General features: G+C 38.7%; 10 protein-coding genes and 1 pseudogene across 14 annotated transcripts in view; 3 read left to right on the forward strand and 8 right to left on the reverse strand.

The window, feature by feature from the left end:
• Positions 1 to 3,240: 3,240 nt before the first annotated feature.
• Positions 3,241 to 27,422, forward strand: b4galt6 (UDP-Gal:betaGlcNAc beta 1,4- galactosyltransferase, polypeptide 6). Its single transcript, XM_059340633.1, has 9 exons — positions 3,241 to 3,974; positions 9,114 to 9,230; positions 13,879 to 13,992; positions 15,160 to 15,284; positions 15,460 to 15,576; positions 16,984 to 17,171; positions 17,373 to 17,495; positions 19,176 to 19,277; positions 20,713 to 27,422. Exons 1-9 carry the CDS (start codon positions 3,860 to 3,862, stop codon positions 20,858 to 20,860), a joined length of 1,149 nt encoding a protein of 382 aa, XP_059196616.1. The 5' UTR covers positions 3,241 to 3,859; the 3' UTR covers positions 20,861 to 27,422.
• Positions 27,423 to 28,933: 1,511 nt separating this feature from the next.
• On the reverse strand, positions 28,934 to 47,383 carry slc5a9 (solute carrier family 5 member 9). Its single transcript, XM_059341125.1, has 14 exons — positions 47,275 to 47,383; positions 45,194 to 45,312; positions 44,789 to 44,860; positions 41,714 to 41,818; positions 40,733 to 40,897; positions 40,519 to 40,624; positions 38,950 to 39,030; positions 38,580 to 38,785; positions 37,272 to 37,407; positions 36,675 to 36,782; positions 34,871 to 35,021; positions 31,917 to 32,085; positions 31,192 to 31,407; positions 28,934 to 29,501 (listed from the first exon to the last, which is right to left on the reverse strand). The coding sequence occupies exons 1-14, from the start codon at positions 47,294 to 47,296 to the stop codon at positions 29,190 to 29,192; spliced, it is 1,968 nt and encodes a 655-aa protein (XP_059197108.1). The 5' UTR covers positions 47,297 to 47,383; the 3' UTR covers positions 28,934 to 29,189.
• Positions 47,384 to 49,622: 2,239 nt separating this feature from the next.
• LOC131978286 (leucine-rich repeat-containing protein 24-like) lies at positions 49,623 to 70,997 on the reverse strand. Its single transcript, XM_059341889.1, has 8 exons — positions 70,603 to 70,997; positions 64,465 to 64,649; positions 64,238 to 64,324; positions 62,825 to 63,016; positions 62,037 to 62,205; positions 60,354 to 60,616; positions 57,027 to 57,602; positions 49,623 to 54,314 (listed from the first exon to the last, which is right to left on the reverse strand). Exons 2-8 carry the CDS (start codon positions 64,630 to 64,632, stop codon positions 53,904 to 53,906), a joined length of 1,866 nt encoding a protein of 621 aa, XP_059197872.1. The 5' UTR covers positions 64,633 to 64,649; positions 70,603 to 70,997; the 3' UTR covers positions 49,623 to 53,903.
• Positions 70,998 to 74,229: 3,232 nt separating this feature from the next.
• lonp1 (lon peptidase 1, mitochondrial) lies at positions 74,230 to 88,002 on the reverse strand. Its single transcript, XM_059341934.1, has 21 exons — positions 87,436 to 88,002; positions 86,559 to 86,647; positions 85,869 to 85,988; positions 85,617 to 85,782; positions 84,013 to 84,126; positions 83,867 to 83,928; positions 83,094 to 83,223; positions 82,548 to 82,631; positions 82,397 to 82,465; positions 81,712 to 81,863; positions 81,449 to 81,587; positions 81,139 to 81,317; positions 79,803 to 79,890; positions 78,666 to 78,788; positions 78,419 to 78,535; positions 77,904 to 78,044; positions 76,604 to 76,769; positions 75,755 to 75,841; positions 75,548 to 75,675; positions 75,219 to 75,383; positions 74,230 to 74,918 (listed from the first exon to the last, which is right to left on the reverse strand). Exons 1-21 carry the CDS (start codon positions 87,985 to 87,987, stop codon positions 74,763 to 74,765), a joined length of 3,027 nt encoding a protein of 1,008 aa, XP_059197917.1. The 5' UTR covers positions 87,988 to 88,002; the 3' UTR covers positions 74,230 to 74,762.
• A 1,701-nt stretch (positions 88,003 to 89,703) lies between these two features.
• Positions 89,704 to 97,662, reverse strand: rsph4a (radial spoke head component 4A). The gene is made up of 7 exons (XM_059340480.1): positions 97,349 to 97,662; positions 95,378 to 95,600; positions 93,266 to 93,547; positions 92,179 to 92,628; positions 91,948 to 92,092; positions 90,704 to 90,821; positions 89,704 to 90,597 (listed from the first exon to the last, which is right to left on the reverse strand). Exons 1-7 carry the CDS (start codon positions 97,453 to 97,455, stop codon positions 90,369 to 90,371), a joined length of 1,554 nt encoding a protein of 517 aa, XP_059196463.1. The 5' UTR covers positions 97,456 to 97,662; the 3' UTR covers positions 89,704 to 90,368.
• A 984-nt stretch (positions 97,663 to 98,646) lies between these two features.
• Positions 98,647 to 107,675, reverse strand: dohh (deoxyhypusine hydroxylase/monooxygenase). 2 transcript variants are annotated; one of them, XM_059341031.1, is made up of 6 exons: positions 107,568 to 107,675; positions 105,729 to 105,838; positions 105,243 to 105,410; positions 104,525 to 104,601; positions 103,070 to 103,325; positions 98,647 to 101,551 (listed from the first exon to the last, which is right to left on the reverse strand). In XM_059341031.1, exons 2-6 carry the CDS (start codon positions 105,832 to 105,834, stop codon positions 101,241 to 101,243), a joined length of 918 nt encoding a protein of 305 aa, XP_059197014.1. In that variant the 5' UTR covers positions 105,835 to 105,838; positions 107,568 to 107,675; the 3' UTR covers positions 98,647 to 101,240. The 2 variants fall into 2 exon arrangements, with proteins under 2 accessions (XP_059197014.1, XP_059197013.1); XM_059341030.1 differs by having other exon boundaries at positions 105,729 to 105,843; positions 107,568 to 107,666.
• Positions 107,676 to 107,917: 242 nt separating this feature from the next.
• cherp (calcium homeostasis endoplasmic reticulum protein) lies at positions 107,918 to 124,233 on the forward strand. 3 transcript variants are annotated; one of them, XM_059341029.1, is made up of 21 exons: positions 107,918 to 108,155; positions 109,302 to 109,315; positions 109,402 to 109,475; positions 110,735 to 110,773; positions 112,261 to 112,430; positions 113,243 to 113,380; positions 113,484 to 113,635; positions 114,320 to 114,431; positions 114,654 to 114,743; positions 116,284 to 116,467; positions 116,696 to 116,859; positions 117,142 to 117,393; positions 117,840 to 118,032; positions 118,155 to 118,399; positions 119,272 to 119,405; positions 120,542 to 120,628; positions 121,557 to 121,709; positions 122,355 to 122,462; positions 122,568 to 122,662; positions 122,793 to 122,978; positions 123,304 to 124,232. In XM_059341029.1, exons 3-21 carry the CDS (start codon positions 109,460 to 109,462, stop codon positions 123,339 to 123,341), a joined length of 2,556 nt encoding a protein of 851 aa, XP_059197012.1. In that variant the 5' UTR covers positions 107,918 to 108,155; positions 109,302 to 109,315; positions 109,402 to 109,459; the 3' UTR covers positions 123,342 to 124,232. The 3 variants fall into 3 exon arrangements, with proteins under 3 accessions (XP_059197012.1, XP_059197011.1, XP_059197010.1); XM_059341028.1 differs by having other exon boundaries at positions 109,302 to 109,475; positions 114,663 to 114,743; positions 123,304 to 124,233; XM_059341027.1 differs by having other exon boundaries at positions 109,302 to 109,475.
• Positions 124,234 to 132,869: 8,636 nt separating this feature from the next.
• On the forward strand, positions 132,870 to 138,014 carry LOC131977237 (Krueppel-like factor 2; annotated as a pseudogene).
• A 2,381-nt stretch (positions 138,015 to 140,395) lies between these two features.
• Positions 140,396 to 187,323, reverse strand: LOC131977424 (epidermal growth factor receptor substrate 15-like 1). Its single transcript, XM_059340718.1, has 27 exons — positions 187,156 to 187,323; positions 186,309 to 186,350; positions 186,041 to 186,130; positions 183,614 to 183,661; positions 179,883 to 179,978; positions 179,557 to 179,625; positions 179,081 to 179,206; positions 178,106 to 178,165; positions 176,274 to 176,516; positions 175,026 to 175,183; positions 174,098 to 174,254; positions 172,808 to 172,870; positions 170,359 to 170,444; positions 162,581 to 162,653; positions 161,819 to 161,980; positions 161,395 to 161,592; positions 160,254 to 160,418; positions 158,774 to 158,879; positions 156,375 to 156,425; positions 154,751 to 154,887; positions 153,302 to 153,365; positions 151,833 to 151,978; positions 150,713 to 150,806; positions 149,903 to 150,061; positions 145,893 to 145,909; positions 144,663 to 145,315; positions 140,396 to 144,348 (listed from the first exon to the last, which is right to left on the reverse strand). The coding sequence occupies exons 1-26, from the start codon at positions 187,180 to 187,182 to the stop codon at positions 145,169 to 145,171; spliced, it is 2,784 nt and encodes a 927-aa protein (XP_059196701.1). The 5' UTR covers positions 187,183 to 187,323; the 3' UTR covers positions 140,396 to 144,348; positions 144,663 to 145,168.
• A 4,275-nt stretch (positions 187,324 to 191,598) lies between these two features.
• Positions 191,599 to 211,885, reverse strand: rad23ab (RAD23 homolog A, nucleotide excision repair protein b). Of its 2 annotated transcripts, none has more exons than XM_059341677.1 (10): positions 211,550 to 211,885; positions 208,114 to 208,195; positions 205,731 to 205,810; positions 203,188 to 203,651; positions 201,202 to 201,248; positions 199,057 to 199,184; positions 198,862 to 198,979; positions 196,599 to 196,780; positions 194,924 to 195,070; positions 191,599 to 192,928 (listed from the first exon to the last, which is right to left on the reverse strand). In XM_059341677.1, exons 1-10 carry the CDS (start codon positions 211,616 to 211,618, stop codon positions 192,815 to 192,817), a joined length of 1,431 nt encoding a protein of 476 aa, XP_059197660.1. In that variant the 5' UTR covers positions 211,619 to 211,885; the 3' UTR covers positions 191,599 to 192,814. The 2 variants fall into 2 exon arrangements, with proteins under 2 accessions (XP_059197660.1, XP_059197659.1); XM_059341676.1 differs by having other exon boundaries at positions 196,599 to 196,783; positions 211,550 to 211,884.
• Positions 211,886 to 213,878: 1,993 nt separating this feature from the next.
• The window catches only part of LOC131978317 (calreticulin-like), an 8,720-nt gene continuing 3,093 nt past the window's right edge, over positions 213,879 to 219,505 (reverse strand). The window contains exons 5-9 of the mRNA XM_059341933.1: positions 219,468 to 219,505; positions 217,586 to 217,699; positions 217,295 to 217,438; positions 216,486 to 216,578; positions 213,879 to 214,730 (exon numbers count right to left, since the gene is read on the reverse strand). The exon at positions 219,468 to 219,505 is cut by the window's right edge and continues 172 nt beyond it. Of these exons, the coding sequence (XP_059197916.1) occupies positions 214,500 to 214,730; positions 216,486 to 216,578; positions 217,295 to 217,438; positions 217,586 to 217,699; positions 219,468 to 219,505 (620 nt within the window). The 3' untranslated portion in view covers positions 213,879 to 214,499. The remainder of the gene's footprint in view (positions 214,731 to 216,485; positions 216,579 to 217,294; positions 217,439 to 217,585; positions 217,700 to 219,467) is intronic.

The raw sequence follows: 219,505 nt of genomic DNA on the forward strand, positions 1-219,505 counted from the left end.
GGTCATGTTTCTATTGTCCCTTCTCAATATATCCGTCAGTCATCTTTCCCTTAACAAAAAAAATGTCTTTTACAATTTCCAGCCACTATTATTCCTGTTTTGAGCCAATTCCTGGTAACAGCTTTCTTAATTGCTGCAAGTAAAACTTCAAGTTTTACTTGAAAGATCTTCCTTTATCGCGTTCCCAAGGTACATCACAGGGCAGGTGTTTGTGATTTTATATCCCAAAATATCTTTGAGAACAATTAACATTCTCCCAGTATCTTAGTACAATTACAGAAAATACGATTTATCAGCCTCGATGCACTCACACAGCGTCCAACAGTGCTGCTGTGTAGCAATTTCCCTCCCTTTATTTTGGGTGTAATAACAAAGTGGATAGAATTCTTCCAACAGAATTCCCTCCATGTTAATTAGTTAATGAAAGCGCCGGAGAGCCCTGCTTTTAATTTTGCAGTGTGCATTCAGCATTTCAATGCATTTTTAATGCAATCTTTTGTGTTTTTGTAATTTTCTTGGGTGTTTTTGGTATTTTTTTGTGTGTGTTTTGCATTTTTTTTTTGCGTTTTTGTGTTTTTATGTGTGTTTTTTGTCATTTTTGGTGTCATTTTTATGTGGTTTATTTTCTTTTAAATGAGTGTTTTTGTGTGTTTTATGTGTTTTTTGTAATTTTATTGGGTTTTTTATGGGGCTTTTTTGTGTGTTTTTTGTATTTTTTTGTGTGTTTCTTTGTTCAAAATGTTGATCCAGTAAGTCAAAATGAAAAAAATAATAATCGGGTCATATAGGTGAGGTTGTACTGAAAACAATGATACCAACGTGGCAGGGTGAACACTTTTTATGTGGTTTATACAGTCAGAATGAAAAGGAGTCCAAAACCAACAGAATAGCCCCAGACTCCAATGGTTTAATGTACATTTTATCTCACACAGTAAAGCATGGGTGCATCTAGCAGTTAGTGGATAGTGCAACACCAGATTCTTCCTCGGTCAGAAGGATACACCAGCCCTCCAGGAATTATGCTCTTATAAAGGTCTTTAAATACCACCACCAATCAAGGAACAGGGACATCATTTGTTTATCTGTGAGTGTGTGTGGTTTCTGTAATACCAATGATATAAAACAGAATATTGGCAGAATGTGCAAATATATATAAACAGATGATAAGGAAAAAACGTATATACAGGCAGTCTTGCCAATATGCCAACATTAAATGTTAATTCATATATAGGCCTCAGTCTAATGATACTATGGATAAGTATATACATAGCTGTATCATTCAGAGATTTATACATTTGTTTATTGTGTTATTAACACTAACCGACAGTCCGCTATTATCCGTTATTGTATTATAGATAACTGTTATTGTACTGTATTGTGAAATTAAAAAAACATCACAGAACACATCTCCATTGTGCTTTTATGAAACTGAGTAGGGGCTAAATGCAGCCAGGATAAATGAAATATTCAGGCCTTATCCACCTAAGACTTCACTTGTGGAAGAGCATTGATGCCAAAACCACATACTTGTTGTGCACTAGTTTTTGAAATTGCAGCGCTGAATTTAAGCAGGACCGTCCCATAACACAATGAAGGACTCTGGCCTTGCCTCTGGAGGACCCCACTTCGAAGGAAGGACCCTTGACTTTGGGACACAGCACTCATGTCCCATCCATTATCAGGGGGCAGGCTGTATGACCATACTGCAGCCAGCCACCAGGGGGTGGTCAGATGTTCCACCAAGATCTCACACCACAATGATATGGAGGATGAATAAAGATAAATTATTTTTTTAAAAACATGTCCCAGTTTTCACCACAATTAACCCTATAAAGCCAAGTGTATCATATTTGATACACAAGTTGTTGAGACCTACATCATCAGTCTGATATATTTTTTTCCTGAAAAACCTGATGTATACATGTGTTGGAGATTTAAAAAAAAAACAACTGAGCAACAAATTGCACAAAAAATACCAGATGTAGCAAAAATGATACAGGTTCATTGCTGGGTGAAAACTTAATATCAGCAGAGAAATATTTTTTTTCTTGCATATTTGAATTAAATGTTAAAAGGAAAGTCTTAATAGGATAAAAATGTTCGGTTTTATGTTTTTGTTAGTTCAAGAAAAACAAACTGTGAGCAACAAATTGTACAAAAAGACCTGATGTATCAAATATGATACAAATTAGAATTCATATATGCAAATTGATTTATTTATTTTTTGTCAGCAGGTTCAATAAATACTCAAGTTTTTAAAAAATATAATTTTCTGGCAATTATTTCATGGTTCAGGCTTTATAGGGTTAAAATAATAATAATTGAACATATAAATAATAATAGTTTTTCTGCACCTCATCAATGTATCATTGTCAAAATGGTTGATTGTGGCTGAACTGTTGATGCGTGTGTAGATCCCTGTCGCTCCCAAATCTCTGTCCATGACGCAGGAGAGACTCACCCACTTGGCAATAATGTGTTCATCATGACATTTTGGATGTCATCAATGTTCCCACCCTGATAAACGCCTTTATTAAAAGCTGAGAGAAGGTCCACTTTTGGCAAAGCATTAGACTGAGACAAAGTGAGATAGCCTGCATTAGTGTAGAGTAGAACTACTGAAAGGCTTTGTTCTGTCGTCAGTGACCGTAACATTAAAGGTCCTATCAAATAGGCAATACAGTTACTGTCTCAGTTGCTGAAAAACCTTGTGCACAGTTTGATTTGGTCACCTTTGTTTGTAAACAATATAGTAGATAATCATTTTTGGTTCAGGTAAATATACGAAATAAACACTCATCATTTCATTCATCGTCCTTGTCATACGTTCAGCGGGTGTGTACAGTCTAGGCTATTTATTAGATAATTGATCTTCTTAATTTTGCTCTCAAAGTGCACCAGAGTGATGCATTTCACTTTAAAATGTCAAAGGAATTTGACCCTCCTAGAGGCTCTGAGGTCCACAGCCCCCCCTCCCGGAAAACAGTTCCAACGTCCCTGTACCCACGGGTGATCTAGGCATCTTTAGGCAACAACAAAAAAAAACAATTTTGACAAAAAAATGACTTAGGCGATTATTTTAACAGTGTGACGATTTGGAATTTAAATGTTACTCTTCTGTCATAAATGTAATGTGTTTGGGAAAAGGGGCGCTATCCGCCGCACAGCGCACACGGGTTTCCATGGCGACGCGGAGGAGGGGAGCGGGTTGCCACCGGAAACAGTCTCTGCAGTGCCAGCAGAAAATGAAAAGGAGGCGGGCCTGATCTCTTTTATTGAGATTATTTCTTAAATTTTACCCTGCACTTATGTGTTTTAGATGCCGTAAACGCGCGGAGACAGTGTGGGGACACCCGGTGGCATGACTGAAGTCCCGTGTGCGCGGTTTGACGAAGTAGTGCGCCGACTGTGTTGGGGACCTCGCGCCGGCCGAGAGTAGACTGTGTGGGTGAAGGCAGAGCGGTCCTGCCCCCTTCAATGACCAGCCTTCAGTGCTGCTAGTGATAAAAGCTTCGCTGGCGACTCTGCAACCATGGAAGTCTACAATGAGTATTCTTAAGTAGTATTACTGCTGAGCACATAGCCCGTAGTTGAACGGTTCCAGTATGCCCGACCGGTGGTGCTCCATGAGGCTCTCGGTTGCCTGATATTACCGCTACAGGCCTGCTTTTTCCATCTGGAAATTTCTTGGCAGGGGAAAGCAGGCCAGCTAGCACCGCTTTTCCGCGCTGCATATCTGGGCTTTGACGGCCAATGACCACACCATTAATAGTGTTGTTCATCAATTAGAGGACTCTTTAACGCCAAGAAGTATTTTATGGGATTCATATCGGCGAATGAGAAGCGGGCCTAAGCCAAAATGGTGAACTGGAGGCGGCTGCTGCGAATGTCCAACCGATCGTTTCTGGCCTTCATATTCTTCTTCTCCATGTCCACCACTTGTCTCTACTTCATTTATGTGGCTCCTGGAATAGGTCAGTTACAGATGTTTACACTACACGCTTAACAAGGTAAACAGTTGATGTGATTATGTCCGGATTATCCTCTCCAGCCTAACAAGATCTAGCTGCTGTCAGGCACAGTCCAAGCTAACGCTAAAACAGTTAGCTACCAGGCTAACAAGCCCAAAGCTTAAACCTCTGGAGTCCATGAAAACACCTGCATATTACTTCTTCATGACGTGAAGACATAAAAATGAAGCAACATTGAGTTTTGCCATCAGCTTCCCTCTAAAGTTCTGGCTTAAAACTACATGCCAGATTTTTTTTTTTATGATATTCGGCCAAGTAAAACTGGAGATATTGTCAAATATATTTAGTATAAAATATTGAACTAGATATCATCATCATTTAACCTGTTATAAGTTATATGTGCAACCTGTATTCATATTTGCAATATTTAAAATTCTGTGTTTTGAAACATCATTTTCAAGATCAGATTTTGTGTTTCCTTAGTTTCAACATTTTGATCAAGTAAAAGTTAAAATTTGATTACCAGGACATATAGGTGAGGTAACGCTGAAAAAACTGATACCAACATGGCATGGTAAAGATTTTTAACAGATTTCTTAACAGACACAATAACCAAATATTTCAGAGGGTTAAACCAGGAGATTTTGGTTCAAATTTCCTATGCATCAATTTCTGTCTCTGTTCAGCATCTTTCAGTGTGTCCTTACATCACATGCATGGCTCCTTTTTCTCGACACAAACTTGGCTATCAGTCAGATTTTTCATTTTGTTTTAATTACCAAAGTATAAAGCTGCCAGGAACCGAAAATACAAACAAAAGACACAGGTGTCTCAAAACAGCCTATTTGCATGTAAATTAAAAATAGTAATAGTTTTCATTGTAGAAAGAAAATTCACATTTTAAAAATGGTTTAGTAACATAAATCGCACACTGAAAGCTCCTATGATTGCACTTTCAATTGGCTTTCTCAGCTTGTCTACATATCATATGTAAATAAAGTTATTGCTGTAAGTAAAACTTGTATTTTCAATAAATAGATGGACTCCAGAGGGTTAAAGGTCCAGCCCGGGCTATGATGTCCGGATAGCCCTCGTTTTTTTGCAGTGTTAAAGAACGAATGCTTCCCCCAATGTCAAGTGTGTGGAAATATTGAGACCCTGGGTTAGATGTATGGGTGATGTGCACTGTAGCTGGTGCTGCACAGATGGCTTATGAATGAATGAACTGTTGGCATCACTATGTTAATTTCATGGTTTCTACTCAGACGTACAGGATCCACATAGCATCATGGGTAGCTTGCGCCAGTACATGACTAGGATTTAGAAGTCCCCTTGTAGGACTGTGCAAGATTGATCACCTCCATATGAGTCCAGTTTTATTTCAGATTAGCCAGCTTTTAACCCGAGTTTTGTCCTGTTGGTAAGGAAGTCTCTGAAACAATATTAAGATAAACATGGCCAACTGAATTGATTTGTTTTGTTTTTTTTAATTAAAAAAAAGGCATTTGAATAATACAGTGTAGCCCTGATGTTTAACCAATCAATCTGGCCTATCCCCACTACATCTAAAACAGTTTTTACTGATAATGCCATAAATATAATGAGGAATAACTTTCTGTTTCATGTTAATGTTTACATCCTCCTTGGTGTGAATGCTAATGTAAGAGTGATACTTGGTGGAATGGATATGATTCTCTTTGCTTATCCCTTACGTGCTAGAGGGAAGTGGTTTTGTGTGGAAAGGAGTTATGCTGATAGTGCAGGCTGCTACTGGCAATCAGGTACTCATGCCGGGGAGGAGAGGCAGTTCTTGTAAAATTCACTTAAGACCTATGTTAGCCCGAAGTCCAGTAGTATGATTGTAAAGCGTTATCATGGCAAAGACAGCATGGTGTGATCTATATTGAGACTTTATTAATTGGTAATGTGATGGTATATTACTCCAATTCCATATAAAATATTCAACAATGCTACCCAAGTAAAGATCTCACAAAGTCACAATTATTCTGTATTTTGTGTATGAACTCTTGCATATCTACACTCGTACACTGTAAACAATTGTCTTGTAAATTAACAGAAAAATACTGGCAGCAGGGTTGCCAGTATTCGACTGTTAATTTTAAAGTTCCCTCACTGTTATCTACTTTACAGTATGTTACTGTGATAAAACCACATACTGAATTACAGTAAAATCCTGCATTGCATTGATTTTTACAGTAGACTAAAACACAGTATAGTGCTGAAGCTAGTTGCAGTGTTGTTGCATTATACAATGCAGTCATTTTTTGTAAATAGAGCATATTACTGTCTGAAAGCCAATTACTACAAATCAAGCGCTGTCTTCACAATAACCTCAGTAATTTTAATATACCATATACTGAATGAGTTAGTTAAGTAAAATACAGCCATTAAAATGTGTACAAGAAGAGACTTAGAAAATATCATAGATATATATCATATATTTTATGGGAAACGGCAAGCTACCTACAACTATTGCCCAGAATGCATTGTTTTCAACAGTATAATACCTTTTTAATGGAAAACAGTATGTTACTGTCACAATTTGGCTGTTTTCTTACAGAAATGTGTTACAATGTAGGCTTAATTTGGATTTTAAGAAGCTATGGCTTTTGTTGTAGAGGTCACCATATCTTTCTCAAAATGAAAAAAAGTTTACCGGTCAGTTATCTTTGGCCTGTTTACCATTAAGAACAAGCTTCCATGATGTACTTAGTGATATTTATTTATTGTGACTCTGTTTATGACCATAAAATAGAATGCAAGACTGAAGTAAGCGTGGAATGAAGACATGTCTCCACAGATATGAATTATTGACAGCGCCTGTGCTGCCTTACTGCTATTCAGTGTAATGTAGAGACGTATAGAGTGAAGCCATGAGTGGAGGAGCATATCGAATGCAGGACAATCTATGACAATGGGCACTGAAACAGAAGGCTCAGGCTGGCTCCAGACTGTCAGCCTGTGTTGCTTGTCTGACACCCATTTGTACATTGCACATGGTTTAAAATAGCGGGCAGCTCATTGCTGTAGCAAATTACAGTGTAGGTAAAGGGTGCAAATCATCTTGTGAAGAGGAGAAGGTTGGTCCATAGTTTTGCCATGGTTTGTGTGAATATGTGGTTGAATGCAGGTCTGAGGTCTCCTGTCAGAATGTGATGTAGTCTACTGTATGTTGCTGATATACAGTATCTACAGTATACTGCTGTACAGGCTGACAGCTTGTGTGGATTCTCTGGCGGGCTGGGATTGCTGTGTTCCACGCTCTATTCAACATCCAGCTGAGAATTTAATTTGAGAACTCAGTGCAGTCATTTCATGCTTTTTGCGTCTTTTGCCTTCCCTGTGACACATTTGACTTGAACATGTGTGCAGTTGGGAGCCAGAGTACATATTGATAAGAGTATAAGCTTGGCAACAGATACAGAGGGAAACATTTATATTTAAAAAGTATTGGCCTTGAACTGAAAATGACACTTTCAGTTTCATTTCAGTTTCAGGGATTGAAGCAAACATTGTTGCTGTATTCGCCAGCTAATAGTGTGTCTTTGTCAGACGGGACAGAGGAGCATCTTCTGCTGTGCAGCCTGCTTTGACCTGCTTGTTTTCTTAACCCTATCACCTCTCACCAACCGCCAAGCAAGGCTGCCCGGCTGCTCTGTGATAAAGCGCTTATCTTCCCCAAAAACTGTGCTTTTAACTTGTTCAGACGCACACTGAAACGGATGTACTGGGCCAATAGGAAGACTCATATTAGGGTTGTGTAATATGATGATGTATACGGTGTATTAGATCATGGTGGTTAATACACCAAATCAACAAGGAGGGTACAAATACAACTATTAAAGTTGTGTGATGTACATTGAAGTTCGATTGTTCTTTTAGCCAAAGATAAACATGCTTTTTATTTTTTCAACAGATTTTTTTCCAAAATGTTTACAATTTCACAATTTAAAATTCACTAAAAAAACAAATTAATATGATATCAGAAATGTAATTGTACCTACTGACATTGATATAATTTTAACTCACCAGTCAGGAAGTGTCATCCCGTTCAAACGCAAACACTAGTTGAACTAAAATAGGGAGTAGTGTTAAGCTTTGCATAAAAAATCTCTTCTCAAATACACGTATCCTGCTCATCAACTAGTGAGGACCTTTTGGGCCTCATGCAGGAAGCCCTCATATACATACTTTCTGTAAAGCAACATTATGTAAAACTAGTATTTGATTTGATTTTGCCCCCCTTCACTTATAGAGTGCAATTCACTTCTACAGTACTGTCGTAACTATAAACAGTAAACAGTTGTACATGTGCACTTGTTATGAGTACATTACTTGTGATTAAAAAGTAGTCAATAACTTCGCTAAAAGCCAAAGTTATTGCCTGTGATTGTTACAGGACTATGAAATATCCGTGCCAACCAAATGGACATATTGTAAGCCATTCATCCAAAACTAAAACGTTGTATCTGGATACGATATAAAATATTGTTAGAATTGTTATAGTTTATTGTATTTTTTATTTTTTTTGCACTATGTCAGACCTTAAGCTTGTTATCATAGTTGCAGTTTCTTTTTGCACAACTGTTTTTTATTATAAATATTTAACCTGTGGTTCTGTTAATTTTTACATGTTGCATTTTTCTTATTAATACAAATATTTCTGTTAAATTTTGAGGTCTTTGTTTTTATCCTGGTGGTATCGAAAATGCTATCGAGTATCAAATATTTTCTTGAGTATCAGTATCGAGTTGAAAATTTTAGTATCGTGACAACCCTAATAGCACCTAATCATAACAGAAGTTTTCGCAAGACAAGTTCCATTTAGAGAAGGTCTAGAGCTAATCTAGATATTGCTTGTGTCAGTGCAGTTATTAATTTCAGTACATAAGTGGGTTAAACCAAAACAAGAAAACGGATTCTGCTATTTACCTCCTCTGAGTCATTCACAGCTGTTGAGGGTATTTTCTAGACAGCTTTACTGTCTTAGCTATACTTCAGACTTGGAAGTCAGTACAGCTTTCCCCTTTAAACAGTGTTAAACTTGTAATATTTATTCAACTGTTGTATTACTGTTGATTCCAAGTAAGTTTGAACTTGGTTTTCCCTTCTTTCTTTCAGCCAACACATACTTCTTCATGGTGCAGGCTCAGGGCATCATGTTGAGGGACAATGTGAGGACCATCGGCCAGATGATTCGATTGTACACCAACAAGAACAATACGCTCAACGGGACGGGTAAGTGATGCGATCTGTCTTGCAGTCTTATTAAATAGAAATATTCTACAGTGTATGGAGATTGAAGAACATTGCCAGTTACTCAACATTGATGACAGGATGATGGTGTGAAATCTACTTCGCTCAGAGAGCCTGGCCCACACCTGACCCACATTTTTATACACTAACAAAACCTAAAGAACAGTTACATTTAATTTTATTTATATAACCGAGAATCACAGATATGCCTCAAAGGGCTTTACAGACTGTACATGGTACGACACCCTCTGTCCTTTGACCCTCACATCGGCCAGGGAAAAACTCCTCAGAAAGACCGTTTTAACAGGGAAAAAAAGAAAAAAACCTCAGGCAGAGTGACAAAGAGGGATCCCCCTCCCAGGAAGGACAGACATGCAATAGATGTCTTTGTCCAGAACAGATCAACACAATATAATGAAATGGAAAATGACAGCACAAAAGCTAAGTGGTTTATGATCAAAAAAGACCTGGCACCTCTCTCAATAAAGATATTACACAATTTAAAGGACAAAACAGATGGACTAATAACACTCATAACTGTAAAAAAAAAAACATCAAATGAACAATTCATTTTATCACGAGAAATGGCATGCGATTCGCAATTCAAAACAAAAAAATGGATAACATTTTAAAAGTTTGGTCATCAAAGGGACTGCAAATATATTCACAACTATTAATTAGAAATTAAGTTAATTCTTTTGAAGCCATATCAAATAAATATAATTTAGACCAGTGAAGTAAGAAATTTCATTACAAGTTTTCAAAAAAGAGGTGATCAGTACCACAAGTTATTAAAATGTATGATGAAAAACTATAATACGGACATAAAAAATACCCATTCCAAAATATACAGTCAGGTCCATAAATATTTAGACATTGATCCAATTTTCAGCATTTTGGCTCTGTAAACCACCATGATACATTTGAAATGAAACAATCAAGATATTCTTGAAGTGCAGACTTCCAGCTTTAATTGGAGGGTATTTACATCCAAATCAGATGAACAGTGTAGGAAGGAATTACAATACATTGTGTATGTGCCCTCCACCTTTTTAAGGGACCAAAAGTAATTGGACAAACTAACAAAATCATAAGTCACATTGTCACTTTTAATACTTGGTGGCAAATCCTTTGCAGTCAATGACAGCCTGAAGTCTCAAACCCATAGACATCACCAGACGCTGGGTTTCGTCCATGGTGATGCTCTGCAAGGCCTCTGCTGCAGCTGTCTTCAGTACCTGCTTGTTCTTGGGGCATAGTTTGTCTTCAGCAAGTGAAATGCATGTTCAATTGGATTAAGGTCAGGTAACTGACTTGGTCATGGCAGAACATTCCACTTCTTTGCCTTAAAAAACTTTTTTGATTGCTTTCTCAGTATGCTCCGGGTCATTGTCCATCTGCACTGTGAAACGCCGTCCAGTGAGTTCTGAAGCATTTGGCTGAATATGAGCAGATAATATTGCCCAACACACTTCAGAATTCACCCTGCTGCTTGTGTCAGCAGTCACATCATCAATACATATAAGAGAACCAGTTCCATTGGCAGCCATACATGCCCATGCCATTACTCTACCACCATGCTTCACTGATGAGGTGGTGTGCTTTGGATCTTGAGCAGTTCCTTCCCTTCTCCATACTCTTCTCTTCCCATCGGTCTGGTACAAGTTGATCTTTGTGTAATCTGTCCATAGAATGTTTACATTTATATTAAGTCATTTAGCAGACGCTTTTATCCAAAACGACTTATGGGAATAAAGGGGAACAATCAAGGTGTAGTGCAATAAGAGACATTAGTGCAGCAATAAGTGCTAGTGACAATTCTTTAAGGAGTAGAGTTGTGATGTGGTGCTAGGAGAGAAGGTCCTCTCTGAAGAGCTGGGTCTTCAGGAGGTTTTTACAGGTAGAAAGGGACACCTGCTCTGGTTGTAATTGTGGGAAATGCAAAGAGTTTGGAATGCCTTGGTCGAACGGGTGGCAGAGCCAGGCGCCCTTCATTGGAAGAGCGCAACGATCGTGACGTAGCATATGTCTGAATCGGGGCGTTCAAATAGGTAGGTGCAGTACTGGAGATAACTTTGTAGGCGAGCATTAGAGATTTGAATTTGATGCGGGCTGCAACAGGTAGCCAGTGGAGCTCGATGAGCAGCGGTGTGACGTGACCTTTTTGGCTGGTTGTAGACCAGGCGCACCGCCACGTTCTGGATCATGTGAAGTGGTTTTACTGTGCATTCTGGCAGGCCCGTCAGGAGGGCGTTGCAGAACTGCGCAGGCTCTTTTAGATTAGTTTTTTGGCAAACTCTAATCTGGCCTTCCTGTTTTTTAGGCTCACCAATGTTTACTATTTGTGGTGACCCCTCTGTATTTACTCCGGTGAAGTCTTCTCTTAGTCGTTGATTTGACACAGATACGCCTACCTCCTGGAGAGTGTTCTTGATCGATCCAACTGTTGTGAAGGATTCTTCTGTCATCCACCACACTTGTCTTCCTTCCTGGGTCACTTGTCTGCGCATGCTGCGCTCACCAGTTTGTTCTTTCTTTTTAGGATGTACCAAACAGTTGATTTGGCCACACCCAATGTTTTTGCTATCTCTCTGATGGGTTTGTTTTGATTTTTCAGCCTAATGATGGCTCTTTCTTCACCGATAGTGGCAGCTCTTTGAACTTCATGTTCAGAGTTGACCTCACCAGGTTCCAAACACAAATACCACACTTAAAATGGACTCTAGACATTTTTATCTGCTCCTTGTGCATGAAATAAATAGTGGAATAGCACACACCTGGCCATGGAACAGCTGAGCAGCCAATTTTCCCAATTACTTTTGGTCCCTTAAAAAGGTGGAGGGCACATATAAAATGTGCTGTAATTCCTACACGTTCACCTGATTTGGAGGTAAAGTCCCTCAAATTAAAGCTGAAAGTCTGTACTTAAAGCACATCTTTATTGTTTCATTTTAAATCCATTGTAGTGGTGTACAGAGCCGAAATGCTGTGACTGCAATGACTGTACAAAATGGTACAGGAAAAATGTTGAACACAGGACACAATCAGTTCAAAGTGGAACTTAGAGCTGGACAGACGCGTACAAAGCAATACGCAGAACAAAAAATTTTAGGTAAAGGAGAGAGTTCTCATGGAAAATATGTACAACATTCTTTATGACACCAAAAATATAATCAAATTTTTGTCTTTAAACCAGACTGTTGGAGAAATTGTGAAGAAACGGACACAAATCGCTCGCATGTATTCTTTTTCGGCCCCTTACTTAAAACATTTTGTCAACTAATTATACAATCTATAATGAACATTTTCCAAATTAAACCGACACTGAACCCAAAATGCATTAATCTAGGTATCACACCAGCTGATAACACATTACAAATAGATAGAGTTCTATACAAAAAATTAAGAATTACTGCTATAAAAGGGATAATAAAGAACTGGCTAAAACCTACTCCTTCCTCATTAAACAGCTGGAAGTCAAAAGTAAACAGAAATGGAATTAATAACCTATAGAAAATCAGAAATAAAAAACAAGAACATATAAAACTATGGAATAAATGGACATAATATGACAATCCCAATGAAATTATATAACAGTACTGAGATGGTGTTTTCCTTTCACCCATATTATTTATGTTATCTACTCCATTTCACCTTTCTTTTCTTTTTTTTCTCTCCTTTTTTTCTTTTCCCAGCTTTTTTATTATTTTATTTACTTGTCTACCTTATTGTTTACTCCTAAGTTTATGATTATAAGTTAACCGCTATAAAACATACTTTTTGCAGGAGTGCTGCAAGTATAAAGAATATGATATGTAAACAAATGTAAATGTCTATTAACTAATGCAATAAAGTTAAAAAAGAAAATCTCCTGACAAATATTTGTTTAGAGTCTGGCTGTATAGTTTGTTGATATCTGTGAGGGTTTTTTTTTGAAGTTGTAGACATTTTTACTTTTACTTTCACTTTTGTTTTTATCTTGGCAAGTGAACTTTTTCTGTTCTATTGGCAGATCATTTTTAAGGTTTAAGTTATATTTCCCTGTTTTTGGGAGCGACTTTTTTGCATTGTTGATCTTTCATATACTTATTTGTGTTATAGGGGACAGAATGACTGGAATTCCTCTGAAAAATGGAACACTATTAAATAGGACAGGAGGTGTAATGAAGTTCACATTTTGTTTTCTAGGAATCCTGCAAGCACTTTTATTTAATTAAGCAGATGAGGAAATTCCTGTGTTCAGATTAAATTTAAAATAGTGTGGGATTTTACAGGGACCATGTATCAATAACACTGTTTACAAATGTAGTTTCTTAATGTGTATTATATCTTTCCTATAAGCTTTTGGGTTTTATACTGATTAAGGCAGCTGTAATTCCTCTGTTCGGATAGCACAAATAAATGTTATGTTGGATGTTGCAGGGAATGTTTTTTTAATTGGTAACAAAATTAAACTTTATTTTCTATATCTTAAGAATCTTGAAAGCACCTTTATTCTATTTTTTTAATGTTACAGGGACAGATGATAATTCCTTAGTTTGGTAGCATTAAAAATAGCGGTATGTTGGATGTTAACTGTTTACAAAAAAGTGTAAATGATGTAATTTGGTGTTGGTTGTTTTTGCTGCAGACTATCCTGATGGCAGTAACTCCAGTGAATACCTGGTGCAGCCAACCACATACCTCCCTGAGAACTTCACCTACGGCCAGAACCTCCCCTGCCCAGAGCGATTACCTTCTATGAGTGAGTAGACTGCTACCTAACACCAGAAAATGTAAGGGATTAGTCATTGTATATTTTTTTTTGGTTCCCAAAACATAAGCAGAGTGATTAGGGTTGGGTACCAACCAATTACATGTTCTATACTCTGGTTGCAGACTGACAGCCTGGAGGTTTGAGAAGGGAGAGGAAGGTGGGGAGTTGTGAAACAACTATGTCCTCCCATGTTCATACCTTTTATTCAGAACAGAGAATAATGGGGCAACATTCCAGCAACAGGCAGTGTTAGGGGGCTACTAACAGGCTGGGCTGAGTCTTTTCTTGTGACAGTTTTATGTTTTCCTGTGCAATCTTTTTATTGTCGTTGTTGTTATTGTAACTAGTGCAGTGCCCGTAGGAAGTATGTGTTCGTATTGCGCTGCAAATTGTCATTTGGCCAAACAAATCCACGCAGTGATAGTATTGGCTAATGCCTCTTGCTAGTGTAACCTTAAATAACACAGAAACGCTATATTTCTGTCCGTATTATGCTTAGCTGTCGGTTAATAAAGTTTTGTTTTTACTGTTTCAAATGGATCAAACAGATGCAGAAGAAAAGCCTTTAATCTCCGCTTAGCATGCTAATCGTGAGATAGCACATTATGCAGTATGCTGCACTAAAAGTACATTAACATGAACCCAATTAGCTGATATACTATATTGCATGGAAGTATCTCATATCAAATGATTATGGGCATTATGCTAAGCAACATGAATGTCATCCCTGAATTACTTAGTAATGCAACATAAGAAGTGAATAAAGCTAAATCTCCGCTTGGCATGCTAATCGCGAATAACAGAATTTGCACATTACATGCCACACTACAACGTCTGCAACTCCTTACTTACCTTACTGACCAGGTGTAGGCCTATCACACAATGGGGCGGAGCTCCCCTAAAAGGCGTCCGATCGGAAACAGTACAATGCCGCAACACGTCCTACGTAAATAATGATATTTTGAAAAGTTAATTCAAAAATCTTCAAAATCGAGGATGCACAAGCCACATACGAAATCTATGGTCAGTCTGACTAACGGTCAGCGAGATATGCCCTAGACACACACACACACACACTTCGACCCTTCTTGCTTTTATAGATAGATGCTGATGCATCAGTGGAATAATCTTCCCTTTCTAAAAATCTTTCCACAGAGGGCCTTATGGAAGTAAACATGACAGAGATCCCTATGGAGGAGATAGAACTCAAGTTCTCCAAGTTTTTTGACATTGAGTTTGCAGGCCATTGGAAACCAAAGGACTGCAGGCCTCGCTGGAAGGTGTGTTTATGCATTTTACAAGTCTAGTAATTATATATCCGATAAACAAAGTACGCTTTTTGGTATAATGTTCCTGGTGCAGAATGGATTCTCCTGGGGAAAAAAAATCTATTAACCAGATGGATTTACTGGGCATGGGTTGATTCATACTCTAATATGTGTTCTTGTCCCTCAGGTTGCCATCCTGATTCCATTCAGAAACCGCCATGAACATCTCCCCATCCTCTTCCAACACCTCATCCCAATGCTGCAGAGACAGCGGCTGCAGTTTGCCTTCTATGTCATTGAACAGGTACGGTCCTCAGTGAATGATGTTGCATATATTTGTATTTTTGCCCATCAAAGCTCCTGACTTTAATATAGTCAGACGGCTATATGAAGCCTTGTTTAATCATGTTTGAGTATTCAGAAAAGCGCTATACAAGTCCAATGTATTGTTGTTCCAATTATTATTAGCCAGGCTGCTTAGGACCAGATTTCAGAAGAATGGGGACACGCAGGACAAATCATTATATTTTTTCCACATTCTCTCCATCACCATAACTTTCCATTTTTGATGGGAACCACTTTATCAAGATGGCAAATCCAAGATGGCCCCCATGTAAAATCTATAAGTGCCAATATATCTTCCAAATCCAGTACACCTTGCACCACAGCCACTTGCAGTTTTACTACCACACTGGACCAGTTTACTGCAGGCTTTTGACCCCATCGGTAGAATGCTCCACACAGGAAGCCAGACCTGGCTGTCTTCATCCAGTGTCCATCACCATCCTTCTGGACTGGGTGTTGGCTGCTGGGCCAGTTCAGATGTTGTCCCGATCCCAGACTGACCACTTCCCGCAGAATGTTGAGGTTGTGTCACAGCCTGTGTAACAATGGAAGACTGGAAGTGCTGTGGACTTGTCTTTGCCCAGAGCATGGCAGATGGTATATGAAGATATGTGTAGTTCTTGCCAGTGCCAAAAGCGACCCAGATGTCTGCAGCTAGATACTATATTGCTATAATTATTATGATGATGATGATGGAAAGATATTATTCACCAAGTTCATTTAGAAAAAACTCTATCCCAGACAGAAGTGTATGTGGCAGCAATATTTTTATTCGGGCACCACCGCTGGTGGAGGAGACACTGACGCTCCCATGCCCGAGCCGGATAACGGTAAACATTTAATAACAGAAGACAACAACATTTAGTGGCCTCGGCTGTTAGCTTGTTAAAAGAATTTCATGGTTGCAAGGTATGTTTATTTTTAATGATAAATGATGTAGCCTAAACATGCTTTTGTTTGTCACCATTAAAAAACTGAGTTTTGTCAGCTCCAGGCATCGATACAATAGTCTTAAGAACAATTCTCCGACTCAGACGTGTGGACTTCACGCTGACTCAAATTTGCGTACCCGAACTCAGAGCAGACGTGAGATCTGATCGTACCCTCCGCTCACGTCCAAATTGATAAATGCCGAGCCTCGCGTAGAAATGATCGTACGCCCACTTTACGCTCACTTTCTGTCGTACGTTTGATCGTTTGATAAATGAGGGCCAATGTCACACCAAGTCCATTTTCATACATGTGGCGTGTGCAGGACAAACAGCTTAGCAATGTTTTGTGTGTACACATTGTTAATACATGAGGCCCCTGAGAGGACAGTGTCAGTGGTGCAGGGAGGGCTCAAGGTGTGTCTGTCTGTGTTTAGAGTGGAAGCCAGCCTTTCAATAGAGCCATGCTGTTTAACGTGGGATTCCTGGAGGCCATGAAGGACTTGGACTGGGACTGCTTGATCTTCCATGACGTTGACCACATCCCAGAAAACGACCGAAACTACTATGGCTGTGGTCAGATGCCACGCCACTTTGCTGCCAAGCTGGATAAATACATGTACATGTGAGTGGATCATCAAAATGTAGATTTTTTTGTCTTTTTTCGAGAACATCTAAAATATAAAAGCCTAAAGCAAAATGTACTGTAGCTACAATATTGAAATAGGTACAGATTTCCTTCTCCGGCAGTGACAAATGGACTTAAATTGCAGTTGCTGATCCAGATCATGTACACTTATGTTTAACTCATATTTGTTGTTTCCAGTCTTCCATACAGTGAGTTCTTTGGTGGCGTGAGTGGACTCACTGTGGAGCAGTTCCGCAAGATTAATGGCTTTCCTAATGCATTCTGGGGCTGGGGAGGAGAGGATGATGACTTGTGGAACAGGTGAGTCTCCTAAAGAGGGGTGCAAAGTGGATTTAGTTTCTCACTCGCTTGTGTTTTTGTTTGGGAAGGGAAAATGGGCTCTTACTAAAACAGCAAAAATAATAATTTTTAAAGATTAAAGATTATGGCTGCCTGGAGGATATTTATAGATGTTAAAGGTGATCTCCACTGAAATCCACATCAAAGTCTGTTAACAAGTGCTGGTGAGAACTACTGCATATTTGAAAAGTAGTATAAAATCCTTAGTTTCTCCAAAGGAATAAATGTCCTCAAGTGATGTCACTTGAGTCAGTGTCAGTTGGGTTTCAATATTAAAACAAACAACAACACAAGAGGTGTGGAGTGAGAAAGACGTGTGCTCACCAGAGCTCTGCAGCTCACTGCTCATCTCTGCTGCAGGCTACATTAGCCGCTGCTAGCATAACACACACCAACCTGCCACCCATCTGTCAGTGGTCACATCATTGCATGGGGGGTAATGCACTGACAGACTGATTTCCGATTTGAGTGGGCTCATCTTTTTTTACAATTTAAAAGGTGCTTGAATAGTTCAGGGTTCATAGTTCATGCAACTGTGACACAAAGTGTTGTAATGACGATCTCTCAATAAATGTAATATTATAATGCCCTGCCTAAATCACTTGATACCCATACTGAAGTTATACCACTGCAGACAGCTAAAACATCAGGAGAACTAAAAAGTAACTGAAAACGAAATGTTTTTGTAATAGTTTTCATAGGACTGTTTGTCCTCCCTGTCCACTTCAAGTGAATGGAAAACACCTACAAAAATACTTTCACTTGGCAAACACATAATCTACCAAAGAGCATGTGTTAAAGGAGTTACGTGGAAAGTTTTTGAACAGAATTCTGCTGGTACAGACAAAAGCGTGAGACTGTGATTTAACCTTCTTTTTCACTTTATTTGTTGATTTCATCTTTCTTGTTAGCGCTGGATAAATCCTGAGACTGCAGTTACATTTTTTTAACTACTGCAAGTTTAAACCGACAGTGTTACTGTCACACAGGAAATTGACTGTGCTATTTTCTGTGCTCTTATAGTCTAGTACAAATATGTTAAGTAAGTAAGTAAACTTTATTTATATAGCACCTTTCACAGACAGAAGTCACAAAGTGCTTCACATAAAAATCATAAACACAACATAAAAATGCCCATACAAGTTTTAAAAGACCAAAACAACAGCACTTAAACAACCATAGCAGTCCCAAAACAACTAATCAAAAGCCTGAACAAATAAATAAAAAATGTAAAAAATATAATGTGGTATGTCCGTTTTAACGCAAAGGTATTGTGAGTCGTTGGTACTGTGCGTCAATATCTTGTGAAATTCATCTTTACATTTCACATCTGGTCAGTGATGTAGATTGAATTTGTGAATGAGTTGACAGTATGGCTAGTACTGTGCAAAACTGAGGAGTCCTATTCTCCCAACTGGGCACTAATGTGTCAAACAGAATAGATTTCTTTAATGTCAGATATTTAAAAACATTGGCCCATGTCATTTTATCTGTGTGTGTCAGAAAATCATCAAAATGTATCAGCTTGGAAGTCAACAACAGTTTGTACAGACTGCTTTGTACTCAGCTGACTGAACTGACCGAATTACCGAACTGGCTGAATACTGTATTGTTGTAATGCTGTAAATGGTTTCTCCTCAGGGTTCACTATGCTGGTCTGAATGTCACGCGACCAGAGGGAGAGATCGGCAAGTACAAGTCGATTCCTCACCACCATAGAGGAGAGGTTCAGTTCCTCGGGAGGTAAGATGGATTTTTGTCTCAGGATAAGGTTTTCTTTCCTAAAGAACAAACAGTGAAAAAATAACCAGTCAGTTTGAACAATTTAATCTGACATCCACTAGATGCCACTGGGGTTTCAGCAACTTTAACTTCTTTAAATAAATGAATGGAACTTCTTTTGGATTCACAGGAATGTAAAAGATGTGGTTTGTTTAGCTAAGCACTGTAAACATTTCTTAAAGAAGCCTGAGTTATAACCCTTATTCCAAAAAAGTTTGGGACATTGTTTAAAACATAAATGAAACAGAATCTGACAATTTGCTAATTATTTGTGTGTACAAAGACGATGTGTTTTATATTTAAACTGATACGTCTTTTTATGTAAATGTACACAATTCTGAAGACCACAGAAATATGTGGTCTTGTTTTTATTTATGTTTTACACAGCATCCCAACTTTCTGGGGAATTTGGGTTGTATTACTTTTTTTATTATGATTAAATCAATGAAGAGACTAATCTTCTCCCTCTTAAAAATACATCAGCGAGCCATGAACACACACAAACTGTAGTTCATTCTGATTCATTCCCTCACAGTCCTGCTGTCACAAATAATAGATCGCCAAATGTGGTTGAATCCACTACTGAAAATCCCAAACAAAGTCACATAAAAACAACTTTGACCAGCTGTTATAGGGCTTTTTTAAAAATGAAACTATATATTTGTCAGCTCCAAGTCCATTGGTTCCTGCAAAAGTCATACATTTTTTTAAAACCGCTGAATGCAAAAGTGGTATTGGTAATCTAGAACTTGAACTTGCTGGAACCTTCATATGGGCTGAAATATGTGCCACTAGAAACTGAATTGAATTATTTATATTTGAATTGCGTTACTTGAACAATTGAATTTAAAAACTGAATTTGAATCGCATAATTAGAATTTGTATTGTTCAATTTGAATCATTGCATTGATCAATCACCATTGGGTAGTTGAGGCAGAGTAATCGAGCGCAAATACACAGAGCGCCTCTTCGGCAGCAACTCTGTTTTCTGCGCTCGATTGCTCTGCCTCAACTACCTGGATGTTCGTCGCAGAAAATTGATATTGAATTTTGCAAACTGAATTTGAATTGTGAGAACTGAATGTTCAGTTCCAAACTAATAAATTAAATTTCAAATTACAATTCAGATTCTGTTTTTCAATGCAATTTATGTGATTCAAATTCAGTTTTTTTTAATGCATTTTTTCAAGTTAAGCAATTCAGATTCAAATATAAATAATTCAAATTCAGTTTGTGGTAGCACATATTTCAGCCCGTGTGTTACTGCAGAGTGTTTTTAATTGTTGAGATAGATGAAGGTCAAAGCAGCCACATGTGTATGTCCTTTGGGAGAATGGGGGCAGGGCCAATGGGCTGGATAAGCACTGATACAAGAACTGTGCGACTGTGTTTGTAGGTATAAACTGCTGAGGTACTCCAAAGAGCGGCAACACTTGGACGGCCTCAACAACCTCCATTACAGCCCCCACGTCTCCCTCAGCAGCCTCTACAAGAACATCACGGTGGACCTGTACCCCGAGCTCGCCCCTATCGCAGACTACTGAACCCCCCCAACCGCCACCAACCCCCACCCAACCTCTCCTCCACGCCTCTGGCTCACCCAGCTCCCCTCTGGCCTGGCCTCCTTGCGCCGTATTCAGCCAGCCAGAGGCAGAGCAGCAGTGTAGCGGAGGAGAGGAGGGGGGGCCCAGGCTGGGAGGGGTGAAGAGGTGCACCATGTAATGCTGCCAAGAAATGTTAGCGAGGAAAAAAAATCCAAACCGAAAAAAAAGAAGAAAAAATGAAGAGGCAGTCTCTCACAGTGAACTGTTGAGAGTGTGTGTGTGTATGTGTGTGTGTGTGTGTGTGTGAGAGAGAGAGACAGATGGGTAGAAAGAGAGGGAGATGGATGAGTTGCTGCATGTCTTTTTGTCCGTGCCGGCTTCACTACTACAGTTGACATGAGTTGGTTTAGGTTGGAGGGAGCAGCAGCATCTCAGCTCTGATGTTTACTGCAAAGCCTTAATGTGGCAGAACCACAGCTCCCTCCACTCGGCTCCGCACTGCTTCACTTCTGATGTATCACCGTCACCTTACAAGCCAACAGACAAGTTTTTGTCTCACTTTCTACTATCATTTGTTTTATACATATCATTTTGTTAGGCCACAGCATTCCTTTAAAAGGAGGGATCTGGGCGAGGTGGACATTAATGTTGGTGATGTACATTTTTTTTTTTTATTTTGATACGTGGTATTTATTTTCTCTGATTCAGGATGTTTGAAGAAGCACTCCTGTCTGCGTCACTCAAATGTTTGCTGTTTGTTTTGCTGCACTGCTGCTGAATTCGCATGAACATGTATGTAAATATCGGCCTCTTAAAGCTCGAACACAACACAACAATATGTAAATATGGGCCTTTAAATGCTCGAGCGTATTACAGTGATATTCCAGTGGGTTTGAATTTTATTTTGGCAGCTACCTTTGTTCTAAGGATTTCATAAGAGTGAGTGGTTTCTTCCAAACAGGAAGCTCTTCTAAAAATATAGGATGTTTGACTTAAAACAAAAAAAAAAACAGGAGTATCCAGATCTTAAGATTTGACATTATCTTTTGCATGCCTTAATTTATTTTGTTTACCAGGTTTTATTCTTTTCAAACTTAAATTATTTCATCAGTTAGAGATGTGTATATTCCTAATTTTGCCTTTTGTTGTGCTTTATTTTTTTTTCCTTTGAGGTGCACTGTGTGAAAAGAGTAGAGCTGCTCCTCAGAAGGAGGGAGGCGTGACCGAGTCTCTCCTCCATGGCTTTATACAGGGAGCAGGGTCGGCCATTACAGCAGGAGTGTGTCCACACAACATGCTTTAGTGCAGGGTCATGGTTTCATGTGAGAGTGTATATTTTTTGTCGAAGATGTGTTCTCATATTTTGATTTTTTTTTTTTTTTTAAATGATTTTTATTCTAATGATTTAGTGCTGGGCCATGTGATAATGCTTTTCATTGTACCGCACCATGCGCTGAAGCATGGGGATTTGGGCTGGATGCTGTGTGTCTGGACTGTGGTGTTACTATTTTCTAAGCTTGTCAGGCAGTCAGAAGGGCCAGAATGAGAGAACCTTAGTGTCAGCTCCTCACAGCTGAAGCTACTACTGTTCTTGAATGGCACACGCTGTGAAAAGTTTGATTTCTTAAAGCTTTGAGCACTATAAAGCAGGAGAGAAACGTGTAGGCAGATTATCTTTGACCAGATGTTCACTGTTAACATGTCTTCTACATCTGTAGGTTTTCAATTTGACCATGTGTTAGGACAGTGTCCTAAGGTGTTTAAATGAAACTCTGGCCATTTTACCCAGACCTTACTTCCTGTCGTATCAGACTATTTAATCTTGTTACTTCACAACGGCTCCCTCAGAGGGCCCTATACACTGTGCAAATTTGGTTCATCAGTCACATCTCACTGTGAGACTCGTTCACCAGTGGCCAGTTTATGCTTTGGTGACCAAAGACACGGAAGAACTTTAGAACAAAATAGTTTCTATACGACTGCTGCAGACCCACATTTACAAACCAACCAATCAGAATGAGAAACACACTGTTATATACACACACCACACAAGCAGGGTGCCATAAATATCAATGGTGTCATAAGTTTTCTTTTTAAATTTTGTTTTAATGTAGTGAAAATGTTGAGAATGAACTCCATTTAATACCTGTTCTGGAGCTTTGTGTCCTACCACGTGATCTTCATCAACAGATGGAGTTTGCCTCTTGGTCATTGAGTTGCACAAGGATAGATGGTAGCACATAGACAACTGGGCAAAATCTGTCTGCTGATGATCATGTGAAATCATTGAAAGCTCCTGAGGAACTACTGCTGGTCCTTGTCATGAGATGAATTGTCAACCGAAAAGAAAAAAAATGAATGTACATTTTTAAAACGTGATTTCAGCAGATTGATGATGCGTGCTGATAGATTAGTTGTTTTCTCAAATGTGAATATATATATATAGTTTATGTTAAAGTGAATATCTTTTGGGTTTGAACTGTCAATTAGACAAAGCAAGCAAATTGAAGACGTGACATTGGACACATTGGACATTCTAATTAACTTTTATATTTCTGTTGTAGTGCTGTGACTGACAAAGCATTCTGATGTGCCTAATTATTGACCTGATACAGTCAAACTGATGATGATGGATGATTCATACAATGAATCCCACAGTGCCCAGGGTCTGCAGTCCTGTTGGCTTGGTGTCTCTCTCCTGTCAGCACCAACAGGCTTAATTTAAAGGGGTGACACTCTATGTTTCACTTCATCCATGGCCTCATAACCAAAAGTGTTAATTTTGCACCACTTTTCACATGGGTGCTGACTCGTGTTGTTACAGAGCAAGTGCTGTGTTGTGTACTGTTCATATTTGGACACCGGTCCAAATTTAGTAAAGCAGGTAATGAGATATAGTTGACAATAGATGGATAAGTAAGATGAAGGAAAGTAGGTTTCAGGTATGAAATGGCCAGAGTGATGGTACCAATGTATTTTCTATAGTTTGAAAGCATTACATTTCTGTCAGGATACCCAGGGTTCCTCTACACAACCACTGCAAGAACTTTTGGAAAAGGCAGTCTTAAAGCCACGGTGGATATATTCTGACCTCATCTGCCCCCACCCTTCTCCCAAAAGCTCTTGCAGCAGGAATCGTCAAAGCGGCTTGTATATGTTTACAGTTTTTTTTTTATTTTAAGTCTGACGTAGCTGAACCTCACGCTACAACACAATCAGTTCAGTCACAAAGCTTTAACACTTGACAACACATGAATCAGACGAGCGCCTCCTTTAGCCGTGCTCTTTCCTGTTTGAAAAGCGTTGATTTAGCAGATAATTCTCTTGTGTTATGCCTTTCTTCGCTAAGTACCACAAGAAGTCAGCCCTGTTTAGAGGTTGCTGGCAATGATGTGACTGTGTGTGACGTGGCTGCTCCCTTCAACAAAACACAACCTATTTTTGGCTCTTGATCAGCTGGTTGGAGCCCAAACCGACTGAATCGTCGGGTAAAGTGGTCAAGTGCAGTGTTAGTAAAACTGGTGGAGGTTAACAGTCCTTAAACAACTGAAGCAGAAGTATGTAAGGTCAAAACTGACACCATCACCAAGTATTAAAACGACAAAGTCCCAGATTTGTTTTACACATTGTTTTACTTTCATTTTCTTCTGCCTGTTTAATTCAGAGAGCAGCATCATAATGAATTAATGTAGGAACAGTGGGTGTTTGCCAACATGAGGTGGTGTTGGAGAAGGTGTGACAAGGCTGTCTGCATGTAGCGCTTAACATCAGGCTACATTCCATTATCAGTATGTGGTTTGCATGGCTGAAGCAAACACTGGTCCAGATGACAACTGGAAATAATCTCTCTTGAATCCCTTTTCTAAACTGTTAGTATTCGCCCTCAGCTCTGTGTGGGTGTCGGGTCAGTGGGTGCCGGTCCTGCAGCCATTTTTTTTTTTTTCACGTGTCATGTCACCATTTGGATGCTGTGTTCACCATGAGACAACTGTATTCCATTTTGCAGTATTTATTTGTGCCTTAAGTTCTTTTTCTTTCTTTTTCACTTTGCATTCTAATTGAAGAGATTACAAATGTTTTTTTGTTTACCTGAGTTGTCATGTTTTCTCCCCTTCATGTTATTCATATCAGGTCAGACTGAGTGTGAAATATGTTCATGATATGAATCCAAAAGATATGTTTATGGCTGCCTTGAAATCATTTAATAATCCTGTGACTGCCGGTGGGTCATGTTCAACAAAAGCTTTGCCCGTATGCACTAAGACTGAGCTGCACTGAGGGCTGTGTGCACATTCTGTGCATGTCCCTGCCATTTAAGTTTTCTTTTAATTCCTAAACAATTCATAGAAACCAAACATCAGTCTTAAAAAAAAAAAAGAATGAACACAAGCACATATCCTTCTATCTTCAACAATTTCAAGCACAACTTGCTGAAGCTTTGAGGCTATTCCACAAACTTTACCCTAAAACTCTCCTATAGCCTTCTACATGCATGGCCTATCCTACAAACACATATATGGAGAAACTGTGTCATTTCCATCTAGTCCCCATAGACCATGATGACCAGAGCAGACACACAGCGGCTTTGCTTTTGTGAACAGCGCTGCAGGCAGCTTTCCACTGATGAGCAGTAACTGAACAGCATGATGTTGTGAAGTGTCCAAGTTGGCGATTCGACACATTCATCCCTGTGTTAAATTACCTGGGTTCCAGTATTTTCCATTACTTTAATTTTTATACATTGTATGAAAACGTTCCTTTCTTTGACACTCAATAACAAGCTAACTGATAGATCCATACCTACCGGCCACTTCACAGATATATCCCTGTTGGCCTTTGTGCTGGTGCATCCAGAAATGCCAAATATATGAAAGTGTTCCTGTTGCATAATTTGTCCACCAGATAGTATTAGTCATTTTCAACTGCAAAATGTCCCGAACCACATTCTAAGAATCTCTGTATAAAAGTATTCATGACACTGGAAATTGTCAACATTTTTTTTTTTTGCCTCCATCTGCAAATGGAACTGCTTGTAACATGAGAGTGTAGCCAATAAAGCAGTTGTCGCTGTATAAGGAAGCCACCAAGTAACAAGAACTTCTACGTCTCAAAGAATGCCAAAGATATGTTTGAAGGAACTATTTAAACATTGCAACACAAGGTCCACTGGTAGCTCTTCTGGAGCACTCCTCTGCAGCAGGCTTTGTTTCAACATTTCAGAAAATATGAAAGTCATAAAAATACTAAATGTTCAAAAAATAATTTTGAACATTTCGAATTCATGACAACAGGGCAAGCTCTATCTGCTGGTGAAGATCATGTGCTGCAGTTGAAAGCTCCAGAACAGCTTCTAATGGATTTTTTGCTTAAATTTAAAAAAAATGTGGATTTATTTAGACACAGTGTTGCCTTCTCACCGTCTGTCCACCAGAGTGCGCTGACAACTGTAAAATGTCCGACTACATACAGTAGTGTTCAAAATAATAGCAGTCCAATGTGACAAACCAGATTGATCCAGGTTTTTAAGTATATTTTTTATTGCTACATGGCAAACAAGGTACCAGTAGGTGCAGTAGATTCTCAGAAAACCAACAAGACCCAGCATTCGTGATATGCACGCTCTTAATGCTGTGCTATTGGGCAATTAGTTGAAAGGGGTGTGTTAAAAAAAATAGCAGCGAGGTCATCAATTTTGTGAAAAAAACAGGTGTGAATCAGGTCGCAAAAATTCAACAAATTTAAGAGCTCCTTGTCCCAAATGTGTATATGTCATGTAAAGTGAATATTGGTCAAAATGTTTTTCAAATGTTTGTAACCTCCAATATAGATTTATCTGCCTCAAATTGCAGTGTTTGTCACGCTCTAAAAAAGGACTGAATCATTTCTATTACAACAGAATAAACAAGAAATCTACTAATTTTACGTCTCACCTTTTGTCAGACTATTTCCAACGTCAATATGGAAGTCAATTATATGGTTTAAAATAAAAAGCTGATATATTGTTATTGTCAGTATTATGATCCAGTCTCTGTTGGGCTTCACTGTTACTAAATTAAAAGGCTGTCTTGGTGTTGTAAACATTGTTTATGGCCACACTCGTTTTTTGGACATTTTCTAAACTTTGTGTCCCGACCCCGACCCCCTCAGTCTGGGTGTTTGACCACTTCACTTCCATCACAGGGTCATGTGGGATGTGTGACATATTTTCTTTGATGTTCTTTGATCGTCTGTATATCTGATGGGACACACAGGGACGTAAGGTCCATTCTTCATTTCTACATGAGTGTGTTGGAGAACGAAGCTGAGTTCCACACTGAGCCAACCCTGTGAACATGTTAATGTAGCACCCCCTACCCACACCCCCTCCCTGCAGTCTTTGGTAACAGACGGTATTAAACAGTTTGAGTCTGGTGTTGAATTGTTACTTTGTAAAGTTTTTTTTTTCTTCGTCAACAGAAGACAAAATAAACACTTCATTGCCATATTCTGGAAATCGAAGTGGATGTTTGTCTCATTTCTTTCCTCATTTATTAAAAAGCAGAGGTGGAAGTAATTACACTTATTGCTGTTGTGAAGTTTTTTGTGTCGAGTATGTTTAACCCCTTATAATACTGCCCCGTTTATTGAGAATTGAGGGTTATATATACAGAGTTTCCCATTAATTACCTCTCGTGTGCTGCGTTATCACATTTCAAGCTACTGAAAGTATTTTTACACGATCCATGATATAAAGTTATTTTGCTAGTTGTGTTGCCGTCAAAACCCAGACCCACCTCTCCGTCCTCCGAGACGTGCGTGGCTCAGTTGGTAGAGCAGTCGACCACCGATCGGAAGGTTGATCCCTGACCATGGAAGTATCCTTGGGCAAGATACTCAACCCCAAATTGCTACCGATGCTGTGTTTATCGGTGTATAAATTGAACAGAATTTACCAAGCTGCCCACCACTTCTTCGCTACAAAATATGATAGAAAAACGTGCCTACCTGTCTGTATCAGTCCCGACCCCACATGATCGTTCTGTATGTGTGTGCGCGCCAAACTAAATGCTATCAACCTGTCCGGGCCGTCAGAGGTCCAAACACACTGCTGCATTATGCCATTTGTTAGCCGCGAGCGAACATTACTTTTTAAAATAGTTTTAATCACACTTAACTGTGACTAACTGTCTCAAATATCTCAAAATAAGATGCCTTAAGTAAAATATACAAGGACCCTTATTCTCCTTTGAAATAATTCTTAAAATATGCAATCATTAAGATCAGTGTTTATGATGGAATAGTGGCATTAGAATATTTGAGAGGCACCAAATTTGGGCTTTTATGGAAAATAAATCCTCCGCGGGGGCATGGACTCCCCTGGCCAGCTGTTTTTCCACAGTGGCTGGCTGCTCCATGTCCTAGTGGAAAGCATATAGACAGAAATTAAAAATGAGATATGAGTAGATATGAAAAATGAGTAGGATAACTAGATGGTTCAGTGCCCCTAACCCCTCACACACACACTCCCATAAAATCCATAAAAGTTTTGGTAATGAGCACAGTATGGATTGGGAGTTGCAGAAACATTTCTTCAGGGGACGACCTTTTTATTTATTTCCATAATTCTTTTGGCCTACTTCCAAGGGGTAACCTAAATCAGTGTCAGTCAGGTGGGGCTCCCCAAGCTGTCTTTTTAGAGGGTTTAATACAGGGATGGGCAACTGGAGGCCCGGGGGCCACATACGGCCCGCACCCTCACTTGAAGTGGCCTTCAGTACAACTACATGCATTTGAGCATGAAATCTTAAAAGTGCAGTGTGTAAATGCACAAAATTACTTCTTGCAATTAATGTTGGTCTGCTGTTCTTGCACTGAAAAAAAAAAGAAATCACAGTAAGTGGTTATTTTTTATTTGCTTCAAACCTTTTGTATTCCTATTTATACTGTTCTACATGCATTTGAGCATAAAATATGTTAAGTTACTGCACTGTAAACATATTTAAAATTGCAGTTTCATCATATCTGGTTAAGTGCACGGTCCTATATGTGGCCCTGTGGTAGTGTTGATGAAAAATTGTGGCCCCCTCCAGCATTTAAGTTGCACATCCCTGGTTTAATAAGTGACATTTTAGGTAAATGGTGGAGCTTCAGTGGTTAAATGTGTGCCATAATCATTATGATAATACAGTATGTCTCTCCTCTTATGACACCTCTAAATGAACAGTCTGTTGTGGCGTAAATGACAGATCCAGTACAGCACCTGACTGTTCAGCCTAAGCATTTAATTTAATCAAAAAAAGGACCAAATACCAGTCCAGTACATCAATCTTACCATACTGAAAACAAAAATTTAGGCAAAATATCCCCAGAGAAACACATTAACAGCCAGTAGTAGCAGAGCGTTCACATTGCAGACTCTTCTCCAGATGGGCTTCTCCTGCAGGGAGTTCAGTTCGCTGTTTTCAATCACTGGAGATACAGAGGCAGAGCTTCGACCAGTCAGCCCACAGAGCCACAGAGCAGTCCTCCGCCACCACGATTCTGGCAGGTGGTCAGGGTCCGGGCTGGGGTCAGAGTTCAATAGGTCAGAGGTCATCTGGGGAGCTATGAGGTCGATCCGAGGCTCCTGGCTGTATCTGGACCACCAGGTCAGCCTGTACAGCTGGACAGGAGAGTGGAGATTGATCTGTCAGTGCTCATTAAGGTTTACCCTTCAATCATAGACATACAGGTACATCTCAAAAAATTTGAATATCATGAAAAAGTTCAATATTTTTTGTCAATCATTTCAGAAAGTGAAACTCATACGTTATATAGATTCATTACGCATAGAGTGAAATATTTCAAGACTGTATTTCTTGTAATTTTGATGATTCTGGCTTAGAGATAATGAAAACCTAAAACTCAGTGTTTCAGAAAATTTGAATATTGTGAAAAAATTCAGTATTGGAATCCACAGTCAGTGGTGATTTGGGGCCATGTCCTCTGCTGGTTTTGCTCCACTGTGTTTGCTCTTTGGAGATGCTGATTTCATTTTCCAGCAGGACTTGGCACCTGCCCACACTGGCAAAGGTACCAAATGCTGCTTTCATGACCATGGTGTTACTGGGCCGGACTGGCCAGCAAACTCTGCTGACCCGAACCCCATAGGAGTCTATGGGCTGTTGTCAAGAGGGACGCTATAAAAGCAACATCGGCTTCCATTATGATAACCTCCATGCCACGCTGTATTAATGCAGTAATTCATGCAAAAGGAGGACCAACCAAGTATTGAGTGTATAGAAATGAAGATGCTTTTCAGAAGCCTGACATTTGTGTTTAAAATATCCTTTTTCTTTATTGATCTTATGTAATATTCTAATTTTCTGAGACGCTGACTTTTGTGTTTTCATTATCTCTTAGCCATAATCATCAAAATTACAAGAAAAACAGGCTTGAAATATTTCACTTCATGTGTAATGAATCTATATAATATACGAGTTTCACTTTCTGAAATAACTGACAAAAAATATTGAACTTTTTCATGATATTCTAATTTTTTTAGATGTACCTGTAGTACAGGTTTGCATTGGATAACCCATTTCCACAGTAGGAATATAACATAGCCATTTTCATTGGTTCAACTTTTGTTTCAACTATTTCCATTACTTGAACTAAACCTCAGCACTGCTCAGCAGATGACACACGACAGCAAAACCCAAGCACTTTTATATCAAATATCAAGCACACTGATATAAAAAATCAGAAGACTGTTGGCAGTGCTGTAGATTGTGATTGGTCTAGAAAATGTAATGTCACATCACAAATATGATGATCAAAAACACAACGTCTTGTGTCTGGCAGACAGTGGGATACAACACAGCCAAACAGTGAAGGAATAGAGTGTATTAACAAGATTAGAGCAGTATGAATAATGCTGGGAGCTGACTAAAACATTTATAAAAACAGTCAGTGCTGCACCAAATGTAAGGTTCTTAAACTTTTGATTGTGGGGAGAACCAAGTAATAGACTCCTCATTACCGTATATGGGCTATATAAAGAACATGAATACTGGGTGTTCAAGTGCAACGAGAGCTCAATATACTGCAAATTAAAAAAATATATTGCCCCCTCTGTGCATTTTGGTTGTTTTTAAACTAATAACCTATGCAAAATGTGAATATGATGTGTGAACTTTACAGCTAACATATGGAATTTTGAGATTATTAATGAGAACATCAGATAGATATTTGGGCTGTAGTTCAGAGAAAGCTTCTTTTAGCAAAGTAGCACAAAGTAGAAAAGAGTGAAGAGTCAAAGTAGAAAAGTGTACTGAATGCTTTTGCTCATGAATGTATAACACTTTCCTTACATGTTCTTTAGGTATTGGAGCAGTGGCCAAGCTGACAGCGACAACAACAAGGCAGGTGAGAGCCAATAGGATGAGAGCAAAGTACAGGTAGTGAACATCAGCCAGAACTGCAGGCCGGTGATCGGGCTGGCCACAGGACGGAGCTGTGTAGGAGAACTCCAGAACCATACGAACCAGTCCCACCACTAGTCCGATCATCAGACCCCAGAATGCACCCTGAAACACACACACACACACACACACACACACACACACAAAATATTAAGGTAACACTTTATATTGAGGTACACATATTCAGCATTAATTAGTTGCTTATAAGCATGTAAATTAGTACCTAATTAATCATTATTAAGGACTTATTAATGCCTTATTCTGCATGGCCTTATTATACAACCAGTAAGCCATTGTATATATACATATATATATATATATATATATATATATATATATATATGTATATATATATATATATATATATATAATTTGTGGTTACACCATTTGACATCTTGCCAACCCTCATTTGTCACTGACCCATCTGCTTCAGTGTGGATGCAACTAATTTCCTGTTAATGTATGATCTGCAAACATTCACACTCCTCCTCACAAAGTGAGAATGGGATTTTAATTTTTTGTGGGAACTGAGGTTGGGGGGAATGTGCCATGACAGTGTGTGTGTGTGTGTGTGTGTGTGTGTGTGTGTGTGTGTGTGTGTGTGTGAGACCTACCTGCTCGTTGGCACGTGGCCAGAAGATAGCCATTAGGAATATAGCAGTAATTGGCGGAGCTAGAAAGCTGGTGACTGACTGAATATAATCAAACAGCTGTCCACTATTGGCTGTTTGAATGACTGGAATCCACAGCAGACTAACACAAACCAAGACCAGGATAAACACCCTGAAAATACACAAAATAGTATAATATATTAGTAATATACAGAGCTGTTTTAGTTAATCCTCATTAGGTTCAGAGAAATGATATTAGGAAAGTATATTTTCTTGAATCTTTGGAAACTGAATTCTTGATTCCAAACACAATGAAAATAAATGAAAAACAAATTAGTTAACATCAAGTGTCCAATAAAACATTAATCAAAAATCTTCAGAAGTATATGTTGTATTATATATTAAAACAAGACTAATTAATCAAATATTGGGGGGAAACGAGACGGAAACAGATGACTTCCAGACAACTATTAGTCACAAGCACAATACCTCCCACTGCTTTGCAATGTATGCAGATGAATTGACAATGTACACATCAGCACCCACAGTACTACAGAAGGCCTTCAAAGAGGAACTGAAGCTTGGTAATGGGTATCGGTAAACAAAATAGTTCTTAACATTTAATCTAGTATTCAAAAACATCCAAGCAGTCATTGAATAAGTGACCAAAACAATGCTATTACGTTTTATAGTTTATAGTAAAATGACTTGAAACAGGCAACAGATCAGATTGTGTAAAAAAAATACTACAAACAAGGCAAAAAGATCAAAAAGATGTAGGCAATTCATGCCAAGCAATGTGATATAACATCTGGTTCAATCTATCACGATCAGATTATTCTTGGTAACACTTTAGATTACAGTCCATAATGTACCATGTTATTCCTCTGGAATTATGGTGTACCAGCACAGTACATACCAATCAGGCGGCAACCTCCGGGTCTGAGCAGGGAGGCAAACCAGGAAGTGCCTTAAGCTGCATTCTACCGAAAATTCCAGTAGGGGGCGCTAAGTTTGGCTGTAGAAAGATTTCTGTCCGTTCATTTCAATGCAAAATGAGAAAACTTCTCACTTGATTTATCACCTCAGAATTTTTTTAGGACAACACTATGGTCTCAATCGCTAGTAAAAAATCTTCTTCAAGACAATTTGATGTTATAAGTTCAAATAATGGCCCCATTTAGAAGAAAATATAAGATAAAGAATCGTATGATTTGGGGCGTGGCTACCTTTGATTGACAGGTCACTAACAAGCAAGCCGTCATGAGGAGAGAAGCAGAACAATGCGTATCCATGGCAACGTGTCAATAAAGTTATATATAACGTTGTATAGATATTTTTAAAAAGGACGTTTAGCGGTTTGGTCTCATATCTTTGAGCCTCTCACTGTATTTTCACTTAATGACAGTTTATTATAGTTATTTATGGCGACGCCAACGGGTAGTCCACAAACGAATGGGTGATGTCACGTGACTACGTCCATTATTTATATACAGTCTATGGAACCAATACATACTAGGTAGTGTGAATCAAGATGCAAAGTTATGGAATAAGTGGGTTACAGATCTGGATCTTACAAAGAATTTACACAGCATATATTTTAAAACTACTCTATACTTGTCCTATTATCACAGATTTGATTTCTCTGTTTTTATATTAAGCTTCAGGATACCTATGAGGTGTTGTGGTTAGCACTTTCACCCTACAGCAAGAGCCGGTAGCAGGTTCCAATCTGGCTTATGGCCCTTTTGTCTTCCCCACGGTCCGAAGAGATGCAGCTAAGGTTTAATATGTCTCTATGTAACTGATAGTCTGGTGACCTGTCCATGGTGTACCCCGAATGATGATAACCCTGGTTCACTTGCTGGTGAAATGAAGAAGAAACGGTTTAGAAGTGATACGATTCACTGGAGAGTCAGTTCCTGTATTTGTGTCACATAGGTTTCCCCAATGCTACGCACCTTTAGGAGACCAGCAGCAGGTCTGGGTCAGTTTATTCCAATGGGAGAAATGAAAGTGAGCACAGATTCTGTCCTCAGTCTTTTGTCCTAGTCACCAAAAATTGTTCACAAGCCAGTCTTCTGAACATTCTGACACAAAAATGGCATTTTTCAGATCCACAAATGAGGAGGAAATTAACTTTGTTCAAGGCCTGTTTCTGTCTCAACCACTCAGTCTTGCATATAGCTTTAGTGTCAAAGCGAATAGCTTTCCTTGGGTTCTTGTTACATGTCTCAGTCCAGGTGGCATGGACAGCATTGGGGGTTTAGGCCTGCCCACTGAGTCACAGCTTCTGAAATTGCATTGGAGCACTTGTTGGAAAGGCCCAATGGTTATGTTCTTGGCAGAAAAAGTAAGCCTGTCACATGCAATGTTCCAGATATACTGTATTTAATGTGTCGTGCTCAACATACTTTGACCTGAAGCGTGGACCCAAAAATAATTTTAAATGTAAGCCATTGTAAAGATCAACAAAAAAACCTAATGTGTGTGAAAGTGAGTTTCAAATCTACACTTGATGCAAAGTAGAGCCACCAACATGTCCATTGTGCTCCAAGCGTGGAACCCTGGTGAAGTCGATTCCATTAAATAGAAATTGTCAAGTTAAATTTATGAAAAACCACCAAATATAATTCAGTGAGTTGCATAGAGAAACATTGCTGATGACAGTATTCTCCAGATGGCCTAGCAGAATGTTGTCACACTTTGCTGATTTCCAAGCGAACTTCATCATCATTTTAGCTCTGGTGTCTGGAAGTTGCTGATAAACCACATTATACCACTATGTCCTTAAAATTGTGGATTTTGCCACTGAGCTTTTTAAAAGGAAATTCCTGGTGGCAGGAATGCACCGACTTTACCAATACTGAATCCCACTCGAAATTTCAGTGAAACATTTGGCAGTCCTAAATATTAAAATTCACTAATTTGCCTCAAGGATCTGTATCAGCCCTTACCTTCCAACTATCATGAGCTCCCTCTCTGAAGCTTGAGGCCTGGCTCTGTGGTAGAGGTCCAGTGTAAACAGAGTAGAGCTGCTATTAAAAATAGAGGTCAAAGATGACATCAGAGCAGCTAACATCACTGCTAGCATCAGACCACGAAGACCTGCACGGAGAGAAGAAAATCATTTCCTTGAACTAACCACATCCTACACAAAGCAGTAAATTCTGTGCTCTGGGAAGCCATGATTGATTTCACTGAGACAGACAGTCCCATGAAAAAAAATGAACTGCAGGCTGTTTACACAGAGCAGAAAGGAAAAGACAAGAGAGGCTGTAAACATTTAATATATATCCTGTATAGCATGAGGAGCAACCTTTTTTTTTTTTCAATATTGGTAACACTTGTGTGCTGTTCTTTCTTATTGCTCAATGCCAAATGGAGCTGATAAACTGTGTTTAGACATTTTAATGATAATAACAATTAAGAATCTGGAATAAAAATCGTATCTAATATTTCTACTACTACTATTACAACTATATTATTACTACCACTACTACTACTACTACTACTACTACTACTACTACTACCACTATGCCATTAATATATATAACTGAGTATTATATATATAGTATACTATATGAGTATTAACCACATTTGGGCCTACTTGACATTGTTGAGGATCTTTGATTTGTAATTAGAGCAGCCCAGATTATTATGGGATGAATTCAGAATTCAGTATTTGTCAGCTAAACATTCATTCTGTGAATTCTATTCCAGCATGTTATAATAAAAAGGTTTCGGGATGAGTAATTCTGTTAACCTGTCTTTATAATGTAACTTAAAATATTGGCATCAGACCATTTTTGATTCTTTTTTGGTGGCGGGAGTGAAAAGTCATCTTCAAATAATTTGTTATGGTTTCAGAATGATGAATACAATTGGAGAACAATCAGATAAAAATGTGATGTAGGCTCTACAGGATGATTTTATTCCTTTCAAACTATGAAATTGTTCCCTAATGATGAAACCTTTTGTATATGTACTATACACTTACCTTTGTAAGCTTAATTTTAAATAGTTAGTAAAACTGCTTTTCAACTCAACCTTCCTGTACATAACTGGATGTGTATAAACTTTGCATTTATCTATCTATAAAAGCAAGAAGTGTGTGTGTGTGTGTGTGTGTGTGTGTCTAGGGCATATCTCGCTGACCGTTAGTCAGACTGACCTAACATTTCGTATGTGGCATGCACATGGCATGAAGGTGTGCATCCTCGATTTTGAAGATTTTTGAATTCATTTTTCAAAATATCATTATTTACGTAGGACGTGTTGCAGCATTGCACTGTTTCTGATCGGACGCCTTTAGGGGAGCTCCGCCCCATTGTGTGATAGGGCTACACCTGGTCAGTAACACAATTCACTCTGGATTTCCACGCCTGACTCATCTCATCTGTACCTATCTTTCCAAGTGTTAAAGTGCGCTAAGGTTTGATTTTCCAATAATATTCTAATAGTTTCCAGCGAATATCAATGTTCAATGTCTATGTGCTGGATGGTGTGCGTACCTTATGAAAAGTAATTGTTTTATGGAGTTGCAGACGTTGTAGTGGTCTGCATGTAATGTGCAAATTCTGTTATTTGCGATTAGCATGCTAAGTGGAGATTTAGCTTTATTCACTTCTTATGTTGCATCTCCCACTATACGAATACATACAGGCACTGCACTAGTATGGTAAAAAAAAAAAAAAGGCTTCAAATTAGTCTTTAAGTGGGACAGAAAAGGTTGAATTAAATTGTTTGTGTGTAACTCACCTACAGGCATTAGCTCCACCACTAGTTTAGGGTAGGCGATGTTGGAGCAACCAACTGATGCTCCACATACACTCTGACACACTGCTGGATCTACACAACCTACCTCATCTACAAGCACACACAAAGACAGAAAAAAAAACATGCAGTTAGTACAGTTGTTTGTACCGTCTCTGAAAGTAAACAGGTTGATTAGTCCTACATTCAAAAGCCAGATGATATCACATTTGCATGTTTTCATTGCATGTGCACTTTACATTACTGGTAACTACCATTAAAATGCTGTAGTGTTTTAGATTTTGGGAACTTCATATTGCCACACCCACTTTTTTTTTCATTACTCATAGTAAGACAGTCAATTTCTAAAGACATCATCTTGCACAGTGGATGTTATGTCTAGTTATGAATGTATGACATTTGGCTGCACATTTGGAGTATGTAAAGCACCAAGTCTAATGGAGCTGCAGAAAAGTGAACTGAATTGAAGGCTCAAGTCTGTGAATGCATCTGACAATGGCTACAAATATATTGGGGTAAATTAAAGTCTTCTGGCTTCTGTGCATGTACTTAATCATAAAGAAGTATTTGACACAGACTGACCTGGGAACAGTGTTCGGCTGATCATGCCTGGCATGACTATGAAGAACATTGGCAGCACTTTGAGGTAGCCTCCTAACACACTACCCGCTTTGGCATGAGACAAAGACTTGGCTGACAGAGATCTCTGGACTATAACCTGCACACAAAAAGATACATGTTGTTCTTACCTCTCCCACAAAACATCACAACAAAATATTAAGTCCAATTTTTAACCCCCAAAATGCCTCTCTTTGAACTAACGTCGTCTTCAAAAGTCATAACCTTAACTGTCTTTTGTCATAGTGTGGACCATGCACGCAGATGGTACTATGGATGGGGGGTATATGTCCCCCCAAAATTCATAGTGATCCTGATCCCTCCCCCCCACGTTCAGCCACAAACATCGCCAGTAAAACAGACGATTAATGTTCCGTTAGTTAGACTTTTTACATTAAAGTACACATAGACAGTCCGGCTGCTAATGGTTCGTTCAACGTTGTTCCAAGGTCCAAGTTCCGACTTTCAGTGTTAATGTAACACACCATTAGGCGTTACGATAAGAACGTGTTAGACCCGCCTTCAAAATAAAAGCAAACACATGTAGCTTTCAAAATAAGAGAACATGGCTGTGTTAGAGTCCACCATATAATTTACAAGAAGACTGTCAAAATATGATGCCTTAAATACCACAGAACCCTTATTCTCCTTTACAATAATTAATTGAAAAATATGAAATGATTAAGATGGAATAGTGCCATTAGAATGTGCTAGAGGCCACCAAATTTAGGCTTTTAGGACAAAAATTTCTCCAGGGGAGCATGCTCTACTTTGTTTGGGTTTCCCCATCATAGTCTCAGAAAATCCTGTGGGAAACACTGGTTCTAAAGGCTTGACTGACTGGACAGACAAGAAATTGCCCAGCAGTATGTTCAGGGGAATGAAAGGAGGAGAGATGTTTTTGGGTCCTTCATTGAGTCAGCTTCAAATCAGTAAAACATTTTGGCTGCACTGGGATTTTCATGTAGGCCTACAAACTTATTTTTATTTTGGGGTTGTTGTTGTTGTTGTTGTTGTTGTTGTTGTTGTTGTTGTTGTTGTTGTTGTTTACATTACAGTTAATTTAAAAAATGTTTAAATAAAACATATTTGCTTAAGGCATGGAGTGGGAAATTAACTTATTGAGTTGAAATAATTTGCTGACAGATTCGTCCCCCCCAGTTCAAAAATCCCATCTGCGCCCCTGTTGTGGACCATCTACAATGCAGAAGTACTGACAGAGATACCAATACACTGTAACACTCAAACATTCTAAGGACTATTAGTGATCACCTGATCCGTGCACCAGACCCATGTAGCCAGTACAGTGAGCCCAAACACCAGGCCTGGCCAGGGTAAATCCCCTGACACAGGGTCTCTGAACAGGTGGAAGGCATCGCTACGAGGCAGGTGGCAGGTGGTGTTTTCAACCGTCACCGATGGAACAGCTGACATGTAACTGCCCTCAAGGCCCTCATACCAGCCAACTTTGGAGAATGCTGGGAAATGTACAAACACAAACACTCTTACAGAATTTATCAATATTTATACAGGCTTAGTCCCTGAAATGCCTACTAAGATTAATGTGGATGCAGCAGCTTAGCACCAAGACAGGAAGAGAACTGTGTTTGTGTGTGTGTGTGTGTGTGTGTGTGCATCTTACCTATGAACATTAGTGTAAATGCTCCCCCAACCATGATCACAGTCTGAAGCGCATCAGTGTAAATCACCGCTGCCAAACCACCTAAACACACAAACACACACACACACACACTTACATTTCTGAAATTGTGCACATTGTTTTAGAGTAAATGGTAATGGTAAATGGACCTGCACTTATATATCGCTTTTCTAGTCGTTTTGCGACCACTCAAAGCGCTTTAAACTACAGACTGCGCATATTCACCCTTTCACACACACATTCATACTGGTGGCAGAGGCTACCCTAAACGGTGCCACCTGCCACCATTGGGAATTCATTCACACACCGATGAACGCAGCAACGGGAGCAATTTGGGGTTCAGTATCTTGCTCAAGGATACTTCGACATGTAGGCTGTCATGGTCAGGGATCGAACCACCATCGGTTGGGGGGCGACCCGCTCTACCAACTGAGCCACAGCCGGGTAATGTGACAATGTGACAATTTCTTTAGACCTAAGCTGTATGAGGCAGCATTCAAAATAATTGCTTAACACGTGTTCTTCTGTTAGGTTTAAATTGCTTTTTTTAATTAACAATCATTTTTAATAATACTTTTCATTATTTTACAAAGTGATATGGACACACACTATATAAATACACACTACACTTACAATTCAATTAAAATCGATTATGTTAATTGAGAACCATGAAATAGTTAGTGAGTGACTAAGCTATTAATAGTCCCAAAGTAGGCTCGAATGTATTTATTTATTCATATTAAGAACTCCTTTAATAATTAGGCCGCAATTTAGTAAAACATAACATCTGCAGGATTTTCTGTTTGCAGGCTCCACCAACCGGCACTTCACATATGCCACTCCCAACAGAGAGGACAAAGAAGCAACACAGCCCACTCGCCAGTAACTTCCACCATCGATTTTGGGTGCAGCAATCTGGTTTTCCAGAGCCGATGAAGGACTTAACCAACGAGTGAGCCACCCAGCCTCCATCCCACTTCTGCTGAGAGCTGCACATGTGCAGCACTGATTGGGCAGGGTGAACCGATCAGGTAGCAAGGGACAGGTGTTGTTGTTCCTGTGAGTGTAAAATATATCATAATGTGGTGTCGCACCGATGCATAGACTTAAGTTCTTGCCGATATATGACGTTTCCAATACTGGTGTCAAAAATGGAAACTCTACATCTCTGTAGTGACAGTGAATGCATTTCATCAGGGTAAGACAGAGCTGGGACATGTTAGTACACTGTAAAAAAAGATAAACAATAGCTAGTCAATAAAATTGAGGCAACAGATTGCACACAATATTATTAATTAAATCTAACTACGTTACAAGTTGAGTTCATAACAACTTAACAGGAAGTGCCTGTCAATTAAAAACTGACTAATTCTATTGTGTTGGATTCATTCAAAATTCTCTTGATTTAGAATTACATACACATAAAGATTATATTTAATGTGATTAAAATAAGTAGATTCTGTCTCAAACATTTTATATTAAAGTTTATCAAAGATATTGTGTGTTGTATTGGTTGGGTCTTAGTGCGTGTGCATGCATGTGTGACTTTACCCGCCACAGTATAAGCAGCAGTGACCAGTAGCAGTATGCCTGTGGACAGGTAGAGATCCCAGCCCAACGCCACCTGGATAAACATTGCCCCTGAAAATATATCTGTCTGAGTAACACACACACACACACACACACACACACAACCAAATGTCAGTATACTGTGTCTTGGATTGTACCAGATTTGTTTGTTTGTTTGTTTGTTTGTGTGTCTTACAGATATTTTGGTGAAGATGTAGAGGATGAGTGACAAAACAGACATGTATATACGTATCCTCTGGCCTCCAAACCGTTTTGCCAGGTATTCAGGCATGGTCACCACATCAGCAGAGATATAGACAGGGATAAAGATCCAACCCAGAGCCACCAGGACCCATGCTGCCTACAGGAACACACACAGTTTTAACTATAGACCGTCTTGCAAGCGTGCTTCCTACTAAGATTAAGAAACACAAAAGTATACAAGGACATGGGTATTTATCAATTTGCATAAAATTTTGTGTGTTTTATTCGACTTTTGTACACTTTTGATGTTCCTGTCAAAAATGACCGGTCATTAGAAATGAAAGGGGGAGACTACAAAAACTGAGATTAGGTGCATCCACATTTATCAGATGGACACGCACACATACAGTTACAAATTAGTTTCAATAATATTGAACTTTTTTTTGTAGCCTTGGTATATAATGCTTTTTCGAGGCCTTGCTTACAGTTCGTGTGTGTGTGTGTGTGTGTGTGTGGTTGTATTTTGGTATTTCAATGGATGTAAAGTATTATTTTCCATTGGAACCATAATGGTAAACATGAGGCATGATGGTGGCTGTATCATGCTCAGGAGGCGCTGGAAGTTTTGTGAGGGTACAGGCTAAAATGAATGTTTTAAGATACAAACATTCAGGATAAAATGGCCATTAACACAAGAATGATCAAATGTAAATAAAAGTTTGATGCAATTAATAAATATATAATCTCCATCTGCAGCTATCAGCTAAGACTGTGTGAGGTCATACACATTCTTCATTTAAAAAATACCAGTTCATGGTACATCTGGCCACAGATCTCAGTCCAATTGAGAACTTGTGGCTTTTTACTCAAAAACACACATATGTGTGTGTGTGTGCGTGTGTGTGTGTGTGTGTGTGTGTGTGTGTGTGTGTGTGTGTGTGTGTGTTTGTGTGTCTCAGACTGTGTTCCTTACATTCCATTCAAATCCCCCAACAGCGATGCCTCCAGCTGCCCCTGTTCCTGCTAGACCAATAAACAAACCACTGCCAACATTACTGGACATCAGAGAGGCTCCAATCTGTAAACACACACAGATTAGATAAGATTATATTAGATTACTGAAGATGATTGTGATCCAGTTTTTCTCTCAATTCTGTGAAAAACATAACAGCATCTATTGATTTAGATTTGACCAGAAAACCTGGGAGCTACTTGTTCAGGAATAAACTGTTTGGAGAAGAGAAGTCCAGGAAGGTGCAGTCCTCTGTGAGAGCAGGAGCGAGAGAGCAGCGCCTATGCTTTGTTGAAGAGGAAGCACGTCTGACAAGAAAGGAAATGGTTTTGCATCTCTGAGCTCTACATTGTCCCTGACCTGTGTGGTTGCAGCAAAGAGTGTTGGGCGCTGGTCAGTTTGTTTAGTCATTTGTACACTCACTAAAACCCAATAACATGAGTTGTGCCTCGGTCATTATGAACTCTAATGGATAAACAAGAAGAAGAAGGCTCTTGTAATAAGATTTTTTGTTTAAATATTTACTTCACACTGTTGTACTGTTGTATATGTTACTCTGCAGTATAACCACTGCCACCTTCTGCTGGACAAAAAGCTACTGCAAATTTGAAACAGACCAGACTCATTTTTACAATAATAATAATAATAATACATTGAATTTATAAGCCCCTTTCTAACACTCAAGGACACCGTACAATAATATAAACAAGACAAAACAGGGAATGAAAACAAGACACAATAAACAAAACAGAACAAAAAAGTGGGGTTTCAGAAAATAATCAAACAAAGAAAAAAAGAAGTGCAGTGCAATCAAATGGAGTAAGATTATTGGAACAGATGAGTTTTGAGTCTGGATTTGAATAGTGGGAGAGAGTCGGTGTTGCGAATGTCCGGTGGGAGTTCCAGAGTTGGGGGGCAGATCGGCTGAAGGCTCTGCTCGCCATAGTGGTGAGGCGGGCGGAGGGTACAGAGAGGTGGATGGAGGAGGAAAATCGAAGGGAGCTGGAAGGGGTGGCAATGTGGAGGAGATCAGACGGATAATGAGGGCCGAGGTTGTGGATGGCCTTGAAGGTGTAGAGGAGGATTTTGTAGATGATGCGAGATTTGACTGTAAGCCAGTGGAGTTGCTGGAGGACGGGGGAGATGTGGTGGAATGAGGGAGTTTTGGTGATGAAGCAGCACAGTTTAGGACCATTTGAAGTGTATGGAGGAGCTTGTGAGGGAGACCAAAGAGGAGAGAGTTGCAGTAGTCAATGCGGGAGGTGACAAGACTGGACAAGCACGGAAGTGGTGTGGGGGTTGAGGGAAGGGCGGAGATGGTTGATGCTGCGGAGGTGGAAATAAGCAGACCGGGTGATGTTATTGATGTGAGAGTGGAAAGATAGGGTGCTGTCAAGGATGACACCCAGACTCTTAACCTGAGGGGAGGGAGAAACTGAAGAGCTGTCGATTTGGAGGGAGAAACTTTCAACTTTGGAAAGAGTGAATTTGGTGCCAACAAGGAGGATTTCAGTTTTGTCGTTATTGAGTTTTTGGAAGTTTTAAGTGAACCAAGATTTGATATCGGAGAGGCAGGAGGTAAGGGAAGAGGGTGGAAGAGTGGTGGTGGGCTTACAGGAGATGTAAGATGCAAAATAGTTTAGGAGCTATTTGGAGAGGTCTGGCAATATCACCAGACATTGAAAAATAAGTTTGCAATCCACTTATGTGAAGATATAGGAGTTAAAACACATTTTCGATATTGCACCGCCCCCTAGATGTCAAAGTTCACCAACTTGTTTAGGTGTTCCCAGGATGATGTCATGACTCTATGTACCAAGTTTGGTTAAGATATGTTAAAGCGTTGCTGAGAAATAGACTAACTTCCTGTTTGGCGACATAGCCATGAAGTTTGATTGGTTGTCACGGCCAAGCACCTTTAGATTTCAAGAAGCTTTTGAATGCATTCGTGTGTGAAAAACGGATGAACGGGTCAAAAGTTAATAAACATTCAACTTTGACCTGTTGGTGGCGCTAGAGCTCTTGAGCTAGTGTTGCCTACACAGTATCACCACTTGAACTCAAGTAGTGGGTGGTCTGCTGCACTTTATTACATTATCAGGAAATTATTACATTATCAGGACTTGCGAAATGAAGGCTAACCTGATAATGTAATAACCTCCCATTAATGTAATACTTTATTACATTATTGGTTAAAAGTGTATTACATTATTGGGAAATGAACTTTATTACATTATTGGGAAGTTATTACATTATCAGGTTTTATTACATTTTCACTGGACTCAAGTGCAGATTTTTATTACATTAACGGGGTTACTACATTAACGGGATTTTATTACATTATCAGGTTCTACACGGCTGACTGTTTTGGCTACGCCCACTAGTTAGTTCCCCTCAGCCTCTGTTCCCATACAGGTACTTTTGTAGTAGCTAACCAACAGAGTTTGAATGTGACAACAGGCCGACGCGGCAAGCAGTGTTGCCAACTTAGCGACTTTGTCGCTATATTTAGCGAAAGTACTCAGTGAAAACACACCTAGAGACAGGATTCACACCTACAGGCAATTTAGAGTCACTAATTCAACAAAAGCTGCATGTCCTTGGACTGTGGGAGGAAGCTGGATGACTGAAGTGAAAATGCTGACACCAGGAGAACATGCAAGCTCCACACAGAAGAGTTGCAAGCCTCAATGTCTTAAAGCAACAGTGGCATCTATTGTATATCAAGTACTGGTGTTGGCATTTTGAATGACATACAGTGTTAAAATTGAGGGAAAATGTTTGTGCAATCAGTATGTAATAAAGATAATGACAATGTTTTCTTTTTTTCTTTTACTAACTGAATGCATTATTGTTTGGCTTCTTTTTTTACTTATAAATAATTACCTCTCTGCAATGTTATGGTTGGTGTGAAAGCAACAAAGTTTAATTGTTCAGTACAAAACTGAACAAAAACTGAAACGACAATATGTTGACAGCCTTATTGTATATAGCATATATCATATTAACATGAAAAGTCAGAAGTTTGGTACTCACAGGCCACCAAGTCATTGAACGGCCAGCCAAAAAGTACCCGCTCACAGTACTGCGACTGGCTCGTGCTGATGCCTACAGAGGAGGAAGAAGTACAGTTTAGACCAGCACTACACCTAAAACAGAAAACTGATGTGTTCTCATATGCATTATCACATATTTACAAACAATGAGTAATGAGATAGCTAGATAGATAGATCTTTGAGCATGCTTTAAGATACTTTGATATAATTTGTCGAAATTATTAGTTCAATTTTACCTAGTTGAATGTAAGCCCACAGGGGTTAAACACAATCATGGACATGGGCTCGCATGAAAAAGTTTTAGTTTTATTTTCAAGATATTGTTAAGCATAATAGCAAATAACAGGCGCAAGTGTAAATGAGTTGAGCCATTTCCCAGACTTACCCAGATTCCAACCGCCATGACAAAAATAAAGTAGACGACAACCACAGCAATGTCAGCAGCATCCACACTGACACTTGTGCTGGGAGGTGGTGCAGTGGTGAACCCAGCGGAGCTGCTGCCTGCATGCCAAGCAGAGAAGAGAATTTCACTTTAATACCATTTATTTATTTTGTGTCTTAGACTGGTACGCCATTCACAGTAATAAAAAACATAAAGAGTCAAAGCACACAGAAGAAATGCAAGCACAATACATCAACAAGCCCATACAGGATACAATAATAATAATAATAATAATAATAATAATAATAATAATAACTTATATAGCACCTTTCAAGAAACCCAAGGACACTTTACAATGCAATACAGTAGGATGGTTAAAAAATTGGGCACTGATGACAAGTTGAGGGAGTTAAGGGAGTCCAAAAGCCTTTGTGAAGAGATAGTGCTTGAGAACTTTTTGAAAATGTCCAGGGAGGCAGCATTTCGGGTTGCTGCAGGGAGAGAGTTCCAGAGGGTGGGGGCTGCGGAGCTGTAGGCACGAGCCTCAAAAGTTTTGAGTTTGGTGCAGGGGGTGATGAGCAGACCTGTCAGAGGATCTCAGGTTTTGGATGGTTTGTAGGGGTGGAAGAGCTCAGTGAGATATGGAGGGGTGAGGGCGTAGAGGGATTTGTAGGTCAGGGGGAGGAGTTTGTATTCAATGCGTGATTTAACCGGTAGCCAGGGAAGGTGGATAAGGGGTGGGGGGTGATGTGATGTCCATTAACATTCTGAAAAAACATAGCGTTATATGTTTGAATGTTTGAAGAGCAACTTTCAGGTTGAATTGATATAAACCTTCCCTGAACATGGGAATGCAGGATTGTATATGTTGTAAAAACACAGTTTTTATATATATATATATATATATATATATATACTGTAAATCCTAACTTACTACATTTTTTTGTGTTAATGACATTCCTGGAACCTCTCCCACCAGCCTTTTTAGGGGCTGTATAATTTCATTTGAAGCATAAAGAATAAAAGAACACAAGATCAAATTGGAGGAATAAGAAAACCAAAATTTAATTACCAGGCAAATAAAATCAGTTAGAACACAACAAAATCGTAGAAAAATACACTAAATAAAGCACTGATTTATACCCAGAAATAATACTTTGAATATGGTGACAAGCACCTCAGAAATACACTGAAGAACCTACAACAATTAATATGGTTTTAGACAAATGTGACCTTCCCAGGTCAAGAGCCAGGATGACTGTAACACCATGAACTCTATCCTTACTACTGAAGAGGTCCATCCATCCCTCTGGACCATTTCACCCGAAACAATTAACCTAACGTTCCTGCTTCTTCCTCCTTCCTCCACCATCTTCAAAACGTATCCGTTAAAAGCTGCAGCCATCGTTACGTAATATCCCTAGTTTATTGAAACTGCAGCATCAGTGAAACATACATTCTTTCTTATTGAAGTTAATGCCATATTGATTAACCATACCTATTGTGGATGTTTTAGAAATAGTTTTGTTTGTAGTAATTAAACCAAATATATTTTACTGGCATAAACAATAAATGGAAAAATAGTAGTTTCAGTATGTGTGGTCTGTTGTGAATGTGCTGAGAGTTATCCTAGTTCAGCTCTGTTGGATAATCCACAGTTCTCACTGCTTCACCTCCAGAGGTCACAGTGAAATATGTTTGTTTTTTCACTTTTGAAATGACACTTCACAACATCTTACAGGGCCTTGCATCATCAGGCACTAAAGATAAATCACTCAACTGCCTCTTCCTGATTATACCCGTTGGCCAACAGGTCTCCAAAGCAAAGGTTTTTGTCTCGCCCAGGGTGAAAGTAAAAATGACTGTGCAGTGAAAAGCTCCAGCAGATTGCCCATTTCTGTTAAGAGTTGCTGAATCAGCAGTTTTAACACATTTACGGTTTTTATCTCTGCATTCCCCTGTGGTACTGTATAACATGCTCTGGAGAGCTGTCTATAGTGTGCTTTACAACAGTAAAACTTGTTGTATAACAGTCGTCCAGGAGCAAATGAGCATAAATGTGAGTGAAAGAAGGTTCAGACCTGTAGCGAGACTGGCAAACATGTTGATTCCAATCTTTCAGATGGTGTGCACTTCTTGTAGGCAGTCCTCCGGGGTTTCTTCTGACTCTGTGTGACAGTTAGCCAGTAATGCTAGTAAACCTGACAGAGGTATGTGAATCTGTGCAGTCAACCTGAGGCTTAATTATTAATCAGCTTGTTATCGAGACAGGCAAACTTCCCTGGTTGAAGTTTTAAATTGGCAAAGACCGACATTCATGACTTCATTTTATTAGGCATCCACAGTTGGCTTTGGGTATAGTATGTAGTTTGATTCAACATTTCATTGGTCAGTGCTACACAGGTCAATAACAGGTGGAAAAAGAAAGTAATATGCTGCTCTCATTTGCTAACTACACTCGAATAGCTACGTTCCTTTTTCTCCTTTGTATATTATTTTCATAACATGTACTAAACAAATGGGAGAGAAGAAAACAAAGTAAATAAGGACAAGGACATGGTGAATATATATATATATATATGTGTGTGTGTGTGTATTCACCATATAAAACCAGGTCGTAACGTGTACCTAAACAAAGATAGATCTGTGTGTGTGTGTGTGTGTGTGTGTGAGTGTGTGTGTGTGTGTGTGTGTGTGCCTTATTGCTACACTGATTGCAGATAATGAGCCAAACAAAGTTATGACTCATCAGCTGATATCAGTGAGCTTTCCCACTGTGTCACACGGGTGTGGGGATGAGGCATTAAGTTGTTAAATGTTACTCATTTAGCAGCTGGCTGGTTAATTCCACCAATGTTGATGAGCTAAACAGTGGGCTTATAGTGCATAAATCGAATTTCGACAGGATCACTAACTGGAAGTTTGCTAGACCCACCGCTAATAGTCAGTGGAGGACGTCACAGCGTATCCACAGATATTCAATTCAGACTGATAAATTAACCCATTATTGGCTTCTATCCGACTACAGTGTTGTGGTGCTTAGTAACATGTAAGAATTAACATGTATAAATTCATTTTGTATAGTTTGGTATTTGTCAATTTAATCCTGACAGCTGGAGCTTCCTCTTCCACCATTTTCACTGATTTCAAACAGGTTGGTGGTTCGGCCCCTAACACTACATAGCAAAGGTGGTGACCCTTGAGGGTCACCACCTTTGATTCACAATTGATTCACATTCAGGCATTGGAATTGGAATGGAAGAAAGTAGATCAGTGCACCTTTTAGAAAGCTACATGGCACACAACTTATCCACAACTTTTGTTGATGGAAAACCAAAAAAGAGCGAGTGGAGTCTAGTTGGGTCCAGTTGAGTTGTGTTGAACCGTGTAGTGGAAATAAGGCAAATAAATGTTCCCGTCTGACAGTGACAGTGGACTCACACCAGTAACAGACCTGTATCACAATGAGAATTATGTGTGTTAGGAGCGTCGGGTTATTTTTAGGATTTTGCATGGGATATGCTTGATTGTTGAATATACTTGTGATTTATGTAGATTGATTTACACAAAGTAGTCTGGACACTCTTTCTATAAGGAGGAAGACTGAACAAACGGTCCATCTAAAGGAAAAAGACATCCAAAGATTTTATTTGTACAGTTGATTTAAATAATATGGAAAATTTTACATACATAAAAGAAATGACCTGATCAATCCAAACTTTTTTCATGGGCTGTCTGAATGTGGCACAAAAAACAACAAAGGAAATACAAATATAATTTTTGTTTATTATAGTATATGCACACAGTTTAATTAGTGTGTGCACATATATATATATATATATATATATATATATATATATATATATATATATATATACACACATATATATATACTAACAGTTGTACTGTTCCATTCGCATATTGAGTTAAAAAAATCGTACAATTCGATGGAAACCCATAGCCTGCCTCATGACATTACTTGTAAAATTGAGTCATCATTCCTACAGGCTCCTGACATGGATAAAAGCGAGTTAAGGGAAGGAAGGGCGGCTCAATGATTTGTTTGTGGTTTTGAATACATCATATGCTTGATACTGCATACTCACAGTGATTTGTAAGGGCAACAGTTAGTTCGAACAAACCTTATGATGCGTTTCTTCTTCTATTCCTCCAGCTTTTATCACACTGGTGTGTTCTGTCTGTGTTGAAGTGATGCTCTCATTTGCAATAGTTTATTTATCCTGACACACTTCAAAACTTGCAAACACACGCTGACCATTTTAAGAAGTCCTATATAATGGTGGTCAACACACTGTAAATGAAGAAAAACTTCTTTAGCAATTTGAGAAGCCATGTAAGCATTTAGAAAAAAAGTTTCAAATAGAGAAAACACAAGCAAATACAGAAATGTTCTGCAAGTAGCACCAAACAGCAACAGAAAGTGTTTTCACATGACATGCTGGTTATTGAAGTCGGCTATCCGTCAGTGGTGTTTTATGTCTTTTGTTATTGAATGAAATAAATGAAAGAGCTATTTCATTTTAAAATAAGATAAATATTATGATTGGTTTGCTGGCTGTGTCCGTCATGATGATGATGATGATGATGATGATGATGATGATGACGAAAGGACAGATTTTGGCTAGCGGCATGTTGTAACTTTTGCTGGTGACAAACTGCTGAGGGGACAGTCTATAGGGAGATATATTAGGGGTGTTTCCACTCAGTACTTTCTGAGTACTTTTTGTAAAGCGGCTGAGTGTTTTGGCTCCGCCCACTAGTTAGTTCCCCTAGTCCTCTGTTCCCATACAGGTATTTTTGTACCAGCTAATCAACTTAGTTAATGTGACAACAGACAGACGCGGCAAGCAGTATTGCCAACTTAGTGACTTTGCACCATTCTGTATATATTCTGAGTTTGCTGCGTCCAGTTTGCATCAGTCTGCAAATGAATCACCCCTGCACGAAATCGCCACCTCAACCGTATCCAATCAGCATTGACTGGTTAGTGGCGGCTCATTAGCGGCTCAGAAAAGTACCTACCCGAGTTGAGTAGCTGCTCACTGGAGGGAAAAGTACCTAATGGAGACACGCCTATTCTCACATGGTGAGAACTAAAACTGATCTCAGAAAGATGAACAGGCCCGCCAACAGGGGGGACAAACAGGGCACTTGTCCCCGCTCCAGCAGGATGACAGTGGAGTAGGAGAGGCTCAGGCAGGAGACGTGACTGTGAGTTGCGAACACTTGCAAAGCAGAGTGGGAGGGGCTCTCTCCGAAGGACACAGAAAGGCTGCAGGTGCAGTAATGTTAGACTGCTAGATTGCGGTGACTAATTCCTGATGAACAGTGAACCAGCTGCCAATTTTCTCAAAGTGAATGCAAACCATCCCAGAAAAAAATGTTTTCATTATCATTGATAGTTGTTAGCCGTTCAAGGCATAATAAAAGCATTACAATTAAAATGTTGGGAAATCAACATTTACTAGACTGTCATTTACTTTGCTAGCCTTTAAGGTAAGTCATACAGTGATCAATTCAAATTATGGAGAAATGTGCTGAAGTTGCCTTCTACTGAAAATTCCAACAGGGGACGCTGACGGCGGCTGCAAAAGCATTAACGTCCATTCATTTCAATACAAAATGAGAAAACTTCTCACTTGATTTATTACCTCAGAATTTTTGTTTAGGACAACACTATGGTCTCAATCTCCTGTTAAAAATCTTCTTCAAGACAATTTGATGTTAATAGTTTAAATAATGGCCCCATTTAAAAGAAAACAGAAGATAAAGAATTGTATGATTTGGGGCATAGCTACCTTTGATTCTCATAACTTTGATCCTTTCACACTGTATTTTCACTTAATGACGTTTTGTTCATTAAAAATGTCTTGTTCAGTGTTTGGTTGGACTAACAGACACCCCAAGGAGTCGCTGTTTAGTTTTCTGAGGTAAGTAATGTACATTTTGTTTTGTTTTTTGCCAAAACTAACATCCCAGATAATGCTAACATGAATTAGCACTGACTTCTCTCAGTCAGGTTGAGGTGTAGAGAGGCTGTAGTCAGTGATCAGATCCCTCTCGCTCCTCCACAGTCCAAATATGGTCTGCTCTCCGTATCAGAAACAAGATGGTGATGCAAGATGACGACGAGTGTAACTGTGAACTCGATGCCTCAAATGGGCAGTCCACAAACCAATGGGTGACGTCACGGTCACTACGTCCATTATTTATAAAGTCTATGGTATTTAGTTGTATTTTCTGTATTTCATTGTTTTGCCTGTATTTGATCGGGTTCTTTGTATTTGGTTATGATTTTATGTTTTTGGTGGTGTTTTTATTTATTTTGGTTGTGTTGTCTGTATTTGGCTTTGTTTTCTGTATTTGGTTCAGTTTCTGTATTTGGTTATTTTGTCTTTATTTGTTTGATATTTTTATATTGGATTGTGTTTTTTTTAAATGAGTTGTGTTTTCTGTATTTGGTTATTTTGTCTTTATTTGTTTGATATTTTTATATTGGATTGTGTTTTTTTAAAATGAGTTGTGTTTTCTGTATTTGGTTGTGTTTTCTGTATTTAGTTGTAATTTCTGTAAGGACCACAGGAATTGAACATTTGGAAAAGGGGAAACCTCCCATTGGTGTCTCTCTTCTCTACTGGACTCTTTCTGCTGGAAATCCCACAGTGCAGGGTGGGAACCTTGCCATCAAACAGCAAGCATTGCTTTCCATGTAGCCTGCTAACAGAGAAGACTTACACAAACCTTTACCTCGTGACAGAGGAGACAATTGCCTGTCTAAAGATTCTTGGTTACTTAACATACTGTTTACCTAGTAAACCACTTAGCACAGGCAGCTGTGACAAAGCCTGAAATCTAACTCTAGTAGAAACAGGAGCATCAAAGCTATTTAGCTCCCAGCTGCTAACCCTGCAAGGACTTTCTATCCCGGCACCACTAGATCACATACATATATTCTGAGTTGATTTATCATTGACATGCACATTTGGTAGGGAAAAGTTGCTGCCCAAGAATCCTCTTTGTTCTGACCTCAACACATGTCCAAGCAGAAAAACCTATTTCCCTCACTCCGTCGTCTTTATTGGTTATCTCTGTAGTTTAGTAATTCTGTTTTTCTCCACTTGCACACTAACACAGCCTCTCTCTCTCACACATACACGCACATTCACACATGTATATAGTCACATCTTAATATATGTATTGTGTGCTTTGGTTTCTTTTTGAAAAATGCTTTTTTGGAATTATACATGCTGTCTATTTAATGTTGTACAAGACTGAATAGTGCCAACCTCTTCAATGCAAATGACTCCAAATTTCATTAACTTTTACGAAATATTGATGGTCGTTTTGGTTATAGTTGTTAAGTTATTCTTAATCAGAGTTCCAAATTGATAGCTTAGTATACTTTTAGGAGACTGAATTAGTTAAATTGGCTCTAAATCCTTTCTCTTTTTTTACAGAGTGATGGCGTGAGGTAATTTAATGCAAAGGAAAATACATTATTTAATGTTTACAACTTACAATTATATTTGACACTTACTTACTTCTGGGCCATTTTAACACCCTTTTTGAACAGTGAGATCCAAAACAAATGGTGTCTCCATACGGGTGCCTCAACACGTCTTTATTTACTCTGTTTTCTGTATTTGCAGCTATGTGTTGGTTTGTCTACTATTAGCATATGTTTTTATGCTTCCTTACCGGCGACAGCTGTGACTGGATTATGTAGCGGGACTATCCTTCCATTCTATCAGTAATTCTGGTTTTTAATTTGTAGCGCATCGAGCTCTCAAAGTCAAAGTCATTTTTAGCCATCCCAACAGTTTATCTTGACCCCACTTTTATATTTAAAATATATTTCTTTCTATAGGTCCTCATTCTGTTTCAGTTGTGTGGTCATATTTTATATTGTTCACCTTGCTGAATACTTTCTGCTACTGCAACAGCTCCACCGTGTTTAATAGTTTCATGATGTGAGATTAATTTATTAACCCACATCATGACTAAGAATTTCTCTTTCAGATCCTCTCCCTGTGATGATTTAGCATGTTCCTAAACTTTTAAATAAATAATGACAAAATTCAGCTGCTGCTGTTCCACCCTCACTGTACTGCCTTCAGGTAGTCAACAGCCTGCACAGTCTAAGATTAAATTGAAACATGTCCAGACATTAATAACAGTAATAAAACACACTATGGTTCTTACATGCTCATGTTATACACACCCTGCAACCACGAGCCGCAGAGTTCTTGAGAGGACAGATGTTAACTCTTGCACAGCCCAGATGAAAGTAGCTCTGATAATGCTGACCAAGATGTTCATGTACAGTTCAGTTTTGTGCAGTTCAATATATACCAGAGTCCAATTCAATTTGACTTTGAGCGGAGGTCCTCTGAAAGGCGATCTACTCACCAACTAACTCACTGCTGTTGTTTTGGTGTGCAAGATCACAGTATGTCCACTAAAAAGTCTCAATTGCTGTTTTTTTTAGCTGTGTCAGGTATGTAAATCTTCTCCAGGAAGAGTCCATTACTGTGGATGAGCAGTAGAATCAGTAGAAATGAAATCCTTCCACAGGGATGTGTACTTCTGTCAGTTACTGTAGATTCCAACAGTGATCCTGACTTTCCTTAGATAATGTGACAGACCCACGCAAACCCTCTGTGTGGTCTCCAGTGGACTCTCTACCTCTTCAGCAGTGGATCTCATAGGCAATCTGAGAGTCCATGAACAGGCCTGTGTGGTTAAGAAACATCCCTTCTGCCTCTGATGTGATCACAGGCTCCGCTTCCCCTCCCTCCCCCGCCATTCTCCTCATGGTCCGTATGTCGCCCTCCTGCTGCTGTTGCAGCTTTTTGTTGGGGACCAAAGTGGGACTCATGGTCTTGCCTGCCCCTGAGGAGAGGGTGTGGCTGGAGGTGTCAGATGGAGCGGGGCAGCCCAGGTTAGTGGTGGAGACGGCTGTGGGGGGAGCAGGGGGCAACACAGGCTTGGCCCTGTTGAGGACGTACATCTCATGGCCTCGCTCGTCACGGTACTCCTCCAGCTGGGCGAAGGTGGTGGGGCCATCAGAGTAGTCATTCACATACAGGATGCTCTCCTCCTGCAGGTTAAAATCACAGATTAAAATCACCCACAGGGTACAGCAATATACAATATAATGGAAATATATTTAATATTGTTCTAATATTTTACAACGGTACTAAATTGCACACATTTTTTATTTTGCACACAATTCACTGGAATGAGATGGCCTGAAATGTGAGTTCAGCATAAATTGGGATTTATAAAAACAAATTGGCACTGTCAGACACAGAGAGAGAGAGCTGTAGACCCACCAGTGGTTGTCACACACACAAGCCAGTGACAGCTCTTGCAGTCATAACACAACTGACACAATGAAGTGGATACATGAGAGCCAGTGTACCTGGCCTGGTTAGGGGAAGCTGGGGCACCCTACTGGAGCTAGACCTGGGAGGGAAGCTCCCCGATGACACTTGGTGGCTGGGCCTGGATCTAAGGGTCCTGTGGGCCCAGCAACCATAGGGTTAGTCACGGAAGCAGTGTGAGAAGAGTAGCGGACAACAATGGGTACCAGACCAGCTCAGGTATGTGGAACGTCACGTCTCTAGTGGGGATCAGGCGGCAACCTGCGGGTGTGCACGAAGGTGTGCATCCTCGATTTTGAAGATTTTTGAATTCATTTTACAAGACATGATCATTATTTACGTAGGACGTGTTGCAGCATTGCTCTGTTTCCGATCGGACGCCTTTTAGGGGAGCTCCGCCCCATTGTGTGATAGGCCTACACCTGGTCAGTAACACAATTCACTCTGGATTTCCACCCTGACTCATCTCATCTGTACGTCTATTTAGACTACCTATCTTTCGGAGTTTTAAAGTGTGCTACAAGGTTCGATTTTCCAATAATATTCTAATCGTTTCCACGCTGTAGTGGTCTGCATGTAATGTGCAAATTCTGTTATTCGCGATTAGCATGTTAAGCGGAGATTTAGCTTTATTCACTTCTTATGTTGCATCTCCCACTATATGAATACATACTTCCTACGGGCACTGCACTAGTCATATTATAATTACTCAAAATCTGAAACTTCTATCTATTCCTAAAAGCTGTAAAAAAATGTATCTGTAAATGACCAGCAAGTAAAGGAAACACAATGGCTCTCATAACAAGTTCGAGTGCTCTAGAAGCATGTGTTGTGAGGGGTAAAGCCCCAAATAACTTCCAATGGATGTGCACTTGGTCTGGGCTTGTGCTATTTTTTTAATACAGCAGACTTGGCTCATTTAACTAGAATGATAAGTTTGGAGCAAGCAAAGAAGTTCAGTTATCCCATAGAATGGGGCGTCAGATGGACAGAGAGTTTGGTGCATCATCAGCACTGATGCAGGTGCTGTGACAGGTGCCAGACACACACTGTAAACCAGGGGATGTTGTACTGCGCTACTGTCAATGTAACTGTCCGCTGCCTGGCCAACAAAATAGATAAATTGCTGCTTATATATATACACATACACAAAGAGTAAAAGATGCAATTTCACAGCAAAAAAATTAAGCAGTAAGTATATACTGTCCATTAATGTATATCATAACCTTTTTGAACCGTAAGACAATGGGTCAGTGGTGCAAAGTGAAGGTGCCGGAATAAGTATAGAATGAATGTAAGGTAGGTGGATATGATGGTAGTATAAAGTGTATGTGGCATATTCGATTTTTAATAATAGTAATGACATGTACATGTTGAAAAACAGTGTATTAACTATTTAATTTAGATTTATGTTACATTGCAAAAATCACATACTCTTACTGTGGCATATTTTACAATTCCTTATTATTAGGCTGCTCCCTAAATCCCTTAAGACTCTCCACTTGGTCCAGACTTGGTCTCTGTAAATTAAAGATTATGGTCTAGACCTGCTTTCCTATATAAAACATTTGTTCAGATAACCTTGATTATGAATTAGTCCAACAAAATATAAAATGGACCATACTTGATTAGGTACAATGGATGTTAGTATTACAGGATAATTATCACTGTGTGACTGGTGTTGACTGCTCATGGTAGTGAGGTCCTGTGGAAAGAAACTGTTCTTTTATCTGGTTTAGTGCCTACCAGAGGAGGAAATTTGGAACAGGTAGTGTTCAGAGTGTGATGGTCTGTAATGATGTTTTCTTGTCCGTTTCTTGACTCTGGACATGCATGAGTCCTAAATGGAGGGCAGTTTGGCGGCAGTTATATTTTTCTGCAGTCCTGTTGTGAACAACGACAATTACAGTCTTCCACAAGGTTTTGTTCTGTGCTTGGACCAATGTTTCAGGACTTTATTTACATGTATGCTTCTTCAAGCAGTTCTTCTTCTTTCCTGTAATTGGACATTAAAACATTTTTGGGTAACGCTTTATAATAAGGTCCTTAATAACCTTTAATTAACAAGTAATAAGGCATTGTTCTCGCTTTAGATCCGGTAGTTGCAAAAAGCATAGTTAACTTATGGTTAACTTATAATAGATGAGCAAAAAAGTATATTTTAATATCAATAAGCAAACAAAATAAGATTAATAAAGGCATGGCAAAGACATAATGGGTGGGTCATGGGTGTTTGTAATGCCATTATTAACACTTATATAAGCTTATAAACACACAATAATGTTAATAAGCATCTTGTAAGGACTTACAAGGGCCTTATTACTTGTTAATTAATGGTTATTACAAGGACCTTAATATAAAGCGTTACCAAACATTTTTGTTGCTAATTAAAAAACTGTGCCATTTACAGAAAAAAAGCCACACACCTTCTCAGCACCGTCAGCTTCCTTCTCCCTTTGGTGATGTCGGCTGTAGATCATGGCGACCAGCAGCAGAGCAGTAAGAGCCAGCAGGGAGATGCCCACGGCGATGGCAGTTTGAGTGGCAGCTCCCAGAGCGCTGAAGGCCATGCTGCCCAGAGCGTACAGAGGCTCCCGGCTCACATCTGAGCCCATAGCAGGACCGTGGCTCCGCAGTCTGGGCCAGGCAGGGGAGTACGGCGACGACACTTGGGACCACGAGGCCCAGATCGAGGAGGAAGAGGAGGAAGAGGAAGTGGATGAGTTGATGGCGAGCTGAAAGGTCACTCTGGCCACACCCCCCGCGTTCCAGGCTTCGCATTCATAGAAACCTGCATGAGCCACAGTCACATTACTGAGAAACAGCATGCCGCTGCCGGTGTCAGGGTCAAATCGCTCGCCTTCAGTCTTCTGCAGACTGACTCTGCCTTCCTCTGAGGGCGCCTCGGCTCCGCCCATTCCACCTCCTCCAGCACCCAGCTCCTGAACCAGGCCTCTAGGAGAAAGCACCACTTTACCCTGGGACGCCTTCTTCCAGGTCACCTGAAAAAGCATTAAGTGTTTCACAGTCAGTTGTCTAATAAGGTAAGTCTGACGCATATTACATCTGCTATTAACCTGAAGGTTACAGTTCACCACGGTTTTACTATCAGACAAGATATCTAAATCCATTTTGTTCATTAACATAAAGATCACTGAGATCACTTTTCCCAAGCCAAGATTAACTGAAATTAAAATAAGACAATCAAAATGAATTGAAACACCATACACAATATACAGGCTGATAACATGGATGGATTACTGATTACCTGGGCATAGGCCCAGGGCACCAAAGGTCAGGTGGGTCCTAAATGACAAGTGTGAAGGAAATTTGGTGTTTCCTGCATGGTGGGACATGAAGTAGGCGGCGACCTACTTGATATTCAAGACGCAAGGCATTGTGGGGACTCACTCTGTGAACTTAACTCTGATAACACCATGAGAGAGGGGAACATGTAGACCAGTGGGCTCTGTCCTGATGTGATGTATAGGGCAGGAAGATAGGACCACATTGAGACTTGCTGAAGAATCAATGTTGGGAAATACAACAGATATAAGTCGAGCGGTGTATGGGACTTTGTTGTACTGTGAAAGAGCCATTCGGGATTGTGCGGTGTATGGAACACGAATGTGCTAATAAAACCTGCTGAACAGAGTATTGAGTGCTTTGTGTTTGGCCAGCTCACCCATTAACTTAGTGTGGTTGTCAAAATTGCCACGACACAAGTCTGTATAAAAACAATAGTCAGTTGCCCGTATGAACATTAAAACTCTTTGTTTGCTATAATCATTCCTTAAGTTCATACTGACTACAGCATCTGTGACAGTATGTCTACTCTATCCATACATATTGTAAGTGGACGGATTACTCGAGTGGTTTTCACTAGATACTGTCATGTTATAAATGCACCAAATGGCTCATATTGATATGCACTGACTGTCTGTCCCAATATTCCTCTGCTCACTGAGGCCAACAAACATTGCCTTCCTACAAGAGGACATCCAGGAAAATCATATTTCAGCCCTCTCACACATCTCAGACTATGGACAAGATCATTGCTTGGAACTATTCTATCTCTGACAGCATGTCCACTATCTGATCATGTGCACCATGCATAGAGATACAAGTGCTCAAGCGCAGGTCAGGGCTAAGAAGCAGACCATCCATTATCCCTGATGTTCCACCACTGCCTATCACTTCTCTGTCTTGCAGTGTGTTACTGATGGCTGAGATGCCATTGAGAGACAGCATCAGCCTTGGCCAGTCTGGGGGTGAAAGGATCGTACCTCTAAAAAATATGTGAAAGTTAAAAACCCTGATTACTGGATTTCAACGTGAGAAGTTGCAGTTGCTACTGATGTGACTGGTGTTACAGGAGTCTCAGCATTAGTTTTAGTAGTATTCAGTAAGTAAGGAAGTAAAGTTTATTTATATAGCACTTTTCACAGATCAAATCACAAAGTGCTTTACAGAAGATAAAAAGAAGAAATAAGACAGGGGAACATAAGACAATTAAGACAGTTCAAAGTTATTCAGCAATTCATGGGACAGAGAGAAGCTGCACTCTGTTGTCGATGACTGATGAACTATGCTGTGGTCTTCATGGTCGCCAGTTTTCAAGCCAAGTGAGTAAAATATTTTGGCACAATGTTGTTGATCCGTCTAGTAGAGCTCTACAGAGAATCTATAGGGGTGTTTCCACTACAGTCCAATACCCGGAATGAGGTAGGTTTCACTTGTCGAAACGCCCCTAATTTGAAAATGAGCCGTCCTGAGCGCTCTTTTAACCAGACTTTTTCTGGCCCTGTCAAAGAGCAGGGCCATTTTTCTCCCCTGAAAAAAGCCTAGTTGCTGATTGGATAGAACGCTTAGCAGGATGTGTCGTAGTACTCAACGCCAAAACAACACGTACCATTTGTAAAAGCCGGCGAAGCAGTGTTGTCGATATATTTAGCGACTTTTCAGACCCCCCTAGCTACTATTTTTCAAAAAGCGACTAACGACAAATCAAGAGACTTTTTCTGGTGTTATTGGAGACTTTTGGAGACTCGTTCTGACTCTTCGAATAGGCACAGTCCTCCTGCAGCAGTCTCTCCCAGCTGCAGCTGGATCCGGAGGAGATGTTAACCCCTTAGCGTCCAGTCTGCAAATTGCTAATAAGCTAACAGTTAGCTCTGCAGCAGTACAGTGTGTATGTGCTGCTGCTCCAGGAGGTGTTCACTTAGCAATCTCTGTTTGTTTACACTCTGTGCACAGTTAGTGAAGTCGGTTAATTCACGACCACTATGTTTATGATCAGTGGAGACGCTGTGCATAATTAGCCATGCTGCTTTGTTTATGATCAGCGGCAGATGTTGTGCACAGTTAGCAGCGGCAGCCACAGTTGCGTCTCCCTTGTTTAATCTGTCGCCTATGTGATCCCGGATCACGGTCGAAACTGTCGCTAAGCAATTACACGACGATTGAAAACCATAGGTCACCTCCAGAGTCTCGTAAATCCCTCTGGGGCCTTATTTGTAATGAGACACTCTGAGTGAGCGGACATTTGAGAGGGCGTGGCCTGAGACTTTCCTGGTGGCAACTCTGCCTCCTAAAGGAAACACGGCTTATAATCCAAATTTCTAATACAAAAGATCTTTCACAACCATTACATCCTAAGGAAGTAATGACCAAGTGATAACACGTCTACTGCTACTAAACAAGTGTGGTGGATTCTGCTGGAAGTTATACTTATTCACCTAAAGTTTTCCTACCTGTGGCCGAGGGTAACCAGAGGCATGGCAGGACACCCTGAGGCTCTCACCCAGGCGCACAGCTAACCTCCTGGGCTCCAGCTGAACCAGGGGAGGGATACACACCAAGCTGTTGAGTGGGACCTCCACCAGGCTGAGATGGGAAAGGCGCGGAGGCTCGGTGCAGACCAGTCGACGTTCTGCAGAGCTGAGCAACCGCTGGCCTTCCTCATCAATCCAGCTCCTCAGCCAGTGAAGCGCACAGTCACAACGCCATGGATTGTCTACAGCACAGCAGAGAGGAGAACAGGAGATTAGGCTGATGCTGGGGCCAGATAGGTCCCACTCACTGGTGGTGGTGCTAGAAAGAAGACATTTCAGAGTACTGAATGATAGTGTATATAAGGTATGTATTTGACAGGAGGGCTATGAATGGTTTTACACTGACCTCTGGAAACTGCACTGGATTGGATTAAAGGTTTGAAAGTGACCAGAGAGAGAAATGCAGTGACTGTATAAGAAATAACTGAAGGAAAAATAAAATTCAAATAAACTTTCTTTTAAGCTTGGATAACCAGTGGGGAGGGCTCTGGCTGCCTGGTTCAGTCTATATCAGGCGGCAACCTCCGGGTCTGAGCAGGGAGGCAAACCAGCAGGTGCCTTAGGCTGCATTCTACCAAAAATTCCAGTAGGGGTGCGAAGTTTGGCTGCAGAAAGATTTCTGTCCATTCATTTCAATGCAAAATGAGAAAACTTCTCACTTGATTTATTACCTCAGAACATTTTTTTAGGACAACACTATGGTCTCAATCGCTGGTAAAAAAAAAAATCTTCTTCAAGACAATTTGATGTTAATATTTCAAATAATGGCCCCATTTAGAAGAAAATAGAAGATAATGAATCATATGATTTGGGGCGTGGCTACCTTTGATTGACAGGTCACTAACAAGGCAAGCCGTCATCAGGAGAGAAGCAGAACAATGCGTATCCACGGCAACATGTCAAAAAAGTTATAAAAAATCCAGTGACTTTTTCTGGTGTTAATAGAGACTTTTGGAGACTCCTTCTTACTGTTCTTAACGAATTGCGGGGGGCGGCGGCTTGTTAAGAAGAGTCGAAGGGGCAAAGTCCTCCTGCAGCAGTCTCTCCCAGCTGCAGCTGGAGCCGGAGGGGATGTTACCCCCTTAGCGTCCAGTCTGCAAATTGTTAACAGGCTAACAGTTAGCTCTGTAGCAGTACAGTGTGTATGTGCTGCTGCTGCAGGAGGTGTTCACTTAGCGATCTCTGTTTGTTTACACTCTGTGCACAGTTAGCGAAGTCGGTTAATTCACGATCACAATGTTTATGATCAGCGAAGATGCTGTGCATAATTAGCCTTGCTGCTTTGTTTATGTTTACAGCGGCAGCTGTTGTGCATAGTTAGAGACGGCGGCCACAGTTGCTGCTCATTAAAAATGACTTGTTAAGCATTTGGTTGGACTAATAGACACTCCAAGGAGTCACGGTGACTACGTCAATTATTTATACAGTCTATGGTCTATATGAACCTCGCTGCTTTAATTAAATTCTCAAATTGGTAGGACATGGTTGTCTTATAATTAAATGTATGTGATTTTGCAGTCTGTAGTTTTCAGAAAAGTAGAAAGGTTAAGTATTGCTCAGGATATTCTCCAGGCACCGTGTATGTCAGTAATCTAGTCTCACCTGTGATGCGCAGTACTTGCAGGCTGACCAGAGGTCGCAGGGATGCAGGGCCAATGGTGTGAAGATTGTTCCTGCTCAGGTCCAGCAGAGCCAGAGAAGTTAAACCAACTAGAGCCTGGTCTGCCAACATCTCTATACTGTTGTGTTGCAGATGGAGCTCCTGCAGACGCTGCAGACACATTGAGGGAATGGTACACATTATCTCATAAAGGAGTGGCGAAAACTGCTGTGCTGAGCAGGACATAGAGAATGAATCTTAAACTAATTTATTGTTAAATGAAATGTCATGGACGCCAAGGTTATAATAGTTTTGGATTTTTCATTAGTTTTAGTTTTAATTTCGTTGTGATTTTTTGTTTTTTCAATTTCAGTTTTTTGGAAAATGCTTAGTTTTAGTTTAGCTTTTATTAGTTTTATGTTCGTTTTAGTTTTTTTGTAATGGGGTATTTGTTGGGTGCCAGATTAAAAAAAGTATTTATTTAATTTATTTCCTTTGTCTTATCCATCTCAAGTCATAAAACCAGATAGATGAAATAGGTTTCATATCAACCAAAAAGGTTTACGTATGCAAAAAGTTGACAAAGACGAAAACAAAGGACATTTTCACTATAATTTTAGTTAGTTTTAGTTAGTTTTGTAACCACACAATACAGTTTCAGTTAGTTATCGTTTTAAAAAAAAAACGTTTTTATTTTTATTTCAATTAACAAAGATGTTTTTTCAATTCTAGTTTTCGTTAACTATAATAACCTTGATTGACACCATGCATGTGCTCTAACGTGCCTCACCTGTAAGCCACGGAAGGTGTAGTCCAGGAGGCGTGTGATGTCATTTCCTGCCAGGTAAAGAATGCGGAGGTGTTCAAGTCCCTGAAACATGTCAGCTGTCACAAGGTGGACCCGGTTCCCATTCAGAGCCAGCTCCAACAACTGACCCTGGTTCTGGAAAGAGCCAGGCTCTACTGCTGAGATGGTGTTGTTCTGGAGGAAGAGCAGCATGAGAGGGTGACCAAACAGAAATCTCTGCTGGCTATTGCTCAGGAACTGCCATGTCTGCTCATACTGCTTATGTTTAAAATCAAATCAGTGCCTTCACTGCTTTGGTGTCATCTCTTCTGTTTAAAACATCACTGCATGTTTATTAAATTAAATACATTTTATCTAGTGTGCAGAATAAATTTTTTCATCTGATAATATCACTGCCCCATAGGACACAAATGGACTATAAGATGTATCTATGAAATGAATGTGTTGATTAGATGTATTCTTGTGGTGTGTACAACAAACTGCGTCTTCTTCTTTCAGCTGCAACCCAGCATTGTGCTGGCTTGGAATCAAATAAAAAAATAATATACAAGCATAATTTTAAGTGGTAATGCAGCTACTTTCATATATGTAAATACAAAAAGCACATCTTTAGTGCTTCAATCAGTTTCTGTTGTGGGATGATTTCTGAATAAAAACAGACAAAAAGGACATGCAGACAGTCTGTAGGACTGTAAGTCCTCCAATACTCCAATGTGTCACCATGGAAACATAAAGCTCAAAAAGCTGACACAGAGAAGTCAGTCCCTCTAACCAAGATCTATGTATGTATTTATTTATTTATTTTCAAGAGAACTAATGTGTCAATAGGCAAAGCTTTTGTCTGTGTTGATCTCTCATCTCACACATAACCTGTCCCAGAGCTGGTTAGGTGTTCAGCAGTAGTTGCCATTGCGATATACCCCAAGAAGAGAACCACTGTCAAAGGACACAAAACCCAGAGTAAACCTTGAAGCTACCTCGCTAACCGCAAATCTGGCTTCTTAGTAGAGGGCCCAGATAAGCAAAATCACTCAGTTAGCCAGGTAACATCTAAAATACAGTAGCATGAGGCAACTCTTACTGTGTGCACTCAGCGGCAACCTCCGGGTCTGAGCAGGGAGGCAAACCAGGAGGTGCCTTAAGCCTGCATTCTACCATGTGTGACATCAAACAGGCTTCATTCTTGTACTGTGCTTGTGCATGAAATACTTCCAGAAATACTTCCTCTCTGGTATAAAAACATTGTTTGGACTGTAATTACATTTCAGTGTGTTATATATCGCTAAGCTTCACTCGTAAGCACAAACGTTGCATTGAGGATTTGACAAGAACAAAATCTCATTTCAATTCAGAGACACTTCTTTATATCCAGCTCTGGAGGCGTGTGCTCTTTACCTGCAGGTACAAGTAGTGCAGGTGCCTCAGTGGAATGAGATCCTGTCGACGGATCTGACCAATCACATTGTCCTGGAGGAAGATGGTCTTGATAGAGAGAAGGCAAGATGAAGATTGGTAAATGTTACAAGAAATGATGACCTCCTGGTGAACTGTATGTCATTGATTCCTTAATTCTGGAATCAGTCAATGTAATGTAATGTGCTCTTTTAGTACAACAAACCTACCTGTGTGGATGGAGGGACGTGTTTGGGGATGTCCCTCAGGCTGGTGGAACCACACTCCACGGTGAGGCTGTAGCAGCGGCAGCTCACAGGGCAGGAAGGAGACGCTCGACAAGGAGTGTGTAGGGACAGGAGGAGCACGCAGAGAGGAAGCACCAAAAACACAGCCATCACACCAACAGACAGGCCTGAGGATAAGGAGAGAACAACCAACACACGGATTAACAAGTGACACCAAGCCAGGGGCGCAGATGGGATTTTTGAACTGGGGGGACGAAGCTGTCAGCAAATGATTTCACCTCAATTAGTTATTTTTCCACTCCATGCCTTAACCCAAATATGTTTAATTTAAAAATATATAAATGAACTGTAGTGTAAACAACAACCAACATATTTACATAAATTAAAATAAGTTTGTACATGAAATTCCCAGTGAAGCCAAACAAATTTACTGACTTGAAGCTGACTCAATGAAGGACCCAAAACATCTCTCCTCCTTTCATTACCTTGAACATACTGCTGGGCAATTTTCTTTTCTGTCAGGATTTTCTGAGACTTTGATGGGGGGACCCAAACAGAGTAAGGGGGTCTGGGGGCCATGCTCCTCCGGAGAACATTTTTGCCCTAAAAGCCTAAATTTGGTGCCTCTCACACTTTCTAATGCCACTATTCCATCTAAATCATTGCATATTTTAGTGAATTATTGTAAAACAGAATAAGTATTCTTCTATGTTTTATTTCAGGCATCATATTTTGACAGTCGTCTTTCAAATTCTGTGGTGGACTCTGCAAACACATCCATGTTCTCTTATTTTGAGGGGGGGGGTGGGCGGATCGGGATCACTATGAATCTGTGCCATATGCGCACATGCACCAAGCAGTGGTCAATCCAAAGAGCATGCATGTGAAGCATGCAATAACTAGGGTTGCCAACTCCCCGAAAAATAAATAAGGGACACTTCATTGGCAGGGCCGGCCGACCCGACTGCCTTCACCCATCCTGGCGTGGTGAAAATTTTTAGCCCCTTTTTTGTAAGTAAAATGATTTTTTAACAATTTGACTCGAACCTGAATTTAATTAGATGCATATTTTTGTGTGACATGAATACATGGAAAACAAATGATTATCCAGCAATTCACTTCAACACAAAATAACAATTAGCCTGTTTTTCAATGATGTAGTGGAGTTTGCTGATAACAATTTGATTCACTCCTTTTGTTGGCTTTTAAAATGCAGCATGTATGCAATTGAATGGCCATTTTGGAAGATTATGGCATTCCATAATTCCAAATTGGTTCAGTAAAAAGGCATTAAATTCATGTCATGAACACATGGGGACCTGGTCTTCAAGAATGCACTGGAGTTTGCTGATAACAAATTGATGTATTTATTTTATTGGAGCAGCATGAATACAATTGAATGGCTATTTTGGAGTCATGCAGCTGACAAACGGGCCGTAAAGTGCAATGTAATTGCACACTAAAATTTAAAGTGCAGATGGCGTCACCGCAGTACTGGAAGCATGTTGTTTCAGATCAGTCAGTCCACCATGGACTAAGGAAAAAGAGCGCCAGCACAACGTGCAGTGGCTTTATAGATGCTATCACGCACTTTTTCCACCCAGGTGCTTCCTTTTACCCATTCTTCAGTATTTTTGCATCCTTTTCTGTTTTTTTCTCGGAGGGGTACTAGACACATTGCTGCTCGAAGGTGTAGCGCCCCGTAAAGCAGTGTCGGCGTCTGTGTCACTGTCACCTACGCATGCTGCTTTGTTGTCTTCTGCTATCTTCTCCTCGACCAATGGGATGAGCGTATTCTGTATCGTCATACTCGTGTGTGAATATGCTGTCAGTTCATTGGTCACAGAGCAGGACGGGGCCTTGGAACAAGTTTACCGTAAGTTTACATATAAAGCGCCCTGTTATTAAATTTTCATTGGCATTTACTGACTATTTTTTGACTGTCACAATAATACGGGACAAAGTGCGTCCCTTTTCACCTCAATACGGGACGGGTGCTTTTGTTTCTAAATACGGGACGATTCCGTTTTTCAAGGGACGGTTGGCAACCCTAGCAATAACATAGCTTTACAAATATGTATCATCTGGGTTCTGCTGCAGTTTCAAAACTGAAATCTCCTCAGACAACAAGTCCAGAGACTTCTTCGTGTCATTGCCCTCTTCGGCTGTCAGAGCCTTCTTTGGACCCATGTTGCTAGGTAACGCGACGTAACACGTAGCCCCCCGCTAGCTAGTTTGTCAACTAGCTGCCTAGCCAAATGTACTTAGTGACATTCCACCACTGGATACTGTAAAAACACCCTAAGGTTAGTGCAACATTTGGTGAAGCAACCCTTATGTTGCTTTTTTCTTTTTTTGTATTGCTTTGCAAATTTGTATGGTCACTATGAAGGAAATGGCTTTTTACAATTACAGTTCTTATGAGGCCTAAACAAATGAGGAAGCACACATGAGGGAATAATTAAGCTTAAGTTTAGTTGGCTTAAGTTAACAAATGCAATGAAAATGTTCAAACAAAGAAAACTGACAAAAAGCATATTAGCAGATAAACTGAAGATAAGGAACTAGGGTCCAGGGGAAGAGGGAAGCTCAGACTGCAGGATGGGGCAAGTTTTAAAGGGAGGTTGGAAAGGCCTAAGGCTATACTGTATACCATATTCAGGTTCTTATTGTTATCAATAACTTATTTACTTGTTTATTTTTATTATTATTATTATTTTGAATCTATTTTTGCTTTCTTTTCATCTTGTGTTTATAGTTTCAACATGTTTTTCTTATAATTACTTGGTGGGGGGATGGGAGGCGAATAGGGAGAAACAGTTTGCTCTGTTCCATGTAACAATGTTTTGCTGTTTGATCTGCTGTAATTTGCAAACAAAAACTAATAGACACACTCATTAAAAAAGGGGAGGTTGGAAGCAGTGGCCAGCTGCTGTCCTGATCAGCTGCATGCCTTCTATCATCTTGAACCAGTCTGGCCATTCTCCTCTGATCTCTGAACATCAACAAGGAATTGAGGATCACTGCATATTTTCTCTTTTTTGGACCATTCTCTGTAAGCCCTAGAGATGGTTGTGTGTGATCAGCAGTTTGTGTAATACATTCAAAGTCACTTAAATCACCTTTCTTCCCATTCTAGTGCTCAGTCTCAACTTCAGCAGCTTCTAATATATGACATAAACTAAAGCTAAATGGTAAGCGCAGCAGTAAATCTCAGCCTACGGATATAACACAAATCAGGGGAGCAATACAAAAAAAAAGAAATGTGACACTGATGCAGCATGTTATTCACACGAGAACACACAACGTATGTTTTTATGTAGAAAAGCTCAGTAGTGGGGGAAAGTTTGCTTGGAAAAATAAGAAAATTAATTATTTGCTTACTTCATTGTTGCTTGATTTCTACATACTTGATCTATTTTTCATTGATCTGTATGTTAATTACTGTATGTGATGTAGTTTAGTAGTTTTCATTTTACTCAGATTTAGAGTAACCTGATTTATTAGAAATAGGCCTATTAACTCTGAGACGGGATCATCTGTTCATTTTTGTCATATTTTTCCATATCTATTTCAATATATTCAGCATGTCGTCTTCACCATGTCTACATACCTAAATGCATTGAGTTGCTGCCATGTGATTGACTGATTAGATATTTGCTGATCAGATATTTGCTGATTAGATATTTGCTGATCAGATATTTGCTGATCAGATATTTGCTGATTAGATATTTGCTGATTAGATATTTGCGTTAACGAGCAGTTGAACAGATGTACCTAATGTATTGGCCGGTGACTGTAAATTTACTGAATTGTTAATAATTATCAAAATAAGATTAAGAATATGTGAGCCAGTATCGGCCTAATATTTACGCCAGCAAAGGGATATCGGGCTGATAGTGACGGATCCATAGTAATCATTTCAATGTTCACCTTCATTTTCACTTCCTAATAAGTTTGGTTTGTTTCCAACCTGTCTGATCATCTGACTGCTGTTTTTGTGTTTGTTCCCAGAACTCAACTATTAGGTGGGTACAGTGTTATCATTACTGATTGAACTGATGTCTAAAGGTAAACTACACTGTATTCGCTTTAATGTAATATTATCTCTTTTTTTTAATACTCTTTTTGTTGGTTTTTCAATTTCATAAGCACAAACAAAAACAATTCAGACAACAAAGCACAAAACAAAACAAAAGAAGTCCCACCCCAAACTAATAGAGCGTTGCGTTATATAATTCTATTTTTACATAAAATAATAAAGTAAATAAAAAGACGACAGCAGACAGGTAAACGAAGAGCACATATATCAAATAAATGAAAGGGCAGACAGTCCTCATCTTCCAGGGACAAATGAAGAGTTATAGCATCTGTAAAAAGGAATGCAATGGTTCCCAGATCCTCCTGAACTTGTCCGATTTGTGATTAAGGTCATGAGTCAACTTCTCGAGAGGAATAAGAGCAGAAATCTGTGATATCCACATGTCGACTGTAGGATTCTGGGGAGTTGATCGTTGCAGCAAGATACATTTTTTTTGCCAAAAACAAAAGATTTGTCAACAGAGATTTAGTTATCCGTGCCCGAAAAATTTTCTGAAGCATGACTAAGTAGATAGAAAGACAGAGTCAACAAAAAACTGTTTACCAGTGACCTCCTGGATTACAGAGTGAACCCCCTTCCAGAAAGTCTGGATGCGGTCACATATGAATGTAGATAAATGTACCTTTGTGTATATTACATTCATAACAAAGGTTGGAGGTGTCAGGGAATATTCTCTCGAGGCGAACTGGTGATTATCATTATTTTTAATAATTTTAAATCCATGTAAAATCTGGCTCTGGAGTAAAAACTAATCCGACAGAGCTTAAGCTTTGTAAACTGTTAGGCACACAGTGAAGCAGTGTGATTTTTATCAAGGTGCAGAAAATACTTCACTGACTGTGAAAGAATGAATCCTATCAATTCAGAAGTGTAGTGTGTTGTTAAAGCAGAACCACAAGGGATTAATACTGTCATTGTAACAATCGGGTACTGGTGACAGCACTACTTATTAAAGTTGTGTGAATCACTGTCACCATAGGAACCATCCATGCCATGAAGCATTGCATTCCATATAAGGATCCATCACCAAGGCCTTTTCTTTGTTTCTGTTGGAGCTAAACGCCCGCACAGCATCACTCACTGAAGGCTTCTGCTGCTGTTTGCCTGACATTTATCCACAGGGATTGTTGGTTTAAGTGAAGACTCACACCAACAGCATCACTTCAACAAATGAATGACATTTGATAACTTCAGTTATTTCTAATATTTGACATAAACTAAAGCTAAATGGTAAGCACAGCAGTAAATCTCAGCCTACGGATAAATAAAAAAAAACAGTGCCATCCAACATTTTGTTACAGGAAATCAACATAGGAAAGATCAACATAGGAAAAACCTACATGAAAATATGAAAGAAATGTGACACTGATGCAGCATGTTATTCACACGAGAACACAGAACGTGTCCATGTAGAAAAGCTCAGCAGTGGGGGAAAAGTTTGCTTGGAAAAATAAGAAAATAAATTACTTGCTTACTTCATTGTTGCTTGATTCCTACATACTTGATCTATTTTTCATTGATCTGTACGTTAAATACTGTATATGATGTAGTTTTCATTTTATTCAGATTCAGAATAGCCTAAAGATTTATTAGAAAAAGGCCTATTAACTCTGAGACGGGATCATCTGTTCATTTTGTCATATTTTTCAATATCTACTAAGGCCTATCATATGTTTTTACATTGTTTTGGCATTCAATTATAGTTTCTTAAAAAAATGTAATTGGAGTTAGTGCCCCATACAGGCTAGCTGCAACCCTGCAGGTGAATTATGGTAGGGATCATCATATGGACATAATAAAGCCATGTGTCTTTTGATCTCAGTACTGTAGACCCAGCGGTGCTGCAGGCCACTTTCACAGACAATAACAGTAAATAATATGTGATCCAGCACTGAACACAGACTGCCCATCAGGGCTTACATGACCTCGGTGTAAAAAAAAAAAAAAAAAAAAAAATCTACATCAGAACAGCCTTCCATATGCATCTGTACAAACGACGGTTTATTGTGCTTTCTTACCTCTCTGAGAAATGATGGAGGAGACTCGACACAGGGATGCTGCCTGCCTGCCTTCACGACGCCTTCTTAGTCCCTCTTACTCTGCCTATATGATCCCAATTATCTCAATGTATTTTTCGGTGTTGACGATAAAGCTCCATGCATCTGAAAGCAGAACAGTAGCTGATGGACGGGCCCGTCGCATCCTCCGATCCGATAGAAACAGAGGAGATGGAGCGATGAGCAACGACGGCAGGCCGGGCGGGTCAATCTGCAGCACCGCTGTCTGTTAAATCCAACCTGCATCCAGCTGTTCGCTCTCTGCGCTCTCACAGTGCACCTCTCATTCAATTAATCCACGCTGCTACTCCAGAGGACCACAGTCAATCCCAGTTACGCCAGCAGCAACAAGAAAATCACTTCCGCCCTCAAATTATTCACAATAAAAGCCTTATCGCGAAAGCAAGATTACTGTCGAATTTACACTGCGGTCAAGGCACCCCCCTGGTTCGGAAAATACAGTCAAGCCAGCCACCACTTGTTTTCGCGATGCATGTATTTACTAGACTTGGGATGGGCAACTGGAGGCCCGGGGTCCGCATAAGGCCCGCACCCTCACTTGAAGTGGCCCTCAGTACAACTACATGCATTTGAGCATGAAATATTAAAAGTGCAGTGTAAAAATGCACAAAATTACTTCTTGTAATTAATGTTGGTCTGCTGTTCTTGCACTGAAAAAAAAAAAGAAATCACAGTAAGTGGTTATTTTTTATTTGCTTCAAACCTTTTGTATTCCTATTTATACATGCATTTGAGCATGAAATATGTTAAGTTATTGCACTGTAAACATATTTAAAGTGCACGGTCCTATATGTGGCCCTGTGGTAGTGTCCATGAAAAATTGTGGCCCCCTCCAGCATTTAAGTTGCCCATCCCTGTACTAACATTACGGTATCTGAAAGCACTGTCAACCTGAAATGAAATGAGTACTTGACTATGGACGGTGTTCTTTTTATTATAATCTTAAGTTAAAGGAAAAATTGCGTATTATGTAGTATTTCAAAAGGCTTTCATTTTGAAATGATACATCAGACTATCCTGAAATCCGACGAGGGACACCCTGGGGATGTTCACTGTCCACCTGAAGTGGAATGAGTCTTTGATTATGGATGGTTTTCTTTTAATACCAAATCTGAAATTAGAGGGGGAAATAGCAGATAAACTGAGATTTCAAAAGGCTTTTATTTTTAAATGATACATCAGGATGTCCTGCAATCAGCTGAGGGACACACTAAGGATGTCCACTGTCCAACTGAAGTGGAATGAGTCCCTGATTATGGGAGGTTTTCTTTTTATTGTAATCTGAAATTGGATGGGAATGCAGTTAAACCAGAAAACTGCTTTTATTTTGAAGGCCGTTTTAACACGTTGGCACAGTAATGTCTAGTAAATACATGCATCGCAAAAACAAGTGGCGGCTGGTTTGACTGTGTTTTCTGAACTGGGGGTGGCTTGACCGCAGTGAATTTACTGTGTATCTGCAAGAGATCTACTGCTATTCGGTGTCAAAATGTCAAAATGTCACCTTCCTGGATACACCTGGAACATGTATTACAGTGAGGCAGTTTGTTGGGGTTGATTTGGGTTAATATATCTTTCTCCACCTGTGTGGGAGTTTTTGTTACAAGACATTAAGCTTTTTTTTTACTAATTGGTTGCATTTAAAATGGTAATATGTTTAGTGTATTTACTAATTTATAATTTGTTTATCAGCAAAACAACAGGAGACCAAACCTTCAGGGTTTTGGCCTCAATTGCATATTTTATTATTTATTAAGTTAAAATGTAAGGAGGAGTAGCTACAAGTCTTTATAGTCTGGGTTTTTGTTCAAAACTTTAAAGGGACCCTGTACCAGCTTCTTGGCAGTTGTGGGCAAGAGAGGCATCACCTCTTGTTTTGGCTGAAAAACTCACTTTCTTGACACATTTTATTTATTTATTTATTTATTTCCTCATCTTTGCCAATTTAGCCACCTGTTCCGAATTCTTCCTCATTTGAACTGACCTTCAAGACTCATGTGTCTTCAACTGCCAGATCGTCGAATCGCCCTGTACAACATCTGGAAGATCAGACCCTTATGACTGAACAATCCACACAACTCCTGGTTCAGGCCCTCGTGACATCTCACTTAGACTACTGCAACTCTCTACTGGCAGGACTCCCTGCATGCACCACCACACCTCTGCAGATGATCCAGAACGTGGCGGCTAGTCTAGTCTTCAACCAGCCCAGGAGAGCACATGTCACTCCACTCCTCATCTCTCTGTACTGGCTCCCGGTCGCAGCCCACATCAAATTCAAAGCCTTGTCTCTTGCTTACAAGACAGCAACGGGAACAGCTCCTACATATCTGAACTCCCTTGTTCAGGTCCACAAACCCTCTCGCCCACTACACTCTTGAAGTGAAAGACGTCTGGCTCCTCCGCCGCTGAAAGGCTACGTCCCAAACCTCTTCTCCTCTGTAGTGGCCCGGTGATGGAACAACCTTCTAAACTTGATGCGATCTGCTGAATTTTCAAAAAGAGGCTGAAGACCCAGCTCTTTACTGATCACCTACACACATAATCAACACACAGCACACACACACACAGAAAAAACCTGCACTTACGTCTTAAATACACTTACGTCCTAACAGGACTCAATGTAATATATGCCACTTATTCTTGCTTATTCTTGTGTTGTTTCTTGACTTCATCTTTGCTTGTGTTGTATGATCTCTCAAATGTACATCGCTTTGGATAAAAGCGTCTGCTAAATGACATTGTAGATTGTAGATTGAAGGGCATAGTGGCTGGTTGGACCTGCTGGGTTGCACCCAAACGTCTCTAAATAGGCTACATCAAGAAATCCTCTGATTGTCCTCTCATACAGCAGCTCTAAAGAAGAATAACCTGTAGATTGGGAGCCAGAGGCTTCAGTTATCAAGCTCCTCTCCTCTGGAATCATCTCCCAGTCTGAGTACGGGAGGCAGACACCCTCTCTTTATTTACGAGTAAACTTAAAACTTTCCTCTTTCACAAAGCCTATAGTAAGGGCTGGTGGAGGCCTTGGACCAGCCTCTAGTTATGCCGCTATGAGCCCAATGTGTTGGGTGACATGATACACCGGGCCCTCTTCTTCTCTCTCTTTTTATCTTTACACATTGATGTCCCAATAATGCATGACACAAGCTTGTATTTTCCCGGAGTACGCACACTTTTCTTTGCCTTCTTTGACAGGGTGTCGAGCTGTGGTCCTGCTGGTGTCACTGCAGTTCACCTTGGATTTTTTTAAAAATCCACTGTGGGATTTGAGATTTTTTTATTATGGGATCCTGGGGGGCCTGGGTTGTACAGAATAGTCACCTTAGCCAACCATGTTGTGTTTAGTCTCAACATCCACACCACAACAATGGAGAATCCCTGTGTCGAGCAATTTATTTATTCCCTTGCACAGAGCCTAAACCTAGGTTAGCCTGAATTCATCAGCAGGTCTCCATTTACACATGCAAAATCTGCATGTTTGCATGTATAAATGCACACTTGCACACTAAACTAACAGGTATATCTATACTTTCTGTTATATTAATAAAAAAATCAGTTCACAGGTTATAAAGATAATATCAGAGTTTTTTAATTACATTTTTTAAATTAAATTTATTTCAACATCATTATCACATCTGGCCAATAACAATATATAATAAAAAAAAAAATCTGTGTAAGAGTCCATCCACAGCCCTATGTAATAAGGCCTGTGGGTAACGAGGCTGCCTGGCAGCAAAGTTGCCACCTCATCTCCTCAGTGATGACATCACATCCTGTGATGACCGACCAGTGTTCATCAACACCATCATCACTGACTTTATGTCCATCTTTGGGGCAGTCATTGATGTTGTCTTCGGTCACGTGACGTCCTCCTACATTCCTGACGTGGCTGAAACTGAGTTTTAAATGTGATCACCAAGTCCGCTGTTCCAGATTTTGGAAGAGATAATATAGTCCATTCTACACAACAGGACTTCCAACTGCATATTTGCTAGACTCCAGTTCTCCAGAGAAAATGACGTCAGTCAGTGACGAAAGTCAGTGTCATGTGGTAACAAACAGGTTCTGTGTTATGTGCCATGAAAATCAAAAGCAGGTTAAGACTGCTCCTGTGGGAAAGCGATAGGGTAGATTTGGCTGTAGTGATCAACAAAGTGGACCTCCAGGTCCTGGCTGATGTAGTCAGGCAGGTCAGAGAAGTCTTTTCTGTTCTCCGCTGGCAGGATGATGCATGTCACCCCAGCGCGACGGGCCTGATGGGGACAAGAAAATCCTGTTTAAATTCTGCATTAAATACATAGACTGGTTTGACTATTTCTTCCAAAATTACATCTACAAAGACAAATATGTTTTGGCCCTGATAGCAGTGGGAACTAAAGGAAACAATATGTAAACAATACATCTGACTAGGTGTGACTGACCTTTAATTATAGACAAATAAAAATGTGCAGGTCAATCACAATTCATTCCCTCCTTCCCTCCCTCCCTCCTTCCCTCGCTCTTTTTTTGGAGTAGTTTTTATGTGTGTGTGTGTGTGTGTTTGTTCTACTCACAGCAATAGTTTTCTCTTTGATTCCTCCTACTGGCAGTATTTTTCCAGTAAGTGACACTTCACCAGTCATGGCTACGTTCTGACGCACTGGCTGCTTGGTTGCCAGGGACAACAACGCTGTAACAATGGTACAGCCAGCACTTGGTCCATCCTTGGGAGTCGCCCCCTAGAGACAATTGAAACAATGTTTTTCTGATATTACTATCACAGGGGAGGCTAAAGCTAAGATGTATTACTCTTTAGTAGCTAGCTAGTACAGAATAATAAAAACAATAAAAAAGATTAAGCAATAGTAATAGTTTATATGCAGCTCTGTATCGCCATGGTTACCTCAGGGACATGGAGGTGCAGGTGGGAGTTCACCAGAAAGTGATTTTCTGGTTCTTGAGTCATCAGGAAGGCTCTGGCAAAGGTTGAAGCGATCTTTGCACTTTCCTTCATGACATCACCCAGCTGACCTGCAGAGGAACACCAACACCTTTAAGAAACTCTCTGTTCAGTACATGCTCAAGATTTCAGACTGGCGCTTGAACTGACCTGTAACCTCCAGTGAGCCCTCTCCTTTAGAGTCTGCTCCTCCAGAAGGACGACGCAATGAAGTCTCGATAAACAGCGTTGACCCTCCTGGGCAGAGGTCAAAATGCAGGCAAAACTTCAGCATGGTACTTCTTTTATGGTGCTGGTTTCAGTGTGTGTGTGTGTGTGTGTGTGTGTGCGTGCGTGCGTGTGTTAGGGTTGTCAAAAGTATCGATACTCAAAAAAGTATCGATACTAAAACGTTGTATCCGGATACAATACTCATTTTCAAAAGTATCGAGTATCTGAAGCTTGTTATCAAAGTTGCAGTTTCTTTTTGCACAACTGTTTTTTATTATAAATATTTAACCTATGGTTCTGTTAATTTTTTAATTTTTTATTTTTTTTTATTTTTTATTATTAATTTAAACAAAACACAAAATAAGTCACCAATGGACAAACACAGTAAAAAAGAAAAAAAAGAAAGAAAAAGAACAACAACAACAAAATCACAAAACCAACCTAAATAAATAAATAAAACAATAAATAAGAACTTTAACACATTAAATAACATTAAAACTAAAACTAGACACAAACATCAAACATAATAACCACATAAAACATACAGTAGTCAGTAAACTTAATAACCTAAGAGAAAATATTCTGTTCTGTTAATTTTTACATGTTGCAATTTTCTTGTTAATAAAAATATTTCTGTAAAATTTTGGGGTCTTTGTTTTTATCCTTGTGGTATCGAAAATGGTATCGAATATCGAATATTTTCTTGAGTATCGGTATCGAGTTGAACATTTTAGTATCGTGACAACCCTAGTGTGTGTGTGTGTGTGTGTGTGTGTGCGTGCATCTCACCCATAGCAGTCCATGCGAGTCCCATAACCACTCCCGGTGGGGTGATATTGTACATTCGATCCACAGTGAAAATAGGTTTGCCCACATATAACTGCAGGTTGTCAGGCGTAACAGTCACATCCGAGTGTTCACCGCTGACAATAGAGAATGCCACCTTACGGAAAACCTGACAGACAGATGGAAAAAAGAAAAAAACTTGGGTGACTTGGCTGAAAGTCACTCGTCAGGTAGTTTTCTGTTGCTTTCTGACCCATCCCCACACCCACTGCATTGATTTATGCTGGGTTTATACCAAAATCTTTTCACAGTCCCAGACTAAAAACTGAAAGGCTTCAGTAAATCTAGGAGTTTAACTGGAGTCACGGCACACTCCCGTCATCTCCATCGCTAAGTTTAAGGCAGTAATCTGCGCTGTTACATATCAGTCTTTTCTTAGTCTTATCAAACGTGTTTGATATTATCGCAAGTCGCAGTGACGTAACATAAGCAACAACCAATAGATGAGCGGTTCCAGACCGGCCAGTAAAACCACTTTGACAGGAAAAAGTTACATCACAATGATGTTAGTAAGCTCAGTCCTAAATAAAAATATAGTGCTGTCATATATTTACGGCCACAAGCGGGATTTTTGGGGCCGCTGTTTCATGGTAAAGAGAACAGTCAGGAAACCCGGTTAAAATGTATAAATAAATGTATAGATAAATAAGTAATAAATCATTGATGATTAATGTATGATTAACTGAATAAAAGTTGATAGAGCTGATAAATATAATTATTCAATTAAATTATAATTAAATAGGACATAAATGAAACATGAATACAATTTTCCTTTCCTTTATATCTATTTTTACTGTAAAATAGTCAACTTTTCATGTCAGAAAAACAGCCCCTTTTAGCTTTGTGAGGGGCATTTTGTGGTATCTTCTCTTCTTCTTTTTGTTGTTGTTTTTTCAACACAACCCACTGCACACACTGGAGCAGCTGGAGCCAAAAGCTGCTTCTCCTCCATTTTGTAAGTTTTTACAAAGAGCATGAGGGGGAAAACATTGCACGGTAGGAAAAAAAATGCTAAAAGAATCTAGTTGTAGTCTTGTAAATAGTTAATGCAAGATTCACAGTCTGTCTAAAATCTCAGTCTGAGACTAAAAACTCTAAACACTTGTCTTTAGATGTGAGCAGGTGTGAGCTGATAGATTTCAGGGAGTCTTTTCCAAATCTTTTAAAAGTCTTCTGATGTATAGGTAGCATAAGACAGAGTAGCCTAATGCATGAGAACTCTGCGTTAGTAAAACTTTTTTACCTTTTCTACTTGTTTCTGCAGGTTCCTGACTCCAGACTCCCTGCAGTACTGTCTGATGAGCAGACTCAGGGCATCAGGAGAGATTGAGGCTTTCTCCTCAGTCAGACCGCACAGAGAGCGGAGCTGAGGGACCAGGTATTGCTGGGCAGGCAGACAGGCAGTAAAAGATAAATGATGTAATAAAAATGCATATTACATTTTTACTTTCCTACTGTCAAGGCAAATGTCAACTTAATCTTAATTGTAACACAGTACAGCAGGCTGGTAGGCATTTAAAACAAAATGGACTAGGTGAAACACTGTTTTTAAAAAGGTACTGAAGTCTGATAGAAAACAAATCAGGGCAATCTGCAGTCAATTTAAGGAAAAGCCTGCAAATAAAAGGACAATAAAACAGCAATAGAGTGGAAGCGTACGGTTTCCACTGCCAGGAGGCCATTTTATTGACACCCAGAAAATACTTTTTTTGTATGTATACAGTACATAAAACCCACAGAGGTAGAAATTGGTCTTACCTCAGCTATAGCCAGTTTCTCCTCAGCCACATATCCAGAAACATTGATCATTTCCATCCTGTCTCTGAGAGGCTCTGGGATGGTGTCAATCACATTGGCCGTGCAGATGAACAAAACCTTTATTGTAGCAGACAGAGATGAGCAAGTGTTATGGACTGCTTTTCACTTGAATGAACAAGAACAAAGAAGTTTGCTCTAAAGAAAACTCCACAGGGAAGCTGCAGTGTGTGTGGAAATGTACTCCTACCTTTGACAGATCTACAGGAACATCCAGGTAGTGGTCGAGGAAGTTGGCGTTCTGTTCAGGGTCCAGAAGCTCCAGCAGTGCAGAGGATGGGTCGCCTTGGTAACCACGACCCATCTTATCGACCTGGTGATGACAGGTTTGAGAGACATATTACCATTAATATACTATATGATATGAAAATGCACATCATACCGTATAGTTAGTAGCCAAAGAAGAATCTGTTCACTGCAGACAGAATATACCCCGTGAGGAAACATTTTCCTGTAATATTAATGATGCTATGATCTCATTTCACGGGGCGTCGCTACTGGCCAATGGTGGCACGGACTACTGCTTCACCTGCTGCTTCACCGGCTGCTGTGCTCCTGCCAGACTCCGACTTCTACCATCAACACCAACATAGACCATGTTTGGGTCACAGACCCGCTTGTCACACTGGGGGTATAAAGTGGCGAAGGCGTGGGATGGGGGGCAGTAGGGTGGGTGATTGTATATCTGTATACGTGTGCGTTCGTGTGTAAGCCTGGTGAGTCGCCTCGCCTTGCATCCCAATCAGTCAGTGCCTCAGTTCGCAGGATTGTCATAGTGATAACACAGCAAGTTGCCATGGAGATAGCCTTGGTCAGGTTCCAGACAGAGTCAACAATCAGCAGGTGTCTGTGGGAGGTGGGGGAGGGGATGCAGGAGCGTCTCACTGCAGTGTTCTTCCAGGAGAGTTGTTGTTCCAGCAACGGCCTTGAGGCCAGAGCTGGTTGAGGAAGATATGGATTGTTTGGGCTTAGGGTCAATTTACATGACTACTCTCCTTTACTATTACTACCACTGTCATTTGACTTTATATACCAGACTGTAGGGTTAGTGCAATTACTGCTGTCATTGTTCTTCTCTGTCTGTCTCCCCCTCTCCCCTCCCCTCTATACTCCCTCCTCTGTTGCTCTCCCTGAGGTCCCTTTTTTTTTTTTTTTATGTTTTTCCATGGCCGCTGCAAGGGTCAAAGGACAGAGGGTGGCGTATTCTGTACAGTCTGTAAAGCCCATTGAAGCAAATCTGCGATTTTGGGATTCTGAGCTATATAAATGAAATTGAATTGAATTGAACGATCGGGATTTATATCCAACCCAACAGCTCCACACTCACCTCGTCTATCAGCACCAGAGGGTTCTCTGTCTTGGTTTTCTTCAGGCACTGGATGATCTTTCCTGGCATCGCTCCAACATACGTTCTCCTGGACACACATGCATAATACAATTTTACAAAATCATGTCCTTACATTTAATCAAGTAAAAGCTAGAGATGGACAATAGATACTGTATGTGGCTGATTCATTATTAGCCAAAAAATGTAATTTTATTCTTCCACAACATGGAGTTATGTAAATCCACCAGTGTGGCACACAGAACTAGCAGTTTATACATTTTTAAGATTTTTCTGCTAATGCATCTTAGTGTTACATCTTCCCTTTTATTTATTTACTATTTTTTAGTCTATTTTAACTATTCATTGTATCATTATTTAATTTTTTTTTTCAATTTTATTTTATTTTATCTTACTTTATTTTATCTAATTAATTTCTAACCTGCCTCCAGTGTTTCCTCACTCATTGACGTTGAGATGGCGCTTCCTCAGTTCATTTTTAATAGGATGGGTGGATGGAGGGTCAGGGGTGGAGGGTGTTTGCTTGTTTCTATGTTTTATTATTATTATTATTACTACTACTACTACTTTCTCCTTATTAATGTTAAGCACTTTGTGTTACATTTCTCTTGTATGAAGAGTGCTATACAAATAAGGTCTGATTGATTGATTGAGAGATTGATTGATAGATTGATTGATTGATTGATTGATTAATTGATTGATTGATAAAACATAGTGATAGCCGATTGCTACTAAAGCTAATTGTAAGGAAAATTAAACTTAATTAATCAGGTAACTGTTTTATCTTAAAATGAGTGGAATTCTTGCAAAATGTGCAAGAAACAGTGGACAGAATGAAAAAGCTACAGGACTGTTCATTATTTCATCCATCCAACATGATGTACATTTATTTCAATGGATTTTGAAGTCTGTCTAAAAAGTATTATTGTACTAAAAAGAAAAGCATAACTTTCAGTTTCCCCTTTCCCCCAAAAAATGTAGGATTAAAATGATCAGTTATTGCAGAAATGGTTTGTGTATATGAAAAAAGAAGAGTCTAATATGCTGCAGACCTAATGGACAGGGATGAAAGCTGTCACCAGAGTGGTGTGCCCCACCTCCCCTTGTCACTTATTATTATTTCTTTTCTTTTTTTTTTTTTTTTCTCTTTATTCTTTTTTTTTTTTTTACTTTTGCTCTGTTTTTTCATCTTCTATCATCTTGGTAATTTGCATTGTCGTGCAATGGCTTTTGTTTATGTAAAATAAAAAAAGCAAAATAAATAAAGAGCTTAAAAAAAAAAAAGATCAGTTATTGATATTCCATATCATTTCCAGACCTGTGTCCTTTAATCTCAGCCACATCAGTCATGCCTCCCACGCTGAACCTGTAGTACTGTCTGTTCAGGGCTCTGGCTATGGAGCGGGCAATGGATGTCTTTCCTACACCTGGAGGACCGTAGAAACACAGGATCTTCCCCTGGGTGGAGCCCCGCAGCTGACTCACTGCGATGAACTCCTGCACACACAGAGAGGAAGTGGTGTTTAAAGCTCCGCAGCTCGTCGCGTGTGGATAGCTACATTGTAAAAGGTATTTTTCACTTCCTGTGAGTGTAAATGCTGTATTTGTGTATTTGTGCATTTGCTAACCAAAATACGCTTTTTAACATCTTCCATCCCATAATGGTCCTCTTCCAGAACTTCTCTGGCTCTTGCCAGTGATAAGTTCTCTTCACTATTGGTACCCCAGGGCATGCTGGTCAGCCAGTCGAGGTAGTTCCTCGTGACACTGATTTTGTATTGTAAAACAGAACAGAACATCTGTTAGTAACCTCCATGTGAAAAAACAAAACATGACAATTATCCATCAAGATTATTTAAAGCTATAAAAAAATAAAATACACAAGACCAACTTGAATTCTGAGGAGTGGTTGTCCAGCAGTCCCAGCTTGTTGAGTTCTTCGTTGATGACGTCCGTGATGTGCTGTGGGACAACCCTCTCTTTGAGTCTCTCTCGAAACTTCTCCTCGATCGCTTCTTTGTCCTCTTTCTCCAAACCCAGCTCCTGAAAGAGAGAGACAGACACACACACACGCACACAGACACACGCACACAGACGCACACACAGACACACACACACAGACAGACACAGACAGACAGACACACACACACACACACACACACACAGACAGACACACAAACAGACAGACACACACACACACACAGACAGACACACAAACAGACAGACACACACAAACACACAGACACACAAACACACACAGACACACAAACAGACAGACAGACAGACACACACACACACACACACACACACACACACACACACACACACCCACAAACACAAACACAGACAGACACACAAACAGACACACAGACACACACACACAAACACACACACACAAACACAAACACACACACACAAACACACACAGACACACAAACACAAACACAAACACACACACACACACACATTTAATCAGAGCTGCTGGTGCAGGTATTGACACCAAGTCTCTGTTCTGTGACCAGCGTACAAAGACGCTATGACCATAGAAATGTTACTAGTGTGATATAATCACTGACCTTCTTAATGATCTTGAGCTGCTCCTGTAGTAAGTACTTCCTGTGGGTCTGTTTGATCTTCTCTTCCACCTGTGAGCAGAGCAGGGACACAGATCAATGATTGGTAACCAGAGCAGTGGCTAAAGCTCACATGTTTGGTTTGACCTCTGACCTCTCGACCCAGTCGTTGCTGCAGTTTACTCAGCTCATACTCCTTCTTCAGCAGAGACAGAGCCTTGTAGAGACGCTTCGGGATCTGCCAAGACACACGACAACAACAGCTTTTAATGGCCTCTACCCTTTCAACTCATCACTGGAAGAACTTGCATATAAAGACAGAAAAGCTAAGGGCAGGCTGTGTGCTGTCCTTTATCATAAAGTCAATTCGCCAAATCACACACTTTGTCCTCATTTTGTAACTAAACATGCCATTTGACAACACATGCACTAACTCCAACTTTAATGTCGCCACATTTGGGTTTTTAATTACTGCCCCTTAGAAAACTAACTGTAGGTGGTGCTAGTAATCCCACTGAGGTGTGTAGGTGCATTTGGGCAACCCACACAAAGTAGATAGATTTGCTTGAAAGATGAGGATTAACTAGTTGGTGTGATGAACTTCCTAATCTAGAGCTGCAAACAGCTGCTTCCTCACTTTCAATACAGTCATGACCCAGACCTCCAACCGAGCGAATCAGACAACATGCACACTGCTCACATTAATCTCTTCCAGGACGTCTTGTAATTCCTGGGACTCTGCTCCTGTCAGAGCTGCTCCCATGTCGCTGAGGTAGATGGGATTATCAACCACTCTCTGACCAGCCTGCATCATCTGGAGGACCGACTCTCTGACACAGACACACACAGACGCACATTTTAAACACAGACCATAAACTTTTGTAAATATATCCCAGAAGAAGAAAAGCAGAAAGTTCTATAGTTCAAGTTGTGACTGCTGTAATAAGGTCTAAATTCAGAAATTAAAGTGAAATAAAAAAGGGACCTATTGAGCTTTATATTCATACATATAAGATGTTTGAATATCCATGTTAAACATGGCCAACATGATGAATAAAGCTTTAAACATTTGTAAAGAAATCCCTGTGAGTGGAGACATCAGGTTTAACACTAGTGAACCTGAATAGGTGTTTCTCTCTGCTCGTGATGGATTTCTATATAAACGCTATTGTAGTGTTAACTTTGGGCATGTACTTCATGAATTGATACAATGTTGCCACGAAAAATATCGCGATACTATGCTGCATCGATTTTTTCCCCCTACCTCTAGTAAGTGGCACACTTTCCTGTTCATAGGACTCCAGCATTCACCGGCTCCAGCCACAAATTTGTTTTTTTAACATTAAATAATGTTCTAGTAGAAACCCAAACTGAAAATGAGCCCAATATGTCCACTTTAATGATAACAGCAAAATACTACAACATCAAATATAATAGTGTGTTGAGCGGACAGACTGTGATGTAATGACTGACCTGTAGAGAGGGTTCAGGGCGATGATGTCCCTGATGGTCTTCACTATCTCTGCCGTCAGCGCCTGCACAACACACATAACTCTTTTTTTGACATCCGAGTGGGAAGTGCCCCCTTCTGTTCATTCCATGCAGTGTGTGTTTTGTACCTTGACTTCTTCTGTGACGGTGAACTGTTCATGTTCAATGTTGTCCACTTGGACCATCAGGATGTTAGAGGAGGGCAGAGGCTGAAGTTCTGGACTCAGGTCTGCTTCTGTTATCTGACCAACAACAACAACACACTTTAAAATCATTCCCAGTAACTTTAATAGAAACTATAAACATTTATTTCCCAACTATAAAGAAAAAAAGTGTAGTTTGTCCCTCTGGATATTTCTTAGTTGTAATTTTAAACACACACACACACACAAAAAAACAGTGGTAAACATGTAAAGATGAATATGGAGCTACTTTTACCAATGCCACTTTCAACAATGCTAATAGGCTACATAGTTAGCTCTGTACCAGTACAGTGTGTATGTGCTGCAGTAGCATGTGTTCAGTTAGCAGCCTCCGTTTGTTTACAACAAGAACTGGACACTGTGCACAGTTAGCATGCGGCTTTGTTTACAATTAGCGGCGGCCGCAGTGAACAGTGATTCGATAACTGTCGGACTAAGTGGGAGGTTTGTGTTTGATGTCGCGCGCAACGTCAAATATCCCGGCTTGCCGGGATGTCCCGTTCATAGTGGTCCCGCTTCCAACAGTCCCACCAATTTTCTGCCTCTGTGACCTCTGGAGGCAGATAATTGGTGGGATCATTTGATCCCGGCATCCCACTTAGGGCGCGTTCATAGTGGAGGCGAGATGTTACAGAGGTGTAAATGTCCCGGCATGAAACGGCGCTATGACAGGGGCTACAGAGACACAGACCCCTGCTGTGCTGCTGTGCAAGGCTGACATGCCGAGTCAAACTGAGTCAAGCCAAGTCAGCACGTGTGGGAAAACTAGCTGACTTCAGTGAACCTGGTTCTTTCAGGGCGGCCAAAGGGCAGTTGCCCACTTTGCTTGGTTGCTATTCCCAACTTGTTCTTGTTCTGCAAGTCATTTACTGAGTGTACCAATGTTCTTTGAGTAAATATACCTAAACAGTAGCCACAACCCAAACCAACGGGTACTGACAACACACTGTATGTAAAGATGGAGGACATGACAGCTCCCCACTAGTGAGGCCAAAACATCTGGATTGCCCCCTGGTGGCGGGCTGCAGTATAGGTTCTAAACCCTGCCTCCATGTCTGTGAAGGGACAGGAGCCAAACTAAAAACTCAAAGTAGAGATCAAAAAAATCCCGATGATGGTAACTGTCGTTTTTAGGTTGTTCTTATCAGGCTGATGCTAGTTCAAGTGTTTGTTTTTCTGATAACTTGATACAGCAGGCTCTGCTCAGACCTGCTACATAGACTCTGGCTCTGTGTGGCACAAGATGGCAGTGCCTGTATCCGGATATTAAGGCCTCAATGTTACAGTACAGTGGGAGGAAGTAGAGACGTGTCGTCTATTCTTTATGCAATCTACGGCAGTGTCTCACCACCAACCCTGAAAAAATACCTTCATGGCCCCACAGCTGAAACCGGAGTTTCCAGACATGGTGGATGGAGGTATAAATGATGGGCTGCATGAACTGCTGAAGTGTTTGCCTGAGCCTGCTTGACAATATATCGCATGTGTACAGAGCAACAGACATGGCATGTGAGGGTCATGTGACAGACCTTGTCTTCCAGCTGCTCTGTCGGAGAAGCCGGTTGGTCCTTGCGGCTGCGTTTGGCTTTGCGTCTTGGTGGAGTTTTGGGCTGGGATTCTGATTCAGGCTCTGACCACACAGGAGACGTTGCTGCCTCATCAGGCTCCACCTCCAGCTGTCCTGTGATCCGGATCCTGACAGGCCAGAGTATGCATATGGCAGAGCTCTACACAAGTTTCAGGCAACAGTGTGTAACAGAAAGAGCAGGAGTGTTTCTAACCTGCGGTGTCCCATGACGATCATCCTCAGCTTGTCTCCAAGGTCCTGCATCTCATGAATCTGAACAAAGGTCCCTGTAGAATAGACGGCATCTAGAGACTCCACCACGTCTGACTCATTACTGCAAGAGACAGAAACACTCATTGCTACCACATAAACAGCATGTCAAGCTCTCTCACTACATTTCACTGATGACTGCAGCTGATACTCTGCCCTTCAAAGTACATCACATCACATGCACATGATGGCTGAGATATGCAGAACTGATCTACAGACCAAAAAAGTCCACATTCTGTTGTGTGGACAAATATTAACTGAAAAAAATAGATCTCATATAAAGCCCCACTAATCCCTGTGACAATTACAATCTCCTGAAGCTGCTTCAGAATAAAAGTCTACTATTGGCACACCGGTGGAAAGCTTTTAATGTGAAACCGCAACAAGAACAAATGTTCAGTTTGCCATACATTAAAATACAGCAGTTAACCCGTTCACATTACGATTAAGAAATCAGGCACAAGCCAGGGACAGTAAATTCAGTTATGAGCATGTAAGCACACAGTCAATCCGGCCTGTATCAACCCATCATTTTATTCTTCCTGTAAGTCGCTTTGGATAAAAGCGTCTGCTAAATTACGAAATGTAAATGTAAAATGTAAATGATTCTAACAGAGGAGCAACTTAGACTGACTTGTCATCTTTCTTCAAAAAGACTCCGGCGTACGGCTGAGCCAGACGAACCTTCCTCCTCAACAGCTCCATCAGCTCTTTGTTCTTTACCTGATGGACAGAAAGAGAGACAGTCATGTTACCAAACATACATAAGAACTTACTTTTTCCCCTGAAATATCACATTTACCCATATATAAAATGTTGAACAATCATTCCCTGCATGGCGTTCTTAGGGAAGCGAGCTCTCTGCTTATTCCAGTGATCCTCTGGGGAATTACTCAACAGCAGTTTTGAGAATGTCTTAATTCATTCATTCATTTTCCTTAACCGTTTATCCGAACTTGGGTCGTGGGGGGCTGGAGCCAATCCCAGCTGACATTCATCACAGCAGCTCCCAAACGAGAGGCCAGAAATGGCAAGAGAAGAGAAAACATTTTAACACTATACATATGGTCTCATTAAAAAAGAAAAAACTTACACTATACACTTTAAAATTGAAAACTATATACATGGGGTATACATAACAGTTAAATAAAACCAGTGACAGTAAAATAAAAAACAAGTAACCTTAAACTTAAAAAAAAAAACTAGTAACTGTTAAATAAATAAATCAGTGGAGCAATATATAAATCTAAAACCTTATAAGAGAGTTTGTGTTTATGGGTGACTGTACAGAACAGAGACACTGATTGTTTACTTATTTATTGCACAAACAAGATCGGAAGCTATTGGACCTGATTTATTTGGGGTGACAGAAGTTACACATCTGCAGAGTTTTGGAACATGTTCATGTGTAAAGTCATGGTTTGATGAAGATGCAGCGTTTCTAAAAGGACAGTACAACACGCAGCTAAAACCTGATGTATGATTGCATCATCCCGTTACATCATCCTCACCTCTATGATCTTAATGAAGCGGGGGAACACCGGGTTCCTGCTCACAGCGATCAGCGGCACATTAGGAAACACCTCTGGGACCATCAGGGGGGTGAGAGCCGTCATCTGAGCTCCGTTGTACGGGGCACCGCCATCCCCTCCAGACTCTCCCCCTGCGGAGCCTGCACTGTCCCCGCCGTCCTCCCCGGAGAAGCCTGCATCGCTGGCCCGGTTCCCAAACATCCTGCCCTGAATCGTCGCATGTCGAGATGTGTGTGTGAAGAGGTCGGTGTGGCCAGGGAGAACAGTCCCGACACGCATCCATCGAGGAGTTCTGCTCAGCCTGCAGCCAGCTGTCGATAAGGTGCATGTCCTCTGAGAAGTGCTGCTGCTGCTGCTGCTGCTGCTGGAGGAGGACCGCGGAGGTTGGATCCGGCTGTGGGCTGCTGTGTCGGGGAGGAGGAGGCGGCAGCTGGCGGTCCTGAACGCCACTGACCGGTTAAATTTGACAAGAAGAGAGGAATGTTTGTGTAGCTGCCTGGCAGCGCCGATCATCTTCATGCAGGTCGCCATGTTGATCTGGAGAATTCTACAGCATGTGACCGACCTTCTTCCGTCAACGTTTGATGACGTCAACTTGATGTTTCCATGGATACAGTTTTTTTCTTTTTGTTAACCCTTTGATACAGCAAGCAGTGGTCTCAAACTCAAATTACCTGGGGGGGCACTGGAGGCAGTATCAAAATGACCAAAAAAGACACAAAATTAAAATAAAAAAAAGACACAAAATGACTGAAATAACACTAAATTAGTTTAGAAAGACACAAAATTACCAAAAAAAAGACAAAATTACCAAAAAAGACACAAAATGACCACAAAAAGACAAAATGACACAAAAAAGACACAAAATTATTAAAAGACACAAATTATTAAAAAGACATGCAATTATTAAAAAAGACACTTAATTACAAATTAAAGGGACCTCCAACACACAACATGGTAAAGTGCCATTCATATAAAACTCACTTTAAACTTACATATCAAGGTGGGGGCCACAAAATATCGTCACAAGGGCAGTAATTGGCCCGCGGGCCGCAAGTTTGAGACCCATGGTCTAAAGTGACCCAACTAAGTTTATCTTATCTTATATTCTATATCTTTGCAATAAATTAATTTCATAATTCAGTATTCCAGGTTTTCTTTTGTTTTCATTTCTTACTTTTTGAATAAAAAACATTTTTGTATCACTACTCTTCTAATGCACAAGGTCATTTTTGACCCATGTGTAAACTTGATGTAATAATACAAAAACTATTTTTCTTCAAGTATGAAAGGAAAAATGGATATAATGATCTGTTGTAATAAGAACAAAAGATATTCAAACACACAGCCAGCATGAAATAACATGGGAAATGATTGCGGGTCATTTTTGACCCATGCTGTGCATTAGAAGGTGTTTATTTGTTGTGCATCAAAGGGTTAACAAAATCCAGTGGTGGAAAAAGTCTTCAGATCTCTTACTTCAGTAAAAGTACTAATACAATCTTGTGAAATTACTCCACTACAAGTAAAAGTACTGCATTCATAACTTACTGAAGTAAAATTGAAAAAGTATCAGAACATTTTCTTAAAGTATCAAAAGTAAAAGTATTCATTATGCAGAATGGACCCACTCAGATTGTTTTATATTCTAAATATATTATTTCATTATTCATGCATTTACGCAAGCAGTGTTTTCATTTAACTACTTAATATACTGTAATTGTCGAAGAATTAATTTGAAGATGTATTAAAATATCTGACATATAGCAGTTTAAATATGCATCAAATATGTTTTGATAAACACACAGAAATCTGAGATATGAACAGCTCTGATTTGGGAAATCCCAAGTGTGCTCTTATATCAATTGTTTTTCATAACAGGAAATTACAGGACATTGAACTTTAGTTACACAGAAACAATGACACGCCAACCTAAAAAGTAAAAAGAGAGAAACTGGGTGTTGTTTCTCAGTGTTGTTCTGACTTTTGGATTCGTCTGTCACATTTGGCATCTGAATCTGTTTTTTGATACTTGCTAAATAAATCCCGCACAAGGCTGCTATTCGGATCGACCTGGTCGTCAGTTGTTTTTCTTTAAAGATTTTCCACAACATAATAAGATGAAGTGGTTGTTTTTTTAAAAGTCTAATCACTTTAAACATTGATCATGTTTTTTTATGTTAAATCTTGAAAAGTAAAAAGTGACATAAAATGGAAATACTCAAGTAAAGTACAAGTACCTCAAAATTGTACTTAAGTAGAGTACTTGAGTAAATGTACTTAGTTACATTCCACCACTGGATGCACCAATACTGGTACTGGTCTGCATGTGTTTGTCTGCATTTTTTTTCCCCAAGAAAGTATGTTTTCTAAACAGAAACTAGTCATCCTTTCTATTGTCCATCTAAAGTCCATAATGGTTTGTACTGTAAAGAAAGCTTGTATAGTATTTTTATACAGTCAGACTCCAAGTCAGTGTTTTTCACCAACAAACATTATGTGTGTTGTTAATGTCCAACAAACATCTTAACCACATTTCCCTTGTCACAAAACCTTTACAAAGTTGACATTTATTTTTTCCTTTTGTTTTTGGCGCATGAACACCGTCCTTTGATTAATAGAACAATGTGAAACCATAGTGTGTATGAATTTACATCATGTGTCAAAGAACAAACCAAACAGGGACCCACACGTAAAATACTGTCTGATTGTTTGAGTCAAAAATCCACAGGATAACTTGAACAAAATATGCAAACACTAGCTGGTCTTTTCACTGTCCTGTATATGTAAACTATTTAACTGAATTGACAATATCAAGCCATGTTGGTGTGTGAACTCATTTATTTGGCCATCAACTACAAATGAATAACTGAAAGATAAAACGTAGAAATAGAAAATGTGTAACTGTTGGTTCAGTCATCTTCCTCCTCCTCCTCGTCTGAGTCCTCCATCTCCTCCTGGGCAGCTTGCTGCTCCTCTAAAGCTTCTTTCAGCACCTGCTCCTCTTCCACTGATGGGTCCAGGCACTCTGTGATTTCTGGTCCACTTTGATACTGTTTCTGTGGTGGCGGGGGAACCGGTGGGCTGTACCCTTCCCCTGCATACTTCAGACCCCATCCAACATATATGTTCTCAAACTTCCTAAATTAAAGACAGCACATGGTTGTTTATAAATTGCAACATTGCCTCCAGTATACTGTGAGAAATCAAACACAATAAGTCAGAGTATTCTGACTTTTTCACTTACTTTCCACAAGCATATGCATATGCCCCTGGCCAGAGGTTAGAACGCAGCAGAGCTACTGCATGCTGAGGGGTGAGAGTGGAAGACACCTTGGAGGTCCAGGGCAAAGTGTTGAACATTTCTGAGGGAGAAAATATATATATATATTCTTCATTCGTCATTTACTTTTCATTGGATTTTGAAATGAACAAACAAACAATCAACATGAATACCTATAGACAAATACAGAAAATATCAAGGAAAAAAGTAAAAGCGTACAAAAGGAGATTGGGAAAACACCCAAAAATAAATGAATAAATAAAATAAAAAGGGGAAAGGTACAAAGAAATGAAAGTATTCTGATCGTCCAATCTGAGATTACCTGAAATCCGGTTTTATGGTACAGACATATGTAATTCATTTTTGCCAATTTTCAATAAATACCTCTTTTTGTGTTCTTAAATTGAAAGTAATTCTTTCCATTACAAAGATGCTGTACACAATATCAATCCATTCATCTGCACTAGGTGCCTCCTCTGAGGGAGAAAATATTTTTAAAGTATTTGCTCCCTTCAAGGACATAGGCTTGGTTTCAGAAGTGGGCGTACAATTAATTCATTGATTTATCAATCAAAAAAAGTTAAAAAACCAACAACTATCAATTTATATATTTAAATCAATATAGCAAATAAGGCATTATGAAGAAATTGGTTATTAGGCACTGTAATGCTTATTGTGCTTATCCTATGAATAGTGTCCAAAAAAAAATTTGACAATGAAAAATGTCAATTATTGTTTTGGTGCAATCCCTAAAATTCCATTTAGTTTCCATGATACAGACATGATATAAAAGCAATTTAGCACCGAAAATTCTCGATATACAAACATACTTTTTTTAATATTCTTTGATGTCTTTTATATGTATTAAGGGAATGGCTCCTTTGTACAGTCAGGCTGCGGGGGCTGGAGCCGATCCCAGCATCCGACATTGGGTGAGAAGCACAGCCTGGACAAGTCGCCAGACTGTCACAGGGCTGATACAGAGAAAGACAACCATTCACGTTTTCATTCACTCCTACAGGAAATTTAGAGTCACCAATTAAACCTAAGCTACAGATCTTTGGACTGTGGGATGAAGCCGGAGGACCCGGAGAGAACCCACGCTGACATGGGGAGAACATGCAAACTCCACACAGAGGAGCCACAAGCTGTAATCAAATCTGTGACCTTTTTGTTGTGATGCGACAGTGCAAACTCTAAAGACTGACCTGCATCTTGGGAGAGCGGGGTGAGCAGAAGGGGTCCAACTTCTGGCTCAGGTTCATCAGGCTCCTCTTCCTTCTCCTCGGCCTCTCCTTCCTCATTAGAGTCTTCTCCTGGTTTCACAGACAGGTTCACCCAGGTACAGCGGCCCTAAAGCAATCCATATTTACACATTAAATATGCACATTCATCAGCAGAGAAAATGCTGCATTCACCTGCTTCCACTAGGCTAGTACCTGCTGCAGGATGTGCTGAACATGATGCACCCAGGTGGACAAAGACTCAGCCATCTCAACAACTGGGACGCCCTCAAAGTCCGGATTCACTTCATAGCTATCTCGAGGAGCCTCGTCTTCCTCATCACCTTCCTCCTCCCCAGCCTGGAAGAAGCCCTGGGGGCTGACCTGTGTGCCAGCAGAGATCCGTGCAATCTGTGCTCTCAGGTAGTTGGCTTCATTCCCGGGGAATGGTGGGTAGCTGACGACTGGGGTGTCCAGCCTCCCAGTAAAGAATTTACGAATCTGGCGAGCAACAGTGATCTGTGCAGGACTGACTGAAGGGAGCTTTACCCAGGGAAGACCAGGCTCTTTGCACACATAATAGACGTACTTGTTGGCACCTGTTCCTAAATCCTCTTTTGGTACTGCTGGTGGGGGTTTATAGGTTGACTGAGGAAGCAGATCCATCTGAAAACAAAGAAGAAAATTTCATTTCTATTTCAGCACAATCACAAAGTGTTAAATACTTTGAGTTTCAATTAAATATTATGAAATGACATACCAAATAAAAAGACAAATACAGTAAATGAGATCAAGTCTAATTCAATTCTTAGTATTTGAAAATGTAAACAGCCGCAGGATTGTGTGGCAGCTTCTTCAAAGCGGAGGCGTCTTGATTTCCCCTGGCGGCAGTATAGTGAACAAGACACGTTTGTGTTCAAAAGGGAATGCGATAGCAGCAGAGTGGTTGTTGTATTGATGATATGAATGCAGGATGAAATTATTATACTGAAAAAAACAGGTTAACATGGAGCAAATGTGGAGTAAGTGTTGGTTTTGTATTAACAGCTAATTAAACAGGGGCAAATCAAGAAAAAGGTATGCTTTTTGCATAAATATGATCAAAGATACTTAAAACTGAAATTGGATCCAAATAAAGGCTTGTTTCTTGTTCCAAGACCCCTGCCACAGTTTTAGATTTAATGTAAGTTAAATTATTATTTGAGCTATTCCATCAAGGCCCATCAAGGGACTGGTGCTGAAAATGAGCTTTTAGCTTTATACACATTAACAGTACATCGTCTTTGACTGTCTACTTTCTTACCTCATTTTCTTGAGTCTCTGCCTCTCTCTCCTCTTCCTCAGCTCCTTCCTCAGTGCTCTGACTTTCCTCTTCCTCCCCCTCTCTGTACTCTGCTTCTGCAATGATATAGCTGCTCTCTGTTCCAAGAATCTTGCCCCACAGTCGGCAGCGCAGCAGGGCCTGCGACTCAACAAGCTGCTTGAGTGCAAGGAAGACCCTCTGCAGCTCCTCTCTGCCCAGACCCACTCCCACCTGCTCCAGGTAAAAGCCAATCTCACAGACATTAGGAAGAGGTGTTTCTATCTGTTGAAGACCAAGAAACAGTGTTATATCATGCTATACTATATGAGTAATACCTACTAAATATTGGCTGAATATACAGTACTGTGTAAAAGTTTAGACAGGTATGAAAAATGTTGTAAAATAAGAATGCTTTCAAAAATAGACATGTTAATAGTTCATTTTTTATCAATTAAGAAAATGCAAAGTGAGTGAACAGAAGAAAAATCTACATCGAATCAATATTTGGTGTGACCACCCTTTGCCATAAAAACCAGCATCAATTCTTCTAGGCGTTTTTTTCAAACTGCCTCAGACTTTTGTGCAGTACTGTAGACAACACTAGGGCCCAAGACAATTAAAAGTTTTCAAGAACTCAGAGTTCAATTTAGTTTAAAAAAATCAGGATTTGTACACCATGTTGTAATACCATTGAGAACAGACTATCTGGTAAAAGCAATGTATCTTACGGATCCCCTTGGTTCTTGCTACACATTTTAAATGTTTAATGTTCATAAGATTGTGTTGGGCATTATCCTTCATAGAAGAGAAAGGTCCTTACAAGAGTGGAATAAAAATGTGGATGGTAGGGGGAAATTAACTCATCTATTGTCTACTGAATTTTGGGTTTAATTGTGAATTTTCTTTTGTCCATTTATGTTTTTGTCCTGTATACATGGAAAACATATGTGTGACATGTTGAATACTAATGGGAAAATGCTGAATGGAATGAATAAAAAGTAAATTTTTAGAAAATAAATAACAGTTAGGCAAAAGACAGGTTACTTGCTGGTTGCCTAGCAACAACAAAAAGAAAAGCGCACTAATCAGAGCTCTTCCAACAAGAAAGGCGGCTGCAGCGCGCCTCACGCTGTTTGATCAGACCCTTAAAGTGGGTATTCTTCCAAGTGTTGCAGATTTTATAAGATCTCAGCTGGTACACATGTGAAACAACAAAACAGCAAGAACCCTGGACAACAGCCTGAATTAGTATGGGAAACACAAAAATTGTGCAGCAAGGACTCAGAAGTCAAAGGTCATCGACCAGAAGTCAGTGGACGGCCAGAAAGAGACTGAGGATATTCATTTCTGAAATACCATCACCATTTCCCCTTATATAAAAACACCTGTGATCATTTGGCCCAAGCTCCAGATTTATGCTCAAAATGTGTCTGTTGTAAAGGTTACAATATTAAATGTTGTTTCAACACAAACAGCCATGGATGGATTATGGAACATGTAGGTGGGCACAGGCCCAAGAAGCCCGGGAGGCCCAGAGTATGAGATTCTGTAAAAAGTGAAAGTTAATAAAGCAATAAAATATCTGACAGCTGAGCTATTCTGTCTTGGGACAATATAACCTGCAGCACACATTTCCTTTAATATATATTGGCCTGATAGCTTTATTTATATTTGCCGAGGCGGGCAGGTGTCAGAGTGTTCTTCTTTTCTGGGTTTTCCAGCAATGCGGAAACAGCTTATCAGCAAAATGTTTTTTTAAAAACACGTTTAAATTTCCATTTCCATTTTTCAAAAAAGACAAAACCACCACAAGTGAGTGTAAAAATGTATTTAAAAGTTTTATCGAAATTTGGTGTTATCAAGCTTCTTTATGCAAATTTTCAAAATGTGCAGGGAAATTTGTTGATGGAAACACGACTACTGTCGATATGTGCTTATGACCTACTGACCAGACAGCTATGAAGACAGTCTATGACACTTGCTTTAAAAACAGTCAATAAAATGCCAGGAAGTCTAAAAAAAACTTTCATTTTCAATCAAATGTAGCACAGGTAAGCTAAAATGCCTATGACTTTTTGACAAATGTACAACGTAAGTGTATGTTGTTAGTACCAGTTCCTCCTCCTGGTCAGCCTCTTCTGGTCGAGAAAACAGCAGGCGCTGCTGCTCAGCCAACAGCTCAGCAGCTGTAGTATGTGGAAGGTCTCGCAGAGTGTTCTGCTTGTCTTTAAATAAACCCCGCTTCACATCATGGCTCATAATCTCAATCACATCCACCACATTATGCGGGTGCTCATCCATGACCTTTAAAAGCAGCCTGGTGAAGTGGTCATAGCTGTTGAATTTAAGAATAATATCAGTGAAGGCTTCATAACACATCATATGTTGAATAGGTCACTACTGTTTCCATACTGTTGCTGCCATTACTATTATTACTATATACTGTAATATACTACTATTATTATTATTTTTATTATTATTATACCGGCCTTACCGGCCTTATTTATTATTATTACTATTATTATTATTATATATTATATATCATATTATTTTACTTAAAATTACTTTATTTATATTTTTCATTTTATTTTTATATTGTTTATTATCTATTATTACATATTATATTATATATATTATATTATATACTGTACTATTATTATTATTTTATACCGTCTAGTCACTATAGCATTGTTGCCATCATATCACCAGTTTAATTATTACCATCATCTTGCCAACCATCCTACCAACTGATGTTCTTTTTTTAACTTCTTAAGTGTCCTTGTTCTATTCTGTGTTTTTTTCTATTGTTGTTTTTATTTATGCTACCTCAGTATTTTATTCTATTGCATTTTATTGTACTTGAATACCGGACTGCTGTGACAACCGAATTTCCCTTCAGGGATGAATAAATTAGTCTATCTATCTATCTATCTATCTATCTATCTATCTATCTATCTATCTATCTATCTATCTATCTAATATTTGCTGAGAAGTTCAATGGTTTTCTGCTAAAAAAAATATCATGACTATGACTTTGAAGTGGATCCCTGTACATTACTAAGAGTTATTTTGTCACACTGTTAAAATAATCGCCTAAGTCATTTTTTGTCAAAATTGTTTTGTTTTTTGCCTAAATCATCTCCTCATGACGCCGGCCACCTATGGTAAAATCGTCTACATCCTCAGTTGATCAGATCATGTGATTTTACCCCTTTAAGATAATTGCCTATGTCAAGTGTGTGACTTAAGCGGATTTATTATGCCCAAGTCCAAATAAAATGTGACTTAGGCAATTTTTTGAACATGCCTTTGTGACTTAAGCAAGATATGGTAACACTTTATTTTGAAGGTGTCTACATAAGAGTGACATGAGCGTGTCATAAACATGACATGGAATGCGTCATGAACATTAATGACACTTTGAAGTATCATTAATGTTCATGATACTTGTCACGTGATGTTTCTGACTCTTATGTAGACACCTTCAAAATAGTGTTACAATATCTTGCTTAAGTCATAAAGGCATGTTAAAAAAGTCATTGATTTCTCTTAAGTTACATAATTTACACACAGTGTTATTACTATGCCAATAGCCATCCTTTGTTACATCCTTTTTGAGAGAAATGATCAATAAATGTCATATGTTACACTTTTGGTGAAGTTTTTTGTGTTTCCTTCAAAACTTGAAAAAATGAGTTTATTTTAACAGGGTGACGATTTTCAAAAAAATTGAGAACTATGACCTGTGACTATGACTGACATTAATGTACAGTTTGTAAGAAAGTTGAAAGGAAAATCTGCTCAAAAGCAATAAGAGTTTGTCTGAAATTTCCAATGGAGCTACGGAACCGTGTCTGGTGGTGTGACGTCACTTTGGTCGTGGAAACACTTGCGACCCTTGCTGATGTATCAAGCATTAAGCAACACTATTTTAGGTAATTTTATCTTCAACCTAGCAGGTCAACAGAACTCCGAAAAGAAAAAAATCGAATTCAAGTAAGAATTTTAGATAAATATGTTTGCATGTGTGTATACTATACAATACAGCGCATGAGACAACCGTTACTGACACTTTATACATACAGGTTTAGGTTGCTGTCCGTGCTGGTTTTCATCATGAAAGACTTAAAGGAGGCAGCTGACTGCAGTCTCTGCTCGCTTCTGTCTTGGTTTCCGTCCGCAGGGTCCATTCTTCTTAACCTTCGCTTTTTTCATTAATCTCCCAACTCTTCCTTTTCCAGAGACGTTCAAAACTACGCGTTAGTTAGCAAGCACAACGTAACCCAAACTTCACCAGTTGCTATGGTTACTGGTTGCTAAGCTCGCGAAAGTACCGCGAGACCCCTTCCCATCCACGATATTTGAATTCCATGTTTTAAATACTTAACGATAAATTAATGACAAAGGACATCTGAACAAAAAGCATGACGGCTGAAACAGTCAATTCTCATCCCTAATGTATTTATCAACATTTATCCTGAGTTTATCCATTTCATTAGCCGCAACACATGTGAACTCAATAAGACTTCTGAGAAACTTGCTTAAAATTAAATTCAAGATTCAAGTGAAAGTATGACTTTGAACAGCATACATTTACCACTTTCACGTAACTAATATATGAGCAAACTGGTGAAACAGATAATTTGTGTTGCTGCTTGTTTTTTTGCATCATTGTTTTTTTCTCTTTAAAAAAGGAGAAAGAAATACAATATGCTATTATATATATATATATATATATATATATATATATATATATATATATATATATATATATATATATATATATATATATATATATATATGAGCAAACTGGTGAATCAGATAATTTGTGTTGCTGCTTGTTTTTCGCATCATTGTTTTTTTCTCTTTAAAAAAGGAGAAAGAAATACAATATGCTATATATATATATATATATAATAGCAAGGTGTCAAACATATTTCCTTCTTTCTTTATAATTAATATATAAGAGCAAGGTGTTACATTAGCATGCATGAACACAAATACGGAGTAATCACATTAAGACAATAATTTGATTTAACTTCCCTGGACTATTACCATGAGGTGAACAATGAAGCTAATATATAATATATAATTGATATACTATAATCAATAAATGAATGAAAATCTTTCATATTGCCACTGGAAAACACAACTCACAGTAGGAGCTCCAGTTACACTGAGCATTGCTGTATCCCAACAACATGATGCTATTTGACATTGTGGCTTCATCTCTTTCCATCCTCCTTGGCCCACTCAAGGAATAATACAGAGACTAAATATCCATTTTTCTAAAAAGTTATTTTTTGTTATTAAATAATATTGGCTTACTACTATCGGCTTAGTGTTGTTACTCAACTGTGCTGAAAATGACAAACTTTGAACATGTTATATTTTCATATTTACCAGTCTCGTATAACAAACATGGGCAAACTGCGGTGAATTCAAAGTGGATCATTCAAGATAAATAAATTATTTTCCAACCTGTAAACATTTTCTCATAAATGAAAACCACCAACTGTAGTGGGCTACCACAGATTCCACATGAAGACCTCAAAGCAATGGAGCAACACTGTTCGTCTTTCTACGACTATCCAGTCCAACTTCAGCAAACTGTGATGAAATACAATGCTTGAGATGTGGTACATTATTATTCCCATCATTTCCATTCTCATTTAACAATTCAGTGAGCTCTCATGTCCTGTAGGGGAAAAAATCTACATTTTGTACACTTGTTTTTCTTTGAATGCATCTCCTATCTCTTAGTATACACTCACCAGCAATTTCATTAGCTAGCAAGGTGTACCGAGCAGCTGAACAGGACGACCTAATTAAATGGCTGATGAATGCATGTACAAACCCCTGAGCTGTGACAACAGTTTAATCAATTTGCTCAGGTAGAGAAGCATTGGAGATGAACACAATTACACTATATTCCTGCTCAGAGAACTTGAACAATAGGACTAAAGGTATAAAAAAGAAAAGAAAAAAAGATTGACAATAAAGATTTGTGTACAGCATCATTTTAATTTTACATGCAGTACCCACATCAAAACGTCTACAGTAGGTAGGAGTAGTCTCGGAACCAAGGAACAAGGGGATTATGAGAAAATGGGAAATTAACACAATTTTACACAGTCACTCTCTGTAACAGACTGAAGTTTGGAGAGATGTTTACTTCACAACATACTACCAATCCACAAAGAAGCCAATTAGTGGGGCAGATAGTCGTTTTTTCACAAGAATCGTGCAAATGGGGGTATGAGCTCCAATTTTGATGTGGTAAGTTACTTAACAAAATTATCTAATTGGCCACTTAAAATCTAAGTTGGCCGCCAATACAGTCTGGAGTTCATCAATCTTAGTGATCTTGGTGTCAATTCATAATTTTTTTTAAAACATGCTGAAACTATTTTTTTTCTGTTTTTAACACTCTGTCTTTCGTTTGTAGTGTTGTTATCTGCTCTGGCTTCTTCGGATGGTAAATTCCAAATGAAGAGAGATACCAGAATTCTTGGTTCTCATCATCTTGGTAGATAGAAATATGACCAAATCTTTTCTTGACCTGCACTTGACTGCTGCAGGAATTAAGGTAACTTGAAAGACCAGTCTCCAAATGAGAGCCTTGAGAGCGCCCCCCTTAGGCAGACTTCTCTGATAAGGACCCATCCAAGGTACTGAACCCCAACAAACATTGGGCTGATAGATGGTCACTCTGACACCCTCTGCGTTAGGTTTCAGCCTTGCAGTATTTCACAAAATGGTTTGGAGGATGAGCAGCATAGGATAAAGATTCAGATATAATCAAACCAACTTCCAACATTTCTGCTTCAGCCTGGGCTGCATCTCTTTCTATCTGTAGATCGGTCATAGCAGTCTACATGTCGAAGCATCCTTGGGCAAGATAGCTGATAGTATGCATTTGTTCCGATACGCCCTTGATTTCTGATGGCGTTGCACCATGTAGCTTCAGCCACCTGAATGAATGTGTGTGTGAATTAGCACTGTCTGCAGTGTAACAGCGCATTGAGTGCTCGCAAAGACTAGAAAAACATTACACAAGTCCATTTACATGTAAATGTCCTTTTTTTTAATTATGAATCTTTTTTTAAAATTATTTTCAATACAAATGTTTTGATTGAAAATAAGCTGTATATGGGATTTTTTAGAAAGAAAATTCAATCAATCTAGCATGCTTGAAAACATAAATTGACACCAAGATCAACTCATTTGACCAACTATATAGTTTTTTTCTATATGAAAAATCAATTGTTGGATTTTGGATTTTCAAGTGGCCAATTGGGCAGATTTGACAAATATCCCATAAAGAATTAACATGCCAATTTTCATGCTTGCACCACCATTTGCATGATTTTTCCAATATCCGCTCTACAAAATAGATCTTTGGCTTCTATTAACATGTTAGAGCAGAATGAACTGAAATTCAGCATGATCAACAGCCTGAATCAGAGCAAATGCCTAAGTTTAGAGCAAGTCCAAATAGTGTTGTCTTGTGTTCATTTTTTGGACTGTATGATGACCTACAGCTCCCAGACAACAAAATAAGAAATTACAAAGAAACGGAGGAAAACGCCCAGAAAGTTGAAAACAATAAATAAATTCATCAGGCCTTCAACCTTCAGCCCAAAACTCACCATTTTTGTGTGCAAAGTGGAGATGCTGCAGATTCCACAAAACTCCAACTGACAGTATTGAAGTCATGGAGACTGTTCTCCTGTCCCTCTACACAGCAACATCTGTGCACCACAAAGCTACGAGCCCAACTGCTGTATGCTCTGTGTGGCTTTTACACTGTGCCAAGTGAACAGTACAGTAGAGCTTCATCCCACAAGATCCAACAGTTTTATTGATGTAGCATTGAGTTGCCCTGCTGTCTCTGCCCTATCAGACGATACAATAGTCCAGAGTAGTAAACGATTTGAGTAAAAGAAAGAACCTTTATATGGAACATAGAGCTTTAACACTGAAGCTTGACCAGTCCATCTGCATACTGAAACTGTTCACTGTTTTCATACTCCAGCATATCTAGAGCGACCTCGCAGCTCTCCTTGACCACACGTTCTCCGTCTCCACGGTAATGCTGCAGCACAGTCAGACACTCTTCTTTGCCGATGGACCCGAGAGCCTCTGCCGCCTCGTGTCTGACCATAGCGTTCTCACTGGATAGCTCCAGAGCTGCGCGCAGGGCTGGGATCGCTGCTGGGTGCTGCATCTGACCCAGGACGTAGCCGATCTCGTGACGGAACAGAGCACTGGAGCACTGCAGACCTGGAGACATTAAAGAAGAGGTCTGTTCAGTCATTCAATTTGGAAAAAAAGATCTCCTTCTCCTTTGACAAGGTTCACAAATACAAACAATTCCCATTTTAAACACAAAAGGGGACTGTCATTACAGACATTATCCTAGCCACTTATCCAGACTCGTGCAGTATCTATTTTATATTTTTCAGGGTGGTAATTGTAGAGAAGGTTTTTTGTAGATGTTCTTCGGGGCCAGAGGGACTTTATACCATCTGCCTGATGGTATAAAGCATCTGGAAGGAGTGATGGAGGGGGTGAGAAGGTACTCAGGTTATACAGCTCATATAGAACAGTTAGGGGTGATCCGATTATTTTGCTGGCCTGATTTATTATGCTGGAGAGTTTTGTTTTATGTTGTGTTTGGTGGTGAGGGAGTCGTACCGGGATGAAATGTTGTAGGTGAGGATGGATTCAATGAGTGAGCAGTTAACTATTGTTAAAAGGTTCTTGCTGACATGAAATGTCCTGAGTTTTCTCAGCAGGTGGAAGTGCTGTTGTGCGTTTTTTTGTACACAGAGTCAGTGTGCTGTGAAAAGGACAGACAGGTGTATATCTCTGTCCCATGTATTTAACCCTTTGATGCACAACATGGGTCAAAAATGACTCATACATCCAAATTTGATTTAAAATTAAATTACCTAATACTATAATAATAGTAATTTGTTTCAAATAGTTACTTTCCACACTCATATATTTAATATATTTAACATGTTTATGTATCATTTTGTCACACATACACTGTATCTGGAAGGTTTTCACAGTGCTTCACTTTTTCCAAATTTTTTTGTTTCAGCCTTATTCCAAAATTGATTAAATTCATTTTTCCTTAAAATTATACACACAATACCCCATTATGACATTTTAGACCCATGTTGTGCATTAGAAGCGTAGTGATAAAAAAAGGGGGTTTATGCAAAAAGTAAAAAATGAAAAACAAAAAATTAGGATGTATGATAATCAAAAACAAATTGATTGAGGAAAACCTGGGAAACTGAATGATGAAATTAATTTATTACAAAGATATAGAAAATTAAAAACTCAGTCGGGTCACTTTAGACCCATGTTGTGCATCAAAGGGTTAAAAGAGTGAACCTGCTCTATCAGCTGGCCCTAGATACTGAGCGGTCGGGAGAGAGGTAATGATGTTTAGTTTCTGCCCCCACAGCACAGCGCCTTGGTCTTTGTGATGTTGAGCTCAAGTGAGTATTCACTAAATGTTGTTGACTGCCTGCTGGTATTGGGAAGTAGCATTTGGGCGGGTCAAGTGGGCCACAAGGGTCATGTCATCGGTGTACTTAAAGTGTCATTCCTTCACTGCTACAGGAGGCTACGGTTTACTTATAAAACAGAAAGGACCCACTTTGTTGTTTTCACCAATTAGTATTACAACTGACTGATGATTGTTCAAATGAAGAGGTCAACTTAAAAATGACAAAGTTATAAGATCTAGCGTTACTATGAGTGAGCTATAGGGTTGTATCCTACCGTCTCCCAGTGCCAGTACAGCCTCCTCGTTTCCCAGGTTACGCAGGGCAAACATGGCACGGTAGCGTTCAAAGAGTGGCAGACTTTCATCCAGTAGGATTGAACGCAGCTCTGGCACACTCTTCCTCACTGCTGGAGGTGCCGGGTCGACAGAGCAGTATGGGTTCTTATCTGTACTTCCATCATCCAGCTGCTTCTCTCCTCCAGTCTGCAGCCACTCCAGTCGACGGACAGCTAACTGACACGTCTCTGCCACCTGGAGGAAGGCAGGACTTTTACAACAGCGTTCATGCCACATACACAAATTTAGTTTCTGTATTTCAGAAACGTGGACCAAAGACTAAAGCAAATTCACAAGACAAGTCCAAAGGGGAGTTCTGGCAGAAATACATGTGATGATATGCATTTGGTTTTTTCATTTACATAGCAATACACTCAGAAACCACAACACCTACTAATACGTTACTAATTTTATTACATTATATTGCAAGTTTTGACTTTAACACGCCAGGAACGACTTCGTCTTGCACGCTCTCTTCCACTGTCCCCACCACCATCTGTCTACCCTTCGCTCTGTGCGTGCGTGTAGGGCAGGAAACAGACAACAGCGCAACCATAAATGGCACTCAACGTGGTAGGGGACTTGCAGCATAGTTTTTGTTTCTAATCATTTGGCTAAGGTGCTGTGAAAAAAACAAGGTACTGAAATTAGGTACAGATTGATTTAATGTCAGTCAGTACAGCGTAGTGATTCACAGATGTACTTCTATTGGTTCCCTTACTCTACCTGCTACCCTATGAAGAAACCCGATTTCAGATGCTAGTATCTGATCTAATTATTTCAGTCACTTCCCACAGCTCATAATCATAGTTGAGGGTTGGAATATAGATGAAATTAACACATTTGCTTTCATTCATTCAATGAAAGAGAGACCTACAGCATTCAGAGGATGGATGGCTTTCCTACGTATATATTGACAATACAGGGGTTTCCAGAAAAGTAGTGTTTGCCATCCAATCGCAGAAGATAGAGAAATCTCCAATAAATCTAAAGCTTTTGAAACCACACCTTGGATTTTTCTAAGGGGTTCCTCAAGGTCTTGGTATATTAATGTGGTAGGAACACCAGAGCAGGATAAGGGCCAGTGGAATCAAAGGTACAGTACTCTCTAGCCTGTGGGAAAGCGTTATATTATTCAGTACACCAATGATACTGAATAATATATGGAGTTTTTGCTGACAAGCAAAATAAAGAGATAACTTTGGGAGGAAAAAAATTGTTCTCTTTACGCATAAAAAAAACACATAGCGAAACTGTGGCCCAAAAACCGAGGTACGGTCCGTACCATGGGTTACCTGTACTGTTGCACCCCTAATGAGGATGTGATCCAATGTTCTAGGTGGTGGCCTAATGCCATTGCTTTGCTGGTTACAGACCAAGTGTTATGTTCCTACCTCTATGACTGGATCCCGACTGTACTCTTCCAGTAGCTCCAGGACCACAGGATCACCGATTGCTCCCAGAGCCTCCCCTAGAGACAAACACACAGTCAGACAGTGACAGACAGGCAGACAGAGATACACAACTTAGTAAGTATTGTGATCCTGTGTATAACTTCAGTAAATACATGTGTTAGCTCACTATCAAATGCATTAAAAAAAATTGATCAATTCACCAAAGTATTGTTATTTTTTTCTTTAACAATTTGGGAAATTATCTTTTTATACCTGAATTGATATAGTTCAAATATAGTTGCTTCAGTTCAGCCGACATGGAGGTTAAAGTAAGTTAACACTTATTTTGGTAGTCTACGAGTAAAGTGGCATCATATCCTTTCAAGCAAAACAAAGCAGAAGTTAGAGTGAAGAGGCAGATGGTCCGAGGACAGAGCTTTAGCGACTGTTGCCACGCCAGCAGAACAAACGTCAGCAAGAGTTTCAGAGACATTGTCTATCAGAGCGGGATCTGACAACCATTGTTATAAAAAGATAAGCAGTTAGGGTGGGCTCCACAGTGCATCAAGAGGTGTGGCGATATCTAAAAAGAATCAACATCTGTTGGTGGCTTGCCAATTTAAGAATGTTGTCGACTCTCTCCCCTCACAGTGGTTGTGTGTGTGTGTGTGTGTGTGTGTGTGTGTGTGTGTGTGTGTGTGTGTGTGGGCGCGTTTACCAGCTTCGTGCCTGACCATCGGTTCCTGCTGCGTGTCTTTGAGCACTTTACTCAAAATGGGTATGGCCCTTCTGTCCTGCATCTGTCCAAGGCAGTAAGCCAGCTCATGCTTCAGCAGGGCTGACTCATCACTGAAGGCCTTACTGATCCATTCTACAGCTTCAGCACCTGACCCAGGTTAGAGCAGAAATTACTTCACACAATACAGGACAGTACACATATTGCCTGCTTGAAATGTTCATCCTGAAGACTTAATTGTTTTGGTTGATTCGACTACACTTTGGGTAAGCAGCAAGACGTTACAGAGCCGTAAATGTCCCGGCATGAAACGAAGCTATGAAAGGGGCTATTGAGTCCTGGCTGAGCACATTGGGCAGCTGTCTTGCTGGATCATGTGCGAGAGTATATTTGTTGTTTAAGCAATTTCTTATTTTCAAATACTCAACATATTCATGGATGTGTGTATGTTCTGTGGACTTGTGTTACCTCCCAGGTTCTTCAGGGTGAATAAGGCTCTGAACCGCTGAGTCAGGTCGAGTCCTGGGTCCACCAGGACCTGTCCTATTGCTGCCACCTGTCTGCCACTGGTCATATTGCTACACTGGGAGAGATAAAGTTTTATTTATCAGGTTTTCTGAGGTGCAAACAAGTTCATTTTAAACTTTTTTTTTCTTTTTTATACTTCTCAAATATCAAAATTTGCTGCTTTCCGACACCGTTACATTATAATGCATTGATCATTTTTGGGTTTCTGACTATACAAGCCATTTGATGTCATCACTTTATGCATATAAAATGTGACCATATCAGAATAGAGGGTTTAATCTAAGTTGGACTACTACATTAATTTAACTCAGCGTTTGGGAGGTAAGCAGTGAAAATGAATCCTTTAAGTCAAATTTTGATTGAAGTATACCAAACATGTTGTATGAAATATTTGCTGTAGTCTTTGCTTCATATAATTGGAAATGTCATCATTTTGGGGATTGTGGGCAGGTAATCAGGAAATAAGTAAATTTAGATCAACTAGACAATCAAATCATTAGGGAAGAGGATTAGGGCCAGATAGAAGAAAAAAATAAATAATTATTACATTTTAGAAATAAGTTGAAATGATGAAAATAAAGTCAAAATACAATGTTGAGGAAAAAAAGTTGAAAATATGTATATTTTATAATACAATATATGACTAAAAAATGCACATAAATTACATAAAGGTAGATTTTCCCCCAAACAATGGTTATGTTGTATACAATTTTTTATTATTTCTCCTACCTGGCCCCAATCCTCTTCCGTAAATCAGACAAAGTAGGATATTTTCACATTTTAAAATAATCATGATGTTATATATTTATAAATAAAAGAAATACTACTGAAAGCAGTTAGCCATATTTCAATGATGTGGATTATAAGACTGCAATAAAAGAAAGTTGTTGTTTTGTTGCCACTTTGTTTTACCTGCCCAGGGACAATATTAAACCCTCACCCAGCCTAGTATACTATTGGAGGTAACGATAGCGTCTTAGGAGTACATCAGTGAAAATGACAGTGATGGAAAGTAACTAAGTACATTTACTCAAGTATTGTTCTTAAGTATAATTATGAGGTACTTGTACTTGAGTATTTCCATTTTATGTAACTTTATACTTCTACTTCACTACATGTGATAGGCAAATATTATACGTTTTACTCCCCTACATTTAACTGACAGCTTAAGTTACTTTTCACGTCAAGATTTAACATGAAAAACATGATACATTTAAAGTGATTAGACATGTTTTTATTTATTAAACCTTATGACAGTATATTAAGTACTTTAAATTAGCCATATCTTGAGACAATTCAAACACTGTTTACATAAATGCATCACCATGCATCCAATAATATATTTGGAAATATAAAACAATATGAGTGGGTCCATTCTGCACAACGAGTACTTTTACTTTTGATACTTTTAGTACATTTTGATGCTAGTAACGGTTACTTTTGTACTTTTACGTCAGTAAGTTTTGACTTTTACTTGTAGTGGAGTCATTTCACAGTGTGGTATTAGTACTTTTACTTAAGTAAGGGATCTGAATACTTCTTCCACCACTGGACAGTGAATTGTACCACAATCAGTTTAAAGTTGATGCTGTACGCCTATCACGAACCCACAGCTCAGCTCACATAACAGGACTAGCAGCCACGTTACCTAACCAGCTGTGGATAGAAAAGGTAGAGGCTAACTGTTAGCTTCCTGAGTTAAACTAACATTAGCTATACAACACAGAAATACTAAAACCAACAAAACACACTAAAGTGAAGAAAGAGAGACGGACTAACCTTCAGGATAACTGACAGACGCAACTTGGCAACATGCGACCATGCAGAGTGCCGCCGCTAACTTCCTGCTCTTCTTCTTCTTCTTCTTTGGTGTTTATTGGTAGTTGGCATCATGTTTGCTGCATTTACCGCCATCTGCTGGACTTAACTTCTTTCATACTAATGATGGGAATTTGGGCTCTGTTTATTTCCTCTTCTTTTTTTTTTAATGTCAAACAGCAATACAATGCACTGCTACAAAGAAGAAGAAACGAGTAAATAATATTTAAAAAATAAAATAATCGCTGTTGGCAAACAGCTTGAGGTGCATTACCGCCACATAGTGAAAAGGAGTCCGGATCGGACCAACCAGTTCCAGACCCAGACTGTAGGCGGCGCTGTGGACAAATCACACAGCTCTCTTCTGTGGCGCTGTTTCTGTATTATAGTACTTCCGGTTTACCGTTTACCATCCTACCAAGCCAAGTTTTTTTGGACAATGTTGTACACCATTTAGTGAAACGTAGAACGAGGTGACTGATCCCTGGACTATTTGTTGTGCTTCAGCGGGTTCGCTTTAACTGAAGCCGAGCATGGATCCCCCCGAAGGTGAGCCGTAGCGTCCCGCTGCAGCGCTGTGTGGTTGTCATTGAATGCTAGCTAGCACCGATGCTAACTTACCTTTCAACACAATACAGTATCACTAAATGTTACAGAATTGCGGCCAACATGAGTTATATCAGGAGCTAGACGTGTATCCAACACACCTCTGAACTAGTGATGAACAGTGTACAGTATGACCAGTGGCCGAGCTTAGTATTGTAACAACTAGCTACCGTTAGCTGTGTTTTCTTCTTCTAAATATTAGGAATTAGACTAATATTGTTATTTTGTAGTTATTTAGTTGTCTATCTTTTGCGGATAGAGTGTTTTATTTTTCTTTCAAGTTTGCGTTTTGCTTCATCATATCATTTTTGAAATTTAATGACAGATATAAAGTTATAGTCAACCTTAATCAAGCAACATGATGTTGAAATAAAATTGGTCATATAAACTATATAGGACATGGTCTATGGTTTATATATAATCAACGTACACAGTTCATTTTTAACAGGAAGTTGGAATTTTGGATTAAAAAAGCACCAGAGCAGCTGAAATGCCCATCTCTTGTTGACAAAATGTTCCACCCCTTTTTCCCAATGATGGTCAGATTTATTCCCGGTTTGTGCCTCCCTGTTTTTCTGGAAAAGTGATACTCATTAACAATCTTTGTAAATCCCAGAAGATTGTAAACTACACTTATCAGTGTTTGGCATTTCCAGGATTCTTAAAGAGTCTTCTAACCATACATAAAACACGTGAACAGGAAAACAGAGTCATACTTTTTAAAAAACTTTTTCCAAAAATCTTGAAGTAGATGTGATAATTCCTTCGCTCAGTTTTTGAGGAATCTGTAAGGGATTCTGGAAACATGCTGAAAGCAGAGGTTGATGGTTTGATTTTTTTAAAGAGCACTGCATAATTATGTTTCTAACAAAAACTAGTTTGTCTACTTCTATAACTGGAATATAATTGTAATACATGAGATGCACAGACTGTGGCCAAGTCAGGATAAATATCCTATGATGTCAGAAAAGCACAGGTTAGGGTAATTTCTCCCTATTTTTTGTAATTTGTTTGGTATCACTTTTGGACAGATCATAAGTTTTCTCAGGTTTGAATTTACTTATTTCTTTTCTCTTTTTTCTGGCACAGATCAAGAATTAAGGAATGTCATTGACAAGCTGGCCCAATTTGTCGCACGGAACGGCCCAGAGTTTGAAAAGATGACAATGGAGAAACAGAAGGACAACCCTAAGTTCTCATTCCTATTTGGGGGAGACTACTTCAGCTACTACAAGTGCAAACTTGCTATGGAGCAACAGCAGCGTATGTAGTTAATGGGACAGCCCACTGTTTAACCACAATTTGCACATAGATATTGGTATGCTGTTGGAATGGTCAGGCAACTTAGTATTCAAGATAATGAGGCCTTTCCCACTTTTATAGAGTCCTTTTGTGAGATAAATGAAAATAATCTGGGTAATTGAATTGGCATGCCAATGAGTCAAAAACTTGGAGCTCACCAGTGCTGAACTGAATTGAATTTGAAATGTGCTCCTTATTTCAACCAAATTTATTGCTATTGGAGTATGAAACCCTTAATATGTTTTGAGCACAGATTACATTCTGTCCTCAGCCCTAAATAATCAAGAACAGAGCGTTGGCATTCAATGCCAACTGGTATTTCATTTAGTGTTCTTAATGTTATAATTATTGTATTTAGGCATGGTTCTTATTAATGGTTGAGCTAGTACCGCAATCGGCCAACTCTTAAAGATATCACAATGCCATCTATACGATTTATCCAATTGTATCTATTATCCAAATAGTTGAATAAATTTCATCATCAATTAGTATTATAATGCACGTCTATGACCTAATTTCAGGTCATTAATATTAGCTAAATCTGACATCTCCAACAGATGTCTGTTTGTTTTGATGGACAAGAACATGATTAAAACACAAAAAATAAATGTAGAGACGTACCTTCTGTCTGTTTATTTTCTGTTATGAAATGGATCAATGTAGTTAGGCTTCTGTAAAGCCATTTTAAAGGTAACACTTATTAAAGATAATGCCCAGCTACATTGATCGATCACATAACGGAGAGAAAACAAAAGAAAGGTATGTCTGCTACTTTTGTTTGTATATAACCCAGATTACGCTGTAATTATTCTTGTGAGCAAGGCTATTTACCACAGTCTTCACATGGCTTTTAGTGGCTTAAAAATAGAGAATGTCCCATTCCGTCTCTCTGTCAGTACTCAGAAATGGAGATAGAAATGAAACATGACCTGTCTCTTTATATGCTGCAATCTTTCTTTTACAGCCATTTTTACAAATCAGTACAGTTGTTTAACTGTAGTATAATGTGTATACTCATAATTTTGACTCTTATTGCCACTTGTTTGTGTAGAAAAGGTCAGGGCTTCTTAGAGCACAAACACTTTTCTCTTTTGGTCACTGTATGACCAGACGACTGGTAACAGCCTGATAATAATCGCACAGTGCTTTGCAGTGTTGCATGGAGTTATTCTGTCAGGCATAACATTGTAATGCATTAAAGTTTGCTTTTCTCCACGTAGATGCCTCTACCCACGATGGGGAGGAGTATAAATCTCAAGGTATTTATATGAAGCCAGCGTTCAGAACTAAAAAAAAATCTAAATTCCAGTTGTCAAGTCACATCTTTTGCACATTTTTCATTTTTGCTTGACACTCACATTTGTGCTTTTTTTTTCCAGTTGATTTTTCTTGTTAGTATGCTCAGTTTGTGCTGTATCATTGTTTGAAAGTTGGTCTGACAATATCTCAGCTTCATCATTTGATGCTGCTGATCAAAAGGTACTTAATTATCCATTTCGAACCCATCAGGTATGATTAAAAAAAAAAGGAGGAGATCAGAGCCTTATTCTATGCAGTGGTTCATGGCAACCAACCGCTTACAGCTGTAAAAGAGTGACCTGGCTGGATTTTAGTGAGGGCAGTTTTCAAGCGGTCCCTTGACCTCTGACCTCATCAATGAAAATCGGTTCTACAAATACCCAGGATACCCAAATCCGGTTGAGAGAGTAATTGGGGTTTTTTTCATAGTGTTAAAGCCAAATGATTAGAAATAAGCAGAATTATTTCCATCTATTGAATGTGAATCTTACTGTGTTGCTTAAGTGACGGCAGGAAGGGATATGATGGCATGGCTCAAGCACCTGTCCGAATCTGCATGGAGAAACTGTTTCTTGTTGTTATGCCGGTGTAATGGCGCAATATCTTTCTAAATGCTCCATCGTATTGGAAGTATAGTCACAAGCAATAAGCCAAACGTGTTGAACTGTTGAACTTTTCACATGGTCACGGTTTTATCGGACACTTTCTCTCCATCGTTGTCAAAGGTAACACCTTATGTGTAATGTTTCCATACAGCAGACTGAAACGATGCTGACGAGTCCTCTAACTGTACTTTTTATGAGGATATCTCCATAGGGTTGGATATTGTTACTGTTACATTTTAACATTCTGGTTCCAGTCATGCTTATTGATAACGCAGCATTTGGTTTGTAATGGTTATCAATCTATAACCGTAACATTAAAAACCAACCGAAATGACACAGGGTCAAGCATACGTTGGCACAGTAAATACAGTATACATACATATATATCTATATATATATATATATATATATATATATTATTCATCCATTGTAGAAATCTAACTTTTTTTTTTCAGTGCAAACCTTGGTGCTAGCAGTAGTTTCTATAGTAGTTGATCTATAGTAGTTTGGGAGTTTTGTTAATATTGATTGCATGTCTTTTTATATTTTTTTCAGTTTTCTGGTTTGTACATTAAATGTTTCATCTGCTTATTGTATGCAAGCTGTTCATCGTATCTGACCTTTAGAGGTCAATTTGACTTAAATACTTTTGCATAGGCAAACAATGGAATATCGTCTGTGTGTGTTTGATATATGGATGGCATCTTTGTCTTTGGGTATCTACATCCCATCTGCATTTGCACAGCATAAAACCTGAGTCACGGCCCAAAAATCAAAGCTTTACCAAAACTCAATTTAAAATGCTCATATTCACTGCTGTTTTCCTGCTGCTGTTTTTGCAGATATGTACAACCCGGGCGCCAAAGACATCGTTGATATCCTTCCCCCACTGATGCCAATAATTGCAGCGCCTCCCATTGCTCCGCCTGCTGCACCTGCCGTGGATGAGCTCATCCAGCAGAGTCAATGGAATCTGCAGCAACAGGAGCAGCATCTGCACACTCTCAGACAGGTACAGAGCAAGAAAGATTTTGTCATCCTTTTTGTTTATTTTTTGGCTTCTAAGGAGCAATAACCCTCATTCACCAATATTGAACATCATACACAGCATTCACAATTTGTTCTTCAGAAATGTCTAATTCATTGACTGAAACTGCTGAATTGTTTGTACCAGTGTTTTTATATTGGTGAATACTAGAAATGACCCAATTACTTGTCTTGTTGCTGACCATCAATTAGCAATATTGGCCAATACGGATAATTTTTTGGCTGTTGTTTTGTTATAGCAGCGGGTAGGGCTGGGCGATATGGACCAAAAGTCATATCCAGATATATTTAGGCTGAATATCGATGTACGATATATATATATCCCGATATTTTTTCCGCAAAATGAGAACAAGTGTTAAGTCAAAGCCAAATATGACTTGTCACAAGTAGTTTTATTGAAACCGTTTATTTAAGTGAACATAAATGCTTTATAACAACGGGAGTACCTTTTTTTTTTTTTTTTTTTAAGTCAAAGCTCCATAAAGTGCACATTTAAATAGAAAAATATTTTAAATAAAAATAGCCTATGAAAGCCAATCTTTTTCTGAAATGATATCCGCTGAAATATAGTTCTTCAAATACCAAATATAGTTCTTCGCCTGATAAAGGGTTAATAAAAATATTTCTGTGAAATTTTGGGGTCTTTGTTTTTTATCCTTGTGGTATCGAAAATGGTGTCGAGTATCGAATATTTTCCTGAGTATCGGTATCGAGTTGAAAATTTTAGTATCGTGACAACCCTACTTACGACTTTTCTTCTTTGTCTTTGCAATGTAGGAACAAGTAACTGCGGCCATAACTCTGGCTATGGAGCAGCAGACCCAAAAACTGCTGCTTGAAACTCAGTCGGACATCACAGAGTTTGACAACCTTCTGCAGCCCATCATAGATACCTGCACCAAAGACGCCATCTCTGTAAGCCTGCCATAATGGGGATTTCTTTTAGTAATGCTTATGTTCTTAGACTCCTAAAATAATTGAAAAAACAACTAATATGTCACTTGTGTCTTCCTGTCAGGCTGGTAAGAACTGGATGTTCAACAACGCTAAGACTCCACAGCACTGTGAACTGATGACATCACACCTTCGCAACCGCATCACAGCAGATGGAGCACATTTTGAGCTCCGCCTACATCTCATCTATTTAACCAATGACGTCCTCCATCACTGGTACACAGAGCTTAATGCATACATAAACACATACATGTCACTTTACTCCTACACTTAATTCAAGGGAGTGTTCTATAGCCATGAAAAAACTTTAAATATTAATATCTCTGATGATTAATCATTTGATGATGAAGAACTTCAACCACTTACTGTGTGTACAGTGGTATCACACAACATGGAAAGGTTTTGGGCATTAGGTGTCCACTGCTTAAAAATTAATTAAATTTTTTGACTTTATTTCATTAGATGTAGTTTAAGTCTGTATGTTGAATATCCACAAGGTACAATGAAATTAATGGAATCAAAATGTAAGCATTAACAAAATGTCTTTAAGATCAGAAAATATTAAATTAAATGTTGATGAGATTAATTTTTAAAGTAATTTCAAGTCATGTGTAACAACATTCTCTTGTTGCAGGATCTCCAATTTGCTGATTTGCTGCTTTCCCCTTTTTATATTGTTGTAAACTGAGAAACTGACATTTAAATTTGGCAGCTTGGGTAATAGGAAATTGCATCGACATTTAAAGGACTCAACTGATTAATTGAAAAAAAAAAAGGGAAAATAATGATTAAATGCAATCAAATAAAGAGGCTTTACAAACAGATTTGGTGAGAGGAAAATTGTTGAATAGCTTTCGGTATATTCTGTCTTATAATGTATGTTTAAATGTGTCCTCCCAGCCAACGGAAGCAGCAGAAGGATTTGTTGGCAGCGCTGCAAAAAGTTGTGGTTCCCATCTACTGCACCAGCTTTCTGGCTGTAGAAGAGGAGAAGCAGCAGAAGATCACCAGGGTAAACACAATGCTGCAGTCTAACTCTAATATTCATTCATATAAATAGCTAAACAGCTATTATACAGCTTTGGTGAATTTAGGCTCCTACGCACATCCAGCTTGTAATGTTCTTCATTTCTTAAATTGGAATGCAAAAAAGAATCTGCACCTCTTTTTGGTCCAAATAGTTATCCATGACTCGCAAGTTATTTTTCTCTGATTATGGTCATCTCCCTCTAAGTTGTTGCAGCTGTGGGAGAAGAATGGATACTTTGACGAGGAGACCATCCAGCAGCTCCAGAACCCAGCGCTGGGCCTCGGCCAGTACCAGGTGAGTGAAACGAGACTTAATGCATTACTGATGGAGAGCTGTACAGGATATCATTTTTTAAAGCTTTTAATGAGGTTCTTCAAAACAGGCATAACAAAAGATGGGTAACGCTTTATATTAAGGTCCTTGTAATAACCATAAATTGACAAGTAATAAGGCCCTTGTAAGTCCTTACAAGATGCTTATTAACATTATTGTGTGTTTATAAGCTTTTTTAAGTGTTAATAATGGCATTACAAACACCCATTACCCACCCATTATGTCTTTGCCATGCCTTTATTAATCTTATTTTGTTTGCTTATTGATATTAAAATATACTTTATTGCTCATCTATTATAAGTTAACTATAAGTTAACTATGCTTTTTGCAACTACCGGATCTAAAGCGAGAACAATGCCTTATTACTTGTTAATTAATGGTTATTAAGGACCTTATTATAAAGCGTTACCCAAAAGATGTTATGTTTTATGACGGCATCATTCTTTACAAAAACAAAATCTTAAATTTTAATAAATTGATAGAACTGTGTTAGAGATTAGGTTTTGTATTTTTTATAAAAGATCATTTTCATGCTTTATTTTGGTGGTTGCAAAGAGAGTGTAGGTGGAGTGCAAAATCAGCATAGAAAAGGTCTCTTGTCATTCAAGCTAAAATAAAGTTTACTATATATAAGACAATTTCTGAAGAAATTGTTGTGGGAATGCTGGAGGCTGAATAGCTAAAGCCACACTGCCGTGCTGACGGGAATGTGTCAGAAGAAGCTGAAGTAGGAATAGTTTGAAAAGTGGGATCTGGGTGAAATTAATATGAATGTAATGAAAAGTTGAATGATGCCAATAATGTATATAAAAATGTGGAATATTTTTAAGATCATTGAAGAGCTGGCACTGCACTGCAATGGTGGCTTAAAAGGGTAAAACTTCTGCTACTTCAAGAAGTTGTACTAGGAGAAGTGCTGAATCATGATTGAGTAGAACTGGTGATAAAACACAATAGTAGTATATAGAGATAACAGAGGTTGAGAGCAATGTACCAATGATAAGCAGAAAAAAGATGGAAATCTATTCATGATATATGAAGAGTAATAAAGTGTTGAATGTAGAATGTCAGAAAGATGGGGAACATTTAAAATTTTCAATGGAGTTTCCAATTGAAATCATGAATAAGTAATTAATTCGTGGAAGTGTCGAGTGACATTTTTGTCACATTCCCGTTTCATTTGAATGGAGAAAAAAAATCTGGAATCTGTGGAATGAAAGACATGAATGAGAAAGATGGAATGTTTAATACGGAAAAATAATTATACAAAATACATTATTTTAGGAGCAGATATCCCACCAATAACCCAAAATAAAATTGTGTTTAGGCTCCAGTATTTTTTTAGAGAACTCCAGTTTACCTTGACATTTTGCTTCTGGAGATTATGCCTGTGTTCGCATTTGTGACCCATTTCAAGAAAATGAAACCATTTGCGGTTTTCATGCGATGCTAACCTGGAAACAATCTCGGATAATCTCAATTTCTATTCCCTCTCTGTCAGGCATCTCTAATAACGGAATATGCTGCAGTGGTGCAACCTATCCAGCTGGCCTTCCAGCAGCAGATCCAGACTTTGAAGACTCAGCATGAAGAATTTGTTTCAAGCCTGAAGCAGCAGCAGCCTGTTGCACAGATAGCTACCGCTGCTGAGCCTGAAAAGGCCCCACCCATGACCACAAAAGCCGGTGAGAAGACACACACTTAATGAAACCGAAGGCACGGCCTGATACTAAAGTTGCTATTTTAAAAAATTCTTATTTCTTCTTATTTCTAATTCTTATTCAAGAATTTAGATTTTGTCCGGTTAAGTTTTGCTGAATAGGTTTGTTTGGTTTTCTGCTCAGCAACGGGTGGTAACTTGTATGTTTCTGTATGCTTGTGCTGTAATGTTTGTGTGTGCGTGTTGTATTCAGGGGATGTAGAGCCCCCTATGTCAGGTCCTACTCCAGGGGAGTTTGATGGAGCTTCATCCAGGCCACAGGACCCCAGCAACCCTGGTGGGCCCTCAGATATCCCCACAAACAAGCCTGCATGGTATGACCCCCAGCACATGGGTCCCTGGAACCCCAACCAGCCGGTAAAGAACTCTGTGTGTGTGTGTGTGTGTGTGTGTGTGTGTGTGTGTGTGTGTGTGTGTGTATGTGTCTGTGTGTGTCTGTTTGTGTACATTTGTGCTTGTATACTTTCAATAGTCTCTCTTCATAGGTGCTATGACATGCCGAGTAGAACAAACCAATTATTGGCCTTTAATAACCACTAGTGGCAGCTACTTTAAATATATTTGGTTTTTTTTTAAATATATATAGATATTTTAATAATGTTGTTACTCAGGCCCTTTCTAAATTTTGGCCTTCCTCAGCCTCCATTTGACCCCAACCAGCCTCCTCCTTCGTGCCCACCCTGGAACAGCCATGAGGGGATGTGGAACGACCAGAGAGACCCAGGAAACTGGAGCGGAGGGCCACCCAGAGAAGGAGGCCCCTGGAGTGGCCCCGGTGGATCTGACCCAGGCCCTCCTTCTTGGAACTCCTATGACCAGCCTCCATGGGGGAACCAGCCTGACCAGCCTCCATGGGGCCAGAGGGAGCCCCCATTTCCACCACGCATGCAGGCATGTGATAGTTGATTATTGTAGTTCTTCTGACTAACAGTTTTAAGTGTATTGCATTAAATTTGGTACAATCTGTAGTCACGGTAGGTTATATCTTAGTCTAAATTGGAATTTGGACCTTTTTTTTTGTTGCTTCAAGGGTGTTATTTAGCTGCTCATTAATAACTATCCAATGTATCAAACTTGCCTTTTCAAATCAAATCAAACTTTACTTATATAGCGCTTTTCATACATAAAAATGCAACACAAAGTGCTTTACAAAAAATAAGAATAGAAACAGACAATAAAAATGACAAAACCCACCCCTCCCTCCTCCACATACACATCTGTAAGTATACATACACAAACATGCACACACACGCATTTAGTCCTGCACGCACTAAAAAACACACACTCAGACTCACACACAGCACATATTGATTGACAATATGATTGTCTTTTTACAGAGACCTCCCCATTTCAGAGGGCCCTTCCCTCCCCACCAGCAGCCACCTCCTTTTAACCAGCCCCCACCACCACACAGCTTCGGACGATTCCCGCCACGATTTATGCAGGACGACTTTCCTCCCAGACACCACTATGACAGGCCGCCATACACCCCACACCGCTTTGACTATGTTCAGGGAGATTATCCTGGAGGTGAGTATAGAAGTGATTGATCAGTATTTTAATTGAAATGCATCATAGAAATACCTGTTTCCAAACCTGTAATTGCTTTTATTTACATGTTTATTTTAATAATGTCCACCCCTGTTTTCCAGACATGCCAGGTCCTCCTCCACACCACCATCCTAATCAGCGGCTCCCTCCTCCAGGTTTGGGGGCCGAGCATCCTCCCTGGGGTGGAGGAGGCCACCAACCAGATTTTGGCCCACCCCCACATGGCTTCAACGGCCATTCACCCCACATACGTCATCGGCAGCATCCAGTGCAAGACGACCCTAGTCTGGTCCCTAATGTACCCTACTTTGACCTGCCAGCTGGACTCATGGCTCCGCTGGTTAAAGTAAGTCACCTGTTTGTGATTTAATGAAAAGGGCATGAGTCAGTCAATCAGCTGGTTAAACTTCTCTGTTGCCAAATTAGATTTATTTCTCTTAGGAAGCTATCATCATTGAATACTACCACAAGAGAAAAGAACGATGGTGAAGACTGATGCAGAATTACCACAGTGGCTTAACCCATTTAGGCCTAAAACGCCTGGAAAAAATACCTGTAAAACCTCTGGGCGATTTTAAAGTAACCCCCTAAAACCTGAAGTTTTTTCTCGAAATTCAACAGAAGTGTCAACGCCTACTAAAAAATTGATTTTTTTAGCCTCTGTAGCAGATAGAAATTAAATTCAAAAAGTATTTGAGAGCTTACACCTGTTATATCTGAGCTCCCTCCGCTATAGTTGTCTTCTGCAATTGATTTCAGTTCTGGAAAAGTCCCATGTTGCATTGCGACACTCCCACATGTATTCTGATGCATTTCATTGGCCAAGAGACCAAAAATAGGTGGAAGAAACTACAAATACTACAAAATGATGTATCCGCTTTCCTGGCTTTAATGGTAGAATAACGCAACAGCGCCCCCAGTTTGGTATGGTAATGGTAGAAATGCGGTAATATTTTCCTGGCTTAAATGGGTTAAAGGAATAGACAAGATCCAAGACCTTTGAAGTAATTTACAAAACCTTTTTTGAAGATGGCTTTGGAAACAGAATAGTAGAAATTGCCACGTAGATTATAATAATGGAAAAGCTCTATCCAAATCTGCAGTACTGAAGTTTTCAAAGACTGATTTCTGACATTTTTACAATTGGATCATTTTACTCAACCCACAATAGTCAAACCTGCATGTCTAATGATCCTTTTTGTAATGTTATTTGCTAAGCTTGAGGACTGTGACTATAAACCTCTGGACCCTAAAGACATCCGGTTGCCCCCTCCCATGCCTCCAAGTGATCGCCTGCTAGCTGCTGTGGAAGCTTTCTACAGTCCTCCATCCCATGATCGGCCAAGGAACAGGTACACACACCTTTAGTCCGATCGGAAACAGTGCAATGCCGCAACACGTCCTACGTAAACAATGATGATATTTTGAAAAGTGAATTCTAAATCTTCAAAATCGAGGATGCACACCTTCGTGCCATGTGCAAGCCACATACGAAATTTTAGGTCAGTCTAACGGTCAGTGAGATATGCCCTAGACACACACACACACACACACACCCACACTTTTACCTAACTCATATATTACAGCAATGAAAGCTGTAGCTTCCTTCCGCGTCTATGAAGACTGGAATTCATTCGAAAATTTAATTTTAAATATCTATTCAAGCATTAAATAGCAATTAAAACAGCAATACTTAAGTGAGTTAATTTTCTACGCACCCATACTTAGTAGTACACTAGTGTGGACAGGACCCTGTTTGCTGTGCTCTTAGATGTATTCACATTCATTTGGGTTTGAATTTCAGCTGTAAGGGCCAAGCCATTGCATCAGCTCACATTGTCCAAAATCCTTAATGAATGTATAAAAATCTTCATTTGTATTTAAGGAGAAAAGAAGACTTAAGTAAGCCACTTAAAGGATGTGTCCCTATTCAAGCATAAGAGGAGTACTGATACTGACAGTGAAACCCCTTTTCCCTTGTCACATGTTGGGTTGAGTTTGATAGTACATGCATTGCATTGAAGTAAAGACACTGGGTTGCAGAAACTGCATTAACCGTTAATTGCCAACTTTAATTTTGGCCTTTTTTATCAATTAATATTGGTTATATACAGCAGATAAAATTAATTAAATTAAAATTGAATCAGCAACATTGAGTGGCAGGTTAAAAGTGAGAAGCTTGTCAAAATCACCAGAATGCTTAGTACATTGCACATTAAAAGAGAACTGTTTTTCAGAAAATGCCAGTATTTATGAAAGCAATCGATAAGCTTGGATGCAGATGATCCCAATGGATCAGATCACTTGAAACCAGTTCCTGATTCAAATCCCTAATCGTAAATTGCCAGCAGAAGCACAACAAGCACCGTGAAATCATCAGATTAATTTTAGCAGTTGTGCAGCAGCAGCACTTGTTTAGGTACTGACGGCTTTGGATAGAAATTGCTGAAGGATCATTGTGTTTTGCTGTGGTTTGTTCCTCCCCCAGTGAAGGCTGGGAGCAGAACGGCCTGTATGAGTTCTTCAGGGCCAAGATGAGAGCCAGGAGGAAAAAGGGACAGGAGAAACGCAACAGGTGAGCTTCCCTCTTCATTAGGAGCTTTTTTTCACACATACTTAGAGCTTACAGCTAGTGTTTGGGCTTAGTCATTGTCTGTTAAAATGAGCTTTTGAATTGCCCTCTGCATGTTCATTCTGGTCAAAGTTCTGTTTTACAACTTATATTGCGTCACCCTGTTAAAATAATCGCCTAACTCATTTTTTCAAGTTTTGCAGGAAACACAAAAAACTTCACCAAAAGTGTAACATATGCCATTTATTGATCATTTCACTCAAAAGGATGTAACAAAGGATGGCTATTGGTATAGTAATAAGACTGTGTGTAAATTATGTTAACTTAAGATAAATGAATTACTTAGGTAATTTTTTGAACATGCCTTTGTGACTTAAGCAAGATATGGTAACACTTTATTTTGAAGGAGTCTACATAAGAGTCACACAAGCCTGTCAGAAACATGACATGACAAGTATCATGAGCATTAATGTTACTTCAAAGTGTCATTAATGTTCATGACACATCCCATGTCATGCTTATGACATGCTCATATCACTCTTATGTAGACTCCTTCAAAATAAAGTGTTACCATACCTTGCTTAAGTCACAAAGGCATGTTCAAAAAATTGCCTAAGTCACATTTTATTTTGACTTAGGCATAATAAATCCGCTTAAGTCACACACTTGACATAGGCCATTATCTTAAAGGGATAAAATCACATGATCTGATCAACTGAGGATGTAGGTGATTTTACCATAGGTGGCCGGCGTCATGAGGAGATGATTTAGGCAAAAAAAAACAATTTTGACAAAAAATGACTTAGGCGATTATTTTAACAGTGTGACTACTGGTTCCTTTGTGAAGAGGATGTCACTACTCTATTGATGATAATGTTATGTATGCCTGCCTCTTCCTGTAACTGTCATCAACCCCCCTCCCTCCCCCCAGTGCCCGTGGAGGAAGTCGCTCCAGGAGTCATTCTCACAGCAGAGGGAGATCTTCATCTCGCTCCAGCTCTCGCTCCTCAAAGTCCTCCAGGTCGCGATCCCGATCGTCTCGCTCACACTCCCGCAGCCGCTCTGGCTCCTACTCCAGATCCAGGTCAAACACACATCACACATATCTGCATGACACTTTAATAATGGTGTGTAAGAAATTGTATGTTAATAGTTGTGACTATTTCTTAGTCGTTTTTTTCAGAATGGAAGCCTGCAGGCTTGCTTTTCATGGTTGCTAATAGAACTTTTGTGCCTAATAATTGTATTCCCCTCATTGTAAAGTTCAGACTGAGGGGAACCAACAGGGAAATGAGGGGAACGTTAGCTAGAGTTTGCAGCCATCAGGTGTTGTCTATGTGTGCCTCCCCCTGCTGATTTTAACAGATAATAATTCATTATTTCAAAAAAAGTATTTAGCACTCTGATTAATAAATGTATTCTTTCATTTTCAAACACTAGCCTGATGCTGTTGTTATTTAGCCTTTTAGTAGTATAAATAAAAGGCTGATTTGTTAAAATAGATTGTGTATCAAGATGTATTGTGACAAACCAAACAATTGTATGTAAGATCACAAATTCCCTCATAGCCTGAATCGAATGATCCTTTGATTCATATCCACATTTCACCCACTGCAAAAATGTCAAGGTGAGATCGGCAGCCTTCGATTGAATTGTACACAAGGAGGGAGCAACTATTCTTTGGGTTTGCTAGAAGGAAACTAAGCAGCCTTAACCTTCCTCTCTCTAGGTCCAGGAGTAGATCGAGGTCATCTCAGAGTCGCTCTCGCTCTCGATCCAGATCCCATTCACCTGCCAAGAGACGCGTCGGCTCCAAATCCCAGAGTTCTTCCCCTTCGTGAGTTCCCTTCGTTGCCCTGATGAGATGTTTTCATAAATGACTCTTTTAATGTTGACTGTACTAGTATATATAGTGGACGAACCCCTCTCTTGCTCTCAACAGCTCCACGTCAGTGTTGAGTGCCCCTCCCTCTAAACCGTCTACAGATAACAGGCTAGGGGAGGAGAATAAGGGCCATCAGCTCCTGATGAAGATGGGTATGCACTTTTTGTCTCATTATTTCATAATTTTAACTGCTTCAAACTGGTCGGGCCCCCCGGTTGGGAATCCCTGTTCTATCAGACAGGTAGGACCTAAACCACAAGTGTGTTGTCCTGTCTGCTGCAGGCTGGAGTGGTTCAGGTGGTCTGGGAGCCAAAGAACAGGGCATCCAGGACCCCATCAAAGGAGGAGACATCAGGGATAAGTGGGACCAGTACAAAGGCGTGGGCGTGGCACTGGATGACCCTTATGAGAACTATCGCAGAAACAAGAGCTACAACTTTGTTGCCCGTATGAAGGCCCGAGAGGAAGGTACATATGCAGACTTTTATGTTGGGTCAATAATGGAATTCCATGCTGCTCACACTTCAATGCAAAGATAATCAATTTCTTGAAACAGTATTTATTTTCATGATATTGCATTTGTGGAGGTTGTATTATATTTGAACTAGGCTTATTTCCACACGAGCACGCATTCTCTGTTAATGAAGTAAGATCTGGAAAAGGTATTGGGTTCATTTATGATTGATTCATGAATTTATTTATGGATTTATGTAATTTTTATGACACACAATAAGATTACCCTGCTCTTTTGATTGTAAAAAAATATTTTCTGTTCTTTCTTTTCTTCATTAAGTCAATCGGGAACCTCAGGAGGCTCCTCCAACTGACTGATGACTCATCTTCCCCGTTGCCACCGACCACCAAGGATCTGAATTTCACTGTCAACTTTGAATCTAGAGTTATAGTCCACCATCCCAAATCTTTCCACAGAAACAAGAGTGACGATGCAAAGTATCACCCAACTCGAGCAGCCTATGAAAGTGGGCAAAGCGTTTATGCTCTCCACACTAACAGGAGCTTGGATCGACTCGTCCGAGCAGAATGCAACATATTTGCAGATGGAACAGTCAGCGCTAGCACAAGTAACACTGCAGAACTCAACAAGGACTTTTAAATCAGCCGTCTATGGAAAAAACACAGGACACAGCACTCACCATGTCATTCCTTTTGTTCCCCATCGGCCTAAAAATAGTGTCAAACCTCCTACAGTGTGGCTTATAACACTGGGCTGACTGTGCTTCAACGTTTTAAGATTTTTAAAATGTGGAAAACGGTTAAACATTAAACTATAAAAAAGTGAAATGCTGTGACAGTTGGATAAATTTAGTTTGGGCTTTAACCTTCATTCTTCTCCCAGAAGTGTAAAAATGTCCTTTGCCCTTCATGGTATTTCAAATACAATGGTTTTAGTTTTGTCTGTATAGGATTTTGGGAAAAATACAGATTTTAAAAATGTCCTTTTGAACAGCAGCAATGTTTTTCTTCCAGAAAAGGTTTCCACTCACTAGTTCATGTCCATAATGAACTGCTACTATATACACATCACTTCACAAGGTTGAAAATGGAGGTATGGCAGCTCTTCCTTTCCTTTCCACTGCTGATTATTGTGATACTTTTTCATTTAATTAGTATCATAGTTTGTATGTAGTATGTTTGTAGTATTGAAATAAATCCTGCAAAACAAAAAGTGATGAATTTGAAAGCAATTTTCATTATTTTTTACTTCACAAACACCACAGAGACATGAGATAAATAAACACAACTCCGACTCACAAATGTGCATTTTCTTGAATTATATTTGAATATTAAAAGGACGTTTAGATTAGATAATTTTAGTTAGTCGTTGCTCTGCCACCTTTTAATAAATCCATTAATTAATCCAAAAGTCATTTTGGAATGTACAGTCTATAACTATACACTTAGTAAGTTGCGTCCAAAATCATACTACATAAATCATACTATGCAGTACATCAGTATGTGGACCATAGTTCACCATATGTTTGAATAAATAAAGTGTGTGTGCGTGTGTGTGTGTAGATATGTATGTATATATATATATGTGTGTGTGTGTGTGTGTGTATATATATATGTGTGTGTGTGTGTGTGTGTTTGTATATATATATGTGTGTGTGTATATATATATATATATATGTGTGTGTGTGTGTATATATATATATGTGTGTGTGTATATATATATATATATATATGTGTGTATATATATATATATATGTATGTATACAGTGTGAACAGGAATGGAGCCAGAACAGTGCCTTGTGGAGCCCCTGTGCTGCTCATTAATGTCCCAGAAACACAGTTCCCCAACCTGACATGCTGTGGTCTTCCTGTCAGGTAATCTGTGATCCAGGAGATGAAAGAAAGATCCACTCCCATCTCTGTGAGCTTGTTTTTGAGTATGTTGGGTTGGATGGTGTTGAATGCGCTTGAAAAATCAAAGAACATAATTCTCACATAAGCACCAGTTTCTTCCAGGTGAGCAAGGGCACAGTGAAGCATGTAGAGGACAGCATTGTTCACTCCAATGTGTTTGTATGCAAACTGCAGGGGGTCGAGTTCAGGTTAAAACTGTATAAGTTATATATGAATATATATGTATGTATGTATATGTATATATGGTAGTATTCCACCAGGCCGCCAGGGGGAGCTGGCGTGGTTTGTAGGGAAAGTAAAGGATTTTTTGTGGCGAGCTGCTGATGTTCTGATGAAGCACAAAATATTTTCGGACAGCTACAGGTAATGTAAATTGATTCCGTTGATTATTGGATTCAATATTAATTTTTTCTAAAATCAATTAACTGTTTCTTATTCAGACTCAGACAAAAATGCAAGTTTCCAAAACATTTAATAAAAATCAAATACAGTTTTAGAGGTGTAAAAAAAACACAAAAAAAACATGATAAAAATGGAAAGATGGCAAATTTTGTTTATTTCTGCTGTAGCCATGTGACTGAAATATATAATTTCAGCAATATATTTACATTAAAAGGAAATAACCATTCCAAACACAGCTGATTGAAATTTCAGCTGAAAGTCTGAAGGCGTTTTTTTTTTAATCTTACAAATTGGACAGAAGGGGATGACTTTGGAATGATGTTTTTCTATTTGCTTGTTTGTAATTATTATCTGTTTGCACTTTTCCCCCCACTTTTCACAAGTACATTTCTATATATAGGTAAGGTATTTAAACAAATAGAGGATATTGAAGCGAAACGTACAGCTGATGAAGTGAGACAGTATATTCTGTAATGAAATACTGACTTCAAGTGAAAAAAATCATTCATACTTCAAAGATAAAAGTTAATCATTGATGTATTGCTCCCTGATGTCTGTGTTTTATAGATGTGTGTGTTTATGAATTATAGTGTGTGCTTTCTAAATGAGAACCATTGCCAGTGTTCTGGTCCAATAAGCTTCTCCTGATGAAAGTATCTCAAACAAGTGTTTCGTTATTTTAGTGAGTTTTGAAGGTGAGAATAACTGCAATAACTGTTTGGAAAAGATGAATGTTGGTAAAGACTGTATTAAGACTTTTGAAAAAGTGGCTTCAATACTGACCAGTGCCTCTTAGCAATTGTCTTTAAGTTAATATATAAATTACCAACAGCTGCACCATTCGATGTCAGCTATGAGTCGGGGAAAAGATGTGGTTCAATCGTCAAACATTGTAACTGTGAAATGTTTTGGTTCCACAGCTTCTGTGGAGAACTGTGACATGATAATAGTCTTAAGTGCTCTAGCTGTATAGAGCACCTTTAAATTGAACCCATTTTGTAAATGCCCTTTTGAAAGGAAAATCACAGTCTATGTTCAGGTTTAGTCAAATTACCCAGTAGTTTTTCAGATATCATGCAACCTTGAGACCTACAATGACAAAATCCCAGAATACAGACACACAGTGTGTCTCCAGATAGACAACTACATAGGCCTCCAAGACACAGAGGCACCAAACACCACAACATCCCCTTACCTACCTTCTCTTTTTTCTGTGCAGTTTAAACAAACATAGACATACAACCACCTTCTGCCACAATGATGTGGTGCTTTCAAGACACACAAGCATCACAGCCATCCATAGTTTTTTTTGTCCCTTAGACAAACAAAGTCAAGTCCAACTGGTATTTTCCTGTGTCTGATGACTTACCATGCAGTAGTGCCCTGATACCCACTATTATAACCCTCAGCCAGCCTAAATGCTCCACTGCACAAAACTAAAAACATACAATTACCGTATTGTGGAAGACTGTGTGTGTGTGTGTGTGTGTGTGTGTGTGTGTGTGTGTGTGTGTGTGTGTGTGTGTGTGTGTGTGTGTGTGTGTGTGCGTGCGTGCATGCATGTGTGCGTGTGTGTGTGAGAGAGAGAGAGAGAGAGAGATAGATTTATACCTGTATACCTGTATACCTGTGAGATTTAAGGTTTCTGTTTGGGAACATGTGTCTGCGATGTCTATAAATGTGTGTGTGTGTGTGTGTGTGTGTGTGTGTGTGTGTGTGTGTGTGTGTGTGTGTGTGTGTGTGTGTCCTGGAGCCACCCAGCTGCAGTTGGTATGTCTTTAACCAATTCTCTCTTCTGTGTTTGGACTGTAGAAAAAGACCACCCTGGAAAAATGGCTATGTACAGCTGTCCCCCTCTCTCTTCAAACCACTATAATATTGAAGGTTTCCTAACCTGTGCCCTTGGTTACAGTTCTGAATCCACCAAACACTCAATTACATTATAAGTATGTGTTAGGAGACAGCTCTCAGCGCTAGTTTTCTTTTAGAAACACAGTGAAGATGAATTGAGCTCCGCTGAACTTGAACTGGAGGTGTGTTTTCTAGCAGAGCAGCCTTACTAGATTATTCTCAGAATAAAATCCAAATTCACCCGACTGACATTTACACTTAGTAGGATAGCTGCTTACAATGACAGTTCTCAGGGCAATCAATATAATGGAAAGGGTCCCTTGAGAGCCCTATTATAACCCAAAAAAAATGAAATTACTGTATCAAAAAAACAAAAAGTAGAAATAAATGAGAAAAATCTAAATAGAAAAGGTGTTTTCTTTCAAAGTAGGCATTGATAATGTTAACCTGAGGCTTTTTATTTATTTATTTGTTTATTTTTTACAAAGGCCATCTGAGAAATCAGGAAAATTTAGATTTTTCCCAGCTGTTTAATGGTTTGGTGTCTTAATGAAGATGTTGGAGGGATTTTTGGCACATGCCCTCATCAGCAGCCATTAAAAGGTCGTTGGTAACCTTGAGCAGGGCAGTCTCAGTGCTGTGGTGCCTCCGGAAAACGGATTGAAACTTCTCAAATACGTTATTGTTTTCCAATGCAGACAGTAGTTTTTTTGACGTGCCTGCATTGATGGGAACACTCACATTGAAAAATCTCTCAATCCAAAAAACACTTCTGTTCCACATAACATATGTGATGTCATAAATAATCATAACATAACTTCACAAGAACCTGGAATGACTGCTGATGGCCATGTAATTATCAAGATTTTATTTAAATATGAAGATTTTTAAACTACATTTTGTGTTAAAATAAATAATGCCTCTGTGTTTGTTTTGCTGAACTGTACTGTAGGCTTCAGATTATATGTAAGCTTCAGTTCACTACAGTTACAGAGGTGCAGCTTGGCTCAACGAGGACCACAGCTATGCATGGAATCCTCCCCCTCCTTTTCCAACAGTAGTCCCTCTGATTTCTGTTTTCTCCTAACTCTTCTTAACTAACTTTTAGTTTTTCCACAAAAGAAAAAGTCAGACATACACTAAATGGACAAAAGAATTCAGACGCCTGACCATAAAACCTTAATAGGACACTCATTGAAATACTTGCAAATTCCAAATTTCAACCCTAGAGAATATTGGAGGATATTACATACAGCCAGAATGTGTAAAAAAACATACTAAAATAATATTTTGTGAAAAAAGTTAACGAGATTAAAGTGGCAAATTACAAGACATTTTTTTGCAGATTTATGAGATTTAAAGTGGTGGATCTGGGAGAAAAAAGTTGCTTTTTTCCCATTTTTTTCCTCATAAATCTATGACTTTTTTCGCACAGATTTGCCACTTTAAATCTCTTAAATCTGCGACTTTTTTACTTGTATTTTTGCCACTTTAATCTAGTAAATTTGCAACTTTTTTCTTGAAATATTACCTGAAGTTACCAAATATAGTTCTTTGCCTGATAAAGGGTTAAACCAACAGGGATTGCAAGGACATTGTATTCAAATACATACACTTTAATATGGAGTTGGTCCCCCTTTTGCACCTATATCAGCTTCCACTCTTCTTGGAAGGCTCTCCACAAGATTTCAGAGTGTTTCTGTGGGAATTTGTGCCCATTCATTCTGTAGAGCATTTATGAGGTCTGGCACTGATGTTGGACGAGGAGGCCTGGCTCACAATCTCTGTTCCAGTTCATCCCAAAGGTACTGGATGGGGTTGAGGTCAGGGCTCTGTGCAGGCCAGTCAAATTCTTACACACCAAACTCATCAAACCATGTCTCTACACTGCAAAAAAAGAAAAGTTGGGTGAACTCAAAATTTCGAGGCAACAAACTTCGATAAAATTTTAAGTTGGACAATTAAACTAAATATTTTAAGTTTTGTTTTTGAGTTTGCTCAACTCTGAATTCAGATTTTTTAACTTATAATTTTACATTGTAATAACTTTTAATCCTTACTTCTGCTAACTTCTGTAATGTGCTGAATTGGCACGATTGTAACGCCGCTATGAAATGTCAGCTAATGTTGTGTCCACAATTTTGAGTTAGCATTGATACGCTAATGGCTACTCTTGTTGCTGTAACAAGCAGCGCCGCTAGCATCAACTGGCCGCTAGCATCAGCTGGCCGCTAGCATCAGTTAGCCGCTAGCTTTCGCTAATGACAGAATTTCACCGTTTTCCCGCATTTCACAACAAAGAAATAAGAGTTATCAGAACTATTGTCCCTTGTTTTGAACCCCAACTTAAAGATATAAGTAACAACAACTCACAAACTTGTTTTTGAGCAGACAACTGGCTTCCTTTGTTGTGCTAACTTACATTATTGCCCTAAATGTCAATAATTTATATTTCCAAGTTTTACCAACTTAAATCACTGTTTTAGGCCAAAAAATACAAGTTGTTTTTTTTGCAGTGTATGGAGCTTGCTTTGTGCATTGGCACAGTCATCTTGGAACAGAAAAGGGCCTTCCCCAAATTGTTGCCACAAAGTTGGAAGCATAGCATTGTCCAAAACATCTTGTAGTGCCAAAGCATTAACATAACTCTTACCTCTGAGATAAGGGGCCTAGCCCATAGACTGTATATCCGAATATGGCTGAGCTGAAACACTTCTGTCAGGAAGTTGAGCAGGTCTAATCAGCAGCTTCTGGAAGTCCTTGGTTGAGGTTATTGTTGCCAAAGAAGGTTCTACCCTTTATTAAATCCAAGGTCTCACTTTAATGAATGTGTTCAGTAAAGACAAGAAAAATTGTTCGTGTGGTATTAGGTTAAGCACGTGTTTGTATATACTTGGGAAGTCCAATCCCCTCTGGATGCGTTTTAGAAGCATTTTTTATGTCCATAACTCAGGTGTCTTACAGATCAAATAGGATTGGCAGACCTCTGTTTTTTTATGTGTTAAGTCTATTTTTGACCTGTTTAATGAAGAGTTTTTTGCATACACAGCTGTTTAAATTACACCATGTTTTGAACTTTTTTACCGCATCTATAAATAAATAAAATCAGAATCAATCAATCAGTCAATACATACAAACATTGTTGATTTCCTTCCCATGAAGCGACCTGTGTCTGTCTCTCATTATGTTAAAGGCACACACTCTCCCTCTCCTCTCTCTCTCTCTCTCTCTCTCTCTCTCTCTCTCCCTCTCTCTCTCTCTCCCTCTCTCTCTCTCTCTCTCTCCCTCTCTCTCTCTCCCCTCTCTCTCTCTCTCCCTCTCTCTCTCTCTCTCCCTCTCTCTCTCTCCCTCTCTCTCTCTCTCTCTCTCTCTCTCTCTCCCTCTCTCTCTCTCTCCTCTCTCTCTCTCTCTCCTCTCTCTCTCTCTCTCTCTCTCTCTCTGAGCTATTCCAGACGGATAGTTTTAACAAGGACATGAAGAAGCCCAAAGCTCATGCATGTCAGACAAATTCCAGCTCTCCCCTTCTCCCCCTACCCCTTGCTCTCACCACATTCCCTGTTTCTACATCTCCCCACCCCCAGTACCTCTCTCTCTCTCCTCTCTCTCTCTCAGCACTATCAGTCCCTTGGTTCCCTCAGAGTCAGCACGGCCGTGTCTGCAGGAAACTTGACCAATCGGCTTCCTGAGCGAGGTTGAGAGGAAGTACAGTAATAGAGAAGGGGGTGTTTGGTTTAAAATAACTTGGCTATATAAGCTGAGGGAAGAGCCCACTCTCTGGCTCAAACTCTCACTCTGGTCCAACATGGTCCAACACAGCTCTGCTGCTGTGAGAAGCTTGCCTTCGCTCTCTCTCTCTCTCTCTCTCTCTTCTCTCTCTCTCTCTCTCTCTCTCTCCTCTCTCTCTCTCTCTCCTGCATTCCTGCAGAAAAGTGGAGAAGTTAAAGCAGGTGTTTCCAAGAAGTTTAACAAATATATAATCTGTATGCTATGAGAGTCATTTTTATCCCAAAACAGTTCCAATAAGAACTCTTAGGTTAGCAGAAACACATTACTCTGATAAGGCCTCAAACAACAGATACTTTCCCTTGCCACACTCTAATCCAGGCTGACATGATATTAGATTGGTAGATTGCTGTGTATACAGCATGCAGTATGACATGTTTTGTTCTTAAGGTGTTTGAACTTCTTTCAGCAAGCTTTGCACTAAATAGAAGAACATTTGTAGAGAACCTAAAACACAACACAACCTAAAACAGATTTATACTGATTGTTTGTTAGATCTGATCGTTCACACACCCATCTTTTATTACAAGTGTTCCTATTTTTCATGTCAGTAAATCTAATATTGTACTCATCAAGTTAGGCTACAACGAACAATGATTCGGAGCCCGAGCCGGATTCGAACCCGGATGTCTTTCCCTCTGTCTCCCCCCTTTACTCTGATTATCTCCACTATCAATAAAGCAAGAAAATGCCTAAAAATATCTCTTTACATTTTACAAGCTGAAATCAGAATGATGAATGAATGATTGGCACGTGTGTAGGGGTGTATGCACTTACATAAGCATGCAATTATTTGTCCAATGACATAACTCATATACAGTGTATGTATGTTAAATGGGAAAATAGTCATCCTTGTGGAGAGGTGGAGTTTTGATGCAAAGTAGTGGTATGAGAGACTTGATTAGATGGCTGTTAGCTGTGAAGCAGCAAGTTAATTCAACAGTGCAACAGTTTGGTTCTGAATTGTCAGTTGAAGTCAGAAAATGATAAAGGCACCAGAGTTTAAGCACATGATGAAGGGATTACTAAAAAAAAGCCTGAAGGAAACAGCAGTTTGCCTGGTTCCTTATAGATCAAGAGTAAGTCTATCAAGTCAAGTCAAATCCTGAATGTTGTTACTCTTTAAATCAACATTGGAACAACTTCTCGACTGCATGATTTGTAATTTCGTAATTTTAAACGTAGCTTTAGCATTTAAAAGTGAAAGACACAGTGATACTATGAGTAATATTGTTTTTATCCAGAGATTGTGCAATTATGTTAGTTACACTCTAGTTTAAAGGCAGTGGTATAAAGGTCTAACAAGACAAACACAAGTTGTACACACATACTCATACACATACTCGTACAATTTAATATTAGTCCTTAGACAAAAGTTAAACTAATACAGAACAGAGTCCACAGTGAGATAAAAGCTAGGGTCAGACAGTCTCTGGGTAACTGGCTCTTAGAAGTGAATTAAAATGGCCAATGGTGGGGGATGTTATCATATGTGAATTGGTGAAACCAAATTGCTGGAAAGTCCTTGAAAGATGATTTTGTATCAGTGGCCATGTAAATGAAAGGGGAGGTTTTGGTCGTATATATCAAAATTACATAACACAATATTAAACATAATGAGCATTATTAAGAAAAAACAAGCACATGTCTCTATCACCACAGTCTTGATGGTAGCTTTAAATTGATTGATTGATATCAGACTTTCTAGTTTTAAGCTTTTTCTGTAGAGTGATTAATATGCAGGTTTCCCTGTAACATCTGTATTATTCCTCTTTGTGCCCCTTTTAGTAGTGTTCTCTATCCCCCCCCTCTCTCTGTCCTGCTAGTTGTTGGGGGCGGGTTCTCGCCTTTTCTTAGAAAGTTAAGTAGCTGCCCGGAGAAATCATTCCGCATCAGTCCTCCCGCTGGCTCGCTCACCCCATCTCTGTGTCTGACTCGCAGGAAGAATCGGACATTTATACTGAGGCTAAATTTAGGGGGCTGGCCGGTGCGCAGAGTCCCCATCCTGGACGCGCTTCCTTCCCCAGCCTCGCACTGCTTTCAGTTGTGCTGCGAACAATATTTATAAGGAAAGCTGCTTTTTACAGACGCACAGCCTCACATGAGCGAAGAAACAACACGCTCATAGCTTTTAACTCAGAGGACTCTGGTCCTAACCCTTAAAACATAGTATATAGACTTTTTTCTTTATAGCCTATTAGAGGGATTTTGTTTTCGCAAAACACCGCATGGAAATGGCCATGAGTGGTATTATTTTACCATCAATCTCTACATTTGCCAACAAAAAGGAAAAGTGCTGGGAAGATGTAAGATGCGCTGTTTATAGCCTATATTTCTACTTGCGAACAGATATAGCCTAATGCAATGTTTTTGATTTAATCACACCATTGTTTTGCTGGTCAGTCTGTCACATCATTAGCACATGCGTGCTTTGTTGCTCCTTGAATTGTTTGAAAGCCTTGAGCTTAAACCTCTAGGCGCTGCAATTGTGTTAGAATTGTGTTTTTAAAACTTTCTTGGTGGCATTCAGCCTTCTCCTGTTGCACTTGTGCTGTTTTAGAGCTAATTTGTCGAGGCGAATTATTACAATGACTTATCTGAAATTGCTGTAAGAACAAAACACAAGTTTTAAATGTTTAAACAAACTCATTGTTCTCTCTCCTCCTGGCTCCAGAGGTGGAAAGGCGACATGAGCGGCGATGCGCTCCACATGATCAGCAGCTGTCTGGGCAGTAAAGACGAAGAGGACCTGGACACGTTCTTGGATCTGGAGTTTATTCTCTCTAACACGGACGGTGCGCCAGCCGCGGGGACTGGGACTGCGTCCTGTCGACTTCAGGAGTCTTCTGGGGCTTCTTTGTATCAGCAGCAGCAGTTTACCTGTATAACCCAGCAGCCGGCCAATTACACCTTTGCCCCAGACATGAACTGCCCCCCGCCCGCCTACAACAGCCTTGTAGCAGAGCTCCTTCGCCCCCGACGTGGACACCAGTTTCCTCCCCGGGAACAGCCTCAGTATCCAGGGGAGATTCCTGATCACCCCGGCACCTTTCCACACCACTCCAGATCTAATCCCGGAGCATCCGAACATTAAAGTGGAGCCCGCCTCGATGGACACTTACGGACCAGTCATGGGTCTGGTCCCACAGAGCTGCACCCAAGTCAAGCACGAGGGGAACGTCTCCTGCATGTCATACGAGCGGCAGCCGCGGCTCGCCAACTCCCCACGTGCGGCGGTGGGGCAGCATGACGCCGCCTCTCAGTCCGGACGACCTGATGAGCTCCGAGTGCCACCACTTCCACATGTGCAACTCCACCTCTCTGACATTCCCGCGGAGCTTCCACCCCCACCACCGCTGTGCGTCTGGGAGAGTTCCTCACCCGCACCCCGGGGTGCAGCTTCCTTTCCCCGAGGCGCACCACCATCACCACCACCACCACCACAAATTCTCTGGCATGTTCAGGGAGGATGCAGCCGTGCAGCAGCAGCCGACGGCCGGTCAGCGGGTCCCACTCACCCCGCCGCCCTCCCCGTTAGAAGTTATAGACACCAAGCCAAAGAGAGGTCGCAGGTCCTGGCCGAGGAAACGGACTGCGACGCACACGTGCACTTTCACTGGCTGTGGGAAGACCTACACCAAGAGCTCCCACCTGAAGGCGCACATGAGGACGCACACAGGTAAGCTGCACGTAGACGCTGTGTTTACTGCCCTACAAAGTCTAACTGGCAAGGCCAGGCAAGACAAGTTTATTTGTATAGCACAATTCAACACAAGGTAATTCAAAGTGCTTTACATACACATTAAAACAGCAAGACACAATTGAAAACAGTAAAAACAGTCAATTAAAACAGGGAAATAGAGATAAAAATAGAAATAAAAATACAAATAAGAGTTAGTACGTTGTGTAGTTAACTGCAGTAACTACACAAAGTGTAAAACTGAGAAAAACTGATTTAAAGTTTCTTAATGTTTTTAACTTTCCAGCCCAATGTGACACTTATTTCTAATGTATGATGTATTTTTTATGCTCAAAAAACATGACGATTTAATTGACCTTTGACCCCAAAATTGTAGTTACTGCACTCTGGTTTTGCATTACTGTAAAAGGTTCTAATAGTAATGCAAAAACAGAGTGCAGCAACTGCAATGGTGTTGTCTTCTTTCAGCTTTCATATTTTGTTGAGTGAATAAACATTCTCAAACTGATTTTGTCATGAATTTAAAAGTGTTTAACAACTCTTAAAGTAATGCTTTATTTTAGTCTCAATATAATTTTTTTTAACTTATTCACTATCTAGATAATCATTTTCCTACCAAATTAACTTTTCAACTATTCAACACAATGAAGAAATACAAGGCTGCACTGTATCACAGTCAAAGTGAAGTTACAGCAGTCTGCATGGTTTTGACTTGGATTTTGTAGTTGCTGCAATTTTTATATTATTATTTCTCTGAAATAAAGCAAAATTAAAATCCTAAACTTTGCCACAAGATAAACAGACATCAAGGAGTTCATTTTTAGTCATAACTCAATTTTGACCAAAAATGTAGTTACTGCAGTAAGGCTTTGTAGGGCAGTTTACCCATCCCATCATTACTTGCTTTCAAACTATGATGTCACTCATGGCTGTTTTTGTGTTTTAGGGGAGAAACCATACCACTGCAGCTGGGAGGGCTGTGGCTGGAAGTTCGCCCGTTCCGATGAGCTCACGCGTCATTACCGAAAGCATACAGGACACCGGCCGTTCCAGTGTCACCTGTGTGAAAGAGCCTTCTCCCGGTCCGACCACCTCGCCCTGCACATGAAGAGGCACATGTAAGCAGGGGCACAGATGGGCATTTTGAACTGGGGGTGACGAAGCTGTCAGCAAATGATTTCAACTCAATGAGTTATTTTTGCACTCCATGCCTGAACCAAAATGTTTTATTTAAACATTTTTTATATGAACTGTAGTGTAAACAACAACCAATGTATTTACATAAATAAAACGAAGTTTGTACATGAAATTTCCAGTGAAGCCAAACAAATTTACTGACTTGAAACTGACTCAATGAAGGACCCAAAAACATCTCTCCTCCTTCCATTACCCTGAACATACTGCTGGGCAATATCTTCTCCGTCTAGGGCGTCAAGTCTTTATAATCAGTGTTTCCCACAGGATTTTCTGAGACTTTAATGGGGAGACCATAAAGTCGTAGGCGGGTCTGGGGGCATGCTCCCCCAGAGAATTTTTTGCCCTAAAAGCCTAAATTTTATGGCATCTCGCACATTCTAATGCCACTATTCCATCTTAATCATTGCATATTTTTAATGAGTTATTGTAAAGGAGAATAAGGGTTCTGTATTATTTAAGGCATCATTTTTACAGTCTTCTTGTAAATTCTGTGGTGGACTCTGCTAACACATCGATGTGCTCTTATTTTGAAAGCTACATGTGTTTGCTTTTATTTTGAAGGCGGGTCTAACATGTTCTTACGGTGACGTTGGAACTTGAAAGTGGGAACTTGGAGCTGGGAACAACGTTGAAAATTCTGACGTTCGTGTAGACCTTGGCCCTTCAATCTAAATTAGTCTAAGTAACGGAAAATGAATCCTCTGTTTTTCCGGCAATGTTTGTCACTGAATGTGTGGGGGACGGATCGGGATCATTATGAATCTGGTGGGGGACATGTCCCCCCCGTCCCTAGTATCATCTGCATGTAAGGACCTCTATGCACCACATCACAGTGATTAAAACCCTCCACAATAACCCAATGATCAGCTATAAAAGGGTGCTGTGCAAATACAGACACAAGTTCCTATCCAAATCAACTACAGTGATACCTTGGAGCCACTGTTATCTACACTGTAATAACTACAGGTATCTTATAGCAATTTTTCTCTGTGGTAAAATAAGCATCAAGACAAGATGCCCTCAAATTACATTTTGTAAAAAGATCTATTTAAATGTTATTTTTTAAGAGAGAAAACAAACAAATCATAAAAGATGATGAAGAAATAGAGCCAGACAGGACAGAAACAGATGAATTCTGTTCAAACTAAAACATTTTTTAATACTATGTAGCTGGTACTACTTTTTTGAATGGAATACTGTTTTTTATAATATTGACATTGAAACATTTCACTTACCATGTTAGGCACATGCCACTGAAGCAACTGGAAGAGCAAATCCTTTGAAGAGGGATGATTTTTTTTTTTTGTATTTTCACCATTAGTGCCTTTTATAACACGTTATTACTCATCTTACGTGGCCGTATTCTCCACTGGCTGAAAGACAAGGTTTTATTTTGTGTGTTATACTGTCAGCTTGTGAAATAAGCTTTGAAACAATGTTTTGTTCTGAAAACTGCCTTTTATTCTGTCCATCCTGAGGGCTTGAAAAGGATCATATCAGTGAGTCTGTCTGTTGTCTCCTCGAATTTTAAATGTGTCTCATTTGAAGGGTCTTATAGAAAGTCTCACAGAAGTGCATGCAATGTTAAGGCTACCTGACTGACAAAAGGCTACACAGTCTTCAATGAATAGTATTGTTTGTGTGTGTATTGAAGGAATGTACTGCATTGAAAATTGTATCGTTTTTTTTATAAAATGTAAATGTTTTATTTTAATATACATATTAAACTAAATGAACTCAGTTTCTAAGTCATGAGTATGATTGTCAAAGGTAATAAAAACATGGTGTGATGTGATTATACCCTTAAACATACTTATTTCATAGTTTAAAGGCTTAGATTTCACCAGTAAAACAGTGGTTCGTAAACTGGAGGTCATGGTCCCCAAAGATCAATCTGAGGGGTTACAAGATACTAAATCAAATAGTTAAACGAAGACTCAAAATAATATGATTTTTTTTGTGAAGTTTTGGTTCTACATTTCAAGGTTGGGTACCACAAAACACCCTAAAACAAAGTTATGTACGTCTACTTGCAACTTTTTGTCATGTCCCATATATTTAGAGCTTGTGTCTAGCTCAACTAAAAATAACTTTTTCAGATATTATTTGATTACATTTTATCTGTCAGTGGAAGTAAAAGTAATCAGTGATTCACAGCATAAAGGCAAATGTTACAACAAAATCTGAATAAAACTTGACTTCATATAGCAAAAATCTGTTTTTCTGCTTTCTTTGCCTGGTTTAGAGACCTTGGAAATGTTGTCTCAAATTCTTAATACACCAAAGTGTATTTAGATTTTTTTTTATGATTGGTAATGGTAATAGAACTGTGTTATACTGCAAAGAAGATATTTGTGTTTCTGTGATTTTGATTGTGTGAGCTGTAGGCCTGACAGTGGCAAAAAAATCTGCTTTTACAATAGAATTTGAATAATATATTTGATTTTCCTTGTTGGGTGGCACCATGTATGTGACCACTAAACAGAGCGATCGGCTGCTCAACAGCTGAATGAGAAAAAACACCTTTGACCATCTCTGTAATGATGCTCTTCTTCTTTTCTTCTTTTTACAAACAGCAGTTGCCCCCTGCTGGCCCTTACAAACAGAGCTTGGTCATACTGTACAAAAACTGTTATTCTTTGACAGAAGACTCGATGAGAAAAACTGAGGCAGAAATTATTGGAAGGAGTAAAATAAAATAAAAATGGGAGTTTCCTTTTCAGCCCTAACTGAAAATAACCTTTATGTTTGAAGAAAAGTAGGAATTTTATTTATGGGAAGAGGATGCCATCTACTGTGAACAGCAAGAAACACCGCTGGAATTCAGTCCCTGAATGTTACTAATACAGACATGTCAGCCATTTGTTTGGTGAGAATGGTAAGAAATGAGGGAGAGGGAGCACAGGATGAGGGAAGGTATGGCTTCTGTCCCAGCTAAACAAGTTCATTATTCAACCAGAGATAACATTGTTTTTAGATGAGTGTTTCTTCTACGTGGGAGCCAAGTTATATTTATAGAAGTATAAGTTAATAAATAGGAACACTTTCCATGTGTTTTATGTTAAGTTAAAATCAGTCAGATAGCATAATAAAGGTAATTCATATTAATATAAGAATAATTGTATTTTTTTGAAGTAAGTTCTATTAGTTGAGGCTCATGGAAGGACCCAGCTACATGGTTTTCTTACCACAGTTATAGTTATTGATTAGGGGAAATCAACATTGAACACTCTTGTAAGAACAGAACTGTGGAATAAAGATTTTTGTTTAACATCGGAGTACTGTGGAAGTTTTTTCCTCTTAACGTGTAAAACCAAGGTCTTCCAGGCTTCAACCACTACATTCTATTTTGGCAATTGTATAGGCAAAGATTATTATATAATGTGTGCAATTTATTGTGTTTCAACATTTTAAGATCAATGAATTTGAGTCCCAGTCTTGTTTGGTTACGTAAATCAGTATATACAGTATACATGTTAAATTTTATGTACAATATGTACATATCATGGTTTTACAGCAACCTGATACTTTGATTCAATCAATATTAGACATAGGCTGTGCATAAACTGTATTTAATCCATTTCTTAAAAATAAAAATAGAAATACTTTCTAGAAAACTTTTTTTTACATTTATTTATTTATTTATTTTTTTGTTTATTGTTTTTAATTTTTTTAAATTATTATTTTTTGTTCGTTTCTGCGCATGCGCGGCCGTTTTCACTTCTGCGCATGCGCGGCATTTTTCCCCGCTCCTGCACATGCGCGGTTAATTTCGCTTCTGCGCATGCGTGGCTTTTCCCGCTTCTGCGCATGCGTGTCTTTTTCGCTTCTGCGCATGCGGACACAGAAGTGAAAAATAAAAAAATATTCTTTTTTATAATCTTTTATAATTCTTTTTTGTTTCACAGTACTCAACTTAAAATCTTTTATGTCCCCTTTAAATTTAAGTTCTACTGCACTGCAAAAAAAGAAAAGTTGGGTGAACTCAAAATTTCGATAAAATTTTAAGTTGGACAATTAAACTAAATATTTTAAGTTTTGTTTTTGAGTTTGCTCAACTCTGAATTCAGATTTTTGAACTTATAATTTTACATTGTAATAACTTTTAATCCTTACTTGCTGAATTGGCACGATTGTAATGCTGCTATGAAATGTCAGCTAATGTTGCGACCACAATTTTGAGTTAGCATTGATACGCTAATGGCTACTCTTGTAGCTGTAACAAGCAGCGCCGCTAGCATCAGTTAGCCGCGAGCATCAGTTAGCCGCTAGCTTTCGCTAATGACCGAATTTCACTGCTTTCCCGCATTTCACAACAAAGAAATAAGAGTTAGCAGAACTATTGTCCCTTGTTGTGAACCCCAACTTAAAGATATAAGTAACAACTCACAAACTTCTTTTTGAGCATACAACCTTTGTTGTGCTAACTTACATTATTGCCCTAAATGTCAATAATTTATATTTCCAAGTTTTACCAACTTAAATCACTGTTTTAGGCAAAAAATACAAGTTGGCTTTTTTGCAGTGTGTCTTTATCTCCTGTAACAAATCAAGCAGCAGACCATTCTCATTTAACTGAAATGTTTATTCTGGCAAACAGTACAGACCATGTAGACAGGATCACTGTTCTAAATAAAACCAACATCTGTTCCGTCTTCACTGTTTATTGGAACTGTAAGCAATCCTCCAAATGGTTCCTTGTCAAGTTTACTATTTCTGCATCTTCACTTTGAATAGGACAAATATAACAGACATGATGCTATACAGACTGTATACACTTTGTATGCATCTTAATAAAGACTGCTCAGAGCATTTTGTCTTTGCAGGGGAAGGGCAGTTGAAGGCAGGAAAAAAATCCCAAGCTTCAGAGAATAAAAAAATGTCGTAAATGAAGAATGAAACAAGACTCCCCCCAAAAACTATTTTGGCTGCTTACTATTAGGCATTAGTATGTCAGTAAGACAGAATTCCATTTTTAGCTGTCATCCTTTACATTTTTTTTACTGCTAACATTGTTGATAATTAAAACATACTGAGTAATGAAAATGGTGTAACCATTTTCTTTTTCCAAAATAGTTGAAAAGCATTTTGGGTTTGTAGATTCTTGCACTGAAATGCAATCAAAATTTAAACTTTCTCTTCATAGTCAGGACAAAGGAGTGGGTGGTTGCTGGTGCATAAATTATCATATTAAAAGGACAAGCTAAATATCAAAAACATCAGACTTTCTTTTTTACAGGATACACAAAACAACAATAAAAAAAACATGATCTATTGCACAATAGAGGTATCAGATAGAAGACAGTATAAATGATGGTAAAAGTCTGGAATTCACCACTCCAAGCAGTAGACTGCAGACAGGCTGAGGTCAGAGGGAGACGGACACAAACACATCAAGAACAGATGGAGGGTCACAGTTCACAATAGGTTGGGTATCAAGTATCAATACCTTTAGGTACCAACTGAAATATGTTCATAGCAGCGAGTGTTGAAAACTGTCAAGTACCAGATGTTGGCTTCACATACCTGATCAGATATGTCAAACTTGTTTTTTTAATTTAATCAAATTTTAGCCAACTTCATTTCACTCATTTTAGAAAATGTACATTTTTACATACATTTAAACATTTCAGAACTTTGTCTTGTCAGAAGTATTGTTTTGGTATCTGTACTGAGACTCAGGTATAGCACTGACTTGTTCAAAGTGAGATTTTCTATTTGAGCGTTAAGTTAATTCTTGAGCTTGGAAACAGTAGTTTACTCATATATCTGGAGCACATCTGTTATTACAACACAGAGATTAACAGAAGAGTTGCACAAACCTCCTCTCAGAGCAGAAGGTACCATTGCATCCTGTCACACTGATCTATCTATCTATATGGGTGTATACATACATATACAGTAAACACACGCACGCGCACACACACACACACACACACACACACACACACACGCACACACACACATACACACAGAGCAGGTCATGCAGGACAGACTTAAGAGCTCTGAGTTGAGTAGTGATACTGCTGTGTCTTAAACCGAGTGGCACCAGTCAGCCAGTACCATTGTTCCCTGCAGTGATTAGGTACCAAAAACATACATCTGCCTAACTGAAATGTGAAATGCACAATATTTTGTCATTACCTGGGGATTGGTGTGACTTCCTGTGGTTATTTACTAAGGGGTTACAGTGACTTTGTGTTTGTTTTAATTGGTGTACTCTCAGAGTCGCTTCTAATCAAAACGAATGGGTCAAGTTGTTAGCTGATAGTTAACAGCAGCCTTTGTTTTTCCCTATTTCCACTAGTGTTACAGGAGCAAGGCAAAATCTTAAAAAAGCCAATATGAGTTTTATGACTCCAAAGTTAGTAGAAGCTCCTAAGGATGTTATCTGTGTGTAGCTTAGAGAAGCTAACTATGAACCTGGGACACTCCTCCCTCAGGGCATCAACTGGACAATCAATTCAGCAACATTTCAGACAAAGTACAAAAATTAGGCAGGTGCAAAATGAGAAGAAAAATAACTTCAACAGTATAATACAAAGTGTAAAATGAATCATCATCCTAATGAAATCCCATGGATAAGTCACATATCTATTCAGTAGCAATAATCTCAGTGCTGCCATAGGTGGAGAGAAGTGCAGTACCATATTCTGCCAACAGTGGCAGCACTGAGCACACTTCTGTCAAGCACACCTCTGTAGAAATCCTGCACCTTCTTAGATTTTGAAATCATCAATCATGGTTTTGTTCCTTTTCCCCTTCCTTTTTCTTTGTTTGAGTTCCATCAGAAAACATCCTGCACTGTATTACATAACATACCAGGGTGATGAGTACTACTAGTGCGTTCAACTGGCCTCTCGAATGAACACTGACTGACTGACTGACTGACTTTAACCAGGCCAAAGAAGAGACTTCTTTCTCCCCATGATTACAAGATTATGGTCATGAAAAACGTCTTCCCTTAAAGTACCATTTAAGAGAGTATAATGTGCTCTGAGTAGAATCCTGACTTGAGGTCATGCATGTGGCAGAACAGACTAAAACATATGATAGGTCATGGACACACACCAAATACAGACTTGCATATATAAAAACACAGCATGATATTTTTAAACTACGAGAGAGGGGCTCCGAGTCTTCAGAAAATAAGTTGTATCTGCTTTAAAGTCCAGATTAAATCAAACCAGTCGACTTCAGTCTGTCTCACTGAAACACGAGTCACCACTTCAAGTAAAAGGAACAACTCAAAAAACGAGGTGAGTGGTTCAATCCACATTGAGACATCAAACTATGACACACCAGAAATAGCACTTTTTCAAATATTTCCATTTCCCACCCTGACACCTGTCAGACAGCTCCAGACCACTCCAAAAACTCACACTCACACTGTGTGCTTGCTCATTCTGTAGAGGACTAAAATGACTATAGTTCTACCACAAATTATAGCACAAAACAACTATATTAATTTGGATGTTCTTTTAAAACAAAAACATGTCAAAAATAATAAAATAATACCCAGCTCATGAAATCTGTGTTAAATTATTTGTTCTCTTAAAAAAACCCAACAACAAAGAAAAATGTATTCCTTCATCTTGCCTTTCATTTGTTGTGGTTTTGACATGACACCATAGGGATCATAGTACAGCTGTTAGCTCTGTTTATCTATATACACTGGACAGAAGGAGCGAACTCAACTGTACAATCTCATACTCATGAAAAAAAGACAATATATCTGTACAATTTGTTGCTGTCACTCAAAGGATATGTTGACATTTTAAGTTATTTTAGTTTGTCGGGTATTTGTCACATTACAGGGAAACAGTGTAATTTATGGTCCTCAGTTACCAAGTTACTTCTTAATTCCTCCAATAATGTGACAATACTGAAATGAGTGAAAATTATTTGACTAATGTTGGTTAAAAGATTTGTTTTCACACAGTAGGACCCACTGAGCCAGAGAAGGGTTGTGTCTTTCCTGGGTAACTTTCTCAAAGCGTAAAGAGAAAAACGCATGCACTAGACTCAGGGCCACATGGATCCGCCCCTACTAATCACACCAGGTCCCCTTTACAGCATATTACCTCATAAATAGGTAATAATGCAAGTCATATAGGTTTATATTGTTTGCTTCAGTGCTGCATAGCATATGCCTTAACAAATTTGCAATTCAATAAATGACCTCAAAGTGAATGTGACACAGTGAACCTGAAGCCTTTGGGCCCCCGAGAGGAGTCGCCTGCTTTGCTTGGGAGATAATCCAGCCTTGCCTAGACTTCAGGTGAAAGTCTATAATCTCATGGTAGATCCTGGTGTGGTAAAACTGATATTTGGAGAAATATGCTCAAACTCATCTTGAGTCGGATGAGAAGATTAATATTCACTTCATTTCGGTACGTCTAGTACAGACTTCAGTCTGTCGGAGAACAAAGCTGAAGGAAACATTTCATTTCCAGCAGAAGTGGAAAAAGTTGACCTTTTCACTTCATAACGAGTCTGGGTTACTGATAGAGTTTCCTGAGAAAAAAAAAAAGAGAAAATTGTGAATTAAGAATTCTCAATCTTGAGAAGTGTCATCTTCTCATACGCCTCTCTGTAAACAAATACTAATGCAACACCTCATTCTTACTCGCAAAACAACTCAACACTAAACAGGTAACAGACACAGCTTATCCCATTAGTAGCTCAATTATATATCCATGTCGTCCCTATCAGGAAAAAAAAAATCCCTTTTGAGAAATACCCTGCCAGTTTGAATTGTAGTGCTATTTTTCCTTACAGCTGCTTGTCGCTACTGATAGCATCAGGTTTGTTAGCATGGCAGTACTCACCATTTTTTCCACATTGTTCCGGAGAAGAAGCAAAAATAACACACTGAAACTCAAACTGTTGAGGTGTTCTGTAAGCAACAGTCATCTCAGCCCACTAAATGTATCCATCATATCAGGCCACTATAGTGCATATACACAGTGCATGTGTTTGTTTCCATCAGTCCCCTCGTCTTTTCCTTCTCTTCCTGGTCATCTTTCACTTCCCTGTCTCTTCGTGTCAGCAGGAGAGCTTTGTAGGAATTGATTCTGGGCCCTCAGTTTTGTTGACTTGTTTGTTTGGATGCAGGGTCAGTGGCTAGACTTGGCTGGAAGTTCTTTCAGGTCCATTCATTGAGTCATTACGCGTCGTAGGGGGAATGTGAATAGTGGAGGTGCAGGTCCTGTGTGTTCATGGCCCAGAGTTTGTTAGTCCAGTCATTTGCATTGTGTCTTAATATTTACATGTCAGTCATGTTAGCAAGTCTATATGCCGTGTGTGTGTGTTTGTGTATGCTAAGGGTTCCACGTCATGCGTTGGACATCTCTGCTTTGCTGAGGGCGATGGCCAGCTCCAGGTCCTCCTGCTCCTGTTGTCTGAGCCGTTTCAGCCGCTCGCGCTCTGCTCGCTCACTTTCTCGCTTCGCCCACTCCAGCTGCTGAGCTTCATTCCCAAACTACAGAGAGACAAAGAAACCATTGGTGGCTTTATCATACAAAATGTATGTCACTTTTTTATGTATATATATATTTTTATATATATATATATATATTTTTTTTTTTTAATTTATTTATTATTATTATTAATATTTTTTTTCCTACACACTGTTGTCTTAACTGATCTGGTATATTAACCTTTTAATACAACGATGTAAGGGTCTCTGGGGGGAGTGGAATGGGTGTTGGGTTATACAAGAAAATGAAAATATGTCTCTTTGATTGTACTGTTTACTGCAACTGTGAATCAATAAAAAATATATATTAAAAAAATAAAATAAAAAGTTATGTCACTTTAGATTTTTAAACATATGCCTCTGCTACATAAATGTCTATTATGGTGGTGAAAAAAAGTATTCAAATCCTTTACTTAAGTAAAAGTACTAAAACCACACTGTGAAATGACTCCAATCATTACTGGCGTTGTAGTTTGCACTGGTATTTAACTGGACATCTGAAATGCACTGCCATTATGGACATCAATTAACATTTCAAAGATGTAATTTTATGTTAATTTAACTGTTTTCAATCTCTTACCTTTACTTTGTCAGGTCCTGTGGAGAGGTGGATAACAGAACAGAGAAATTACAAAGCAGAAATAGTTTACAGGAGCTCACACCACAGTACAGTACACAGAGACTACTAAAGGTTTTCTGTTCAGTCCTCTTTCAAACACTGTCTTTACCATCTGTGTTTAGCTGCTGGCTTTTTTATTGAGAATAAGTGATTCTGCTAGCTTCAAACTCTTACAATGCTAAAAAGCTTGTGAGGTTCAAGTAGACATTTGTTGCCAGTCAGTGTCACAGATAGGACAAATGGACTGTCGTGAAACAGAACTGGCAGTGACAAACACTGGGAACTAAAGTAGGGGACAGCTTATCATGACTAACAGGATAATATGTGACATGCAGAGAGAGAATATATGGGCAAATCCATTGTGTCTCAGTGATGATATCATCAAACTGCGGTGTGAATCAAGAGTTCACACATAAGTTAGGAATCCTAGGAAATCTTCCCATTGAAGGATAGTTTTCAACCAACTTTATGTCATAAGGACAAATGATTGTGATCATATCATATGACTGTGCGACTGAGATTGTTGTTGGCCTGTTGAGTAGTGGTAGCGTTAAAATGGAAGAACTTTATATATATTTGTTACCGTTTTGAACAACTCTCTAATACGAAAATAAGGCCATGGACAAAAATAAAGTAAATAAATAAGTAGGAATCATAAAAAAAAAGAGCCCTCACACATGTTTCTGTTATTTCTAGGGCGGCACAGTCCAAATGTTATTAAGCATTGCTTAACATCTAAACAAAATTCAATTATTTTTTTTGGTGCACTCAAATTGATGCTTTTACTCTTGATTTGATTCAGTGCTTTGTATCTATTGTTTGATCTTTGCTTGCTTGAGTTGTTGTGAAGCTCTGCACAAACATTTGATTTTTAATCTATAAAAATACTGAGATTAAAACTTAACATTTATGGCACTGGCCCATGTGTTAGAGTTAGGGTTAACCTGCTGCTGTGCTGCTGCTAGACACCCACTTCTACTACTATCACCACCACCTATACATATCATTACAGGGTTAGTGCTATAATTGTTGTCATTGTTCATCTCGTTTTTCTCTGTCTCTCTCTCACCCTCACACTCTATCTACTCTCTGTTGATCTGTTCTGTACAACCACATCTATTACATGTCTATCCGTCCTGGGAGGGGATTCCTCCTCTGCCTCCTTCCTCTTCTTTTTTGTCCCTGTTGAAGGGATTTCTTCCTTGTGTACTGTGAGGTTCAAAGGACAGGGGCCCTTTGAGTCAAATCTGTGATTTGTGATTCTGAGCAATATAAATAAAACTTGAAAAATGGAAACTTTTACAGTGCCATACAAGCTAAAATCCATAATAATTTTGTTTAATTTCAGCAGGGTTAGGCTCCCATTTTTCCAAGCCTGTCTTCGATTCTATTCCCTTCTATTACTTCCACTGGGAATTAGTATGAAGGATACCACATCTATATGTTTTCAGACTGTTAACGGGCATGTTTTAACTGTGTTAATGGTGTTTATAGGGAAGGCTGGGATAAGATGGTTTTGCTCGAGCAGACTTGGATTTGGTGGAACAGCTAAAAGAAGTAAGTGTGTGAATAAATAAATCTAATATTTATATAATAATAATAATAATAATAATAATAATAATAATAATAACAGGAAAATAATATCTGTGAATGAAGACAGGTGAGAATAAACACAAATCTACAGAAACATAGGTGTTGACATAACAAGAACAGCAGAGAAAAAGCACTAATCAACAGCAAAGAACACACACACACAGACACACAGACACACACACAGACTTAAGAGCTCTGAGTTGAGTAGTGATACTGCTGTGTCTTAAACCGAGTGGCACCAGTCAGCCAGTACCATTGTTCCCTGCAGTGATTAGGTACCAAAAACATACATCTGTCTAACTGAAATGTGAAATGCACAATATTTTGTCATTGCCTGGGGATTGGTGTGACTTCCTGTGGTTATTTACTAAGGGGGGTTACAGTGACTTTGTGTTTGTTTTAATTGGTGTACTCTAATAGTCACTACTAGTCCAGACTATGCCAACACACTGCTGATATACACTCACCAGCCACTTTATTATTTACACCTGATAACTGCTCGTTAACGCAAATATCTAATCAGTCAATCACATGGCAGCAACTCAATGCATTTAGGCCTGTAGACATGGTGAAGACGAGCTGCTGAAGTTCAAACTGAGCATCAGAATGAGGAAGAAAGGAGATTTAAGTGAATTTGAACGTGGCATGGTTGTTGGTGCCAGACAGGCTGGTCTGAGTGTTACACAAACTGCTGATCACACACAACCATCTCTATGGTTTACAGAGAATGGTCCAAAAAAGAGAAACTATGCAGTGAGCCTTAATGCCTTGTTGATGCCAGAGGTCAGAGGAGAATGGCCAGACTGGTTCAAGATGATAGAAAGGCAACAGTAACTCAAATAACCACTCGCTACAACCAAGGAATGCAGGAGAACATCTCTGAACTCACAACACGTCCAGCCTTGAAGCAGACGGGCTACAGCAGCACAAGACCACACCACCACTTTATTATTATATAATTAGGCATTGCATAGTTATGAAAAACTGATATATTTTTATCATCTAACTATAGACGTTATGAATGTTAAACTGTCTTTAGCTTTTTTTTTTCTTTAACAAATTGTGTGTTGTCCAAACCATGCCTTATCACAACATATTTTAGGAATAAAGTCAAACAAATATAAACTTCCTATACATAAGAGAAAGTTGTGATCAAAAGACCTGGGATAATGTTCTCGCCAGCCCACTCAGCTTTTCAAGTAAAATGAATGCACCTCAAATAAAATAACAATAATTCAAGTTCTTGTCAAAACATTTCACCAAGCCTTATTTCATTTTTGCCTTGTTTTCTGCATCTTAACTTTGAGCGTAGTGCTTCCAGACAGCCACAGTAGCAAAAAAACACCAGTGAATCTGATACCATTCAATTCCTCTCATTCAAAGGCTTAAAATTATATACAAGTTAAACTTGTGGACCCATGCATTGTCCAAAAAATATGCCAAAAAGCATGGAGCTCTTCAGTAATTTATGATTTATTAATATTGATTGTATTCATTACTTTTCAAATCTTTTTTTGGGAAGATTTACCTTATTTGTAATATGGATGTATGGAAAGTGTGTTCAAATGTTTTGAAGTAAAATTTTTCATTTTTTGATCAAATTTACAATTACACTTGCAGTCAAGGAGTAAGAGATGACATGATGAATCATGATTATAATGGTGTTATAGCCTTTGAAATTCAGATTTTTTTTCCCATACAAGGATAAACATTTTATATTTTCTTTCACTCCATCTCTATTTACTTTAACAGTGTCGTCTTTGTACAGTTCAATTGAATGTACGTCAAAAATGATAGCAAATGATTACACTGTTTTATTCACGTTTAGACGGCGTAATCTGGGTTGTATAAACAGGCTTACTTACAACTGATTCATGTTGCTAAGCTTCTCACTAGTTATATGGATATATGCTTTATGGTTAAGGAGATAATTCTTATTTATTTTGGGTATGCTATTTTAGCCATATTTTTTCGGGGAATAGTAATATACTGAACCCCAAATTGCTCCCGATGCTGCGTTCATCGGTGTGTGAATGAATTCCTCATGGTGGCAGGTGGCAATGTTAAGGGTAGCCATCTGTTCATGGCTCTTTGCATTTACACCTTGTGTTAATAAACATTCTCTTTATCTAATTTCTGCCCACATTGTGATTGGATCTCAATAAGCAACTAGAGAGTTCACGTTCGGCACTCATCAGTCTTAAGGAGTGACCTTGATTCATACAAAAGTCTCTATAATTCTGACCTAGTGAGTATGCTGGTGTGTGCAGAGCTGTGTGGCCTGGTCTAGACACTGACTGTTGTCAGTCAGTATCACTTATCTCAACTTACAGAACTGAAGTCTGCAAAACCAGAGGTAGAGTCTTTAGGGGCTTTACTTGATGCTGTGGATGGGGCGAAAGGGTCTTTGCCACTGAACGGGTCTCCCAGGCCTTTTTTACTCTGAAATGGGTCGATGGCATCACCCCCAAATGGCTGGAAGGGGTCACATGGTTTGGATGGGTCAGCTGTGCCGGAGCTCACAGGTGTACTCTTACCTGAAGACATAAAAGCATAAATAACCATAATCACTGGGAAGAGAATTTTCACATCATAGCCAAGTTTGTGTATTTTTTGACCAAACCAACAAAAGCCTTCTGACATGATCAACCTGTTCACAGCACTGATGTGACAAATCGTCACCCGGTAAAATAATCACCTAAGTCATTTTGGCAAATTTTATTTTATTTTTTTTGCCTAAATAATCTCCTCATGACGCCGGCCACCTATGGTAAAATCGCCTACATCCTCAGTTGATCAGATCATGTGATTTTACCCCTTTAAGATAATGGCCTATGTCAAGTGTGTGACTTAAGCAGATTTATTATGCCTAAGTCAAAATAAAATGTCACTTAGGCAATTTTTTGAACATGCCTTTGTGACTTAAGCAAGATATGGTAACACTTTATTTTGAAGGTGTCTACATAAGAGTGACATGAGCGTGTCATAAACATGACATGGGATGTGTCATGAACATTAATAACATTAATGCTCATGTTTCTGACAGGCTTGTGTAACTCTTATGTAGATGTCTGATGTTCGGGTCTGAAACTAGTAATCACAGTCATACTGTGCTGTGTGTCATGGCACCCTTAAAAGGTTCAATGATCACTTGAATCCCAAAAAAGCTTCTGTGGGGTGACACTCACCACTGGGTGGTTTGGGCCTTGGGGGAACACTTTTCTTCGGGGGCAGAGCTGGTGTGTCATTCTTCCTGGTGAATGGGTCATCCACAAATACTGACTGAAAAGAAAGAATGAGAGGAAAAATATGCACTCCAATTACCACATGACTGTACTGTATATATATACAGTATACATATATACTGTATATATACTATAATCAGACAGGTAGTGACACAACATTAGGGGTAACCCACAAAAATTAAATATTTGATGATTCGTATGGAAACTGATTTGACTGTGAATCTCACAACTGAATTGTGGCGGTGGGGGAAAATGTGGTTATGATGTATAATGTGGTCATTCCTTTCAAGCTATAATGACTTTCTGAATGTAATAATATAATGAAATCAAAGAACACATTTATTAGTCAGAGCACCTGAAAGAACATAACAAGCACTAGTAGACTATGCTTTTACATTTATAGTTGATGCTCTGCTAAAATTAGCAGTGAGAGGCAAAAGACAGCTGATGGCCACAGCAACTCTCTCTTTCCCTGTTTGACGGACAACCACTGTTCAGCAGACAGCAGCGCGCACAAAAACACTATGTGTGCAAATCACAGTCTTTAGATAGAGTTTCCCTGGATCTTTGTACAGTACAGATCCTGTGAACTGTCACCAATGAAATAGGAACTGTCTGCTGAGTGCAATGATGCATTAGAAAAGAGTCTGTGACTAACAATTTATGATTTATCAAAGGGGGCATGACTGATGTAAACATGCAGGGCTAACAATCACCCAAAAAATAGGAAGTCAATACTGAGTGCAATGATGCTTGTCACTATCTGATCCGTGCTGGAAACTTGATTTTATTTACTGTAGACGCAATTTAAACAGTCAGAAATTCAGGTAGTAGCCCTGACCGAAACCTGGATTCACCAAAGCAAACACTGGGAGAATGTGGAGTCAACAGCATGTAATTACGCTTAGTAAATACATGCACTGGGAAAACAAGTGGAGGCTAGCTTGGTCGCAGTGTATTTTATTCTCTTCGGGTAATGTTAGCTCGCCATTCGCTCAAACAGGTAGTCTAACCTCACTCAGAGGCTGGATGTGTACTCAGGATGGGTTTTGGCCTCTGATACCTTCTGGTAGTCTGGCAGCCAGCTGGCCCGGCCTTCAAAAGGGTCTCTGGGCTTCGACATTAGGCTGAAGTCTGCAAATCCAGCCGGGCTGTTACTGCTGCTGTTGAACGAACTGCTGCCAAACGGATCCAATGTGCTAAACAGGTCTGAAAAATTTAATTACAATTAAATTAACATCAACAAGCAAATTTACAATAAGTGAGCACATAATTACTAGCTTACTTAAAATGTTCAGTATTGTTGAGACCAATGTACTTTGGTTCATTTGATGCCATAGCTGGCTAAAATAGACTGAAAAGCAAAAGTATCACCTTAAAAGTGCAATGCAACACCACTACAAACTACAGCAACAATGACCATAAGCTGTAATGAGCTGAAACAGTGTCAGCAACTTTTTTTATTTTTTATTTGCTCTGTTTACACATTCAAAAAACCTGGAAAGAGTCAAGTTGTGAATTACCGAAAAGGGGTTTAGTATAATTATTAGTAGTAGTGGTAGTAGTTATAGGAAACCATTTAATTTTATGTAGTAAAAGGGAGTCTACTTTGTATTATAATTGCTATTTTGCATATAAACTGTACAATTTCATGACAGTATTTGTTGTAGTTAGGAGTGGTAAACAAAATTCACGGTTTGGTTCATATCACAATCTGAGGGAAATGGTTTTGCAGTTCAGTGTGGTATGTTTTCGGTAGAGAGGATCTTACCCAGGGCCATTATCCTTCACAGCTCATGTACAATATACTTTCAGTTGGGTTTTAAACATTGACATACACAAATCAGAGGAAAAGATCAAACCGTCTGCATAAAACAATGAGGAGGGAACACTTAATGCACAGTGAGATTTCAACACATGTCCAGACTGAACAAAGACCTATTTTCCCTCTCTGGGCCTTCTTTAAATTGATCATCTCATCAAGCATATTGTCTTGTAGGCTATGTGGCCATTTCAGACACTAAGTTAAATTGGCACTTTTCTCTGTTTGACAGTGGTGCCCCAAAGGAATTTAATGTCAAATAAGAATTATGCATTAATATTGATTATTAATATTAAAAATACTAATTATTTTGGATAATTAACACCCTTTTTTCCCCAACATTATCTTTATTTATTTTCAGACATAATAACACATACATATAACTACTGGGACTCCAAACATATGCCCCAAACCACGTAAAACAACACAAATAGTAAATATAAATCACTAACGAAAGAAGGAAACTTAAATACACAATACTTTTTTTTTTAAAGATACAAATACTACATAAGTAAATAAAAATAAATAATAAAAAAATAAATAATAGAAATAGGAATACAGATGGGGGTGAATAAATAATTAACACCCTTTTAAACTGTGAGGCCCCATGAGAGGTTCCACTATGTATTATCTATTTTAAAAAATCCAGCAACATGCCGGAGAACTTTAAGCCCTGTTTAGTTGTATGGGTACAAAAAATGAAAGCATACCTGGTCCTTTGGGTTTGGCATTGCTTGAAGAGAATGGGTCGTTGCTTGCGAAGTGACTGGTTTGCTGCAGGAAGCATAAGAAGAGTGAATAAATTAATGTTTAGTTCACTGAAGTCACAGCCAATCTCACAAATTATATTTTGAATGTTTTATTTTGACCATCTATGTATGCATTTTTATTGTTGTTTTTATTATTTAATTACAACTGCTGGGTCTGTCAGGATGCTACCGGGCCCAAAAAAATGTCCAGATTGACATTTTAATAGATTTTTTTAGGTAGATCATCATCCCAGTAGAAACACTTAGATAGCCCTTATTTAAATAATTACGCCCTAAAGGTTGTAAAATTCCTGAATAGTCGAATCCATAGTTACTTTATTTCCTTTGGTCATGTTAATGACAAAGAGACAAAGCAGCTGGGAAAGCTAAAGGAAATTTCACTTTCACTTTTTTGGCTTCATGTGCCAGTGAGCACCTTTCCCGAATGAACGGGGCCTCGCCTCCAATAATGAATGTTGTTCTCTTTAATAATTAATGGGGTCATAGCTGCATCCTGGTTCCCTAACCCTAACCCTTAGCACCGCCCATGATGCAATTCTGACTGATTTAACGTCTTCATCTTCTTGAGGACGTTGGCATCCTTTGCCATCTTCCCATCTTTTGGAGGCTGTAGCAACCACATTCCTAATGCCACAGTGAAGATATTGATATCCTGAAAATAGACAACCAAAGTCCATCCACCAACCAAGTGTTTCCAGCTAGTCAGAAGGCGCCCCAAAAAATGCTCCAAAGTTATGCTAAATTTTAGCGAGGGAAACAATGACAAGCCCATTTTCAAAGGGGTCACTTGACCTCTGACCTCAAGACATTTGAATAAAAATAGATTGTCTGTAGCCACAAATCTCCCCTTTACATGCCCACTTTATACAAATCCCATGATGCGTAATAACTACTCAGTTCTATGCATGCAGTATAAATGTGTGATCACAGATTATCACTGCAAAGCTGACACTCTTGTGGATGTAATGAACTCAATTTTGTTCATATATGATGAAGTTAGTATCCCATAGTATCCAATTTATTGTATTATTGGCATTTATTGAAACTTCAGCTCAGTGTATAAAATGAGCTGCTGTGACCTCTATGACAATCACAGCCTCATTAATCTTTACAACCACTAACTAGAGACCTAGAGCATTCAGAGGATGTGCTTTATGTATATTGAAAGAAAGGGGGTTTCTCTGCAGTTTACACAATAAAAGTGCTCACCATCCAATTTCCGAAAATGCAGAAATCTCTCAAATTATTTTGAAGTTTTTGAAATCATATCACAGCATGGACAACCCAAAAATAGACATAACTGAGCATAATAATAATCTTCAGGTTCACAGCTTTCAGATGATGCAAACAACTTCTATGTGCCATCTAAAGTTGACCTGGATCAAGTACCTTGGAAGGTAATGTGGCGCTTTTACTGAAGGGGTCCGGTGTGGAGAAGGGATCTATTTTCGTGGTCTTCTTGAAGAAATCTTCTGATGAAGCCTTGAACGGATCTGTTTCTTTGAATGGGTCTCCTCCAAAAGGATCTATAATAGAAATGATGGTCCATTTCAGCCATTGAAATTGTCATTGTAGGTTTTCTTGAAGTTTTCACTAACCAGACAACAGGACCAGGAATTGCTCAGCAATTTCAAAAGACAGATACTAGTTTGTATCAGGGGCTGTGTATTGTGGAATAGTTGGAGTAGTTTCACTGCCATGTATATAGGGTGAATTCTGTCACTAATCTTTCTCAACTAAGTAGAGAAGAAAATAGACTACACAATATTGCTGAAGAGGGAAGTGTGCAGTCACAGTTGAACACACTGCTGTTTCACATATGTAGCGGGACACTGACAAAAGAAAAAACTGCCACCACAAGCACAGGCCTCTCTTGGATGTTGTTAGTGTGGCTCCGTCTAGTTTTACTTTAAAACGCACACTTTAATTATGGAGCGTGAGGATGAAGTTGACGTGTGTCTTAAGCCGAAAAAATTCCACAGTTTCTTTCTTATGGTTTATTGAAAACCTTTCGTTGGAGCATGACAAACAATAAACTGCAGCAATCCAAAAAATAATAATAATTATGAGCACGGTCAAAAACTAGTGTGCTCTCCTCGTCTCCATAATCCTAATTAAAACAAAGTGTGCAATTATGACGTTACACACGTCTCAGCCAATAAGAAGAGTGCAATTACTACTAACCAATAGGCATTCCTACAACCTCAATAAAGAACTATGAACTATGAACTACAAATCTGAATTATTTATCAGCTTCTCCACAATGTACAAAATGGCTCTAACAGATGTATTTGAACGTTAAGGCACCATTTACCAGGGTGTTGTACAGTTGTTGTGTTTTTTTTCCTCAGCGGACCCGAATAGGGTATTAAAGAAGTGATTTCATTTTTCAAAAAGCATTATCATGACATAACCAATAAAAAAATATAACAACATTTAATGTATTATCTGCAATGAATTAATGCTTTCAGAATCGCAAACAGGAGCTATGACTTAAAATGAATATAATCAGCAAGACTTTTATCAAAGGGCAGGGGGATAATAATATACAGGTGCTTTATTGAGCCATATTTTAGCGACAATATTCAAATTTGGATTATGCTGCTCAAGTATCTGAAAGTCTTAGATGTAGGTACATGCTTTGTTTTATGTTAAAGCACAGACATATGTGGGTGGGGTATTAATAGAGTAAGTAAATATTTCATATATACGTTTAAATCAACATACATTAAGAACTGATTTGATGAAATACTAATATTATGTATATGTACTAAACTTCTAAGTAGCTGAAATAGGAGATCAGCCGTCAACACTGTAACTGTTTATGTGCAACAATGTTTAATATAAACTCAAGTTCCACATACTGGCTTTACTTTGCCCCAGTGATTGATCAGACGGACTGCAACAAGGCCATTGAAATGAACTGGTTTTGCTCTATATCTTGCCAACTCAAAGACTGGAGTGACCAGGTGTTAAGGCAGTGAAACTGAGCTCCTTTTCCCAGAGTAAATACCTGCGGATGTTGATGGTGGTTTTGCAAAAGGGTCATTTTGGAAAGGGTCACCTTGAGGACAGGATTCCAGCAGAGAGGAAGAGCAGTAGGAAAACAAAGAGGAAGACATAGAAGTCATTCAGAGAGAAAAAAACTCAAGATAAACACAACAGTAAACACATACAGTGCATTCAGAAATTATCTCTCTCCTGGACGTTGTTGTCTTGGCTGTGTGCTTAGGATCATTGTCCTGTTGGAAGGTGAACCTTTGGCCCAGTCTGAGATCCTGAGCGGTCTGGACCAGGTTTTCATTAAGGATATCTCTGTACTTTGCTTTGTCCGGCTTTCCCTCAACCCTGATCAGTTGCCCAGTCCCTGCCACAGAAAAACACCACCAAAGCATAGGGCTGCTGCCACCATGCTTCCAACTGTTGGGGTGGCATTGGGCAGGTGATGAGCGGTGCCCGCTTTCCTCCAGACATGACGTTTAGAATTGAGGCCAAACAGTTCAACCATGGTTTCATCCATCCAGAGAATCTTGTTTCTAATGGTGTGACAGTCACTAAGGCAGCTGTTTTCAACCTTGGGGTCGGGACCCCAATTGGGTCGCAAGATGATTTCTGGGGGTTGCCAAATCATTTTGGAAGTCAGCTCTGTCTCCGCTGTGTTAAAGTGTTCATGTGTCAATGTGTTTTAGTCTTTTTGGTCACTTAATGTCTTTTTATGGTCATTTTGTGTTGTTTTTTTTGTCATTTTGTGTCTGTTTGGCCATTTTGTGTCTTTTTTGGTCATTTTGTGTCTTTTTTTGATCATTTTGTGGTCAATTTGTGTCTTTTTTGGTCATTTTGTTTCCTTTTTTTTAGTCATTTTGTGTCTTTTTTGGTAATTTTGTTTCTTTTTGGGGTCATTTTGTGTCTTTTTTGGTCAATTTGTGTCTTTTTTGGTACTTTTGTGTCTTTTTTGGTCATTTTGTTTCCTTTTTTTGGTCATTTTGTTTCTTTTTTGGGTGATATGAACTGTGCGTGTGAGATTCTGTTCAGTGAGCGGGGGTCGCGGACAACATGCATGTTAAATTGGGGGTCGCGACTCAAAAGGTTGAGAACTACTGCTCTAAGGTACCTGCATGTGTCCTTCACTGAGACCATCAGGTTCTTGGTCACCTTTCTTATCAAAGTCCTTCCACTGATTGCTCCGTTTGGCCAGGCAGCCAGCTCTAGGAAGAGTCCTGGTTGTTCCAAACTTCTTCCATTAAATAATTATGGAGCCCACTGTACTATTGGGGATCTTCAATGCTGCAGAAATACGTTTTGTGGCCTTCCCCAGATCTGTGCCTCAACGCAATCCTGTCTCTGAGCTTTGCAGGCAACTCCTTCGATCTCATGGCTTGGTTTTTGCTCTGATATATATTATCAGCTATGATACCTTATATAGACAGGTGTGTGCCTTTCCAAATCATGTCCAATAGATTGAATTAAACACAGGTGAACTCCAATCAAGGTGGAGAAACACCTCAAAGATGGTCTCAACAGGTCAGGGGAAATGGAAGGCAGTTAATTTTCCAGCGTCAAAGGTCTGAATAATTCTGTCAATATGATATTTCAGTTTTGGCTTTTAAATAATGTTTCTGCTTTGTCATTATGGTGTATTGAGTATAGACTGATGAGGGGAAAAAATAATTTTGATGATTTTAGCTTGAGGCTTCAACATAACAAAATATGAAAAAAGTGAAGGGGTCTGACTCTGAACACGTTCGGAATGCAGTGTAGTCTAATAATATCTAATACCTCCTTTCGAACAAACGCAAACCTAGTTCTTTTGCTGGGCTGGTGCTGGTCAGCAGTTGGTTCAACTTGTGAACTGTGTCAGTACCAGTTTGCTTTTCCACAAGCTAGAGAGCCACGCCATTATGTCACTGTATACATCTCTGCTCTTTTAGCAAGGCGTACTACAGTCTGTTTACTAATGTTGCTCCTGGCTAGCCATTGTTGTAAGCTAACGCTATCCCACCAACGCTATCGCACTGACGCTAGCCCATATCAATCACATTGCAGTTAAAAAAATCAAATCAAATAATTGATACACATTTTAGTTGGTCTTGTTGGTCATGATAATCCCACCCCCAGCCCTTAACGTAAGTGGTTCGTGGTTCAAGACCAGCAAAGAGTTTGTTTTTTTGTAAGAGAGCCGGTTCTTTAGTTGTTAAAACACAAGGGCAACCGGTTTAAGATTAGGCACCGGCTCCAAACAGGGGTTCAAGAGAGGAGAGGTAATAATGTGTGAAAAAAGAGGGAAGTGGAAAGACGGAGAGCAAATAAATAAATGATGGAGAGTAAAGGAAGAGGAGAACAAATGTCTGAGGAAAACAGAAAAAGGACATTGATAAACAGAGAGAAATAGTGAAAGTAAAGAGTGATTATAACCTTTGAATGGGTCTGTTTTGAAGGGGTCTTCAGAGTGGAAGGGGTCGGTGTGAAGCTCCTGAGGCTGATTGTTGAACACAGATGGCTTCACTTTGAATGGATCCTCCTGTGGCAAGGAGAAATACAAGCAAATCAATGGACAAAGTGTCTCTTATTTTATTTTACAGTCTTACACACACATTACGGTTGGGTGGAATGGAGAAAATCAAAAGTTGCAATGTTTTTTAAGAAATATCTTCAAAAATACTACACAATGAGATTTTTGTGGGTAGAGGCAAATAATATAGGAGCTAGGACAGAATGGAAAGTTAAAAAAAACTTAATCACAACTCTTATGCCATATAATGAATATCATGATATCAGATAAGATAATATCTAGTCTCATATCACAATACTGATATGATATCATTATATAGCACAGCCCTAACACACATACAAACAACATGTCAGCACGGGGCTCGATTCCCTAAGGCTTCTGTGCCTGGTTTCAGAAAATTTTGCCTCAAACACTTTATCAAACAGGTGCAGCAGGAGCTGCTGTTCGCGTGTCCTTTAGTGACTATTTGCTCCTTATTGCATATGCATGCAAGATAACAATATACAAATGAACATTATTCCTAACATTACCATTATTAGCATTATTATTAGATAGTTTTAGCAAACCAAATAAATTGTCAACTTGGCATAGGTTTATATTCTTAGAAAGAGAAATTAATCAACAATTATCAATGAACACAATACCCCTAATAACACTGAATATAAATGAACAGTGGGGTTGAATTGATTTAAATTGAATTTGACAATATTTAACCTGTCAAATCCCTGTTAGCGACTGTATTCTTCTTTGACGATATACAGGTATTGACAGTGAATGACTCTCTCTACCAGTTGCAATGGCTTACATATATTTTGTGCTCTTTATGCATCTTATTCCATCTCTTTTTAATTTCCCATAACCCTCTGGATTATCACATGTCATATATAGTATGCCATGAATCATTTCAAATTTGGCCCACAGTTTCCTGTACAAAGACACATTATTAGCAACATGTCAGATGCTCACACTTTCAGTTTGACCTCCAAACAAAGCAGTTTAGATAATTTGGATAACTTGTCTCCAACCCATATAATCATTTGACTGCTCTCTTTTCTTGCCCCATTTGGCCTTTTTGTAGTGATGTCCTGTTTCCAGACCTGAACAGTTATCTTAGCAAACACAATGTTATCATAAGAGACGTCTTGCAATTGGATCACACCAGCTGTGATCCCAAATACACATTCATTTCTTAACATGTGTGATCCAAACTATACACATAGAAACACTGAAGACACACACACAAGGTTAAAACAGGCTATTAGACGGTGCAATTACTGTTGTTAACAAGCTTATGTTAAGTTTTATAAAGAATTTGAAGATGTTATGCCACACATGGGAGGTAAAAAGAGTTATGATCAAGATCCCGATCAGTGTTCCTCTTACCATGGCTGGGAATCCTCCGTTCTCTCGGTCACTGAAGCCCTCACTCATATCAGCAAGGTTGGTCATACTGCCTCCATTGGTTCCGTTCAAGGTACTGTTGTACTGCTCAATGCTTTTAGACACTTCCTGTTGGCTGTCCTGAATCTGAGACAACTTACTACGAGCCTGCAGGACACACACACACACACACACACACACACACACACACACACACACACACACACACACACACACAGTTCAGTGACGTTTAAGTGGATATCATCTTGCACAGTCTTCTTGCTTTGGAAAGCTTTTTTTGGATGTCTCTGATATGTGTAGCTTACTACTGACCACCTGCTGGGGTTGAACAGACCTAAACCCACAGTCACAATACCAACAGGCGTGAAACTGACATGAAAAATGACAGTATCTTTTCAGAATATATTTATATTGTTTCAGTATTGTATCATTTTATGGAATCAAGGCAAAAGGTTCATAGAATAATGACTTTAAAGGAAGACAACCCACACAAGCTTACAAATATGTACACATTACTTCAATGGCTTAAATATATTGCCACAGCATAGCAGCACTGCAAAAAAAGGCAACAAACTTCGATAAAATTTTAAGTTGGACAATTAAACTAAATATTTTAGTTAGTTTTGTTTTTGAGTTTGCTCAACTCTGAATTTCTCTGGCACGATTGTAGCGCCGCTATGAAATGTCAGCTAATGTTGTGACCACAATTTTGAGTTAGCATTGATACGCTAATGGCTACTCTTGTAGCTGTAACAAGCAGCGTCAGTTAGCCGCTAGCATCAGTTAGCCGCTAGCATCAGTTAGCCGCTAGCTTCAGTTAGCCGCTAGCTTTCGCTAATGACAGAATTTCACAACAAAGAAATAAGAGTTAGCAGAACTATTGTCCCTTGTTTTGAACCCCAACTTAAAGATATAAGTAACAACAACTCACCAACTTGTTTTGAGCAGACAACTGGCTTCCTTTGTTGTGCTAACTTACATTAATACCCTAAATGTCAGTAATTTATATTTCCAGGTTTTACCAACTTAAATCACTGTTTTAGGCCAAAAAATACAAGTTGGCTTTTTTGCAGTGAGGGGGACCATAAACTGACATCAGTAGTGATAAAGCAGTAGATTATACCTGGTTGATCTCGTCCTGCGTGGCCTTCAGAGACTTTATGATGGTCTCCAGTTGGATCTTGCCAGCAGCCAGACTCTGCTCCAGCTGGTTCTCCTCCTGCTGCAGTCGGCCCAGGTCGGCCTTGGCCCGGCTCAGCTCTTCTTCCTGGCTCTGCAAATCCGACTCCTGGGAGTGAATCTGACTCTGGAGGGTTGAGATCTGGAGGCAGTAAAGAATGAAGTAAGTACATGTGTTTATGCATATAAATATATAAAATATAGCCCTGTTTGAAAATCACATATATCAAAAGTAACACATTATACATTTAATAATTGAGTTTTCATCACTAATGATTAGTAGCAAAGCTACTGCAATGCATCACAGGGTCTGTCTGCCTTTTTTACAGGTTCTCCCTTATCTCCTTGTTCTTTCGCTCTTGCTTTACCATCTGAGACTCTTCCTGGCACTTGATGCGGACTTCGTTAAGCATGTCTTCCAATTTATGTTTCTGCTGGTCCATCTCCTCCAGCCGGTCCTGGGCATCTTGTTTCTGAGCCTCCAGCTCTTGCAGGCTGGCTGTTTCTCTGTCTAGGTCATTCTGCATCTCCTGAGGAGCATAAATCATAAAAACCTATGAACATCAATAAAGTATCATGTGCCAAGGTTAGGTGTCCATCACATAAAAAACAAACGACCAAACCCCCCCCCAAAATGTAATTATTGTCTCGGTTGTATGCGACAAATGCAAAAACCTGGATGCTTCATACACATCTTCTACTTGGCAGCACAGAAGATCCATACCATCACTGCCACTTCAAGGTGAATTAATTAATTCATTTTATTAGACACATTCTAAAATATACATAAGGTTGATAACCCCAAAATCACACTGCCAGTATTTCTAAATACACTGGTATACTGTAATACCATCCAGGCCTAATTATTAGCAACCTGACTATATAATGTTTCTGGCACTGCTGTTGCCAGCACAGAGGCATAACTAACGGTCAGGTAAAACCAAGCCATTTAGTGCACTATATACACACACACACTTTAGAAACACTGTATGTATTTGTATTTGCAGGGCAAAGAGAGACCATTACCTATTTTACATTTATGTTCAAATGGAAAGATAAAAAAGAAAGTTGTAAGCAGTCCACATGAACCAAATCCATGAATTAATCCTGCAGCTGATTGACCACCTCACCTGCACCTCTGCAGTCTTGTGTCTGATGGCCTCCTCTGTCTCCCTGATGTCCTGCTCCAGTGTGTATTTCTCCCTGACACATACGCAAAACACATAAGCACACAAGGGCACAGACAAGTATAATTATATTATAAAAAGAAGGAAAGAAATAAAAAAAGAATCAAATAACAGACCCCTGCTCTATACAGGCATTAACATGTAATGAGTAGCAAGACACTGAATTGGGATTCTATAAAATCCACAATGTCAGAAATAAAAAAAATTGTGTGTGAACTCAAAGAAATGAGTGTGTTTTTCTAAATATTTATGTATTAAAAGTAATTAGAAGGGCTATAACTAATTAAATGTGTAATTTATTTTTTTGAAACCGGAATTACCACCTTCGCCAGCCAGTCAATATGCAGTTTTCATCCATGTCTGTTCAAACTCATGTATGTAGTGAAGACTTTTAATTTAACCTAATAAAATCTATTAATTGTATTTGTCATAATTAACGTGTGAATTCTTGAGTTATGTCCAAAAACTTGCTTTGTGAAGTCACAGTGACTTTGACATCTGACAGCAAAAATCAAATGAGTTCATCCTTGAGTCCAAGTGGACATTGGTGCCAAATTTAAATAAATACACTGAAGGCGTTCCTGAAATATTGCATTACCAAGAAAGGGACAGATGGATGTAAAACATGGCTCTGGCCATGGTTATCACTGGCGTGGAGGCATAAAAAGTGCATGCATTTCCTAAAATCTTAAGAATTTTGAGTTTATTTGCAAAGAACTGCTTTCTTTTTAAAGAAATTTAAAAAAAAGATTATTAATGCTATAGGAAAAATATTAAGTGGGGCTAACAAGTTGATCAAATAAAACTACGGTATGTCTGTTGACACAGATTTATTCTGTGGACTCGGTGTCAAATACACAGCATTTGACTCCATCTGAGGAAAATCCTGCATTACATCTATGGAGCAGCACAATTTCCTTTGAGTATGAGGTGAACGAATATCCCTACATGTTTGTGTGCAACTATGCTCTGCAAATACACTGGGTTTCAGACAGATCCCTTTAAGGATAGTTTCATAATTATGTGTGCCCAAAAGTGCCCAAATGAATAATGAAATAGCTTTTTTCCTGCTCCTTTTTTTATAGTGACCTTTTAAAGATCCACTTTGAATGTGATGGGGACCAAATCCATAGTCCTCCTTCTGTACAAAAATAAATTCCACAGATAATATTCTAAGCTTATTTGAGTAATCAAGTCATTATTGATTAAAGATGAATCATGAAATAAATGCAGCCTAAATTCAGAAATCGTCAGAGTACCATATCCCGACTTTCAGAATCACTGGTACATACAGATAAACCTGATATCAACTGAACAATGCTGATATACTTTTAGACACAAATCATTAAGCTTGGCTAATCTGGCTAACCAGACTAAATTAAATAGCATGGTACAGACGATAGACAACAGAATATTCAAAGCATCTCAACAGCATTTTCTGGCTCTGAGACTTTCTGTATGAATGTGTTTCTTGTTGGATAACTAAAAGGGGAAAATCAGAAGCCGGTAAACATATACTAAGTGCTGTTCATGACATTCAGAGAATATCTATGTTTCAGTGTCTGAGCATGGATTGCCTTCTCGTTCTTATTCCCAGCTCATCACCAAGGTTAGAATAGTTTTGGTTTTTTCATTAGTTTTAGTTTTAATTTCATTGTCAATTTTTGTTTTCAAATTCAGTTAGTTTTAATGAGTTTTTAGAGTAAGTTTGCTAGTTTTAATTAGTTTTTATTTTTTGGAAAATGCTTAGTTTTAGTGTAATTTTTTTTGCAATGGGGTATTTGTTGGGTGCGAGATTCAATAAGGTCGCAATAAATGTATTATTTCCTTTGTCTTATCCATCTCAGCCCCAATAAGTTTATTAAGTCATAAAACCAAATGGATGAAATAAATTTCAAATCAACCAAAAAGGTTTACGTATGAAAAAAGTTGACAAAGAAAAACTAAGGACATTTTCACTATAATTTTAGTTAGTTTTGTATCCGCAAAATATAGTTTCAGTTAGTTGTTTTTTTATTCTAGTTTTTTATTTTATTTCAGTTAACGAAAATCTTTTTCAATTCTAGTTTTCGTTATTTCATTAGTTTTCATTAACCATAATAACCTTGCTCATCACACTCATTTCTCTGCTGAGGTCACCATTACTTCACTATATCTTTAGATTGCAGATATTTGTTAATGCTATATTAATGGTCTGAATGTCTTGTACAGCATCTTTAAAGCCGCGTAGGGAACTTATGTCTTTAGTTCCAGTATGAAAAGCAGAAATGACTACAGCAAGCAAAATTTCTTTCATTGTTCATAGGGGCACCCGGCTATTGTTTTGAGACAGACTTGAAACATTGTGGACCTATCCTTTACCAAATTCAGTATCTTGACTGCAGGCATCAAGGTGACAAATATGGAAGAAATATCCTATCTTTATTCAAGAGCGTAGATTTTCAGTTTGAAAGCATGATTTTATTCCTTTTCAGTGACACAGCTCCTTCTCGTGCTCAGATTTATTCTCCTTATGCTCACATTTTGTGCTCGCACTCAGATTTCTGCTGCTTTCTTTTAAAATGTTTGCTTGAACTCAAAAATCACATGCTTGTGCTCACATTTCTCCTTCTTGGACACAAACATTTTGCTCGCATTCAAATGTCCTGTGCGCGCTCAGATCTAAAGTGTTGTTTTTTGTTTTTGTTTTGCTGTGTTTGTTAGCTTTTGTTTTTCTGTTTCATAAGCCAAGTATTGATTTTGTATGTTTTAAAAACGGTTTTTAATAATTTCTTTGAATTGTAATCGGTATTCCACTTTTTGGTAAATTATTGAATATAATATTGTAGTTTTTTCTAATAACTGCCAGAGATTCTAGATTCTAATTGTTACTCTGTTTGCTTTTACTATGTATTTCAATTGTGTCCTGTTTGATGGCTAATGGGGATCTTAATAAATAAATAAATTAATTAATAAAAATAAAGTTCTCAAAACGTATGTACACACACTCAGAACAAGCACGTCCTCTCAAGTTGAGATATCTGCTCAGACAAAAGAATGTCCCTCCCTGCACTTAACATAATGTGTTTTACCGGCCAATAGGGAGACAGCTAGAGTGTGGACCAATCAAATGTCGGATGCCGCCTTGAGCCTGGTATATGGTCTGTTTGTAAAACTGCTTCTCTCTTAAAAATACTCTAATTTACCATATTAGCCAGCTATTTGAATCCTCACCTATTTAAGACGCCAGCATATTTATTCATAATTAATCTTAAGTAATCCTAAAAAGAGTTATCTTAGTTAAGATTTTTTCTAATTTTATATTAGCTCAATATATTTTATATACTATAAATACTCTTGTTTAGATAGGATAATTCTTCCATAGACAAAAATAAGCAAATCTGAAGATAGGTGAAGCCTACTGCGGACAAGTAGGAGGGAGAACTGCTTATTCTGTGCGTGTCAGAGTAGATAACTGTTGTACCGTGTTGTGTATACCGTGTTGTACTATGTACCGTAGCTGGTGTGTTTACCTGAGAATATTCCACTGGGTAAAGGCAAGAGTGCTGACGCAGCATGGAGAATAAGTAGTGAACAAACAAAAATTTGATAAAATACACACATCAAAAAAAAGAGTGGATTGTTGGCTAGGTGCCTGGATGAATGGATCGATGAAAGGAAGAAGGCGGGAGGATGAGACAAAGCCAAGATGAGAAGTGAAACTCATCTATGTTTGATAGTGCATGATTCCTTATAAAGTGTGTATTTTACCACAGAAAAATGTCTGGACCATATTTTTTACAGAGCATGCTGTGGGCTGCATGTTCTGCAGCTGTCCACAGCTCTGTAGCTGTGTCCCCTATCTTAGCATGTAAATGCTTTTGGAAGGGACAATCTATAAATTCCATTAAATGCATACAATTATCCACCAGTGTTAAGTCTCACAGACACAGAAGCGCTCTGTCAATACCCACTGTAGGAGCCAATATTATGTTAAAGAAAGTTGAGATTTTTACTGTAGATTACAGCGTGTTTTATATTGATTTTGGTTGTGTTATGACATTATTGCTTTTTATTATATAGTTGTCAAATTTACCACAGCACCTGAAGTAGGCGCTGCTCATGCACATTATTATTCTGAAGGACTTGCTAAAAGGTAAAAAAGGTGGATTAGCAGAGTGCTAAGAGGTACAGGGAAAAAAGGTTTTTTGAACGTCACTTTCAGATGTTACCGTTCTTTTCAGATGTTACAGTTACTTCCTGATGTTTGTGGACCGTTGTGAAAACCAAGAGAAGCTTGGAATGATGTGTGTATTGTTGGAAATACCTGGATTCAGCAACGAGAAATAAACCAACGAAACTACGACCTGACTCCGGTGGTTTGTGAGTTATTGAGGAACACAAAACAGTAACATACGAGTCGAGCCAGCTGTACCAGCCTACTGCTAATAAATTGAGTGGCTTTAGAATTAAGATCTACGTTTGCCACTACACCCACACTTGGGGTAACCAAGGGCCCACTGAGCCATGTTGGTTAATGAGGCCATCCCATGGCTCATGCTAATACATGGCTCAGTCAAGCTCATTTTGGTTGGTGTGATTTCTATATAAAAAAATTAAGTAAGATCAACAATACAGGTTAAATCAAATGACACTGAGGGGCTGCAGAATGTTTACCATATTTAAAGCAATTAGACCAAGCTGTCTAGAGGAAGGTGGGCCTATTTAAAATAATTCTGTGATATTATATTGAATGCATTCTGTCTGATAATGGTTTTTTGGGAAAGGAATAAGGATGATCTGCAACCGATCAGCTGATAAACTGCTCTATGAGAGGTCTGTTTATAGGTCAATCAGTAAATGAGTTCTGGTGATCCAAAGGCAGGATTAAATATCTAACCGGCACCCAGGAAGGTCTAATGATGTCTGCATAGTAACTACCAGTGGTGGAATGTTACCAAGTACATTTACTCAAGTACTGTACATAACTGTTGTTATGTGCAGGGAGAGCACACACCACTTCTCCACCGCTACACATTCTTTCTCAATGAAGGGGCACAAAATGACGAAGGTTTAAAAAAGTTAAAAACAGAAAAGTTTAATAAAAGGACTTGTGTAAAAAGTCAAAAGTAAAGTAAAAGTAAAAAGTTCATCACAATTTCAAGAGGTAACTTGCAACTACTTCCAACTGTAACCACAGCCTCAGCTCGCAATGTTTGCTGTCTGTGGGTCCCGTTGCGGTCTTTTGGGCGGTGCTGCTGCTGGCACTTAGCCGCGGATTGTTCAAAAATGTAATACCTCGTCAGAAGACGTTTATTACTTTTTTACTGGCCTTATTTTTGGCTTATTTCATTTACAACCTTTTAAAACCCCGCGTCAACCCTGTACTTTGATGCTGTCTTCATGTATCTGATTTACAAATTGCGCGTCTGTTTACTTGATCACATTACAGCGCTTTTTATCCTTAAGTTTGTAACTTCACTTTTCACAGTTAGCGTTTTTGATCTTTTTTATAGTCACCTCTAGATGGCTACTAAAATAAACAAAAGCACCATCAGGTTTATGAGTAGTGTGTGTTTTTTCTTTGCTTTGCTTTTCATCAGTAAGTTAATTTTTCTCCTCCCGTGAGCTTTCACTCTTTTTCAGCTGTGGCTGAGCCAGAGTGACCTAATATTAGCTAAGCGGAAAATCAGGCTAATGTTGGTGCTGTACCGAGTGAGCACCGGGGAGGTTCCTGTTCCTCTAACAAAGAACACGACTTCTTGTGGTGGCAGTTTTAAAAAATAAGCCGTGGTGAAAGTTAACGCCACCATACTTTGCTACGATCAAGGACTTTATAGGCAGACAGCTTTACCTAATGTAGCTAGCAGGGATGGTAGCTAGTTAAAAAGTCTAAAAAGCAATGTACCATGATCACCATGTTTGTTTGTTTTATTACACTTTATAATCAAAACACATGGTAAACATGTGAGAAACACATTAAGAGATGCAATGATCACGAGTATGAGGTGAAGGTAACGATTTTTTTTCCCCCAGTGAATGTTTTTATCACTGCTATCCTTGTATATTTATATATTGAAGCCTATTCTGTTTTCTATAATATGTGCCTGAAATACAGATTATTATATAAGCGGTTTTAGCACCACCAGGAAGAAAATAGCTGGATTTTCACATACAAATCCAAGCTACTTTCTCTGTATAATTTTGAAGTTATTGACTTGGTGCTGGTTTAAGGTCAGATCCACTTTACACTTCATCTGTTGATGTCACTCATTCAGTCTCACTCACGCGTGAGAATAATGTAATGTTACAGCTACATGGCACTCTTGGTGGAGATGTTAGACAGATAGAACATGAATGTAGTTTTTACACACAAAGATAGTGGCAAAAATTGTGTCGTTGTGGCTTCCTCTGTTGTGTACAGTTTTTAGTACATGTTTTGTGTTGTGCTGCGTCGTGCAAAGCTGTTATGTTTATGTCTGTTGTTTTCTGCAAGTAAATACTATTAAATCACGAGGTATATCGCACATCTCTTGTTTTATGTCTCCTCGCTCCTCGATTGAACCGGAAATTGTTCTGCTGCGTCATCTTTGCGACAGTCTCAAAGCTGTTATTTGAACTCATTTGTGAAAAAGTGGATGACGTGCTGAAGAGTCTCTGATATCTTAGCATTTTTTTCTCTTTTTGCTCCCATTGTGGATGCTGCATTGTTTTTCTTTTTTTTAGTTTAACATTACCTGTCAAGTGTCAGTGTCTTGTTGGTTCGTGGTCTGCACAAGGAAGTCTGCTGCCAGATTATCATAATAATAATAATTATTATTATTATTATTATTATTATTATTATAGCTAGCATGCACATCCAATTACAAATCAAATGTGATTCATCAACATTCTCTTGTGGGTAAAAACAGAGTTGGCTGTTGCTCATGTTTCATGACTCCCACATAGGATTTTCTTTTTCCCCTCTTACTGCTGTACAAAAGTAGACGAAAATAAGAACATGAGTCCTATCGTGTATTGCCGGTGTAGTCCTCATATGGTACACGCAGCATAGAACTGCTGTATTTGAAAACAGAGGTCTATCATTATAAATGTTAAATTATTTTTTAAAAATACACTTTAATCATGTAATTTTAGTCAACAATATTGTATGTGAATGCTGACCAAGGTTATTATAGTTAACGAAAACTAACGAAATAACTCACTTAAAACTAATCAAAACAAACTAAATTTGAAAACAAAAATTCCCAACAAAATTAAAACTAAAACAAATGAAAAATCCAAAACTATTATAACCTTGATGCAGACACATTTAGTGTTTAAAGTCTTGGGAAAAAAGGTTGTTGATAAGCATAGTTTTTTATTTTTTGTAATTTTGAAAAAAACATTTAGGTTGCAACCAACAAGGATCATACTAGTTAAGACGTGATGTGGTCTGCATGTTATTCTCGCCACTGAAAGTGATGAAGCCGGGACATGGTGATGACAATGGATAAGAGAGGGAGTTGATGTTGGATGGTTAACTAAGGTGTTTTGGCTGCTTACAAGTGACAAGTTTAGCAAAACTGAAAGAGCTCTAACACAGACCATCATCGAGTGCGTTTATAGTAGTGAGTAGCAACTAACAGTGAAACTATAATGTCAATTCTGAGACAATTACTGCAAATTTGCAAACGGCTACAATGTTAACACTGTCAGTGCTTTCGTGTAATTTAGGCGATGCTAGTGAAATTATTTGTTACCTCTGCAGCTGGGCGATCTCTTGGCTGATGTCGTCCAACTCCTTGACGCCAGTGAACTCCCCTGAACCTACTGAACTAGAGCTGTCCTGTAGAGAGAGACAGAGGCAGAGAGAGAAGGAGAAGAAGGGTGGAAGACATGAAAAAAAAGAGGTTGGCAAAATGAACTTTATTTGTTGAAAAAGTGAAGTGGGACAATGAAATGGTACCAACTGATCTATGGCAGACCAGGCCAAAAGAAGGAGAAGAAGGAAAAGAGAGGATAGGTAAGAAACCAGTGCCAAATAAGAGGAGTAGCACAGAGGTTGAATCAGTTGATGCGGGCTGGGTCAATCACCAACATCTGGAGTGTCTTTAGCACTCACAAACTGCCGAGGAGAGTAAAGATTCAGGATTTTCATATTCTGCCCTCTGACAACATTTAGTTTTCATAAAGGTGGGTTTCTAGTATTTTATCCACTAGCTTTTGTTAGTGACACGGCTCCAATAATGTGGAGACATTTCTTGAAAAAATTAAAAGAAAAAGAAAAAAGGCCTGACAAGCTATTGCTATATTAAAAAAAGAGTACTGTTACACTTATTTGAAGTACAGAAAGCCTCTGAATTCATCTAATAAAACCAGCAGTGGGTTGCACCAGCTATGCGTAACTTCAAACATAGCTTAGTTTAAGTTTTTGATCAGCTAATGAACAGCCTGTTTGGGTTTAAATGCAGTTTTCAATAATTTGCCTGCTCTATTTTTTTTTGTCTCTTGCTCCTGTTTCTTCTTTTTGCTTTTCTAAGCTTTACTTACAAGCTGGTTACATTCCACCAGTGCAAAATGTGAATACTTGTAATTTTCCCCTGCTTTAAGATGTTGTTCAGGAGTGTAGTGCTCGTTTAGTCAATGCTTCACTGACACACAGTCAGATGTTTCACGACTGTTCGATTAATCCCAGGTTGTAATGGACACATCTCAGATTGTTGTATCATCAGAATGGCTTTCCAGGATTATACAACAAAGGAGAACTTCCTAACTCTTTTGCACTGGAGAGAACGAGAGGTGTTGATATTTAGTATTCATGTGTTTAAAAACTATGTCTGTGAAAACAACATCCCCATTCATAAACTGGTTGCTATTACTACAGATGGGGCCGCAGCAATTTTCTCATGTAATGGTGTTCAGACTGATAAACTGGATTTAACCAAAAGCCCTTCAGTAGCACTTATTTAAGGCATTAAATACCGAATCCTACCTTTTGTCTCTGTGGTGCAACCAAACAGTGACACAGTATCATACTAACTAGTTTCAACTAGGGCGGGGCGATGTATCGATATTAAAAATATATTGATATATGTTTAAATGTCATATGGAATTAGACCATATTGCATATGTCACTATAGTTAATTTTTTTTCTTTCTGTATATAAATGCTGCCCTTACTAGGGTTTCTCATATTTAGCTATTTTGTAATGTTCGTTGTTCTTTTCTCATATGAATATAAATATTTCTGGTCATAAGATGCTCTAATATGTGTCAACAGACTATAATTGACCCATTTTAAGCATTTTAAAATGTGGCCGTTTTTGACAAAAATCGACATGCTATAGTATGACTTTTTTTTGTTGAAAGGGTCATTTTTGGACATCCCATAATGTGGTAATTTGTTGCTATTTTTCAAAAAACAGTTCTTGACCTATGAATCCTGGGACAAGCTGATTTCCTAACCTCTCGGCCACAGACCACCCATATACAGCAACTTTCAGACAAGCTATACCACCATTGGCCTATTCTATTTCATAGTCTATTTTTATTCAAGATATTTTTTTATTTAAATGTGCACTTTATGGAGCTTTGATTAAAAAAAGTAGGAGTATTCCTTTTGTTATACAGTATTAATATATGGGGATATGACTTTTGGTCCATATCGCCTGGCCCTAGTTTCAACTATCGGCTAATGTGGACTTTATTAACCATCTCAAGGGAGAAATTATGTATAGCTGGTGCAACAGTCTGTTGGGCCACAAATAACTGCTATTATCATTTTTAAAGAATCTAAATTGTCGACTAAAAGTGATCTTGAATCTTCCCTTGTTCAGCAGACAGTTGGCAGGGTGAGACATTGTCACTGCACTGTACTTGAATGAAGAGAAAAGTCTTGCAAATGCTTTTCAGTAATCAGCCTATGACCAGCCACTGAAAGCATTTATAGGTTAAAACACAGAAGGTCCATGTTACCTACCCACAACTTCAACATTATAGCCTGAGAGAGGGGAAAGTTAAACACACAAGCAGTGGTGTTAGGAGAAGAGAAGAACAGTGGGCAGTAATTATCTGTTTTACATTTACGTCTCTATGTGGATGTAGGTTTTTGAGATTGGTACAGCCCAAGAAACAGAATGTGTAACAGACAATGTGTACACCTTTAGAGCAGGAGAAATATGGAGAATGAAGAGAAGGAGTATTGACTCACCCGTCTCATTTCAGACAGAGCGGCCATCTCTGATCCCACTGGGGTCATGTATCCTGACATACTCTGCAGACATACAGAAATGACTTAGTTTATGTCAATGCAGATATAAAACAACAATTATAATGCATCCCATGTCAAAAGACATAAAATATTAGGAAAAAGCAATCAACAATAAGCAGGTTACTCATTCCTGTGTTATCTAATATTAGTATTATGCCATGCTGTGAATATACAAAGTGAATAATTCTCCAATGTATATGGAGAATGATAACACTTTCATATTGACAAGTATAATAATACAATTAAACTGACAACATGAAAAACATTACAATAACATTTCAATCTGTATAAGATGTTCACTACAAAAATAAGCATCATTCTGTCTTCATGCCACCTTCAATTTTTGTTTTCATGCACACCATCCCCTCCCCACAACAAATACTGTTGTTAACAGCAATATTACCTAGGTTCAAACAAATCAAAATTTTATTCTGAATAAAAAGTGACAGCCCTATTACTCAGGGTTCGTACACTTTTTCAGTGGTCAAATTCAACCACTTTTCAAGGACTTTCAAGGTCCATTTTCAAGCTTTTTCAGTACCTTTCAATGGCTGTAAATGGCATGTTTTAGATGAGTACTTTGATACTAAAAGGGGTCATTTCACTTAACCATACCACCAGCAATGGTATTACACTTTTAACAACTAAAAGTAGTTTGCTAATCTCATAAAACATACTGGTATGGGAATCTAGGGGCTAGGAGCAAAAGTAAGCTCACAAAAATCATCAACCGGCAGCTGGTGGAACTAAACACGACCCAAACTAGGAGGAAAGCCCCACAAATAGGCTACTTCAGGAGCCCTCACATCCACTAGGAATTAGAAAAACTCCCTTCAGTAAGAAGATACAGGGTAGAGCAACAAGAAACATCTCAGAAACAAGAAGACGGAGGTGAGACCCAGGCGGAGCGGTCTTCATTTCAGATAGGCTATAGGTTATTCAGTTTTGGTTTTTTTTCCATTGAAAATGCGGTTATCTATAGTCAGATTGCAAGAGAAATACAGTAAGAATTTCAAGCACTTACAAGCACTTAATCCAAAATCCAAGCACTTTTCAAACCTTGAAATTCAACATTAAAATTCAAGTATTTTCAATGATTTACAAAGGATAAAGCACTTGATACCACTATCCTAAATTAGAGGACAACCAGATCTACCTCTTGACTCCATGAAATACATAGATATCTCACTCACTCAGGAATCATGAACCGTTAGTGAATGTTGGACTTACTGGTACGGGAGTGCCCCTCTCAGAGGGTGGGATCATGTCAGCAGTCAGGGCTTGTGGAGGGTCGATGCCCTTGCTGACTTTCTGCTGGATGAGATACATAGCGAGGGCAAATTGCTCCCTGGTCAGCTTGCCTATCTGCCTCGTGTCTGCCAGAGCCCTGCAGCGCAGAGCAGACATTCAACAGGAATATATTCACATAACTCAATCATCCTGAGCAGGCTGACGACACCAACAAAAAAAACAACAAAAAACAAGACTATGTTTGGACTATTTGGAATAAAAATATCGAATTTATAGTTCACAATAGTGGATGGATTTTTTTTTGTTGCTCATGTTCTAATTTTCATTAAAAAATATATCAAAATAATAATATTTCTTCACATATTCGGAAATGTTAATATAATAATAATAGTATATTAAGAAATATTGTGCTTCCTGCAATTTGGATATAGCATAAGTTCATATTGCATTTTGATCTCATTTTGAATAGATGACTGGGTATTAAATAATATTAATAATAATAAATTTAACCTCTGACCTGCTGAAAATCCTATTTTGCAGTAAATGCTAAAACTTTTTGTGTGTGAAGCACTTCTCTGATACTGATAGATGTAATAGTACAATTTCCTAATAAAGCATCCTTTATAAGCAAATGCTTTATAAATGATTAAATAATTATTTGCTCGGTTTTATAGATCCATTTAAAGCTATTGATAATGGCAGGTTTTGGGTTTGTTTTCATTTGTCCTCATAACTGGTTCAGAACTGATCTATGATTTATTACCTATTAATTAAACCATTACTTATGCCTTATAACTTATGACTTTTAGAAAGGGGTATCAAGCAAATAATAAACCTAGCCAAAATATAGAACACATCATTAACTGTCAAGTATGAAACATGAGTGGCAGCCTGTATCAGTCCTTACCATATGTGAGCTAGTGCGTTTTGAGTAAGTCCAGACTGCATGAAGATGTCCTTTACTTCATGTCCGCTGACAAAACCGTCCAGATCAGCGTCAGTCTTCAGGAAAATGTCGTCATAGCGACCACGGTCAGCGATTGGGACCACCCAGTTTAATGAATGCTGAGACAAAGAATATCCACATGAGAGAGATGCAGAATTTGTAACTTTTTGTGCTCAAAACTAGTCACAATAAAACATAAAAACATTTAATGCTAGTGTTTTACACAGGAGCAGCTTAGTTAGCAATTCTAGTAGGCGCAAGTATGGTTCTTCTCAGGAGATCATTTTCCAAGTTATTATGATAGATAAGGATCAAGTAGAGCTGGGCGATATATCGATATATCGATATAATTTTAAATGTGATATGGAAATAGACCATATCGCATATATCGATATAGTTCCAATTTGCACTGTGATCCTTACTCCAGGCAAGCTGCTGCTTTTATTTAAGATCTTTTTTTATTTAAATGTGCACTTTATGGAGCTTTGATTTTGTTTTTGAAAAGGTTCTCCTGCTATACAATATTTATGTTCACTTAAATAAACAGTTTCAATAAAACTACTTGTGACATGTCATATTTGGCTTTGACATTGACTGAACATTTGCTCTCACTTTGCGATAAAAAATAGCAGGATATATATCGTGTATCGATATTCAGGCTAAATATATCGGGATTTGACTTTTGGTCCATATCGCCCAGCCCTATGCCACAGAGTAATAAACTTTACTGAAGATTCTTGAGAGCTCCAGCTCGTCAAGAAATCTATTTTCAGGACATTTTATAGCAAACGTAAGATACTGTTTAATTCAGAAGGAATGGGGAGTGCTACCAAAGTACAGTGATCATGGTCTTTTTTTAACAAAAACAACAATTGATATAATACAAATCAGTCAAACTAACTAAACTCAAACTAACACATGGTCTCATTTAAATAGCTGTCATACAAAAAAGAAGCAAACAAAGGATCAAAAATAGATCAGAGTTCACAAAACCAATATTGAACTATAGCAAGTCACAATAAATTTAACAATGTTTTTGCTCCAGATTCCTGGTTAAACAAACAACTTTAAATGTGACTTCATCATCTGGAATTAATAACTGCATCCATCCACTCCACACACTTTTAGCACTTAGGGACTATTGTGCTGCCTGATCGAGGTGCCTGAAAGAAGTGTGTACATTAGTGTAGTGTGTGTAGTGTGCATTACCTGTCCAGACTTGAGTGTGTGTTTGGGCGACAGACTGCCGGTGCTGTTCAGTGAGTTCATGCTGCCGTGGGAGGGTGTGGAGCGTAGAGAGTCTTTTGGTGGTGGAGGGCTTGCAGGTAGTCCAGGCATAGAGCCGGCCACGGAGGCCAGACTCTTCTTCCTCTTAGACGGAGGGATAAGGGAAGAGGGGAGGAGTGCAGGAACAGGCTCCTTCTCCAGGGCCCGGTACACCAGGTGCATGGCCTAAGGGAGCACATCCTGCTGTTAATGCATAATTACTGGCTGCATATATTCATTTTGAAAATGAATTAAGTCCCAAACCTCCGACACAATTTTGAGTATTGAGTACAGAGACTAGAGCTGACCCAAAAGCTTCAAAGCTTCAACTGTTGCTGTGGTAGTTAATGTCCAAATCAGTATTCAAATGTTTTATTTTTTTCTTGAAAGAGTCCTCCTGTCTTCCTGCCATGTCCTGGTGGCCAGCTGATCAGCTGTCTGTTAAGTAGCGCAGCAGCGGCTCTCTGTCATTCTTTGGAGGCAGTCCATTCATTTTAAAATCCATAATAACCCAGAGGTGCTGTAAATCGCCATGTTTGTCAGCTAGTCTGCTTAGAGACTGACCTCTGGTGGCAGCTGCTGTGCACTACACACCAAAAAACAGCTACAGTATCAGTTTAACACATTGACTGAAACAGCTGTATCTGCATGTTTGAAGTTATTGTCAATGATATTTCTTCATTTTTCTCCTTTTTCTTCCACCTTTCCTGCCACCTCCATCATTGTTGATGGCTCGGATTACCGGATCCTCAACCCATTCTTGCAACAGTCCTCCAACAGCTCCTGGTACTTTGCAATCTTCCTCTTTTGCACTACCTCCACCTGCAGTCCACCCAGGGAACAGTTACACTACAAAAAAGGGTGTCTAAATACAAGATAAAAACACTAAATCTGAGGGAAATGATCTTGCTGCATGGACAGATAATTTCACTTGACAAGATTTCTTAAATTAAGATTGTTAAATCTAGAAATAAGCATGTTGAACGCTTAAAATAAGAAATTAACTCTTAAAACAAGATAAATCATCAAACTTCGAAGTTCTTGTTATCTTGGTAAGAAACAAATAATTTGTGGTGCACTCTGCTCGGACCAGTTCATCGCTGCTTGCAGCTTTAATTAATCTTGTTTTAAGAGTTAATTTCTTATTTTAAGCGTACAACATGCCTATTTCTAGGTTTAATAACCTTAACTTAAGAAATCTTGTCAAATAAAATGATCTGTCCATGCAGCAAGATTTAGTGCTTTTATCTTGTTTTTAGACATTCCTTTTTTGCAGTGTAGCTCTAATAAAATGAGCAGCCTTGTGCCCTCGGAGATCAAGAAGATGCCTGGTCATGGTCACGACAAAGACTGAGTGATATGTAGTTGAGCTGCCTCTCCAGATCAACTACCATCACACAGTCTCTTGCTGTGGACGGCAGAGCAACAAAGCAGTTCCTGGGTTGTTTCTTCAGCCGCTGCACCTCCTTGACAAAAACGATCATCTTGACTTTAGTCTGGGAATATCTGCTGCTGCTCATGCACTTGCTGACTGCCTCAGCACCCCCCAGCGATAGCACCCCTCAGCCATTGCTTTTCAAGTTTTCAAGTCAATACAGATAATTTCAAAATCCATTTAAAAAAAACACATAAAAAAGGAAAGGAAATAGTGCCGGCAAAAAACAATCATAAAAAACTACAAAAGGGCCATAAAATTGTGTGCATTGAGTCACAGTTATGTCAGGTCATAAAGAATCAACACTACATATGGTAACAACAAGGAAGGTAACACTCACCACTGCAAACTCATCTTTGTCCAGATGGCCATCTTTATCTATGTCACTCAGGTCCCAAACCTAACAGCAAGAAATAAATACCATTCATTTCAATTAAAGGTAAACTAAACTATACAGTTTATCCCATTGCAGGTTTATTGCTAAATATAACAATTCTGCCAGCCACCATTAATGCTCAGGGTTCGTGCACTTTTTCAGTGGTCAAATTCAAGCACTTTTCAAGGACTTTCAAGGTCAATTTTTCAAGCTTTTCCAGTACCTTTCAACGATTGTAAATGGCATATTTTAGATGAATACTTCGATACTAAAAGGAGTAATTTCACTTAACCATACCACCAGCAATGGTATTATACTTTTAACAACTAAAAGTAGTTTGCTAATCTCATAAAACATACTGGTATGGGAATCTAGGAGCTAGGAGCAAAAGGAAGCTCACAAAAATCATCAACCAGCAGCTGGTGGAACGATAAACTACCCAAACTAGGAGGAAAGCCCCACAAATAGGCTACTTCAGGAGCCCTCACATCCACTAGGAATTTGAAAAACTCCCATCAGTAAGAAGATACAGGGTAGATTAAAGAAACATCTCAGAAACAAGAAGACGTAGGCAAGACCCAGGCAGAGCGGTCTTCATTTCAGATAGGCTATAGGCTATTCAGTTTATATTTTTTTCCATTGAAAATGCGGTTATCTATAATCAGATTGCAAGAGAAATACAGTAAGAATTTCAAGCATTTACAAGCACTTAATCCAAAATCCAAGCACTTTTCAAACCTTGAAATTCAACATTAAAATTCAAAAATTCAAAAGCATTTTCAAGGATATCAAGCATCCGTACGAACCCTGAATGCTACTTCATATTTGTGGGGAAATAAAACATACTGAAGTTCTGGCTCGGGTGGTTTAAAGTTCATTCATTAGGACAACAAGCCTAGTTTAAGACCCCATATAAGAGATTAGAATTTAAGTCAATACCTTCCCAAGGACATCCAGAGGTAGCTTGGAGTTGATCAGGACTGGTTTGACCTTCTCTCCTGACAGCAGGCCATTGACTGGAGCCAAACTCTCAAAAATCCCGTCAAATTTACTCTTCTCCTCGGGCTACAAAGGAAAACACACACTAGTGATCTTAAAATCCTGATCTAGAAATGTTAGACTGACTGGACCCAACGGTGATATTTGAGAGCTAAAATCATTTTATGTAGCGATTGGGACATTTTACACAGAAAAAAATAACCATTTATAGCTCATTACTGGACTAATACCAACATATGTATGAGAAACTACAGCTTACATAAGAGTTGCGTCAAGTTACCGACATGCATAAATTGGACCAACAATTTTGGCCAATGAGCTGAAAACTGCCTGGTTTTGACAATGGCCAAACTATCTGTGTATCATTAATGATAATATTCTACTGTGTGTGTTCATATGTTTGTGTTTCAACACACCCTGACAGCCCAGTGTAATTCCCCAGAGGCAGAAGCTGTGCTGCTTAGAGACGGACTGCTGGTGTCCTTCTGAAATCATACAAAGATGGCGGTCATACAACTATTACATCATACTTTCACTGGAAATAAACATACATCTTCTCTGATTCTGAAGTTTTGATACAAACCTTTATTTGTACATTGATTTGCTTTAATAGCATGATAACAACAGAAATGGTTTATTTTACAAACAGATAAAAAGTCTGCAGGTCAATATTTTGAAAAAAAATCTTGTTTTTATACAGGGAATATGTGGATTTAAGCTTAAATGATGAAGTCATACTCACAAACTTGGGGGGAGGGACTGTGAGGTTGAGGCTGGACAAACTGACATCCTGGCCACTTTGAGCACAAGCCACCAGCCGCAGAGCTACGTAAAATCCCTGAGAGAGAAAACGGAAATTATTTATTATTATTATTATTACCCATTAGGTTTTTATCATTCTCTACCTAACTAAAACCGATGTAGCACCCTAAACCCTCCGATCATACATTAGTACGGTGAAAGGAAAAAATAGAAAATATTTATATGTAATTATATTAATTAATTCATTTATTTATTTATCCGCATTCGGGTCGTGAGGGGCTGGAGGCGATCCCAGCTGACATTGTGTGAGAGGTAGACCTGTCACGATAACAAATATTTTAGGACGATATATATTTTCCCAGAAACTATCACAATAAACGATAGTATTGTTGTATCGATGTTGTTTTAGTTTTATAACCATATTAGAGCATCATGAGTACATCCTGTTCCACGGCAATGAGTTTTTAAATCTCGAGAATATTAAACATTGGAATTGAAATGTGAAAAAGAAATATTAAAATATTCTAGATAAATAAAACATAAATAAATAAACTACAACCAAAACAAATAAAATAGACTTTCAGGCTCTGTTAACAAAACATTGCAATGAGATAAACATTATATATTATATTATTTTACAGCTGGAATGGCTGCTTGGGAAATATTTTTTAAAATTCCGGCAGTTCGTGGTGCCTGTCAAACACCTGCAGCATTACTTTAAACACAACAATAAAAAAAGCACAAAAAGTCACGCATGTAAACAACAATATATTGAATCCAGAAGAAAAACTATCGTGTCTATTTTTATATATTAAACGATAAGATGATATAGTAATTATCGTGACAGGCCTAGCGAGAGGCGGGGTACACCCTGGACAGGTCACCAGACTGTGACAGGGCAAACATATAGAGACAATCACACTCTCATTCACACCTACGGGCAATTTAGAGTCACCAATTAAACTTAAGCTGCATGTCTTTGGACCACGCTGACAGAGGGAGAACATGCCAATTCCACACAGAAGAGCCAGAGTCAAACCGGCGACCCTCTTGCTGTGAGGCAAGAGTGCTAACCAAAACACCGCCATGTATCTCTATATCTACATTCATTCATTCATTATCCGTAACCGCTTATCTGCACTCGGGTCGCGGGGGGCTGGAGCCAATCCCAGCTGACATTGGCCGAGAGGCGGGGTACACCCTGGACAGGCCTCCAGACTATGACAGGGTTGACACATAGAGACAGACAATCATGCTCTCATTCACACCTACAGGCAATTTAGAGTCACCAATTTAACCTAAGTGAGTACCCGGAGAGAACCCACGCTGACATGGGGAGAACATGCAAACTCCACACAGAAGGAGTCGAACCGGCGACCCTCTTGCTGTGAGGCAAGAGTGCTAACCACTACACAAACATGTAGCACTTTATGTACATATACTACATATTTAATATGAATATGGGAACATGTAAATTACACGCACAGGTTAATATCTGCTGTTTGCTGGTCTTAATAAAGTGGATTTTGGGGGATTCTTAGAACCGTGGTCAACTAATTTAAGGATACCTTGATTTATAGGTAACTGTTAATGGCTGATATTTGCTCTAAAAAGTTTGATCTGTGGTCTCGTTATAAGCTGATAAGAAAAGCACATCAGGTGTCACAAAACATGCAAGACAATTTCTCTATGAGCCGCTAAGGACGGGTTAAATATCTGACTGCACTGGAATGTCTGATGATGTCTGCATTGTAATTAGCCAAGTGCTTCTGTTTGTTTAGGCTTGAAGCTTCAACTTTACGTGAGCGAGTAAGCATTACCAGCTATGTAATTTACAAGGTAGCATAATATTAGCTGAGAAGCAACCGAGGAAATTATGACTTGCTCTCACTGAATCAGTTGTATTGACCCAAAAATAGATTTTGAGATCAGCCAGAGACAGTTTAGAAGTGAAACGGTTCACTGGCCACTCAGTTCCTGTATCTGTGTCTAGTTACTGCCACACCCTTAAGGATAGTCTATAAATTTGAATTGGAGTAATGAAAGTGAGCAAAAATAGCTAAAAATTAAATATGAAATAAATCTTTCACAGGCCACGTCTTCTGAACATTGACACAAAAAAGGCAATATTCTGATGAACAAATCGGGAGAAAATTTACTTTGTTCGAGATCTGTCTCTGTCTCAGCAGAGAGCTCCAGTGAGATCTGGCTATATAAACGTTGTTAATGTTACCCTTTGATTTGTCAAAACCATTTATGCATGTCCTAGCAAACTACTTTCATAATTCTAAATATGACAGTTAGTTGTGTAAATATCTAATGTCATCAAAAGGAAATTAAAATAAATTATTCTTGACATCCAGGATACTTCCAAGCGAGTGGCAGGAGAAGAAACCATGCCCACTCAGGACACAAAAATAAAAAAAATCTAATACATTGTAAAAGAAGGCTACATAGCCTCTGATTGAAACTGCCTTTAAAAGGTTGGTCAACTCAACCCAAGCCATTATGGACTGCTAGTGGGAGGTAAACACAGAAACAAGGATGATTAGATTAGATTAGATTCAACTTTATTGTCATTGCACAAAGTACTTGTACTTAGACAATGAAATGCAGTTAAGCATCTAACCAGCATTGCAAAAGTAGTAAAGTGCAGAGTTTGTACATACATTAATCACAAAAGACGGATTTATCATTATGCATCTATTTCACCAAGTCTCAAAGCTGGAGTACAAAGGTTCTTGAACAGAAAGTAAGTCAGTCTCTAACATGCAATTTTCCAGAGATGTTTAACATTATTATATAATGTATTACAGTATGAAATATTTCTTTATAATCTCATCAGTACTGTTTAAACAATTAGAGGTGAAACAGAATAGTGTACCATCTTAGCCCTGCTTCAGCAATACAGTACGCAGTTTATTCAGATAACTAATGGTAAATGGAGTACACTTATATAGCGCTTTTATCCAAATCGCTTTACACTACACACTACGCTCATTCACACACACATTCATACTGGGCCAAGGGTACCAGGGAACACTGGTGCCACCATTGGGAATTAATTCACACACCGATGAACGCAGCATCGGGAGCAATTTGGGGTCCAGTATCTTGCTCAAGGATACTTCGACATGTAGGCTGCCATGGTCAGGGATCGAACTACCAACTGAGCCACAGTTACATTACATAATCAGGTTTATTTTCACTTGCCCAATCGGATGCATGACGTACTGTACTTGCGCAACTCAACTTGCCACAGGCAAAGGGTTGGCTGTTGGTCAGAAAAATTATTGTACATTAGCATCCTTCATCAATTTATTTGATGATTTTAGAACTTTGGTTAAATTTAATTAAATATAAACAATTTACAGTAGAATACCTTCAAACTAATGAAATGACATGACTATGTATCAACTAATGAAATATATTCACTTAACTTAAACAATATTTTGCTAATGAACAAATAATGCTACACTGTAAAGAGAAGGCTTCAAATAGATGTTATGATCCAGTGATCGGTGATCGCCCAAAAAAAGTCGAATCAGAGTAACCTGAATTTAATTAGATCAATTTAGGGATCAGGGATTTGGTTTCATTTTGTCAGTATTTTGCACAACTGGGTCAACTGTGATTTGCACTTTTCTCTGTGAAGAACATTCAGTATATCATCAAAGACAGAGCACTGGATGAGATGTTATCTGTTCCTACCTGTTTGTCCAGATAACCTTTGCCATCGGGATCGGCCAAATCCCAGATCTGAAACACAAGCCACAAAAACAGTATTAAAGACACAGGGACATAATCTTGTGTACCTTGTCTTAATGGTCATCCAAATTTGTCCTTTTTTCCACATAATAAATACATGTCAATACAATCATTTGAGTACTTTTATATCAAAAGGCCTCTTTTTTCTCTTCCTGTTAAACAAAAATATTTTTGATGACAACATTATTAAAAACCTATTTATTCTCGTTGCCGTTTGGCGTTCAGTCCCAGCTAGGCAAGAATCCTTGGCTTTCTTTTTCCTTTTTTACCCTTTTATTTTTTTTTATTCTTTATCTCTAACTCTGTTTTGGCTTGAGTTTTTATTACTATTTTATTGCTTTGCTGTTTTTAGTATTTGATTGTTTTCATTGTTTTTATTTATACCTATTTGTGTATGATTTTATTCTATTTTAATAACTGTACCGCACTTTGGTCAACTGAGGTTGTTTTTAAATGTGCTCTATAAATAAACTTTGACTTGACTTGACTCAATCAATTTGATTCGTCACATAAAATCATACAAGGTACAACTCCAGGGACATACAGTTATGTCAGCTCCTTCAACTTACAAAATACACGACAGCCTCCGATATCTCGCTTGGAAACCAACATGAGCACAAAGGATGCCCAGTTTACACATCACATGCCAGCAAGATGCCGGGCAGAGTAGATCCATCAACCAGAGCTGAGGATTAATTCCTCCATGCTTGCCTCACGCCCATCTTTATTACCTTTGCCCCTGTGATTACTCCGATGTTTACATACTACGGAAATACTTTTTAAAAAATGTAATTTTCATAGGGGGGCTTATAATTTTGTCCTCTTGTGTATGTAAAAAATGGCATCAACCCCAACAACTTATGGGACATGGTTGAGCATGGAAGTGGACTTCAGAAAGAAAAATATTTATGTTCTGAACTCTTATACACCTTAATAGGTTTCATTCAAATTCTGGGGAAAGATCAGAGAGGCAGTGTGATGCAGCCACATGGAGGCTTTGACAGCAACAAAGCAGAAGGATATGACAAAAAACAATTGATAAATTGATAGCAAATAGTTTTGCAGCGGTTGGCTTAAACCATGAATAAAGAATTCTCTGAGGGAAATGCCTTTCAATATCACAAATTACAAACATGGCAGTTTCATTCAGTTTAAATGACTGTTAATCAAGTTGTTAAAACAATATTGACATACTATGAGTTTATAACGTTAATACCATATAGTGTATTTTCTGGTTATTAAAATAAGCAATAACCACACGATAAAGCCTATTTTGTATAGATTTTTGTTTGGCTCTGGCTTCCCTCCCATGTCCAAGGATCAAAACATAAAGCATCCAAAAGATGTAAGCATTGCTATGATACATTTCTGGATTTTGATAGAAAAATACATAAAATATATTTACAAAATAAACATTGTTATTTCATTTTGACAATACATACATCATATAGTCAAGCCCTAAAACAACAAAACTTAATTTATCTCTTGATCATATCAAGATACTGATGCAGCTTCCTAATCTTCCTTATGATTACAAATAAATCAATATCCCAAATATTATTTGTAACCTCCCCACATCAGCAGTTCAGTTTGGTCCCTACCTGTCTTAATAGCGTTCCTAAGGGCGGAGATATTTGGCTGACCTGATCTCCCACACCTTGCAAAGCCGCGAAACGGAGGAATCAACACACAAAGGATACTCCGCTAAAGTAGGTTAAATGTTAAGTAAACTCATAAAGAAAGAAAAAGCAGATGACCAAGAAGGAAACAAGAAATGATCCCTCTTAAGTAGTAAGCAGTGGACAAGGTAAGTTATTTTATTTACTTATTTGGCATAGTATTGTGTTGCGTTGTTTACAAGCTGGGCGCATGCGCTTCATGCAATTCATAAATGTTTATGCTTAGTAATGTTGTTGTGATTATACTATTGCATTGTAAGCAGACTCGAGGCTGCAGGCTTCGTGTGGTGTGGGTATATTGTGTAATGTCAACTGTTAGCTCGAAAGACATACATGCATGTAATTTATAACTTGGATTTTTATGTAATTTATCCACTCTAACACAGTTCTCACGGGTTGGTTGGCGCTGAAAAATAAACCCTGTATTTAACCATGATCTCGGGCCTCGTGTACTACTTGGGAGCTACATTATTAGTCCTATGTACATAAGGTCTGCAGAGACATAGGTGTGAACCAGAGACCTGAGGTTGACCTTCTGTCAGCTGACAATCCACAACTGCAGAAAGACCAATTAAAATCCAGAAAGTGCAACCAACTCATGTATTAAACAAGCATACCTCTCCTGCTCCATAAAAAACAACATTGATGCAGCCAGTTCACAGAAAACAGTGTAACTTATACCACTGCCTACCTTTCCCAGTGTAATGTCTGGGAGTCCAGACTTCTTTAAGAACAAGGCAGCTTCTGTTGGTCCAACTCTTCCTGTATTCCCAGGGTCCACCTTGGAGAAAATAAACATGGCCTGAGTGCCTTTAATTATTTTATTACATTTGCCTCTTTCACATTTCCATTTCATTATTAACTCTCACTTAAATATGTGCACTAGCTGCCTTTTATGCACGTTTGACATAAATTAGGATTACAGTTATGAAGTAATATACTTTGACACAATATCTTACCTGTCTGTAAAAGTTCTCATATACAGGGTTCCCACTTGACAACTGTGGCAGAGAGAGAGAATGTTATTGCACTATAAACTCTACAACAGAGTACTAAGCATGTTGGCGGTCTATTTTGATTTTTAAGTGTGTTCCTGTTTTTTTCTGTGTGAAATGAACTGGGTTAATCCAAAAATAATGCTCGTAAACACTAATTTCGCTTCTGCCGAAGAAGCGCCCAAGCCTTATTGCTCACAATCCAACTGCATTGCCATATTATATGAGTGTTGAGCAACCACCACAGACTACCGTGGGTACATTGGCCAACAGTATACATGAAGACTGGTGAGCCAACCCACATCAGCATCATTACCGAGGCTTAGCCTAGGTTAGCCTACTGTAAAGCCTGTCCTTCCAGCATGTTTATGTCTATCCCTATTCTACCGCTGCATTGCATCGAGGCTACACTAGCTAAGCTTTACTAGCCAAAGGACTGATCGGTGTCATATTTTCTGATGCTTTGTTAAATATATGTACACACTAGCATGCCCATGTCTTTGTATACAGTCTGCAATGTGCTCATTATCTTTAAATATTTTATTAGGAAATTAATTTCATGTTATGTCGTAGGTAAATATCTACACGGCTAGCTAGCACCAGCTGAGGCTAACGAGCCCGCTACCTAACGGTACTGCAATAGGCCTTCACTGCCAGCTGACTCCCTGATTTCTAGCAGCAATTTAAAGCGAGCTCATGTTTTTTCCAGAGTAAAATTTATTCAATGCCATGAACGAAACACTCTGTGTGATCCTATTGATTGTCTTAGCCTGGAGGTGAAGTGTAGAGTGGTAGATTGCTGCATCGTTACCTGGGTGAGAGATGTGAGAGCTGCCATCTTCCCTGTTGCTGCGGGAACGAACCGACCCTCCCTCTCCGAGGCAACACTCCCCTTAGCGGACACACCAGCAGCCTCACACTCTACACTAAAGAGCTCATCATTTCACCTTGGCAACACTGTATGCACAATCATCAATTTCTTCAAACATTATTTAACTTTTGAACTATCGCAAAGGTATGTATGTAAGCAATGACAGAAATGACAGCTTAGAGTGGTTCTATTTCATTTCTGTTGCGCTGAACCGAACCAACATAGCTGTTGATGTCAAGGACCCTCGTTTTATTCGCTTCCGAAGGCGATGCCTGAAGCGGAGTTTTTGAAGCGGTTTTTCTTTTTAAATAGTGACAAACCACAGCATGTTTATATCATTAAAAATAAATAAACCCTGCAACCGTGAAATTCTTTAAACAGGCTACTAGCCTACTGTAAATAATTTACTGTGATTTTTACAGTAACTTACTGTAAAATAACTTACTGTAATTATTATTTACAGTAGAACTACTGTGTCTTTATTTACAGTACTGATTTTATACTGTAAAATAAAATAAAAACACTGTGATTTTAGTTTTATTTACTGACTGGTTTGTTTACTGTAAGAATAAAAAACAGTTAAACACTGATTTTACTGTATATGGCAATATGGCACACTAAACAATGCTGTTAATTTGATAATAATTCCATCATTATTTTAATAGAAATAACTAGTAATTGCAAGTAATTATTCTATACACTAAAGAAAATATTACATTTACTGTTTTACAAATGATTTCCATACTGTGTTTTGTTTGAAAAACTTTACTCTAAGTTAATTGTTTTTAATAATTAATTTGTATAGGACTGATTCTGATCAAAATGATAACAATGGAAAAATACAGTAGTCTACTTTACTTCTCATACTGTCTACTGTGTTTTTTCTACAGTCATGTTTTACCTACTGTAATTTTGTCACAAGGACCGATTTTTATTGTAAATTATACAGCATTTTACTGTAAAAAATCAAACGCAGTGATGAACTGTGAATAAACAGTAATTAACTGTAGATTTCACAGCGATTATTTACAGTGTACGCTAAATGTTGTCTACTTCTGCTATGGTGGTGCGTTAAATGTTTACCATTTAACGCACCACCGTTTTCCGGCTCGGACTCCGGTGGTTACTCCAGAAACGGAAGCATTTCCAATAAGTGCTGACACACGCTCCTCTGTCTGGGAGAGAATTATTACTTAATTTAAAGAATTAAGTCTGAATGTTTATCTTAACGTTCTAATACTAATATATATCCATTATAATAACATTATTTGCATATTGGGCTATTAGGCTATACACAGCATTCCACACTCACCGGGAGTCGTTTGTCCAAATCTACATTTCGTCACCCTGTTAAAATAATCGCCTAACTCAAGTTTTGCAGGAAACACAAAAAAACTTCACCAAAAGTATGACAATTATTGATCATTTCACTCAAAAAGGATGTAACAAAGGACGTCTATTGGCACAGTAATAACACTGTGTGTAAATTATGTAACTTAAGAGAAATAAATGACTTAGGCAATTTTTGAACATGCCTTTGTGACTTAAGGAAGATATGGTAACACTTTATTTTGAAGGTGTCTACATAAGAGTCACACAAGCCTGTCATAAACATGACATGACAAGTATCATGAGCATTAACGTTACTTCAAAGTGTCATTAATGTTCATGACACGTTTATGACACGCTCATGTCACTCTTATGTAGACACCTTCAAAATAAAGTGTGACCATATCTTGCTTAAGTCACAAAGGCATGTTCAAAAAAATGCCTATGTCACATTTTATTTTGATTTAGGCATAATAAATCCGCTTAAGTCACACACTTGACATAGGCCATTAACTTAAAGGGGTAAAATCACATGATCTGATCAACTGAGGATGCAGGTGATTTTATCATAGGTGGCCGGCGTCATGAGGAGATGATTTAGGCACAAAAAAAAAAAAAAAAAAAAAACAATTTATTTTAACAGTGTGACGATTTCCTTTTATGTCACTTTTTAGGCTGCAAAATAAAACCAGTTGGTTCTGTTGCACCTGTTGGACGTCAGCGTTTCAGTTTCTACCTCTGAGAAATTGGTTCGGTAAAGTTAGAAAGATATTCACAGATTCGTTGTTCCCGTGTCAATAAGTAATCAAAGGAACATTGTTTTCAGAAAAACAACACATATATCTGAACCCAGTTAGGTACACACTGCACTGCAAGCTACAACCTGATTGTCATCAAAACGAGCCGTCCTCCGAGTAGGACAACTTCCATTGGCTCCTATAAGCGCTGTCGGATGTGGCTCCATTGTGCAGGGACCGTCTACAAAGTGCAATACCGAAGAGATGCTACAGAAATAATCAATAATGTTACCAAGGAAAGGTGTAAGGTAAAAAAAAAAAAAAAATCCATACACAAAATAGTCTATCCCAGCTGGTTAAGTATTGTTTTTGGAAACATGATTTTATGTATTTTATGTGAATATTTCTGTCCTAAAATATGTAATAACTACACTATAAAAGGTGTAGAAGAACTAAAATCCCCTCAGGCATAAATGAGCTCCTCTTGGTTACACTACAACAAGTCCCATTAGTTTGGTATTTTGTCTAACTAGTTGAACAAAAACTCTTGGTAGTTTTTTTTCTCAGCAACTAGTTAACTAGTGAGGTCAAAATTGTCCACTAGTGAGAGACATTTGGACTTAACTAGTAACTAGTGAGGTCCCAAATGTTTACTGGTTAAGTAGTTAAAAGTTTTTTTTATCTTACTAGTTCACTTGTAAACCTAAAATGCTCACTAGTTAACCCTCCGGAGTCACCAAAAGCGCCAAAGCATGACTTCTTCATGACAACCAGACTATAAAACAAAGCAGCGTGGAGCCCTACTGTAAATTTACCTCTAATGTTCTGGCTGTAAACTCCATGAGGCCAGTTTCAGTTTGATGATGGTATACCAATATGATGATAAACCATGATAGTGTTTTGAAAGTAAAAAAAGATTCAAAACGACATTTTATGCTGGACTAAAGGACTAAATACACAACATGACCAAAAAAAAGACACAAAATTACTAAAACAAAAGACATAAAAAGACACAAAATGACCAAAAAAAGACACAAAAGACATAAATGACAAAAAAGACACACAATGACCAAAAAAAGACACAAAAGACATAAATGACAAAAAAGACACACAATGACCAAAAAAAGACACAAAATGACTTAAAAAGAAACAAATGAGGAGACAAAATGACCAATAAAACACAGAAGACACAAAATGACAAAAAAAAGATACAAAATTACCAAAAAAAAAGAAACAAAATGACCAAAATTGTTCCGCTAAACACACAAGACACAAATAAAATACAGTTGTTATTATTAGGTCATATAGGTGAGGTTGTGCTTAAAAAAATATACCAACATGGCATTTACACATTCTTAAGTGGTGTATACAGGCAGGATGAGTTAACTAGTAAATGTGCGTAACTAGTCAACTAGTAAAATCAAGAAACACTCTGACTGACTGAGTATTTTGGCTTACACTAGTTCACTAGTGGAGGGAACTGACGTCTGATATCAAGGATATGGAATAAATGCTTGCAATGCTTGCAAACAGCCTTCCATAGTCATCAGCTAAAACTAACCTGAAATGTACCTGACTGTGGAATATGTGAGGCTTGTAGTCATGCTTGCACTTTCATTCATGATAAAACATCACCTTCTCTCCAACACTTGCAAAGACCATTTATTTTACAATGCCTTAACAAAAGTATTTCATAACTATTCAGCAAAACCTCAACTAGTGTATTTAAAGCTGAGAGGGTTTTCTGTATTTTCTTAATACACTTTTAAAAAAAACCACACACAAACAAAAAGTGGGTAAAACCACAGATAAACTGAGATCAGAGCAACACCACATTGGTGCTTTCCTCAGCCCAACCCACTGCCATGCTACAACTCTTGGACTCTCTCTCATGCAACCGACCACCCCGTACTACAGAGAACTGCATTTGTCACAGTTGAGTGTTTTTACACCCAAAGTTTGTATTTCCCATTGACACAGAGTAAAACAAAAGACAGCAAAGTGCATGCTAAAAGCTGGAAAAAAAATGTTTGGCATCTATCACTTATTCAAGCTCCATTAAGCCCACCTTTGAAACAATTAACAGATTGTTAAAAATAAAATTAAAAAACTCTTATGATCACCAATCCTAAGTCTTTAACAAACAAAGGGGATGAAGGAGCAATTGCTCAAACTCTCAGAATTTCAAGATGCATATGTATTGATGTATTGACAGAAAATTACTGTCTCAAAGTTGGAAGTGTATGATCAGTGATGATAATGTATGATCATTCCTGCTAATGAAATATTAAGAAAGAACACAACTTTTCTTTGGGTCAAATTTTTAGCTCAGCAACCATGCAATGTGACCATTCATAATCAACCTTGAAACTGAAAAACAAAACAAAAAGACAAACCCTCCATAGTTGGAACAGAATGACAATTCAAGCTGCATCTGGGTGTGCACCCACAAAATAAAACAAAAAAACACAGCACACATAATCTTGACTAGTAATCAGAACATACTTGGAGTGCACAAATATGTTGGGAATAATAAACATCAAAATAAATATATATACTCATGAGTCAAAATAATAAGGATTTCAAGATCAAAGTCTACATTCTATTCTGAGTGAATGTATTACATACGAAGTCAAAATTATCAAATACTATATTATTAAATGTCCTTTTTCTTTCCTTTTGACTTGTCGATGGGTAAAAAACAAAATGTTAACAAGATGGTGTTATTTTTTAAGACAAAAGTTATTATCTTATCTAATATTTTTTTACTTCCCATTCCTGACATTTGTTCCGTATTCTGGCATGAATGACCAGCAAAGTTTCAAATACATCTGCAAGCATTTTCATCACCTTGGAGATGTCATTTTCCATGGACAGAACCAAATTTGAACAAAAAAAACAAACAAAATACACCACCATCATTTGTGCTATAAGAGGTCTGAGATATTGAGTGTTTGGGATTTTTTCCAAGGATGAAAGAAGCAGAATAAACTAATGATCAAACCTGAATTTGAATAAATAGCAATGCTAGCTCTCAAACAATAATGTCAACAATTTGCATCACGCTTCCAGGTAAACCCAAAACAGACAGCTTGCAAACATTTTTTATGCATAAATTAATGCCATACACTTTCTATGTACAGTAGTATATGTTTAACACATTCTACTGGCAAAGACCTATCAAATCAAAGCCTGTTGGCCTGTGAAGGTGATGCAGACTGTTGGCATGTTTCCTGGCATGACTTTTCTCAGTGTCATCAGTTGGCACAAGCGGTAGCAGAAATGATAGCAGCAGTGAGACACAGCTCAGTTTGAGCTGCTTTGATATTCATCACAGCTGCATGGAGGGCAGGCAGCACTTTGAACAGCATGTTGTCATCATTACCATCAGCCCCGTCATCAGACTACAGTCACATGTGTGGAAAAAATATCCTCTTCATCTCCTGTTCTTGTTTCTCTCCGGTGGACTTGAGCAGGGCTGTCATCTACTCTGCGGTCCTCTGTTGAACGGTGATACTTCAGCTGAGCTCTGGTTACTCATCATCCCACGTTTGCTGTAGCAGGAAGTTAGCAGCGAGATTCTCGTTCTTCTCGCAGGCGAAGTAAGCCTGGATGACTAAGCCTTCAGGGAAACCCAGCGCTTTTAACTGAAACACAAGACATGTTAATTTGAAATAGAGAAGATATTGGGCTTAGAACTTCAGATGGACCCTGTGTCTCTCATACTGGGTCTCCCAAGCCGACACTTAACATCCAAACATAATAAGAGGTTGTATTGTATTCTTACATATTTTATATTTTATATATAAATATTATTTATTGCAGTGGATTAATCAAAAAGTACCAACTGTTAAAAGCTGGCAAAGAGTGGTATTTGATCTAGTGCCATTAGAGCACCTTACATGTATATTGCATTCAAAAACAGACCAATTCTATAAAGTGTGGGAACCCTATTTGAATTATGTAGAGCCTGATATCATGCTGCAGGGATTTTCTTGACTGCTCATACTACACATTATTACTGTAACCCCCAGTATTATTTATACGGATCTGAGCTGATGTTTTTGTTTGTTTTTTGTTTACTTGTTTATTTGTTTTGCTTTTTATTTCTGTGAACCATATTATGTAACCATCCTTTACTTGAGAAAGTGAAAAATTAATAAAAATATTGTTAAAAAAAAAAAGACATGTTAATTCAACACACACACACACACACACACACACACATACATAATTACAGCTGTGTCTGAGGCCACTTTCACACAAAATCTAGCAGTGCAAAAAACCCTCTGTTATCAAAGTTCCTTGAGTGGGAGTAATGCATTTTGCCCACACTGCAAGGGAAATACAGCAACCTGCAATGGAGAAGTTGAAACACATTCAACTTTTGGATAATGTGAATGTGAGGCTGGCCTGAAGTTTGGCCTGAAGTCCTTCAGAGGGTGCCATGGAGCAGGGACCGAGAACAGCTTCGGTACAAGAAAGTTTAAAAAAACCATGATTGTAAAAAATGAAACTCAGGCACTTACCCTCGCTTAGTTTACTTCATGCAACAAACTCCATCACAAGGCACAGTTCTTCCAAGTTTTCTTGTCTAGCTGCTGTGAAATGAATGAAGTTCCTTCAAGTGCTGTTGGAAATATCGAGATCATAAAAAATTCTGACGGAATTGTGAAAAAAAAAAGTTGTCCTACATTTGGGGTGTTAAATTAAACAACATGACGTCACACGAATGGGCCATGTAAGGGACACTGGTACACTGCTGCACATCCCTGAAGCTAATCAATGCACCACCGGTTTCATGTGAATGTGGCCTGAAACAGCTAAGTGAGCACACACTTACACATACATGTAACACAGATACAGCAGGGGTCATTTCACTCACTGCACAATGACACATCTTACCTTCAGTATACAAAATTAAGATGAATTACTTTATTAATCCCACAATGGGCAAATTCAACCTCTGCATTTAACCCACCCCTTGGGGGGTGTTAGGTGCCTTGCTCAAGGGCACCTCAGTGCTTGGACTGTGGGTCCTGGGATTACAAGTCCGATTCCTATCCTCTAGGGCCTAGACGATATTTCTAAATAGTTCAAGAGAGACCACAACAAATGAGCAGTGTATTGCACATTTATGGAGTTTTAAATGGTTCATTTTATAGTTTTAAATGGTTATATGTATATGGTCACTGTTTTTACTACATTAGTTTGAATCACTACATTTTAGTGATGAGAAAAATTTGCAATACATTTAGTCATGGATTATTAACATTTAAAATGTTTAAAATTGTTTTGTTTTTTCAAATGTTTGAATTTTGTAAGTGTTTATCAGTTCCAAAGTTCAATAAATCAGACACTGATGGCACAGCGCTCTGTTTTTAAGTTGTTGTTTTTTTCAACCAAAAATGCTTTACCCTGGTTAGGGGTACTTGCTTGGAAAAAAAAAAAAAAATTATATATATATATATTCATAGGGGGTACATCACTGAAAAAAGGTTGAGAACCAATGCTCTAGGCCACGGACTGCATACTTTGCAAACCATTAATAAGTACATTTTCAGCCTATTTTCATAATAGCTCAAGTTGTGCAGTTTTCCAGGCAACAAGACAATTCAATGAGACTTTATGAGGACACTGACCCTCTCGATGGCCTCCTTCTCCTGCGCCGTGACCTGGATGAGGTTAGTGTGGGGGGACCCTGGGGCCACGGCCCCCACCCTTCCTCCGTCTTCACCTTGTGGCTCATTCAGCATTTGCACAAAACGCTGCTGGTGCTGCGTGATCTGCTGCAAGTTATACATACAAACAATATAAATACTACAATATAGCGAGTGAATGGATAAGTTAATTATGGTTATTGATCAACTACTCATTCAAACAGTATATAGATGATGATAGACCTCCATCATTTCATCAGATGAATTAGGTCAAACTTTTGTAACATAACTAGATCGTTCACAATTGCAAAATATTATTTAAATATATTCTTAGTTGTTATGTATTGGAATTGTGTTGAGGCATTCATAAAAACATTTTCATTGGATTCAAATTTCTGCCAATTTTATCATGAGCGATTAAATGTGATTCAGCCGTTATGACCTCAGATCCAATGATATTGTGCACCTTTCTGTCCCTCGTGTCCGGACCGAAAAAGGTAAAAAAGCATTCAGTTTCTCTGCCCCCTCTGCTTGGAATACCCTTCAATCTGAGCTGAAACTATCAGAACTGATTCCTTTGGGAGCATTTCGCACAACTCTCAAAAAACGTCAATGTAAATCTTTTGCACAGTGCTCATGTTCCTAATTTGCTACTGTATTTATCACTGCTGCACTTTATACTGCTTATTTATGCTACCTATTTATACCGCCTATTCACTTGCACTTTAGTACTTTTAATATGTTGGACTTTTCGCTGCCTGTTTATTGTTATTGTTCGTCTGTCTTGTAACTTTTGACGTGTGCTGCTGCCTTCTTGGCCAGGTCACCCTTGTAAAAGAGGTCTTGATCTCAATGGGTTTTTTATCTGGTTAAATAAAGGTTAAATGAAATTCAATTTAAATGGCTCCTCAGGTGGCAAGTGTTTGTGGAATAAGACACTCTTTGTGTAAAGAATACTGTACAGTTGTGTTGAAAGTTTGAATAAGTTTCTGTGGCTCATGGGTTATATCAGCTACAATTTTAACCCTTAATAGGGCACTCATTGAAATACTTGCAACTTCCAAATTTATATACTATAGTATATTACATACAGCTAGAATGTGTAAAAAAAATACGGACCCGGGGGAGGGGGGTAATATTTTGAGAAAAAAAGTTTACGAGATTAAGGTGTTAAATCTACAAGAAAAAATGTGCACATTAATGAGATTTAAAGTGCTGAATCTGCGAAAAAAAAGTTGTTTTTTCCCCCACTTTCGTCTTGTAAATCTGCAACTTTTTTCGAGCAGACTTGCCACTTTAAAACTATTGAATCTGCACATTTTTTTCTTGTAGATTTGGCACTTTAATCTAGTAAATTTGCACACACCCCCCCCAGTTTGTATTTTTATTTTTATTCATACTTATGCCTTAATATGCCGTCATAGTCAAGTTCTCCTCGTACAAGTCCATGTGGTTCTACGACCTGACAGAGAGACACGAGGACCCCGTTTTGATATCCACTGAAGTTACCAAATATAGTTCTTCGCCCGATAAAGGGTTAAAATGTCTTTCAATCATTCAATGTTGAAATGGTCCATTAAAAAATCCCAGATTGGCAGAAACCATTCTTTTACCCCAACATAAGCCGCTGTGTTGCTGTGAGTGTGCTGGCTGCTACCTGCAGGAGCTGCGGGTTGTCTGTGCCGAGCTGCTGCAGCAGGGCTGGTAGCAGGGCCGGGTTCTGCTGGATGATCTGTCTCATCTGCTGGAACTGAGGCTGGTCTCTCAGGAACTCCAGAGGATTCCCGGTGGAGACAGAGCCTCCCCCAGCAGAGGGAGGCTGGCTGCCAGACACCGGCCCTGCTGGGGAGGGGACCAGCTGGTTATTGCTCTTGAAGATCTCCGTTTTGTTCTTTTTGGTGCCATCAATGGCAATAAGCAGAAATGATTGCAGATGCATATTTCAGCGGCGAGAGGCGGACAGATCTCCAGAGTATCACAGGGCTGACACATAGAGACGAACAGTCGCACTCTCATTCACACTTACGGGCCATTTAGAGGCACCAAGTCAACCTAAGTGCATGTTTTTGGACTGTGGGAGGAAGCTGGAGTACCCAGAGAGAACCCACTCTGACACGGGGAGAACACGCAAACTCCACACAGAAGAGCTGCAGGCCGGAGTCAAACACTGTGTAGCCAAAAGGTGAAATATATTATAATACTATATATATTATGTAGAAAGTATAATAGAAAATATATCTGCATAATAAAGGTGATAAGTAGAATGGGACAGAATTCTGTCAAGGTTTCTATGGAAGGGTAAAAAACCAAGACAAGCACATCTGTAAAATCCAACTGGGTCTCAACTGGGTCAAATATCTGGCATGAATTTTGTTGGAAAAATATTATGCGTTTTTTCATTACACCAGCTCAAAAAAGATACCGTGGAACTGGAGATGCCTGCTGGAGGTGTGGTATAGAAGGAGCTAATCATTTCCATGTTTTCTGGAGCTGTCAAATTATTCAAAGGTATTGGGTTGAGATTCATCATCATATGCAGAATGTGTTCTCAATTGTTTTCCCCCTTTTTATTTGAAACTGTGCATCTCTGTAACATAACATTAGACGGCTTTAACAATGGAGACAAGAAACTGCTTGATATTCTTTTAGCAGCAAGCAAAAAGGCAGTTACCAGAAGATGGCTCAAGCCTGAGCAACCAAGACATGAGGTCTGGATCAACATAATACAAGAAATCAACAAAATGGAAAAAGTGACTTTTCAACTGAAATTGCAAATGGACTCATTTTATAAAACTTGGTCAAAATGGAGAGAATATGTCAAGCCTATAAGATCTGACTTTATATAAAGCTGTCGTTTAACTAAAGTTTAACTAATGACGACTGCTGCAAATGGTGATACTAGGTGAAAAAGATGATGCTGTGTGGTTTAAGTACCCCCCACCCAACTGTTCCTGTTTCTTTGTTCTGTATAAAATGTTAAAATTTCCTCAATAAAAAGTAAATAAAAAAATAAAAATAAAAAAAATTATAATTTTTGGGACGATATTGTGAAAACCATACGAAGGATACTGGGACAACAGGTTTCTCTGCCATTTACAACTCTTTTTCTAAGTGATTTACCAGACGGGATGGCAGAAAATGATAGATACCTCTTGAGGATAATGTCTGCAGCAGCAAAAAAAGCTATCACCCGTAAGTGGCTGCAGTCTGACCCACCCACAACCTCTGACTGGTTAGAGGTCATTAAAGAAATTCACCAGATGGAGAAACTAACCTTCCTGCTCAGACTAAAAAGAGGCCTGTATTATGCAAGATGGAAAAAATGGACGGCGTTCTTGACAAACGAGGAGGGTCATTCAATCAAGGGTCATTTGAATGTACTGTGATGTTGTCATGTTTGACTATTCCGGACATAAAAACTAATAAAAAAAAAAATATATATATATATATATATATATATATATATATATATATACAGTACAGGCCAAAAGTTTGGACACACCTTCTCATTCAATGCATTTCCTTTATTTTCATTATTATTATTATTGACATTATTGACATTTACTATTGACATTGTAAATTCATCAAAACTATTAATGAACACTTCAAAAAGTGTGAAATAACTGAAAACATGTCTTATATTCTAGTAAGCAAAGGGTGGTTACTTTGAGGAATCTAAAATACAAGACATGTTTTCAGTTATTTCACACTTTTTTTGTTAAGTACATAATTCCATATGTGTTTATTCATAGTTTTGATGCCTTCAGTGAGAATCTACAATGTAAATAGTCATGAAAATAAAGAAAAACGCATTGAATGAGAAGGTGTGTGTCCAAACTTTTGGCCTGTACTGTATATATATATATATATAAGTATAAAAAAATAAAATTAAAATAAAGGTGATAAACGTGTGGTCTTACTGTTAGCCACTGCTGGGGGCTGCGCTGGTTCTTGTGTGGCAGGGGTGGGGGGGTTGGATGGAGCGCTGTGTCTAACTGGCTCCTGAAGTGGCAGATCACTGGCCTCTGCTGGTATACCCTGCAGGTCATTAACATTTTAGAACACAGTTGCAGGCCACAATGACAGTAAAAGATATGGGCAGGTTGAATCCTCACCATGAGTAAATACTCCACTGCTCGGTCTGGGTTGTTGTAACTAGCTCTGAGTGCAGCGACTACCTGCTCCCGCTCATAACCCATAGACATGATCTCTGACACCAGGTTCTCATAGGCTGGACCTGTCACTGTGGAAACAGAAGGAGAGTTAAGACAAAGACAATGAGGTCAATGGATTTAAAGTAATACATCTTAATGTCAATAAGTTTAGATAATTACAATGGTCATAAATTATAATACTAATGGTATTAGATGTGATGTTAATTTAGTACAGCTGCTTACAATGACACAGGGATGTAAGAAACATGATGGAACATTCTGAGCAGTAGCAGTTGTCTGATCGTCAGTACACTTAAGCTTTTTTCTTTCTATTTCTTTCATACATTCATACATTATGGCATGCCGTTCGGGAAATTGTTACATATATACATACATATATATATATATATATATATATATATATATATATATACATACATATATATATATACATACATATATACATACATATATACATATATATATATACATACATACATACATATATATACACATACATACATATATATATACATATACATACATATATACATATATATACATATATATATACACATACATATATATATACATACATATATACATACATATATATATACACATACATATATATATATATACATACATATACATACATATATACATATACATACATATATACATATATACATATACATACATATATATATATATACACACACACACATATATATATATATATACACACACATATATACACATATATATATATAGTCCAACAGAAATCTAGCTGGAGAAATCACGTTTTTGTTATCTTCTAATGCCATCTCCCTTGTCCACTGAGGACATTTAAGACCCCTTTCTCACTGTGTAATGGGGACTTGCATCTGACAATTTCATGGCTATTTTTTTTAGACCTCTACGACCCAAATTTAACGGAGTGCAATACCAACAATGTCTCTGAAGGGACTGTCTGAAAGTATGCACCGTTAAACCTATTTGGACAAATCATCGTGTTGAGACTAAAAAGACACACTAAAGACACAGCAGTGTTCAGGAGCAGGGAGGCAGAGACGCAACAGGGAGAAGGCTGTTCAGAACAGGTAGAAACATTTTGCCTTTCGATTTGGTTAGAACACACATTCATACTAGCAAGTTCATTCAAACTCTATCATCTACTTGTAGAGAGCGTCTGAGTTGGACTGGTCCCTAAACACAGACTCTCTACAAAAAGGGGCAGAGCCCCCTCTTTTTCTTAAGGAAGCTCAGATCTTTTGACATCTGTAGTAAGATGCTGCAGATGTTTTATCAGTCTGTGGTGGTAGTGTGTTGTTTTATGCTGCAGTCTGCTGGGGAGGCAGCATCAGACACAGGGATCCTTGTAATAACCATTAATTAACAAGTAATAAGGCCCTTGTAAGTCCTTACAAGATGCTTATTAACATTATTGTGTGTTTATAAGCTTATATAAGTGTTAATAATGGCATTATAATACAGCTTATAGCAGGCTATAAGAGATTTATAAGCACTAATAAAAAACTTGTTAAGAGTTTGCAAATGCTTAAGAACATTAATAAAAGCCTCATGAGTATCTTATAATTGTTCATAATAGCATTACAAACACCCATGACCCACCCATTATGTCTTTGCCATGCCTTTATTAATCTTATTTTGTTTGCTTATTGACATTAAAATATACTTTATTGCTCATCTATTATAAGTTAACTATAAGTTAACTATGCTTTTTGCAACTACCGGATCTAAAGCGAGAACAATGCCTTATTACTTGTTAATTAATGGTTATTAAGGACCTTATTATAAAGCGTTACACAAAACATTAATGGACCAAAAAAACAGCAGTGGACGGCTCCTCTCTCTCTGTTGCAGGACGGAGAGATTCAAAAGATCCTTCACTCCTACAGATATCAGACTGTCTCATTCTAACAGAGCTAACAGACTAACTGAATTTCCCTTCGGGGTTAAATAAAGTCATTTTGATTTGATTTGATCAACCATGCACTAAGGTTTAAAGAAAAAAAGCAGAAGAAATATATAAGCTTTTTTTTTCATTTTTGACCGAGGGGAAAAAAATCACAGGTGCATTACCTAGTATTGATGCAGCTTCTTCAAGGAGGCCCAGTTCATCAACGAGGCTTTGAGAGAAAATTAACAGAGAAAAATGCCTGAGTAAATACAATTCTAAAGTATAAGCAATTACAGTAAGTAGGGCTGCAACTAAGGATTATTTTCATTATCACTTCATCTAACGATTATTTTCTCAATCTCTTGAATTGTCTGTTACACCCCCAAAGATATTCAGTGTCATATGCTATAAAACATAGAAAAACAGCATATCTCCATATTTGAGATGCTAAAAATAGCTTTTTTTTCCTGCCATTTTTGCATTAAAAACTACTTGCATGAAACGATGAATTGATTATTTTCTGCCGACTGACTTAATGTTTGATCAACCAAGTGTTGCAGCTCTAACAATAAGCATAACAATCAGTTTTAACTGAAAAACTAAACCAGAAGTCTACCTGGCCTACTCTGTGAGGTTGCTAAATGCTAACATGCTAACAGTGACAATGCTAAAATGCTGATTTTTAGCTGTTATAGTGTTGCTGGAATGAGTCCTAAAAACCCAGAAACGAGTCCGCTTTTTAACACTTCCCATTGCCTCGTCTCAATGTCAGAGGGTGAATTTGAAAGTTTTTTTTGTTAGATGCAAATAAGCTCTGTAGTTAACACACCTTTAAGAGATTTTAACATTTGTTCTACAACATAAAATGTGCTGAAAGAGGTTTTTGTGGACCATACCATCATCCTTAGCTTAAAGGTGGTGACAATGTATCCATGCAGCCTCGCATTAGCTTTTAACTTTTGGCAATGTCATGCTTAAAAAATCATAGAAGTGTTTATTATTGTCTTATATATTATATTACTGAACAAAATCAGCAACTGTCATATACATTTGTTTACCACTGAGCTTATTTTCAGCAACAATCCAAAATCCAATGGAAAAATCCCACTGAATTTTTGTCGAGGGAATCAGTGCAATGTTAAGTTGTAGGTTGGCTGACCTACAATAAAATGACACTCTAATTTTGCCTGTCAGCATGCCGACATTGGCTAATTTGAATCGAACACAAAGAACCACTGAGGCTGACAGGAATGTCATTCACTTAACAGGTTTTTGGTCATTGCCCAGTGTACTGGGTAATGACTGATGACCAAGCATGAGGCAAGGTTAATGGATATTATAATTCAACCTGAAGGAAATATAAATGTTTGTGCAAAATGAAATTGCAATTTTCCAATACTTAAGACATTTCAGTCAGGACCAACAAGTTCATTCTGGTGAACTGACTGACAGACAGAACAGCATTGCCATCTTAGAGCTATGGACCTATGTCTTATTATACTCATCTAGGTTATGCAGTTTGGTGCTACAATGCTACATCAGCATTCTTAAACTAAAAGAAAAAGTCACAAATACTTCAGCTGCTATGTATGTCCAGTAACAGGCTCTCTGTTAACCCTTTATCGGGCGAAGAACCGTATTTGGTAACTTCAGTGGATATCCAAAATGGTAATATATCGAGAAAAAAGTTGCAAATTTACTAGACTGAAGTGGCAACTCTACAAGAAAAAAATGTGCAGATTTAAGAGATTTAAAGTGGCAAATCTGCGCGAAAAAAAGTCACAGATTTACGAGAAAAAAGTGGGGGAAAAGCAACTTTTTCTCGCAGATTCACCACTTTAAATCTCATAAATTTGCAAATTTTTTCTCATAGATTTGCCACTTTAGTCTTGTAAACTTTTTTCTCAAAATATTACCCCCCTCTACACATTCCACAGTCCACATTCTGGCTGTATGTAATATCCTCCAATATTCTCTAGGGTTGAAATTTGGAATTTGCAAGTATTTCAATGAGTGCCCTATTAAGGGTTAAATACATACAATATTCATATATAATAACAGCTTTACTAGCTAATCAAGTTTTTCCAACTCAGTTATGACATTTGTAACAGATTCCTCGGATAGCCAGATAATTAATTAAACTCTCAGATTACATAGGTTCCTCCAACCTTGAAACCGTGGAGTGGACTTCTGCAGTGGCACATGGTTCATCCCCAGAGTCTTCCCTTGGCTTCTCTTCTGGCTGGGCGGTAGGGGTGGGGCAGTCTACGGGGCCCGGGGCAATGTCTGTCTGGACAGCTTCAGAAGCAGAAGCTGGTGCACAGGCTGGAGCAGCATCTGAGGCTGAGGCTGGAGCTGGAGCTGGAGCTGACTCTGGGGCTGTGTCTGACTCCAGGGCTGCAGTGGTTTCAACCGAAGCAAGGGGGGCGTCTTCTGGGACTGCTGGCTGGGATTTGGAGGGAGGCACTGGCTGTGGGGCAGGTGTGGGTGCCGACACTGTATGTGTTGGAGTTGAAGGCACTTGTGTTGAGCCAGAGTCTGGAGCTGGGCCTGACGCTGAGGGTGGAGCTGGAGCAGCAGCCGGTTGGGGAGTTGGCTGGGAGACTGCTTGTGGAGGAGGGGCTTGTTTAGGCTAAAGACATTAGAGAATTGATCATAGTAGTGTGGATAGTAGTAGTATAGTATATACATAGTAGTGTGGATAGTAGTAGTATAGTATATACATAGTAGTGTGGATAGTAGTGGTATAGTATATACATAGTAGTGTGACCAAAGGTAACAGCAGTGCATTGATTACTCAACTAAGCAAAGATTGTTGATTCCATAGTTATATTTCCATATCAGTGTTATCAGAACTCAAATTAAAGCTGTTGGACAAAAGAAAATCGAAACAAATATTGTATATCTGTATACAACATAATATGTTGTCTTACGTGACAATTTTAGTGCAATGTACATTAGCACAGCACTGATTCAATCTGTACAACAGTTGTGCAATATTGTCACAGTTACAGGTTGTTGTTTGTCGTTTGTCAGAGGTAGAGAGTAGCGATACGGACCCACAGCAGAGAGGAGTTCTTCACATAATAGTGTCCCTCTTTTCCTGAGACTGTAATGGACGATAATCCCTTAAGTGTTTTGGTTATGTTTCTGTCTGCTTATTTCTTAACCCAAATTTCTCGATACTTGCGGGGATGCCAGGCCCATCTCCAGTGGAATCAGCAGTGTTGCATGTGGGAACAAGGTGAGCAACAGCAGAGACCAAGTTGAGCTTGCCAGGGTTAGTCTGCATCTTTTCTCGTTGTTGGCAATCAGGACATTCAGTATATGTTGCAGCATTTTAGATGCTGGTTCATTTAATTCAACCCCCTAGAACAGGAGTATTCTATTTCATTCAAAGATGTCCAGTAAGTATAATTTCCTTCCCAGCAAAGGTCTGAACCTCATGCCCAAATTCTGACCGATAGCATACCGCTGCATCTATCAAACAAAATCCATGTGCAATGTTAATTTTTACGTATTATTGCCTTATTTATAGTCAGGGCTACAATGCGGTGGAGTAGTTATCACTATCAACGCACAGAAAGAGGTTCAAATCTGGCTTGCGGTTCTTCTGTCTTGAGTTTGCATGATCTCTCCTGTGGGTTCTCTCCAGGACATGCAATTTAGGTTTTATTGGTGACTCTTAACTGTTTAATTCTGAATGAGAGCATGAATGGTTATGTGTAAGAAGCCCTGTCATAGTCTGAAGACCTGACCGGTGAACTTGTGTGGTACTTGTATGGAAAACAAACAGCTATATTTACCATGAATAAAATTAGTCCTAGAACAATTAATTTGTGGCTGAACTTGTGGCTGAAGCTTTAAACAGCCTCTTGTATCTTGATTTATTAATTTCCCAACTTCCTGTCCTAGTGAGAGAAATGGGCCTGTGATTGCCCTGCCAGTGGTGTGACTTGAATGTAATTAGTACCCTTCTCATGCACATAAGTAGGTGCTCACTGTTGAGCTTGGAAAAGTACTTGGTTTTAATCATCAGTTGATCCAAACATGATCAAGCTGTGTAAGCTACTTAGGACAAACAGTCTTAGACACAGTCTGTGGCCAGAAAGTGAAAGGGTCAGTTTCTTCATGCTCCATGCTGTCTATGTGGGATAAACAATCAATTTTATTGGCTCAGTTGAGTGAATGAATTACTGTATTCACTGGATTAGAAGCACTCGCAGTTGAGCCACTGGTCTGGTGAAAAAAAAAAACAATGCTCCATGAAGATTTTTATTCTCATTCATTTATCAGAAATTGATCACAGGTCTGGATAGAAGTGTCACTCGATCTGCGTCCAGGCCAAAGCCTGCCATTTGGTGATGCCTGAAACAATGACATTTTTTTCTAGTACCACCAACAATGCCTGTGCTGTGACAATACTCACCACTGTGCATTGTTAAGCTGCTGTCATAGAAACTGATGGATTTCCAACACCTGTTTCAAACTTAATGGCTACCAGAAATGGGCTGGATTTGATCAGTTGTAAGGCTTTTAATGTGAAATGTCTACAGAGGACGTGTTGACATTGGCTTAATAGCAACCATAAACAGAAAAGTAAGACTGTAAATAATTACTGAATATAAACAGTATCTCCATTTGAAGACAAGGCAAAGCAGCAGAGTGGAGTATGACATGACTGTCTAAAACAATTTGAAAAGACACTAACCTTGGTAACCATGACCACCACAAAGTTTTTCTCATCAATTTTGTACTCTTTCAGCGGGATGTCATCATTTAAGATTTTGCCTGTGACATTCAAGCAAAAATTGCATATATGAAAAAGTATTTTTCACACAATTTGGAATAAGAAGATAAGATAGTCCTTCAATATTGGAAAACATAAAACAGAGTTAAACATAAATCAGATAACTTGTCAAAACATATCAGAAGTACAGAGTAGAGAGTTTTGTTAGGTCTCTGAATATTTTATATATGGGCTTAGATCTATGAAAATGTCCATTTTACGTGGTGCAATGACAAGTGTTAGTGCTGTTCTGAATGATGGAGAGTGTAATACACAACACCTTGACAACAGATGTGACATAGTCTTGTTCAAAGAGCTTTAGGTACTGGGGAGGTTGTGGGTACATCTAGGGATGCATGATTATGGCTAAAATGATAATCACGATTATTTTGATCGATATTGTAATCACGATTATTAATCATGTTAGGGAAAACATCTGTATTTTTATTGCACTACTTTTAAACAAACAATAGGAACAGCACATACACACTGTACTGCTACAGAGCTAACTGTTAGCCTGTTAGCAATATGCAGACTGGACGCTAAGGGGTTAGCATCCCCTCCAGCTCTGCAGCTGGGAGAGACTGCTGCAGGAGGACTGTACTGCTTCAGGCTAGTTCAGAAGAAGAAGAAGCTTCGAGAAGTAAGAAGGAGTCTCCAAAAGTCTCCAATAACAGCAGAAAAAGTTGCTGGATTTGTTGCCAGTCCCTTTTTTTGAAAAATTGTCGCTAAGGACGTCTGAAAAGTTGCTATATATAGCAACTAAGTTGCTAAGTTAGCAACACTGCTTTGCCGGCTTTTACAAATGGCGCGTGTTGTTGTGGCTTCCAGTACTACGTCACATCCTGCTTAGCGCTCGCTCATTATTTATTTAGGCAGCTACATGAAGCCCTAACTATGCGTTCGCCCCCTGGTGGTTGGTGGACTGCTGGTGTAGAAAGTGATTGATTAGATATGCAGGAGAGCCGCATTTTAAAATGGAAATATCGCCGACGATCAAGTTAATTTAATCTTGGCGGCCAAAATCGTGATCACGATTACAATTTGATTAATTGTGCAGCCCTAGGTACATCATCTAAAATCAAACCATGGACTAATAATAACCACCTAACACTGCTTCAGTGAATATTCTCAAGGTGGCTTTAGTGCTTCAGGTAAACAATAAAGCATGTGGTGTTCAAATACTAACAATAATAATGATGATAATAACTTAACAGATTGGAGCCATTCTGTAAGGTGGAATGTTTTCCAATCATTTTTCTTACTTGTGGATACCTAGGAGTGCATTTTGGCTCTCATAGTTTGGCCACAAGTGGTGCTCACCAATTTGTGCCTTTTCTGGCTCTAGTTATGTTGGAAATGTCTTTATTTGACCTTTGTTATGGAAAATAAATAATTTAGGTGCCAAGTCAATTCAAAGTATAAAACTATAATTTAACCCATTTAAGCCGGGAAAGTATTACTGCATTTCTACCATTAAAACCGGGATTGCTGTTGCGTTATTCTACCATAAAAGCCGGGAAAGCGGATACGTCATTTTGTAGCATTTGTAGTTTTTTCTACCTATCTCTGTCTCTTGGCCAATGAAATGCATCAGAACACATGTGGGAGTGCTGCAATGCAACACGTTGATTTTTTAAAAACGTTATTGAAGGTTTGGACAAATAAACTCAACATCTCAGAAGCTATAAGCTCTCAAATACTTTTTGAATTTCATTTCTATCCGCTACAGAGGCTGAAAAATCTATTATTTAGTAGGCGTTGACAATTTCCAGAAAAACTTCAGGTTTTAGGGGGTTATTTTAAAATCGCCCAGAGGTTTTACAGGCCTTTTTTCTAGGCGTTTTAGGCCGATATGGGTTAAGAGAATGCAGTAAGGCTCTTTCTGTAAGGACATTCTGTATTGCTGTTAAATATGTATTCTCCTGTTTATAAAATGTATAAGGTGCACCTGAATGCACCATGAAGTCCATCATTGCAGGCAGAACATTATGAAGCAGCAGTGCACTCTGTAGCTACATGAAGCTACAAACTTGATTCCTTGAAGTTTATTTAGAGTCAATATAAATCACACAGGGAGCTTGATATAGAGATGGCAGAAAAAAGTATGAGTGCAGCTGGTGACAAGCCCTCGTATACAAGAAAAAGTCACAGTACGCCCAAGAGTAAAATGTGGAAGTGCCAATACTGCATACCAGTGAGTACCAGTCTACTTCAAGTGTTGAATGCCAGTTTATCATTTTAACAAACACTCACAATTAAACAAACCAAGGATCATTTTCAATGCTGTCATCCTGTGGCTCACCTGCATAAATTAGTTTTTGTCCTGCAGCAGGAAATGCATCTTTTCCTCGGTCTTTCTCAATTTTCTCCTTCAGGGCTTCCACCTGACATATCAACAAAAGAAACATATATATTAGTGGAACAGTTATTGATATGGAAAAAAACTCCAACTCTCAGCACTATGTCGCTGAATATTAGAGGGTCAGTTTAAGGCTTGATGGTTGTTGCTGGGAATGTCATTACATCATATGAGGGAATGTGTTACTGTTAAGATTGATGCTTTCATAGAAACTGCTCAACTTCCAGCGACTGTTTCAAATGAATTGGCTACAAAAGGAGAAATGATAGAAAGAATGTATTCAACTCTGATATATACATGGGTGATCTGATCAGCAGTTTTTGTAATAGAGAGCTGCAAAACAATATTTTCTGATTTTTTTGTTATTGTTTTTAAAAGCCAAAAATCTAATCTTTATAACTTAGAGCTCTTTAAGCACGTACTATGGTGTGTGCTGCCAATGTCATTATAGCCTTGCATAGTCATTTGAGTCAGTTCATTTACAAGAAACATTAGTTCAATTGCAGTAATCGATCTGAGTCACATGACTCATCTGTACCTCTTTTTCAGGAACTCCAGATATTTACTGTTCATGACATCAATATCTCTCAAATATGCGTTTTTATTTTTAAGGTATATTCAGATCATGAAAACTTTCCAAAGCACTTTAAGACTTATTTTAAATTTAATTCTCAAGTTCACTCTTATCCAACCCGTCAATCTTGTCTAGTCGAATGCCACTGGAGACATGTTAAATAAACTACAATGTATACAGAATAGAGCTGCCCGCAGAATACTAAAGTGTGACTACAGGACAAATATAATCTCTATGCACAAGAAACTTAATTGGTTATTGGTCAAAGGCAGACTATTGTACTCACTGTTTATTGTTATTAGAAATATATCTGTCCTAAAAGCACCTTTTATTTTGTTTTAAAAACCTCGCTTTTAGTGCAGAGAGTCATACATATATCACCAGCTGTAGCTGTAGGAAACTTTACATTACCTAAAGCAAGATCTAACGCCATCAAACGGTTCTGAATAAAGGTATGACAGAATGGAATTCACTGCCTAAAAATATCAAACTCACCACTAACATAAAGCAATTCAAAATATTAATAAAACAGTATTTATGAAAGTAAGAAAACATGGTATATTTATATGTATGTAGTATATTTCTATAGATATATGTGTTATTATGATCTATATGCTGTAGAATGGATGTATATACAATATATGTATTATGTGTTAGTAAATTGTGTAATGAAGTTTACATATATGATATGTAGAAATGTGTGTAATATTAATAATATAATTAATATAACGAAGAATGAATGAAGCACAGTTAAGAAGTGTAAACGCTCACTCTGTTTTTTGTTTTGTTAGGTGAAGCATATCGCTCACTTGTTATTTGTTTTTGTTTTTAACTTTAATAATGTTTATGTTTTGTGTTTTCAACTGTATATTTGATACTGTTGGACCCCAGGAATAATAGCTGTGGCTTAGCTGCAGCTAATGGGGATCTTAATAATAAACAAAACTAATAAACTAATCTCTAGATCTTCATTCTCCAAGATTTCTTACATGCAGAGGTCAATTTATTGTTCAATTTATTGACTAAATTATGGAATACTCCATCTCATCAATAACTCCATCCCCATAAAATGTTCCAAAACGATGTCTAAAAGCCCATTTAACTGCTGTTTTAAAATTCTAATTCACACACAAATACACTCTTATATCATGTTCATTTTTGTTTTAATATTATTTTTGTTATTGTCATTATAACTTTTTGCTTATGTTATTCATGTTTTTTCTATTATCATTATCTACTTCGATTACTTTCTTATAGCTATGAAATTTTAGGTGGAGGCTTTAAATATGCCCATCTGGGTTTTCTGCCTCTCCCTGCACTTTACACTATATGTTATCTTTGTCATTTTATGTAATTCTAACTGTGCAAATAAACATAAACCTAATATAATGTTATATGGTAACCTATGATAAGAAGAAACGTCGAAAAAAAATTTTTTTTCTTTTATCTAAAAAAAGATTTAGTGATGATGCTTCAAATTACTGCACAGGAAGTTTAAAATATTGCACAGTCATTCATGGCGAAACAAGTCAAAGACTGTCAAGCTCAAACAAAACACCACGGACATTTCCGTGTGCGTGTTTTCACACAAACGCTCCATGCTGCTACTTTGTAATATTCCCTGATGAGTACAAAGATTCAAAGGGAAAACAGCTAATGGACTACAGACCATACATTTTACCGTGCAAATGAAAACGTATATTTGTAGCAATGTTCTTTAGGATATGGTGTACTTTTAATACTTAATAATTTAATTACAGTTCGCTTTTACTTTGAAGGGAAACCTGCCCAATTCCGGTTTAACTCGAGCTACATTACCTCACATGAACTCAGTTACTGTAAGATACTACACTTGTCTGGCCGCTTATTTGTCACATTAACGTAACGTCCTTTAAAAAAAAGCGAAATTAATTCTCCTATTTCCTTTATAAAGTGAAGCAGCATTCACTGAGGCCAGTCATATTGTCTTAACATTAGCTTCAGTCTCCATGCCAGCCTTCCCGGTGTTGTGTCCTTACTGGTTTCCACACGAACTGGTGCTCGTACTCGTGTTTTCAGCTGTTTTCTGCCTCATTTAGCAGATTCGTCACATATTTAATAAACATTTAACTGCTGATTTCCAGGTCGCATCTCCTACTGTGGATATTATTGTTGTATAAGTGAACACTAAATCACAGCAACCTATAATTAAAAAGAAAGCATGAAAATATAATGTTTGCAAGATCGGTCAGAGCTGGATTTCAATTCACTACAGCAAAATTTAATTGTTTCATCACCTCTACAGTCATGGAAAAAAATATTAGACCACCCTTGTTTTCTTCAATTTCTTGTTCATTTTAATGCCTGGTACAACTAATAGTACATTTGTTTGGACAAATATAATGACAGCAACAGAAATAGCTCATAAAAGTTGAATCTAAGAGCTGATATCTAGACATTTTCCATGTTTTTATTGATTATAACCAACATCATTATCAAGAAAACCATGTTAAATGTCTAGATATCAGTTCTTCAATTAAATTCTTATCAGCTATTTTTGTTGTTATCATTATATTTCTCTAAACAAATGCACTTTTAGTCATACCAGGCATTAAAATGATCAATAAAGCAAGGAGAAAACATAGGTGGTCTAATCATTTTTTCCATGACTGTATATGTTTATTAAATATGTGACGAATCTGCTAAATGAGGCAGAAAACAGCTGCAGACAGCAGTAAGGGCACCAGTTAGTTCGGAAACCAGTAAGGACACAACACCGGCCTGGCCGTGTTTACTTCATCCCCGTTAACTTCTAGCGTTACTCACCGTCAACTCTGGGTCTATTTCTATTTTGAACGTCTGCTGTTGGAGGGTCTTCAGTGTTATCGTCAGCATCTTTCGACGCGGTGTCAAAGGCTGCTGGGGTCAAAAACGGTGCACTCACTCCAAATTATAAACTGTAGCCGCTCTTATTATCGCACAGTATCTATATACCTGCCCGGGTCTAGCTAAATATATGTGTGACTCAGCGGTCTCAGTGCAGCGAATCAGGCTGAGCACGAACGCCATCTACTGGTGGAGGAAGGTCACAACACGCTGCCACCTTCGGGGGCTGTCGGAAATATCCCAACTCGTCACCCTGTTAAAATAATCGCCTAACTCATTTTTTCAAGTTTTGCAGGAAACACAAAAAACTTCACCAAAAGTGTAACATATGACATTATTAAATAATGTTGTGTCTTTTTTTGATCATTTTGTGTCTTTTTTTAATAATTGTGTCTTTTTTTAAATAATGTTGTCTTTTTTGGTAATTTTGTGTCTTTTAAAGTAATTTTGTGAATTTTTTGGGTTATTTTGTGTCCTTTTTTTCAGTCATTTTGTGTCTTTTTTTTTTTAGTAATTTTGTGTATTTTTTGGTCATTTTGTGTCTTTTTTTTTAATGTAATTTAGTTTTTTTCTGTCATTTTGTGTCTTTTTTTAGTCATTTTGTGTCTTATTTTGGTCATTTTGATACTGCCTCCAGCGGCCCCCAGGTAATTTGAGTTTGAGACCCCTGACCTAAAGGCTTCTTTTTGTGTCTGCATCATGAATTAATTAATTCACATGAAGGGCACCATTTTCTCATCTATGTGTACTGCTCTACAAAGCCTAACTGCAGTAACTACATTTTTGTAGAAAATTGGGTTATAATTAAAAATGAACTCCTTGATGTCTGTTTTATCTCGTGACAAAGTTTTATATTTCGATTTTGCTTTATTTTGGAGAAAAAAAAATCATAAAAATTGCGGTTTCCTTTGACTGAGACATTGTAGCCTTGTATTTCTTCAATGTGTTGAATAGTGAAGACAAGAATAATATAAATTTTAAGTTTATTTGATAGGGAAATTATTATCTAGGTAGTGATTAAGAAAAAAAGATAAAATTATATTAATTTCTAAAATATAACATTACTTTATAATATTAAGTCTAAAATGCACAAATCTTTGAATAGAGTTGTTAAACACTTTTAAATACACTTATCACAAAATCAATCTGAAAATGTTAATTCACTGAAAACAAAATATAAAAGCTGAAAGAAGACAACAACATTGTAGTTACTGCACTGATTTTGCATTACTATTAGAACATTTTACAGCATTTTTGGGGTCAAAGGTCAAATAAATCATGACTTTTGAGCATAAAAATTACATTATCAATACATGTAGAAATAAGGGTCACATCACTGACCTACCTATAACTAATTTGGCTTGCCAGTAAGAAAACGTTTAAAAACTCTAAAGCACTTTTTCCCAGTTTTACCCTTTGCGTAGTTACTGCAGTTAGACTTTGTAGGGCAGTATTTGTGATAAAAATGTAACCTCAATACTTTTTGAGTATGGACCAAAATGTGTCTGTAGTATAAAGTGTCAAGAATTAGATTGACATTCAATAGTTAACACGCTGAACAGATTCTTTGGCTTGTGTTTCAATGAATATACCATAAATATCACAATACAGGAGTACTACATTATATAGGGACGGCTGGTTTGACTAGGGAGAAGCGAATGACAGCTCACTGGACCGCAGTCAAACTTCCGGGTCACGTAAACCCGACCAATTAAATATTAAAATCAAATTCAGTCCTGGGGCCCGTTTTTCCATTTCGTATTTTTGATCTGAGCCTATTATATATAATATTGAAATATGAAAAAACAAGCTTTTTTTTTAGTTATTTGTGTTATAATAAAAAAATCAAATAACAAAATAAACCAGTCAATTTTTCATTATTTGATTTTTGATTGCCAATTGAAAATGGAAAGAACGAATGATACACGGATTATTTACTTGTGCAGTGGCATATTTAGTTTTCCCTTGAAAGGGAAATATCAAGGAGGACTTTCACACCTACTGCCAGAGACCATCTTCCTCCATACAAAACCACTGGTTATCATGAGACTGGCGTTCCAGAATTTTGGGTAGGAGAATGTGGGATTTGGTTTAAGGTCCAATTATTCAAGGGTACAAATGGTGTTTATAGTATATTCCCCAAAATGAGGCATGAGCAATGACTAAATTTCAAAGTAGCCAATAAACAGGGACGGCTACTCTGTTTTGGCCACCATTCTAACATCTGTAAAAGATCACCTTCACACCTCAATGAAATAAGATTGTCCACTAACAGTGAAAACAGATGTCAGCTTGTAGAGAGAGGCTTCAATTTATTCACTGACACTTTACAGTGTGCACGCAGAGGACAGTCCCTCATTCATAACAATGGCAATTGTAAAAATCACAGTTTTTTTACACACACACACACACACACACACCCACACACACACACACACACACACAGACACACACACACACACACAGGATGTATGCCCATAATCAGAGCTCAATGTGATGATTGAATAAATTATGAGGTGGCCAATTACAAAAAAACAAAAAAAAACAGTAACGCATCACACAGGAGAAATAACTCCCTGACAAAGGATATAACATAATTAATGAATTCAGTAAATCACATTAGATTAGAGCTTCCTCAACCAAAGCAGAACTCAGAAACAGAAAAAAAACACGTAAACCATTCCCCCTTTCTCTAATTTGAAGGCCAAAAAAAAAAAATCAACAGGGGAACCAATAAAAAAATAAATCAGCCCTGACACCATCTAGCGCTCCCTCGCCCATACACCTGAATAAAAGGGTCCACAGGGCCATCACTGATTTTCTGTAGTCAGTGTGAAGTTCCAACCTGCAGAGAGAAGCACACAGCAGTCCAACAACCGGCTCCTCTCCTCTACAACTCGTCCTTCTCTTTCACATCCTCCTCTTCTGTCCCAGCATCCTTCTCCATGTCATGCTCGCCATCCTCCTCGTCCTCTTCTTCTTCTTCATCATCCTCATCCTCCTCTCCTTCTTCCTCCTCCTCCTCTTCTTCTTCAGTGTCCTTCTTCTTGCTGTTCTCCTCCTCCTCTCTCAGCTTCCTCTCTATGTCCTCCTGCTCATCCTTCATCTTCTTCTCTGGTCCCTTGTTGGGAAAGAAGAAAGAAAATTGTTGTCAAGACATTTTCAGGTATTTTCATCCATGTCCCACTGAAGAATGCTGCTGCTAGGCTTTAACTACTTTCACTCTGCTAGTTATTTTGGATTCAGTGCATTTAATAAAAAATATATTTTAGTTATGTAGAACATGTATTGTACTGTACTGTCAGGAGGGGACGATTGTGGGAGGAGACGATAGTGGGAGGAGACGATAGTGGGAGGAGAAGATAGTGGGAGGAGAAGATAGTGGGAGGAGACGATAGTGGGAGGAGAAGATAGTGGGAGGAGACGATAGTGGGAGGAGACGATAGTGAGAGGAGACGATAGTGGGAGGAGACGATAGTGGGAGGAGACGATAGTGGGAGGAGACGATAGTGAGAGGAGACGACAGTGAGAGGAGACGACAGTGAGAGGAGACGATAGTGAGAGGAGACGATAGTGAGAGGAGACGACAGTGAGAGGAGACGACAGTGAGAGGAGACGATAGTGAGAGGAGACGATAGTGAGAGGAGACGACAGTGAGAGGAGACGATAGTGAGAGGAGACGATAGTGAGAGGAGACGACAGTGAGAGGAGACGATAGTGACGTGCGACAGAGCAGCAGCAGTGCTAATAGGCTACACACAGCTCTGTAGCAGTACAGTGTGAATGTGCTACAGCTGTATATGTTCAGTTAGCGACCTCTGTTTGTTTACAACAAACACCAGACACTCAGGGCACAGTTAGTGATGCTGGTTTGTTTACAATAAGCGGCAGACACTTTGTGTACAGTTATCAATGCCGGTTTGTTTACGATGAGCGGTGGACACTTTGTGTACAGTTAGCGATGCTGGTTTGTTTACAATAAGCGGCAGACACTTTGTGTACAGTTATCAATGCCGGTTTGTTTACGATGAGCAGCGGACACTTTGTGTACAGTTAGCGATGCTGGTTTGTTTACAATAAGCAGCAGACACTTTTTGTGCAGTTAGCGATGCTGGTTTGTTTACAATAAGCAGCAGACACTTTTTGTACAGTTAGCGATGCTAGTTTGTTTACAATAAGCGGCAGACACTTTGTGTACAGTTAGCGATGCCGGTTTGTTTACAATAAGTGGCAGACACTTTGTGTACAGTTACGGATGCCGTTTTGTTTACGATCAGCGGCGGACAATTTGTGTACAGTTAGCAATGCCGCTTTGTTTACAGTCAGCGGCAGACACTGTACAGTTAGCGATGCTGGTTTGTTTACAATAAGTGCCGGACGCTGTGCACAGTTAGCATTGGCCAATGCAGTTATTGTGCAGGTGCTGAACAGTGATTGGATGACAGTCGGACCAAGTGGGAGTGTGTGTTAGACTTCACACGCAACGTCAAATATTCCGCCTTGCTGGGATGTCGCGTTCATATTGGTCCCGCTTCCAACAGTCCCACCAATTTTCCGCCTCTGACAGGCTCTCTCCAGAGCCGTAAATGTCCAGGCATGAAACGGCGCTATGAACATGTACAAGTCGGTGGCATAGAACCAACCAAGAAGGAAGAGGTGTGTCAGGGAGGGATAGTGATGCTTTCTTCACTTTGAAGTGAATACCTCTGGGTTCTTGACAATGGTCATTATCATTTCGATATTTTAAAAAACTGAGCCCATAAGCTTATTTTATTACATAATTCAATGAATGAGTTGTAAATGAAAATCTTGTTTTGTTTTGTCCAAAATGAAAAGAATATAAGGGTCAACATTCAGTATCTAAGTACAGTCCTACCGTAGTAGCTCCCCAGGTTTCCTTTCCAAACTCCACCGCTTCTTTGACATCATCAGTGATTAGGAAGTTGTCGAAGATGGTGCCAGATTTAACCTGAAGAAGAAGAAACCAAATACATTAGCATTATTTACTCAGGAAATCTAGAAAAATAATTCTGCTTGTTAAAGTCTGCATGTATACTTGGGCTGGGCAATGAAGCTTCAGTGAAAGTTGAGTGAGGAAGACTATCTCTTTGCATATTTAACTGTAGCTTTCTTTTCTTATACATTCAGGATTCACTCCTCACGCTTGATCACTCATAATTTTCATTGTCTGGGGCTGTCCATCATGTTATCAGCTGATTACATATCCAATAGATCACCTTCCAACATCCCTAATTTATTTCATTACTTCATTCTCTGGTCTCTCCTGATGGAAAACCAATTATTAAAACTCTCATTGGGTGAGTCATTATCATTACCTGCCACATTTAAAAAAATAAATAAATAAATAAATAACTAAATAAATAAAATATTAAATTAAATTAAATTAAATTAAATTAAATTATTTTTATTTATTTATTTATTTTTGGGGGGGGGGGGGGGGGGGGGGGGTCATTAGTTTGTTCTTTATTCCTTTTCTTGGAGATCCTCATTTGGGGAATACCAGTTTGCCTTGTGTGTTTTGTTATTTACTTTGTGAATATATACCTTGAAAAATAAAAAAAAGGAAAAAAAATGCAAGGTACAATATTGTAAAGAAAACGAAATGACAGATTATGTTTGTGAAAGTAAGAAGCCTTGCAATAAAGTATTTTATAAAATCATTACCTGCCACAAATCCAGGCCCAATACTCCAATGGTATCAAACTTGTACATAGTGACATCATGAGTGTACTCTGGGTTGTCGATCTCAGGGTGGACCCAGGCTCCTTTGTAGTCAGGGTTGTCAATCTGCTTGGGTTTCCACTCGCCCTGTAGAGACAACACAGGAGGGGTTCAGACTGCTGATGGTACTCATTATTAGACCAATTCTGTTACCACCCCCACCCCCCCACCCCAAGCCTTCAAAATACATTCATTTCTTCTGACAACAGCTGACAACAGCTATGAAATCCGTACTTTATAATCTGGGTTGGTGATCATGGGAGGTTCCCACTCCCCGTCCATGTCCTCATCCCAGTCGTCAGGCTTCTTGGCATCATGGTCAGGAACAGTCTCTGACTGGTCCCAGTCCTGGGAGAGAGCACAATTACAGTTACAGTACCACCTAACCATTGTAAAAACACAATGTTACAACATGGTGCACAATAATGTGATGTTTCTGGCACAACACTGTTCAGGATGTCTAACAAAGCTATGTAATGGTCTACATATTCTGTTGTACCTTGTGAGCAAAATAACAATATATAATATCGTCACCCTGTTAAAATAATTTCCTAACTAATTTTTTCAAGTTTTGCAGGAAACACAAAAAACTTCACCAGAAGTGTAACATGACATTTATTGATCATTTGACTCAAAAATGATGTAACAAAGGATGGCTGTTGGCATAGTAATAACATTGTGTGTAAATTATGTATCTTAAAAGAAATTAATGACTTAGGCAATTTTTTTAACCTGCCTTTGTGACTTAAGCAAGATATGGTAACACTTTATTTTGAAGGTGTCTATATAAGAGTCACACAAGCCTGTCAGAAACATGACATGACAAGTATCATGAGCATTAATGTTACTTCAAAGTGTCATTAATGTTCATGACACATCCCATGTCATATTTATGACACGCTCATGTCATACACTCTTATGTAGACACCTTCAAAATAAAGTGTTACCATATATTGCTTAAGTCACAAAGGTATGTTCAAAAAATTGCCTAAGTCACATTTTATTTTGATTTAGGCATAATAAATCCACTTAGGTCACACACTTGACATAGGCCATTATCTTAAAGAGGTAAAATCACATGATCTGTTCAACTGAGGATGGAGGTGATTTTATCATAGGTGGCCGGCGTCATGAGGAGATGATTTAGGCAAAAAAACAATTTTGACAAAAAATGACTTATGCAATTATTTTAACAGTGTGACGATATGCAAACATCATCTCTTATGCTGCAGTTTTCTATCCAGCATTTGGTGGAGATTTTAATGAACTTTCCTCTATCTGCCTCTGAAAAACAAACAAACCCAGAGGCCTGTTCCAAGTATCCGATTTACTGAATTATCTGGATAAGTTTGAGTAAAGCGTTGTGCCCTGGTCTTCCTAGGTGGAGTTACCCAGATAAAAAAGCTTCAAGCTGGTGCTGATCCACAGGTTCTGCTTCTCGGTTTACCCAGTGCTCATATTAAAGGGACTCATCAAAGAAGGCTGCTCAGTATTCTCACATTTGCTGCTCAAAGAATATATTGCTCAGATGGATTGATAATGCACCTCCAACAATTGGGGGTTGGCACAAAGTGATATTTGACCTAATACCAATGGAATATCTAACACACAGATTTAAATGTAAGATGGATGACTTTTTAAAGATCTGGGCATCCTTCTTTAAATACGCTGGTAAACGACTCACAACTATTGTATTAAAAGGGGTGATAGATGGCAATAAGGGAAAGTGGCTAACTGATGTTTTTGGGTTATAAGGAAGGACATTTATTAACTTATAATCATTATTTTTAATTATCAAAAAAAATAGCATTTTCTCTCAAAATGGGAATTGAGATTTTTGAAAAAAATGTTGTTTTTTTTGTTTGTTTTTTTAACGACTCTTCACTTCTTTCCAGATGTGTATTTGCTACATCACTGCCAATCATAATGGGACAGAGCATTTTCATTGTATTGTCGGTATTACGTAATAAGTAATTGGATATTTGTTTTCTGTGGCCACAGTGTGTTGTTTTTTTTTGTCTATGTTGGAAAATGCAATAAAAAATATATTAAAAAAAAAAAAAAAAAAAAAGCTTCAAGCTATCGATGCAAGAAGATTCTGCCCCTCATTTCCTACCTCGGGCTTGGTGTCGTTGGGGTCATCGACCTTGGCCC

Source organism: Centropristis striata, chromosome 9 (assembly GCF_030273125.1).
Source record: "Centropristis striata isolate RG_2023a ecotype Rhode Island chromosome 9, C.striata_1.0, whole genome shotgun sequence".
In the NCBI taxonomy this organism is placed as follows: Eukaryota; Metazoa; Chordata; class Actinopteri; order Perciformes; family Serranidae; genus Centropristis; species Centropristis striata.

Excerpts from the sequence above, each read along its gene's own strand:
- b4galt6 (XM_059340633.1), top strand. The coding sequence starts at position 3,860 with ATGGTGAACTGGAGGCGGCTGCTGCGAATGTCCAACCGATCGTTTCTG. Across the intron at positions 9,231-13,878 it reads CAATACGCTCAACGGGACGG|ACTATCCTGATGGCAGTAAC; the intron begins GTAAGTGATGCG and ends TTTTTGCTGCAG. Across the intron at positions 17,496-19,175 it reads GATGATGACTTGTGGAACAG|GGTTCACTATGCTGGTCTGA; the intron begins GTGAGTCTCCTA and ends GTTTCTCCTCAG.
- slc5a9 (XM_059341125.1), bottom strand. The coding sequence starts at position 47,296 with ATGTTTGCCAGTCTCGCTACAG. Across the intron at positions 40,898-41,713 it reads TTGGGGGATTTGAATGGAAT|GCAGCATGGGTCCTGGTGGC; the intron begins GTAAGGAACACA and ends GTGTTCCTGTAG. Across the intron at positions 36,783-37,271 it reads CAGCCGAACACTGTTCCCAG|ATGAGGTAGGTTGTGTAGAT; the intron begins GTCAGTCTGTGT and ends GTGTGCTTGTAG.
- LOC131978286 (XM_059341889.1), bottom strand. The coding sequence starts at position 64,632 with ATGGCTGTGTTTTTGGTGCTTCCTCTCTGCGTGCTCCTCCTGTCCCTA. Across the intron at positions 64,325-64,464 it reads ACGTCCCTCCATCCACACAG|ACCATCTTCCTCCAGGACAA; the intron begins GTAGGTTTGTTG and ends CTCTCTATCAAG. Across the intron at positions 54,315-57,026 it reads AAGCTGACGGTGCTGAGAAG|GAGGAGAGCATCCTGTATGT; the intron begins GTGTGTGGCTTT and ends TTTAACCTGCAG.
- lonp1 (XM_059341934.1), bottom strand. The coding sequence starts at position 87,987 with ATGGCGACCTGCATGAAGATGATCGGCGCTGCCAGGCAGCTACACAAA. Across the intron at positions 86,648-87,435 it reads GCTTCATTAAGATCATAGAG|GTAAAGAACAAAGAGCTGAT; the intron begins GTGAGGATGATG and ends TCTGTCCATCAG. Across the intron at positions 76,770-77,903 it reads TGCAGAAACAAGTAGAAAAG|GTTTTCCGTAAGGTGGCATT; the intron begins GTAAAAAAGTTT and ends TCTGTCTGTCAG.
- rsph4a (XM_059340480.1), bottom strand. The coding sequence starts at position 97,455 with ATGGACCCTGCGGACGGAAACCAAGACAGAAGCGAGCAGAGACTGCAG. Across the intron at positions 92,093-92,178 it reads TTCAGCACATCCTGCAGCAG|GGCCGCTGTACCTGGGTGAA; the intron begins GTACTAGCCTAG and ends GGATTGCTTTAG. Across the intron at positions 90,598-90,703 it reads TATGCATATGCTTGTGGAAA|GAAGTTTGAGAACATATATG; the intron begins GTAAGTGAAAAA and ends TCTTTAATTTAG.
- dohh (XM_059341031.1), bottom strand. The coding sequence starts at position 105,834 with ATGACCAGTGGCAGACAGGTGGCAGCAATAGGACAGGTCCTGGTGGAC. Across the intron at positions 104,602-105,242 it reads GATGGTCAGGCACGAAGCTG|GGGAGGCTCTGGGAGCAATC; the intron begins GTAAACGCGCCC and ends GTTTGTCTCTAG. Across the intron at positions 101,552-103,069 it reads TGTACTGGCACTGGGAGACG|GTCTGCAGTGCTCCAGTGCT; the intron begins GTAGGATACAAC and ends TAATGTCTCCAG.
- cherp (XM_059341027.1), top strand. Across the intron at positions 110,774-112,260 it reads GGAGGAGTATAAATCTCAAG|ATATGTACAACCCGGGCGCC; the intron begins GTATTTATATGA and ends CTGTTTTTGCAG. Across the intron at positions 122,663-122,792 it reads TCAGCTCCTGATGAAGATGG|GCTGGAGTGGTTCAGGTGGT; the intron begins GTATGCACTTTT and ends TGTCTGCTGCAG.
- LOC131977424 (XM_059340718.1), bottom strand. The coding sequence starts at position 187,182 with ATGGCAGCTCTCACATCTCTCACCCAG. Across the intron at positions 160,419-161,394 it reads CGCAGGACGAGATCAACCAG|GCTCGTAGTAAGTTGTCTCA; the intron begins GTATAATCTACT and ends TGTGTCCTGCAG. Across the intron at positions 150,062-150,712 it reads AAGGCCCAAACCACCCAGTG|GTAAGAGTACACCTGTGAGC; the intron begins GTGAGTGTCACC and ends TTATGTCTTCAG.
- rad23ab (XM_059341676.1), bottom strand. The coding sequence starts at position 211,618 with ATGCTGACGATAACACTGAAGACCCTCCAACAGCAGACGTTCAAAATA. Across the intron at positions 203,652-205,730 it reads TGGTGGTCATGGTTACCAAG|CCTAAACAAGCCCCTCCTCC; the intron begins GTTAGTGTCTTT and ends TAATGTCTTTAG. Across the intron at positions 201,249-203,187 it reads GTCCACTCCACGGTTTCAAG|CCTCGTTGATGAACTGGGCC; the intron begins GTTGGAGGAACC and ends TTTCTCTCAAAG.